Source organism: Marmota flaviventris, chromosome 1 (assembly GCF_047511675.1).
Source record: "Marmota flaviventris isolate mMarFla1 chromosome 1, mMarFla1.hap1, whole genome shotgun sequence".
Lineage (NCBI taxonomy): Eukaryota > Metazoa > Chordata > Mammalia > Rodentia > Sciuridae > Marmota > Marmota flaviventris.
This window is the reverse complement of record NC_092498.1, coordinates 136,374,374-136,601,084: the sequence shown is the minus strand read 5'-3', so window position 1 is coordinate 136,601,084 and position 226,711 is coordinate 136,374,374. Positions and strand designations below refer to the sequence as shown.

The 226,711-nt window shown below is 42.8% G+C and overlaps 8 protein-coding genes across 14 annotated transcripts; 3 read left to right on the top strand and 5 right to left on the bottom strand.

The window, feature by feature from the left end:
• Positions 1–16,275: 16,275 nt before the first annotated feature.
• Il31 (interleukin 31) lies at positions 16,276–18,265 on the bottom strand. The gene is made up of 3 exons (XM_027949167.1): positions 18,250–18,265; positions 17,930–18,090; positions 16,276–16,659 (listed from the first exon to the last, which is right to left on the bottom strand). Exons 1-3 carry the CDS (start codon positions 18,263–18,265, stop codon positions 16,276–16,278), a joined length of 561 nt encoding a protein of 186 aa, XP_027804968.1.
• Positions 18,266–27,784: 9,519 nt separating this feature from the next.
• Lrrc43 (leucine rich repeat containing 43) lies at positions 27,785–43,086 on the top strand. Its single transcript, XM_027921376.2, has 12 exons — positions 27,785–27,925; positions 29,269–29,529; positions 31,067–31,177; positions 32,286–32,425; positions 34,258–34,496; positions 35,273–35,460; positions 36,029–36,267; positions 37,553–37,694; positions 37,799–37,930; positions 38,021–38,209; positions 38,497–38,530; positions 42,968–43,086. Exons 1-12 carry the CDS (start codon positions 27,785–27,787, stop codon positions 43,084–43,086), a joined length of 1,935 nt encoding a protein of 644 aa, XP_027777177.1.
• A 205-nt stretch (positions 43,087–43,291) lies between these two features.
• Positions 43,292–46,775, top strand: B3gnt4 (UDP-GlcNAc:betaGal beta-1,3-N-acetylglucosaminyltransferase 4). 2 transcript variants are annotated; one of them, XM_071616473.1, is made up of 2 exons: positions 43,292–43,393; positions 43,788–46,775. In XM_071616473.1, the coding sequence occupies exon 2, from the start codon at positions 45,564–45,566 to the stop codon at positions 46,611–46,613; it is 1,050 nt and encodes a 349-aa protein (XP_071472574.1). In that variant the 5' UTR covers positions 43,292–43,393; positions 43,788–45,563; the 3' UTR covers positions 46,614–46,775. The 2 variants fall into 2 exon arrangements, with proteins under 2 accessions (XP_071472574.1, XP_071472576.1); XM_071616475.1 differs by lacking the exon at positions 43,292–43,393 and having other exon boundaries at positions 43,717–43,962; positions 45,556–46,775.
• Positions 46,776–47,133: 358 nt separating this feature from the next.
• Diablo (diablo IAP-binding mitochondrial protein) lies at positions 47,134–54,469 on the bottom strand. 2 transcript variants are annotated; one of them, XM_027921380.2, is made up of 6 exons: positions 54,362–54,469; positions 53,439–53,556; positions 49,573–49,704; positions 48,578–48,688; positions 48,316–48,412; positions 47,134–48,001 (listed from the first exon to the last, which is right to left on the bottom strand). In XM_027921380.2, the coding sequence occupies exons 1-6, from the start codon at positions 54,457–54,459 to the stop codon at positions 47,805–47,807; spliced, it is 753 nt and encodes a 250-aa protein (XP_027777181.1). In that variant the 5' UTR covers positions 54,460–54,469; the 3' UTR covers positions 47,134–47,804. The 2 variants fall into 2 exon arrangements, with proteins under 2 accessions (XP_027777181.1, XP_027777182.1); XM_027921381.3 differs by having other exon boundaries at positions 53,439–53,520; positions 54,362–54,449.
• Positions 54,470–54,524: 55 nt separating this feature from the next.
• On the bottom strand, positions 54,525–56,763 carry LOC139706890 (uncharacterized). Its single transcript, XM_071616488.1, has 2 exons — positions 55,682–56,763; positions 54,525–54,994 (listed from the first exon to the last, which is right to left on the bottom strand). The coding sequence occupies exon 2, from the start codon at positions 54,988–54,990 to the stop codon at positions 54,856–54,858; it is 135 nt and encodes a 44-aa protein (XP_071472589.1). The 5' UTR covers positions 54,991–54,994; positions 55,682–56,763; the 3' UTR covers positions 54,525–54,855.
• A 1,707-nt stretch (positions 56,764–58,470) lies between these two features.
• Positions 58,471–87,014, bottom strand: Vps33a (VPS33A core subunit of CORVET and HOPS complexes). The gene is made up of 13 exons (XM_027921362.2): positions 86,888–87,014; positions 85,025–85,090; positions 83,830–83,957; positions 82,472–82,658; positions 76,829–76,945; positions 75,369–75,543; positions 72,180–72,373; positions 70,076–70,202; positions 68,520–68,587; positions 67,294–67,431; positions 64,229–64,366; positions 60,994–61,162; positions 58,471–60,611 (listed from the first exon to the last, which is right to left on the bottom strand). The coding sequence occupies exons 1-13, from the start codon at positions 86,987–86,989 to the stop codon at positions 60,430–60,432; spliced, it is 1,791 nt and encodes a 596-aa protein (XP_027777163.1). The 5' UTR covers positions 86,990–87,014; the 3' UTR covers positions 58,471–60,429.
• Positions 87,015–89,396: 2,382 nt separating this feature from the next.
• Clip1 (CAP-Gly domain containing linker protein 1) lies at positions 89,397–206,538 on the bottom strand. 5 transcript variants are annotated; one of them, XM_071616461.1, is made up of 27 exons: positions 206,429–206,535; positions 205,632–205,661; positions 177,696–177,883; positions 173,902–174,470; positions 160,838–160,962; positions 158,633–158,855; positions 154,801–154,998; positions 154,157–154,260; positions 151,429–151,489; positions 149,743–149,775; positions 146,443–146,547; positions 141,774–142,718; positions 139,723–139,839; positions 137,400–137,457; positions 136,547–136,630; positions 135,554–135,710; positions 133,589–133,754; positions 133,277–133,492; positions 127,282–127,398; positions 124,879–124,985; positions 119,709–119,829; positions 101,935–101,987; positions 94,511–94,628; positions 94,282–94,432; positions 93,743–93,792; positions 91,351–91,475; positions 89,397–91,019 (listed from the first exon to the last, which is right to left on the bottom strand). In XM_071616461.1, the coding sequence occupies exons 3-27, from the start codon at positions 177,778–177,780 to the stop codon at positions 90,794–90,796; spliced, it is 4,314 nt and encodes a 1,437-aa protein (XP_071472562.1). In that variant the 5' UTR covers positions 177,781–177,883; positions 205,632–205,661; positions 206,429–206,535; the 3' UTR covers positions 89,397–90,793. The 5 variants fall into 5 exon arrangements, with proteins under 5 accessions (XP_071472562.1, XP_071472556.1, XP_071472568.1 ...); XM_071616455.1 differs by lacking the exons at positions 146,443–146,547; positions 149,743–149,775 and adding an exon at positions 128,929–131,196 and having other exon boundaries at positions 206,429–206,538; XM_071616467.1 differs by lacking the exon at positions 139,723–139,839.
• LOC114079877 (adenylate kinase isoenzyme 6-like) lies at positions 185,164–185,807 on the top strand. Its single transcript, XM_027921339.2, has one exon. The coding sequence runs from the start codon at positions 185,188–185,190 to the stop codon at positions 185,704–185,706; it is 519 nt and encodes a 172-aa protein (XP_027777140.1). The 5' UTR covers positions 185,164–185,187; the 3' UTR covers positions 185,707–185,807.
• Positions 206,539–226,711: the final 20,173 nt, after the last annotated feature.

Below are 226,711 nucleotides of genomic sequence, written 5' to 3'. Positions count from 1 at the left end.
TGTCACCTACCCTGTGAATGCAGGCTTCCTTGGGACCACTGTCTTTCTGGACACCCCTCCAGGATGCTCTGCCCACCCACCAGTTGCCAAGCTCAAACCCAGAGGCCTGAGACCCCTCTTCTCCCTCCCTCATCCCCCCTGATGCCAAGAGCTTCTCAATTTCCTCCAAATCCATCCTCTCTCCCCATCCCACTGCCAGCAGCACCCGAGTTCCAGCTGCCCTGGGAGCTCCAGCCCATCATCTCAGCCCCTCACGCTGAGGGCTCTGGGGCAGAGTCTAAGCTTGTTGCTCTTCTGCTGGGTCCTTCAGGGCTTCCCAGGGGCAGCCTCAGGCTCTAACATAAGCCCTGTCCCATCCCGCCAAGCCCGGCCCTGATGCTGTGCCTCCAGTGCACATGTGTGGGCCCGATGTCAGGCCCCAGCACCCTGAGTCCCCAGGACACTGTTTGTGATTATTCAGTTTATCTTCCCTTTATGACAAGGGCCCAGGGCCTGGTACCCAGCAGAGAACTAGCACATGGCGGGGGCCAGGTAACTATGGAATGAACTCAGTCCCAGAGCTGCCTCACGCCCTCAGAAAGGTGGAGGGGGGCAGGGAGGTGGAAGCCAGCAGGTACAGACGTCAAGCTAAAGAAGGCATTGAGTCCTAAGATGATATGTCAATTCCAAATTTCAATAATTTGGGTTGTAGATGTAACAATAATCTCCAAATGGCATTAAAAGCATTCCATGTTTTATTTATTTCTTTATTTGGTACTGGGGATTGAACCCAGGGCTATTTTACCACTGAGCTACAGTGAAGACTGAGCCCAGTCATTTTTATTCTTATTTTGAGACCTCAAACTTGTGATCCTCCTGCCTCAGCCTCCTGATCTGCTAGGATTCACAGCACGCACCATTGTGCCCTGAGAAAGCTTCATTCATCTTCATGTAGCCTTGGTTCTGTGGACCTCAGTTTTACTTCTTATTTTTGGTAGCTCTTTTTATATATTAGGATTTTACTTTAAGCCTATATAGTATGATTTTTTTATGTTTTTAGTTCTGAAAATCTCCAGTACACCCAGAAGTAGAGAACCCTATGGTGAATCATCATCACTTTAACAACAGTCCACTGTGGGACAGTTTTGTTCCATTTATACCTCAGCCCTACCTCCATTTTTTCAAAGCAAATCCTAGGCACAGTATGGATGTCACCCATCAATAGCAAATGTGCTTTTTTATACCACTTCCAGAATTGTACAGATTCCTGCAGGGTCTGTCATTAAAAAGTTCCCAAAGGCTTTGTGAGAAGCTATAGAAGTCACCCTCAGTGAGAAACCTGGGGAATGGGGTGTAGTAATTGATCAGATTTTCTGTTTTGCTGAATCATTAGCTAGAAAACCCTACTGTTTAGTGAGGGGAAAAGCTTTCTAAGATAAGAGTCTACTTTCCTGCCTAAGTGGGCATGGTACAGCCAACAGCCTAATCTCTTGATCTAGTCTGACTGAGCTGAGCTCCTGGGGGAAGGGACCCAAGGGCTGCCTGGTTCTGTGACTGTTGTGTGGTGGGAGTGGCCCGAGTGAACCCCACCCTCATCCCAGACTGGTACCAGCTCCTCCCGAGGCCGTCCCTCCCGAGGCCGGTCCTCCTTGTCCAGCTTTTCCTCTTTCCGCTCCTGTCCTTTGATCAAGACTGGCTAAGTTTGAGCGAGGTCAGGGAATCGATGGTATTGAATCTGAGCAGTCAGCCTTGTGAGACCCCAGAGGAGCCAGAAGGGGGCGCCTGGGGACAGCCCTGTGGTAGATGGCACCTGGGCCAGGAGCCTTCTGGCAAGCAAAGGAGCCCAGCAGAGGAGGCACTGGGGAGGCCCAGCCCCGCAGGGAAGGGCAGACTTCAAAGGAAGAGCCGGTTACCAGCCTCGCATGCTGCCTCTTACGTTTTCCTAGATCCTGTCCCTTTACCTCCCTGGGGGCCTTTCCTTGTTCCTTATCTGTCCTGTCACAATTTCCTTTTTTCCATTGACTCATTCATCTCAAATCTCCCTTAAGTCTCTCTCCCACCCAAACTTAATGTGAAGTGGGCTCCACCCTCTCTGCGACCTTTAGCCTCCCCTGCCAAAACCCTCTTCATCCCCAAATGCTCTGCATCCCATGGCAGCACCCGGCTGCTCAAGCCAAGCCCCCCACCAGGCCTGGAATGCTCCTCCCCTTCCCACGCTCACCCCATTGGTGGGTCTCCCCGTTGCTCCCTCAAAAGGGCACAGTCCACCTCTCCTGCCGTCCCAACGGCCTCTTACCTGGACACCTTCAGTGTCCTCCATGCCTCACTTCCTGGGCTCATCCATCAATTCACCACCCATGAGGCCGGAATGGTCATTCTTATGACCCTTGGGATGGTGGCCTTCTGCTCAAGCCTCCCAGGGCTCCCAGTGCCCTCAGCGCAAGATCCTCATTCACCAGGGGGCCTGGGTGCGGGATCCCGCTCCAGCCTATTGCAGATTAGAATGGTGCCCGCCTGCGACTTTGGGGACGGGATGCGCCAGGGCGATCTGCGCACTGTGGGTAGCAGGTCTTGTCACTTCTCATTTCTTGAAACTACGCCTGACGAATTTCATCTTCCATGTTTCTCCTTCTTGTTAAAGTCACCCTTCGGGCCACCATCCTTGGTGACACCTGGAGGCGTTCCTGAGTTCCCTCAGCAGCCTGCCCTCCGCTTCTCATCTGTCAAAGAGTGTCACCAACAGTGGTCCCATCTCATTCTGTGGATGTGACTGGCACTGGCCAGGGTCATCTCCTAACAGACTCCCCGGCTCTGATCCACCAGGGTCAGGGAGCTGCTTGCGGACACCCATCCCTTCCGACCCCACCCTCTCCCGCCCGCCCCAGCAGGAGCACTCCAATGCTGCTCTTCCAGGGGAAGGCCCAGGCCCTTGCCCAGCGCTTGGGACAATACCAGCTTCATCTCCTGTCACCTCTGGACTCCAGGTTCCAGCATGGCATGCTGGCCACATGCCACATGTCTTCCTTACCTCTGCCACCCGTCCCTTCCCCACCCTGAAGTCCTGGTGCTTTCTCCTGCTCCCCGTGGTCTGCCCTGGCCCGGCCCACCCAACCTTGGACTTTGAACTACTACCGGAAGTACACCATTTCTGTCACCCATGTCACATGCCATCTTCTGCCTGGTGATGTAATTCAGTGCCACCTTCACATCACCATCTTGCCTTATGGACAAGGACATCTCATTTTATCAGCCATCTCGCCTAGCACGCAGCTTTTGCACCCTGAGTACTTAGTAAGGTCATGATTTAAATCACATCTACCACTCCCTGCAGGGATGATGAAGCAGGTGCTATTATTACCCCACTTTAGAGATAAGGAAATTGAGGCTGAGAGAGTTACATAACTGCCCAGCGTCACTACCGCTGATCTGAGCTGTAGTCCCGGGGCGTCTGACCAGAGCCCAGCCCCACCCCACCCCCACCCCCCCACCCCCGGCAGCAGCAGACAGTGGGGCATCCCATTGCCATTGTCCCATACTTATATTTAAAAGACCCTAGGAGCAGGCGTGATTTCCTCACTTCACACACAAGAACCAAGCCTCACCACTCATCCTCAGAACACTCAGCCAACCAGGAGCAGAAGGGAACTTCCTCAGCCTGATAAAGGGCTTCCAGGAAAAACCCACAACGGACACGGTGCTGAACAGCAAAAGACAGAAACTTTCCCCCAAGATCAGGAGCAAGACGAAATAGCAGACGATTGGTTTAGGAAGCCAGAAATAAAGCCAGTACTCTCATCTAAGTCCTAACCAGGGCTGACCTTGCTTAGTTGCTTAGGTCAGATGAGAGCGGGTGCATTCAGGGTGGAATGGCCGCAGACAACTCTATGAATGTGTAGATGACCTGATTCTCTATATAGGAACCGTAAAAAGATGCATGCACACAAATGCCCCTATGAGAGCCAGTGAGTTCAGCAGAGTTGCAGGAAACAAGACCAATATACAAAAGGCAGCTATACTTCTGAACACTATCAATAAACAACCCAAAAATAAAATTAAGAAAAGAGTTCCATGTACAATACCATCAAAGAGAATAAGATCCTTAAGAATAAACTTAACCAAGGAAGTGCAAGACTGTTACCCTATACAACATCACTGAGGAATATTAGTTATCCATAAAAAGGAATAAACTAATGATACATTCTACAATGTGGATGGACTTCAAAAGCATGCTAAGTGCCAGGCGTGGTGGTGCACACCTGTAATCCCAGTGGCTCAGAGGCTAAGACAGGAGGATTGCAAGTTCAAAGCCAACCTCAGCAATGGTGAGGTGCTAAGCAACTCAGTGAGACCCTATCTCTAAATAAAATACAAAATAGGGCTGGGGATGTGGCTCAGTAGTCGAGTGCCCCTGAGTTCAATCCCTGGTATCCAAAAAAAAAGGCATGCTAAATGAAAAAAGCCAGATGCAAACAGTCATATATGACTCCATTCAAATGAGATTTCCAGAGTAGAGCTAGCCACAGTGAGAGCGCAGACTGGTAGTTGCCAGGAGGTGGGTGGGGGTAAGTGAGCTTTGCCATCTTAATTGTTACAAGGTCTTTTGGGGATGATGCAGTGTTTTAGAATTTACTATTAGTAGTGGTTACACAACATGATGAACCCACTAAATACCACTGAATCGTACAGTTTATGATGGATAATTTTGTGTCATATCAATTTTGCTTCAGTAAAAAATATTGAGAAAAACTAAAGAAAATCTAAATAAATGGAAGGACATCCCATGTTCATGGTTGGAAAGACTTAATCTTGTTGTAAGATTGATGTACTCCCCCAATTCAGAGATTCAATGCGGTCCCCATCAAAATTTTAAAAAAAAAAAATTTGGTACTAGGGATTGAACTCAGGGGCACTTGACCACTGAGCCACAACCCCAGCCCTGATTTGTATTTTACTTAGAGACAGGGTCTCACGGAGTTGCTTAGCACCTTTCTGTTTGCTGAGGCTGGATTTGAACTTGTGATCCTCCTGTCTCAGCCTCCTGAGTTGCTGGGATTACAGGTGTGCACCACCACACCTGGAAAAAATTCCAATTTTTTGTTGGCCTTTTTTTGCAGAAATGGACAAGATGGTCCTAAAATACATATGGTGATGAAAAGGACCCAGAACAATCAAAACAATCTCAAAATCACCCTTCCCAATTTTTTATTTCCACAATGGCGAGGAGCACTTTCCAATTTTAAAACTTACTACAAATCTACAGTCACCGCCCACCCCCCAAGTATTATTCTGGAAATAGGATAGATTTGTTGACCAAGAGGCCAGAACTGAGAGTCCAGAAGCAAATCTGTCCTCTGCCAACACAGCCCAGACCACGGGAAAATCATAGCCTTCATTACTTTGGAACTCAGAGAAAATGCACCGATCTTCCTGATTTGGGACTGGGCAATGGTTTTTTAGATAGGACATCAAAAACATAAGCAACCAAAGGAAAAATAGGCAAATTCATCTGTTTATTTGCTGCACACATTTTTATGGTGGCTATAATTAAAAAACAAAAACATCTAGGCATGGTGGTACACACCTGTAATATCCAGAAAGCTGAGGCAGGAGGATCGAAAGTTCAAGGCCAGCCTCAGCAACTTAGCAAGACCCTGTCTCAAAACAAAAAATAAAAAGGGTGGGGATGTAGCTCAATGGTAGAGTCCTCTGGGTTCAATCCCCAGTACTACAAATAAATAAATAAGCCAGGTGTGGTGGCACACACCTGTAATCCCAGCGGCTCGGGAGGTTGAGACTGGAGGATCATAAGTTCAAAGCCAGCCTCAGCAACAGAGGAGTGTTAAGCAACTCAGTGAGACCCTGTCTCTAAGTAAAATATAAAATAGGGCTGGGATGTGGCTCAGTGATCGAGTTTCTCTGAGTTCAACCCCCAATACCAAAAAGAAAGAAAGAAACTAGGTGAGGCTGGGGCTCAGTGGTAGCGCACTTGCCTGGCATGTGTGAGGCACTGGGTTCGGTTCTCAGCACCACATATAAATAAATAAAATAAAGATCTATCAACAACTAAAAAAGTATTTAAAAAAAAACAAAGAAAGAAAGGAACTAAGTGTTGTCAAGAATCTCAAGCTATTGAACACTTGTGGCCAGTGGGAACAAAAGGGTGCAGCCTCTCTGGAAAATAACTAAGTTGTTCATTTAAAAGTCAAAGACAGAATTGCCATATGACTGAGCAACTGCAGTCCGAGGTACATGCCCCAGAGAAGTGGAAGCAGAGAGCTTCCCACCTTTAATCCCAGTGACTCAGGAGGCTGAGAAAGGAGGATTCCAAGTTCAAGGCCAACCTGGGCAACTTAGTGAGACCCTGCCTCAAAATAAAATAAAAAGGGTTGGAGATGAAGCTCAGCACCCCTGGGTTCAATCCCCAGTGCCAAAACAAAATGAAACCAGGGACTCCACCAAGTCGTGTGTAAATATGTCACGGCAGCTTCATTCCTAACAGCCAGATGCAGGAATGATCCAAATGTCCTTGTACTGACAAATGGATAAATCACTGTGGAATGTTATTCAGCCATGAAAAGGAATCAAGTCATTTGCCCAGCATATGCAAGGTCCTCGGGTCCATCTCCAGCACTACAAAAAAAAAAAAAGGAAAAAGAAAAGAATCAAGTTCTGACCCATGCCACCACGTGGATAGACCTGGAAAACAGTGTGCTAAGGTGTGGGGGAGAGGAAGTCCAGAGGGTCACTTAGAGTACAGTATTTACCTTCAGTGTAAAACTGGAGTGTAGGAAAAGCGGCAGGAGGGATGTCAGAGAGGAAAGTTGGGAGCAGTTAACACCAGAGAGTCACAGCCCCTGACAGTCAGGAGGTGGGGGAGGGGCAGCCTGGCAACAGACAGACCTGAGATGCTGGCTGTCCAGGGAGATCAGAAGAACCCAGCCCTAGACAGTAAAACTCAGGCCCTGGGGACACTCCCGCCCCACAGTCCTCAGCCAGTGAGGAACCCAGAGGGGATAGAATGCTGATCGCAAAGGCTCTGGGTGTGTCACTTACCCAGACACCTGGGCCGGCAGGAAAAGCCTTGCTGGCTCTGTACCTTGGGTCTCAGTCCATTCTTTGGGTTTGGAGAGGTGAGTGTGTTTCTCACATCAGGAAAGAATCCAGGCACCAAGGCCAGACCTGGGGCGTTCTCTGCTGTGGATGTACAGAACAGGAGACTAGGCAGATGAAACAGGGAAATGGCTGCTCACAGGGCAAGAAAGTGTTCTGGAATTAGCTGGTGTTGACTCTGTTCATACACACACACACACACACACACACACACACACACACACACACATTGGTACCAGGGATTGAACACAGGGGTACTCGAGCCACTCCCCAGCCCTTGTTCATATTTTATTTAGAGACAGCATCCTGCTAAGTTTCTTAGGCCCTCACTAAATTGCTGAAGCTGGCTTTGAACTGGAGATCCTCCTGCCTCAGCCTCCCGAGCAGCTGGGACTACAGATGTGCTTCATCTTGCCTGGCCCCAGATTGTATTCTTCACAGAGATGAGGTAATTTGTCTAAAGTTACAGCACAGTTAGTAAGTAGAGAACCAGAAACTGAAACCCAAGAAGATCCGCTCTTAGCACTAAGAGAGAAAATATGTCTGGGGCCGCCAAGCAAGTAAATCAATTAAGTTGGGATATTTGTCTTTTCTTTTTCTTTCTTTTCTTTCCTATACTAGGGACTGAACCCAGGGCCTTTCACTCTGAGCTACATCCCAGCCTTTTTTTATTCTTTATTTTGAGATAGGGTCTTGCCAAGTTGCCCGGGCTGCTGTGGAACTTGCCATCCTCCTGCCTCAGCCTCCTGAGTCACCAGGGTTACAGGTGTGCGCAATGGCACCCTGTGTAAATTGGAGTTTTGGGGAGCCTCATGATTGTCATTTTTTTCCTTGTCATTACAAAGAATTGTCATTTGGATAGTCCCTTAAAGACTTAAAGATCTGGGAAAAGCGATAGTGCCTTTGTGTACTGAGAAACTGGTTGTGCAAGGAAGCGTGTCCCCTAAGGGGCTACTTTTTGTGCCATTCAAGCCTTGGATCTGGAGAGCAGGGCACAATGGACCCTCGGCTAATCTTAGATCAGTGAGAAGAAACGCAGGGTCCACCCCACTGCTCTGGTGGCAAGCCAAAGCGTTTGACCTCTGCTGATCCTTGCAGAACTCTCCAACTCACCATTTTTCATCTTCTTTTCTCCAACTGCTATTTCATTATTATCATTATTTAGTTGTCGATGGACACAATACCTTTATTTTATTTATTAATCTTTGTAAATGGTGCTGAGGATGGATCTGGGCCTCCCAAGTGCTAGGCAAGTGCTCTACCATGGAGCCCCAGCCCCAACCCCTACTTCTTAAAATTTGAAATCATGTTTATTTTACTAACTTCTAAAATGATATATACTAATTATAAGAAATTTCAGGAAATATAAAAATATAAAGAAAACTATTCCCCTCCCCAAAGGTCCTATTTTTCAATTTTGCTTTCTGTCCATCTGTGAGATAAATATGTTCACTCAGACAGACGGAAGAATACACGACACGTGCTTTTTAACTCCGTGGGGGGCGATCCTTAAGTAAACTTTTCTGGATGGCGTTAGACTCCATCCCTCTACTTGGGGCATTTTACTGTGCCATTTGATAATTCTTTGAGAAAATGGCCTTGGAGGGCCACCTCATGCCATTGTGGAGACAGGAGAGTATGTCTCCACGTGGCCTTGGTTTTAGTCACTTGGGTTGCATGGTGGTCGTGGAAGGAAGGGTGCCTCTCAGGCCCCATTTTGGGAAGTACAGCTGACAGAGGTCCCATCAGCTTCCCCCAGCCAGTGACCTGTGGCAGGCACCTCGGGGGGGCTCATTCCTGGGAGATAGGGCTCCTCGGATGGGTGACTTTGGCTTGGCTTGAGGATTCTCCGAGGGCCCTGCTCAACCCTCCTAGGATGGCCCAGGCTGAGGCGCAGTGGCTGATCCTCTCTCCATCAACAAGGACACAGCTCCCTGCCCTCCCTCTGGTCCTCACTGGTTTCACTGCTAGCAAATCTCTGGCATGATGACCTGGACAAGCAGGTCACATCACTTTTTTGGGTAGGCTCGGATGCGACTCTTAACGCTACGGTGGCGGACCTGTGGTGTCTGCCTGTCGTCCAGGCCCCGTGGCCTGCTTGGGAAGATGCTCCTGGGGGGCTGAACCCTCCGTGAGAGGATGCTGTCTCCGGAAGTGGCTGAGCGGGGCTTTCTCACCAGCCTCATCTCCAGCCTGATCACTTGCAAGGCCTCAGCTGTCGTCACCGTCACCGGCAGAAGGCTGCCCCTGCTGTCTTCCTGGGCACTTGTGGGGCTGAGCAGTTTCACATTTACTGGCTATTTGATTTCTGGGTTTTACATTTAAGCTTTTCTTTCTCTTCTCTCCTCTTCCCTCCCCTTCCCTTCTCCTGTCTCCTTATCTGATGGCCTCTTCTATTTCCTTTCTACTTTTACTCTCATCTCTTAATTCTCCAGAATAAGAAAATGACATTGTTTAAAAATCCCCTTCTTGCTGAGCCTAGTGGTGCCCACCTGTATTCCCAGGTGCCTGGGAGGCTGAGGCAAGAGGATGGCTTGAGCCCAGGTGTTCGAGGTCAGCCTGGGCAACCTAGCAGGACAAATGTCAAAACAAAACAAAAACACAACTTTTCCCTACCTTTACTTATTTATTTATTTTTGGTACTGGGGATAGAATCCAGGAGCGCTCAACCACTAAGCCACATCCCCAGCCCTTTTTTTAAAATATATTTTATTTAGAGACAGGGTCTCACTAAGTTGCTTAGGGCCTCGCTAAATTGCTGAGGCTGCCCTTGAACTTGTGATCCTCCTGCCTCAGCCTCCCAAACAGCTGGGATTACAGGCGTGCGCCCCTGTACCTGGCAGGATTCCCTATAGTTATATTACCTCTTCTTCTGTGTTTCCTTTATAATTTGACATGCATGAGCTTTTAGTCAACTTTAGAGAATTCCTCCTGAGATAAATAAATAAATCAGATGATTACATTACTTTTTCTTTTCTGTGATCCCTGGTAGGTTATTTTCCTTTTCTCTGTGGTTTATTGGCACTGAATTTTTTAACAATTTTTAATTTTTTGATGCTAGGGTTTGAACCCAGGGGTGCTAAATCACTGAGCTGCATCCCCTGCCCTTTTTATCCTTTGAGACAGGGTCTCACAAAATTGCTGAGGCTGGCCTCAAACTTACCATCCTCTTGCCTCACCTTTCTGAGTTGCTGGGATTACAGGTGTGCGCCACTACACCTGGTGGCCCCGGACTTTTAAAAGTCATTCTTTTGGGGCTGGGGATGTGGTTCAAGCGGTAGCGCGCTTGCCTGGCATGCGCGGGGCGTTGGGTTCGATCCTCAGCACCACATAAAAATAAAATAAAGATGTTGTGTCCACCAAAAACTAAAAAGTAAATATTAAAAAATTCTTTCTCTCTCTCTTTTAAAAAAAAAAGTTATTCTTTTGGAAGTTGTCCTGTGAGATATAATGTTAAATTTGTCAACAAATATTAAGATCTGCTTGTGTTTTTTTCTTCTTTCTAGATTTGAGCAGATAATTATTACCCCCCCAAAAAAATTCTAGTTATTTGAGTTTGCACTTGCTGGGTTTGTCACACGGACCAGCTGGGGTTGGCTCTGTCCCATGTTGCTGCTTTGCAAACAGGAATTGGATGTTTTCCCCCTTGCACGGAACCGTGGGAGATGGTCTTGATCTAGAGGCAAATTTCTACTGTAATCTCCTCCCCTGTAAATCTTTCTTGTTTCTGAGAATCTGTGGGCAGAGTGAGCATCACGGCAGATGTCACCACACTAGTTGACCACCTCAGGGGCCCAAGAAGCAGCATGCACATCCTGAGACCTGTTGCACGGTGGGCGAACCTGGCGAAGGTGATGCTAAGTGAAAAGAACCATGTGCAAAGATCACGTGGCCTGTGATTTCATTGATGCTAAAGTCCAGAACAGGTGGCACGGGGAGCCGGTGGTTGGTAGTGGCTGGGTGAAGGGGCCGGGTTCTTCCGGGCTGATGCAGATGTTCTGGAATGGTGATGGTTGACTGCAAGTATACAGTCATTTGTCACTTAAGGACACCGCCACCCACTGAGAAGCGTGTCGCCAGGTGACCACTAGTCCTTGTGTTGTACCGACATAAACCAAGAGGGTGCAGGTCGGGTGCTTGGCTAGGCTGGAGTGGGTGGGTGAGGGGGTGCTGCTGGACTGAAAGGAGTGCTGGGGTGCAGGCGCTTTTTTTCTTTAATAAGTGGAAGGAGTGCACCCTGAAATAATGAGGAAAGTGTAAGATAATGCTATAGTTTGGACTTGGACTGTCCCCCAGGCTCATGGGTTAGAGGTACTTGCTCCCACCTGTGATGCTATTGGGAAGGCATCCAGGTCATCTGGGGTGTGCCCATAAGGGGATTATTGGGACCTCAGCTTCTTCCTCTTCCTCTCTTTGCTTCTCAGCTGCCATGAGGGGGATGGGTCTCCTCCAACACAGGCCCCAGAGCAGTGGGGCCCAGTGACCCTGGACACTGAAACCTCCAGAACCATGAACCAAAATAAGCCTTTCCTCTTTTTAAGTTGATTATCTCAGGTGTTTTGTCACAGCAGCAAAAAGCTGATGAACACATACATTAAGTACATAAGCCAGTAACATAGCCATGTATTATCCATTTCAAGTATTATATACTAAACCTACTTGTATGTACTGTACCTTTTGGGGGGTGGGTGCTGGGGCCAGAACCCAAGGCCTCGTTCTTGGGTTTTAGGCAAATTCTCCACCACCAAGCTGCTCCCAGCTCTATGGAGCTGTGCTGCATGCTGTTGTATGACTGGCAGTGCAATTTGTTTGCCCCAGCGTCATCTCATACAGGTGAGTCAAGTGCTGCACCACGACATTAGGATGGCTACACTGACACTCATCAGGAATTTCTCAGCTCTAGCAGTATCTTTTTTTTTTTTTTTTTGGTACTAGGGATTAAACCCAGGGACACTTAACCACTGAGCTAAATCTCCAGGCCTTTTTATTTTTTATTTTGAGACGGAGTCTCACAAATTTGCTTAGAGCTTCACTAAGTGGCTGAAGCTAACTTTGAAATTCAGGTCATCCTGCCTCAGCCTCCCGAGTCGCTGGGATTACAGGCATGTGCCACTGCACCCAGCTGCTCCAGCATAATCTTATGAGATCACTGACATAGATACCCTGTCATTGGCTGAAGCACTGTTGTGCACAAAAACCAAACTGTACACTGAAAATGAGTGACTTTGCCAGGTGCAGTGACACAACACCTGTAATCCCAGCGGCTCAGGAGGCTGAGGCAGGAGTTCAAAGCCAGTCTCAGCAAAATGCAAGGCACTAAGCAACTCAGTGAGACCCTGTCTCTAAATAAAATACAAAATAGGTCTGGAGATGTGGCTCAGTGGTTGAGTGTCCCCAGTTCAATTCCTGGTACCAACAAACAAATAAAATGAGTGACCTTTCTAGTATGTAATTTGCATGTCAATAAAGCTGTGTGAAGGACAGATTCCAGGGACCAGCCCAGACCTACTAAATCAGAACCTCTGGTTGTAAAACCCAGGAATCTACATTTTACCTAAATACTCCAACAGGACCCAGCTGTCTACTTTGTTTGAAAAAATGGTAGGAATTTTGAGATGGTGGCAGAAACAGAAATTAAAATACTTTGGGGTCCTTCTGGACGTGGAGCCTGGTGACTGCCTCTGGGCTCCCCCCAGCTGGCCTTGCACCCCAGAGGAAGGTTTGAGATGCTCCATCCAGAGGACGGGGGAGTGTTCAGCGGCAGGCCTCTTCATCAGAGAAGCCAGTTGGGACCAAGCTGGGAGCTGGAGAGGAGAAATCAGAACATCACAGGGTTTCCTCTCCCAGCAAGAGCTGAGGTGGTTTTAATCAGAAGGCTGCAGCGAAGGACCCGAGTCCCGGGGCTGACTCATCTCCAGAGCTGTGGGTTTTCAGTAGCAGGAGAGAGACTGAGCCTGCTGCCAGGTTTGCCAGAAACCCGGGTCAGTCCACCAATCCACCTGTCCTGACTGATTCCAGCAGAGCTGGAGGAGATCAAGGGTACTAGGTGGCCGCAGAGCTGCTATGAGGCCATTGCTCCCTGGGGACCTGTCCCCAACAGAGGCATAAGCAGCCACTAAGCGCTGGCCTCTGCTGCTCCTGAGCCTGGACCTCTGTGCGTTTGACACCTCTCCTAGCAAGAATTAATTTCCACCATCCCTGCAGGTTTAGGTCACTGGCTCAGGACTTAAAGTCTGCCTGTATTGTCATGGTCACAAGCCCACACCCTAGCTAGCCTCAGGGAGGCTGGGAAGGCAAATCTCTCCTATTGTCAGCTTCTATAGCAAGAAGTAGGCTTTGCTACCACCAAAAAGCATCTCAGACTATCAAAACATAGCTCTCACATTGCGTGGGCAAGGTTTTATTTAACTTTTGGGAAGAAGACCACAGAGAGCAAGGCTGTCACCAGGCCATGTCAGAGAGGCCAGAACCAGTGGGACTGGTGACAGCCAGCTGGATGGCTTCCTGGAGGCAGTGTCAGGTCTCCCTGTCACCTTGCTGTTTCCTCTCCTGGGATCTGTTCTTGAGAAGCATCCCCCAAGCCAGACGCATTGATGCACAGCTGAATCCCAGTGACTCGAGAGGCTGAGGCAGGAGGATCTCAAGTTCAAGGCCAGACTCAGAAACTTAGTAAGACCCTATCTCAAAATTAAAAAAAAATAAAAAAGGGCTGGGGACATAGCTCAATGATAGAGTGTCCTGGGTTCAATTCCCAGTACCACACACACACACACACACACACACACACACACACACAGAGAGAGAGAGAGAGAGAGAGAGAGAGAGAGAGAGAGAGACATCATCTCCCAAACCTGCTGGGGTTAGGAGGGAGTGACAAGTTGACAGTTGAGCTCCTGGTCCTGGAGGAGGAGCCTAAAATATGTAGATATTCATTTGTTAAAACCACTACCATGATTTTACCGCTAGGGGATATACTTCCATGCCATGGAAATTTCCTGTTTGTCTTTAAAGTTTCACCCATTTCAGCATCGTTCCGAGGATCTTGCCGGGGACCATAATGCCAAGATACTGTGATGATTTCTGCTTTCCTCTTCCTTTCTCTGTTTATAATTTAGTCATTCTGTAAGGAAACTTTGACCCCTTCTCTCATTTACTTACCTAGTCAATTATTTATATCCTGATGGGCTCGTGGCTAGTTTGCTCTTTGAAAGATTTACAGTGGTCTTTTTTTTTAAATATATTTATTTTTTAGTTGTAGTTGGACACAATGCCTTTATTTCATTTATTTTTATGGGGTGCTGAGGATCGAAACCAGGGCCTCGCACATGCTAGACGAGTGCTCTACCACTGAGCCACAACCCCAGTCCCCTAGTGTTCTTTTTGCCTGTTTCCAAGTTTTGGATAACTTTTAAAAATAACAATGAAGGTATTCTGATACAGGAGAGTCAAAAAGGGTAACTGAAGGCCACCATAGGGGAGTTCTTGGAAGGACAACCTAAACATTGTCACTGGAGACTGGGTCATTGGGGGGCTCAAAAGCCAGGTGTGGGATTGGATCAGAGACACGCATGAGCAGGAATGGTCCAACACACAGCTGCCTGGGCCAGTCCTCCTGCCACCCCCTTCTGCCTGGTTTGTGCGGGCCTTCTCTCTGGGCCTCGGGTTCCCCATAGTTAAGATGAGGACTGTTGAAGGTGCAGGTGGCTCACATCTGTGCTTCTCAGCTGAGAGCACATTGGGATGCCCTGCAGGGCTCGTGAGAACCCAGACTGCTGAGCTGGGGATGTGGCTCAGCAGTAGAGTGCTCGCCCGGCATGTGCAAGGGCTTGTGCATTGGGCCCCCAGACCCACATGCACAAATGCACACACACTCACACACATGCGTGCACACTCACAACCAGAGTGCTGGCTCCAGTGTCCTACTATCTGAGCCAGTGGGCAAGGTCAAGGATTTGTATTTCTTTTCTTTTCTTTTTCTAGTTATAGATGAACATAATACCTTTATTTTATTTATTTTTTTTATGTGATGCTGAGGATCAAACCCAGTGCCTCACACATTCAAGGCAAGTGCTCTACTGGGGCCCAGTCCCAGCCCCAGCCCCAGCCCCCAGATTTGTGTTTCTAATGCAGTGCCAAAGGCCACTGCTGCTGCAGGTCCACAGACCACACATGAGAACCATTGGTCCACAGGATCCCCAAGACACTTAACAGCTCTGGTCACACATTTTATTCAAGGCCTGGTGTGAGGAAGTCCCAGGTCTTTGTAGATGCAGAGGCCCTGGGAATCCACGGGGGAAGGTGCGGCAGCCACTGAGAAACTGCTCTGTGCCAGGCACGGCGGTCAGCACCTCTGAGACCCAGTCACCGCTCAGAGAGGGACAGAGGTCGGGTAGAGCACCACAGCTCAAGCTGGAATCTTGTTTCTACCACTTAACAACTACATGGCCTTGCCCAAGTGACCGAATGACATCCTGCCTCAGTTTCCCCACCTATACAAAAAGGACAGTGATGACATTTGCATGACCTGACATAAAGAATGATCCATAAACATTCATCAAAATGTTTTAAGCATAAATAAAAATGGAGCTGGGTGCTGTGGCGCACGCCTATAATCCCAGCAACTTGGGAGTCTGAGGCAGGAGGATCACAAGTTCAAGACCAGCCTCAGCAACGTGCAAGGCCCTTTCTCAAAATTAAAAATTTTAAATTGCCGGGAATAAAAAAAAAATCTCCGTGTTCGAGCACCCTGGGTTCGATCTCCAGCACCGAAAAACAAATAAACAAAACCCCATAGTTATGGCTGCACTTATTATGGAGTCTGTCCTGTATGGGGAAACCGTGGTGCAAGAAGTGCTAGCTATTTACAGAAGGTCCCTGTCCTCCCTCAGCCATGCCACCACCAACCCAATTCCCACCCATTTCAACCCCCTCACCAAATCCAAAGCAGATGCCCATGAGAAAAATTCAATATAATTTATTAAATAGAGTCTGAGGGCTCCTCAGTACAATAAATATCAATAAATTAACAGAGCTGGCCTCTCCAGCTCTCACATATTAAAAAAATAATTCCATAAATACCAAGACGAATAACAAGGACATAACAGTAACAGAATCTCTTTCAAGTCAATCCAGACATTTAAGTCTCAGCGCCCCCAGGACTGGCCCAAGGCTCCTCGGCGTCCTCCTTTACTTCATGAGGGAGCACCTCTGACCCTCCTTTGGCAGGCTTTTTGTAAATGCTTCCCGAGTCTCGGCCATGCAGCCCGAGAACTGGTGGAGGACAGCCAGGATGAAGCTCTTCCCCTCATAGGCATCCCCGGAGGACGCGGGCGTGGTGGCCAGGGCCTCAGGGGTGCTGTCGTCTTTGAGCTTGTCGAGCTGTTCCAGAACGTCAGCGACCATCCCGTCCATTCTGTCCACCCTGTCCGTCCTGTCCGCAGTAGTCTTCCTCAGATACGCCTGGATGACCGAGATGTTGTGCGAGGCTTGGGGCCCGGGGGTGAAGCACGGCAGCGGGTATTTCTGGATTACCCAGGCTTGGCTGTCTGGCATGTCAGACTCATTCTTCCTCTGTAGGAAGGGGGGAGAAATGGCGGGCATGAGCACTGGCTGTGCAGTGTCACCCAGAGACGCTGACAGCTCATCAGCGGGAGCTTCCCCTGTGACGGACCTGGTGGGCACCCTATCCAACTGGTGCGACCACCCTCCGAGGCTGTGGCCAGCGCCAACCCCATTTCCAGAGGAAACTAGGCCTCTGTTGGTTTACCGAGCTGGCCCAGGATCAAGTGGCAGACCCAGCATTCCCAAGGCCATAGTTCCAAGCCTGTGTTTATAACCACTGCCCGATCCTGTCCCCTAGGCCCCATGTAGCTGAGGTCAGCTTGGGGGCTCCAGGGATGGAGACTAATAGCAAATCTGCATTTCCACACTAGCTCCCTGTTCTTGTCCCCCTGTATGAAAGCCACTTTGATGTCTTTGGCTGGTAGAGGATGATTGTATGCTTGCTTAAAAAGATCCCCAAGAAACTAGGGAGAATTTTCAGAAACAAACTGAGGACTCAGGGCCACCCCCCTGTCCCTTGCCCCTTCCTAAGGACTAAGGCTTTCAGGTTAAATGGAATGATTAAGAGACCTCATCATCCCCAGCACATCCACCTCTGTATCTTAAAAAGCCAAGCCTAGGGTTTAAATGCCAGGGAGGGTAAGAAGAAGAATACTGGTCTCATGATTGTATTAAGCTCTGGTATTTATTTGTTTAATCAAAGTTACCTAAGAGGCCCTGCCTTGAAGGCAACCCAAGAAAACCCAGTAGTATTCACATTTATTTAGTCTTCCACTCCACTGCCGGGGTCATGTTCTATAGTCACTAGGCAGAGAAAGCAGCAGGCATGCAGACCCTCATCTGCTCACGGCCACCCTTCTCTGATGGAAGAGACCCTCAGAAACCACTATCAACGCCATGCATTGGCTGGGACATCCTCTGCAGCCCTGATGGACTTTTGCTGCTCAGAAGGTTCCTGCATGCAAGATGGCCCATCTCTGAGGGTGTGCTCAGGCAGGAGAACTCAGATAATAGTACCGTGAACCCAGCAGGCTTGAGATAGAGGCGCGTGAACACACACCCGGCTGGAAACCACTGAGGTTGTGACTCTGGCCGACCTTGTCTCCCTCCCCACTGCAGTTCACTGTCTTAAACATTCCTCCTTAGCTCATCTCCTTCTTCCCTGTCCCTTCCTGGGATACCCACAGCTAGATCAGATCTGGAAAGAGCAGCTGCTTCTGGGGGCAACCGAAGGCTTTTTAAATAAGTGCTTTGGAAAAGATATCTCTAGGGCACTTACGTAGTCTTGCAAAAGCTGTGTCGACAGGTTATCCAAATTCTTGAGTATCAGCTGCACTTCACATACCGTTGGCCCATTGCTGGGCCTATCAGTGGGGAACGTGTGGATGGACGTCCAGGCTGACACACAGCACAGCAGCATCAGTGCAGGCTTCGTGGGTCCTGGAGAAAGAAGAAGCTGTGAGGCACACAGAGCAAACCCCCTGCCCACCTGTCCTCAGTCACAGAAACCAGGTGGAACAACCGCTGGTGGAGCCCTTCTTTCCAGAAGCTTCTTCCCTGGGGGAGACAAGACCATGCCCGAGAGTCAGCGTGAGGTACCTGTGACAGAGATCATGGTGAGAGAGGAGGCGCAGCTGGCCTTGGCAATGACCTCTGGAGCCAGATGTGCTTGGCATGGCCCCCAGGAGATATATAAAGGGTCAGCGTGAGGAAGAGGAGTAATCGATGTCCCGCCCATGGCAAAACCATTGCTCAGCTTTTCTCCAGAAAACACTTTCAAGATTCTGCCAGCCAGGGCTGGGTGAAAGTGGGGCTGGAAGGAAATGCTGAGGTTACCCTCACGACAGCCGGAGGCCTGACGCAGAGAGCCACCAGCACCCTGCACAGGAAGGCGCCCGCCACTCGGCCTTTTCTTCTTGGAAAGAGCTGTTTGATTTGACTAGAGGAAATTCTGAAGCCCAGAGTTGACAGGCACAACCACCAAGGAACAAGTGACTTACGGGGATTGAGGGTCAGTGCCCAGGGGGATTTTCTGGGGAGATCAGGTGGAGGGTGCGTAGGCTCGGAGCTGGTGGGGGAGATCTGTGGACTGCGTTATCTTTGGGAATTTCTGAAGCGTGCCCAGGCTGTGTGCGGGGATGGCCCTCATAACCACTGTGGGTACCGTGAGTCAAAGGCCTTGGATATCCCTGGACTCTCAGCTGTACCTTGCAATCCCAGGCCCTAGAACCAGAACCCAGGATCAAGAGCCACTGAAATCATTTATACCTACTTTGAGTCCTAACTTTTAAAAAAAATGTTTAATTTTTAGTGGTAGATATATATAATACCTTTATTTTATTTATTTTTATGTGGTGCTGAGGATCGAACCCAGGATCTTGCACGTGTGAGGCTCTACTACTGAGCCACAACCCCAGCCCCTTGAGTGCCAACTTTGAACAAGTCTTCTTCTAGGGTCGTAGGAATGGCAGCAAACAAGTTGGACAAGATCCTGTCCTCAAAGATCTGGCACTGGAGTGGGGTAGGGACAGCAATTAAAAAATTAACAAAAAGGGCTGGGGTTGTGGCTCCGTGGTAGAGCGCTTGCCTGACATGTGTGAGGCACTGGATTCAATCCTCAGCACCACACAAAAATAAACAAATAAAATAAAGGTATGCTGTTCATCTACAACTACAAAAAAATAGTTTTAAAAAAATTAACAGGGGGGGCTGGGGATGTGGCTCAAGCGGTAGCGCGCTCGCCTGGCATGCGTGCGGCCCGGGTTCGATCCTCAGCACCACATAAAAATAAAATAAAGATGTTGTGTCCACTGAAAACTAAAAAATAAATATTAAAAAATTCTCATTCTCTCTCTCTCTCTCTCTCTCTCTCTCACTCTATCTTTAAAAAAAAAAATTAACAGGGGCTGGGGATGTGGCTCAAGCGGTAGCGCGCTTGCCGGGCATGCGCGGGGTGCTGGGTTCGATCCTCAGCACCACATAAAAATAAAATAAAGATGTTGTGTCCACTGAAAACTAAAAAATAAATATTAAAAAATTCTCATTCTCTCTCTCTCTCTCTCTCTCTCTCTCAAAAAAAAAAAAAAAAAAAAAAAATTAACAAAGAAGCCAGGCGAGGTGGCACACACCTGTAATCCCAGAGGCTCGGGAGGCTGAGACAGGAGGATCACAAGTTCAAAGTCAGCCTCAGCAAAAGAGAGGTGCTAAGCAACTCAATGAGACCCTGTCTCTAAATAAAATACAAAATAGGGCTGGGGATGTGGCTCAGTGGTCCAGTGCCCCTGAGTTCAATACCGAATCAAAAAAAAAAAAAATTAACAAAGAAACAAGAAAGCACCCAGGTAATAAAAGCTATAAAAATAAAACTACATGATTGGTTAATGAATAATGGGTGAGATACTTTGAGAGCGGGGGTCAGAAGAAGTCTCCTTGAGAACATGACATTTAAACTGAGACCTGAAAGGTAAGAAGAACCTATCAGGGAAAGATCTGGGGAAGGCAGAGGGGCTGCGGAATGTGCTCCCAAAAGCAGGGAGAAGGTTGTGGTCGCCGGAGTGTGAGAGAGGTGGGCAGAGGCCAGGTCATGAGGGCCTCGCGACCATGATAAAGAACTTGGGTTTTCTTCCAAGTGGGATGATGTCACAGGAAAGCAGGGACCTGAAACTCCACACCTCAGTTCTTGTGTTCCAATGAAAGAAGATTTGAAGTCAGACACCAAAATTCATGCAAGAGAACTTTGTTAGAAGTGAAAATGAGGTGAAAAAAAAGTCAAAGAAAAGTGAGGCGTAAACAAAAAGCACTCTCAAGGGAGAGAGTGGTCGTCTCCAAGAAGAGAGCAGCACAGGAGACAACGCTGTCCCCAGTTTTATTACTATTTGATGTTTACCAGCAGAACTGGGGACAACCTTTGGGGGACCACTCTTTGCCAATCAGGTCTTCCACTCCTCCTTCACTCACCTCAGGCGGCGGAGTTTTTGACCTTGTTGGTCCTCTCCAGAACTGTCATGGTGGCCTTCCTATTTAGGGGGGCTTCACAGGTCAATCCCATGTTAACGAGGACGCTGGGATCCATAACTGATCAGAAGTTACCTTAGTGCACCTGTGCTACCAAAGGTACCTTCCTTCCCAGGCAAATGGAGACAGTGTTAGCCATAATCCCTAGCTCCAGCTCCATACCAACCTCAGTGGACCCTGCCAAGAGTTAGTCCCAGGAATCCTTTACTCTGGACGGGTCTTCCCACTAGCTCTTTGGCTTCTGTTTATTTTCTACAAATTAACTACCACCCTTTGCTCTCTCTTCTACTTTGGAAGTAGTTGAAAGAAGGGCCCTAAATAATTTAAAGAATACTCTTGACCTGGCCTGCATCTCACTGCTCATTGCTAGCTAATCCCTAACAATAAGATCCCAGTGGGTGGCTTTAGGTAGACAAATACAGGATCTGGTATATTTTAAAATTAGAGAGAGAACAAAACCAACCAGACAACCAACCCAGGCCACTGAGTAGAGAGTGGGGAGCGGGAATCACTATGGAAGCAGGTGGACCAATGAGGAGGTTGTACAGCTTTCCAGGTGCCAGGTCCAGCCTTTCCAGCTTGGCCCAGGGCAGAGAGGCTGGAGACGGAGGTTACAGGACTGGCTGATGGGAAGTTGTGGAAGTGAATTAAAGAGATGACTCAAACTGGATGAGGTGGTGCATGCTCCTAATCCCAGCAACTTGGGAGACGGAGGCAGGTGGATCGCAGGTTGGAGGCCAGCGTGGGCAGTGTAGTGATACCCGGTCTCAGTATAAAAAATAAAAAGGGCTGGGGGTGTCCTCAGTGATAAAGCAACCCTAGGTTCAATCCCTAGTACCAAAAAAATTAATTAAGATTAAAAAAGTGGGGGCTGGGATTGTGGTTCGATGGTGAAGCCCTTGCCTAGCACATGTGAGGCCCTGGGTTCGATCCTCAGCACCACGTAAAAATAAATAAATAAAATAAGGTCATTGTGTTCATCTACAACTAAAAAAAAAAAAAACAAATTTTAAATGGAAGAGGTGGGTAGAAGAGGAAGTCCAAGAGATTCCAAGCATGAGAAGGACTCAGCTGCCATTTTGCTGGCTCAAAAATGGAAGGGGCCATGTGGAAAAGTGTGAAAAGGAAGCAACAACTTGGCCAACAACTTTGATCTTGGGAGAGGAGCCTGAGCCTTAGATGAGAAAGTCAGCCCCAGCCAGTACCTTCATTTGAGTCCAGGAAGCCCCTGTCTGCAGGGTGCCAGACTTTGGACCTACAGAAACAGTTAATTTGCAGTTAGTGCAACAGGGAAGAACACAGTCCTCAGTGGTCTTGTGTCGCCAGCCCTACAGATTCTTTTCAGTTTTCCTTTCATGATCCCTCTATGGGATGTAGTAATGCCAACACTTTTCACCTTCTTTATTTTATTTATTTATGGTTTTGAGGATTGAACTCAGTGAGTGCCTTCCACATACTAGGTGATGGCTCTACCACTGAAATACATCCCCAGCCACTTATTTCTTCTTAAAAACCTACCTCTTCCTTTTTTTAAAATATATATATACTTTTTAAACACTTATTTTTTAGGTATAGATGGACACAACACAATGCCTTTATTTTTATGTGGTGCTGAGGATCTAACCCAGGTCCTGCCTGTGCTAGGGGAATGCTCTACTGCTGAGCCACAATCCCAGCCCCTTTAATAATTTTTTAAGTTGTAGGAGGACACAATATCTTTATTTATTTATTTTTATGTGGTGCTGAGATTCGAACCCAGTGCCTCACACATGGAAGGCAAGTGATCTACCACTGAGCTACCACCCCAGTCCCCTACCTCTTCCTTTCTGTAACAATGTTATCCTGACACTCTGATAATGCCTTCTCTGTATTTGAGACTCAGTACTGGCCTGCGGAGCCTTTTATGGACTATCTCCAAGGTGTCCACCTTGACATATATTTCCTATACTTTAATGATTCTCTCCTTCAAATTCTGGGTCTAACTGTCCACCTGAATGTCCCACTTGTACCTCCAACTCAACATACCCAAAGGTGAGGCTCTGAGCCAGGGGAGCAGTGATAGTGAAGACGAAGAGGTGTGGATCAAGTGGAAAAACGTACAAGAGGTAAAATTCATAAGAGGTGATGATTGACTGGATATGGAGATGGTGGGATGGGAGGAACTGAGGATGGCTTCCAGGTTTCTGGTTTGGGCAACTGGAGGGATATTGGTTCTACAAGAAGAGAGGATTGCTGGGAGAAGAAGCATCTGGGGCTTGAGGAAAGTGACCCCTGAGTCTTGTACCTGGTGAGGTAGAGGTGTTAGGGAACTCTCAGATGAGGACACACAGAGGGACATTGTACATTTGCATTTGGAGCCTAAAGGAAGGAATGGAGATTTAAACTTGGGTGCCATGAATACATACGTTGTGGTTGATAAAACTGTAATCCTCTAAGAGATACCATTCCAAGAAACAGAAGCCGAGTGTGGAGGCTCCGTCAGTGGAACAGGAATAGGAAAAGGATTTAGCAGTATTAGAAGGCATTCTCAGGAGCAAAAGTACAAGAAATCATGTTGTCATGGAAAGAGATAAGAAGTGGTTTTTCCAGAAAGAGGAAATGGTTGGCCTCATCACAGGCCATGAAGAGGTCAAAAAGATAAGCCTGAAGAGATTCACTAGGTCTGGCAACATGAGGTCATCACAGGAACTTTCTAGGGGGTGTTAAACAAATTGTTGGGGTGGAAGCCAAATTGTAGCCGTTCAGTGTGGTGAGGGAAAGGTGAGCACAGGCCATTCCGTCAAGGAGCATGCATGGGAGAGGAGAAAAGAGAGAGAGCAGCGGCTGGAGGGAGAGTGGGATCGAAGGTGGCAGTGGATTCCTGGCTGAGTCCCTTCTGCTGCGTGTCTTGAGGTGCAAGGACCACCCAGACGACTTCAGACCCCCAAATCTGCTTCACTTGCTTTTTGGGACTTGCTTTTAGTTAATTTTACAAATCGCAAATTTTGGAGGTCATGCAACTGAGCGATGTGTTATTAGTCACTTCGGGCTCTGTAATGTGACACCTCTGACGTGCAGGTCATGATGGTAATAGTTACTCAGGTCCTTTTAGGGATTTGAAGGCCATTTTTATCAAAATTGCCAACTCTTCCCTGGGGACTCCATAGGTGATCAATAAATGACCTTTGGAGGTCAGAAGGTGAAAACCCCATCCTCAGACCACGCTGATGCTTGCATTTTTTGAACCATCTTCTCTTGAAGAGGGAAGATAGATTCTACATGTGTGGCCCACGATGAGGTGACCTCTGATCACCTCTCTCCACACCTTAAATCACCCTGCTTCTTTATCCCATAAATGTCCCCATACCCTATCCTTGGGGAGATGGATTTGAGGCTGGAGTCTCCTGTCTTAGTTGCCTTGCAGATAAACTCTGTTGTACAACTCATCATTTCTGTGACTGCAAAATGGCCTGGCGTGGTCACCCTCTTTGAGCCCTTGACTCCTGTTCCATGACTGATGTGCCATTGGGTAGATGCCTGTTGGGATCTTGATCTGATGCCAGTGGGCAGCTCCACAGTGGGACTCCAGCAGAACTCTGACCCGCCCCGCAGCCTGCTCTTCCTTGACTGCACACCTCCCCAGTCGCTTCACTAAAATTCCATGAGCCATTTGTCCTTCATGTTGCTGTATTTATTTATTTAAATTTTTTTACACCTTTACTTTATTTATTTATTTTTATGTGGTGCTAAGGATTGAACTCAGGGCCTCGCACATGCTAAGTGAGCGCTCTACCACTGAGCCACAACCCCTCTCCAATTTTGATGTATTTATATCACTGTGGATACCTGGGTATTTATTTGATTCTTTCAAAGGACATATGGTCATCTTTTTGCCTTATTTCCCAGTTTGAGGATACTTTTCCTAATAATAGTAAAGACATTCCACCATAGGACAGTCAAAAAGATACACAGATGGCCGTCCCAAAGGGCCATTGGGGGAAAAATGGCAATCAGTCAAAATTCCTCAAAATTAAAATTTTTGGCTCCTCTAAAGACATTGTTAAGAGAGGGCTGGGGCTGGGGCTCAGTGGCATGTGCTTGCCTAGCATGTGTGAGGCACTGGGTTTGATCCTCAGCACCACATGAAAATAAAGCAAATAAAATAAAAGCATTATTGTTGTTCATCTACAACTACAAAAACATTTAAATAAAAAAAGATAAAAATAACAAAAAATATACTGATAAAACAAGCCTAGCCTGGGAGAAAAATATTTACAGGAGCTGGGGATGTGGCTCAAGCGGTATAAATATAAATAAATTAATAAGCAAAATAAAGTCCATCAAAAATTCTTTTTAAGGGCTGGGGATGTGGCTCAAGTGGTAGCGCGCTCGCCTGGCATGCATGTGGCCCGGGTTCGATCCTCAGCACCACATACAAACAAAGATGTTGTGTCCGCCGAAAACTAAAAAATAAATATTAAAAAATTAAAAAAAAATTTGCAAATTCCCGATCAAACAAAGGATTGGTGAACAGGATATATGAACAATGCTTACAGCTCAGCTTTGTGGAGCAGGGAATAGTTCTTTAGGAGTGAAAACATGTTGAGAGCCACAGCCGAGTTGAGATGGAGCCTAGCATTTTGCCAGTACTTTTGAGTTCTTGAGGAGTTCTGGTTGAGTTCGTGGTTGAGCTCTCTCGGGGATTCCTGGAGAGTTCCCATTGGTGGGTGAAGTTCTGGTGGAGGGAGTTCTGGTTGGTGTGTGGTGTTCCTGGGGGCTTCGTGGGTGGCGTTCAGGAGAGTTCCCGGGGGATCCTGTGGGGAGTGTGCTGGTGGATTTCGGAAATAAAGTTTGTTCCTGCTTGAGTGGCTCCTTATTTGTGCGTGCCCAGCCAGACTTCGGCAAAAACAAAACAAAAGCAGTCAAAGAAAAGATACATCATACTTCATCAAAATCAACAATTTATCTGGGTGTGGTGGCCATGTCTGCAATCCCAGCAGCTCTGGAGGCTGAGATAGGAAGATCCCAAATTCAAGGCCATCCTGGGCAACTTATCAAGACCCTGTTTCAAAACAAAGAATAGAAAGCACTGAGGATGTGGCTCAGTGGCAAAGTGTCCCTGAGTTAAATCCTCAGTACCCCCCTGAAAAAAAGATTAAAATTAAAAATCTAATCAAAAGCTTTTTTGTGGGGGCTGGCGGTACAGTTCATTGGTTGAGTACTTTGGGCTCCATTCTAGCATTGTGAAAAACAAACAATAACAACAAAATCTTTTGTGTTAAAGGACAATCATCAAGAAAGTTTGGGGAAAGCCAGTAGCTTGTAATTCCAGCAGCTCAGAAGGCTGAGGCTAAAGAATCACAATTTCAAGGCCAGCCCCAGCAATTTAGTGAGGCACTGTCTCAAAATAAAAAATAAAAAGGGGGTAGAGAAAAGAAAAGAAAGTGAAAATATTACTCATAGAATGAGAGAAAATTTGTAAAATCATCTATAAGGGCTTAGTACCTAGAATGTATGAAGAACCCTTACAAATCAACAATACAAAGAAAATAAACTAATTAAAAAATGGAAAAAGGATTTGAATAGATTCTTCTCCAAAAAGAGGTACATGAAAATATGCTCATTTTCATTTGCCATCAGAGAAGTGCAAATAAAATCACAATGAGCTACCATTTTATGTCTACTAAGGTGGCTACACTAATAAAAACTATGGGATATGGAAAAATTGGAACCCTCACATATTACTGATGTGAATATAAAATGGTGCAGCCCATGGGCTGGGGTTGTGGCTCAGTGGGTAGAGTGCTTGCCTCACACATGTGAGGCACTGGGTTTGATTCTCAGCACTACATATAAATAAATAAAATAAAGATCCATTAACAAATAAAAATTTTTTAAAAAATGGTGGAGCAGATATGCAACACAGTTTGGCAGTTCCTCAAAATATTAAAAATATAGTTACCAAATGACCCAGTGATTCTATTTCTTGGTATCTACTCAAAAGTGAAAACATGTTCACACTAAATCTTGTACACCAGTGTTCATAGCAGCATTATTCAAAATAGCACAAAGTGGAAACAATCTAAGTATCCATTCACTGATGAATGAACACATAAAATATGGTCTATTCACACAATGGAATATTACTTAGCTATAAAAAACTGAAGCATCAATACACACTCCATCGCAGATGAACCTTGAAAATATCACACTAAGTGAAAGAAACCAGATACTAAAGAACAATAGTGTATATGATTCCTCTATATAAAATATCTATGTTTTAATAGTCATTCCACCATTTTTAAAAAGGGGTGTGTGTGGCTGTGGGTGTAGCTTGCTGGTAGACCACTTGTGGATTGAAGCCCAATAACCCCCAAAATCACAAATTTGTACACTTTAAATGGATGAGTTTTATGGATATAAATTAAGTCTCAACACAGATGCTGCATTTACCAATTACAGGGAATAGTCAAATTCATGAAGATGGAGAGAGCATTTTTGCTGGAGACTGAGCAGATGCGGATATGGGGTTTGAGTGCTTAATGGGCACAGGGTTCCTTGTAGATTGAGGGGAAACGTTGAAAATCATAGCGAAGGTTACATTACAAAAACTGTAATATCGTGCATATACTAAAAGGTGCTCAGAGCCAGTCACGGTGGCACACACCTATTATCCCCGCAACTCGAGAGGCTGAGGCAGGAGGACCACAAGTTCAAGCCCAGCTTCAGTGCGACCAGAACAATCCAAAACAGTCTCGGGTTCCACAGTGACGACCCCCTGGCTCCGGGGTCAGAGCGACCTACACTGGAACCCCCCGACTGGAGATGAGTGACCCTGGGCTCTTTCCGCCTTCCCAGATCTTCCAAAGGCCCTTAATAACCCGCTTCTCCGCTCGGAGCCCCTGGGAGGGGGAGAGGACCGGCGGTCGGTCGCGCCCGCAGCCTCTTGGCCCAGCGTTATCCGTTATCACAGGGTGGGGACAAGAACCAGCCTTCACCGAGGAGGTCGGGGCAGTGCCAGGGGCTGGGGGCTGAGCCGGTGCGACGCGCGAGGCGAGTGGGGCGTTGCCTAGCAGCGCGGGCGTGCAGGCGTCGGGCGTTGCCTAGCAGCGCGGGAAGCTGGCGGCTCCCACCCGCAGGCATGGAGCAGCCCCCGGCCAGCGGCAGCGACAGCGACAGCGACAGCGGCAGTCGCAGCGCCCCGGAGACCCTGAGCGAGGTGGTGCGGGTGCACCTGCGGAAGCTGTGTCTGCACGAGTTTCCCTGCGGCATAGGCAGCTGGGTGCGAAGGGGGGCTGGGAGGGCCTGGGGGACGGCCCGGGGGACGGCCCTGGAGACTGGCAGCGCCCACACACAGCAGGTGGCTGACCGAGACGCCCCAGGAGGGGTAGTTCTTAGTGTTTGGGCGAGGAGGGTGGACTAAGGGGACCCTGAAGCTCAAGGTGTGGGCAGAGGAAGCTCCGCCTGGGCCTGGGGGCACTGACTTCAGGGTGCAGACCTGGCACCTTCCCATCCTGAGCACAGCAGGCCAGTCTGCACCATGCAGGTGCTTCTGACTGGGTGAAGTTTCTTGGCTTCGTGGAGCCCCAGAGCCACGTGCGGGAGATGGTTCCACCTGGGCCCTGAGGCTGCAGAGGCATGGGCCTCCCCTTCTGAGGCTTGGCTGGGAAGGCTCTGCCACTTTCTGTTTGTCTAGAAGCTTCCCTCCTGGAGGAGAACCTGAGGGCTCAAAAGGCTAAGCAGTGCACCCTCTGGCCCACCCTTCCCTGCCGGGGAGAGACAGAGAGCAATGCAGTGTTGAGGAGCCTCAAAACAGGGTGAAAGAGGAAAATTTGCTGCCCATGAAGGTCCTTTTCTCTCAAGCTTCAATCTGTACATTGACCCTGCAGACAGAATCTGTTCAGTGGGGCCACAGGAACTGTTGTCCTCACCTAGGTGGGGTGTCATCACAGGGTGGGGACAAGAGCCAGTGTGCTCAGGAATGTCTTGAGAGTTCTGAATGGGCCAGAGGCTGGGGCCACCCCATCACTCCATGGAAAGGAGCCTAGGAAAGCTGGTGTTCCCTTTTCATAGGAAAACTGAGAGCATTCATTGATTTGCTTAGTCAGATGTTGGTTGAGCACCTACTATTTGCTAAGCTTTAGGGTTTCAAAGATGCATCTTGGACTGGGGCTGTAGCTTGGTGGTAGAGTGCTTGCCTAGCATGTAAGACTCTGGGTTTTATGCTCAGACTGCACCTCTTCTGGAGGTAGGGGTGGGAGAGAGTAAATTCTGGGAAAAGCACTCTTTCATCTTCCACTTCCTGAATTTACCTTTTCCTGGGCTTACCTTTTCAGCCTTGCTACTTCCTCTTGAAAAATTTTTCCTTGATTATATCTTTATATCCCCCGCCATTGCCTGTTGAGCCTCATGAATTGCATAGATTGTGTCAGATATGTAATTAATCTCCCAGAGACAGGAATTGGACCTTTATCTGTACTCATATCATGGCTAATCATCAGCCAAAATTACTGGTGGCTCATCGAGATTTCTAAATTCTTTATCCTCAGTCATCTAGTCTTACAACTGAGTTTCTTTACAAGGACATGTCAGACCTAATGAAATTCTCCACCTCCAACACTGCAGAACAGGTCGCGTTTTCTTCCTCAAACATGGCGAACCTGGAGGGAGCTGACTCCCAGGGAGGAGGAGACGGTGAGCCCAGGGGAGGAGACTGTGGAGGCCCTGCTGGGACTGGTGCGTAGTCCCCACTCACCCTGGGCTCTGGTGGAGGACTCCAGTGCTGAGGACCATTTTCTGAGAGAACTGGCCATCCAGAATCCACTGATGCTCAAAGACACCTTCTTGTACTCCTATTTCCGGTCGCTGAGGATGGTGGACAAGCAGGTGGGTGCTGCAAATGAGCACCAGATTGTAGGGGGATCTCCTGTGAGAGCTGATCCCAAGGTCAGCCCTGACTTCTCATTGAGCTCACCAGCTTGTACAACAAACAGGCCAGTATTCAGCCATGCTTTGTTGAAAGTCTTCCTCCTTCACCCTTGGAGGGAGTCCATGTGCCTCTTCTACAGCCAATTCTTAGCATGCCCTGCACTCGGCCCTCCTGGGTCCTAGTAAAGACCTTTCAAAGGACCCATATTGCTTTGGTTTGGTTTGGTTTGGTTCTAGGAATTGAACCCAGAGGCGCTGAGCCACATCCCCAGCCCTTTTTACTTTTTACCTTTAGACAGGGTCTTGCTATCTTGCTTAGGGCCTTGCTAAATTGCTGAGGCTGGATTTGAACTCCTGATCCTCCTGCCTCAGCCTCCCAAGTTGCTGGGATTACAGGTGTTGTATGCCACTGTGCCTGGGCCATATATATATATTTTTTACTTTATTTAAACTGTGGGGGGCTGGGATGTAGCTCAGTGGCAAAGTGTCTGCCTTGTATTTGCAAAGCCCTGGGTTCAACCTCCAGTTCCAAAAAAGCCAAAAACAAACAAACAAACAAACAAAAAAAAACCCCACCATAAATAAATAAATAAAACCCTTTAAACTGTGGGAATCGGGTTGGGGGTGGGGCTGGAGAACATTGGCATAGTGTTGACTTATTTTATTTCTGTTACTAAAAAAATCTTTGCTTAGAGGGGCTGGGGATGTGGCTCAAGGGGTAGCACGCTCGCCTGGCATGCGTGCGGCCCGGGTTTGATCCTCAGCACCACATACAAACAAGGATGTTGTGTCCACCAAAAACTAAAAAATAAATGTTGACATTCTCTCTCTCTCTCTCTTTAAAAAAAAAAAAATCTTTGCTTAGAACAATAACAGTTCAAAAGTTGCATAGAAACTGAGTCTCAGCCTTCCTAAGCCTTTGCTTCCTTTTATGGAGAAACTGGGAAGTTACACGTAACCAGAAAATGAATAGGGTGACCAGTTTGCTTGTGACTTTCCTTGTGTTAGTGCTGCAAGTTTTATGTCCTGGAAAGTCCCTCCATCCTAGGCAAATGGGCATTTGGTTGCTCTAGGGAAAAGAAGCCCCGCCAGGAAGGACCCCTGATATCCTTGAGATCACTCAGTTCCTTGGGAACTGAAGATTTATGGGTAGGATGCTGAAGTTTCTCCTCTGACCTTGCTCCTTACAAGCCAGGGTGATTTCTAAATACTTTAACCAGCTTTGGTGCCAGACAGGCAGTAGGTTACCATGGCTCTGCCCTCCCAAGAATCTCACAGTCCAGCAAGGGACATAGGACATTGGCCTGGAAATCCCATAGCTACTGTCAGTGAAGGGGCAGGGGAGGAAGTGGCCCTGGAGCCCTGCGAGTGGATACAGTGAGATGGAAAAGGGATGGAGGGGTTGGCAAGACTGGAAGGACTGTGTGTTCCTGTTGGCTTGTGCTGCGATGTCACCTGGCCTTCTGGAGGCCTCACTTCCTTCCCTTCCTTTCAGGTGAGCCTGGTGGATAAGGACCTCCTAAAATTTGTAAACCTTGAGGAGCTGATCCTGAGTGCCAATAAAATCAAGGAAGTCAATGCTGCCAATCTGCCCTCAACACTCAAGGTACAGGAGCCCCAGAGACCCTGTCTCTGATCTTCCCTGCACAGGTTTGGCCAGGGAGGCTCTGCATTAAGGCCCAACCTCAGGCCTTTAACTGTAGGCCATGTTCCTCAAAAAGGGGATCCACAACACCTAAAAGGACAGAGGGCAGGATCCCTAACAGTTTCCTGTTCATCAGCATTTAGTAGCCAGAAGTGGAAAGAATCCAGGTGTCTACAACCACACACCCGAGGACAAAAGGTGACCTGTCCACATAGTGGGATATAATTCATCCATTCAAAGAAAGAAATTCTGATGTCACTGCAGTGTGAGGGACCCTAGAAAATGGCATGCTGGGTGAAAGGAGTCAGACCCACAGGGGCCAATCTCATTTGATTATACTTCTGTGAAATATCTAGAAGAGGCAAATTCACAGAGATAGACAGGGATTAGAGGTCACCGTGGGCTGGGAGAGGGAACAGGGAGTGAGTGACTGCTTAGAGGTCTGTTTGGGGTGATGACGCTTTGGGGAACAGTGGTGGTGGTGGCACAGCATTATGGATGTCACTGAACGGTACATTTATGTCACTGAAACGGCAAATTTATGTTAGGTACGTTTTCCACAAAGAAAAGAGGCAGGCAGGCTTCATCGTGCTCTGCTGAGCATGTCGCATGGCCCCAGCCCTAAGCTGAACACCGAGAGTAGTGACCACGGAGGAAGAGAGCAGGTCTGGCTCTGGCTGGAGACACCAGGCTCGGCCCTGGGTGACACGTGTGAGTGAGGAGGACAGTTTGCACATATCCACTTAGTGGGATCCATTCCCTCTTCCATCAGGGTCCCTCGGGGCTTTCCCAGGGACACTTTCCCACTGCGTGTCTGCAAGAACTTCCTGCACACCTCTATCACCTCCCCTTCCAAGCTTCGAAGTCACCTTCACAGAAGGGAAAGGAAACTTCCCTCTCTGCTGCAGGAAAAAGTTCCTCCTGCATTTTAAAAAATGCAGTCCTGTTGGGCACAGGAAGGCAGGCCCCAAGCAGTCCACGATTCCTTTCCTGAGTTTCCCGGGGCAGCGGGCAGAGGGCAGGCAGTCAGGCAGAGCCCTCCAGTCCGGGCCTCCTCGGCTGTCAATAGGTGCTGGAGCTGTATGGCAACGAGATCCGCAGCATGGAGTGTCTGTGTGCTCACCCACCCCCTGGGCTCCAGCATCTGGGGCTGGGCCACAACAAACTGCTGGGCCCCTTGGAGAGTCTCTATGTCACCAACAACTACTGGTAACTGGGGAGCTGGGAGGGCAGGTGCGGGAGGGAGGCTTGCTTCTATAACTTCTGGGTGGCTGCAAAGTCGGCTCAGGATTTCAGAATGACTCAATAAAAAATCCCACTGACATCCAGGGAAGGGTAGGGGGAGCCCTGCTTCAGAAGAGGATCTCTCAACGTGGGCTCCATTGACACTTGGGCCTGTCACTCTGTTGTGGGACTGTTCTGGGCATTGTAGCATGGGTAGCAGCATCCCTGGCCTGAACCCACTCAATTCCCTCCTGGGACAGTCAGACAGAACCTAGGAGGAGGGGCGGACTCAGCCCAGGCTGAGAACACTGTCCTAGAGACAGCCCTCGCTTGTCACTACAACTCCAGCATCCATCAGAGTTTGTGCAGAACAGTCCCCTCTTGGTTGTTGACATTGGATTTTGTCTCCTTGGTGGGGGCGGGGGGTGGGTGACAGTGGTAAACTTAAAATCCCAGACCTGAGAAGTGAGCGGGTCACCCACCATCCCTAAAAGACCGCCATGGAGAGCTGGGGCAAAGGGAGCACCCTGCAAGGAGAACCGGGGTCCAGCACCTTAGCTAGTGGTGCTGTGGGTGCAGCTCCCCTGCTTCCTCTGTCACAGCCTGGAAAGGACTGTGACAGAGTCCTTCCTTGGACAGGCCTTGTGCTCTAGCCACACCTGCTTGGAAGGCAGGGTGCAGTGGAGAGGAAAGTCCCTCTCTCATGATTTCCTCCTTCCTCCCCCTGCTCTGCGGCCCCTGACCAGGCTCGGCCCTGTCCAACTGGGATTCCTTTCTTCCATTGCCCATGGCCATCAGGGAGTATAGACAGAAAACCATATACTTTGGACTTCTTAGGACAGCAAATTTAGGCTCTTGCTGTTGACAGAGTACCAAGTGTCCTGATTTTGATTTGGAAAACATGCCCAACCTGGTGCTTCGTGCCGAATGGGGATCACGTAGAAACCTGTACGTGAGCCTCTGTCTTGGGCTGTTTGGGAATCAAAAGGACATCTGTGCTGATATTGCCTGGTTCTCTTGAAGGTCGGGTCAAGGCTGTGTGCTGATCCCCACGAACTGTTCCTCTTGCATACTTCCCTCTGACTGGCCTGTGACTATCACGGGCAGGACAGGCCATCAAAAGAGGCGAGGGAGGAGAGGGAGGGGGCTGAGTTCACTGTGTGGAAGGTGATGCTGATGGGTGTTCCCTGCTCTTTTCCTGGCCTCTGTCCTCAGAGCTGAAGTCACTTTGCTTTCTAGTTTGTGACAGTGGGAAAAGCTGCCCCACTCCCTCCTGTGCCTGGCTCATCACCCAGGGCCCTGGGATTCTCCTTTGCCCGCCCTTCCTGCCCTTCACAGGCTGGGATGGGAAACGTCTCCTTTCCGCTTGCTGGCACGGTCTTCACTCTTGTCCCCCAAGAGGCGAACCCAGTGGCCATGTGCCAGTCTGGCTTTGAAGAGTGACCTCCAGCTTGAGACCCCTGGACCCTACAGCTTCACCCACCCTCCTCCCAGGTCCCCATTCCAATCCCACTCCTCCCCTTCCTGCTCTTCCCCACAGTGACTTCCTGTTTGTCAATAGGGAGAACCTTCTAGATGCACATGAAGTTGGAATTTTGGCTAGAGAGCTCTGTGTGACTGGGACATAGGGGTAGGTTGTGAGGGCTGTCTCTGGGCTCTGAGGATGGCAGTGTTCCAGAGAGGGGAGAAGCAGGCTTGGGCATAACCCTGTGTCCAGGACAGAACAAAGTGTGTGGGCCGAGCTGTGTCCTGGGTGTAGGGCATGTCCCCTGCTCACCAGGGTCCCTAACTCCTGAGTGGCCTGCCCCACCTTCCAGGCCCAACCTTGTCTCCCTGGATCTGGGCTTCAATGACCTGACAGACCTGCAGGGCATGATGGTCAGCCTCAGCACGCTCAGGCACCTGCGGCTGCTGGTGCTGCAGGGGAACCCGCTGGCCCTGGTGCCCTACTACCGAGGCTTCACCATCGACAGCCTGACCCGGCTGTGCGTGCTGGATGACATCACTGTGTCTCCCAACGAGAAGCATCAGTTCCGGGGATTCAGCCTCAGTGGCGGTGGGTACAGCCATGGAGGGAGGGGGCAGGGACCCGGCTCCACACCTTGAACCTTTGTCTGTGGCTCCCCATTTGACCCGGGCCCTCATCAGATGTAATAAACCTTCTGGATCTGGGTTTTCTCAGATATTGACCCCTGTGACTGGGCCCTGGGGACAGAAGTGGTAGGAGGGCTTCCACAGCTTTTAGCCAGTTTCTTCACTTTTGAGGTGGCTTGAGTTCACCCCCTTGTGGCCCATCATGCAAGGTGCATCAGAGCCTTCCCAAGGTCAGACAGAAGCCTGACAGCTTCAGCATTCCAGGCACAAGATGAGATGGCAAATATTCCTAACCTCTCACCCTCTCAGAACTGGCTCTGTAAAGCTTCTATTAGAACCTCCATTTTAAAACTGGGAGCAGTGGCACAGGCACCGATGCTGAGGCAGGAGGATTGTTTGTTCAAGGCTAGCCTCAGTAACTCAGCAAAACCCTGTCTCAAAAATAAAAGATAAAAAGGACTGGGATGTAGCTCAGTGGTAGAGCGTCCCTGGGTTCAATCCCTGAATCCCTAGTACCAAACAAACCCCAAATAACTCCTATTTGACAGATCAGGAAACCAAGGCTTCAGAGAAGCCAAATGCCATATCCTAAATCACTCCCATTGAACTTGGTGGAGCCGGGACTTGAACGTCTGCATGGAGGGAAGGATCCAGGGACGAGTGCCTTCCCCGTCCTGTCTTGCTGTCTGCCAACTCCCAGCCCTCCATGTTCCTCAGTCTTGTCACTCCTTCTTGCAGACTTCCTGGCACAAGAAGCACAGTTTGTGGTGTCCATTGGAAACGTCAAGGGCGTTGTGGACACCTCTATCTGGGACCCAGAGCCAGGCCCCGAAGGCCCTTTCATCACCTACAACTATTACGTGACCTACGACTTTGTGGAAGAGGAGCAAGGCGAGGGGAGCCAGTATGGTGGCGTGCTGGCCAAGGTGCCCGGCTGAGTCAGGGAGTAGGGTGGCTCCTCGCCTAGGCCCACGGGGTTTCCGGTGCAGGCAGAACAGCCCCTGGAGGCCTGGGAAAATCCTTAACATGGATTCACAGCCCCTTTCTGCTTAGGGCCCTGGCTCCAGCCCAGCCCCAGCCAGGATGATTGTCAGCAGTGAGCACCTTGTGGCCCTGTGACATCTGAGCCTGACACGGGAGCAGCCTGGAATTTTATACCCAAGCCCAGAGCTTCTGGCCCCACTCTACAGTTTCCACGATGTCTTTCACCCCTCCACATCCTATGAAAAGCAGGGGCTCCGTGGGGCTAGGAGAAATGTGCTGCCTCCAACTTCTCATGAGGAGGTTGTGCTTAATCTTAGGTCTCCCAAATGTGCTGCTCACGCCTTGGGTTCCTGCAAGGCTGGGGTGTGGCTCAGTGGTGGCCTGCTTACCTAGCATTCGAGAAGTGCAGTGTTCCATTCCAGCACTAAAAAAGAAAATCCTACCGCCCTGATCTCTGTGTCCGTAGACACTCAAGGAACTTCAGAGGATGTGTCCTGTCTTCCCTGGCAGATTGTCAGGCCCTCCAGCGCAGAACTTGTAGGCGATGAGCTGCAGAGGGGGTCAGAGGTGCAGCTGTTGGAGGAGGCCAATGAGTCCCAGGAGTCGGGGGCGACGGAGATGGGAGAGTCAGAGTTGTCCTTCATCTCAGGCCGCTCAGCCCTGCCAGTGCCCCTCTCCTCCATCAACTCTGCAGAGGAGCTGGCAAAGCTGCGGCCACGGATGGATCCCCGGCTCTTCCCATCCCCTGGGTAAGGATAGGACCCAGCTAGGAGCAAGGACTGGGGTCTCCATCCAGGGTGACAGCAGACTTAGGCTGCACCCACTGCCTCCCCTGAGCATCCTGATGGCTGAGTGCTCCAGCCGAGGCCACAGTCTCTTTAGCTGGCCCCTGGGCCAGGAGCCATAGGGGGTAGGTGTTGGATTGGCAGTCAGCACTCCTTTCCCAGAACCCTAACCTTCCACTCAAGTGCATCTGAACCTCAGGTCCCTGAAGGGCTAAGCTTTCTAGAATGATTGACTTTCTCATTGCATTTTAGCCCTGGGATTGGAAGCTTCTCATGCAAGCTTTTGAGTCCATCTGGAATGTACTCTGGCATACGAAGTGTGGCAAGGACCTTCCAGTCTGTGCTCCAGGTTCTTCCTTGCCCTCAATAACTCCAGTCTCATCCCCTCCTCAGGTTTCGCATATGCCACCGGTTCTGCCTTCTTTGTTCCGGAAGCTTCTTTGATGATGGAGAATTTTACTGGAATCCAAGTCAGTTCCCACAGTGTAGGAGCTCCATGAATGGAGTTTGTAGAGTCTCAGAATGTTGAGCACTTATAGATTTACTTAGGAATTCCTGTCACAGCTCCCTAATGCTTGTCAGTTGTTTTAACTATGGCTCTCTTCTGTTGGTGTTGGGGTCCCCAAGACTAGGCCCAGGTTTGGATCCATTAGGACTCTCAGGGCTTGGCATCCAGCCTTTCTCATGGCTGAGATTTATTGCAAATTTATTAAAAGCCCAGAGGAACTCAGGCATGGCTGCCAAGAGTCCTGTCCCAGAGGACATGCTGTGTTTGGGGGAGTTCCTCTTTGATTCTCTTACCCATTTTTAAAAATCGCATTGCCTGTCTTTTTCTTACTGATTCATAAGATTTCCTTTTGCATACAAATGTCTTCTGGATATACACTCTTCTTGGTGACAAGCGCAGCAAGTCATTTTCCCCTTTGTCTGGTTTGCCTTTTCACTCCCTACATAGTGTCATTTGATGAACAGAAGTTTTCAATATGAGTGCTTTTGTTTAAGGAATCTTTCTATACTCTGCACTGATTTTTTGTTGTTGCGAATTTCCCATTTTTCCACTGTCTTCTCTGTGCCATGTTCCTTCCTGGTCTCCTGCTCCCCTGGTCCTCTCCGGTAATAGCCAGACCCCCAATCTCGTGCTATTTTGGGGTTCGTAGTCTTTTTTGGAAGTCCCCTTAGAGCCTTGTTCCAGGTTCCCAGCCACAGCCCTGGGTGATGGCGCCCATGTCTGCATCTCCCCCTAATCAAGAACCGTCCTCTTCAGCACCAACCACAAGCCCTGGGCTGATGTCATTTCCTACAACTATGAGATGCAGCACACCTTCAAGGACCTGGTGCCACTCAAGGCCTTCCTACTGTCGGGGACCACTGTGACTATTGTGGAGGAGAAGGTGGGCAGAGGCCTGACTCCCTGGTTAGATGCTTCTCAGCCCCTTTCTAGAAAGAGCGAGGGAGAAGTGACTCTGCTTACTTGAGGCCATGTCGTGTTCCCCAGATCGTCTCCTGGGCTGTGGTGCCACTTCCTGTTGAAATTCCCTTGCCTACCAAGAAAGGAAAAGGGGAGAAAGACAAGAAGGAAACTGTTGGGAAAAATAAGAAAGGGAAAGCAGAGAAGGAACCCCGCAAGGTACTGGCACACCCAGCCCACAGCAGGGGACAGATGCCTGGCATGGTCCTTTGCCTGGCCCTGTCCCACCCTCCTGGCCTCCCACCACAGGAACAGAAGGCACCCAAGAAAAAGAAAGAAATTCCCAAGGAGCTCCGCCAGGAACCGTCTGTGCTGCGGGTGCTGGGTAGCGACTTGGTGGCCCTGGAGCCATTGTTGGCAGGGGAGTCCCAGGTGTCCACTGTGTGCAATTATGGGGTCATCCGCACCCTGGAGTCTGACAAGATGACATTAACTAGGGTAAGTGGGCCGCAACCATGTCCTCTCCTTCCCCCTCTCCAAGAATGCTTGCCCTGCCAGGAGCCTGGGGAGGATGGAAGAGGGACCTTCCCCTGGGAGTGCGGCTGACGCTCCTCCGGTGTGGGCCAGCTCAGGCACCTCCTCACCTGGAGCCCCCCACCCTCCTGGACCAGTCAGAGGCCCTGGGATGGGTGGGAGCCCCCAGGCCTCCTTGGGGTCTATATCTGCCCCTTCCCCAGCAGCCCCTGACCCCAGTCAGTATCTTATTTGGTCATTCTTTCTTTCAGGATTTAAAGAAGACCAAGAAAGGGGCCAAAAAGGGTAAGAGCCAACGCGTGTGGTGGCAGATGGCAAGGGCTGGTTGCTGAGGCCCTGCTGAAGGGCCAGCCTTGACTGGAAGCCACAGGGTGGGTGACTGAGAACTGTATCTTCCAGCCAGTGGGGAGGCCACATCCACCCTGAGGACTGGACCCCCATCCTCCCTGCATGTCCCAGAGGCAGCAGCCTGCTGTGCAGGGTGATGGGTAGGGAAGGGCATTGTGGTGCCCTGGAGGAAGGACCGAGCTGAGGTGGCTCAGGGTTCTTTTGGCTGCAGCTCTAATTGGTCAGATAAGAAGCCTGGATTTATTCTGAGTGGCCAGTGAAGTTTCTGAACTAGGTAAGCTTCAGATTTGTGTTTTTAAAAGATCAGGAAGGGAAAGCAAGATTTGAAAGGATCAAACCTCACTGTATCTTAGGACAAATCTCATTAAGAATACAAAAAAAATATCCCTCAGGTAAAATTTATGATGTCTGTCATCCAATAAAAAATTACTAGGCATGAGTCTGGTGCAGAGGCGCATACCTGTAATCCTAGCGGCTCTGGAGGCTAAGGCTGGAGGATCACGAGTTCAAAGCCAGCCTCAGCAAAAGCGAGGCACTAAGCAACTCAGTGAGACCCTGTCTCTAAATAAAATATAAAATAGGGCTGGGGATGTGGCTCAGTGGTTGAATGCCCCCGAGTTCAATCCCTGGTACCCCCCACCCCCCAACCCCGGCAAATTACACAGCATGGAAAAAAACCAAGAAATACAATATATAATGAGAACCAAAATTGACTCAGAAATGACATGTAAGATAGAATCAGTAGACAAGAATATTAAAGCAGTTATTATAATTTATTCCATACACTCAAGAAGCTAGAGGAGCTGGGTGCAGTAACACATCTGCAGTTCCAGTGACTTGGGAGACTGAGGCAGGAGGATCACAAGTGTGAGGCCAGTCTCAGCAACTTAGAAAGGTCCTGTTTCAAAATAAAAAATAAAATTTTATCTCTCTCTCTCCATATATATAACTATAATATACCAATTAAACAAAGAAAAATAAATAAATAGAAAGAAAACCAATAGACTGGAGGAAGGAGCTCAGGGCTTAGAGAAGAGGTTGTGAGAAAAATAGGGAGTATTGGGGATTTAAATTCAGAAAAGTATGTTATGTGCATTTATGACTATGTCAAACCCCACTATAATGTATATCTACAATATACTAAGAGATTAAGAAAGATATAAAAATAAAAAAAGAACTGGGAATGTAGCTCAGTGGTAAAGCGTCCTTAGATTCAATCTCCAGTACCCCCCGCCCCAAAAAAAATCTTGAGGAAAAATTGAATCTGTTAAGTAGCAATAATGAATATAAACTTTTAGAGATGAAAATTATAGTGTCATATGAAAAATACATTCAACGGATTATTGGCATATTAGACAATATAAAAGGAAATATTAGTGAACTTGAGCAGTAGAAACTGTCCAAAATAAAACTCAAGGAGAAAAATCAGTAGGAAAAAATGAAAGAGTATCAATAAATTTTGAGACAAATTTCCAAGGGCCTAATATCCATGTGATTGGAGTTTCTCAAAAGACAGGAAAGGGGATGGGTTTGGGGCTCAGTGGCAGAGCGCTTGCCTAGCATACATGAGACACTGGGTTCAATCCCCAGCACCACATAAAAATAAGCAAATAAAATAAAGGTATTGTGCCCATTTACAACTTAAAAAATATTTTTAAAAAAATGGGAAAAAATGCCTGAAGAAATCATTGCTGATACCTTTAAAGAACTTGTTTTTTGTTTTGGTACTGAGGATTGAACTCGGGGGCACTCGACCACTGAGCCACATCTTCAACCCTTTTTTTATTTTTTTATTTTTATTTTATTTTTTTTAAAGAGAAAGAGATAGAGAATTTCAATATTTATTTTTCAGTTTTCGGTGGACACAACATCTTTGTTTGTATGTGGTGCTGAGGATCGAACCCGGGCCGCACCCATGCCAGGCGAGCGCGCTACCACTTGAGCTACATCCCCAGCCCATCAACCCTTTTTAAAAATTTTATTTAGAGACAGGATCTCACTGAGCTGCTAAGTGCCTTGACAAATTGCTGAGGTTGCCTTGAACTCAAGATCCTCCTGTCTCAGCCTCCTGAACTGCTTGGATTGTAGGCGTGCACCACTGTGTCCAGCACATTTCAAAATTTGAGCTGGGCATGGTGGTATGTGCCTGTAGTTCCAGCACTGGGGAGGCTGAGGTGAGAGGATCCTTTGAGTCCAGGATTTCAACACCAGCCTGGACAATACTGCAAAATCCTATAAAATGGGGGGTGGGGTGGGGGGAAGATGAAAACTGAAACTGTAAAATCCTGATCCAAGAAATCCCAAATTTTTTAGAAACTAAGCAACATACTTCTAAATAACCTGTGGGTCAAAGAAGAAATAGCATTGAAAAATATGATATAGGAATAAATGTGACAAAAGATGTGGAAGTCCTGTTCACTGAAAACTAGAAAACATTGTGAACAGAAATTAAAGATCTATATCAATGGAGAGGTATACTATGAGCAGGGATTAGGAGATTCAAATATTGTTAAGATGTAGGTTCTTCTCAAATGATCTATAGATTCCACATAATGGAATGATCCTGCCAAGTCTATGGTTTATAGAAATCAGCAAGCAGATTTTTTTTTTTAAACTTAAGTATTGCCCCTCACCACCAATATTAGAGATTGAATCAAGGGGCACTTTACCACTGAGCTACATCCCCAGCCCTTGTTGTATTTTGTTTTTGAGAAAGGATCTCAATGAACTTGTGGAGACTGACCTTAAACCTGTGATCCTCCTGCCTCAGCCTCCTGAGTTGCTGGAATTACAGATGTGTGCCAATACACCCAGCTCAGCAAGCAGATTCTAAAATTCATAGGAAAAGGACCCAAAACAGTTCTGAGAAAGAATGAATTGGGAGGTTCATACTATTGGGCTTTCAAGACCATGCATATATGGGCACATGATTTGTGGCACTTATCTGTGGAGATAAGATAGTTTAACTTTTTTCTGCAGTACTGGGGAGTGAACCTGGGGTGCTGTACCTCTGAGCTACATCCCTAGCCCTTTTTATTTTATTTTTACTTTTGAGAGAGGATCCTGCAAAGTATTGTCCTGGAATTTCTAATCCTCCTGCCTTAGTTTCCTGAGTAGCTGGGATTATGGGCAGGCTGCCTGGTGATAGTTAAATTTTTTTTTTCAAGTTTGTTTTGAAAGATCTTTTAAATGTCTGGATTAACAGGACAGTGGATTCTCATATCTGCTTCTACAGCAAAACTCTTGATATATTGCTGTTGAAGTGTATGAGGAAAATCCAACCTCATACCAACACATAATTAGAAAAGAGGGGAATATTTTAATAGGCTTTCAAAGAATTATGGATATTCTTCCTTGATGTTACAATGAATTTGACAAGCTAGCTTATTACATTTGTTACAAAGTGAAAACTGAATATATATTGATTTTTTTCAATCCAATTAGTCATTAAAGTACATTGACACACACACACACACACACACACCAGGAATTGAACTCAGGGGCACTCAACCACTGAGCTACATCCCCAGCCCTATTTTATATTTTATTTAGAGACAGGGTCTCACTGGGTTGCTTAGTGCCTCGCTTTTGCTGAGGCTGGCTTTGAACCTGATCCTCCGGTCTCAGCCTCCGGAGCATGCGCCTCCATAACCGTTTTATTTTGTATTTTGAATGGATATTTTAACCATGCACTACTGGTAACACGGTTACTTGTAAAATAACAAACATTGATTTACACATTCCATTAAAAATCCAAAAGTCACATTCGTTTTTTAAAAAAGCATTTTCAGTTGTAGATGGACACAATACCTTTATTTTATTTATTTTTATGTGGGGCTGAGGATTGAAACCAGTGCCTCACACGTTAGGCAAGCGCTCTACAGCCAAGCCACAACCCCAGCCCCAAAAGTCACGTTCTTAAATATCACCACCCACATCATTAGAAAAGACTTGGAGTATTGGGAACCTTGAGTTCATGGTGGCAGTGTTCCAAAATTCTAATTTCTACCTGAAAGTTCAAATGTTATAAATTTATCAAAATGCTTTCAGTCCCGTGTTTTCCCCAAAGTGCCATATTTACTTCATTTTAAAGAAAATAATTGTCAAATACCCAAGACTGTACATGCATAGTTCGTCAGAGTTCAACTTAAAATGGTCTAAGAAAGAAACAGCTAATTTTTCTTGTAACTCAAACAGCTGTGACTCATTAAATGCTCCAATTAAACGCAATTCTATTCCCTACTCTATTAACAGAGCTGGATCCAATTCTTAGTTGTGCCTCCCTGGACTTGGGTTTTGGGGATGTGTTCAGTGCTTGGAGACCGCAGTCCCCACATCGCTCCGGACTCATTGCTTATGTTTTAATTTTCTCAGAAAAGTCAAAACTGCAGATGCCGAGCTTCGACAGCGACTACCAGCCGGAGCCGCTGACGGTGGAGGTCCAGATCCAGCTGAATCAGTACCGCACCGCGGAGGAGGCGCTCCGCTTCTAGGCGCCCGAGTAAAGGCTGTTCTGCGCACTCGCGCCTCCGCTTCCGTCTCGCCGCGTGTCTGGGCCTCCGGGAGCGCCCCGGGCGGGAGGGCGGCCGCAGGGTGAGGGAGAGCGAGGCGGGGCTGGAGCCCCCGGGCTGCGGAGGCCACTTGGGCGGGCGCGCGGCGGCCCCGCCCCCGGAAGCCCCGCCTCCGCCCGCGGCCTCGCCGGCGGCCCGAGCCCCGCGAGCTCGGCTCCCTGAAGCGCTCCATTTTTTGGCTCCGCGGTGCGAGCTTCTCTCCTGTGCCCCGACCCGGAGTCACGCTTAGGTACGTCAGGGGGACAGGTCGTGCAGGGCCTGGGACGGCTGCCACTCTTGCGCGGGGAGGAGGCGTGGGCTGCCCGTGCCTCCGCGCCCGGCACTGCGCGGCTACCGGCGCCGACTCTGGCCACGCACTTCCCGGCTGGTGGGCGACCTCCGGCTGGCGTGGTGCGAGGCCCCAGGGCCGCTAGGCTCTCGCGCCTCTCAGGGCAGAATGGTGCCCGGGCCCACCTGGGCAACCTGCCCCGCCGCCGCGCGCTACCCGCCGTGCTCCGTCCGGGGAAGAGTGTGTACCCCTAGCGGTGCTGGTCCTTGCTCTGGCGAGGGCAGTCCTTTTCATTCACAGGAAACCCTTGTGTTGGAAGAAATGAACCTGACGTTGGCCCTTTCTCACCCGGTAGCGTGTTGTCAGTGAGGAACCCAGGCAGCTGTCACCCCAGGAACGCGCGCAGCCCCTCAGGACTCTGCATCCCTCTCGCGGGGTGTGAGCACCCTCTGAAGCCCACGCCGGGCTTTGGGGTCAGCAGAGCGATGGGGGAAGACGTCAGCTAGCAGGAGTTAAATTAGGATGCGCAGGTATGTGGGACCAAGGCAGGCCCCCTGGCGAGACCCTGGTTCAGGCCGTCGGCGGCGTTCGATCCGGTTTCTCCTGTGGGGAATTGCGTGCAGTTTGGACGGCGAAAGGCGGATTTACGCCAAGTTGGCGAGCCAGGGAGAGCTTTCTAAGATATCACGAACAGAACCAAAGCTCTGCGCCCTTTTCTGCTAGTGGAACCTCCCCGCGTCTGGGTTCCTTCCTCCCCTACAGCCGCAGATCCCGCATAACTGAGATCCAGGAGCTGCCACAATGCCACAGCCACACCTTGAACTCTAATTCATTCTCTAGAGGGTCTCCCTGTCTTATTACTTGGTTTTCTAATAGTCCATCAAAGCAGAATCAGCGACAGTGACCTTAAAACAATGAAAATTCTTTTGCTTCTCTGCCACAGCCTCCAGTGGTGCTCCTCAACCCTTCCCTGACCGCCTCGGGCTGCTGCTTTCACTTCACTTTGGCTTTGCTAGTTTTCCTCCTCCTCATTCATAGCAAATCACACTCCAGCGCACTTCCTCAACCCTGGCTACTTTAGCTCTACAAACAACTGTGGCCTCTGCCTGGAATGCACTTCCCCACATTTTTATGTGATCTGACCCCTTGCTTCAAAGGTCTTGCTTGAACATCCCCTTATCAAGTTCTTAGGTGAAGCAACCTTCCCCAAGCCACTTCATTAACTTCTTCTCAGTACATCTCTTGGTATGCATTTTGTGTTGTCTTGAATTAGCACTAGAAATGTTAGGGACAAGGATGATGTTAATACAGCTAGACATACTGAAGGAGAAAGATTGGGATGATGTGGCAATGAAGATGAAGGAAAGGGGACTGAGGGTGAAAGGGGAAAAGAGGCAGAGGCAAATGACAGGAGAAATTGAAATTTGGCTTTTCTCAACCTTCTCTTTGACAAACTTCACGACAGAACTCAAAACTCAGTAGTGGTAGGAAGGGGTAAGGTGGCAGGGTAGCCTTAGTGCATATTCCCTGATACAGGTTTTCTTCCTGTCATGCTGTGTGATTTTTGACTTAAACCTTATTTCAGCTCATTCCACCAAGAAATCCAGAACACTGAGAGAAGATAGGTGGGGAGTGTTCTCTTGCTACCCTGCTGCATAGCTTCCAGTCCCTAACCTCAGTACCTGGGGCTCTGTCATCAGAAACACCCAACATAGGGCCTGCCATTTAACTGGTGCAGTGGTTTGGAGAGCTCTGAATGTCATCTCTCATGCTTAGAATGAATTTGACGCAAAGCTAAACTAAGTTTGCCCCATTTCACTGAAACTTTGTCAGGTAGTTTCCTGGAAAGGCTGTGAATGTTTACGGTGTCAATATGAGTGCAAGTCATTTTGGGAAAACATTGACCCCAGAGCCCTCCCCTCAGCAGAAAGCAGGCCAAAGCAGGTGTACTTAGTTCATCCTTGGGGGTGGGAAGAAAATCAAAGAGCCAAAGGATATGTTGAGAATAAAAGGCAATCCTGAATGAAGGCCAGCAAAGACTAGCTGCAGGGTTGCAGGACTCTGCTCAGCTCTCAGGGTCAGGGGTAGAGCACAGGAATGGCTCAGGCACTCTCTTCCTGCAGGGCCCACCATGTTGCACAGGCTGGGCTGGCTGCTGTTCTACAGTCTCATGGTACTGCTGCTCAGCTGTCTGCTCTTTCTGAAGGAGGTCCCCCTGGCAGGGGACCTCAAGACCCACCAATCCTTCTGGGAACCCTCTGGGGCTCACCACAGCCAGTGCCTACCCAATCGCACAGTGGCTAACACTTCTCTATCCCTGCCTGGTCGTCACCGCCTCTTCTTGACTTATCGCCACTGCCGAAATTTCTCTATCCTGCTGGAGCCTTCAGGCTGTGCCAAGGACACCTTCCTGCTCTTGGCCATCAAATCTCAACCTGGTCACATGGAGCAACGTGCAGCTATCCGCAGCACTTGGGGCCGAGCAGGGAGCTGGGTTAGGGACAGGCAGCTGAAGCTGGTGTTCCTACTCGGAGTGGCAGGGCCCACACCCCCAGCTCAGCTGCTGGCCTATGAGAGTGGAGAGTTTGATGATATCCTACAGTGGGACTTTGTGGAGGATTTCTTCAACCTAACCCTTAAGGAGCTGCACTTACAGCGCTGGGTGGCAAGTGCTTGTCCTCATGCCCACTTCATGCTTAAGGGAGATGATGATGTCTTTGTCCATGTCCCCAATGTGCTAGAGTTCCTGGATGGCTGGGACCCAGCCCAGGACCTCCTGGTGGGAGATGTCATCCACCAGGCCCTGCCCAATAGGAACACCAGAGTCAAATACTTCATCCCACCCTCCATGTATAAGGCACACCACTACCCACCCTATGCTGGGGGTGGAGGCTATGTCATGTCCAGAGCCACAATAAGGCACCTCCAAGCAGCCATGGAGGGGACTGAGCTCTTTCCTATTGATGTCGTCTTTGTGGGCATGTGCCTGAAGAAGCTGGGGGTACACCCTACACACCATGCTGGCTTTAAAACATTTGGAATACAGCAACCTCTGGACCCTTGCCTATATAGAGGGCTCCTATTGGTACACCGCCTGAATCCTCTGGAAATGTGGACCATGTGGGCACTGGTGACAGACGAGGGGCTCAAGTGTGCAGCTACCCTCAAGCTTCAGCACTGAGGAGTGAGTGGAGCGACAGCCCTAGAGTTGACTCAGTTGATTCTCATGAAGACAAACTGAAAACCTCAAAAATGGATCCTTGAGGGTCTAAAAGAAATGCCGATTTCATTTTTGTAAACCATTCCTATCTTGTTAGCTCTCATTAAAAATGCTAAAATTGGGGCTGGGGATGTGACTCAAGTGGTAGCGCACTCGCCTGGCATGCGTGTGGTACGGGTTCGATCCTCAGCACCACATACAAACAAAGATGTTATGTCCACCGAAAACTAAAAAAAATAAATAAATAAAAATGCTAAAATTTGGGGCTGGGGCACCACATATAAACAAAGATCAACAATTAAAAATTTTTTTAAATTAAAAAAAAAATGCTAAAACTTGGTGTATCCAGCATTAGCTGGACGAGAGCCAAAACTTAGCAAACACTGCCAGAAATCCAAAGGGGATCCCTAGGGCCCTTTGGGGCTCTGCAATGGGCAATGAAGGAAGGTGACTGCATAGGGCCCCAGAAGACACACAAAAGTTAAGTGGAAAAAAATACATATATTCTCCTTTGGCTACAATAGAGAAACTCAAAGAAGGAAACACGAGAAGCATGTGTTAAGTCCTGTTGGGAGCACCAGGTGAACACTCTGCATTCATTCCCTTCACAGTTACACTCTTGGCTCCTTGGCCTTACCTGTACAAGGAGCTGGCGGTAAGGCCATATCAGAGAAGGCATTACATATGCTTAAAGAGAAATCTTAAAAACCTGACAGTCTCCCCTTCCCCACCAAACTCAAATTCCTATGGAGGGAATAAATACTAAATCATATTTGAAAATCTGAGTAAGCTTGAAACTGAGGTTAAACAGCTATTGAACTTAAGGAAGTGACTAAAAGACCCCTCTCTGGCCCTGGCCGGTGAAATGCTTTGGGTATAAGGTTAAAAATGAGAGAGCAGGTATGCTGAGGGGGGTGCAAGGTTAAACAGGGCACATACAGTGCCCATGGATTAACAACCAGGTCCAGTAAAAGCTGAGACCATAGGGGAAAGGGCCAGGCATTCAGAGCTCACAAAGGCTTCTGGCCTGATAGGCCAGGGTAGGGCCTGCCGCCTCTTCTCTGGGTAGAGAGAATTGTGCTGTGCTGGGTGGATGGCATCTACCTCTGCTTTCCCCACTGAGTGGGTAGAAAGGGCAGCCAGCTTGGGCCCTCAATCTTCACGCAGGTAGGCCTCCTGTTCCTGGTCGGCCCTCTCGTCCCTTCCCTCTTGTGATTTCTGGTGTAGCTCCTGTGTTTGCGCTTCAGCCAGCTTGGTTTCTGCTTTCTGGGAGAGCTGGCGCACCTCCTGCACCTGCGATTTCACCAGCTGAATGTGGTTTCTGGCAGTTATAGAGGCCTGATCTGCTCCTGCCAAAAGATGGGACAACTGCCTGAGCAGGGTAGAAGGCACACATGGACACAAGGAAAGCCTGGGGCCCTGAGGCTGTCATGTGAGTCCCTCTTGGGGTCATGTTCCCTAACTGGTCTAGCTACAAGGGTGGTCATTTGTCCTAATATGCAAATAAAATGTTGGTTATTTTGGAAATGGGGAAAATTTCTCAAAGCTAAATAATGGTCATCAATTACATCATCTAATCTAAATCTCTAATCTTACAGCTAAGATGAAAAATCAACTGGTACTTCCCTTATCAGAAACAAAACAAAAAAACCCTTCAACCTACCAGATTGGTATGCAGCTTCTGCTGCCATCTCTGAAAGACCAACTGCAGTCATCCAGGTGGTTTCAAGCTTCAAGTATTCTTGTTGTTTTGAAGTCATCTGTAAAGTTAGCAAAAAGCTTTAGGCAATACAAAGAGTTAAATGGATTTATTCAAACTAGCAGATTTAGAATGAATAGTTTATTAGACACTTTAATCCAAAAATTTGGACATCACAATGAGGTAGGAACACTAATACAGAAGTGCTTGACAATCTTTTGCTTACCTCAACTCTGGCTCCTATAATCACCTGCCATACTTCATCTTCCTCCTGTGAATTCATTTTCCCAAGTAAACTTGTATATTGTCGGTACAGAGAAATTAAGGTATAAACAGCCTACAAATACAGAATGAATAAATCTGTGTAAAATAAGTGAGGCACATTAGAAGGATTAGTGATATTTATACCTCAAAGAGGTGAAGTCCCATTTTAACAAACTGGCTCTCCAGTCCTTGTGCCTCACTGAAATTACACTACTCTTAAGAAATAAAGGCATCATTCCAGAACAGTTACATCTTTACCTAAAACATGTTTTTTTTTTTTTTAAAAATGTGCTAGCAATTCAGATGCAAAGTAGAGGAAAAATCAAAAGGTTGAGGGGAAAAAAGTACTTACAAAATAAACGTGTAAATAAGGCATTTACAAAAAAAAAATGTTTTTTTTTTTTTTTTTTTTTGAGAGCAGGTCCATGTTATTCATTATTCAGCCTGGCCTCCAATTCCTGGGGTCTACCCTCCTGCCTCAGTCCCTTGAGTAGTCGGGGACTTGGCTGCTTTTAAATACCCATATATGCTTTTCTTTTAGCTCTAATCACTGGTTTTAAAATAATCCTCACAGGGTAACCTCTGATGGTAGACTTTGGGCCCTTTTATCCCTTTTTGAACCAGATTATCTTGGAGTGTGTTTTATATATAGAGCTACTATATATATAATTCCGCCCCCCCACCCCCGGGGGAAAAAAAAGGAGGGAAATTCTACAAAAAGCATAAAAAAAAATTTAATGAAGACTCAAGCAGCTTTTTTTTTTTTTTTTTTTTTTGGTAAAAGCTAGACAGTAAATATTTTAGGCTTCAACAGAGGACTAAAACTACTCAAGGACAATGCATAAATAAATGAGCTGGGCTAAGTTCTGATAAAATAAACATCCCACCAGATTAGGTTGTGAGCCATAATTTGCAAACAACTGGTTGAGAATATCAAAGACTTAGCAAGAGACCTACCTTAGTATATTCAGTGATTGCTTCAATCAATGCATATGTGGTTTGAGAGAGAAAGGTGGAGGTGCTATCTGTTACCAAAGACACAGCCCTCCTCATTAATGCTTCATTACTAAGAGAATGAGGCTCTGATTTCTGAAAGACACAAACATTATCATTTGACTTCCAACCTATATAAAATAAAGCTCATGCTGAGAACTTCATCAAGGACAGCCAAGAAAGAAAAATTCTCATGGTTGCTTATACACTGCAACTGTGCTATACTTATTTGGGCTAATTTTTATTTTAGGCTTTATGATGACTATTTTAGGCAATACAGAGAAAAAAAAAGAGTGTGCCTTCTATTTTTCCCCCCATTTTCCATTCCAGAGAGCAAAGTACTTTGTGTGTGTGTGTGTGTGTGTGTGTGTCTGAGAGAGACAGAGAAGGGGGGGAGTATCTAACCCAGGGGTACTCTACCACTAAGCAACATCTCCAACCCATTTTTCATTTTTTTTACTTTGAGACAGGGTCTCGCTAAATTGCTGACGATGTTTTCAAACTTGAGATCCTCCTGCCTCAGCCTCCTGAGCCACTGGAATTACAGGCATGTGCCATCACGTGCAGCTGCAGCCCAAGAAATAATTTTTGATACATGAACAAATGAACAAACATTCTTATAGATAAAATAAGAATTTTATCTACATCTTTCAATCAAGTAATTACCATGTACATGTATTGAGAAGCTACAAAGGGAAGAATGACATATTGGCTCACAAGAAGCCAATTTCTTTTTAAAAAAATTTTTTTTGTAGTTGTAGATAGAATGCCTTTATTTTATTTGTTTATTTTTACATGTGCTAAGGATTGAATCCAGTGCCTCATACATGCTAGGAAAGTGCTCTGCCACTGAGCCCCAACTCCAAGAAGCTAATTTTGACATAATATACCGATTAACTTAAGCCTACAGAATATGCTGGGTTTTTTTCTTTTTTTTTTTTTGGTACTGGGGATTAAACCTCGGGGTGCTTTATCACTGAGCGACATCCTCAACCCTTTTTATTTTTTTAAATTTTCTTTTAGTTGTGGACAAAATACTTTTGTTTTATTTATTTATATGTAGTGCTGAGGATTGAACTCAGTGCTTCACATGTGCTAGGCAAGTGCTCTACCACTGAGCTATAACCCCAGTCCTTTTTATTTTGAGACAAGGTCATCATCTTTTTTTTTTTTAAAGAGAGAGTTAGAGAGAATTTTTTAATATTTATTTTCTAGTTTTCGGCAGACACAACATCTTTGTTTGTATGTGGTGCTGAGGATCGAACCCGGGCCGCACGCATGCCAGGCGAGCGTGCTACCGCTTGAGCCACATCCCCAGCCCGAGACAAGGTCTTGATAAGTTGTTTAGGGCCTCGTTAAATTTCCTAGGCTGGCCTTAAACTTGGGATCCTCTGGAATCACTGGTATTATAGACATGTGCCACTGCACACAGCCACAGTGTGCTAATTTTACAATGTGTTTTTGCTTGTTCCTCACAACACTGCAGGTATGACTTCTTTTTTAAAAATGATTAAATGGAAGCTCACAGAACTTACGTAACATTTTCAAAGTCACACATGTAGCCCTCAATCCCTTTCCCTTATGGTCTGCAGACAAAGTAGAATGTCATGGAGACATCATCAGATATCAAAATATACATGTTAAGTGGCCAGAAAGAGGGATGGTTTTGGGCCAGAAACGAGGACAGGTTTTATAGACAGGACTTGATATTGCAGACAGCTAGGATTAGAATGGTCAAGCATCATAGGAAGAAAAAATGAGGAAAAAAAATACATTTGTTACACATGGAAGGGATTGTCCAGTATCTAGTACTGGTTGGCATAAAAGAGACTGGTCCCTGGGCATAAAAGAGACTGGTCCCTGCGCAGTGGTGTATGCCTGAAATCCCAGTAGCTCAGGAGGCTGAGGCAGGAGGAGCAACAGTTCAAAGCCAGTCTCAGCAACTTAAGGAGGCCCTAAGAAACTCAATAAAATATAAAAAAGGGAGAGGGGATGTGCCTCAGTGGCCAAGTGCCCAGAGTTCAATCCTCCATACCAAAAAGAAAAAGACTAGCTAGGCCACTGGAGTACAGAATGAGTTATTGAACTTGGGGCCTCACATCTGGGTGAGCACTTTATCACTATAAGTTATATCCTCAGTCCTAATTTTATTTTTAGTTGTCAACGGACCTTTGTTTTATTTAGTTATATGTGGTGCTAAAGATGGAACCCAGTGCCTCACACATGCTAGGCAAGTGCTCCTCCACTGAGCTACAATCCCAGCCCCAAGGTGCCACTTTCATATCAACTGCCTATTTGACAGTTCTACCTAAATTTCTACTGAACGTCTCAGACTGGGATTTCTAAAACAGAACTCTTGTTCTCTTCCACATCCTTCCTCTTTATCTAGTACATGGTAACTCTATTCTTTCAGATGCTTAGGCATTTTCAAAATCTTAGCCAGGTGTGGTGGTACATGCCTCAAATCTCAGTGATTTAGGAGGCTGAAGCAAGAGGATCAAAAGTTCAAGGTCAACTGCTACAATTTAGAGAGACTCAGTCTCAAAAAAAAAAAATAAATAAAAAGGGCTGAGGATGTAGCTCAGGGTTTTTAAAGTGCTCCTGTGTTCAGTCCCCAATACTGCAAAATAAAAAATAAAAATACCCTGTGGCTTTTTCAGAAATAAAATTCAAAGCTTTACAATAGTCCACAAAGTATAAAGCATACGATATGATCCAAACTTAATCCTGTGACCTTACCTATTAACTCACGTCCTCATTCTATTCTAGATGACATTAGCATCTTTACTGTTCCTCAAAAATACCAGCATAAGCCCGGTGCAGTGGCCTACACCTGTAATCCCAGCGGCTTGGGAGGCTGAGACAGGAGGATCTTGAGTTCAAAGCCAGCCGCAGCAAAAGTGAGGCACTAAGCAACTCAGTGAGACCCTGTCTATAAATAAAATACAAAATAGGGCTGGGGATGTGGCTTAGTGGTGCCCTTGAGTTCAATCCCTGGTACCAAAACAAAAACAAAACAAACACCCAGTATATTACTACTTCTAGCCCCCTCCCCCTCCACTTTGGTATATTGGGAATTGAACCCTGAAGTGCTCTACCTCCAAGTTACAACGCCAGACCTTTTAGTTTTATTTTGAGACAGGGTCTTCCTAAGTTGTTGTGGCTGGCCTCAAAAACTTGCAACATTCCCACCTTTGTCTCCAGAGTAGTTAGGATTATACTTTTAGGTCTTTGCACCTAACAATTCCTTCTGCCTGGCAGTCTCTTCCCTCCACTGGATAGTATAATATTTCTAATCATAATTCAGATTTCTAATATTTAAATTTTACCTTATCAGAGTAGCTTTTCTTGACCCATTTGTAAATAATAATAAACAATTCCCTCCTAGTATACTCCCCATTTACTATTTGTTTTCTTCAGAGTGCTTATCACCAGCATACATTTTATATTTCTTTTCTTCTATCTTCCCAGAATGTAAATTTTATGACAACAGGAATTTCAAGGTTTGTTTTTGCTCACTTTTAGATTCCCAGTATATGACATACAAAAGTTTTTCATTAAATTTTTGCTGAATTATTATTTTGTTGACATGATATTCTTTTATTTCACTCTACTCATATGCAACTTGAGGTACTGTTCCTATAAAATGAGACAATAAAAAAATGGTAACATAAATGTACCTGCTCAACTCGGAAAAGAAAATGCTGGCACAATAAACAGCATCATGTGGGGGACTGGGAAGACTGGTTGTAACTACAGCAGTTTGTATGATGTTCACTTGAGACTTCAAAGGGATACCGCTAAGAAACAGTCACATAATAGTACTTCACCTGAGCAATAGGAACTGCACACAAGGTTACACCAAATGCAGCCGCCACCGTTTTGTGCCATGGTCTTATTAATAAGCGTTTCCTAGAATTAACCACAACAGGAACACACTGTCGGTACCTAGAAATAGAAGCCAAACTTTTAAAGTGCGACCATCAATCTGTAAAAAGCCTCTATGACTTATTTGTAAGGGTTGGAAACGCAAACCAGGCCAAGCAGGACGCGAAAGTAGCCTAAAAGTGACACTAAGTGTGTCAGAACAGTGGGAGGCTTGGGGCCTGGAAAGCCCCTGCCTTGGGCCAAGGGTCGGGAGCTTTCCATCAGGTGTGGAAGTCTGAAATGTAGCTTCAAGGCTGCTACAAACTTGATGCCAAATTAAACTCCTGCAAGCAGGATTTAGCTTTGCCCAAGAGCTCCGGCTAGAATCGCCTGGACAAACTGGCGAGACCTTGTCGCAAAACAGAAAATAACAAGGACTGTGGCTGAGCGGGACAGCCCCTGGTTTGGTCCCCAGTACGCAAAAGCAAAGCCCGGAGCGGACAGGTCGGGAGGGCAACGCCGACTTTGAGACGTCGTCTCCTGGCGCGCGCCCGCCGCGGAGACGACGTCCTCCACTTTTCTCTCTCTCCCTCCCCAGTCCCTCTCTCAACCCCCTCGGGACGCCGTCCGACTGATGGAACATCAGCCCGGGCTGGGGGAACTCGCTCTCGGGAGCCGGAGTAATGGAAAAGGGGAAGGCGAAGCTGGACCCAGGCGCGACCGAAGACGGAGGCGGAGCCCGAGTCCTACTGGGCTTCAAAGGGGGGCGGGACGCCGCGTCCAAAGGAAGAGCGCGCACCAAGGTCGGCGCTTCCGACCCGGCACAGTGCTCTCTGCGTTGCCTATCCTCCTCCATTTCTGCCCCAGTCCACGACCGCAGCCATACCTGAAGAAGGAGACTACGCTTCTGGAGAGCCAACTCCTTACAGCCGCCATCCCGCGGCGGGCGGACGCCGGACGCACACGCCGGAAGTGACGCAGCATCGCGAGCGGCGGGCGGGGCACCGCCTCCTTCACCTGAGAGGACCTGGCCCCCATGGCCACGCCCTCACCCGAGGAAGCAGTTAGGATTGGACAGATGGGGAGCGAGGGGGCGGGGCCCGGGGCAACAGCTGTAACGGCCGCGCCGGGCTCGCAACCGTTGTAGATTCCGCGCGGGGCGGGGAACGCCTTGGGCCAGAAGGCGCTGAGCTGAGTCGCGCGTGATGACACGAGCGATGGGTCGGGGTTTGGGTTGAGGCCGCCCCTCGAGGGGCAACCTGGGCGCGCGCGTCAGGCGCAGAGCTCTTTGGCTAGCCGGTCCGGCTGGGCTCAGCCGTCCGCCGAGGGGGGCGGAGCAGCGCCGGGTTCGTGCCCGGTGGGGGCGGGGCGCCGGCGCTGTCACTTCAGCACCAGGAAGTAGGTGGTCCAACCGGCCAGCAGCAGCGCCCCGATGAGTACCGTGTAGCTGAGGAGAACGAAGGCGAGCAGCTCCCGCAGCACCTGCAGCACGTGGATGGTGGACGACGCCGGCATTGCCCTGCGGGAGCCGTGGAAAGACCCTGAGCTCGCAGAGGACAGCTCCCGAGCCAGCCCCGTCCTGGGCAGGGGTTGTGGCGGAAAACAGGTCCTGGCCCTCAAACTGAGACCCCAACAGTGCCAATTCTTCCAAAACACCCTCCGCTTTGCATTTGCAGTGGAGAGCTGCTTCTAAAGCAAAAATCGCTCTCATTCTTCCGCTCAGATCTGGGCTCCGAGGAGGCAAAAGCCTGGTCCTTTCCAGCCCCAGCCCTCTCCTACTCCTTAATTTTTAATGCCGCGGGTGCCACTAATGGGCTTGTGGAGTAAAGCTTGCTTTTCCCATCACTCAAGCTCAGCCCTGGGAAGGAAGGGAAGGCACAGGCCTTCACTGTAGCCCCTCTGCCATTTCCCTGGCCCCAAGGCTTCTCAATAGCAGACTTTGAGGATTTTTGCTTTGTAAAGTCCAGCATGCTTGTCTTCTGGCCAGCCAGGATTGCTGGGGTGCCAAACTGATTGCTGGAGCATCAGTTTGACTGGGCTTGTCTCCCTTCCACCGTGTCTTGTGCATCTGTCCCAGCCCTCCTAACTTCACCTCAGACAGAATCCAGTGGTAAGAATCAAAGCAGCTTTTTACCTTCTTTGCTGCCTGCCCAGCAGCTCCCCTCAGTGCCAGCCATTAGCTTCCCTCTTTCCCTATTTCACTCACTTGGCAAAGTTTCCACGACTCTTCCACTGTCGCAGCTTGTGGCTCCTCTCTGTTCTGGTGCTAAAGGTTGGCTTCTGCACACTCCAGCGATCTGAGCAGAGCTGTGAGGTCTTCAGGCAGCAACCGCTCTCAACAACTAGGTGTGGTCTAGCGACCAATTACAACCTCGGTGTGGTCCCTGAGCTCTCAGGAAACTGCGCAGGCAATCCCCAGGCCAGGCGGGGCACTGGCAACTCTGTCTGCCCTCTCCTGTATCACCTCCATGGCCCACAGGGCTCCGCAGGAGTTTGCAAAATTCCTGGCTCAAATGGGCTCAATAAGCAATACACTAGGGGGTATTTCAAGCCTCTTCTTGTCTTGCTAGTCTAAACACTTTAGGTGGACTATGGTGCCAATAGTTCTAATAAACAAGTCCCATCTACTCAATCTGGAAAGCCATTGCCTTAAAATACGGGAGAGCATGCGGTGCGTGTGAAAACCAAGCTTAGATGACCAAGGGCTCCAGAGTACTAGATTCTAATTTACGAAGAGTTTAGCAGTTTACAGACTCCTTACACAGGCATCTTCCCAGGCATCTGTTTCCAATGTCAAGCCTCCAAATGTGAGGCTAAAGGAGCCAGGTGGGAAAGCAAAGAGCATTTTCCCAGAGGTAACAAGGAAAAGTATAAACTTTATGCTGCTTCTGATTATTTTGCTTATACTAGATTTTAGTTAAAGACTTTTTTGACCTTTGAAAAAGCAGGTACTGTGGATATCAACCATTTTATAAACATCATCATTCAGGAGCAAATGGTTCCTTAATTTAATCAGGATCTCTTATTATCAAATCATTGCCTTGGCCACAGCCTAACTAAAAACAGGAGCAGAACATTATCAAGCTGCTCAGGAAGTAGTAATTGCTCCCCTAGAGAATTGGTCATCTGAAGGGCTTCAATGTCTTACCTTGTCAGAGGAAAGAAAGGATGGCTGAGATTTATAACCTTGCCCCATAACAAATAAGATAAAAAAAGTCGGGCTGTTCAAAGTAGGACCTATTCTGTGCGCTTTTAAGCTCTTATATCCTTCAAATGGCTATGTCAAGACAGTTACATGATCTAAACTTTGCAGCTTCTACTCACCCCCCAATTTGGGGATTTATTTAATTTTTTAAAAAGAGAGAGAGAGAGAGAATTTTAATATTTATTTTTTAGTTTTTCGGCGGACACAACATCTTTTTTTTTTTTTTTTTTAATGTGATGCTGAGGATCGAACCAGGGCCGCAAAAGGCGAGCGTGCTACCGCTTGAGCCACATCCCCAGCCCCCAATTCGGGGTATTTACAGAAGTGGAGTAATTGAAGCTAAGAATGGCCACATGACATGAAAGCCTCATGAATTTGTTTAGAAGTTAGAATCTGAGAACTTTTATATCATTGCCCTTTCCTTCAATTTTCTGACAAAAAAGCATTCTCTATTTTCATAGTATGTGATTAAACCATAAGATTGCTGGGTTAGGCGTGGGGATATAGCTCAGTTGGTAGAGTGCTTGCCTCTTATGTGCAAGGCCAGCACCACATATGCACACACACAGGGAAAAAAACAAAACAAAACAAAAGCCCTGCTGGGTTTGGTGGTGTACGCTTAAAATCCCAGCCACTTGGGAGGCTGAGGCAGTAGGATCTCAAATTTGAGACCAGTCTTGGCAACTTAGCAAAACCCTATCTCAAAAGTAAAAAATCAAAAAGGGCTGGGTGTGTAACTTAGTGCTAGAGCATCCCTGGGTTCAATCCCCGCTAGTGCAAAACAAAACACAGGACTGAATACATCAGATACTATCTAGAGTACAGTTCATCATCTACAGATGGTCTGTGAGGCCTGCTTTCCTGTGCCTTGCTATCTTTATCACAGCCTCTCTTCCTGCCTACTTTAGTCACCTAGTATTTTAGTATTTTCTAAAAAAGTATTTTTGCTTGAATTCAGCTGATGAATACAAACACTTCTGTGCTTCTGTTGAGTGACAGGCCTTTTTTTTTGGTGCTGGGGCTTGAACCCAGGGCCTTTTGCATGCTAACACACACTCTACCAATGAGCTTCACTCATCCCCAATCCTTGAATGTCTGTTTTTTAATCTTTCCTTTCTTAACTGTTACACTCTTACTCCACAATTAAATCAGTTAAAATACTTATTTCCCTGTTGGATGAAATTCGCAACTGTATAAGACACAAAACAGTAAGCCCAATTAGTCTTTAACATACAATTGAGAATAAGACATAAACCAGCTTGAAAATTCATTTCCAGTGGGAGTAGAATGGAACAAAACTCAACAGACCTTTTCAATTCTCTCCAAGAATGAAAATTACATGTTTTTTGGGTTTTTTTTTTGGTTTGGTTTGGTGGTTCTGGGGATTGAACCTAGAGCCTTGAGCATGGTAGGCAAGTGCTCTACCAACTGAGCTACACTCTCAGCCCCGACATGTCCAGTTTTTAATCTTTCCTCTCTTAACCATTACTCTTTTGCTCCACAGTTAAAATACTTATTTCTCTGTTGGGTAAAATTCACAATTGTATAAGAATTATATGTAATTATACGTAATTATCTACGTAAGCCAGATGTGGTGGCCTATGCCTATAATCCTAGCAGCTTGGAAGGTGAAAGCCGGAAGATGCCATATTCAGGGCAACTTATAAGACCCTGTCTCAATATAAAAAATAAAAAGGGCTGAGGATGTAACTCAGTGGTAAAGTCCAGTGCCCCTGTACTCAATCCTCAGTACCAAAAACAAAACAAAAACAAAAAACCCCCACAAAAAGTGGTTATCCATGTAGACCTCTTTATTAAAGGGACACTGTCTACCCAATAGACAAAAATCCAGACCCAATGTAAATAATCTGCCTCTCTGAGAATAAATGTGCCATTCACATATCCTTTCTCAATTTCAAGTATTAAATAAATGTCCACAAACACATATAATATGTAATTATCCACCACTTTTTCTTTGCATACAAATGAAGTAACTGATGTCTCATCAATGTTGAATGCATTTTTAGACGCTGACCTAGCTATGCTCTGAGTAAGCAAATGCAGAGTCACAAGTGAATGCAGACACATGAGATTACAACTGAGTGTCTGTTCATAGAACAGAACCCCCAGCCAAGGAGACTTGACCAGACCTGAATTGAATCCCATGAACCAAAACCACGGAGGGACAAGATAGATTTCATTCTCTAAAGGAGCTGAGGCTGAGACAACTGTTAGGGCTCCAAAGTATAAACTAATCTCCCTGGAATAACAAGGATTTGAAAAAGGATTTTCTAAAACAAGAATGGTTTTCCATTTCCAAATAATGAACGTCAAGGCCAGATTAATTCCATGAGAAATCTTTTAAACATCACCTCTGCCACCCTTCATTATTTTACTAATTTTTTTTAAATACAGATTTTCTTTTACGCGTAACATGCACCATACTCATCAGAATCCTACTACTGAAAAAGGTAAGGGAAAAACCTATGTGATTAATAGTTAATGATAGAAACCACACCAGGGATGGAATCTGGCAAAGCTCCCCAGGTTGGTTTTCTCCTGGTTGACCAAGTAATTTTGCTGGAAACTTGGGCAATGGCAGAAAAGCTACCAACTTGGTCCCTTGCATGGTACCCTTAACTCCCCCAGATGCTGGGATGAGCAGAGGAGAGGCAGGGATCACATATGAACTTCGAACTTCTCCACTCACATCCCTACTGTCCAGCACAGCTAACAGTCCTCAGTAGGAATAGTGGCAGCTGAGGTCACCAGATCTCATCAATGAAATCAACCAGGGGCAGCTGAGGTCACCAGATCAAGGACTGCAACCAAACTGAATATTTTCAAGCAAAATGGATGAAAGTGGCCACTGGGAGCTACAGAAGTGCACAGAGTAGTTGGTAACAGGGGTGGAGTTTCAGTATGCTGATGAAGCAAGAGTCACCACTGCTCACGGTGGGACCAACTAGATGTTGGGCCCATGTGGACAGGGAAGAAAACCTAAACCTCAACAGAGGCATCTGTCCTGGAGTGGTTAAATTCTCTGGAAACTGTTCCCCAATTATTATATTCTTCAGTGTAGAAATAGAAAGCCCTTGATAAGTATGGAACCTACACAGATGTAGCTGATCAGAGAAAATATAAATTTTGTGTTTTGGGGCAAGAAGCTCCCTAAAATCTCTTGATGTTTAAGAAGGAAACAAAACTTGCCTTAGGAATAAGATAGAAATTGAAAACACAATTATAATGTGCCATTCCTCTACAGGAAAAATAAATCACTAAGGACAACATTAAGCTCTAGCCCTCAACACATGACCACTATCATAGGCCTGATGCATTTCCTAAAAATATAAAACTGTAGACTAGAAGTTGGACTTCCCCTTCTATTTTCATTTTTACCTCCACAGTGTCTGTGTTCTTATTTTAAGAGCTGTCCCCATTTGTATAGCTATATGGATTATCCAGTCCCACCATCTTTACTGCATTTCCAGAGTCCTATAATGAAGATCCTGAACTTAGAAAATTCAAAACCAAAGTCTCTTTTACCCAGGTTAATTTTCTTCTTCTTTCTTCAAGAAATTATGAACACAGAGGAGCAGAAAGGAGAAAAGGAACAGAAAATAGTATAAGAAGCAAAACACAAAGTAACTTCTGTATTCCTGTTTCTTCTGTGGGTTCACTTCCTTTCAGCAACTTGTTCAAAAGGCAGCTTATTCTGTAGTGCACTTGTGAAGTCTCCTTTGAACACCCTAGAAAGGTTTCTCCATTAGAGCCTCTATCCAGCTAGTTCCATTCATTAGTTTAGTGGTGGCAATTACATACTCTGTACCTCCATCTTCCAACTGGGAGAGAAACCTTAGGGCAGCAATTTCAGCAAAGGTTACACCCCCGAGGAAAAATATTAGAGTAACTCGGTTTTCTCCTGGTTGACCTAAAATGTAAACATTTCAGAATTCAGAAGTAATTATTATTGGTGCCTTTCTTCCTGCCTCTTAATAGATTTTTCAAAACTCATAAGAATAAAAAAGTCAAATATGTCTTAGTACAGACAGCTCATTTGAAACCAGGAACACTTGATTTTAATCTTAATGCTTTTTCAAACTCCTGAGAGCCTCACTGCGGAGACTGAGAGTTGTTCCTCCCAAGAGAATAACATGGCTCAACTAACAATATACATTAGCAAGTAACAGAAGAGGTACACTTGACTCTGATACCTAAGTACTTTACAAATGTCTTTTACAAAGCAGCTGCACAATACATGAAAACCACACTAATGGCACATAATTATCTGTAGACACTGGACTGAGACTTACGTTTTTTTTGAAGCCCTGTGGGCAGTGGCTGCCGTTCTTCAAAGTGGGGGCCTGGGAGGATGCGAAGAACCTCCTCGATACTCCGCCAGCCAGGCCTGGAAAGCAGCTGAGCCAGTCGCACACTGAGGGGGGCATAACCACTGTACACATAGGATATGTCTGTAGGATTCTGTCAAATAAATAAATAACACCTGGAGATAGAGATTCAGAGCCACCTGTACCTTTAGAGGAGCCCCAAATTACCTGATTTGAAAGCAGAAACACAACTCTCTCACCCATGCCCTGCTCCAATCCACCCCAAATGGACTTTAGTTTCGCCAGCTAGGACTTCATTTTGACTCAAATCTTGAAAATTCACTCAAAGAAACTCTGGGTATTGAAGATGAATAAGTATCATTTGATTTGCCAAAAAATTTCTTAGATGGTACCATGACACTTTAGCTGAATAATAATGCCTACAAACCTTTGAACCTAGCAATTATATTTTTAGGCATTTATCCTACAGAGGTGCTTTTAGACCATTAGAGATAAACCAAAGAAAAAAACATATTGATTGTAACACAGTAATTGCAAAAGGCTACAAACTGCCAAAATTTCTATCTTAGGAATCTGTTAAATCACAAAATAAGGAATATCCTTAAAACCACCCTGTGGGGACTAGGGATGTAGCTCAGTGGTAGAGTGTATTCTCAGCAATGTGCAAAGCTCTGGGTTCAATTCCCAGTACCAAACAACAAATCAAAAGCCCACTAAGTAGCAATTAAACAGAATGACTGGTGTGATTCTGTCTGCACATCTGTTCTCTGAGGAAACAGTCATATATTTTCCATTCTTCTCTCCCACCTAAATGCATGCATGGAAGATTCAATGGACACGAACATGAGCCCCTTGAGGACCCAGAACTATCTTTTCAGCTAAAGGCTGACAAAGATTATCACATTAAGGTGGATACTGATGAAAATGAGCAGTTTCTCTTGGGGGCTTTGATATTACACCACCTGTGGACTTAAATTGGAAGTGTGGTTTGGGTCCTGTGCATATTAGGGGACAGCACTTCCTAGTTCTGTAGAAGATATTAATGCAAAAATGCAAGCAAATATAGAAAAAGGTGGTTCTCTTCCCAAAGTGGAGAAGCCAAGTTCATCAATTACGTGAAGAATTGCTTCCAGATGATGGACTGATCAGGACGCTATTTAAGATCTCTGGCAGTAGAGGAATTTTCTTTAAGAAAATAGTTTGTTAAAATTTTCCATCTTATTTCATTTCTGCAACAGTTGATATCTGGCTGTCCTTTTATAATGCAAAGTGAGAACTTTCCCTACTGTTTGATAAATGTTATCCAGGTTCCACTGCCAAGAATGTGTTGTTCAAAATGCCTGTTTGGTTTTTTAAGATGGAACTCCACCCTCTGTTTGGTTTTTAACTAACTATATATGGAATGTTATGATAGGACATAGTAGTAGTTGTGTTCAGACATGGAAATAGTTGTGAAACAAAAATATAGACATGTGAAATAAACTCAGTATTTTATTTTTTAATATTTTTTTTAGTTGTAGATGGACATAATATCTTTATTTATTTATTTATGTAGTGCTGAGGATTGAACCCAGTGCCTTGCACATACTATGCAAGTGCTCTACCACCGAGCCACAACCCCAGCCCCTAAACTTAGTATTTTGATAAAGTAAAAATAAAAAAGAATGAGAAAGAGCAGGAAGGATCACCGAAGCATCTTCAATATCTCTAGTTAAGTGATAGGTGGGTTTGGAGGGAGGAAGATAAGAATGGTAAGGAGAGCTGAACTAATAGATTATGCACATGATGCAACACAAAAATTAAGGGTATCTATTTTCCCACTGGGGAAAAAATAACCCAATTTTGCTATTGATGGAGAAGACTAGTTATAAGCATTTCTTAACAAAGGCAGTCCAAAAAAGTCCCCCAGAAACAAACAAAAGCCTAGAAAACAAAAACCAACCAACCAAATAAAAAAGACAATAAGAAAAAAAATTTAGAACTATTACAAAATACAACAAATGGAAGCCAGGCATGGTAGCACATGCCTGCAATCCCAGCTACTTGGGAGGCTGAGGCAGGAGGATCACTAATTCAAGGCCAGCCTTGGCAACTTAGCAAGACCCTGTCTCAAAATAAAAAATAAAAAGGACTGGGGATACAGTTCAGTGGTAGAGCATCCCTGGGTTCAATCACTAGTACAAAAAAAATAATAATAATAAAAATAAAGCTAACAAATGTAAAGCAAAGTATACATGGGCTGGGGATGTAGCCCAGTTGGTAGAGTGCTTGCCTTGCATGCACAAGGCCCTGGGTTCGATCCCCAGTGCGCTCATGTGTGTGCGCACACACACACATACACTACACAAATGTATATGCTACTTCGGAGCATAAAAACGTTTGTATGTGCATAGAATCTTTCTAGAAGAGTAGATTACAACTGGTTCCAGTGGTTTTACTCTGCAGGAACTGGGTAAGCTGTGGAACTGACTGATTCTTGCTGGTCATTTCCCATCAGCACCTCCTGAGGTTCCCCAACCTTCTCCACAGAGCTCTGTGCCCTGGAGATGGCCTGGAGGTGCTATGTCAACACTCTCCCACACCCTGTTTGTGTTTGCACAATTGCATGGGGAGGGGTGGTGGAGGGCAGCTGGAGAGTGGGCAGCAGCATGAGGTCAAGGCTTGTACCTCCCTGCCTTCTATCTGTGACACTTCTGGGGGCTGGATGTATGTCTCTACAGTTTTCATCAAGCTTTCTAGAATAACTTCTCTGCCCTTCAGGCCTCAGTTGGTGAGGACTCACCACTGCACTGCCTACTAGTCTCTACTGGTTCACATCTTTATTTTTTTTAGGTACCAGGGATTGAACCATTGAGCCACATCTCTAGTCCTTTTTATTTTTCGAGACAGGGTCTTGCTAAGTTGCTTAGGGCCTCACTAAGTTGAAGCTGGCTTTGAACTTGTGATCCTCCTGACTCAGCCTCCTGAGCCTCTGGGATTATAGGTGTGTGCCACTGTGCCTGGTGCCCACATCTTTATTAATCCTCAGGCTCTCCAGTTTGATAGCATTATGTTTCCTCCTGAGATTCTGATGGACACAACACACAAATGCATTACTTTTTCAAAAAATATTAGATGTGCAGATTAAGTAGCATATGTTGTCACAATAAACTATGAAACCAGTAACTGACTGCAGTTAAAGTGGAGGAGTGCATCTTACTTGTTCGTTAACATCATCCATCCAGAGGCGTAATGTTTTCCGAATTGTTGGGTAGTTGTTTCTGCCCCCTGTCTGTGGCTTTAGCAGGCCGGCCTTCTCTAGGTTGTACAAGGTCAGTATGTGCTCATAGCCATAGGTCTGCAAGAGAAATAATGTGGCCTTGATGTCAGATCAGGAAAAGGGCTTCTTCAATTTTCAAAACAGAGCACTTTGAACAAATCGATTTGATCTGTACTTCAGACAAAATAACAAGGTCCAGCAATAACTCCTGATGAGCACAGGGGACAGGGCATGCTTGTCCATTAATATTAAGGCAGTTCATTGTTTCATAGTAGAATTTAAATATATTTTTTAAAAATTATATATATATATATATATATATTTTAGTTGTAGGTGGACACATACCTTTATTTTTTATTTATGTTTTTGTGGTGCTGAGGATGGAACCCAGGGTCTCACACATGCTAGGCAAGTGCTTTTCTACTGACCTACAACCCTAGCCCAGGATTTAAAATTTTTAAAGTCAGAATTTATGGGCTCAACCTAAGTAAGCATCAAATAAATTCTATTTATATGTGGTATATGATTAGCTCTAAAAAAGGATGAGGCAGATCTACACATTCCAATAAGAAGTTGGAGATGGACACATTTATTTACTTTTATGTGGTGCTGAGGATTGAATCCAGTGCCTCACATATGCTACTCAAGCGCTCTACTAATGAACCACAACCACAGCCCATGAATATATTTTTAAGGACAAAAAAGAGTTAATAATAAAATATTATGTATAATAGGATTTTATTTCTGCCTTTAAAAACGATATAAATAGTAGCCAAAACCTGCAAAATACTTTCTATCAGCTGAGCATGGTTCTGGCCTGAGCACTTCATATTCTTTTATGGCTCAGTCATCCTCATAAACCCATAAGGTAGCTGGGCATGATGGTACACACTTATAATTCTGGCGACTCTGAAGACTGTAGCAGGAGGATCACAAGTTCCAAGCCAGCCTCGGTTTAGTGAGGCCCTAAGTAACTCAGCAAGACCCGTCTCAAACAAAAAAAATCCCCCAAAACCAGGAGGTAGGTATTATCTCCATTTGAGTTACTTATTTGGTATCTGAGACTGAACCTAGAGGTGCTTAACCACTAAGCCACATACCTAGCCTTTTTTATTTATTAATTTATTTATTTAAGTTTTGAGTCAGGGTCTATAGTCCACGTCCTGAGTGAGCTATGGAAACCAGGGTCATTCGGGTGAATTTGGGCTGACGCATACAATTCACACAGACACGGAAAATACCTTTGTCTGGGCATTTAGGATGGCTTTTCCATTTCCAGCTGTAAGCTCCCACAAGGTGGGCAAGAGAAAAACACAGGAGGCTGGTGAGAGAGAAGGAGCACGTCCTGAAGCTCAGCTTTTATTGGGGGAAGCTAGTCAATGGAACATTCTATCCAAAAAAGGGCAAGTGGTAGGTTTATAACAGGTGGGTGTAACTCAACTCCATCGGGTAACACCCAATCCCAGAGCTGCACCTCTCCTGGACGAGCAGAGGTAAGTCCACATGCATTGCAGTGGGCACAGTGCCAATCCAGTACCTCTTTACTCAAGACTCAAAGATGCCAGGGCTGGGGATGTGGCTCAAGCAGTAGCGCGCTCGCCTGGGTTCGATCCTCAGCACCACATACAAAGATGTTGTGTCTGCCGAAAACTAAAAAATAAATATTGAAAAATTCTCTCTCTCTCTCTCTCTCTCTCTCTCTAAAAAAAAAGACTCAAAGATGTGTGCATAACTCTTGTTCAGGGAAGCCCCCCAACAAGGGTCTAAGTTGTTGAGGCTGGCCTTGAACTTGTGATCCTCCTGCCTTAGTCTCCCAAGTTTCTGGGATTACCAAGCCTGCACCACCAGGCCTGGCTTCATTTGAGACTTTTAAAGAACTTGCCCAAGGTCACACAGCCAATAAAAGCAGAGCTGAGCCAGGATCCAGCCAGTATCACTCTGACATCTATGTACATAAATGCACTTTGAATACATTTGAAAATAGGAGACTGGAAGGATCCACACCAAATGGCTGATATGGGACACATCTGAGGAGGGACATGGGACTGAGTATGGGTCTGAGGGATGTTCATCTTTTGCTCCATGTATTTCTGCATCCTTGGAATCTTAATGCATATGTATGCTTTATGTATAACTCAAAAAAAGACAAATGCAAAAAAAAATTAACGAGTCCTTAATTTTAATGATAATAAATTTAACAATACAGGTAACAGCAAATAAATACTGCCTGAGACATTTTTGAACAGGGGGATTTTTTAAAATAGCAGAGGAAGCAAAACAAAAACAAAAACAAACAAAAAAACAAGCAAAACCAAAAAATAAAAATACATACATAAATAAAACAACTGTGAACTTCTTCCTTATTATAAAGTATTAGGCTTGGGGTGGAGTTGTAGCTCAGTGGCAGAGCGCTTGCCTAGCATGTGTGAGACTCTGGGTTTGAGCCTCACAAAGATAAATAAATAAAATAAACGTGTGTCCATCTACAAATTTATATATATATATTTATTTATTTAAAAAAATAAAGAAACAGTTTATTTCTGATAGCAGTTCCTTAACAGGGAACTGTTATCAGAAATTTGCAAAGTTATCTTCCTCCATCATGCAACTGGCTCATTGAGGTGAACATTAGGCCTAAATTGCCTGGGTTTTGGCACTGGTTTTGACATTTACTAGCTGGTGACCTTGGGCCAGTTATGAAACTAGTATATCCCTTAGGGGTTTCATCCACAAACAGGGGATGATAAACTCATCGGGCTGTTGTGAGAGTTAAACAAAAGTATATTCATAAAGCTCTTCAGATAGGCCCTGGCATACAGTAAATGCTCAGTAAATGCTTGCTACTGTTCTTACTATCAGATACAATAAATAACTATAGTTAATCAGAACAATTCCTCTAGGTGTTAAAAAATTTAAGATTGTGGTAGCAATGTACCAAAATAGCCATTCTGTCACTTTCTTTTTGCTTTCCCCATTGACCAATAAAAGACTTTAATATATCTTACCTGGAGAATTTCTCTTTTGTAGTAATCCAAGACTTTTTGTTTGAGTCCACTATTGCACACTGACTGGAGGCACAGCAGCCTTAAGACCTTGGTCAGTGGATGCTTTTGGGCGATGCAATCCTCTATGTAATTGTTGACCTAGAAATAAAGTATATACATAGACTGTTGCTTTTAGAGACTTAAAGAACTTGATGTTTAGAATTATTTTTCTAAGTTAAAGAAAGGAGATGTGCAGGAGAAAGGCTCATTATTTTTTCTCACTTCTCAACCCTGACTGAGGTAGCTACCTCAGCCCCTGCCACACACACTCCCAGGCACCACACAGACACACCAGTTCTCAGGTCAAATTACAGGAGCACCAAGCAGTGAAGACAGCTGTGGCCAGTCCCAATGCCTGCCCTGACAGGTCTATTTCTGTGGACAAACTCCTGAGAGATTGCCAAGTGTTTGGGACTTGTGGGACCTAGCCTATCTCAAGAAAAGCAGCAATTTAGTGTAAAATAACAGGAATATTTTTAGAAGATGGGAATTTTCACAAATGGAATAATTTAGAAAATTAATAAGGCTGAATTTTTTTGGGGGGTGGTGGTGCTAGGGATTGAACCCGGGGCCTTGTGCAAGCTAGGCAAGTGCTCTACCATTGAGCTACACACTAAGCCCCTATGGCTGAATATAAAGTCATGATATAACAAATTCTCTCGAAAAGTAAATATCTTGTTTTTGCTTTTTGCAGACTGAACCCAGGGCTTCATGCATACCTGGCAAGCCCTCTACCACTGAGCTAAATCCACAGTCCCAAAAGCAAATATCATTTTTTTAAAGTTTTTTCTTTTTAGTTGTAGATGGACACAATACCTTTATTTTGTTTTTATTTTTATGTGGTGTCAGGGATCAAACCCAGTGCCTCACACATGGTAGGCAAATGCTCTGCCACTGAGTCACAGCCCTGGCCCCCCAAAAGCAAATTTCTTAATTTACTTATTATAGTCTTTAAAAATCTTGGATTTCAGGGACCATATCCCATTTCACCATGTATTGCGCAAAGTATCTTACATAGAGTAATGCTAAGTATTTTTACCCGACAAAATCCACATTTTCACATTTTGCATTTGCTCATAAAATTATTTAGGCATGGCACAGGTATCAAAGCAATTGTTTATTTGACTACAATCTTACGTTTGGTAAACTTTCAACTATTTGTTATAACAGTTTTATTGTCTACATACCTTGTCAGTGTCTATTCCAGACATAAACTCTTGTTCCACTGTTAATTTATCAAAGAAGTCTTCAGAAGCTAAAATATAATTAGCAAATTTTCAACTCAGAAATTCAATAAAAGTGAATTTGTTTAAGTGGTTTGCTTTTATACACAAGGTGTGATTAAGAAACAGGACATGCAAAAAAGAAAGCAAGCACAAGTTCAAATCATCAGCCAATGAGTGTATTTTACCACTGAGCTACATCCCCACTTTTTTTTTTTTTTTTAATTTTGAGACAGGATCTCACTAAGTTGCTTAGGGTCTTGGAAAGTTGTTGAGGCTGGCCTCAAACTTATGATCCTCCTGCCTCAGCCTCCTGAGTCACTGGGATTACAGGAATGCATCATTAATGCATTATGAATTAATGAAAACTCATTTCCCAAGAGCATTTCACTTTTGTCATCAGATTCAACCAATTTGATTTCCACTTCTGTTAACATAAAATCAAAGGACTGATTTTCTAATACAATGTTTAAGATACTTCATAATCCAAGGCACTAAATAGGTTGTAAAAGCTGAGTAGGAGTAGGCACGCCTACTCAGCTTTTACAACCTATTTAAAATTTTTTTTTTAGTTGTAGATGGACATAATACCTTTATTTATTTTTTTACGGTGTTGAGGTTCGAACCCAGGGCCTCGCATGTGCTAGGCTAATGCTCTACCACTGAACCACAACCCCAGCCCCAACAACCCTATTTTTTTTTAGAGAGAATTTTTTTTATATTTATTTTTTAGTTTTCGGCGGACACAACATGTGGTGCTGAGGATCGAACCCGGGCCGCACGCATGCCAGGCGAGCGTGCTACCGCTTGAGCCACATCCCCAGCCCAACAACCGTATTTTTAAATGAACAAACTCAGATCCAGTTTAGTATAAATCTGAGCTTTTTTCAAAATACTCAACACAGGCTTTCTGTACCAATTTTGCAGTAAACTCTCAAGAGAAAATAAAATTAAAAAAAAAAACAGAAACACCATATTGTTCTAATTAAGTAATCCTTCACAATAGGAAAAAAAAATAGACTAAAAAAATTAACTGCCTATTAATATGAGAGCAATATTATGCATAAATTTGGGACAGGGGGCAGGGTAGGGGGATTGAATCCAGGGCACTTTACCACTAAGCTACTTCCCCAGACCTTTTTTATTTTTTTACTTTGAGATAGGGTCTTGCTAAGTTGCTGGCCTCCTGTGTGATCCTCCTGCTTCAGTCTCCCAAGTTGCTGAGATCACAGGTGTGTGCCACTGCACCTGGATGCATAAATCTTTTCTCTTATCTATATTCTAAATATTTTGTCATCACTAACTGCTAATGTGCACATTTACTTACGAGAAACATAGGATGTTAAAACAGCTGACTGGGCTGGGTGTGTAGCTCAATGGTAGAGCACAAGCTTTGTATGAGCAAGGCCTTGGGTTGCATCCTCAGTGCAGAAGGAGTAAAAAATGCTGACTTTCCCAAGGAAGCCTCAGTGTGTATGGGAGTCAGCTCCAGGTGGAAGATCATGTCAAAGGATACTTACTAGTGACGTCTTTGATCAACTCTGCAATCGAGGTATGATTTGCAAGTGAGCCCCTTGCTGCCTGCATGTGGGGCAACTGGGAAACAAACTGCTTAATTTCCCCCACAGTCTTGGCGTTGTGCCTTTCCTGAAATAGACAAAAGGGCAGCGCCATCAGCAGCAAAGACATTTCAGATGACCGCTAATTACGTTACTGCGAAAGAGTGGACACATACTAGTCAGGCCAAACCCGTCCAACATCACACAGAACAGGAAAGGTAAATATATCACTGAAAGAGGCTGGGGATATAGCTCAGTTGGTAGAGTGCTTGCCTTGCATGCACAAGGCCCTGGGTTCGATCCTGGCACTAAAAAAAAAAAAAAAGCCATAAAAATCTAAAATAATTTGGGCTGGGGATGTGGCTCAAGCATGCATGAGGCCTGGGTTCAATCCTCAGCACCACATACAAACAAAGATGTTGTGTTTGCCGAAAACTAAAAAAATAAATATTAAAAAAAAAAAAAACCCTCTCTCTCAAAAAAAAAAAAAAATTTAAAAAAATTTTTAAAAAATCACTGAAAGAGTTCATGGAGTCTCTTAACGACATTAGCACTCATGTGCGAGGTGGGCGCTCTGCCACTGTGCCACAGCTTCAGCCCCAGCACTTCTTTTTTTTTTTTAATATTTATTTCTTAGTTATAGTTGGACGTAATTCCTTTATTTGATTGTATGTAGTGCTGAGGATCGAACCCAGGACCCCGTGCCTGCCAGACGAGCACGCTACCACTGAGCCACAACACTAGCCCCCAGCACTTCTTTTTTAACAACAACAACAAAAATATTTCTTTTTTAGTTGTAGTTGGACACAATACCTTTATTTCACTTACTTATTTTTATGTGGTGCTTAGGATCGAACCCAGGGCCTTGCACATGCGAGGTGAGTGCTCTACCGCTGAGCCACAACCCCAGCCTAGCACTTCTTTTTAAATAAATAATTAATTATTTTTTGATACTGTGATTAAACTAGAGGCGTTCTACCACTGGAGCTACCCCAGTCCTTTTTAAGTTTTTATTTTGAGTCAGCTAGACAAGCTAAGTTGCTTATGGTCTTGCTAAGATCCTGAGGCTGGTCTCCAACTTTCCAATCCTCCTGCCTCAGCCTCTGGAGTTGCTTGTGCCACTGAGCTTTGCACATTAGCACTTTTTTTTTTTAATAGAGAAAGTGCCTACAATTCTCTTTTCCTGTGTATCATTTCATAGGTTTTGTCAGTATTTTGTGGGCATTCAAGTATTAGTGGACAATATTTGGTAAACCACACAAATTTCTGAGTAAAAAACTAAGATGAAAAAAATTAGTCCTTCTCTGAATGTCAATCTTGAGTATAACAAAATGAACCTGGTTTAGTGATGAGACTGTTTTTCAAGCAAAATTTGGTAATTTCAACTAAAAGTATCCTCAGAAATATAAAAATTAATTAATGAATATAATTCCTAAGACTGAAAAAATTTAGAACTACTCAGTGAAAAAATTTTCTAAAACTTTTCTAATTTATATCTTCTAAGTCTAAATATTCAGAGTTTATCAGCTTACTGATTCCCATGTTTCAAAAAGGAGCTTTAATAAGAAGAAACCAGTGGATGGGCAAGAGGAGGCAGGAAGTGATAATGAGGCTCTGGGCTGCCAGGGACTTTAGTCTCATTATCATCCACCACACATACAGGGTTCCCCTGCCACTGTCACCAGTGGCTAGACCTGCAGTTTTCATCATGAACTGCAAGTTCTATCACAAAAGAGCTTTTATTTTTAGTACAGCTGGCTTCCTCTTAAGTAGGAAATAATTTAAAGGAAGTTACTGAAAATGTTTACACAGAAAACTTATAAACTACAAATGTGTGCCCTATGTCCTCTACAAAAGGAGAAAAACCTAACAGGACCTCTTTTGTCATGGGTCCGAGAAAAAGTCTGAAAAGAGAGAAATCCCTGGGTCCTTAGGAACCTGCAATTACTCAGGGTAGGAAAATGCGGCTAGCTATTTGCGGCTGTGTGGTTGGAGTTCTTATTCTCCTGCAGGTGGGCACCCTAGCAATGGAAGGTAGCAGGATGACAATCAAAGCTCATCTCACCTCGAAGGCAGCAGAGATGATCTTTGCCTTCTTGCTGAGCACGGAGCCCACCGCATTGAAATTCTTATCTCGGATCTCAGCATAGAGCTCCTCTGCAGAATTCAGCTGCAGCTTCTTTGCTTCTGTGGGGAGGTCCTTCCCACTGTCACCCTGCTTCTTAGGTGCAAATTTCTCTGGGGGTAATTTCACATAACCTGAATGACAATGGGAGGAAACGAGCACCTATGTGCAATTACTGGAAGAAGCAACAATCAAGTACCCAGGCATAAAAGGGAATTTCCAGTTCAACAGAGAATGGAAGACAGCTTAACAAGACAGTGACACATAGCTCTGGGTTTTTATATCCCATGATACAAGTACAGGAAAGAGTGACTCTTGATGGGCATGGTGGTGTACACTGGTAATCCCAGCAGCTTGGGAAGCTGAGGCAGGAGGATCACAAGTTCAAACCCAGCCTCAGCAACTTAGTAAGACCTTATCTCAAAATAAAAAATAAAAAGGGCTGGGTGTGGCTCAGTGGTTAAGCACTCCTGGATTCAATCCCTGGTACTACAAAAAAAAAAAAAAAAAGTAATAGTGACTCTTTAGCATTGATACCATGGTTCCATTTTTCTTTGGGGGCACCTATATATAAGCTACCATAGCAATGTCCAGTTCCTAAACTTCTTGAGGAATTAGGTCCCTTTTCCTCTTCTAAGTTAGGTGTGATTCAGTGGTACAGGAATTGCCTAACTTGAGTGAGGCCCTAGGTTTGATGCCTAGCACCATAAAAAAAACTTACAAGGATCTGCCCAATGTCTCCTATGGTTTTCAAACTGTAAGTAATGTCCCATTAGGTGCCATGAAATCAAGCCACTGGGTGGCGAGAAATATTAAAAAACAGAAGAAAACAAAACAGCAACAAACAAAAGAGGAAATACCAGAGTGTATCACATGAACTAAGGGCAGGTGGGTTTTTATTATTAATAAAACTTCTGTTTTTGTTTTATACATACATATATGCATGTGTGATATAAAATATATTTCTTACTGATCAACAATAGTTTGAAAGCTATTTTCAAACAAGGGTCAGAAACTATGGCATGAGGGCCAAATTCTGCCCAATTCCTTTTTTTTTTGGTACCAGTGATTGAATTCAGGGGTGCTTAATAATTGTGCTACATCCCTAAGCCTTTTTCAAATTTTGAGACAGGGTCTAAGTTTCTTAGAGCCTCACTAAGTTGCTGAGGCTGGCTTTGAACTCGCAATCTTCCTGCCTCAGCCTCCCCAATTGTTGGGATTACAGGCATGTGCCATTGCATAGTTTTACTTCCTGTTTTTGAAAATAAAGTTTTATTGGCACATTGCCACACCCATTCCATATGTAGTATGCATAACAACCCCTCCCCGATCTTCCTCCTCCTCTTCTTTTTGCAGTACTAGGTATCAAACCCGGGGCACGTTACCACTGAGCTACATGCATAGCCCCCTCCCTTTTTTTTTTTTTCCCTAAATTTTGAGACAGGGTCTCATTAAATTGCCCAGGCTATCCTTGAGCATGTGCCTCAGCCTCTCAAGTAGCTGGGTTTAATAGGTGTGTACCACCATACCTAGCTTTTCTACTATTTTTCCAGTTTCCCTAATCAATGTTCAACTTGTTAAAAAAAAAAATGCTACAAAGAGGCCGTGAATTAGCTGGATGTGGTGGCACACACCTATCATTCCAGAAATCTGACAGGCTGAAGCAGGAGGATCACAAGTTCAAAGCTAGCCTTAGCAAGTCCCTAAGCAACTTATAGAGACCCTGTTTCAAAATAAAAAAGATACAAAAGGGTTGCAGATGTACCTCAGGGGTTAACTACTCCTGGGTTCAATCCCAGGTACCATAAAAAACAAAAACAAAATTTAAAAAAAAAAAAGAGGTTGTGAGTTTACACGTATGCTTTATTTTCTTGGAAAATCCCTGCTGACCTTTCACCTTGTTTACACAGCCATCTCCTGCAGCCCTTACAGGTCACCCCTTCCCATCCCAAACTCTCTGGAGTGGGGAGTGGTGCACACCTGTAATCCCAGCTACTTGGGAGGCTGAGGCAGGAGGATTGTTAAATCTGAGGCCAGCTTCAGCAACTTAGCAAAACCCTGTCTGGCACTTTTTTTTTTTGGGCAGGTGTTGAGGATCAAACCTAAGGCCTCATGCATACTAGGCAAGCACTCTACTACTGAGCTACATCCCCAGCCCAAGATCCTAAAGCCTCAGAAATAAAAGGAGCTGGGGATATAGTTCAGTGGTAGAGCATCCTGGATTCAATCCCCAGTGCAAAGTAAGAATAATAATAATAAATAAATTAATTAAAATCTCTCAGATTTTAAATGCTGACAGAAACAAAGAAGTATCACATGGGCCACAATCAACCAAACAAAACATGTTTGTGACCTCTAACCTAATAACCTGCTATGCCCCAAACCTAGCAGGCCGTCCGATCTTCCACCTAGTGACCCTAACTTCTGTATCAGCCTTGTTCCTGAGGATTTCCCCATCTGTGCTCTCTCCTTTTGTGAGCTTGCTATCACACCACAGGCAGCATTCAGCATGCTGCTCACCCCTCCCCAGAGCCTCTGCCTGAACTCTACCCTTCTTTCCACCCAACACAGCCACCTCTTCACAAGCTCTCCAGAACTATCGCCAGCCATGAGGCATGGTCTGGTTATTCCTCCTCCAGTTATTTTCTTCTTTTTGGATGCTCTTATTTGGTCATTTTATGTATACTATGTATATAGATAAATAGATAGATAGATATACATATAAACTATATATTATACACACATATATAAAATTTATAATTGGCTATATAGTTACACATGTTCCACATTTATTATTTTATAAAGTTCTCAACCATTTGGATTATTCAGAAAATTCTAGAAAAGAAATGGAAATATAAATTTTTTTGTAAACCTCCTTGATCTCTTTTTTTGGAATGATTCCTGAAGGGACGTTAAAGCTTTGGATTTTCTTGAGCCAAGAGTGAAAGTCTTATGAGTTGCCAAACTGCCGCAAAAAAGGTTTATGCTAATCTACACTTTGAAATCACCATTAGAAACTGGATCTTTAAGTTTACATAATGCTTAAGTATGCCACATAAGAATGGCAGCCTCCACAAAAAAAGGGTATTTTTATCATATTACCTATTAATAAAAATAGATGTCACTTACTGTTCTGAATGCCATAGATTTCATCAATGAGTCCTTCATATGTAAGCTGAGTGGCAAGAGGTGTTAATAAATCCACATTTCGATCAAGCAATAAGAGGTTGTCAAAAACAGGAAATATTGAATTTTGGCTTCCTGTAAACTCTCTCTTCATCCTGATCATCATATTGGCAACTTGCTGGAAATAAAATACTGGATCAGGTGGCGCCTTCCAGAACTGGCAGATTTAAAACTTCAGCTAAAAACAGATCATCAAAATAGGAAAAAAACTGCAAGAGTGAGACTGATTAAGAAATAAGCGCTCTCTCTGCTTCCTGGTCACCATGATGTGAGCTGCTTCCCTCTGCCACACACGCCGCCATGATGTTCAGCCTATCAAGCCCCAAGAAATGGAGCCAGATGTCTATAGACTAAGACCTCTGGAAACACATGGCTGTGACCTTCAGTGCTCTAACTTCACGTGTAGAATTCGGGGCTATAGCATGAGAAGAAAAACAGCAAGTGTCCATGGTTCAGAAGAAAGAAAATGATTTCAGCCCCCCCCCCCCCCCCCCCAAAAAAAAAAGGGAATAAGCAGCTATTGGGCTGGGGCTGAAGCTCAGTGGCAGAGCACCTGCCTTGCACATGTGAGGCACTGAGTTTGATTCTCAGCACCACATAAAAATAAATAAATAAAGATATTTAAAAAAGAAATAAGCAGATATCAAAAAGCATTTGCTATTGGCCACCACTTAGAGCCAATAGCAGCCACCAATTCCCAGTAAGGCAGAAAATCAGTTACACTGTGCTTGCTATTTGAGGTTCTACAAAGTCACTGAAGCCACTGAATTTGGCTAGCTAACCCTGACCCACTGCTCCTACGGAAATACAATGGGGTACCTGTGAGCCACTGCACAACTTCTGTCAACTGATCAACACAACATGATTCCACGTGTGTTTCTGTTTAAAGACTCTGACTTTATATATATGTATCACTCACAGCCAACAGCTCTCTCACTGGCCTGAATGAAACTTCTCTAACACACTGATTTCTCCACAAGGCACATCGCAGGTTTTCTGTGCTCAGGAACACTTGGAAGCACTTCAGCACTATACTTGAGGGCCTACTTCAAACAGCAAAATCATCAACAAAAACTATAAAGAGCAGAAAAACAGGACACTAACAGACTGGAAGAGATAGTTGTAGCCCAAGAGTGGAAACAAGAAGGCAGAGCGTCATCTTGTTCAACCTCAGCCAGCAGTGTGTTCAGTGTATGACAAATTTCTCACTTCTCTGTGCACGTCCACAAAGTACCATGAGTGCTAACTTGAGGGTCACGCCCAAATTACAGAGAGGAGGAAAAGTCCAAACACAGAATTTGTGAGTTATGGAGCCTGGCTGTACTTGTGAGGAGTCTCCCCTTCCTCCCCAACTTTGGGTGCCAGGGGCCCCCCTTCACCACCAGAAAACAGCTGGTTCTCACCCGAGCACACTCTCCTTTCCCAAAGATCTGGGGGATTGTTCCATACAGAGCCTGCAGTGTCATCAGCCCCTTCGCAGCATGATACAGGCTTGTCTGGTCACCCTCTAGGTAGCACTCCTGTGGAGAAGAAAGGCCAGTTACTATGGATCAGTCTTTTCCCAGGGGCCAGCCAGGTGCCTGCCTCTGTTCCAGTGTTGGGGTTCAGCAAGGGACAATAAAACCAGTTCCAGGGCTGGGGCTGGGGCTCAGCAGTACAGCAGTTTGCCTCACACTTGGGTTCGATCCTCAGGACCGCATAAAAATAAATAAACAAAGTAAAGATATTTGTCTACCTACAACCAAAAAAACAAAACAAAACAAAAAACAAACCCATTTCCATATATTGCAAGCTCTATAAACAAAGTAGAAAGACAAATAGCAGCCAGGCGTGGTGGCTCATGCCTGTAATTCCAGCTATTTAGGAGGCTGAGTCAGGAGGACTGAAAGTTTGAAGCCAGACTGGGTGACTTATCAAGACCCTGTATCAAGGGCTGGGGTGTAGCTCAGTGGTAGAGTGCTTGCCTAGCCATGTGTGAGGCACTGGATTTGATCCTCAGCACTACATATAAATAAATAAAATAAAGGTATTAAAAAAATCAACAACAAAAAAATAAGAGACCCAGAATAGCTAAAGCAATCCTTAGCAAGAAGAGTGGAGCAGGTGGCATCACTATACCAGACCTTAAACTATACTACAGAGCAACAGTAACAAAAATAGCATGGTATTGGCACCAAAACAGACTTATAGTCCAATGGTACAGAATAGAGGACACAGAGACAAACCCACACAAATATAGTTATCTCATTTTAGACAAAGGCACCAAAAATATATATTGGAGAAAGGAAAGCCTCTTCAACAAATGGTGCTGGGAAAACTGGAAATCCATATGCAACAAAATGAAATTAAGCCCATATCTCTCACCATGCACAAAACTCAACTCAAAGTGGGTCGAATTAAACCAGAGACCCTGTGCCTAATAGAAGAAAAAGTAGGCCCAAATCTTCATCATGTAGGATTAGCTCCCAACTTTCTTAATGAGACTCCTAGAGCACAAGAAATAAAATCTAGAATCAATAAATGGAATGGATTCAAACTAAAGAGCTTCTTCTAAGCAAAAGAAACAATCAGTGAGGTGAATACAGAGCCTACCGAATGGGAGCAAATTTTTACCACATGCACATCAGATAGAGCACTCATCTCTAGAATATATAAAGAACTCAAAAATCGTAACACCAAAAAAACAAATAACCCAATCAATAAATGGGCCAATGAACTGAACAGACACTTCTCAGAAGATGATATACAATCAGTCAACAAATATATAAAAAAATGTTCAACATCTCTAGCAATTAGAGAAATGCAAATCAAAACTACTCTAAGATTTCATCTCACTCCAGTCAGAATAGCAGCTATTAAGAATACAAACAGGGGCTGGGGTTGTTGCTCAGTGGTAGAGCGCTCACCTAGCATGTGAGAGGCCCTGGGTTCGATCCTCAGCACCACATAAAAACAAATAAACAAAATAAAGGTATTGTGTCCAACTACAACTAAAAAATAAATATTAAAAAAAAAAGAATACAAACAACAATAAGTGTTGGCAAGGATGTGAGGAGAAAGGCACACTCATACACTGCTGGTGGGACTGCAAATTGGAAAGCAGTATGGAGATTCCTTGGAAAACTTGGAAAGAAACCACCATTTGACCCAGCTATCCCACTCCTCGGTTTATACTCAAAGGACTTAAAAACAGCATACTATAGTAATGCAACCACATCAATATTTACAGCAGCTCAATTCATAATAGCTAAATTGTGGAACCAATCTAGATGCCCTTCAGTAGATGAATGGATAAAGAAACTGTCGTATATATACACAATAAAATATTACTCAGCATTAAAAGACAATAAAATCATGGCATTTGCAGATAAATGGATGGAGTTGGAGAATATTATGCTAAGTGAAGTTAGCCAACCCCAAAAAAACAAATGCCGCATGTTTTCTCTGATTTGAGGATGCAGATCCATAATGGGGATGGTTGGGGAAGCATGGGAGAAATGGAGGAACTTTAGATAGGGCAAAGGGGAGGGAGGGAAAGAGAGGGGATAGGAGAGATGGTGGAATGAGATGGACATCATTACCCCAAGTACGTGTATGAAGACATGTATGTGACTCTATCCACTTTGTGTACAACCAGAGACATGAAAAATTGTGCTCTATATGTGTACTATGAATTGAAATGCATTCTGCTGTCATATAAAACAAATTTGAATAAATAAATAATTTTTTAAAAATGGTTAAAAAAAAAGACCCTGTATCAAAATACAATTTTTTTTAAAAAAATGGGTAGGGATGTAGCTCAGTGGTAAAGTGCTTGGCAACCAGGTACAAGGCCCTGGATGGGATCTCCAATACCACAAGGGGAAAAAAAAAAAAAAGAAAGACAAAATGGCAAGGGCAGAAGACATCCTGGATGGCCTACAGAGCAAGGGCTCCCCATGCACAAGGCCACCTAACAGTGTTAGATGCTTCAAAAGAGGACTGGCTCAATAAATCATGGTACATTCAAATAATGGAACACAATACAGCTTCAACTACAAACACAGCAGCACTTTCATAAATGGTAGAAAATGACTCCCAAATGTCTTATTAAAAGCAATATATCAAGGGCTGGGGCTGGTGCTCAGTGATAGTGCACTTGCCTGTCATGTGTGAGGCACTGGGTTTGATTCTCAGCATCACATCTAAATAAATAAGATAAAGGTCTATCAACAACAAAAAAATATTTAAAAAGTAAGATATCAAAATGTGTGTGTGTATGTGTGTATATACAACCATGTGTTTAAAAATGAGAATACTATACATGTTGTGAGCTGCAGCTGCATAAAGCACCTAGAGAAAAAAAGAGTTAAACACACACCAAAACACATCCCGGTGTGATGGCACACCCTTAATCTTAATGATTCAGGAGTCTGAGGCAAAGGATTACAACTTCAAGGCCAGCCTTACCAACTCAGCAAGGTGCTAAGCAACTTTGCAAAAACCTGTCCAAAAATAAAAAAGGGCTGGGGATGTGGCTCAGTGGTTAAGTAACCCTGGGTTCAATCCTTGGTACCCTCCCCCCCAAAAAAAGAAAAAGAAAATACACACATACATACACACACAAAGAAAGAGTTAGGAATAGGGATTGTTTCTGGAAAGAACTGGTCAGTCTGAGAACTGGGGTGGAGAGTGGCTTACTCTTCACCCTGTGACCTTTCTGACTCAAAAAAATTCTACCATGAGCATGGATTAAGTTCACAAAACATTTTCAAATTATTTTTTAAAAGATAAAGTAATATTCTTATGAGAGAATGTGTTTATTGGAAGAAAAGTAGCAAATAAATACATAAAACACACTGGCAAAAAGACTTGCAGAACCAGAGAGAAAAGATATGTATATTTACTGATAAACCTATGCTAGAAAATAATCAGTGGGCACCAGCAATGCTGGGCCAGTGGCTGTACACCTGAAAGAAAACACGCCAACACCATCCGCCACACAGCACACACACAAACCCAAGTCAGATTCAAGACCTGTGAAGAGGAGAACTCAAAACTTTTAAAAGAAAATGAAAGATTTTCTGTTTTCAGAGTAAAGGATTTATTCAGATACAAAAAGAACAAAGCAAAGAAAAAAAAAAAAAAAAAGTGAGAGATTTAAGTGCTTTGGTTGAAGAACTCATATACTTCCTCATTTCAAACTTACGGCAAAGCCATAGTAATCAAGACTGTGTTGCAGGCAGGAAGACAGACAGATCAACCAAAGGACCAGAATCGAGAGACCAGAAATAAGCACACCCTTATACTTACGGACAACTGAGTTTTTGCAAAGGTAACAAGACAATTCAAAGAGGAAAACAAAGTCTTTTCAACAAATAGTGTTGGAACAAATAGATATCCCCATGTTAAAAAAAAAAAAAAAGTTAGACCCCTCTCTCTTACATTATACACAAAATTAATTTAAAATGGGTCAAAGACCTACATGTAAAAAGTAAAGCTACAAAACACTTAGAAGGAAACACTGGTATGAATCTTTGTGGCCGGGTTAGGCAACAGTTTCATGAATTTGATACCAAAAGCACAAGTAAAAGAAGAAAAAAAGAAATTGGATTTTATCAAAATTAAAAATATTTGTGCATTAAAGGATCCCACTTTCACTAAGAAAGTGAAAAGAAGCCACAAAATGGAGGAAAATACTTGAAAATCCTGTATCTGATAAAGAGATTTGTATCTAGAATACAATAAGAATTCTTGCTAGGTGCAATGGCACATTACTTCCTGTGTCTCAGAAGGTTGAGGCAAGAGGATCATAAGTTCAAGGCCAGTCTCAGTAACTCAGCAAGACCCTGTCTCAAAAAAGTAAAAATGGCTGGGGATTAGGTTCAGTGGTAGAACACCCTTTGTAAGTGGTAGATCCCCCCCCCCGAAAAAAAAAAATTCTTATAACTTTGTGTTAAAAACAGATAAATAACACAAAGTGGGCAAGTGACATAAAAAGACATTTCTCCAATAGATGACATATAAATGTCCAATAAGCATATGAAAAGATAATCAACATCATTTGTCATCACAGAAATGCAAAGTAAAACCACAACGAAAAACCACTCATACCCAGTTGGAAAAGACGAACAATGACAGTATCAGTGAGAAGGTGCAGCAACTGCTAGTGGGAATATAAAATGGCAGCACTACTAGGCAAGAGTTTGGAATTTCTCAAAGTGTTAAATACAGTTGCCATATGACCAGAATAGATCATCTCCAGAATAGGCCAATCCATACAGATAAAATAGATTAGTGGTTTCCAGTGGCTGAAGGAAGGAATGATAGAGAATGGCTGCTAATGGGTGTGGGATGTCTTTTGCAGATGATTAAAATGTTCCAAAATTAGAGTGTAGTGATAGTTGCAAAACTCTAAATAAACTGAAAACCACTAAACTGCATCTTATAAAGGGATGAATTTTATGATATGTAAATTATAATAAGTAAATCTATTAAAATTTTAATTATTTATAATGAGAAATGTTAACTACATCATCATTATTATTACTTTGGTACTGGGGATTGAAGCCAGGGGCACTTACTTAACCACTAAGCCACATTCCGAGCCCTTTTTATTTTGAGACAGGGTCTCATTAAGTTGCTTGGGGCCTCACTGCATTACTGAGGCTGGACTTGAACTTGTGTTCCTCCTGTCTCAGCATCCCAAATAAAGTAGCTGGGATTTACAGGAATGACCCACCACACCCCGCAGAAAATGTTTACATTATAAAAAGCATTATAACAAGATTAAAAGACAACCCACAGACTAGGAGAATATACTTGCAGCTTTTATAAACCACAATAATGAGTATACAGAATATAAAAAGGACTCCTAAAAAATAAGCAATGAGCCAAGAAAATGAAAAAGCAATTTGCCAAAGAAAAGATCTTGAACATCAATAAACATGCACAAGCCTCAGCTTCACACTGATCATGGAGTGCAAATTAAAACTGTCTTGTGGCACTTGCATGCTCATAAATTTGGCAAAAATTCAAGTCTGATGTCAGGGAAAGCCCAAACTTACTTTGAATGCACCCTCTGATTCCATGGACAAGAGATCTCCATCAAATGGAATGAGATCTAAACTGTACTCCTCTCTGTGGATAAAGGATCCCAAAACACCAAGGTCCTTCAACCGCTGTTCACACAGCAAGCTACGGCGGGGCACAAACAAAATGTGGAAATCTCTCACTGGGCCACGTCTGTCTTCACTGCAAAGGAAGTAACATCTGTTAGCTTATGATCTCTTAGGGTCAGAGACTATATTGCTTATTTTGACCCCTTTGCCTGGCACAACATGGGCAGTAAATAAACACTGGTTAGATAAATGTAAGAATACTAACTCACAGATCCAAATTGTTCAGAGTTCTATGTTTTCTCTTTTTCAACTCCCAAACAGGAAAGCAGCATTGAACACAGCTATTACTTTGTGGTATATTTTCTAGAATTCTTTTAAATCATTTATGGGGCATCAAAGCTCTCAGGTTTATTAAAACAGGATATCTATACCTTACTAAAAACAAATGGTTCTTTAACAAAACCAGTGCAACAACAGTCTGATATTAAGATGAGACATCACTCTTGATTCCCACCTTCTATTCTCCTTGACAACGGACTTCCAAAAATAGCACATATGCTTTTAAGATTTTAGGGGCTGCAGCCATCAATTGTTCCACAGAGTGCAGACTATGCAAGATGACTTCCTCTATAGATTGGATCCATGTTAAATTTTAATCAGCTCTTATTTTGCTTATGAAATTCAACCACATTACATTCAGTATATTGGAAAATTTTAACCATTAGACTTCCTTGCCTGTTCTAGTTTTCCAAAAGACCACCTTCTAGTGCACTGGCAAGGGTGGGGGTTTGTAATGACAAGGAGCTCAGTACATTAAAACCATTGTAAAGGGCTAGGGTTGTGGCTTAGTGGCAGAGTGCTTGCCTTGCACATGTGAGGCACTGGGTTCAACCCTCAGTACCACATAAAAATAAACAAAATAAAGATACTGTGTCCATGTATAACTAACTAAAAAATATTAAAACAAACAAGGGCTGGGGATGTGGCTCAAGCAGTAGCGCGCTCGCCTGGCATGCGTGCGGCCCGGGTTCGATCCTCAGCACCACATACAAACAAAGATGTTGTGTCTGCCAAAAACTAAAAAATAAATATTAAAAAAAAAATATTAAAACAAACAAACAATCAAAAACATTGTAAAGGGCTGGGGTTGTGGTTCAGTGGTAGAGAGCTCACTGAGCATGTGAAGCATTGGATTTGATCCTCAGCACCACATTAAAAAAATAAATTAAATAAAGCTATTTTTTAAAAAAGAAAAGTATTTTAAGGACCAAACCTCTTTTGACCAAACAAAAGCTCTGAGATACCTGAGCACATTTTCAGCGATTATATCCATCAATTCTAGCCTGGGTCTGACAAAAAATATAATATTCTTGACATCTGCTGCTGGCAAACGACTTCCTTTAAGTGTAAACATTTTTTCCACTTCATGTTCCTAGGAAAACACATACACAAAAGGTTAACACAATCCCTGAAATTTATCTATCATTTCCAGACTCAGAAATCATATATACTCCTAATATAATGCATGGTAATGATTTACTATCAAAATTTAGGTCCCCCACAGCCAAATACATAAAGGACGAAGTTTCAGTATGAAGCCACACTCTATTTTTTTTTTAATTTATTTATTTTATTGGTTGTTCAAAACATTATAAAGCTCTTGACATATCATATTTCATACATTAGATTCAAGTTGGTTATGAACTCCCAATTTTACCCCAAATACAGATTGCAGAATCACATCGGTTACACATCCACATTTTTACATAATGCCCTATTAGTAACTGTTGTATTCTGCTACCTTTCCTATCCTCTACTATCCCCCCTCCTTCCCCTCCCATCTTCTCTCTCTACCCCATCCACTGTAATTCATTTCTCTCCTTGTTTATTTTCCCATCCCCTCACAACCTCTTATATGTAATTTTGTATAACAATGAGGGTCTACCTCTATTACCATGCAATTTCCCTTTTCTCTCCCTTTCCCTCCCACCTCATGTATCTGTTTAATGTTAATCTTTTCTTCCTACTCTTCCTCCCTGCTCTGTTCTTAGTTGCTCTCATTATATCAAAGAAGACATTTGGTATTTGTTTTTTAGGGATTGGCTAGCTTCACTAAGCATAATCTGCTCTAGTGCCATCCATTTCCCTGCAAATTCTATGATTTTGTCATTTTTTAGTGCTGCGTAATACTCCATGGTATATAAATGCCACATTTTTTTTATCCATTCATCTATTGAAGGGCTGAAGCCACACTCTATATCAGCATTTAAATGACTAACACAACAAACTATTGAAAACACCAAGTAATGATTACCTTATATCATGCACAGAGCATTGCACACAAAATGTTAACCATACTAACCAAAATGTTAGTATTAGTGTTTATAGATCCAATTGTTTGCAAGCCAGTCACTCATGAGGAAATATAAAATCATATGTGTTATTATTGCTAAAATTCAGAATTATTAATCCAATAACAAAACCCATTAGCTCATTTACCTTCAGTAGTGAATACTGTGCAATCAGGCCAAAGGGTCCTGTTAGGTACTCATCCCAAACTATTGCCTGAAACAGAGAGAAATTGTCTCTTATTACAGATAATCTCAATTTCAACAATATCAACAGAAAATAGCAGTCATATATAGTAGGAATATTTCTTCAAACTTGGGAGTTAAAATTTTTAATTGGATCACCAAATATGGTAGCACATGCCTGTAATCCCATCTACTCTGGAGGCTAAAGCAGGAGGATTGCAAGTTCAAAGCTAGCCTGGGCTATTTTGTGAGAAATTTTCTAAAAATTATTATTATTTTTTCTGGTACCGATGAGTGAACCCAGGAATGCTTAACCACTGAACCCTTTTTAAATTTTGAGATAGGGTCTCACTAAGTTGCTTAATTTTTGAGACTGGTTTTGAACTTGTGATCCTCCTGCCTCAGCCTCCCAAGTTGCTAGGATTACAGGCGTGTGCCACTACACCCAGCTAAAAAATTCAAAATTTAAAAAAGGCCAAGAACACAGCTCAATGGTAGAGCACTTGCACAGAATATGGGAGGCCCTGGGTTCAACCCCCAGTACATAAAATAAAAAATGTAATTGGCTCTGATCACATTCATAGCCTAACAATCTAAATGAAAATGGCATATGATGCTAGTGTGGGTCACAGAGAAATTAAAGAGCTAATTACTGTCCTCAACAGAAAGAAGGAGCTATAGAACCTTTATATCTAAATTGTGGTTTTATTAAATTGAACTATACAGAAATTCCAATTATACAGACCTAAAACCTATGATATAAGCATTACAAATCTTATTTGGGCAGAAGAGGAAAATTTTAAAAGTTTAGGAGTTTAAGTAAGTATCCAAGGCCATATAAGCAACTTGGACTTTACCTATAGCACAAAGAAGTCAAGACTGCAACCTAGGACTTTTTGACACCATAAGTCATTGTTCTGGGACCCATGTGAGTATATCTACCACTAAACTCCAGCTTCATTTCTTTCTTTTTAAATTTTTTATTTACATAATTGTACATTGTCTACTTGTAAAAAATATGACAATCACTGTGCACTTTGCCTGTTTTCCTCTGGTAGTAACAAGTAACTTTATGCAAAACTATAGTATAATATTACATTTCAGTATACTGTCATTGACACAATCTACGATCAGATTCAGATTCCAGCATCATCTGCTGAATTTAAACAAGGGCCCTGTGATTCAGCCTGCTTTCTTCTCTCAAGGGCTGCCAGCCAGCACTCTACCTCTTGGAGTTCTATTCTCTCCAACACTGGTTTCTGAGCTTCCTCAGTTCTAAAGAAAGAGTGGTTACTCAAGGAAACGGACAAATGCTAAGGGGAGAACAGGGCGGATCAGGACAATGTTTCTGGTATACAGTGTCTGACTCCCTTCTGAGGTGAGTGCTCAGAAGGAGAGAGAACCCTATTTTAAGAAAGCAAAGTTAAAATGACATCATCTCTCATGATGGGTGCGAGCAGGTTACAAGGCGTCGGTGCTTCAGAGACTTGCGAAGGTACTATCTGAACTGACACTTGCGGTCGCTGAAACGAGTGGACACTGAGCCATTGCACCCCCGCGCCCAACTTCAAGCTCTCTCCAGGCGCTGGGCTGCCTATCACGGTGGCTTATCCTGCCGTCACGGGACCACGCCATCTCCGGGTTGGGTGCCCAGGCCCTCCCTGCCTCGTCGTTGCCGCCTGCACCTGGACGCAAGGAGAGGGCCCAAAGTTCGCCCCCTTGGAAGACGCAGGGGACCTCCTACACTCGAGCTTAAAAGGTCGGGGACCGGACAAAGCCGGGCCGGCCACGGGAGGAGATGGAGGTGTCGCAGGCTCCGGCCCCTCACCTTGCTTCCCGCGCACTTGTCCAGGAACTCGCGCAGCTCGCGACGCACCGCCTCGCGCAGCACGTTCAGGTTCACTCGTCCGTAGGACAGGTGCGCCGCCATCTTGCCCCCTCCCCTTTCCCTCAGCCCCACCGCGTCCACAGTTCTCCACCCCCGGCCCGGTCACGTGGCTGTACGTGCACGTGATCAGAGCCGCTGACGCAGGCCAAACCCGGAAGCCGGAGTCGGCCGGATGCGCTCCTCTCCAATCGGGTCCTAGAGTCCAACTCTTTCCTTTACCTCTCCGCTTTTTCGGACCCTACCTCGGTCCTGGAGTCGTCTGGCCTTGAAAAGGGACATTGGAATTTTGGAAATTGATCTCATTTGACTCTTTTAAAAATCGCCACCAAGAATACTTGCTGTGTAATGGTAATTTGAAGCTAAATTTGTATGCAAATCTTTTTAAATTATAAAAATCCGAAGGTCTGCCGGGCAAAGTGGACCACGGTTATAATCCCAGCTTGGTCTCACTGGTAGACTAATAAGGCAACATGGTATTTCACAGGAATACTGTCAAAACCCGGCTGGCTTAACAGCAAAATCCCTGAGTTGTGAAGACGAAAGAGGATGTAAATTACATCTTGTAACCTGCGTAAAAGGATGAGCTCGGTGCCTGAAACTTAACTGCTCAATAAATTATTAGGATATGATCGTTTCCATACTTTGGGGCAGATACGGGTCATTTTGAGGTAGGATGGAAAATAAAAGGTAGTGAGCTGGGGACTTAGCTCAGTGGTAGAGTACTTGCCTAGCATGCATGAAGCCCTAGGTTCAATCCTCAGTACCACACACACACACACAAATAAAAATTTAAAAAGTAGAAAGGAAACAAAGAGAAACAACTAAGGTCCTAAAGTTCCTCATAAGTTCCTCATGCCATTTCTCCCCAGGCCAGTTTTCTCCTTAACTGAGAATGTCTCATCTTAACGCCTATGATAATGTTGAGCTCAGCAGGCCATGTCATGAGCTATTTAAAGATGAGGGTACAGTTTAAGCAGTAAAATGCCCAGGCATTCATGAGTGTAACTAACTGAGGAGAAGCAGTATGGTAAACTGTCCCTAAGCAGGATCAGGATGCCAGAAGATTAATAATGGGTACTTTATTTCCCCATACATACTACTTATTGTGTGTTAAAAGATTGTGTGTGTGTTTATAAATATATACATATATGAGAGTGAGAAGCACAGGGAGAGTGCGCCTTTTAATCACCTCAGGTCAATACCAAAGTTGAGAACTATTATTGTAGATTATTTAGGTAAGAGTAATGCTTTTCCTCAAGTAGTGTTTTGGAAATAGCTATTTGTTGATAACTGTTCATAAACTGGATGTTCAAAAAACTAGCAGTTGGTTCAGTAATCAGTTTTGTAAATACCCAAGCAACGTTTGAGTTTCTTTCTAAAACCCATCATGGATTAATAAAAATGGTACTCTATGGTGCTAATGATGCCACTTAAATTTTTGGCAGATGATACAATGTGATACAGCAGTGGGTAAAACCACAGATAATTACTTTTTGCCAAGTGAGTCACAAAACACTTGAAGAAAGGCATACCAGTTTATTTTTTTTATTTTTTCTTTTTTGGTACTGAGGATTAAACTCAGGGGTGCTGTACCAAGGAGTTACATCCCCAGCTCTTTTTTTGTATTTTTTGATAGTCTTTGAGTTGAGGAGGCTGGCCTTGAACTTTCAATCCTCCTACCTCAGTCCCCCTAGTAGATGGAATTATAGGCGCCAGCCACTGTGCCTGGCCCAATTTATTTTTTTAAGGAAAAAAAAAAGTTTGTTTCTCATGTTGTGAGATGAACAGCCTCAATTGGTGGAGTAGCCATTTCGTGAATTCACTCAAGGGTCCAGGATTCCGGCACATGATTCCACAATCCTTTAGGACATTATCCTTGGTAGAATTGGAGAGAAGTCATTTCAGTTTCCAATCTTTGTACTCTCTCAATTCTTGGAATCCACAATGTAATCTGAAGGCAAAACAATTTTCTGAGCAACACTGGAGAACAGCATTTTATAGATCAAGGCCTACAAATGCCTCATTCTTTCCACTTTTAAAAATCCTCAGATTCAGTTAACATTCACAAGCACTCAGGACTCAAGTCTCCAGATACAGTCAACCTCAGAAAGCTGCAGCTGGTATTTTCTTAGCAGCAGCCAACACTGCCCTTGGTGCTTCCAGGGCCACCTGTTCAGGACATACCAATTTCTTAACTGGTGTTTAGCAACAAGACTGTAGTAGAAATTGCTGTTTGGGGTGGACGTGTAGGCTGGTGGTAGAGTGCATGTGAAACATGCAATAAGGCCCTGGGTTCCATCCCCAGGACAGAGAGGATGGAAGGAAGGAAATTGCTATTAGGATCTATACGGCTTTTTCATTTGAAGAAAAACCATATGACAAATGTGAGAATAATGTGAAATTACTAACACTGGCAAAAAAAAAAATTATTAAAGAAGATACAGAACACTTGTATGCTCAAATTTTAATACTGCTTTACATGTTTTCTTTTTGTGAAACAATTCCTATTATATTAACCAAAAATTTCCACTGGTAACATTTAATATTCACTTGTCAAACACAATTGATAATCTTAGGGGAAAATACATCAAAGGTATATATACAATTATAGAATTTCTTATTATACATGTAGCATGGAAGATACATTTTATTACATTTTACATATTCTAGAAGACATTCAAATGAAGATAAATATATTCAGACTGGTTGATAAACTATTCTGGAGGTTGAGGTCCTTCACTTTATTATTTTGTGATAAGAAAATTCAAAATTATTAATGTTGAATTTCTCATCGTACATTCATCTAAGAATAGTTAAAAATCTTGTAAAGGAAGACTGTAGATTGGTTAATTTAGGCATTTTACAGTGGCTTGATAATTCACTGCTGGGGATGTTTGCTAGAGAAGAAAAAATAATTACAGGAAATTCTTTCATCTATTTAGATCTGGTAAAGAACCAAAATGGAAACAGAAGATAAAATAACTGTGAAGCTGCAAGATGCTATTTTTGGCCTAGTCTGTTACATCCTGATGATTTTACAAGTGTTTTATTTTTCATAAAGGTAAAAATCTGAACAGAAAAACATTTTGTTTTTCCCCAAAATATAGATTTTTTTTGAAAAATATATACATATGATATATATATATATATATATAAGCAAAAAATTATGTAAAACCAAGAAAGAAAACACCACAGTTGAGTAAGTGGATGCAGCATATAGATTATAAAATGTCCCCACAGCAGTTTGGGGGCTTTCCCCTCCCTTCTACCTGTTTCATGATTTATAATCACACCCAGTATTGTCCAGCCTACAAAAAAAGGCACTACTGACAACAGGTAGTGCAAAGAGCTCAGATATTATAAAATACTTTTAAATTTAGAGTAAATGAAAATGCAAAATGGTATCTTTTGCAACTCATTCCAGTGTCAATGCTTAACCAAAAAAACCCCCCAAAAACCAAAAACCTAAATATACAAATGCAGCCCAGAAATATTTAGTGCAAATATGAAGAGTAACAGCATAATTTAAAGTTTCTTAAATAAGGTAAGGGAAGGGCTTGTTCTAGAGGTCTCTGTAGAACAATAAATGTAATGGCATCTGGTGCAGTCTTAAAACTGAAAAATCAGGAAAACAAAATTAGAGGTGAACTCTCACCTACTAATATTTATTATTCTAACTTATAAGGGGAGACTAAAAGATGATTTGTTGAAGACCAAAATATTTTCTTAGATTTCTTGACAGGGGTCAAAAATAACATGAGTTCTCCTGAAGTCTGCGCACGCAGTGCTGGTGTTCAGTTGCTGAGATGCGAGTGCCTCTGAGGGCCCGTGCTGCACGCTACCACATCAGAAGGTCTCGTCATCATTGCAGTTGGTCGCCCAGTGCCCAAACATCTCACAGATCTCACAGTAAGGCCGCTCCTCACTCCGACTGCCATGATGTGTGGAATGGGGTGGGTCCTCGGACATCTGTGCCTGGGTGGGACAGTCCTCTGTGTCATGGAGATCGAAGCAGTCACAGATATCACAGAAGAGGCGGGGCTTTTTCTTGGTCTGTTTCTCCTGGTCATCGCTACAAATATCAACATATAAAATCAGAGATTTTATCATAAGAAATTCAAGAGAAAACATCTCATGTAAAGAATTTTAAAAATAAGTAAGAACTAATTATGGCCAACTCTGAGCCTTCAGGGAAAGTAATACATTTCATATTTTAAAAATGCCAGATCAGACCATTTGTAACCTCTCTCTTTGCCGGATTTATGGCAACCATTTATGGCAAAGTAACTGCAGAGCAACTGTACCTTTCTGGTTGTTTGATAACCCCCTGAAGAGCTGAACTTTAAAAACACATTTATCCTGATGCCCTGAGGTTCTAGTCAGTATGGCTCACTACGAAATACCTGTCATAGGTGTTCAGGTCATCCCCATTGCCATTAAGAGCTGCTTCTGACATCATCTCCACCTTCATTTTGAGGTCTTGATTCTTTCTTTGAAGGTCCACTATTACTGAATTTAGGAAGTCAATCTGATTTGTCAAAAAAGAAAAGAAACAGTGAGGTGGGTAACATGTCTAACGTGCACAAGCTGCAGTACCAAGAAGTATGCAGATGTCACATAAGGGGCCACAGTGCCTGTCACTGGACCCATGTTGTTCCAGCCCCCCAGGAACAGAAGTAATGAGATTCTTTGACAAATAGCTGAATTTAAATGAGGCCATATGGCTAGGTGGTAGGGCTAAGGAGGTTTCCCTTTTCCCCTTTCTATCTCTCAACACTCTTCAAATGTTACTGAGTATTTTATATATACTTTAAATCAAGTCTCATTGAATATTTCCCACTGTGAATGCATAAGCTTCACTTGTCATTGAGGCAAATAAATTATACTTAAATAGCTAAATCTGAGGGTTGTGGAATGCTACTGATTGATGGAAAGTTATTTCTTTCCATAGGGGAAAAAATACAAACTTTCCATCATTCAAAAGCATAATCTTAGATTTGTAGATACATGGGCATGAGTTTTAATTTTTCCTTCTACTACACAAATATATATATACAGATTTTACAAAACACATAAAGTTCTTTCACTCAATTCTAGAACCCATTTGGGATTGTTCTGGAAGACTTATATGGATTTTCTCTTAAGACAGCCATTAACCATTGATAATGACGGTAGGGAACATGGAGGGCTGTGAAGGGGACAGCAAGGCTCCCTTCCTACTGAGGAGAGATAGGCACATGCTAACACAGCAATGTTTGGGAACCACATACTAGAAGGGGACCTATGCTGAGGGTCCCTGAGCGGCAAAGACAAGATGACCACCAGAAGGAAACTCTCATCCTAACTCTTCCGTTCAAGCCAAGAGCAATTTAAAACCCAAAGGGTTCTTCAAATAGTGAAAGGTATCCTTTCTCTAAATTGAAAAGATCCCAGTTTATAATATTAAAAATATGTACACACACATACACACATGCACACATTTTGTGGGTTTTTTTTTGTTGTTGTTGTTGTTTTGTATCAGGGATGGGATCCAGGGACACTTAACCAATGAGCCACATCCCCAGCCCTTTTTATTTTTTGAGACAGAGCCTTGCTAAGTTGCTGAGGCTGACTTTGAATTTGCAATCCTCCTCCTCAGCCTCTGGATTACAGGTTTGTAACACTGCATCCAGCTACTTTGAAGAAATATTTGGTCTTATTCTCCTGCTGGGAGGGTTATGAGCAATCAGCCCGGTCTTTCCCAGCATTTTATTCCAGCTTCAGCAAGGCCACCTTAGAAAGTGGATGTGCTGAGTCTATTTTTCATTTCTCAAAGTGCATTTTCTAAGTCATTTCCATTAGGACCTCCATGTCAGGAAGAAGAAAAAGCCACAGACTGGACGTAAGTATAGTGGGAAACCATACACGCACAGGCACACACAAATTAGGAAACAGAAAACAAACCATTTGCTGATGGGAAGAAAAGTGTTGTCAGCAGCAGCAGAAACGAATGGAAGCAGAAAGAAAAGAGGGGGGAGAAAACAGTGTTAATTATGTGCCACTCCTATGACACACACTAAGCAGACAGTGCTAACCCAGGGTGAATTAGTCTAAGTCTGATAGCTGTCCAAGATAATTCCTTATAGCATCATTTATGATAACGGACCTAAAGGGTCAGAGACATCCAAAATGTCATGTCAACCAAAGGGAACCGACTTAATTATGGCACATCATATAGCGAGATACTACATAGCTACATAAAAGACAACTACAGAAGGGTTTATGTTGTATGCACTACTCTTATTTTTAAATTTTTAGTTGTTGGACCTTTATTTTATTTGTTTATATGTGGTGCTGAAAGTTGAACCCAGTGCCCTCAAACGTGCTAGGCAAGCGCTCTACCACTGAGCCACAACCCTAATCCTCATTTTTAAATACAAATTGGGGGTTTTGTTTTAGTATTCACTTGAATATGCATTTTGTTGTTGTTGGAGATGGAGTCCTGCTACTTTTCTCAAACTCCTGAGCTTATGCAGTCTCCCACATCAGCCTCTGATTAATTGGGACTACAAGTGCTTGACACTGTGTCCAGCTATACATTTTTATAAAGCTCTGCAAAGGTGAGATACTAGGAATAGTAATCACCTGTTTAGGGATTTGGGAATTGGAACAGAAGAGAGGGTTTGGAGGAAGACTTTTTACTATGCACATTTTAGAACTGCTTACTGTTTGGAACACAGGAACACAATACCTATTCAAAAGATTAAATGATTCTGAAAAGGACGAAGACGACAGAGCAGTGAGGAAGAATGTTACCTGACTCTCCTGGGCTCTCTCGTCCTCTTCTGCCTGAGTGTCAGTATTACCTTGTATTGTGAAAAACAAAAAACAAGCAGAGGCTGGTTAAGAAAAACCATTACAATCTTTTTCCTTGTTACTTATGTAGTGAAGAGCTAGGGTAGGAAACTCATTTCCACGTGGACTTCCCCATGCACCTCAGAGAACACAGAGCAAGTTCCCAGTCCCTCAGCACTGACTGGCCCTCCCTCCCACTTCCAGGGTTCTCTCCCAGACTGGCCACTACTGGGTGGGAATGTATGTCACCTCCACTGTCCATCGTCCTCCAAAGGGACCAGCCCTGCCCTTTACTGCCATGTACTTTCAGACCCCGCGGTTGCCCTGTCTTAAGTGTGTGACAGCACTCACAGATTACAGGAAGGCCCAGGAGCAGCAATGCCAGGCATCCTGGTGTGGGGGGGCCAGGTGTGACTGGCTTCCTTCCATTAGAGAAGGAGACTAGGGACAGGCAGCGGGGGCAGCAGGGGAGGAGGAGCACCAGGAAGGTGGTGTGTTACCTGAGGAGCTGCCGAGCTGCCTCTTGTTTTCTTTGAGTTGAAGCTCCAAGTTCTTTACCTTGAGCTCGAGCTTCACCTTATCAGACTCTAGAGTCTGAACAACTGAATGCAGGGACTTGGCAGAAGCGTTTTCTCCCCTGAGCACTGTGACCTGCAACACAGTGATTGAGCTGAGGCTGGGAGGTGGACAGGCGGTGGCAGATGTAGGAGGACCCCCGGGGTGCCCTACCTCATTCCTCAGCTTTTCCAGTTCTGCATCCTTCTCTGTGAGTAAAGCACTAGTAATACTGATGGATTTCTGTAAGGAAGCTTTCTCTTCATCTGTCTCTTTTATGTACTTGGATTCTCTAAAAGACCAAAGGGTTAAAGAAGTTCCAGAAATCAACCGAGAGTCATCAGCATACAGTTTTAGAGCAAGCACGCAAATAACTTTAGTTGATGCAAAAAAAAAAAAAAAAAAAAAATATATATATATATATATAAGGCTATTTATGCTTGCAAAATTTGAAATTTTACTTACTGTGAGGGGAGAAAAAGTTTACCTATGTATAGACATGCCAGAATCTGCATATCATTGTATCCATTTGAACTTAAAAAGACAAATTAATAAATTTGGAAGATGTAGAATTTTTTAAAAAATTGTCGCACTCCCCCACCCCCCAAAATTATACCAAAATAGAACCCCCAAGTTGATTTTTGTTACTTCTGGAATCAATTATTACCAAGCAATGACAATTAAAATACATACATGCAAAGCAGTTATACAGATGTCATGCAGAGCAGTTTTATGCTGGAAGTATCAGTTGGTTCTCACTAATTTCAGTAACTTATTAGCAAGTTCCAAGAGTGTATTTTTAAGGTCATGTGGGCCAAAACAGCAGTAAGATTATCACTATTCAAACTGAAAGATCATGACTTTTCAACCACAGAATCTGAAGAGAACACTGAGTTGCTCATAGAAATTAAATTGCACTTAAAGGCTAGAGCAGAAAACACCAGGAGAGTTCTCCAGGGACAGAATGGAGGCGTGGGGATTCTGAAGGGGAGAGTCAGAGCAAGGCAGAGGGCAGGGCAGGCCTTAGTGAGAGGGAAGCATCTACCTGAGGATCCAGGCAGTGGGCGGAGAAGGAGGAAGGGGAAGGTGAGGGCAAGACACAGAGTTGTGCTGAGGGGCTGGTGTGTGAGTGAATCTTTGTTGTAAAAATTGCATGTGTGCAAAAGTGCTGAGGTCATGAAAGACAGAAAGAGACTCAGTGAGGGACCATCACTGGATTGGAGAAGCCTGAGGAGACAGGACACCTAAATGCAGTGGGGTTTCCTAGCCTGGAGCCTGAAAAAAAGACAGACAGCCTGGGAGGGCGGGGACTTGGCTCAGTGGAAGTGCACTTGCCTAGCAAGGCCAGACCCTGGCTTCAACCCCCAGCGGTGCAGAGGAAAAAAAAAAAAAAAACGCTGAATGAAGTGGAGAGGCTGGCTAACAGTCCTATATCTTGTTAATTTCTTGGTTTTGATACATGTGTCACAGCTATGTAAAATGTTCACATGTGGCATCTGGGAGAGGGCATGGGGAATTGGCTACACTACCTTTTTGTAGCTCTTCCATAAACCTAAAATTAGTTTAAAATGAAAAGTTCTAAAAAAAAAAAAAAATCACATGCAATGTGAAACCTGAGAGAAAGACCTCGTTTTACAAAAGTATTTTAGGGAAAACAAAACTGAGAGATGTCCCAGGCAAGCCCTAGGGCTACAAAGCCTGTCATCTGAGAGAGAAAACTTAACTTTCACAACAAGACCACAGCTCCCCTCTGTCAGAAGCAGCTGGGTGAGTGCAGAGTATGTGATGGTTCAGTCTGATTCTGAACCAGCTGGAGGAGCAGGGAATAGAGGCCCAGGTTAGAAATGGCAGAATGTATGTCTGGTTAGTGAGACCCAAGATATCCGGCACACGAATCACAGAATTCTCATGGTTTACGTCAAATTGAATTCTACATAACAATGAAAATATAAGTGTTTTATTTATCTTCTTGTGTGGCTTACACTTACACTTCAGAATGATAAGTAGTAAGAAAAGAATCTGAGACTTACGGAAGTTTCTTGAATTAAAAACAATGGAAAGAGGTCAGTATTGACATATTGTTATGTTACTGAGTAATAACTTGCTAGCAAATGGGTCTTGTTTAGATTTAAACAAAACAACTTAAATGGAAAGAATGTGCAGGCACTTTTTGCTATGTAAAGTATGTGATGTCACCCAAACACTATTAAATCTTGATCTCCTTAACCCATTTTTGCCCCATGGTCCCAGATATAGAACCTACAAAAATTTAAATATAGTATATAATATACAACTACATAACAAATATATTACACATGTTAATTACATAATTATATTAATGCTAATATAATGTATATAAATTCTCGATTATTATTTTCCACCTATTTTAATATACCTCTGCCAACTTCACTGAGATATTTGCAGAATTGAAAACATGGGAGTTAATGAGCTGAGTTTCTATGAAACTTATTTGGAAGTTTATTCTATAAAAATGATTTCTAGAGCTCAATATCGGGATTGGGGATTGCCAAGGACAGACCCTCCTACACTCAGCTCTGATTGGTCAGGATCCCATGGACTCAGCCTTGGAGAGGGATAAACGCCACCAGCTGGCAGGAGGGAAAGGGACAGGTGTCCTTCTCTGTGCTCACCATCACGTATACACACAACCTCTCCACAGGCTGTTTTCCACAAGGGCCATAGGAGCATTTCCTGTATAAGCTACCAGAGGATGCACAGCCAAGAAAGCTCTGCCAAGTGACAGCATAAGCAGCCCGTGGCAGCTGGTCTTTGTGCAGCTCTCCATTGCTGGCCTGTGCCCACCAGGAGCAATTAAACCATTTATGCCAACATTACTTACATCTGAGTTGCAAATTGTATTGTGTTTAAGCCATGTTGGCTAGAATGGCTTGGTATTACTAACGCTATCAAGAAGGGAAGATAAACACAATATAAAATAAGGGCTATAGGGGCCAAAAATTTCTCTCCCCCATCCCCCAAGGGAACACATCACTCAGATTCTTTTCTTACTACTTACATAAGAAATAAATTCCAGTAATGAAGCAAATACCTTAAAGTGTTACTGGGCAAGCTTTAAAAATGCAAGATAACAAGAACCAAATATTAGAAACATGAAGAGAAATGCAATACAGTAAGGAGAACTAAATTTGCACTGAAGTCCTGTGCTGAATAGAGATATAAAAAAGAAATGTGTGTGTATATAATATGTATACACTGCTGAGTATATTTTACAAAACAAAAGCAAGACACAGAGGGACAAAGGCAGCCAAAGAATATATACAACAATTTGGTTTACTAAAAATATATGAAATTTATTTATTATAACGTGGATAGACTTTCTTTAGTCTTACCATGAAAGACACACAGATATAGCAAAGGAAGCAAGAGTAGGAAAGGGAAAAGAGAGGGGTGAAATGAGCATTGGTAAGTAGCGCAAGCTCGGAGACAGTCAGACAGTTCCAACCCACAGTGAGCTGAATGAGCGGAGGCAGCGCAGAGGGCTGCAGACCTGGGAGCCAGCATCGCCAAGCCAGTTTCCATTCCTGACACACACCTTGCATTCACACCACAGAATGAATTATGGCTTCAAGGGCTGTCAGTGTCTGAGACTCTGGCATCCCTTCTTTGACATTAAAAAGCCTAGCGAAGGGAGGGCAGTAGAGCCAAGTCCCCAGTCTGTGCTGGGCTGCAGCACCACAGAGGAACAGACCCGTCCAGTCCTGACAGAACAAGTCAAGTTCTACTCTGTGATTGCTTAGATACCTTGGAACATGTTCTGAAAAAGCTCTACCCAATTTGAAGACTGGCTTTTCAAATGATTATATCTTTAAGCTTAGAGAAAAACCTTGACCACATATTGCTTGCAACTCAATGTTACAGACACCAAAAAAACCATAGTAAATACAGAAGGATGCTACTAATTTCTTTGTTTGTTTTTGCAGTGCTGGGGATGGAACCCAGGGCCTCACATATGATAGGCAAGTGCTCTACCACTAAGCTACACCCCTAGCCCTTTTTATTTTGAGACAGGATCTTGATAAATTGCCCAGGCTGGCCTTGAACTTATGATCCTCCTGCCTTATCCCAGTTGGCTGGGATAATAAGCATGCCTAGTGATGCCTGGCCAGTGCTACTACTGACTTCTTTTCTTTTCATTTTTTTTTTTTTTTTTGGTGCTGGGGATTGAACCCAGGGCCTTGTGCATGCGAGGGAAGCACTCTACCAACAGAGCTATATCCTCAGCCCCGCTACTGATTTCTTAACAATAACTTCTCTCATCCTACAGTCAGAAGTAAGTTCTGCATGTCAATATCAAGACCATTTCAGTGAAGTAGTTACATATTATCTTGACTAGGTATGTTCAATGATCACTTCTAAATTAAATTGTTGACTAAGCACTTGGTTCTTAGATGAGTGAATACATTTCAAATACCTTTATGACTTACACTCTTGGACAAGACTTTTAAACATACAAAATATCAAGCTCTTTTAAATACTCTAGTCTTGATAAACTTACTTACCCATTACACACACAGATCCACATACAAAATCCTTTACCAAACTGGCATTTATAAGGCATTTGAGGATCTAACTTATTACCTAAAATACATTTACATTCAGATTTTGAAAACAGAAATAACTTTCCATTAAAGTTAATTAACAAACCAAAAAAAAAAAAATAAATTCTAAATAAGAGAAAAAAGGTTCTAAATTTTTTCACTTCCAGAAAAAGATTGTCATCTTTATCTACATTTGCTCACCAAAATGAGCAATAGTGCTGGGCATGTGCACGCCTGTAATCCCAGCAGCTCAGGAGGCTGAGGCAGGAGAATCATGAGTTCAAAGCCAGCCTCGGCAAAAGTGAGGCACTAAGCAATTCAGTGAGACCCTGTCTCTAAATAAAATACAAAATGGGGATGTGGCTCAGTGGTTGAGTGCCCTTGAGTTCAAACCCCAGTACCAAAAAACAAGCAAATATTTTCAAGAGACACTGTCCTAAATACCCAGGACATAAAATGGGAACAGAGATAGTGAAATGAAGAGAGAGAATTTCCTAGTCCCCAAATTTGTCCCTCCTTTTTAAGCCATGAAAAAAGTCACAGGTCTAATCATATTTTGAAAGGCATGTAAATTTAGTTATAGTCACAAAATTAGTAAGGACTAGTGAAGCACAGCATCTTTTTAAAATATTTTTTTTAGTTGACAATGGGCCTTTATTTCTTATTTATTTTTATGTGATGCTGAGGATCGAACCCAGGGCCACACATGCTAAGCAAGCGCTCGACCCCTGAGCCACAACCTAGCCCAAAGCACAGCATCTTTTAAAATAATAAATAATAAATTAAAAGGTTTAAACTACAGGGAGAAGAGAACCCAGGTCTGAGTCTTAAGCCTGCCTCTGCCACTCGCCAGCCTTGTGTCCCTCACAAGCTGCCTGTCTGTTGGGGCTTTAGTGTCATCATTTTAAAACGCGAGCCTCACATCTCTTTCCCTGGGTTGGTTGGAGATGAGATGAATTTGAGAATCATGAAGTGCTACATAAATGAAGGTGACTGTGTCAGTGCTACGCCTGCCCGGTTTTACATGTTCCTCTGTCAGGAGAGTCACAGGAGCAAGCCCTGGTTATTCTTCACATGTTCTTGGTAACTGCTTACTCAAGATCTTTTAAAGAAACAGAAGCTCATTTCTGCAAAATTAAACACCCTGTGGCCCATGGGGACAACGTAGGGTTGGCACACAGGAACAGCCATAGGCAGAGGCACAGCCAAGTGGCCACTATTTCTTGTTGTCCTGGGGAGCACTAGTCATGGCATACACATGTGCACTCTAGAGAGTAAACACCACCTTAGTGAAATTTGAAGGAATGAATCTAAGTAGTTTTTTTGCGGGGGTTACCAGGAATTGAACTCGGGGGTACTTGACCTCTGAGCCATATTCCCCAGCCCTATTTTGGATTTTATTTATTTAAGTAGTTTTTTGCGGGGGTTACCAGGAATTGAACTCGGGGGTACTTGACCACTGAGCCACATTCCCCAGCCCTATTTTGGATCTTATTTAGAGACAAGGTCTCAATGAGTTGCTTAGTGCCTCGCAGTTCCTGAGGTTGGCTTTGAACTCACGATCCTCTGCCTCAGCCTCCCAAGCTGCTGGGATTACAGGGGTGCGCTACCATGCCCAGCTCTTCTAAGTGTTTTTTTTTTTTTTTAAAGTTGTAGACAGATACAAAATACCTCTATTTTATTTATTTGTTTTTATGTGGTGCTGAGGATCGAACCCAGGGCCTCACACATGCAAAGCAAATGCGCTACCAACTAAACTGCAACCCCAGCCCCCTAAGTGGTTTTTGTATGTTTGTTCGTTGGTACTAGAGATTGAACCCAGGGGCACTTCACCACCAGAGTCATGTCCCAGTCCTTTTTTTTATATTTTATTTAGAGACAGGGTCTTGCTAAGTTGCTTAGGGGCTTTCTAAGTTGCTGAGGCTGGCTTTGAACTTGTGATCCTCCTGCCTCAGCTTCCCAAGCTGCTGGGATTACAGGTGTGCGCCGCCACCTGGCTCTAAGTGTTTCTTAACTGAAAACAGAAGGAAAGGCATCTCTGGACCAAGGCCTAATGTCCCATATAGTTTGTGCAATCCAAATATCTTTGTGGGCTAAGTATTAAGTCCTCAATTCCCAAGCATAAGACACACATGTCAATTGAGAGTGGGACGAGGAAACCCTCTGTCCTGACAAGAAGGAACAAGATACTTCCTAAGAACATGGAAGAATTCTTGGGCAGGCTACTCTTGAGAAGGTTTGCTTTTATTTTTAGTTTTTAGTTTAGTTTTTTTTTTTAATAAGCAAAAAATCATGCCACTATGTAGCCTGCATCTATTCAGTACTCTGCAGCACCCCCCTGGATGGGATGTGGCTCTTGGTGACTGCACACACTACACTCATTTGGTAGAAGGTGAGTCACAGAATCATCCTAGACAAAAATGGCATCTTTAAAAGAATAAAGACCATCAGGATGTATGAGCATCAGGCTTCTGACTGTGTTATTTCTGCAGGCCAAGTTCATCCTTACTCAAAAGTACCAGAAAAATTATACTAGGTTCCATTTGAATATCATTTAAATATAATGGAAGGAAATTAAATAATAGAGCTAATTTTTATTAAAAAGTATATAAAACATTTAAACTGGTATTACCCCCTGTAATTGAAAAATCAACATTTTAATATACTTTATATGCAGAGCAATTACTAAATGTAAAATTACAATGTTTTTAGTTACTGAAACTAGGAGGTAACTAGGAGGTAATATGAGACATTTGATTTTAGAACAATTTGAATAAATATAACTGAACATGGCTTAAAATTTTAATATCTAAAACTTCTGTAAATGAATTTTCACAAATTATCAATTATCAGTACCAAACTATCACAATGCCATTTTCTGAATATAGAAAGGTAAATTTTTTTTTCTATTGCAAGTCCACACACACCATGTTCTGAAATTTTCCTTATTAAACACACACACATACACACACATACACACACACGCACACATCCAATATACATATAAGTAAAGCCTACCTCTTTTTCATTTCTAATAACTGATTATTGAGCACAGATCGTTCTTCTTCCAGCTGGGGGGAAAAAAAAAGAGAGAGAGAGTTCAGTTCCCACAGGTCCAGAGAGAGGCCTCTTCTTCACTCTACATGCCACATCCCTGGGCTCCAAGGGAAGAGAAACACTTGGTTCTCCTCACAGGACCTGGGGCCCAGCAAGAAGTCACTGCACATGGGATGCAGTTATTAATCTACAAATCACTTATGACCTGGTGATTCCTTCCTCCTGGACTTCAGATTTAAAAATATTAAACAACAGCACCTTGAACATGGACATCTTAAGCTTTCAATAAGTGTGGCAACAGCTTTAATGAGTGACACAGCTCCACTACTAACACCATCATTCTTTTAGTTAAATCAGAGAGGTCCAGTGTCGCTAGCTAGCAGAGGAAAAGGAGCAGGTCCTCTGCTCTCAGTAGGCTTCACCTGACTTGCCTCTCACTTCAACAAACAGTTGGTAAGGGGCTACTTTGTTCTAAGCACTTGACTATACATTTATAAAACAAGGAGGTCCCAAAATCTCCAGCAGTTCTTTCCTTCTTAAATCCTATTATTATTATTATTATATGAACCATAAAAAACCAAGATTCATATAATCTGTGAAAGAAGAGAACTGCTCTCAGTATGCACCATGCATCACCATTTTGCCAAATATCAATTTCAACTCACACTGTTAATAAAACAAAAGGGTGAAAAAGCTCTTATGAGTTGTTTTTAACCCAACGATACCTAAAGGTCATGTGATAGTTTCCAATAGTCCACAATTTAAGTTTCTAATTCTTCATATGTTATAATCACAATTAATTATGTATCAGGTATGTATGTGCTTTGTTATGAGGTCATCATATTTAAAACATTCTCACACATACATACACATATGGATTGAATATAACTGTACATTCATCATGAAGTCTAGAGTCAACATCCAGGCTTTTCACTGTTGTCTCTACTTTCCCCGTCCATTAAGATATATGCTTTTGCTGCATGAGTAATTCACAGAAATGCTTAGAGGAAGCAAAAAGAGGGGGAGGCGAACTTTAAAAATGAAATGAGAAGCATAACATCTGGAGAGTGGGATGTGGATGAGAAGGGCTTTCACTTTTGCTTTTTATTCAATTTATAGTTCTATGTTAAACATGAAGCCTATTTGAAAAATTATAACAGGGGCTGGAGAGGCAGCACACATGAGAGGTGCTGGGGATGAGTCCCCAGCACCAAAAAAGTAGAAGAAATACAAACTGCTAAATACAGCTAGAAGATAAAACACTGTTTTCTATAAAGATCAGTACAATGCTGGGCATGGTGGTGCAGGCCTCCCACTGGGGAGGCTGAGGCTGGAGGATCTTAAGTTCAGGGCCAGCCAGGGCAATTTAGAGGGATCCTGTCTCAAAATAAAAAGAACTGGGAATATAGTTCAGTTGTACAGTGCCCTGGGTTTAATCTCCAGTACAAACAAACAAACATATCAGTAAAGGACTGGAGCTGTAGTTCAGCGGTACAGTGCTCGTCTCTCATCATAAAGCAGTGGGTTTGATCCCCAGGTCCACAGAAACAAACAAAAAACCAAAACAGATCAGTATAGTAAGTACTAAACTTCTATAGCTTGGAAATCTGGGCACACTAATCTCCAAGGAAGAGGGAGAATCTCTGCACACTGTTTTTTCTTTATTTCATTCATTCATTTTTACGATACTGGGGACTGAACCCAAGGCCTTGCACATGCTAGGCAAGGCCCTAGCACTGAGCTATATCCCCACCCCTTTTTAATTTTATTTTGAGACAGGGCCTCACTATGTTGATGAAGCTGTCCTTGAACTTGCAATCCTGCCTCAGCCTCCCCAGTGATTGGGACTGTAGGTATGCACCACCATGCCTGGCTTGCATGTTGCTTTTTGTGGTACTGGATGATTTTTTCAAATGTTCATTTATAATTCAAATTTTTGTTTTTGAGTTATGTCGTGTCCTTTATCCATTTATACATTCATTATAAGCATTTTCCAACCTTAAATGTGTTGATTGTAAAAATATTTTATAATCAAATATAAAAATAAAAATATAATAAAAATATTTTTAGGGGCTGGGGTCGTGGCTCAGAGGTCGAGCACCTGCCTATCATGTGAGGCACTGGGTTCGATTCTCAGCACCACATAGAGGCAAATAAATAAAGGTCCATTAATAACTAAGAAAAATATTTTTAAAAAATATTTTTACTGGGCTGGGGATGTGGCTCAAGAGGTAGCGCGCTCGCCTGGCATGCGTGTGGCCCGGGTTCAATCCTCAGCACCACATACAAACAAAGATGTTGTGTCCGCTGAAAACTAAAAATAAATAAATATATATATTTTTTTTTTTTTTTAAAAATATTTTTACTTCTTGGAACCAAAGATCAAACCCAGTGCCTTGTGTGTGCGCTCAACCACTCCTATTAATGATTTCTAACTTCACAATACTGTGGTTAGAGAACATACATTGCAATGTTTCAAATTCACTAAAAACTATTTTATGGCCTAATATGTATTCTATCTTGGAGAACGTTCCATGTGAGGTGTGAAGAATGTGTCCTCTGCTGTTGGGGGACAGAGCGCTCTACAGGCCACTGCTATGTCTAGCAGTGTTCCATTTCCTTGTTGGTCTTCCGTGTGGTTGCTTATCCATCACTGAAATAGGGAGTACTGAAATCTCCAACTGGCATTGGTGAACTGTTTCTCCTTTATGGTTCTATCAGGTTTGCTTCATGTATCTTGAGGCTTTGTTATGCAAAGCAGGTGTTACATCTTCTTGAGGACTGACCTTTTCGATCATTATCAAAAGTCATCTTGTTTCTAGTAACAACTTTGGCTTTCTAGTCTATTTTGACTATTAGTACAGACTCTCCAGGTTGCTTCTAGTTACCGTTTATGTGGTAGATCCTGTTCCGTCCTTTTAGTTTCAGCCTCTTTGGATTTCTAAATATAAACTATGTCTTACAAACAGCTAGTTAAACCATGGTTTTAAAAAATCCATTCTGCCTGCTGATATTGTGATGCACACTGTAATCTCAGCTTTCAGGAGGCTTAGACAAAAGGATCACAAGTTCAAGGCCAGCCTGGGCAACTTTGAGACTCTGTCTTAAAATTTAAAAGGGCTGCAAACATAACTCTGAGACAGAGAAACTGTTTTTTAAAAAAATCCATTCTGCCAGTCTGGGGCTGTGGCTCAGTGGCAGAGCACTTGCCTAGCACATGTGAGGCCCTGAGTTCAATCCTCATCACCATATAAAAAATAAATGAATCCATTCTGTCAATCCCTACTCTTTAAATCAAGTACTTAATCCCTTTACATTTACTGTGGTTATGAATAAGGTTACATACTGTTTGATTCCATTTATAACCTACTAGAAAAGTCAAAAACTATGAGGCCAGAAAAGAGATAAGGGATTTGCAAAGATTAGATGGTGACTACTTTATAGGCAGCATGAGAAAACCTCTTGGGGTGAAGGAAATCCTAATTGTAAGGTCAGTTATATGACTATATATATTCATCAAAACTCACCAAACCCCATACTTACGAAGGATGAATTTTATGTAAATTTGACCCCAATAAACAAAACTTGGAGGTAAAACAAGTTCAAATAATTTGTACAATATAACTTTTATTAAAAAATATAACTATGTGGGGCTGGGGATGTGGCTCAAGCGGTAGCGCGCTCGCCTGGCATGCGTGCGGCCCAGGTTCGATCCTCAGCACCACATACAAACAAAGATGTTGTGCGCCGAAAACTAAAAAATAAATATTTTAAAAAAATAACTATGTATATGTGTGCATTTGTAAATGCTGCTAAACACATAGCAAATAGTAAGAAGCAGGACATAAAATCAACATAAAAAAATCAATAGTTTTCCTATACACCAATAACAAATTTGCTGAAAAAGAAAACAAATACAATTCACAGTAACCTCAAAACAACAATAATAAAAACCCAGGAAACCCCAACCAGGGAGGTTAAAGACCTCTACAATGAAAACTACAGACACTGAAGAAAAGAAATTGAAGAAGACCTTAGAAGATGGAAAGACCTCCCAAGTTCTTGGATATGTAGAATTAATATTGTTAAAATGACTATATTATCAAAAGCAGTCTACAGATTCAAAGCAATCCCCACTAAAATACCAATGACATTCATCACAGATTTAGAAAAAACAGTCCTAAAATTTATTTGGAAAAATAAAAGGCCCAAAAGAGCCAAAACAATTCTAAGCCAAAAAAACATTGCTGGAGGCATCACAATACCTGACTTCATATTACATTACAAATTTATAGTAACGAGCCACATGGTACTGGCATAAAAACAGACACATGACCAATGGTACAGAACAAAAGACACGGAAACAAACGGCACAGATAAAGACATCTGATCCCTGACAAAAGCACCCCAAATATACACTGGAAAAAAGACAGCCTTTTCAAAAATGGTGCTGGGAAAACTGGTTACCCATATGTAGGAGAATGAAAGTAGACTTTTCTCTTTTTTAAAACCATGGTTTAACTGTAGCTGTAAGACATAGTTTATCTCTCTCATCCTGCACAAAAATTAACTTGAAATGGACTAAAGACCTAGGAATTGGAGCAGATGCAACTCTTAGAAGGAAATGTAGGGTCAACACTCCAACATATAGACACAGGCATATAGCCTTCCTCAATAGGATCCCTAAGCTCAGGAAGTAATACCAAATATAACAAATGGGATGGCATCAAACAAGAAGCTTCTGCACAGCAAAGAAAACAATTTACACATGAAGACAGAACCCACAGGATGGGAGAAAATCTTTGCTAGCTACTCTTCTGACAGTATTAATATAGAGAATATACAAAGAATTCAAACTTAACACCAAAAAAAAACCTAATTAATAAATAGGCAAATAAACCAGACACACACTTCTGAAAAGAAGTACAAAGGGCCAACAAATAATGAAGACTTGTTTAATAGCTTTAGTAATTAGGGAAACGCAGATCAAAACAACACTGAAATTTCAGTTGAGTAATAGAGTAAACAAGTAATAGTAAATGCTGAAGAGGATGTGGAGAAAAAGGAACATGATCACACTGTTGGTAGAACTGTAAATTAGTACAGCCATTATGGTAATCAGCATGGAGGCTCCTCAAAAGACTAGGCCTGAAACCACCCACGAGACCCTGCTACACCATTCCTCAGGATTTATCTTTGAAGAATTAAAGTCATACTACAGCAACACACGCACACCCACCTTTAGAGCAGCACGATTCACAATAGGCAAATTATGGAACCTGCCTAGGTGTCCACCAGTGGATTAAAAGAAAATGTGGTAGATATACACAATGGAGTTTTATTCACTCATGAAGAAAAATGAAATTATATCATTTCTTTTTCTTTTGAGAGAGAGAATTTCTTAATATTTATTTATTTTTTTTAGTTTTCAGCAGACACAACATCTTTGTTTGTATGTGGTGCTGAGGATCGAACCTGGGCAGCATGCATGCCAGGCGAGCGCGCTACCGCTTGAGCCACATCCCCAGCCCATCATTTCTAGAAAAGTGGAGAACATCATGCTAAGTGAAATAAGCCAAACTCAGAAAATCAAGGGTCATATGTTTTCTGTGGAAACTATAGAGAGTAAAAAAAAAAAAAAAAATGGGGGCCAGGATATCTCATGAAAATATGAGCTCAGTACAAGAAGGGAACCAGGGCAAGGAGAAAGGGGAGGGAAGGGGAGAATCCCACTATTACGTATAATTATAACGTACCAATCAAGGAGAAAATAAAACAATGGTAAAGAAAGATAAATAACCATTTTTAATATTGCCTCAGTGGAGTGGTAATGGGAGGAGTAATGATTTTTAAATTACCCGTATCTGTACTGGTGGTTCATGTTACAAATGTGTGATACCTCTAGTTTTAAAATAACAATACAATTTAAAAGGAATAAGTAATTCTTATTTTTTAGAGATAAAAATATTTGTAGATGAAATGACAGGAATGCATTTGCTTCCAAGCAATTGGGGCAGACAGGGTGGGGGCCAATCGGGAGTGCAACTGAAACCAGAGCGGCCAGGAGCTGGGCTGGGCTGGGCGGCAGAGGCTGCTCACAGGAGGCCCTGGGTTCCATGTTTGCACTGGGGTGGGGTGGGGGGGCCTCTTGGTGAGTGGAACTCACACAGGCATGCTGTACTGCTCACACTGCCTCTATGTTGTGCTTGAATTTTTTTATATTGAAAGAATAAAAAAAAAATAGCACAGTTTGGACCAAACTGGATCAGAAAGTCCCAATAGTTCTGAATAGTTCTGTGAACAGACATGGTAGGTGCTTTGCTTTAAATCTGTCATTCAAGCTAAGACAAGTCCTAGCTTGACTGAACTGAAGGCCATGTAGAAGTTCAATGTCATCATGTGCACAAATCTTACTTAATAGACTCAGTAAAACCACCGAATAAAAATCTTTGTGGGGAAGAGGAGCACTTTGTTTTGTTCACTGCTATTTCTAGTTCTGGAACATGGGCACTTAGTAAGTGATCACTAACTACACCAAGTGAAGGACTGTGATGGTGGGTCAGAGGCCATGCCCCCGGTTAGCGCGAGGCAGGAGTGGCCTGTGGCAGGGCTCCCACACAGCCGGGCACTCCGCTGAGCTGAACCAGGTAACCAAGCGTCTTAGGCTGGCTCCTCCCTCCTGCCTCTCCTCTAGGCAGGCAGGCAGGCAGGCGTCTGGAGCTCCACCTTGACAGCACAAAGCACACTTCCAAGGTCTGAGGCTCTGGTCTGCCTCCCACACAGATGTCTGCTCTTGGAAATGGAGATGGTAATGGGGAGAAAGGAAGAGGAGAATTCAGTGACTCTCAAAGATTTTCGTGGTAATGCTCTTTCATAGAGGAAAGGAAGGTATGCTGCTCAGACCCCACTTTCCAGGCAGGTCTCGTAGCCCAGCGTCAGGAGTGCTATAAGGAGACAGCTCAGCTGAAGGCCCGTTCAGGGGCTGCCAAAGTGGCAGAGCCCCCTCTGCTCAGGTCACATCCCCTTGCCAGGATAGACCATACCCAATGACCAATCAATGTGGGATTTTATAAGACTGGCTATCTCAGTTCAATTTAGAACAAATCTGAAAGGCCACTCCAGCCATAGTTCTCCATGGGGTCAGCCAAGGCTGACATGGGGCCTGCACAACACCTCAACATGTACACCTGCCCACTGCTGCTTCTCTCTCCACAGGTGCTTCCCCAAGGCTGTCCCTTGGAAACGCCAGCCCTTGGCGCTCTCAGCCTGCTTCCCAGGGAATTTAACCTGCAGTGGTACAGTGGTGTGCACCCAATAACCAACCTAACTTTTTTTGGTACTGGGGAGTGAACCCAGGGGTACTTAACCACTGAGCTATATCCTCAGCCCTTTTTTATTTTTTGAGACAAGTTCTCACTAAATTGTTTAGGGCTTTGCTATGTTGCTGAGGCTGGCCTCAAATTTGTGATCCTCCTGCCTCAGCCTCCCCAAGTTGCTGGGATTTCAGCCCAACCTAAGTTCTTGAAAGAGTCAGAAAAAGAGAGCATGCCTTAAAGACTGGCTTGAGTTTACATGAATACATAGATGGAGTATATAAATAAGTAAATACGAGTGTGTTTGCATCCTCAAATACATATACACACAGTTTTCATGGTTCTTTATCAAAGAAAGCTGCTGATGAGCCAGGCATGCCTATAATCCCAGCAGTTTGAAAAGCTGAGGCAGGAGCCTGGCATGGTGGCGCATGCCTGTAACCCCAGTGGCTTGGGAGGCTGAGACAGGAGAATCGCGAGTTCAAAGCCAGCCTCAACAATTGCGAGATGCTAAGCAACTCAGTGAGACCTTGTCTCTAAATAAAATTAAAATAGGGCTGGGGATGTAGCTCGGTAGTTAAGTGGCTCTGGGTTCAATCTTAGGACCAGAAACAAGGGGAGGGGGTATAAATTCACATTCACCAAATGATCAAAATTAACATCAGCAATAAGGGAACAAAGTTACATTATGTGAAACCTCCCTGCAAGGTAGAAGATCACTCACACAGGCTCCTGCTCACATAGGACCCCCCAATACCACCGAGGACACATCATACAAACAGAAAACAAGGGAGTTTATAAAACTTAACTGTTTTGTTTGTTGGCTTTTTATTTTGAGAAAAGTCTTGCCAAGCTGCCCAGGCTGGCCTTGAAGTTGCAATCCTCCTGTCTCAGCCTCCCAAACAGCTGGAACTATAGGGGTTCACTATTGCGCCCAGCAGGCCTGTTCTCTTAAATGTCAGTGTCAATAGACAGAGGAAGCACTCCAGAATGAAGGACACCAGAGAGACACTCAATGAACATAATAGAACCCTGAATCCAAAAACAAACTAAAAAGTGCCATAAAAGGCCAGGACTGGGACCCCAGGAACACGGCCGATTCACTAGGCCACCTATGGAAGTGGTACCAAGGTGAGACTTCCTTAACAGCTCCACCATGTTTACATAAAAACCATCCTTGGAGTATATGAGCATGCCTCGCTCCATTCTTACAACTTCTCACCGAGTTTGAAATAATTTCCAAACAAAATGCTAAACACTGTTCTGCATCTGCCACTCCCAGGGCCGTTCGCTTGCCTGTCCATTTACTAGACTTAACTTTTAGTTTTTGATGGACCTTTATTTTATTTATTTCTATGTGGCGCTGAGAATCAAACCCAGTGCCTCACACATACTAGGCAAGTGCTTTTCCACCGAGCCACAACCCCAGCCCCTAGACTCAACTCTTACGTCAGTATTTTTTCCAGTTTTTCTTTAACTAGGGCCATGTCTCATTTGGCCTGATTTATCATTAGGTGGCTACACAGTTTTCTGATGTCGAATGTGGGCTGCTGAACTTTTTCTTAATTAAAATATTTTATAAGAAATTTGTTTTTCCTGCCTGAGCACTGAGGAATTATTTTTTTGTTCTTGAGTTTCAATAATAACCAGGATTTGGGGGATTATTTTGTTTTTCTGGTGTCAACTGTTCTGGATTGACTTTTCCAGTGGGTCCCTATAGGGTCTCCATTCAAAGCATCCTGTCCTTTCTGTCTGCACATTCAGTTCTTCCTTCACTTGGGGAAAATTCCTTACTCATCTCCCAATACAACCATGACGCCCCTGATCATGTTTTGGTGAACAGTGCACCCCACACATGATGTTGGTCCATGAGATTGCCACAGATCTGGAAAGTCCCTGTCTCCTAGAGATGCCCGAGTTATCCAGCTACTCACATTTGTGGGCATGCTGGCGTAAACAAACCTGCTTAGATGTGCACACATAAAATTACCCGTGTGCTATGCACAGTACATACTGTCATTTGTGAACCGTAGCTGCACAAAAGGCAGATCCCCAGAATTTGGGAATAAGGTTTAATGTACTTTTTCTGTTTTTGTTTTTGAGGTGCTGGGGATTGAACCCTGTGCCTTGCACATGCTAGACAAACACTTTACCAATGAACCACGTCCCCAGCCCCAGCCCTACCACTGTGTTATAACGGTAGTCAGTACAGGAACCCTCTGTACAGGATTTATAGCTTTGGAGCAATAAGCTGTGCCCTATGACCTACGTGAGCAGGAAGCTATACCATCTAGGTTTTGTTGTTTTTTGTTTGTTTGTTTTTGTTTTAACACTAGGGATTGAACCTAGGCAAGCATCTCCTCCTGAACTACAGCCCTAGCTATTTTATTTGGGGGCTGGTCATAAACCTACAATCCTCCTGCCTCAACTTCCCAAGGTGCTGAGATTACAGGTGTGGGCCCTGTGCCTGGCCCCCACAGTCTGTGGAAGTACGCTTGATGTTGCTCAGGCAACAAAGGCAACCACCTAAAGACATTTCTCAGAAAGTGTTCCTGTTGTCAAACAAAGCAGAACGGTCCTTTTTCCTTACATTTATTGAGTTTGTTACTGCACGGATGCTCATCACACCCATTTGGATTATCTTCATACTTCATCATTATTATCTTTCATCTAATTGTTCCAATATCTTTGTTTTCTTCCCCATTTATGATGAATAGGCCAAGCCTTTCCTTGATATATTTGGAAACATTCATAAGGTTCCATTTCTGATTTTTTTCTTTTTTGTAATTTTTCTTTTTCCTGTTTCTGATTTACTTGGTAGTTCTAATATGGCATGGTTTTTGTCTAAAATTTCTTTTTTTCTTCCCTTCAAGACAGGATCTGGCTAAATTGCTGAGGTTGGCCTTGAACTTGAGATCCTCCTGCCTCAGCCTGCCAAGTCTCTGGGATTACAGGTGTGCACCATGCACCAGGCTTCAATTTGTTTCCTTAGCTTTTCATTCTTGGTTACAGTTATGTGGTTGGATCATCTCTGTGAGCACTTGGTTTACTCAAATAATTTAAGTTTTTATAAAACATGAAGCACTATTTGGGTAATGGGTAATGTCTGAGTAATGTTTCCTCATGGCCTGAATTTCTCTTTTCTCGTTGGACTCCTATGTTCCTTTCTTTTTTCCCTTTTACTATAATGGGTATTCAACTGTTCATCTCATCATAGGCAGGTTTACACCTTAATTTGCTAGGTGCATTTCCCCTGAGACCTTCCAACCAGAAGGCCTTTTCTCTCCACCCCCAAGCTAAACTGAGAAGCTGGGCACTGCAGTCTACAGTTTCGGCAGCCCGAGGGCCCTGGGGTAGAGGAAAGATGGCAGGAATAGGAGCAGTGGAATCTGTTAGAGGTCTCTTTTCTTTAGGGTCCTGTACCTCATTCTTCTGTCTGAACAGAGGTGATCCTGTCCCCACAGGATGCCCTCAGGCATCAGTCTTGGGGCAGACATTACAGGGAAGCACTTTCAGCATCTGCTCTCTCCTCCCTGGAGAAAGAAGCTGGCCTCCTGTGGCTGGAGGCCTTCGTGTGATTAATGTTCTCCTGGAGGTCTGAGCTTTTCTTCCTGAATAAGAAGGTGAAGCTGTGAGGAGAGTCCTTGCCTTCTCGGTGGCCTTCCCCTGCTTCCCTCTGGAAGGCACGATCTCTGGAATAGACAAGAGCTAACGCTGAGGATGGAAGCAAAGCAGAGCGGAAAGGAAGGGCTGCTCCGCGAGGCCATTCCTGAGGGGCTCTTCCTGCTGGATGCCTACCTGTGGACTGACTGTCAGGGCCCACCAGTGTTTGCTGGCTGGACAAACTGGAAAATGACAACTGGCAGTTTTTTCCACTTATGATAAAGTCCTGAGGTGGAAGGAGAGGACTTCTGCACTCACAAATCTCCCCTGGACTTTCCCCAAGCTGCCTCCTTGCCTTGGCAGTCTAAGGTTTTCCTACTGGATTGAGCTTGAAGATAGGCAGAATTAAAGCAAAAATTTCCAGAATTTTTCTATCCATCTTCCTTGCCACTCACCACTGGAAACACAAGATCAGTCAAACCACAATTGTGTTTCTCCTCTTGCTTACCAACATTAAAGTTTACAGAGTGAAGTTGATTAGCTTTGCTGGTTTTCTGCTTCCAAAAATATATACTTTCGGTACTGAGATGGAACTCGGGGATCCTTTAACCCTGCCTGGGTTAAAACTTTATAAACCTTTTTGTTCTTTATTTTGAGACAGGTCTTACTAAACTGCCAAGATTATCTCAAACTAGCAATCCTCCTGTCTCAGGATCCAGAGCAGATGGGATTACAGGCGTACGACACTGTGCCCTGCTGGAGATATATTTTTTTAAATATTTATTTCTTAGTTGTAGTTGGACATAATATCTTTATTTTATTCATTTATTTATTTTTATGTGGTGCTGAGGATTGAACCCAGGGCTGCACACATACTGCTGAGCCACAACCCCACCCTGAGATTTATTTTTATAGTTAAAAAAAAGTGTTCATATCATTAGGTGTTGAAGGGGGAGAGATTCTGAGATCCAGTTTGAATCAGTCCTATTTGTGCAGAAGTCCCCTGAGCCCAGACTAAAATTATAATAGCTTATGATCAACATTTTTTCAAAATAATATATGACAAGCTAAAAATAGCTTTCCTTTCTAACCATTCATGTCTGAGAATTCAATTTGGATGATGAGCCCAGTGGTCTGTGCACAGCCTCTGCTGCGGAAACCACTGGTGAGCTACAGCTGTCGACTTATCTACGTCCACTCCCGTCCCATTTCCAAAAGCAAACTGATCCTCATCCTGCAAATAACCAGGGGAAATCAGCACTGTTCCCATAGTGACTGCTCAGTGTATTTGCTTTCTTTACAGGCTGGAAATCTGTGAGGCTTGGAAATGATAAATCAGACATCTAAAGGTGACCACCCAAGGCAACTACTTCTATTGAAGCACTCACACTATTATTTTTAGCATTCCTTAAGAAAAGAAAGTAACACTCTGTGTGGTGTCCATTAATCTTGAAGCTACATGACATAACTGAATTCACACTGACTGTGTCCACCATCCCCACACAGTAGATGCTCCACTGATTTGGTGATCAGGCTTTTGGCAACCACAACTGTGTGACAAAGGTATGGAACCAGCAGTGGCTGAAACCAGGTGCAGAAGAGGAGGCAGAGAATCCACCTCTCATGACGCAAAAGAGGACCCAGGGCCCTGGGTAAAACCAGATACTCATCCAGCTCCACATACCCATGCCTGGGCCCCTCCCTTCACACTCTGTGACGCCCACCTACTCTGCACGGAGAGAGGCACTCACGGCAGTGTTCTAAGGAGCAGAGACAGCTACAGAGCAAAGAAGGCGCAGCTTGCCCTGCTGGAGCACAGGCAGTGACATCTAGGATGGGACAATACGGGACCAAAGAAGGGGAGGACAGACAGAAATGCCCACAGGTGAAGGCTGGCAGCCAGGAGTGCAGGGCGAGCAGAGAAGCAGGCACAGGGGTGGAGTCAGCAGGAAAGCTGGGGTACATCGGTGGCAAGGCCAAGGGCTCAGAGAGAGCAGAAAGGAAGCCACTCAATTTTGCCATTACTAAGTGATGACTTTAGTCAGAGCCATTTCTGGAGTGCACTGGTGGCTAAGAGCAGGCAGCAGGGGATGGGAAATGGGAGGTGAAAAATAAAGACAAAAACCAGATTCCTCTCTTAAAGAAAAGAGTATAAGATGGTAAGTGTGAACAGTGTGGCAAGATTTAGAACTGCTGTTAAGGAAAGGAGGATTTCCTGTCCTCTATAAGATTCTAGAGGCAGCTGCTGTAGGATGGGCTGCAGGCAACAGGGACTGGTGACAGGCTGAGTGGAGAAAGGAGGCGTACAACACTGACCAAGAGGATGAGAAAACTGTGGTACACCATCCAGCAGAACACGATCCCGCCCTGGGAAGGAAGGGAGCACCCACTCCTAACCAAAGTAGGGACTGACACATGCTTCAATCTGGATAAATGCAAAACATGCTCTGTGAAGGAATCCAGTCACGAAGGACCACACAGCATGTGCTCCTATTTCTGTGAAATGTCCAGAAGAGGCCAATCCTCAGAAACAAAAAACTGGCTGCCAGAGGCCAGGGAAGCAGAATGAGAAGGGCCTGCCTCATGGCACAGGGTCTTCTTGGGGTGATGAAAATGTGTTGGAACTAGATAGAAGTGGTGGCCACACAACACTATAAATGCTCAATTAAACGCCACTGAACTATACACCGTAAAACGATTAAAAGCAACTTTTACGTGTATTTTATCACACACACACACGCACACGCACATAAGCACACATGTACACATACACACAAACCAACCTGAGGTGACAAGAAACATGGGCAGCAAACAATCAGGGCAACCCTAATTCAGGCTTCATCACTTTGGAGTCATCAAGAGGGGCTAAGTTAGGCTACTGTTAGGCTGCTGAAGAAAATAATTTCATACAGTTCAATCTAATATATCCTCTCTTAAAAGACAACACACTCTGTGCAACACTAAAAGACTGCTGTCACTGTTGATACCAGATATATCAAACACTTCTGCTGCTCATAATCCTATCTGATCCAGGCTATTGCCCTTCTCTCCACCTAAAATGAAAAAGCCAACTTGGAAAGGAGACCTAATTTTAGTTGGAGCCAGGAACAGTGGTGCATGCCTGAAATCCTAGCAACTTGGGAGGCCAAGGCAAGAGGATCACAAGTTCCAGGCCAGCCTTGGCAATTTAATTAGACTGTGTCTCAAAATAAAATATAAAAAAGGCTTTGGAGGGGCTGGGGCTGTAGCTCAGTGGCAGAGCACTTGCCTAGCATGGGTGAGGCACTGGGTCCGATCCTTAACACCACATACAAAAAAATAAGCAAATAAAATAAAGGCATGCTGTCCATTTATAACTACAAAAAATTCCTTTTTAAAAAAAAGGGTTATGGATGTGGCTTAATGGTTAAGTGCCCCTGGGCTCAATCCCTGGTATAAAAAACAAACAAAACAAGAAACACCCCCCCACACACAAAAGAAGGTCTGGGGATACATCTCTGTGGGTAGAGAGCCCTGGGGTTCAATCCCCAGTACTTCCCCACCACCCCACCAAAAAAGTTTTAGCTGGAGAGAACTGTCTGATAGAGAAAGCAGGCCACACAGAATGCACACAGGTGGATTGTTTCTGGCTTAGCCAGCTCCTTTCCAGAGGACTATGGATAAGCAGTTGATTCCCCTCCAATTGCAAAAGTACCCCCTTTACGTAGCTCCTCGGCAGTCAGGTCACATGAGGTTTCTAATGCAGAACAACAATGGCTACTATCACTCTCCAACTTTTTGTTTCTTTACTTGTTTTTTGGCATGATACTAGGGATTGAACTCTGGGCTCTGCAGATGCTGGGCATGTAATCCTAGCTCCTCAGGCAGGAGGATTGCAAGTTCAAGGACAGCCTGGTCAACTCAGCAAGACCCTGTCTCAAAACAAAATAAAAACTGCTTTGGATGTAGCTCAGTGGTACAGTGCTTGCCTAGCACACATGAGGCTCTGGCTTCAATCCTCAGCAACACACACACACACACACACACACACACACACACACACACAAACGTTTTGAAAGTATAGAGCCTAATGAATTAATTTTCTATAAACTAAGGGTGCTTCTAAGTTATTTTAAGTGAATGAGTCTCACTTGGAAAGTCAAAGGTCATGTTTTCTCTTCTATGTGGAGGTTAGAGAGAAAATAGGGGGAAAAGGGCAAGGTAACTCTTGAAAATAGAAAGGATATCAAATGAATAGAGGAAGGGGACCAGGAGAAGGAAAGGGGAGGAACTGGGGAATGAACTTGACCAAATTACGTTATGTGCATATATGAGTATGTAACAATGGATCTCACTAATATGTATAATGCACCAATGAAAAAGATAAAAGATTAATAAATAAACAGGAGATTCTCTCTACTCTTTTGAAATATATTTGTATCAATAATAATCTATAATGGTTTCTGGTAATCAGTATAACTCTCCTCATTCTCTATCATCAAAGCTATTGTTTTATTTCACACCCACCTGTCTTTTTTGAGTTAAATATTACAGAAGGAAGTCACTTTCTTAGCTGGTCCTTATAGGTGTTATTTTCTAACACCCTGCAAAATAACTGATTTTCAAATTATTAATCACAAAACCTTTTCAGTATGAAGCTACCTGAAACCCCTCTTGTGAAGAGAATAGAGCTACCAGGATGCAAAGGAGCTCTGGAAACCTCTGTCCAAGGAGTCATGGGGTCTCCTGAGCTCCTTCTAGCACTAAGCAACAGAGACAAGCAATCTGTCAGTCCAGTTAAGCTCAAAACATAAGAGGATGATCTCTTGTTCTCAGATTTATGGAATCTATTCTTTCTAACAAGATATTAAATGAAATGAGAAAAAAAAAAAGGAGAAGGGAACAGACTCAACACTTGACTGAAATCCTTCTCTTCCAAGTCTTGGTGGACACACTGGTATTTAAATGTCAAATGTTTTAGATGTTCTAGCTAGTGCCAGGAAAAAAAGAACCTCTGCTGGTTAAAGGGCTACTATTTTTCATGAACTCCAATTTCTCACACGCTGATCAAAAGACATGCACTGACTCTACATAGTCAACGCACTTTGATTCTTTTCCAGATCCAAATCAGAAGATGACATGTATCTCTTGAAACTATTTGCTGAATAATATTGAGCAAATGCTTATGTTCCCTGTGGTTCCATTTCCTCTTTCATGAACAGGATAACATTAGTGCCCCAATGCAGAATTGTGGTAATGACTGAGATGATAGCTGTCATCTATTTGTGCCTGCCACACAGTAAGAGCCTGTAAAGCTACTATCACCAGCACCAGCACCAGCATCACCATCTTGGGCTCTGGAGAGACATGGCACTTCTTTCATGACACGAGAAAACTGTGGAATGCTATAATGAAGACTTTAAAGGACTTAGTGCTGGAAGGAGCTCAGGAGACCCCGTGACTCCTTTAAAGTCTGAAATCAACTCTCCTAAAAATGTTTTCACCACAAACTGCACTGTATCAATGAGCACTCAATACAATGACCCCAAACTCCTCCATCCCAAGTGAAAATTAACGTTTGCAAGACACAATGGGGAAAAAATTCTTTTTCCCTTTGTATTATCAAAGTAAGAATGAATGACTATACAAAAAAAGTCTCCTAAAAAATTTAAAGCTCCTGCTCTGACAGCAGAAGTGACTAACAATTCAACACTCTGATTTGACTGTTAGCAAGGAATACAAAGCAGAATACAGCATCCTTTTTTTTTTCTTAATACTTTTAATTGTAGATGAACACAATACCCTGGTGCTGAGGATCAAACCCAGTGTCTCCCACATACCATGAACCACAATCTCTGCCCAGACTACAGCATCCTTTATAATCAATTTTGTTCCCATGGCTAATCAACTTCTGTCAGGAACCTCTGTAATTTAAATATAGAAGCAAATGGCTATATATATCCATTTTTTATATATATATATATATCAAATGCACACTAGTGCACATATATTCAATTTCATTAGGAAATGCTTGAACAATTCTTGAAAAGCAGAGTTCTATTTAAAATCAACTGTCAACTCTCCCACAAAAATCCAAATTCTTTTTTTTTTAAGTTGTAGATGGACACAATATCTTTTTTTTTTTTTTTTAAGAGAGAGAGAGAGAGAAGGAGAGAGAGAATTTTTCAGTATTTATTTTTTAGTTCTCGGTGGACACAACATCTTTATTTATTTTATTTTATTTTTTTATGTGGTGCTGAGGATCGAACCCAGTGCCCTGTGCATGCCAGGCGAGCGCGCTACCGCTTGAGCCACATCCCCAGCCCCGGACACGATATCTTTATTCATTTATTTTTTAATGTGGTGCTAAGGATCGAACCAATGCCTCACACATGTGAGGCAGGCCCTCTACCACTGAACTATAGCCCCAGCCCCAAAATCCATATTCTTAAAGTCTGCTTCCTTAAAACCAATTCTGATGAAAAAAAATCTTGAGAAAAATAATTTTGAAATCCAAGCAATGGTAAGAAGATATTGTCCCCTTCCATTTAAATGCTTTGCTACAATCACCTAATAAGGACCTTTTTTCCTACTTGCTTGCGAGATCAAGTGTCTTGTGTTCTTTTATTTTATTTTTGTTAATGAATCTGTCAGTTCACTTCTGACCTGAATTCTACACAGCACACTTGAAAGCAAGGAGACACACAGCACAGGTAGCCGGAAATCCCACTTGAAATGGGCGCAACCACACTGAGGAGACTTGAGCAGCCTCCAGGAGCACTGCAACAGCAGCAGATGTCAGCACAGCAGAACCAGAAACCCCACCAAAGGTCCACTGACCTTTTGATGACTTGTGACTTCGTCCCTGCTTCTCCCCAGCTCCTCGGCAAGTTTGACGTTCTCTTCTTGCAGTGCTGAAAGCTGCTGGGACTTCTGAGCTGCCGCCTGCTTTAGGGTTTCTCTGCAAGGACAGTGAGTGCAGGGTTACCATAGAAACAAGACAGGCAAGGAAACTGTGGGAGACAACCAGCTTCATAAGCACTGAGGAAAATAGACCTGGGTCACGTGCCCCATAGGTTCTATAATAACAGGAGACAGTGTTATCTACACACAGGAGGGGCCTCATGGCTTTAACCTCTAAAAGGAGGGCAGCTGTCCACAATTACTGTTTTTTAAAACCTAATAAACACTATAGCCATTCTCCCACCAATCACACTTACTCCACATGAAAGGGAATTTTGCAATGAAATAAATGAGAAGGTCAGTATAGTCCTCCCATCTTTAGGAATATGTCCATTAATGTTAATAAAGTGGTTTAATTTGCTGCCAAGGCTTTCTGTTCTACCTGCACAGATCTATAATCTGTTTTTCTCTGTTAGTCATAAAAATCTAATGGTTCCATTTGCCAGTAACTGTCAGAGTCAAGCGCTGATGTGAATCTGAACAGACTTTTAGGACACCTAGAAATGAAATGCCTAAGGAAATGGCTTCCCAATTAAGCATTAGGTATTTTATTTCATGGTATTCTTTTCATTAATGCTAATAATTTTTTTAAGGCAAATTAAAATATAATATAGCCTGCTAACCCATACCACAAGTATTTTTACTTAGGCAGGTATTTACAAGGAAGGCACGTTTAGTAAATATCTTCCCATTATTAAAATTAAACCAAAATACACATTCTAAATTATTATCCTCAACACATGGATATTCAAAATATTTTACTTGATTGCTGGGTATTAATTTTGTGCCATGGAAGGTTTTGATGCAATTGTGAATTTTAAATAAGCCTGTGCTGGTGAATCTCCACTCAAAAGCTGTCATATGTGGCTGAATTCTGAATCCAGTCATCTGGGCATGAATCCATCTGCTGATGCATGAACACATCTATTTTTAACTTCAATTGTCTAATGGGTGGCAGTGCTTGGCATCTTCAATCTCTCGGTTTCTAATTCTCCACCTACCTATAATATGCATACTGTGAGGACTTCATGAAGATTTGGGGGAATCAATCTACACAAAAATTCTCTTAGAACACTAAATTAGACCTATAGAGATATTTAGAAAATGAGGAAAAAGTGAGAAGGAATTTTAGTTTCAGGTAATTAGTGATTCAAAAGCTAGAAGGCATGATTTTAATTATGGATCTATCTATTGCTGTATCATTCACTCACACACACATATATAAATATGCCCACACCACACACTGAAGTTCATCTGGCCAAAGTCCAAAAATCCTTGATAAATCGGAAGATTTTACTTCTGATTAAATCATAAGCCAAACATTGCATTTCTCAGGTGGTCACTACCTTCAAGAGGCCATCTGGTCTCAGCATTTGTGTGCCTGTCACATCACAGTAATATCTGTGCTGCTCCTCTCTTTCTTCCCTCTTAAAAATCCCCCCCCCACTTTTTTTTTTTTTTGGTACTGGAAATTGAACCCAAAGCCTTGCACATGTTAGATAAGTGCTCTACCACTGAGCCACAGCTCCAGCTTTTTTCATTTTATTTTGAGACAGAATCTCAGTAAGTTGCCCAGGTGGGCCTCTAACTTGTGATCCCCCTGCCCCAGTCTCCTGAGTAGCTGGGATTACAGGCATGCACCACTGTGCCTAGTGATTTTGTCTTTAAAAATATTAATATTAATATTAAGAGGCTGCAGTAAGGAAAATTAAAACAAGGAGTCAAAGAAGTAATCTAAAATACTTGAAGTCAAAATATCCTCAAGTACTGATCTATGAAAATGGAACTTACAGTTTTATAACTTAAAAAATGCTTTCATGTACATTTTCTCATTTAACCCTCAAAGCACAGGAAGGATAATATATATTTATATTTTAAGATTATAAAATAAAACTGAGAGAAGATTTGATCTAAATAATGTCATTAAGTCATAGAACCAAAAGAATTGGAAGCGATTCAAATAAAAGGACACCATTTAGTTCGTCTCTAGTAAAGACATAAATTTCATAGAAGGTACTCCCACATCCCTAACTGTGGAGATACTCAGGCATGATTCTGAAAACATTTCTAACAATTTTTAAAGAAGCTACTTTTCTGCGGGACAAGATGTCTTGAAACAGAAAGGATTCTACATCTTTACAACAGAGAGGCAGGCATCCAGGGGAGGCGGCGCTCGCCTGTAATCCCAGCAGGCCGAGGCAGGAGGATCTCAATTTCAAAGCCAGTTTCAGCAACTTAGTGAGATCCTGTCTCAAAATAAAAAGGTTGGGGATATGGCTCAGTGGTTAAGCGCCCCTGTGTTCAGTCCCCAGTAACACCAAAAAAACAAAAACACCCGAGAAACAAAATAAACATTGTTAATATTGACTTGTAAACTTTTTTCTCTTGAATCCATCATAAATCTATTCATGCTAAATATATCCTAATTTATTACTAAATAAAAATTATATTGCTTATAGCATTTTTTCTAAGATACAAAGCTACATATCAGTGAGAGACCATTTTATTAACACGTTCCCTAGCTAAAATTAAGGGTTTTCCTAAAATCAGTCTAGTAAATAGCACAGAGGAGAAAAACATTCAATTACCAGTGCTGGTTTCCCATAGGCCAATGTCCTATAGGAGAGTGTCCTGGGAGAACTCCCATCTACACTGGAATCCCCACCTTTTTTCCTTTTGAGACAGGGTCTGGCTGGGGGCCCAGGCTGGTCTCAAAGTTCCTATCCTTCTGCCTCAGTCTCTGAGTCACTGGGATTACAGGTGCACACCCCACAACCAGCTGGCAACCCTTTTTCTCTAGGGAGCTCAGTCCTATCGGGTGAAGAGAGATGTCAGGACAGCTTTGGAAGACATGTCCAACCTCAGGGAAACGGGCAGCTGCTCATTCTCCAACTTTGAGCACCAAGGAATGCACCTAAGGGGCACAAAACCACCACACTGCTTTGAGAAGTGCTGCTCCCATTACATGGTCTTTTGATAGCAGACGGTCTTGAAGTGTGGCCAAGTCTAGGGCAGGGAACAATGAGTATTGGGACAGGGTTTGAGCCGACTCCCTGGGCCTCCCTCCTGCAGCATCTATGGAAAATTGCAATCTGGCCCCAGAAGCACAATCAGATTGGGGTTCACAGGGTGCACAAAAGATGGAGTCTCCTCAAGCCTGGTGGGACAGCCTGGGCTCAGTCTGCACTGGAACCTTCTTCTTCCTCAGGGAGCAGCAATAGGGAGGACAGGCTCCAGTTACTGTGATAACAGCTGGAGCCAAAGTCTTTTACCCCCAATCCTTTGCTTCCACAGGCATGAAGCAAGATTGTCATTAGTAGAACAATACAAAAGGGGCAAAAAGACAAACACAATTTTGCTTTCTTCCTTTTTGAATATAGGGAGGGAACTCAGGGCCTCTTGCATGCTAGGGAAGTGCTCTACCACTGAGCCATACCCAGCCCCAAAATTTATATCTTAATGGGAGAAACCAACCCCACACTGATTGGGGTAGGTAGGTGATATGACAGGGCTTAGGACTCTGACCATTGAAGAGTAATCTCACTGAAAAACTAGACCAACGTAATAACCACTACAATATTTCTAAATACTATTGCAGGAATGTTATCTAAATTCCAAGAGCTCTCTTGGGTAGATCCACTCTGGCCCTGCCCCCTCCATTACCTAGTGTGGCCCAGAGAGCTCAGGAGTGGGACTATGGCAGTGGGAGGTTGGTGAGGGAATCTTCTGCAGCTCACATCCTCCCTCACTAGCTGCCTGTGTGACACAAATGAACTAAAGTCAACTCAGTGTTCCAAAACGCTGAAGGTTAACATAACTACTTGTGTCACAAGGGAAAATCCTAGACTAAATAATCCCACCTTCTTTGAATCCAATTAAATTGCCATACTGTAACGAGGGCTTTTTTCCTGTCACAGTGTCCAATAGTCTATTTGTGTTACTTGACTTTGGCAATTTAAGACTCCCCCAATGGCCATAATCACAATTATAAACATGTAATAAACTGTGTGGATGGAATTGGTGGGAACTGCTGAAACACAAGCTAGAGGAACACTGTCGACCCTGAGGCTGAAGAGGGGAATCAGTCACCAACAGCTTGAGGTGCATGATCCTGAGGTGAGGAGAGTAGATCAAACTATTCCTTGGAGAATCTGAAGAATTCCTAGAAGAACTAGACATGCACTAGTTTAATCCAAGCCTCATGAACAAAGAGTATTGAGGAATGGATCTGTTTGTTTTATTAGAACTGGAAATAAGTGATATAAACCTTTAAAGGGCAGGACTCACATCTAATTTATCTGTGTGTCCTTCCTAGCTTTTTGTACCTAGCATGAAGGACACACACACTCACATATCCACCAGATTAACTTTTAGATTTTTAGGTTCACACAGTTGATACAGTATAGTCATCAAATAGAAGACTAAATGAGATCTACACTGTAACCATCACTTAAAATGCCAGGTAAACACCAATCTCTGATAATTACAATAAATCAAACATGAAAAACCAGGACTAGGCTGGTGTCAAAGGAAACATGAATGGTCTGGCAGCCTAAGCCAAGGGGCAGGCTGAGGACACATCCTAATTTGAAGTCCTCCAAAATGCTGGCCATTTAGTGTCCATGCCAAATTTGATACTGAAAGTCTTGCAAGTGACGTGCTGCTGTTTATTTTCTATAGAAAAATCTTGCGGGATTTCTAAATAAAGGATCTGATGCTTCAAAACTTTAAGACTGGCTGTCACGTAAGCAGACTACTCTAAATGTCTGATTCTACTTGGGTTTTTTTGGCTTTACAAAGTCACATTTGAATCTAAAACATCTTAACTCATCAGGCAGCACATGGTCCCCTGTGATCCTTTAATGTAACTGTCATTCTGACTTACCCCTGGTTACTGAGGTGGCCTCTGGGGGTGAAATAGTATTTGGGATACAGAAGGGCGTATCTATCTTTGCTTTATGTGCTTTTCAAATATTTTCTAAATAACTGTTTTCACTTTTGCAATTTAAAATAAGTTATGTGATTTCTCTCAAGGAGATTAACTTACATTTCTTTCCTGAATTCTTCCATTTTTTGATTCTCTACAGTCAGAAGTTCTTTTGATTTGTTCAGCTCTTCCACATTTTTCAAGTTGTTTTCTTTAAGCGTGTCCAACTTAAAGACCAAAAGAAAAAGTCTTGTGAAATATTTTCATTTTCCAATGGTATGGTTGGATAGACAAATTATTCATGAAAATGCATATTTTTAAAAATGGATGAAAATAGTCACTTACAAAAAAAAAAAAAAGTGTCACGGGGTAAAGAAATCACAAATGGGACTGGGGTTGTAGCTCAATGGTTGAGCACTTGCCTCGCACGTGTGAGGCACTGGATTCGATCCTCAGCACCACATTAAAATAAATAAATAAAACAAAGATATTGTGTCCATCTACAATTTAAAAAAAAATCACAAATGATGAGTCTATTATAAACTGCAATCCTCCTTACATTGAGTCCGACCATTTTGTGTACACCTGGCCAAAATGTCAAACTGATTTGCCACATAAATTAAAACAAAAGTTTTCCTTCATCTTGTGCACAATTCTCAGTAATTATTACTGAGCATACTATTCAAGTATGATTCATTTTTAAAAAACAAGAAAGAAATTATAAAGCACATCAACATCAGCAAGGGTTATTCCTTGTACTGAAATGAAATCCCTTTTCTTCCCCCACAGAATAGTAACATATGATATGACATAGTCTAATTTCAGTACCAAATTTACACAGTCCTTGTTACAAAAGCATTTATTTGAACAAAATATATATAGATTGGAAAAAAATTAGTCATCAATCTGAACCTCAACCTGAAAGGGGACTAGGCATACAGGAAGACTGCAGGCACTCTCATCCCTCAGCCCCACCACTGCCCACAGCACTCACAGCCAGCTTAGAGCCTGAGCCCTGGTGGAGAGCCAGGTATGTCAGGGAACAGAGGGGATGTGACTGGTCCTGGATCTGGACCAATGGTGGGAGAACCAGCAAGGATGGGCCACACTGGCTCTCTCCTTGTGTTCTTGTTTCCCATAGTCAGGGAGAAATGTCAGACTCCTTTTGCCATGTCACCTGCCAAAAATCCCGGAAAGTGTCTTGCTAGCTTTTGTTTTTGCAATGCTGGGGATCAAATCCAGGGCCTTGTGCTGCCAGCCAAGTGCTCTACCGCTGGGTAACACTCCCGGCCCTATGTCTTGCCAGTTTCAAAAACCGTACCTTCCTTTAAATACCTTCTAACATTCTAGATTTCCAGAACAAGGAAAAAAGTCACAAGAAATGGTTCATCCAGTCTTGTAATCTGGCTACCACAGGTATATCCAGGGAGGAGAATCCATGGGAGGACACAATTTTCCCTGAGTCCATCTTCAATGACTAGAAACATTCCCCCAAATTTTCTCAAATACTCTAGCTTCTAATTCAGATTATCATCTGTGATTTATTTTATTTTGAGGTGCTGGGGATAGAACCCAGGGCCTGACACATGCTAGGCAAGTGCTATACCACTAAGCAACAGGGTCTAATTGCCAGGCTGACACAGACTTGTGATCCTCCTGCCTCAGTCTCCCAAGTAGCTTGGATTATATTCATATACCATAACACCTGGCTCATTCCCTTCTCTTGCTTTTTTGGTTTAGTATCTTACCTGCCTGTAACTTTAAGAAGCATCTGGAGTTGTACAGACTTTCACACACTCATTTTAGTGAATCAGTCCTCTAGATATTTAGACAACAGCTTTCCAAGGAAAGAATGGGTTGGTATAAGATAGAAGAGTGGGAATAGGGGAATCAAAGAAGGGCCAAGGAGAAATGCTACTTGTGGATAAAAATCAAAATATCTTGACACCACAAATTTGTCTCAGCTTCAGAAATGACTAATTCAAGCTGACACAAAAGCAAATCAGCACTAAACTTGGCCAACAAAAGGCCTACATTAAATTTGGGGCTGCAAAATGGAATTTAGTGGCTCCAGGTTGGGAGAGAATTGAGGAGAAAAAATGCATATGACATAATATAAAGAATCTAGTGGCTGGGGGTATAGCTCAGTTGGTAGAGGGCTTGCCTCACATGCACAAGGCCCTGGGTTCAATCCCCAGCACCACTAAAAAAAAAAAAAAAAAAAGAATCTGAAAGTAGGGAATGTCATCAGCCTTCTCTCTCTCCGGTGCTATCCCTAAGTAATTAACCAAAAACCACACTCTCAAGGTTTTCCCCTCAATTTTCAAAGGTTCATCCTACTAAATAAGTAATAAAGTGATACACTTTATCAAACATCCTCATGGCCCTGGTGTACACTCCATCAAACCTCGAGTGTACCTTCCAGGGATCAAACCTCTGGAAGGCCATGCTTCCAAAAAACACCCAATCCTGAGTTAGGATCAGGCGTCCCGTGAGGTCAGTAAGCCATTTAAGTCTGATTACTTCGCTTTGCAGTTTTGCGTTTGTTTGCCTGGTGTCCTCCAGGGAGGCCAGAGTCTCGGACTTCTCCTTGGTCATCTGCTCCATTATCTGCATGGCATCTTCCGCAGTCCGAGCAGCCTGAACACAAGAAGATAACGTGAGGAACGCTGCACTGGCAGCTGAGTGTTATGTGGCTGAGACACACCGCCTAGAGACAGCCCCCACCCAGCATGAAAGCAGAGGGCCTTCACTCCGAAGCAAAGTCAGACCCTTCCCTGCCACTCCTCAGTAAGTTGACATTCACACCATTTCCATGTTTCTGGACTCCTCTCAATCTCCACGTTCCAGGGACAGTTCCTAGTTACTCTATCACGCCTTCGTCATTCTGACCTACATTTGAGAGGCTATTTAGTGACTGTAAAGAATGACAACCCTAGAAAACTGAATTTTTCCTAATTACATTTACTGTTCTAAGTTAAAAACTTTTTTTTTTTTTTTTTTTTGTTACTGAGGATTGACCCAGGAGCACTTTACCAGAGAGTCACATTCCCAGTCCATTTCATTTTGAGACAGTCTCGCTGAGTTGCTTAGGGTCTTGTTAAATTGCTGAGGCTGAACTTGTCATCTTCCTGCCTTAGCCTCCCAAGTCACTGGGATTACAGATGTGTGTGCCATCAAACCCAGCAACCACAACAATAACAAAAAACAAAATCCAAAAAAAACAGAAAACACTATTCTTGCTATTTCAAATTTGGAGCTTTAGAAATCACTCAATTTAGGCTGGAAAGCTTCCATGCAAGATAAAAATTATTTGGGCATTTATAACATAAAACTGAAGTGTTTCATGAGAAGCGTTTAATGGAAAAGTCTATGAGAGAAACTATGGATAATGAATTTATATTATGACTGTGAATAAAAAAAGATGTATGCAAATGGAGGTAAATTCTTAGCTGCCTAATATAAAAATAATCATAAAAATAAATTAAAAGCTTTCTAGGCACTTACTTACATTCTCATTTAGTCTAATGAATTTCATGGGCATTCCACGTTATACCTGCCCCATCCTTGGTCATGGAGATTTCAGTGAAATCATTCAACTCCAATGGACAGACCCAATGAAACAGTTAAGAGCCAAACAGCAGATACTATAGTTTAATATATGCCCATTCTATCATTGCCTATTTTTTCTCCCCTGGTACTGGGGACTGAATCCACTGAGCTACATCCCTAGCCTTTTTAAATTTTTTGATTTGAAATAGAGCCTTGCTAAGTCGCTGAGGCTGGTCTCAAGCTTATGATCCTCCTGCCTCAGGCTCTGGAGTTGATAGGATTACATGTGTGTGCCACTGTGCCCAGTCTATTATTGTTCTTAAGACTCTAAAAACCACAGTTAGTTTTTTCACAAAGTTTATCCTTAAGTTAAAAAATAAATCCTTTTTATTCACAGTTTGCAACTTCTTCCCAAATGGGGTAAGACGTCTGCACTCAGGCATTTAATAAATAAATGCCCTTGCAGACCCTAACGAACAACTGAAAACATAAAAGCAACCCATTTAATGAGGTGGATTTGCCTAAATAACAATAAGGAAAAATCAACTAAGCCACTAATGTTAATGCACAGGGTTAGTAAGGAGTCTGAGATCTTGATACTTGAACCTCTCACTTTACCGTAAATGAATGAAGAGTCTCAAGCTCTCTAATTTTAAGGGTAAGCTTGCTCCTGTCTTTCCTCAAAGTACGGTTTTCACTCTGAGATTCTAGGAGGTTGGCTGAAATGTGGCTATTGGTTTGGGCCAGCTGGCTAATCTCCTTCTGGAGAATGAAGTAGCTTTCTTCCAGCTTTTCCTTCTCCTTCAGGATCTCATCCTTTCTAAGCATCAGCTCTCTTTTCTCAGCCAGAAGGTTCTTGTTGTCTTGTATCACTTGGGCTCTCTCAGCCACAGTCACTTCATGGTTCAGCCGGAGGTCACCCAGGATCTTGGAGAGGCAGCTGTGCAGCTCCTGCAGTTCTAACTTGGACTTGGACAAGTTAGCAAAATCGCTTTTCAGGGTCTCTATGTTGGCAGCGAGCTGAGCTGTTTCCACACTCAAGAGTTCCTTTTCTTTAATGATCTCTACCACCTTTTGCTCCAATTTAGTCTTTTCTTGGATTAGTGTGAATTTCTCAGACTGGAGCTGTTCAGTACACACTCTTAACTCCTCCACCTCCTGCTGCAGGAGCACCATTCTCCCGTGGAGTTGATTGTTTTCATACAAGGATGACTCGTTTTCCTTCACTCTGGCCTCTTTTTCCAGCATTAAGGACTGCTGCATTTCATGGATCGTCTTGTTTAACTTCTGACATTCTTCTTGCAGGTTCAAGCCATCCCTCAGCAAAATGTTCTTTTCACAGCAACAAGTCTTAAGCTCAGCGTTCAGATTCTCCTTTGCTTGCATCATACTGGTGTGTTCTTTTTCAAGATTCTCTTTGGCATTTTGAGCCTCTTCCAGCATCAAAGAAAGGTCACACTTACTGGTCACCAGTTCCTGGTTTTCCCTTTTTCTCTCTAGAAGTTCTTTTTTCAGAGCATCAACACTGCTGAGTAGTTTCATCTTCTCATGCACAATTATCCTTTTGTTTGCAGCCTCTTGATCATACTTCCTTTTAAGGTCTCCTATGGCTTTGATGGAACTTTCTCTCTCTGCAAGTAAATCTCCATTTCGCATTTCCAGGGCTGATTTTTCTTGCAAGAGACTCTCCTGTTGCTTTTTAAGCTTAGTTATTTTCTGACAAGCCATCTCTTTCTCAGAAGTTAGGTATGTGATCTTCTCATTCAGGCTCTTCTCAACATGGGTGGCTTCTTCCGAGCGCTTGCTGAATTTTTCAGCGATATTCCTATTTTCACTTAGAAGTTCCTCCTTCTCGGCCAAGAGTTTCCTTTCAGAGGCTGCCAAAGTCTCTTTCTCATGGAGAAGCTGGATGCACTCAGAGTCTGTGATCGCTCGACTGGTCTTAATCTCCTCCAGGAGCTTTGTGAGGCTTGTGTTGGTGGCCTGAAGTTGCCTTGTCTCCAGCTCAGCCTTTCTCAGTGCTTTGCTGGCACAGTCCAGCTGCGTGTGCAGCGTCCCAGCCTCTGTGCTGAGCAGCTGCTTGACCTGGAGGGCAGCCTCCAAGTTGGCATTCAGCTTTTCCTGACCCTGACGCAGCACGTCCTTCTCAAATTGTAGGTCTCTGTTTCTCTGGAGGAGGTCATCTCGTTCTGTTTTCAGGACCAGGCATGCATTATCAAGGCTTGACTTCTTCTCTACCACTGACTTCTTCTCTGACGTGAGCTCTTCAATCTCCTGGACCAAAGCTTTCTGATCCTTGACTAGCTCCTCATAAGCGCTCTGAAGCTTCTGAATCATGTCATCCTTATCTTTTACTAAGAGGAGATTTTCTGCAGTAAGCTTCTTGATCTGATCCTCCAGGTGGTTTTTTTCTGCCCTTGCCTTCTCCGACTCAGCTGTCATGGTATCTTTGAGGAACCGGAGCTCATCAATGAGCACCTGCACACCTGCCTTGGAAGCTTGCAAAGAGTCATTCTCCCTATGTATCTTTAAGAGTTCTTCCTGTGCAACATTGATTTCTTTAAGCAATTTCTCTCTCTCGACAGCCAAAGATTCTTTATGGAGATGTTCTTGCTGGTAAAGCTTTTCAACATCTTGTTTTTCTTCTAAGACTTTCTCCTTCTCTAAATTAAGAGTTTCATTTACTGACCACAGTTTCTGCTGGTCTTCCTGAAGCAAAGTCATTTTGGCCTCCACTTCTACAAGCTTTGATAAAAGCGAACCTTTTTCTAACTTTAAAGCATTCCCCTCCTGAGCAAGAAGCTGCTTCTCTGATTTCAGACCCCTCAGCTCTTCTGATATTAGTTCAATTTCTTTTTTGGCTGATGTTAACAAATAAGTTAGCGACTACAGAAACAGAAGATGGAAAGAATGGAAACAAAAATGAAATCAAGCAGACAAATGCAAGCCCAAATAACTTAATGTAGCCTACATGGTAAAAGTCTAAAATTTTCTACCATAAACTTAATAGAAACTATGTGAATAAGAGGAAGAAACCAGAGAAACAGCCCATAAAGGGATGATACAAAGCAAAGTTAGCTTTGCAACATGCTTATAAATCTACTCGCTGATTTTCTTTGAAACAACCTGATAACTCCCTAGAAAATAAAAGGAGTAGCTTGATTTTGGCATCAGGGCATAAGATTCTCTCTTACCATTCCAATTATCTAATTATTGCTATTATAGAAAGGATTTGTAGAAAAAATTTAAATATACAAAAAACTACAAAAAATGAGTATATATTAACCAAATACAAGGGAGAGGACGACAGCAAGGGAAAATAAACTGCTGCTTTTCAACCTAACTGCATGACTTTGCCAAAATGACAGTCACTTGGCTGAGTGTAGCTTAGCCCCAGTAATTTATTAAATACAGAACAACTTCTAGGCTACGGTGATTGAGTAGATTTTTTAAAATATATTGATTTATAAGATAATTTGACCACAATGAATACAACAAAAATTTTAAAAAATATTAAGACAAAAAAAAAAAGCTGTGGTTTGGTCAGACTACCACATGTTAAAGGAAACACTAAAAAACTCGAAGTCGAGTCCAGATCAAGGGAACTGCACAGGGCTGGGGCTATGGCTCAGTGGCAGAGCACTTGCCTAGCATATGTGAGGCCTGGGATCGATCCTCAGCACCACATAAAAATAAATAAAATAAAGGCATTGTGTCCATCTACAACTAAAAAGATATTTTAAAAAATATTTAAAATAAAGGAACCTTACAAACAAAAGATGGGGAGACATAACCAGTGCTAAATGGCTCATATAAAACTGGAGAGTTACGGGGAAGAGGGAGCCTTACCGCCAGCATAGGCAGAGGGAAGCTGCTGCCTCTTATGTTTGACATGCACTATGTCATACGACCTTAATCAGTAGGAAGTTTTCCATAGGATTTGTCTCAAGTTATTTTCTAATTTATTTCTACTAAACTCCTACATAAACATTTATCTAATACTTTAAAAACACACAAAGATAAGTATTTACTTATCTTTGAGCAATAAAAAAGTTCAATTGTAGTAGGAAGTTAAGTTACCAGCATCAAAGAAAATATTGGAGCAGAGAGGCAACCTGAACACCATAAACTGAAATTCAATATATCAAGTTCTACTCTATTCACTAAGAGGATGTTTCCTCACTGCCCTTGAACCCAGCTTCCTTGTTGATAAGCCCTCTTGGAATTCGTCCTTTTTTGGTTTTAAAAAAAAAAAAAAAATTTGGTTAATTGAACCTGAATTGAACCCAGGTCTCACACATTAGGCAAGTGCTCTATTACTTAGCTATATCTCCAGTCCCTTTTTTAAATTTTTATTTTGAGACCAAATCTAAGTTGCTAAAGCTGGCTTTGAAATTTTGATCCTCCTGCCTCAGCCTCCCAAGTAGCTGGGATTAGAGGTGTGTGTGCCCCTGTGCCAGGCATCCAGAGTTCTAATTCTTCCTGCGAGAGCTCTGTTTGTCCAAGAAGGCTCTCTCCATTTCTAACTACTGGCTCGTGTGTGGCCTTGCTCTGCCTCCTGCTTTTCGGCAGCTTGCCTCTCCTAACCCCAGTGCAGGGTGGCAGCAGGCTCAGCCAAGAGGAGAGGAAGACACTTTTCCCACACCAGGGAAACTACTACAAGCAGGCAGACAGCTCCGGCAGCATAGGATGCTTTGTGCCAGCTAGGAACAAGCAGCAAAGGGGGTGGTGATGGCTACATAATACATCCAGGGGAAAGACCTGCAGCCATCTCCATCCTGAGAAGGAAGAGTACCTGATACAAAAAGCTTGAAGTGACCTGAAATGCAATCCACCACCCTGAGAGGTTAACATTTGTGAAGTTCAGCTCAAGCTTCGCGTCTGCCACTGCTTTCAAAGCAACTGCAGCCTTGGTGCAGAACTCAAGCGAGCTGTAACACCACGACAGCACACCCCAAGGACCTACTTTGGCTTTGTCAGCCTGTACTTTCAGGTCCTCCATCTCCTGCATCAGGCCTCTGTTCTCCTCCTGGGCAGCCTTCAGCTTCTCCTCCGTGGCCAGCAGCACCTTCTGTAGGTTCTGCAGAATTTCTTCATGCTTTGTTTTCGTCTCAGAACTGGCCTTTTCATACCTGGATTTCAGATCCTGACACTGGTTGTGGCTCATTTCCACCTTCTTTTCCTGCAGAGACACCAAGGGAAGGAATGAGTCATCTGGCCCAATCAGGATCACCCTGCCCTCCGTGCCAGCCAACAGTCCCACTTGCTCTCTCCTTACCAGGTCCAACAATTTTTCCTCCAATTCTTTCCTTTCTTCCTTGTGCTTTCTGGCTGCTTCCTGCTGGCTCTGTTCAGCTTTAAGAGTTATTTCCCCAATACTTTTCTGAAGAAAACTCGCATTTTCATTGGCCTTTGAAAGTTTTAGCTGTAATTCTTCCACACATCTGGAAAAAAGTTTTAATACAAGGTGCCAGGTCATAAGAATGTTTTAAATTTAAGAATTACATTAGAAGTATACTATTAATAACCATTGTATAATGATTATAAAATTTATGAGTAATTAATACCTGAACTAGGCAAATTTAAAAAAAATCACCTGCTTAAATAATTTTAACAACTATGATAGTTCTAAATATTTTATTTAGAGTGACAACTAACACAATGTGAAGATTATTTTATGTTTAGATCATAGTGAAAAATAAACATGTTAAAGAAAATGAATTTTTTCAGCAGACTAGATTACTAAAAACTCATTAAAATACCTCTTGGGAAGAATGCAAAAACGGCAATAAAAAGCTTAGAATTTCTTGCTTAAAGAGAACTGTGTGGCTGGAAAAGGATGTATGGAAAGCATGAACACTTCCAGGAAGATGGGCTACTGAATGAATCATAGAACACAGGAAGCAACATGTAGGCACCTCTCGATTCTACTTGTATAACACCTGTGCAGCATACCTCCCTCACAGCAGGCCTGGTTACCAACCACCACTACCTCTGAAGTGTGTGGGGGTGAATGGATAGTGTACCTGTCATTTTCCAAGTCTTAACACTTTGAGAAGTAGAATTCTAATGGTTCTAAAATACTGTCGAGAAGTTTCTGCTGTATAAAAAACATTTTGAGAGCTGGGGATGTGGCTAAGCGGTAGCGCGCTCTCCTGGCATGCGTGCGGCCCGGGTTCGATCCTCAGCACCACATACAAACAAAGATGTTGTGTCCGTCGAAAAACTAAAACATAAATATTAAAATATTCTCTCTAAAAAAAAAAAAAATTTTTGAGAGCCTATGTAGGAGAAAAAAAAAAAACCCAAAGCAATAAGAACCTCATAACAAAGACAAGAACAGACATTAAGCCTCAAGACTGAGAAAGTACCATGTAGCAAGAGCAACAGGGGTCCAGGTAGCCAAATCTGAAACCACAGGCAAGTTACTCATCCCCAGGAAGTCTGGGTTTCTCAGTTTCTCTTTCTTTAAAATAGGAATAATAAGATAATTAATAACAAGTAGTGTAGGCCTGTAATTCCAGCTACTCGGGAGGCTGAAGCAGGAGGATCACAAGTTCAAGGCCAGTCTGGGCAACCTAGTGAGACCCTGTCTTAAAAAATAAAAAGGGAGATAGCTCAACTCAGAGGTAGATTTCTTATTAAGCAAGTGTGAGGCCCTGGGTTTCATCCTTAGCATTGAAAGGAAAAAAAAAAAAATACTATACCCACCTCATCAGGTTACTATGAGAATTAGAAAATGCACTCCATATGAGCTATCAATATAGTGCATGGCACAAAGTAAACTCTTCACTAAGTGTTACCTATCATTACTTTGAAGTTAAAACTACCTTTAACTGCCTGTAAAAAATGTTATTGCCATTTCTTTGCAAATCACCAAAAAGTCTATAAATAATATTGTATTCGTTAACTCCATCCTCTCTCGACAAGTGATATAGGTAAAACCCATAGTAAAAATTTTAAAAAAAACAGTTGATTCAGGACAAACTGAGGTTGTAACAGAAAGGAACAAAGGTCTATGGGTGTAGCTCAGTGGGAGAGCACTCACCTAGCATGCGCAAGGCTCTGGGTTCAACCCCCCACACCACATCCCCCCCACACACACACACAGGGAAGGAAAAAAAGAAAAGGACACACAAATCTTAAAACACAGCAATTCTAACCCTGTGGTCCCTCCATGTATAGACCCTACTGCAAAGTGTAACCTAAAGCGGGCACTCATTCTCTTCATGTTCATACAGACCTTTCTTTCAGACGTAATTCATCATTCATTTTCGTCAGCTGAGAAGAATTATCTCCTGACATCTTCATTATTTCGGCAATGTCATTTTCCAATTTTTCCTTTGCCTTTATCAACTGCTCTTCTTTTTCATCTCGTTCTCTAAATTTCGCCTCCATATCTAAACATATATAGGAAAAAAAAAAGCACTGCTTGTTAACAGCAAGAAAGATTTACTGAGTACATCCTTGTTCTGGGGGTGACTGTATACTGCAAGCCCCACCCTCAAGAAAGTCACATTCCAGCAAAGATGACAGTCATTAAACAAGATAAAGAAAATAATAATGTAATACAGATAAATGCTAAGGGGAAAACTAAAAGCAGAGAATGGAGCTGGGAAGATTAAAATTCTAGATGAAGCCTCTCTGAGATGGGAACATTTAAGTAAAGACCAAAATGAAAGAAGAAGGAAAGTCAAGTGCAAAAGACTCAGAGGCAGGAACATGTCTGCTGGGTCCAATATCAGCAAAGGCTCAGGTGGCCAGGGTGGAAGGAGCAAGGGGTAGAGGAGTCCAGGGCGAGACCGTGAGGAATGGGCCTGCCTGGGGTAAGGACCACAGCTCTTAGTGAGTGAGATGGGAGCTGCCTGAAGGTCTCGAAGACAGAGGTGATAGGACCTGACTTCGCACTCAAAGGCTCACTCTCTGGCTGCTGCATTGGGAACCACAAGTTGAGGCAAGGGCAGTAACAAGGAGCAAGTGGTCAGCAGTTAAAGATGGTTTGGGCTGGGGTCAAGGCTGGCCACGGAAGTGATGGGAGTGGTGGATCTGGGCTCTTTTGAGAACAGAGTAGAGGACTTGTTGGGGTCACAGAGGGCAAACAAGTATCCACCCATTATATCACCATGCGGGAAGAGGTCATGCCTCAACAGCAGATATGTCTCTGAGGCACACGACAGCCATCTTGAATCCTTGGAAACCTACTGTATTTACTGCTTAGTAACCAGAGATTTCTTACCTGATAAATTTTTTCTTAACTTCTCCAATTCAGAAGACAGCATGTTAAACTCTTCTTCCTTTTGGTGCAATTTATTTACAGTTTCTATTTAGAATAAAGTTAAAAGTTTACTATGTTTCATATTTAATAGGCTATCTAGAGCTTGGCTATCTTACAAGCCAATCAAATCATATGCCTGTGAGATCTGACAGCCCAGGAATGCTGAAATGTCCCCTTAGGTTTTTTGTTTGTTTGTTTGTTTGTTTGTTTGGAGGGGGTAGTGGGGGGGGGGGGAGGCAGATACTGGGGATTGAACTCAGTGGCACTCGACCACTGAAACCACATTCCCCAGCCCTATTTTGTATTTATTTAGAGAGAGGGTCTCACTGAGTTGCTTAGCATCTCGCTTTGCTGAGGCTGGCTTTGAATTCGCAACCCTCCTGCCTCAGCCTCCCGAACCGCTGGGATTACAGGCGTGCGCCACCTCCAGGCGTCCCCTCAGAACGCTGCGGAAGAAGCCTGGCTCTCTCCCTCCCGCATGTGCGTCTCAGACAGGCTCCCGAGCCTTTTCCCACATCTCTTTCTTCCTTCCAAATAAAACTCAATTAAGCTATCAATGACTAAACCTCAAACAAGGTAACACTTTTCCCAGGAATACTTACATTGTATTACGGACTAAGCCTTAAGCCAAAAGAAAAAAGAATTACTTGGGAATGTGAAACTTGGGGAAGCCAATAGAATCACGCATTCCTGCACGCTTGGCAATGCCGGGACAATGAGATTAGACTGTGGAAAAGGTGTACTGAGCGGCAAGCTCCAATGGGGCAGTGTGACGTGCCCTAAGGTGACCTGATCATACTGTCATGATACATACCTTGCATACTTCTCTGGACAGAGGCTGCCTCCTCTGAAGCATCAGCAAATTTTTCTTTCTTAATAAAAAAAAAAAAAAAAAAAGAACCAGATAATCAGAAGAGAGATTTCAAATGATAAAAGGTATCAGTTACAACCACAACACTGTCTACATTGTGTTGCTGGTTTTGTTTCATTAAAACATACAAGTACCAATTACTGCCAAAGGTGTACCGTGCACAAGTGCATGTATACATACAAGTAAGTGAGGCATGTGTGGCCCGTGCATGCGCAGTGTGTGTGCATCCCTGTACCAAGAGTAGGAACTTATCCACTTATGTAGATGTACACATAGGCATACACATGTGGTGCATACACATGTGGTGCCTGAGCATGCTTTGTCACATTGCTTACACTCAAATAACAACTTTCTGTTCAGAAGTCTGCTTGAGACAGTAAAAAGTTCTGGATTTCTTTATTTCTGAGAATAACCTGAGAAAATTTAACTAGATTCAGGTCTAACATCTTGATTCTAGATCAGTCTCAGAAATTTGTTCAAGGTTTCCTTTTCTACATATGACAACAAGCCAAGATAAAACCACTATCCTGGCTGTCCTGAGATTAATTTTGAGCTGATTACCCAGAGAATGTTTAAATGAATATTTCTAACTAAGATTACTAAAAGATGGACATACAAACCAAAGTCCATCAAAACCCTTAGAATGCTAGTTTGTGTTATTCCCAAAGCCAGACTTGAGGTGGCTTGTATTCTCCAAAGAGCAAATCGAGGGATACTCTGATTTAGGAAAAAACCAAGGCATCCTGAAAGTGTAGGAAGGGGACAGAGAAATGGGGAACTCAAAACATTTTCTTAAAGGATACCAAATCACAAAAGGGTGATTTCCAAGTCAACTTCTTCACATAACGTAGCTAAAAAATTATATGCCAGAACTGTCCAACAGAACTTTGTATGATGGTGAAAATGTTCTCAACTGCTCTTTGGCCTTTAGCCACATGTAGCTACTGAGCACTGAAAATGTAGCTGGTGTAAGAGCAGAATTAAATTTCAATTTTATTTTTAATTCATTTAATTTTATGTGCATAGGAGCCACCATTGAAAAGTATGGCTGTATAATTATCATAAAAAAGTAGAGCCGGGCATGCAGACACACACATGTGATCCCAGCAGCTCAAGAGGCTGAGGCAGAGGATTGAAGTTCAAAACCAGCCTCAGCAACCTCGAGGAACTAAGCAACTCAGAGAGAACCTGTCTTTAAATAAAATACAAAAAATGGCTGGGTGTGACTCAGTGGTTGAGTGCCCCCGAGTTCAATCCCTGGTACTCAAAAAAAAAAAAAAAGTAGAAATCTGTAGCATTTAGATAAGAAATCATAGCCAGGCACAGTGGTGCACACCTGTAATCCCAGCAACTCAGGAAGCTGAAGCAGGAGGATTCCAAGTTTGAGTTTAGTCTCAGCAATTTAGCAAGACACTTTCTCAAAATAAAAAGGGCTTGATGTGTCAATGTTAAAATACCCTGAGTTCAATCCATAGTAACCAAAAAGGAAAAAAAAAAAATCAAATCATATACTTTTTTGTTTACCACTGTGGTTAGCTGAGAAGTATAGCAAGTGGGGAACAGGAAGGTAGGTTGTGGAAGAGCTGGAACAACAGACTCTGAGTAGCTACCATTTCTCTTGTCTAGTTTCTTCATAGGTTTATGACTTTCCTCTTCCATGACACATGAGTACCACAGCCCCTGTTCACAATTACCAGCTTTGATTAAGATCAGGTTTTTGGTGTAGAAGGCAAAGTAGGAGGGGGAAAAAATTGAGAAAAGGTTAAAAAAAATCTGTTTCAAAATCTGGAATTAAGAGGAAATATGAAAAAGACAGTAATTACCTAAGGTTGAATACAGCAAGTTGTAACCAGTGGAGGGCACTGAAGACCAGGATAGCCGGGCTGCTGCTGCCCAGCAAGGTCACAAAGCAGGAGGTGAAGGCACAGCACAAGACATAGCCTCACCAACAAAGAAACCTAAAATGCTGGGTTTGCAACTAGGCAGGGCTCCAGGTTCAGCAAAGCTAAACAGTGAGTAACGTTCCAAAGCAGTGCTTTACCAAAGGCAAGAGAACAAGAAAAGTATACCTACCGTTACTGCCAGTTTGTTTAATCCAATTCCCCTCAAGATAATTTATCAGCCAATAGCCAATACACTCAATTTAAATAGGCATTTTGAAGGAGAAAAGAAATAGCTTAATCTTTCTCTTTATGGAGATTTAAAAAACAACAAGATTAGGAAATGGCCAGAAATCCTGAGAATCAGGTTCCCAATAGGTACTTACCAAAATATGAAGTTCTTTTTCCAAAGCCTCTTTCACTCGACTGACTTCACTCAAATTTTCCTCAAGGTTAGTAAGCTTTAGCTCTTTTCCCTGGAGCTCTCTGGCAATGCTACTAGCCTAACACACAGAGTTACATGGTATAGAAGCAAATGAACAAAAAGGAAACAAAAAGAATGATAAGGAAAAAACAAAACAAATATAAAAAAAATTAAAAGAAACAAACACAACAAAACAAAACTGAAAGGAATAAAAAGGGTTTTTTTTTAAATTCTAAGACGCCAATGACTTTTCAAATAATCAGTTCTAGATATGATCATCTGTCTCATGGTTTTTTGTTTTGTTTTGTTTTTTATCAAAATACACTATTTTCCCACACCTAAAATTGAGTACCAGCAAAATCCGAAGCACAAAGTGCCAATGCTTACTTCCTAAATGAGCTCCTTGACCAATTTACTTCCTGGATGTTAAAAAATCTAATGCTGAGAGTGCAGCTCTGCAATACAGCCTAACCTCAGCATGCGGGAGGCCCTGGGTCATCCCCATCATTAAAAAAAACAAGGAAAAAAACAAAAAACCTTAAAATAGGGATGGTGGGTGCATGTGGTCTGTATTTTTCCATACTTTTATAAATATACATTCAAAACAAATTTGGAAATCCACTAGACAATAGCCACCAGAACTTGGCTTTCATTAAATCTTGACGTGAAAAAGTGACCCAACCATTAGTTACTTATTCTCTTCTAATTAAAGTTTGTGTTTTGATTGGTGTTTTGGAACCACATGAGGAGATTAGAGAAAATTTCCACAGCTTTGTCATCTTCAACTACAGGTAACAGCAACATCTGCTGTTTGTCTGTCCTCACCTCTCCCCATTTAACCAAGACAACCCTTCCTTCTTTTGTGGGAGCAGCTTCTCCCACAAAAAGCTCAGAGCATTCAGCATCAGTACCACCACCTCAACCATGGTAGGACTGGGAAGATCTCTTCAAGCAGTCCTTAAAAATAAATAAGACATGTAACAAGGCTAGTTAGTAAGAAATGGAGCAGGCTGATGGTTCATAATAATTTCTATGTCTTGGCCATAAGCATACTTGTCTTCCCTCAAAAAAGCAGGGGACAGGCCAGGAGCAGTGGCACATTCCTGTAATGAGAGCCTGAGGCAGGAGGATCACAAGTTCAAGGTAGCCTCAGCAACTTAAGAGAGGCCCTAAGCAACTTAGTGAGACCCTATCTCAAAATAAAAAATAAGGGCTGGGTTGTGGCTCAGTGGTAGAGCGCTTGCCTAGCACGTGAGGGGCATTGGGTTCAGTCCTCAGCACCCACATAAAAATAAATAAAATAAAGTCATGCTGTCCATCTACAACTACAAAGGGGGAGGGATGGGGATGTAGCTCAGTGGTTAAGTGCACTTGGGTTTAATCCCCTTCCCTCACCCCCCAAAAAAGCAGGGGCCAGATCATTTGCTTGTGGCATGGAAGAAAACTTCAATGCAACGTTAAGTGGCAATGCAAAGGGCTCTGAGTTCTTGACCTTCTGTGAATGTTATTTATCACAAATGTTCATTCACAATAGTCTAGAAGCACTCAGTTCACACTGTTTTTATACATAATCCTACAGACAAGGCAGTGATGTGGGTGGGAAAGGAGGAGACAAACTTATGTTTTTATCTTATCCATCCACTCATCTACCTAACCCCACCATCACAGGGAGTTCTCTATTTAAACAGAGTATAGACTAGAATTAAGCTTACACAGGAGTTCACATCATAGTCTAGAGATGAAGTGGTAGATAAAGTACCCAGATTCAAGGAACCAAAATAAACTAACCCAGTTGGGCAGTTATTTTCTTCAATCTCCTCACATGAAACCATACTTGAGATCCTAAGAAGACACTATATATTATATTCAATTAGGAGTGCTACACAATTTGTTTTCATTAAATAAGGAATTTGGGGGATGAATGACCTCAACTCAAAAGTAACATACAATGCAAAATAAGAAAAACCAACAGAGAAGGAAAAAAAAAAAAAGATGGAGGACTTCGATACAAACCTTGTCACTTTCAGCATTCTTTTCAATCTCTAAATTTTGAATCTGTTTCCCAGCTGCCTCAAGCTGCTGTCTAAGTTTCTCCATATCCAATTTACCTTCGGAACTGGCTTTCCGAAGTGCATCAAGATCCAAGAGCTTTTCTTCAGCAGCCTTTAGCTGTGATGTAAAATTATCAATGACCTTGGTTTGTTCACTGTATTTGGTTTGCAGTACCTCTAGCTCCTTTACCTTTATTTCAGCTTCCTGCAATTTGTTTAAGGCTTCTTCCATTTCTACTAGGTGCTGGTCTTCTGCTCTGTCCAGTTTGGACTGGATGGTTTCCAGGCTGGTCTCCTTTTCCTTAATGATCTTCATCAGTTTAGACCTTAGGGCTTCCATCTCTTTAGCGTGCGCAGACCGCTCAGAGTCTTGTTTGTTCTGTAAATTTTCTATTTCGTGCTGGTAATCTACTCTCAGTTTCTCTATTTGCGTCTTTAATTCAGCAAACTCAGCGGACTCTGTCCCAACCCCTTTGCTAAAGGACACCTTCAGTTCCTCCATCGCCTGCTGATGGGACGCAATGGCCGTCTCCAGTTTGGACTTCCACAAAGCTATCACATCTGAATTCTCCTTGTTGGCATGGTCAAGCTTGCTCCTCAAGGACTCATTCTCTTTGGAAAGTTTCTCTGTGGCTGTGTGCAGAGCCTTTATCTCCTTCTGATATGTCTCTTCCCGGACCCCGAAGTGCTCCTTCAGAGAAGTTATTTCCCTCTGATGGTCAGCCTGTGTGACTTCTAACTTTTCTTGCCAAGAGCTTATCTCTTGCAAAAGGGAAAGTGACATATCCACGTCCCCAGCAGGCTTACTGGACTCCAGCCTTCTTCGGAGCTCAACCACTTCCTGTGCTCTCAGCGCTAGGTCTTTCTCTAATTCCATTATCCGAGACTTTTCTGACACTGTAGCCACCTATTAATAGCATTCCAAAGAAAAAGAGGTGATTTAAATAACAAATCACTGATGATTTTCTTCACTCCAGAAGATGGTAAGAACTACCTTATCTCAGGCAACAAACCATTACAAATGCCCACAGGTGAATTTATCTCCCACTGTGATAATGGCTTAAAAAGCCCAATTCTGGTAGAACCAATTCAAAATTATAATCTCTGGCAAACTTCCACCTTTTGATACGCTGAAGAAAAATCTAAAATGAATATCAGTTTAAGTCACTCCAAAAATACTTTCTTCCTTTAAAGCAGCATAAATCAGAGAAGTACCCACTAATTAATAATAAGTTAACAGGAACTTTGGAAGTTCTCAGGTATAGGACCCTGAGGAACAAATGCTCTTAATTTGCCCAGTTTTTTCCACCCCACTTCATCAAGGCTGTACAAATGCCCCTCTGTCCAATGCTGGTGGCTATGGAGTTGTGCCATCCAGGAGGAAGCCACTGGCCATACACAGCACTGAGCCCTGAATGCGGCTCCTTTGGGGTGAGGTGATAAGACACATCAGGATTTGAAGACTCAATGGAAAAAGAATATAAAATATCTTGTTAACAATATGCTAAACTGATTATATAATAAAATTTTGAATATATTGGTTTAAATGTGTTATTAAAATTAATTTCTCCTGTGGCTTACTAAAAAATGAATATGGGTACCAGAAAATTCACAAATTCTGTATGTGTGGCTTATATTCCAAGTCTATTAGCACTAGTATAAAAAGTCTGAAATCATCTACTAAATGTTTCAATGAATAACATATCACCTGAACAGTAAAAGCTTCAACTACATAATAAAGAATTTTCTAACTTTTTTAAAAGAACAAAGTAAGAATGATTGCTTACCTGTAAGTTAATTATACATTAGGCTCTTAACAGACGGTCCCCTTTCTGGATTTCATAATTCTATCAGCATTTTGATGTACAAATCGGGTTGCCCCAACCCAGTGGTTCCCAACCCATTAATCATCTGGAATGTATGTCAAAAATGCAAGTTCCCAGCTACTCCTACATGTTTGGGTTCTATTTAAGTTCTAAAGGTCTTAAAATAAACACCCCAGAGCTAGGAAAAACACTGTCTAAACCTGTGCCCTTTCAGTCATAGAAAATGATTCTCCCTGCTACCTATTAGACAGGCAGTTTAGGGCATGCACTATGTGGAAAATGGTAGCTTCATATGTAAAAATTATTTGACTAACCCGGGAAATAGAAGGGAACACAAGTGATTTAAAAATATCAGTGAGTCCCAACTTTCAAGGATCAAAACTCCTCTGAATTTAAGACTCCTCTCCCATACTGCCTTTGTTGGGACAGAAAAAAAAAAAGTTCCTTTCATTTCCTCTGGCTACCTGTGTGGGTTGTGATACTGATAGTGTGCACAAGAGAAAAGGAAAGGAAAGCATGCGAGTCTAAAAGTGCACAACCAGCCATTAGATATTTCAAAGCTGACTGGAACTGCCGAGCTTCATGGTTACAGATGCTTCAGGTTAAAGGTGTTAATTTATTTTCATACTATTTTCTGGGGAGGGGACAGACTAAGAATTTGGTACCTAAAAATAAGAAATAAAACATGTAATAAACTCCACTACAAGGTCTATAGTATAAAACCCTAAAATCCAACAGGGCAAATTGTCTTGGTCATAACAAAACAGTCAAATGGAGAGAATACTAAGTAAAGAACAGGTGGAAAAGGAATAAATAAGAGTGTGATTATTTCTTATATGGCATTTTCATTTATGGAACAGCACTACTTCTATTTTTAATTTTATTTCCCAAAGTCTGTTGGAAGTCAAAATTATGTATCTGCCTCTCCCACTAGCTTGAGGCCACAGAAGTCCATAATTTTTCCCCCCCTTGGGTGGGGATGGAACCCAGGACTCCACACATGGCAGGCAAGTGCTCTACCCTAGCCTTCATGTCCTATACTTCCCTCATATTTTCACAGTACCAGGCACACTGTTTGTGAACCAGACTAATTTGTTAAGAGGAATTCTAAAGTGCTCCTGAGAAGGAATGGAGGTGATAATAAACTTACATGGGTCACTGGTTATTTGCACACTTGGCAAGCCAAGAGCAAAGATCAATAACAGAAGATATACCTAGCATGCACAAAGTGCTAGGTTTGGTCCCCAGTATCACCAAAAAAAGAAAACGTAATTGTGGAATCATGTACACTTTAATTTGAAATAACTGGATAAACCATGCTGTAAATGGATGCTTTCTTATCCAAAGCAAAAAAAGAAAGCACTGAAGTTGTTTGCTGCCAATACTGATATATAGGAGAGGAGTTCAGAAATTAAAAATTCCACCCATCCTGACTTCAGCAAAATCATATTGAAGGGCCTGGACCTCACTTGGTCCCTGGTATTTCCCAGATCAAGTCTTGGGCTCTCAGTACAAAGAAACAGCACCAAATTACCACTGTTTTCTCTTTTCTGAAAACCAAATTCACATAAGAAACCTTTAGTTTTGAGGTTGAGAATATTTTCTTTCTTAAAAAATAAAACTTAAGATTAAGAGAAGGAAGATTACTTGGTTATCTGGATTTTTAGGTCAGTGATTTCTCACCAAAAGAAATTCCCATAAATACTAATAATTTGAAAGAAAAAAATGAAGATACCAAATTTGATCAGTGACAGAGTAATTTTTGAATTTTTAAAGTTAAGGCCAATCACAGTCAAATTCATGATTTAAAAGTTACATATAAACACATTTTTATATATAAGTGATTCTGATTAATTTGTAGATCTTTCAGCACAAAACTATTTTCATAATATCCTCTGATAGTTAAGAGTACAGACTCTGGAGCCAAATGTCTTAGATGAAAATTCTGGCTCCACTATTACCATTAGCTGTGTGACCCTGGGCAAGCTGCTTAATTCCTCTGTGCCTTAGTATCCTCCTCTGTAAAATGGGAACAATATTACTACCCACTTCCTAGGGGCATGGCAAGACTGAATAAAACCTACAAAGCACTTAGAGCAGCATGTGGCGTGATGTGAGCATCCTATAGGTGCTTTAATATGTAAATAAGCTTAAAACATGAGGAATGCCCTGGCTCCAAGGGTCAAACACAGTGGGCTGGGGACAGTGAGAAGCCATCCTGTTCCCCATTTGCATGTCCCTCCTGGCCGACTGTAAGACTTTAATCTCCCAGGTGATGGGAAGGAGGGAGGTGCAGAGAGAGATCAGCTATCAAGAAAAAAAAAAAAAGGAGAGAGAGATCACCAGGGTCAAAGACCCTAACTCTCATTAAAAAGAGCTAATGTTCCAATTTCCTTCCCCTCCTTGAGGCTAAGGGAAGAGGCAGGGAATAACCAATTATTTCGAAAATCCAGTAACTAAGAATATGAGAACAAGAAGACAACTGATGCTTGTGGCAAACCAGAGAGGTGAACTCCAAGGTACTGATACAAAAAACTCAGGGAGGGTGGTGGGTATCCACATACTTCATGAAGTTTCTGATCTTGATCTTGATTTTGATTTTGGCTGAGTTAACAAAAGGAAGGGGTCTTCATTCTTTTGAAAAAAGATCTGATATGAGCATCTATACCTAACCACAGCTGTAAGCTCATGAACTCCTGAGCAGGCTGAACCACTGAGTCAGGGCTCAGGCCAACCGCAAGGCCACTCGAGGCATCCACCACCCACACGCAATGGGCTGCTTCATTAGATAGTGAAAGCCATTACCCTAGTGTCTTCTAACTCCCTCTGCAGTTTGTCAGCTTTGGTCTTTTCAAAGAGCAGGCTCTGTTCAAGCTCCTTAATGCGGGCATGCTCCAGTTTGGTCTGCGTCTGTTAGTGAAAAGGAAGAGGAAGAGAACACAACAGTGCCACCTGACATGCCAGCACGAGAGCGCGAGCGGCATGCAGGCTGAGCCATCAGTACCTTCTGCCAAAGGATGGACAAAAAGGGCATGGAGGAAGGAAGAGAATGGAACTGCAATGAGGAGGAAGGTGAGGATGGGTTCTGTGCGCGGAAGGGTAACAGTGGGCAGAGGACATGAGTGAGTCTGTTGAGAAAGAAAAAAATGGAAAACACACGAGGCAAGATGAAGTGTCAGATGCATGCAGCCAAAAATAGGTTATATTGATAAGTTTATCAGCATAAATTAGAATAGTTAATAGTCCTCTAAACTATCATCTTCCCTCCACCCCATGTTGGCTACTTGACATTAACGTGTATGTAACTGACTTCCTGACTTCAAAAAGCAGACTGACTCTCAGCATGATCATCACTAGCACCTCCCTGTGGAGAAGACAAGGTCATGAATCATCAGGTGTTCAGCAAGTCTGCAGAGCAGACCCTTGCACCTGGCTAAGTGCCATGATCAAGGTCAAGAACCAATCTTCGTAAAGGGCATCCAAGTACTAGAGCTAAGGAAGTCACGGTGGCAGGCTCTGCTCAGATGGGTGAGAAGGTCGGAGGGAGGCTCCCAGCCATGCTCTCGTGTGAGGTCAGGGACAGAGCCACCAAAACTAACCTCCCTCCAGCAAGATTTTCCAAAGGCTGTTTGTTTCCAGGGACAGAAAAAAAAGGAATCAGGTTTACAAAGAAAACTCAGTAAAGATTGAGAAAACTCAATCTTTACAAAGATTACCCTTCAGTCTAAAAAGGCCAAAAAAGCAGCTCAGAGCAGGGGATAGTTCAGCTCAGACTATAAAGGGGCTTACTTTTATCCTAAAATGATGTTGTTTTTACCAGCTAAGCAGTCAGAGAGGTATGAAATGGTGACAGCACAAAGGCAGGAGACTGTACTCAGACCAAAGATTGGGGAAGAGCCCAGCATGAGTCAGGAGCTCCACAAACTCAACAGTGTTCAGATTACCTAGGGGGACAGAAGGTAACCACTGGCCAGTGGGCTCCAGTGCAGCAGAATCTTGCCCAATTTGAAGCAATCCATGTATCAGTCCAAATGTGTCTCTTCTCCCAACTACCTCCCCCACCAGGGACCATCAGATTGATCCTCTGGCCAAGCCCACTGACAAGCTGCTCTTGGCAACTGCTGGTTACTCGGATTAACTTAAATATCTTGTGGTTCTTACTGGCCTGAGCTATAAATCTTGACAATTAACAGGCAATGAAAAGTGACAAGTCTTAACCAAGTGACACCAGGTAGTCCAGAGTAGGCATAGGAGGTGAATGTGAGGCAAGGCTACAAACACCTTCACTCACTCCCTCGGCACTCTAGGGGCTCCAGGGCATTCCGAGGCCACTTTTGCTTATGAATCAGGCATAAACAAACTATCATGGATATGTAAAAGGTGAGTGAAAAATATTTTAAAATCTCCACCTGCTTCAGCTCTTCATCTTCAAAAAAAAAAAAAAATCAGAACCAAATATCCTGGATAGTCCCCACCTTGGTCCAACATGTGCCTCACACAGAGTCATTCAGCTTATCTACTTTGACAAGAATCTAGTTCTAGAACTGGAATCAGCTTCAGGAACTGAAATCCAAAGGAAAAAGAAAAGGCAACAGTCCCTTTCTCCCCTTGACACTTGCCCAAGTGTCCTCTGGGCAAATCATCACTGCATGCCATTTACTATGGTATTGCCCCCATGTGGAGATGTCCCGGCTGAGTGCCGCAGCCCCCTCCCACAGGGCGTGCACATAGATGACCGGGGGCCCATGGCCTTCCACCCTTAGCAGCAGGAAGCCAGTGATCCACATCCATGTCATGGCCGTGGAAAAAATGGGACACGGAGCAGGACAAGCCTCCTTTAAAATGATGGCTTTTCTCAGCACACAGGAGGGTTTCCTGCAGGGAGAGTCCTGGGACAGGGAACTGAAAAGGAGAGCAAGGCCCATGAGAAGCCATAGAGAGGCAGGAGGCAGTTCCCATGCACACCGATGCTGGGGGCAGAGCAGCTGAGCCTGTTCTGGAAGCAGAGAGGAGACTCGAGTACTGAAGCAGCTCCGCAGAAAGGACCGCCTCAGAACCAGGCTTTTAAAACACTCCGACTCGAGTATTCTATTTCAGGATGATAGGAAGAAAAATAATTCTTTAATTTCACTCTCTTGTGCCAGTAAATCAAAGCAAAATGTTTTGGGGTTCTTTTTAACTGGATTCACAGCTGGCAGGGTACACCAGAAGCAGCACTCTGAATGCCACTTTGGTGAGGTTCTATTGGGTGTTTATCTTTTTTTTTTTTTTTTTTTTTTTGTCTTTTTTTGGAACTGGGGGGTCAAACCTAGGGCTTTGAGAAGGCAAGGTAGACACTTTGCCACTCAGCCAACTCCCAGCCATATTGAGTGTTCAATCAGAGGAAGGAAGAAAAAAAAGCATGCCCAGTGGCATTGCTACTAGAAAAAGCTCCCTTATAGTAAATTTATTTTGTGTGTATGCAGGATGGGTGCTGGGGATCAAACCCCAGCGCCCATATATGCTATGCAAACGTTCTACCACTTAGCTGCATCCCCAGTCCAAGTGACAGTATATTTAGAACACAATGTGGTCACTGAAGAATGCTGGCCTCTGGTTTCAGAACTAGGGAATATACTGTAGCTACAAATGGGAGTTTATACTTCTTGTCAATAGCACTAAAGGTGCTGGCCAGCAGGGGGAGCGCATGTGAAGCATCAGTGCTGGAGCTCACCCACAAGATCAGACAACTTCCCAAGCAAGTCATCTAATGTGTCCTATGCCGTCAGCCCTCGCAGAATAATTCTACTAAAATTAGAAGACATTAGGGATTAGGTGAAGAAGGCCAGACCTCCAGACAAATTTTTTTCCTTTCATCAAATATTCTTTATAAAGCAAGCACTTGCCTATTAATTAAGCAAGTGAATTTGTGGAGCTTAGTCATTACATACAATTTCTTCAGGACACAAATATAATTGCTTTGAAAGCCACATGCACAGAAATATTAAGGTCAATGTCCCAAGGTCAGCTTATGCAGTTAGTATTTGAGTATATCAATAAGCATTTTAATCTGGAATCAATCTGTGTTAACAAGGGAAATATCCACACAGTGAAGTGCCCTCTTACATTCTCAGGATCTTCAGAAATCTGGCTCTTTTGCTATCAGTAAAAAAAATAAAAAAAAGTAAACAACAACAAAAAAAGAGATTGAACTAAGTTTTCAACATGTGTTAGAGTTTCAAGATGACTGATTAATTTCAAGTAAGTTTATCAGACAGACTATGCCAGCCTCGTGCAGATACATAATTTTAACTCAACCCTCCCCAAAATACCAGAGGCTACAATTCATGTGAATTAGATGATGACATGAAACTTCTAATGAGACTGTGGGGTGTTTTTAAATGGATGAGAACAACACAAAAGTCAACTGAAGGAATGTGACCGTATATGAAATGGATGAGAAAGACGACTGTACAATTATTAAAAACCATTCTGTTCTGGATCCTGTAAAACTAGAACTCAAAAAGTGTTCCCCTTGCTCTTTGCCGACTGTGAAAATATTTATTTCCAAAGAAACCAGAGCTGCTGTTGGAAAGGGCCCCTGAAACCCAGTGTGGACAGCCAATGGACCCAAGAATCGTGATGGTGGCAAAAATGTTACCTTCTGAGAACCACACTGACCTGTGCAGCTTTTACTAAAACATATTACAGATTAAAAGAATAAAGCATTTGCAAAATTTTTAAAAGTTGGTAATTTACATTTGTATTCATATACCTGGCAGTGGTTTGAAAAGCATCAAAAACCAATTAATTCTGGTGTCTAATTCAAAATTAATATGAATAATTGTGAAGAAGAGACAAGATATCTGACTGTAAAGGAAAATTTGTATGAATTTTAAATATGCCACGAAAGTAAAAGCTAAAATGCAAATTTGCTCTTCTTTTTCGCTCTGGTAACTACTTTCTTTTTTTGTATATGGTGCTGGGAATCGAACCAGGGCCTCCCATGTGCTAGGCAAGTGCTCTACCACCGAATCACATTCCCAGGACTGATTCCTTTAAAATAATAAATAAATAAACGATTGCAATATAATTTATTTCTTTTATAGAGTTACAAAGATTTGTCCTGCTCAACTGAAAAACAAAGCTGACAAAGGCTTTGTTATGGTCCTTGTTATGGTCTATTCTGATGAAATTTAAAACGCTCTTTTAAAATGCCATTTCTACCCTAGCACCACAAAAAAAGTATCATTATTTATTTATTTGGAACTTGAGATTAAACCCAGTGACACTCTACCATTGAGCTATATCCCCAGTCCTTTTGATTTTTTTGAAATAGACAGGGTCTTGCTAAGTTGCTGAGCCTGGCCTTGAACTTGCAATCCTCCTACCTCAGCCTTCTGAGTTGCTAGGATTACAGGGGTGTCACCTGGCAAAAATGCCTCGCAAAAAATGTCATTTCTCATAATTAGAGGAACGGGTATAGTCTCACTTAGGATAGTTTTAAATTGAGAACACACTGCCAGGTTATGACTTAATGAAATCCAATTCACAGCTTTGAATTCTGAAACACGAGCACAGAAGTGAACATGTCACTCTGCTACAAGAACTGGGACACAAGTGCTTCAGGCTCCAGGACAGGAACCATCACCTTGGCCACAAAGCCTTGCTCACAGCCCTACTTGGCAAGAGGCTAGGGTGCTGACCATTCTCTCCTGAACATCTAGCAACAAAGGTCAGCGGGCACAGTATGTCACCTACATTTGTCAATATAGGCACCCTTTTTAATTTTAGGGAGCTGGGAGGGTTTACCTCAAGATCGCCTTTGGTAATTGATTCTTCTTCAACCCGGAACTGAAGGTCCTCAACCTTCCTGTGGAATAAAATAAAAAGAAGCACTTAAGAAAGCAACTAAGGACCATGGCTACCTTGTACCCCCACCAAAATCTGTAATCAGTATTCTGGAGAACTCAGATGAAGTGAAAAGAAATACCTTGGAGTCCCAAAAATAAAGAAATGCATCTTTGGGGCTCCAGTTTATAATAGTTATATTCTAATTATTTAGAAAACACCAAAGTTTTATTCAGGTACAAACTCCAGAAGACATAAGGTTAAGATTTGAGAAAAATGCTGGGTGTGGTGGTGCATGCCTATAATCCCAGGGGCTCAGGAGGCTGAGGCAAGAGGACTGTGAGTTCAAGGTCAGCTTCAGCAATTTATCAAGGCCCTGCAACTTAGCAAGAGTCTGTCTCAAAAATAAAATATAAAAAGGGCTGGGGATGTGGCTCAGTAACGGTTAAGTACCCCCAGGTTCAATCCCAATACCAAAAAAAAAAAAAAAAAAAAGAATTGAGAAAAAGTAACTGGTTTCCTTGGTCACAAATACAGAATGAATCTATCAAGACAAGACTAGCCTAGCCAGGTATGGTGGTGAACACCTGTAACCCCAGTAACTGGGGAAGCTAAGGCAAGAGGATTAGAAGTTTGAGGACAGCCTGGACAACTTAGTGAGACTATCTCAAAATTTGAAAAAAAAAAAAAAAAGATCTTGGGATGCAACTTAGTGGTAGAGCACTTGCCTACATATGCAAGGCTCTGTGTCTAGTCCCCAGTACTGCACACAGGTACACAAGGTATGACCAGCCTAAGAGGAAAATGTCCGAGTCTCATGGAAACAGGCTCAAGGCTTCAAGCGTTATTCCTAATTTTCAAGAGAGAAGCCAAGGGAGAGTGACGCAGAACACAAATCTCTCTATGTCACCTCATATCAGATGTTTAGGTGAGGCTAGCAGGCTTCTCATGCAGAAGAGGCCCCAGTTTTAATGTCTCCAAGGCAATACCAGCACTGCTCCAAGGTTAGGAAAACGGAGTGAAGAATGATTTGGGGAGGAAGCCATCAAAAATCCTATTCTTTGACTCTAAAATGCACATTTTCTACTTTCTCACACTGTGAAATCTGACACTGGGCATGGTTTCAATCTATGTCATCACAAAGTCAATTAAATAAAGTGATATTCAGAAGATTTAGAAAATCTAAGTAATGTCCACACTATTAATCTCCCACCTTTTTTTTGGTGCTGGGGATTGAACCCAGGAGCATACACGCTAAGTATGCACTCTACCACTGAACTATGTCTCAGCCCCACATTATGCATCTTTCCAAAATTGGGTGCAAACAAAAGGGAAATAGGACTGGGATTGTGACTCAGTGATAGAGCGCTTGCCTAGCACATGTGAGGGTTCAATTCTCAGCACCACATATAAATAAATTAAAGGTCCATTAACAACTAAAAAAATATTAAAACAAACCAAAAAAAAAAAAGAAAAGGGAGACAAAGTTCATACTCTAAGTGCAAAAAAAACGAAATTCTTCAAACTCACTGTTACTTCTACCAAAATTAAGAATAAAAAATCCTATTCAATTAAATGGGAACTCTCATTATGCGTTAAAACACAAGACTGTTTGGGAGCTGGGGAACATTTCTGCAGTCAGAGTGATTTAGAGACAGAAGCAAATGGCACTCTCAATCTCTCCTTGCCAGCCAGTTTTTGAATGTTTCTGTCTCCAGTAAGGAAGACAGGCCTTGGCAAAGCCTGTATGGCCCTCACTGTGTACCTGGGACTCTCCTGGGCAGGCAGTAATATTGTTATTACTGAACTAAGTTGCTCTTATCAGAAATGACAGGATGGTAGAGGACAGAGGACAGCTTCCCAGAACCCAGGAATGGTCACACAGTTTCCATATAGACACTTCTCAGAGGTCTTGTTTGTTCATGGCCTCAAGGAGCCTCCTTGTTTAAGAACCAAATTTCTCTATCTCACACCACTTAGCATTTGATTTCATACTGACTTGAATAATTCTCTAGTTGCTCCTCATGTGAGAAATTCCTAAGGACTAGGACCTTGCATCAATCACCAGGCATAATATAATCCCATAAATAGTAGTGACTTGAACTAGAACAGCCACAGGTGAAAACTGGTTGGAATTACCTCCACATTTCTGACCAAGGACACCCTCAGGAGATATCTCAGCCTGCACAGGGAGCTCAATAAATCTGTTAATCAGGTCATGTCTAAATGAATCCAAACTTCTTAAAAAATGTCAAATCAAAGTGCATCTTCAGCTACTTGGAGAATAAGAAAAGAAGATCACAAGTATGAGGCCAGTCTAGGCAATTCAACAAGACTGTTTCAAATAAAAAATAAAAAGGGGGCTGGGACTGTAGCACAGTTGGCAGAGTGCTTGCCTCTGACATACAAGGCCCTGGGTTCAATCCCCAGCACCAAAAACAAGGGGAGGGGGTGCTGGGGATGCAATTCAGTGGTAGAGCAAGCACCCCTGGGTTCAATCCCCAGTATTGCCAAAAATAAAAAATACAAAGCACACCCTCTTCATCTGCAGGAAGTGTTGTTGGGTTTCTTCTGAACACACTCATCCCTTTGGTTCTGAAGGTGAACAAGAAGGTTGTTGCTGGGAAATTTCTGCCTAAGATCATTTAAAAGGAAAAGCACACTTGCACTCAAGGACAGTTAGGCCCACCTTTTCTCCTCCTCCAGTTGGTTGAGAAGCTCCACCTTCTCTCTGTCGGCTGCTTCCACCATGGTTCGCAGCTGGTCCATCTTGGCTTCCAGCTCCAGGACATGCTGGAGAAGCAAGGAGGAGCGTGAGTGGCCACATTCTGACCAAGACACAGGCCGGGGTCCTCCAAACAGCTACTGGTAAGGGTTACCATGTTGGGTGGGCATTACTCTAAAACCCTGTCATCTCCAAATGCTTTCTACCTTAATAGGCTATTCTCAGCAGCTTTCCGAGAAACTACATGATGAAAAAACTACCATAAAAATCAACAAAGGGCAACAGTTAGCCGACTCTCCTCTTTCCTGAAGCTGAAATGCATGTCAATAATAATCGACAAATGGGAGCTAGGATGGCTGCCAAGGCCCAAGTGAACAGTGGCTTAACACAACAGGCCCAGAAGCCTGGAAATAAAGACCAAAAGGCTGAGGACGGATCAGAAGAACAAAAAACTGCACCTAGTCACAGCTTTCAAACGAGCTCAACCCAAAAGCTGACACGCGGTGCTCTCAAGACCAGCTCTTAGCTCCAAGCACCAGGTGCACCACCTCCTCACTCAATTTAGGAACCATCACCATCTCCACAACAAGGTCAGCGCCAGTCTTCACCTGGTCATGCCCGTCCCGGGCCAGGGCTAGCTCCTGCTCTATCTCCCCCACGTGGCTGGTGGCCTTGGCCACCTCGGCCCGCTCCAGGTCCCGCTCAGCCAGCAGCTGCTCAATGTGCTGCTGCTTCTCCTTCAGCGCCTCCTGGAGGGCAGTGGTGCCCGAGATCTTGCGGGCGTAGCGGGAGGAGGTTTCAGTCAACTGCAAAGGAAAGTTAGAGAAGTGAAGGGCCATGGCGCTACCAGGGAGACAAGCAGGGAGCAAGGCATGCATGGCGGGCATCTCCTCAGCAAAGCAAGAGCACGAACGGTTGGCTCGAGGGTCTGCCAAGTGCTAGGCAAGGTTCTCAGCAAGAAAACAAGACAGCATAAACCTTTGCCTGTGATCCTCACATCAGCACAATGAGCCCAGGGAACAATCCAGAAGGCGTTTAGAAGACCACATGGCTCAAATCACAAGCGCTCTGGGCTTGGCTGACTGGGCCTTGTAGGAATCTAGAAAAATCCCACAGGACCCATTTAACAAGTTTCTCTAGATTCTATTTCAGCCTGTGCAACAGTTATCTTCTCATGATGACGTTTTGGCCAATCTTTTGATCCTTAGACTTGAGGTTGAGACCTTTTTAAGCTTCTTAATCTTCTAAATACCATTAAGATTTGAAGAAGTCACCCTTGGAGTCACAAACTTTTCTTCAACTGATTAAATAGTTGGTTTTTTGTCAGAAATCTTCATCCTTCTTTCGAAAGGAAAGACATGGGAGATCTCACCCAGGAATCCACTTCAGGCCCTATTCCCCAACCAGCATAGAGGGAGATAACGGTACCTGCTTTCATAAGCATATGGCCCTGTGTGATTGAGTGGGGTGTCTGGGTGTGACACACAGACAAGAATGGAGGGGAAAGCAGATGGGGAGAGAGGGAGAGAGAAGTTTAAGGACAAAGAAAAATAGGCTAAAGGGAAACACGTGAGAAACAGGAGACCAAAGAAAGAAAACAAGGGAAGAGAGACTGGCCGGGACCGTCAGCCTGCCATCTGCTAACTTTTGCTATTTTATATCCAATCCTCCACCTTGGGCTAAAGTCACGTAAAATCCCAAAGACGACGATGCACTGCTAACTGATGGCAGGTGACTAGAAGAACTGAGGGCTCCTCTGCGCTAGACCCTGGAGGAGTGAGCAAATGGCTCTGCCTGCGGCCCTGTCCAAGGCGTTCAGCAGAGCCCGGCTCCAGGGCTATTTGGCCTTTACTCCACCTTCTCCAGTCAAAGCTCCGCTGTCGCCTGAGTGCTCTTCAGTCAGTCTGTCGAGCCCTCACTGCAGGATGTGGACTGATGAGATCTTTCACAATTAATAATTCAGCGATTTGGTAACTATATAAAGAGTAAGGGATCTGGTCAAACCCAAATTGCCTTTTGCTGTTTCATTTAGTGAAACTTCTGGAATTAGTTTAAACATATTGTAGCGAGGGGGTTCCTATTCTTTTAACCATTTGACCCTGACTTTCTACTTTCACGATATGGCTAAATTATTCAGTTATAACATCTCTTATGTAGCTAACATCTCTTCTTGTATACATTAAATGTAAGGTCCCAAACGAGGTACAGAGATGCCCAGGGGGCTCCTGCAAACACACAGGGTCATGCAGGAAGCTTTCAGACGCCAAGGGAAACAGAACATCTGCTGGACACCCTGGAAACAAGTGGACAGAAGCGATTTGGTTTCAATACTGCATTCCAATTCTTTCCACGGCTCCCCATCTTTGCAAAACTGGGTTTTGGCCACTGCCAAGATAAAAAACAAGTCCTGTGCAAAAATCAGTGCAGTCTAGCAAATGAAGGTGGAGATGGTGAATCTATTTTTTTTTAAAGAAAGAGTGAGAGAGAGTGAGAAAGAGGGAGAGAGAGAGAGAGAATTTTAATATTTATTTTTTAGTATTTGGCGGACACAACATCTTTGTCTGTATGTGGTGCTGAGGATCGAACCCGGGCAGCACGCATGCCAGGCGAGCGCGCCACCGCTTGAGCCACATCCCCAGCCCGAGATGGTGAATCTAAAGTTTGACAAGAAGTGCCAGAACAACAGGGCACAGTATGTCACTGTGATTATTAAAAATGAATTTAAAACATTAATTTTTCTTTCAGCTTCTCTTTTCCTGGGACAGAAATGCATCTCTGAGCAATACAGTCAAAAAGACACTTTTAATTATTTTATATTCTTGTCATTTTCATTCATGGTTATTTCTGATTCAGAAACTATAGCCACCCTGGGCTGAGGTAGTCCACGGTAGAGCACTTGACTGGCATGTGTAAGACTCTGGGTTCAATCCTTAGCACCACTGGGGGGGGGGGAAATGAAAGGAAGGAACTGAAGCTACCTTACACAAACACACAGACAGGCTGTATCACAGGGCAAGGAGACTCATCTCCCATGAAATTTTCCTCACTAAATGAGATAAGCTAAAAGAAATCAGAACTTGCCTAAGTAAGAAGAAAGACTGGTAGGAGCAGGAGGGGCTGGTATTTCCCAAAGAAATGACGTCCATATTGGAGCTTGCAGACCCTCTCTGAACAAGGCTTTGTCCAAACAAAGGGGTTTTCGTCCACCTCCAATTCATTCTGGTCACACTTTCCTCCTAAGGATCCATTTGTAATTTTTCTGTTGAGAATGCAGTCCTTTTTTTCATATGCAAACTGAAATAGTCCCCGTCGTATTTATTTTACCTGAACATAAAAGGGGAAAACTCCAGCTGGCTGGCAGAAGAGTCCAACCCCACCTAAAGAGTCTAGTCCTCTCCTTTCTCGGTCCCGAGAAAATGAGGTCAAGGGCATTCACCCTCATGAAGCAGAGACACTGAATTCACTCTGGAACAGAACCTCATGCTGCCACTTTTGATGTCAACGGCATCTACCTCACCTCAAGTAAATACATTTAAGGGCAGGGGATGAGGCCAAGAGTCACTGCTCTTGGCCCCAACAGAATACCATGTTAACAAGAAGATCAAGGTGCCATTGTGACTCTGATGAACATATTTTCATTGCCCTGAATGAGAAAAAGGGGAAGGAGATAAGGGTCAAGAGAGGAGAGGAGAGGGCCAGGAGAGGGAGGAGGCACCATGAAGTGGCTTTTCCTTGCACTCTCTGGCCATGCCAGGAATATGTTACACACTGACTGCTTTCAGGGAGCCAGACTGTTTTAATATAATATTAAAATCCAAAAAACAAGCTTTTCTCAAAATACTTAGTTCCTAAAAATATTTGAAGAAAAGAGAAAGAGACCACACTTGAGAAAAAAGATCCTCCAAACCTTCCCATCACTTTGGCCCAAAGTAATTTCAGAGAAGAAATTAAGCAGTAGTTGCAACGGGTTCACCAAAAACAGGTAGATTTTTAAGTATAAGAATCCTAGCCAGATGTGGTGGTGCACACTTAGAGCTCTTTGGAATCTATGACTTAGAATCTATCCCAGTGGCTCAGGAGGCTGAGGCTGGAGGATTGCCAAGTTCAAGACCAGACTCAGCAACTTAGCAAGACCCTAAGCAATTCAGCAAGTCCCTGTCTCAAAAACTAAAAAGTGCTGCAGATGTGGTTCAGTGGATAAGTGACCCTGGGTTCAATCCCTGATACCAAAACAAAAAAGAATCTGAAAAGCGCTATTATAAACCCTTCTTCTGTCAAAAGCTGCATTCCTGCTGGAGTTGGCATGTTCAGAGCTTACTTGCACAGCCCTTGGCAGCAAGCCACGGCCAGCACTCAGCACAGGGACAAGCAGAGCAAGGGCGCCCGCAGGGGGCAGCACAGTGCCTGAGAGGCAGAGTTCTAAGAAGAAGGGAGGCTTACTAGTCCTGTCCGACTGGGCTTGCTGCTCACAGAGGAGGCCACGGAGCTCATGGAGCTGAGGGAGGAGGCGGACGGGCTGCGCTTCAGGCTGGCAGACGTGGTGGCCATTACGCGCCTCACTGCGGCAGCCTTGGCTTTGGCTGGTGTAGTGGAAGGGAAGCCAATCTTGGTCACTTTGTGGACCGGAGCAAACAAGCCATATTTGGGTTGACACTGAAAATACCTTCAGAAAAGAACAATAAGAACAGCAACAAAAACAATTTAATTACAAGAAGTAACACCTGTAACAGAAAGGCTCTCCAAAGTAAGTGTGCCTGGTGTGCTGGGACTTGCACCTGGAAGCTGGGCAGGTGGCTTTCCCACCTGTGTAGCTGAGTGTCAGGTGGTACGCTGGGAACAGCATGGCAGCACGCTGCTCATTTGCAGCTCAGGTTCAACACATAATATTTCTACCACCTGGTAAATGTATAGCAGAGAAGCTCAACAATACAGTGTCCCCACTTAATAAAGCCAGGCCACACAAAGGGGAAAAGCACACAAGTCCTGACTGGCAGATCCACCAAGTCAACATGGAGAAATTCTAGTAATGTCAGCTATTGGACAACCTTAGAGCTCTTCATCCTTGAGAATAATGATGGTCTAACATCAAGAACAGGTGGTTTCAGAACCACTGCTGCACCAAGAGGTTATTATCTCCACAAGTCATTATATTTGGCAGATTAAGCCCACATGCGTACAATCGACTGTGCGTGCCCTACAGGTAGAATGTTACCCACAACACTTCAAAGATCAAAGGAAGCATTAAACATACTGTATACTACTAACAATGATGCATCCCAGGGGCTGGGTGGTGGCTCAGTGGTAGAGCGCTTGCCTAGCATGTGTGAGGCACTGGGTTGGATTCTCAGCACCACATATAAACAGATAAAATAAAGGTCCATTGATAACTAAAAAATATTTTTTAAAAAAATGATGCATCCCCGTCACAGTGCCCAAGGCCTCCAAAACATTTAAAAGTAAGTGAGAGAAATCCCCCTTGCACTCCTTTGTGCTGCTCTTTGACTCCCATCAGGTACTGGAGGCCAGAGGCAGTGGTCCCTGGACCATGGCTCTCTGGCCAAAGGATGGAATTCTCATCAGACAGGAAGACACATATTACAGTTCTTTTCCTAACAAAGGCAGTCACCTTCTCTTCTCTCCATCCCACCCCCAGATGTCCTAGAACTTGTAGGAACTTCCTATAGTTTGCTATCAAAAGGGAAAGAAATAGCCAGGTGTGATGGCGTACACCTGTAATCCCAACAGCTCAGGAGGCTGAGGCAGAAGGATAGCGAGTTCAAAGCCAGCCTCAGCAACAGCGAGGCACTAAGCAACTCAGTGAGATTCTGTCTCTAAATAAAAGACAAAATAGGGCTGGGACTCAATAACTGAGTTCAATCCCTGGTACCCAAAAAAAAGGGGAAGGATAGCACGATGTTTCCTATTTTGAAAAATAAACTGGGTGAGATGGTACAGGAGTGCGATCCCAGCTACTAAGGAGGCCAAGGCAAGAGTTGAAGCTCAACCTGTGCAACTTAATGAGATCCTATCTCAAAATAAAAAATAAAACTCAGAAAAATGAGAAATTATACCCCATCTGATTCAAATGTATGATATGTCAAGATCATTGTACTGTCATGTTTAATTAATTAAAACAAATAAAAAAAGATAAAAAATAAAAATAAAAAGGGCCAAGAGTAGTGCACACACCTATAATCCCATCATCTTAAGAGACTGAGGCAGGAGGATTGCAAGCTCAATGACAGCCTCGGCAATTTAACAAGGCCCTGTTTCAAAATAAAATACAAGATGGGCTGGGGAGGTGGTTCAATGGTAAAGCACCCCTGGGCTCAATCCCCAATACCAATAAATAAATAAATACTAATAAAGGCTGGAGATATATAGCTCAAGTGGTAGAGCACCCTGGATTCAATCCTTAGTACTGGGAAAAAAGAGACAGAGAGGAAAAAACAACTGCTGCACTGGTTCAGAATCTATCAAGACATATCAAACTTTACTAAAGAGACAATCAAATTCCAGCAGGATCTCGGGAAACAAAAGCACAGCTCTTCAGAACACTCGTTCCTATTGCACCACGCACACGGACAGTAGCTTGAGCAGCCTCACACACAAGAGGAAGACACAACCTCAAGAATCCCAACCAACCTTGTTCCAGCGACGGCACCATCGTTCTTCCCAAGAGGTTCGTCCAGCTCCACACCACACCATTCCCCCTTGGCAAAGTCAGTCTCCCCAAGAAACCGGACAACACCAGCCTTGGTGCCACCAACCTGGAAGAAGAAAAGGTTAAAATGATGAGATGGACATGATTCTACAGCTTACTCCTTCATCATTTCAGCAGCAGCAGCTTCTCAGCTCTTTGGGAGCTGTCACAGACTGGCAAAGTTACTGGGTGACTGACATTGCCAATCTGATCCCATACCTGGCATATCCCAATAATGAAACAGCTCATGTAATGTACAGTCACTAACACTGCTCTCCAAAGCAATTGCTCCCTATCTTAGAAAAATACTTTTATTGCTCCAGAGCAATTTTCTTGGTTGAAAATAAATTTTTGCTACAAATAAAACCTCTACATTATTAAAAGGAAGCAGAATTCACCCATAATCCCTACATAACAAGTGCTGTTTATTTTCTCATAATTTTTCTTTCACATATTGGTCCATGAAGGCAGTGACATGTGCATATCCACACATCCACAAAACACGCTTAGTTTGGGCCTAACTATAAGGAATATGAAAATCCACTGTGAAGCTCTGTTTCCTCACAACTATTAAAATCACCACTCCTGTGTGTGTGTGTGTGGTGTGTGTGTGTGTGTTTTGTTTCTGGGAATCGAACCCAGGGCCTTATGCATTCAAGGTAAGCTTTCTACCAACTGAGCTATATCCCCAGTCCCTCATGTTTTATTTTATGTGAACTATTCCAAGCCATGATTCACGCTTAACTTTGGTCCAAGCCAACCTGGGCAACTTAATGAGATCCTACCTCAAAATAAAAAATAGAAAGAGCCAAGCATGGTGGCACATGCCTAGAATCCCATCAGCTTGGGAGGCTGAGGCTGGAGGATTATAAGCTCAATGCATCGGCAATTTAACAAGGCCTTGTCTCAAAATAAAATACAAAAAGTTCAATATGTGAATGCTATCTTTAAAATTACCTGACCAGCACTACTAATTACTCTTTCCCTCACATGGACATGAAAGCACATATGTGTTTGAGTCTCTGTGCATGTTCAGAAGTCCCATATTTGAGCCCCTGCACTGGTAGTACAGTTATTGCTACGGTACAGTTGGCATTGCATTTGCTAGCACTTGTCTCCCTTGCTCCTGTACTGCTTCAGAATGTTCCTTGATTTTTTACTTTTTTTTCTATTTCTTTTTTCTCAATTTCCATTTCAAAAACTTCCCCAATTTGGGGCTGCGATTGCGGCTCAGTGGTAGAGCAGGAGGCTCACATCAGCAGGAGGCACTGGGTTTGATCCTCAACACCACATAAAAATAAATAAAAGTATTGTGCCCACTTACAACTAAAAATATTAAAAAAAAAAAAAACTTTCCCAATTAGAAGAGAGGTCACCGCAGGAAATTAAGACTATCACCAGCAAAATTATAAATACAATGCATGTACAGTCAGAGACAGTCGCTGCTAACGTTTGGATTTATTCTCCCCCAGCTTTCTGTGGTTGAATATGGTTTGTTCCCACCAAAATGCATGCTGAGGCCTGGTTCCCCCAGCAGCAGTGTTGGGGGTGGGGCCTGGCAGGAGGTACTCAGTCACAGGGACAGGGCTCTTATGAATGGATTTATGCCTTCCTGTCTGAGTGAGTTCTAGCTCTAGTTGGGAGTGGATCAATCACGCCACAGTGGCTTGTTATAAAGCGAGTTTTGCTTTCCCTGGCTCTCACTTCTGCACATGCTGCCTGTCCTTCTGCCATGGAGCCCTCATCAGGAACTGAGCAGATGCCTCCACCATGCACTTGGACTTCCCAGACCCCAGAATCATGAGCCAAAATAAACTTTTCTTTCTAAATTACCCAGTCTTGAGAATTCTGTTACAACAAAAAAAATGAACTAAGAGGCTATTTAGTATTTCACAGAACAGATGAGCAGCAATGTGCAATTTACCTACTTTTCTTATGAAATGGTCCTCTTTTTTTTTTTTTTTTTTTGGTACTAGGGATTGAACTTGGGGGTACTCGACTACTGAGCCACATCCCCAATCCTATTTTGTATTTTAATTAGAGATAGGGTCTCACTGAGTTGCTTAGCGCCTCACTTTTTGCTGAAGCTGGCTTTGAACTCATGATCCTCCCCTCAGCCTCCTGAGCCTCTGGGATTACAGGCATGTGCCACCGTGCCTGGGGGGTCATCTTTTTCTTGTCGATTCCAAAAAACTCTTTCTATTTGATGAATTAAAATACTATATAAGTTAATTCTTGAATAGGCAATATATTCTTAAGACTTTAAAAAATATAAACCTGTAGAGCAGGTTTACTTACTATACTCTTATATGCCCTTCATGTACATTCAAACCACCACAGGTAACCAATATTCCTGATTTTGAGGGTGTCCTTGCTCCTGGTATTTCTTTGGCACATAAAAGCAAATGTTAGGGCAACCCCTATCAGGTCCCGTCTTGCCCTGCAGGAACTCACTCTTTTCTTCTCAGTTGAATAAGTCCTACTCAAAATAAAAGCAGATGTTAACTTATATTTTTCTTCTCTCCTTTTATTTTTACCCAAAAGGCAGTGTTTAATTAAAAAAAAAAAATTACATGTCATGTCACCATATAGATTGCATTCATACATTCTAACTTCATTTTTTTTTTCTGGGTACCAGGAATTGAACTCAGGGCACTCGACCATTGAGCCACATCCCCAGCCCTATTTTGTATTTTATTTAGAGACAGGGTCTCATTGAGTTGCTTAGTGCTCGCTTTTGCTGAGGGTGGCTTTGAACTCTCCATCCTCCTGTCTCAGCCTCTCAAGCTGCTGGGATTACGGGCATGTGCCACTGCAACCAGCAGAGGATCAGGTTTTTTTGAGTTAATAAAAAAGAAAAGTTAGAAACTCTAAGACTCTAAGAGTTGTTTAGCGCCTCACTGAGTTGCTAAGGCTAGCTATGAACTCTTGATCCTTCTGTCTCAGCCTCCCCAGCCTCTGGAATTATAGGGGTGTGCCACTATGCCCAGCTGCATTCTAACTTCTTAAATCAGCTTCTACAAATGGACATGTAGGTTCAACAAGTTATTTAAAAAAAATTATAAAAATCAGCTGGGTGCAATGGCACATACCTGTAATCCCAGTGACCCTGGAGGCTGAGGTAAGAGGATCAAAAGTTTGAAACTAGCCTAAGCAACTTAAGGAGACCCTGTCTCAAAAGAATAAAAAGTGGGGGTGACTGGGGGCATTGCTCAGTGGTAAAGCACCCCTGGGTTTAATTCCTGATACCAAAAAGAATAAAAAATTTAAAAAAAAAAAAAAAGGCTAGACATGTAACTTAGTGGTAGAGCATGCCTGGGTTCAATTACCAGTACACACACACATACATACATAAGTCATTTTGATTAGTTCTTAAGGAAAAAAAAAGAAGAAGAAGAAGAAGAAAGGGGCTGGGGATGTGGCTCAAGCAGTAGCGCGCTCGCCTGGCATGCGTGCGGCCTGGGTTCGATCCTCAGCACCACATACAAACAAAGATGTTGTGTCTGCCGAAAACTGAAAAAAATAAATATTAAAAATTTAAAAAAAAAGAATTCAAAAAAAGAAGAAAAAAAACAGAACTGTGTTAAAGTCAGGAAGCCCGGACTGAGAGCACAACTCTACAGACCAGTGGGAGTGCTTATCTAGCATGCTCAAGGCCCTGTTCCCATCCCTAGCACCACAAATTGAACAAATGAATAAAAAAATTAAGAGCACCTTTGGGAGATAATTTATTTTATTGGTCATCACAAGGAATCAGCTTTTCTAAGTTGTTCCTTTTTTTGAAGTTCTCAATTTGTTTACTTTGTCTTCATTATTTTCTTTTTCCTTTTAATGTACTGCTCTTCCTAATTTTGCAAAATCAATAGTTTACTTTTAGTATATCTTTTTAATACCTAAGTCATTTGTTTATAATTTTTTCTGAATACAACCCTCTGAGTTAGAAGTAAGGCATGCTTCTTTTCAGCTTTATTTAACCCTTTGCCAAAGAGGAAAAATATCAGAGGCTCTGGAAGAAAAACTTTTTGTGCAACTGTTAAGAGGTCCTCCAAAGGACCATAAGTTGAAGGCTTGGTTCTCTGGCTGGTGGCCCTACTGAGAGGTGGTGGAAACTTCAGGAGTTGGGGTCTAGTTAGAGGAAGGAGGTCATTGGGGCTGTGCCCCTGCAGGGAATACTGGGATTCTAGCTCCTCTTCCTCTCTCTCTCTTCCTGGCTACCTTGAGGTAAGAAGTTTCCTCCACCAACACTTCTGCCAGGATGTACCCTGCTGCCACAGACCCAAAGACAGGGCCAAGTGACCATAGACTGAAACCTCTGCAATCAATTTCCTACTTCTATGTGGTTTATCTCAGGTATTCTGTCACAGGGATGGAAAGATAACACAAACCAGTTTGAGGACCCAAAGGATGATGCTTTCAAGGCAGTATTGGGCAGGAAGGGCATGTGAAAGTGACAGCGGCAGACAGTTCTGGGATATTTCAGAAATGTTCTGATGTCATGCGGACGGCACTGTCCAAAGCTTGAGGGGGTCAGGGAGAAAACTCAGTGGACAGGAGTTGTCCCATGTTTGGCCATGTCACCTGCAATGCCAGCAGAGTAGGCACGAAGCACAGGTGCTAAATAAATGAAAGGTGACCTTCCCAGTTTGCACCCGCATGGTAAAGGCTACTTTCCCAAATAAATCAAGCAAAAGGAAAATGACAGGGGCTCGGGCTGAATTTGATGTCTCTAAAGCAGCAAAGAAAGGAAGGACTAGTGAAGAACATGGGCCCTGAAGTAGGCCAGGACGAACGCCAGCTCCGTCAGATGAAGCCACTTCTGAGATTCCTAACCTGCTTCCTCATTAGTAACATGGGGGTAATCACAGGGCTGTGAGGACCATGTGAGATGATCCACATACGATTGTGAGCACAGTGTGTGACCACGGAGGAGCAGGCGGTCATCTGCAGCGAGTGCACCCCGCTAAGAGCACAAGCTGCTCTGGGCTTCTTGGTGCTCCGGCTGGGATCCAAGGCCCAACGTCACCTGGGTAAAACCGACCTGCTTTCTCCTTCCTCTACACCAGCCATCACAGCAGCAGTCTAACCAGAACATTCTGAGGGGGACACGATGCAATCCCTTCAGACAAGCTTCCGCTCTGTGAGGGTGAGTCCAAGTTGCTGCCAACGACAGCTTCCTCCAGGAGGCGTCTAACGAACTGTGATCAGCAACTCCCCAGCAAACGCAGGCTCATTCCAAGGGTTTCACAGAAAACACTCAGGACAGATGAGCAACTGGTTTCTAAACAATGACCCTGAGAAAGAATGTATTTCACCAGGAAGTGGGAGAATGCACAGCCACCAGGTCCTAGAATGGGGGTTTCCTTACCCCTTTCCTCCCATCAAACTTAGAAATCCTACCTCATAAACGATGCACTTTCCCCTGTGAAAGATCAGCAGTGATCACTCAAAATAGCTTCAAGGGAGATAAACCATATAAAGTCCTAAAATCTCTTTTCTACTTTGTCATTAACGGTCAAAATTTTATGTATTTAAACATATCTTTATAAAGTTAATTTCTGCCAGGCACAGTGGCACACACCTGTAATCTCAGTGGCTCAGGAGGCTGAGGCAGGAGGATCACAAGTTCAAAGCCATCCTCAGCAAAAGTGAGGTGCTAAGCAACTCAGTGAGACCCTGCCTCTGAATAAAATACAAAATAGGGCTGGGGATGTGGCTCAGTGGTCCAGTGCCCCTGAGTTCAATCTGTAGTACCAAAAAAAAAAGGTTTGTGTTTTTTTTTGGTAGCTTGGATGAGTTCTGGAGATTATAGAACATTCCACCGTGTGCGTTTGCATTAAATTTAAGCTACTGACATGGCTACCTGGCCACCAAGCCATGCAGCCAGCCCACTGGTCCCTGCCCAGAAGCAGCAGGGAGGCAGTAAGCATGGGCATCAAGTATGCAGAGCCCAACATGCATGCTTAGGCCCGAGGCGAGCCAAGGCAAGCACACCTGTCACCCCACAGTAGCCGGCCCGCACAAGGTGCAGATGCCCGCTGAAGAAGCACACTCCCCAGCCAATGCAGGCTCACTCCAAGGGTTTCACAGAAATCACTCAGAACCCCTGACCAAGCATGTGCAATTCAGTGACTTCAATCTCCTACTGAAGTAAGGCAAACCTAAATGGGAATCAGGACTAACCAATAGCATTAGTACTTTTCCAAACCCTAATTAATATAAGTTTGGAACCAGAGCACTCAAGACATAGGAGTGTGAGGCGGAAGACTGCAAATCCCAAGCCAGCCTGGGCAACTTAGCAAGGAGTGGGAATGCAGCTCGGCGGTAGAGTACTTGTATAGCATCAGTAAGGCTCTCAGTTCAAGTCCCATACCATGAGGAGAAAAATAAAGACAGCCAGGCACAGTGGCATATGCCTATCATCCAAGCTACCCAGGAGGATGAAGCAGAAGTTCAAGTACAAGTTCCAGGCCAGCCTAAGTAACTTCGCGAGGCCCTTGTCTCAAAAGATTAAAAAGTAGCTCAGCGGTGGGACTGGGGTTGTGGCTCAGTGGTAGAGCGCTCGCCTAGCATGCATGAGGCACTGGGTTCAATTCTCAGCACCACATTAAAAAAATAAACAAAATAAAGTATGTGTCCATATACAACTTTAAAAAAAAAAAGGGGGGGTGCTCAGTGGTAAAGTGTCCCTTGGTTCAATCCCCAGTACAGGAGGGGGAAAAAAGAGAAAGGGAGTGAGCGAGCTATGAAAAGCCAGGGGAGAGTGACGGTGCTGTGCGGATATCTGTGGTTGCTGACCCTCTCCTGTGAGCCTCTGCCTGAGTAACTACCAGCCACCAGTCATGAGAAGACCTGGACAGAACAGTCAGGCAAAATAAACAAATCCTCAAGGAGGAATGAGTCTGGGGTGTTGAAGACACAGCAAGGAGCCCAGAACAGCTGGCATGGAGTGAAGAAGGGGCAGGTAGACAGGAATGAGGTCAGAGGTCACACTGGGCCCTGCGTTCCAAAGAAGGAACTTAGACTTTATTGCAACACAGTGGGAAGCCCCATTAAAATGCTGTGTTTTCTGCATTGGTCACCACCAACTCTCCAACACCTGGAGACATGTCTGACACACACCAGCCAAGCAGTATCCTTACCGAGTGTACTGTGAGGGGTCATGATGCAATCACTGTCCTAATTTCTCTGAGCTAAATAAGCAGTCCCACTTTTGTTTTGTTTTTGGTACTGGTGTTGAACCAAGTGGTACTGTACCACTACTCAGTCCTTTATTTTTTTGAGGCAGGGTTTGGCTAAGTTGTCCAAGTTGGCCTTGAACTTGCAATCTTCTTGCCTCAGCCTCCTGAGACTCTGGGATGACAGGGCTGTGCTACTCTGCCCAGCACAGACCCAGTTATTTTAACTATTTCCTTTTGATATCATTTTTCATCTCCCAATTTATAACACACAATATTAAGTAAATCTCCTTAATAATAAGTATGCTCAACGCAGATGACATTTAACAAATACTCTCTTGTAACTAACTCCCCAGAACAAATAAGCAACAAAAGATGGCCTCATCATGAATAGAAGATGCTTTGGTTTAAAGATGAAAAGTTATGCTTGACTTGCACTTTATCTCTTGCAACTCTTTCATCTTCCTTTCTGAAAAGCATTTGAACTTCCTCAGAATGTAGGATCCCCAAAATACTAAGAAATAGCAAAAGAGGGACAGTTAAGCTGGTTACTTCAGGGTGGTATAATACTGCTGCTTTAATAGCAGCTCATAAGCACCAAAAATTTTGTTTTAAACTATGAGAATGAATTCCTCCAGCAAAAATATAAATTAATTACAACTAAGTACATTAAATAGATAAAATATGGTATGTCCACAAAATGAAATATATTTAGCAATATAAAGGATCAAATACTGATATATACAACAGTAAAACAATCTCTCTCTCTCTCTCTCTCTCTCTCTCTCTCTCACACACACACACACACACACACTCCAATTCCACTTGTGAGACTGTCCAGAAAGGGCAGGGCCTCCAGAGATAGCGAGCAGATCAGTGACTGCTTGGGGCTGCAGATGGGATGAAGAATGCTTACAGGCTGGCATAAAGGCACTCCTGGGTGATGGGGACACTATAATACTGAGCCGTGTGATGGCTGCACAGTCCCCACTCACTCCAACCATATTCAAAACATGCTTTGCGGGCCGGGGATGTGGCACAACGGCAGAGCACTTGCCTAGCATGAATGAGGCACTGGGTTTGATCCCCAGCAAAAATAAACAAAGGCTGGGGTTGTAGTTCAGTGGTAGAGTGCTTGTCTTAAATGCGTGAGGCCCTAGGTTCGATCCTCAGCACCACATAAAAATAAATAAATAAAGATAAAGATATGGTGTCCATCAACAACTAAAAAAAAAAAAGGAAAAACACGCTTTGCCCCAAACTCCTAAAAACACCGATGAAACAAAAAGCCAACAAAACCCAATATATTCTATAGTTATGATTTTTGAAGTAGGCAATTTAGGCAAATATATTTCCAAGGACTCACAAATATTTCGACTTTTAAAATATTTTAACGGTTTAAAATATTAATAGAAAACCACAAAAAAAATTCTACTCCTTTTATCTCTGGGGTTGATAAAGTATAGAATATCTAATCGCCAGAGGCAGTCCTAATGGCACTAAAATAAAAAAGCATGATGCCTGACCAGAATGATATTAGCAGAGTTTGCTTTTCTATACAAGATCATAGGTCACAAGATATTTTTATAAATATGCTTAAAAAATCATGGGAGCAATAAAGCTGTTTTATATTGGGAGGCATGACTTAGTAATAGAACTTCCACACCAGCACTTGGGTTTAGGCCGAGGTTGAACTGTCCTCTGTCTGAATCCCAAAGCAGCACTCCACCATGTGGGCTGGCTCCTTGACCCACAAACAAACAATTGCAAGAGATATACCAACTTTGGCACCGTTAGGGCTGAGATATTGGCTTCAGTTTGCAAAAAGAAAGCACTGCCCCATTACTAAGCTCCACAGAAACACTAAACAGCATGAAAACTAAGCCGTTGTTGTGGACAGGCTGGGCTCTGCACTAAAGGATTTTACCCAGAGGAATCACATCACTGATCTGTGCTATGGACCTCTCTCTCTCTCTATGTAAAGAACAGAACGCAGGAGAGACACACCAGCCTGGAAGTCCAACTAAATCTAATACAGCCTGACTCAGAGCAGCGAGGGCAACAGGTCTGGAGTAAGAAGGGCCAGTGAATCCCATAGGCAGATGGATGAGCTAGCCTCAAAAGAAAAAATGGGGACCCAGACACTCAGGAGCCTGAAACAGAAAGACTGCAAGTTTGAGGCCAGCCTTAGCAACTTAGCAAGATCCTGTCTCAAAATAAAAAACAGCTTCTCATCAGCAGTGTGAGGTTCTAGTTCCCTACTAGGCAATCCCATAAGGCTATGTTGAATAAGATTTAGGACACGTGAAAACTGAAAATGAAAAAAAAAATCAAAACTAAAATCAGAAAAAAATGATTCAAATCTGCAGTAATCATCACTGCAGAGGACATGGGATACTATCTAACCTGCTAGAAAAGATCTCAATGTCAGGCAGGATTTTTTTTTTTTTTAAATATGAACATATGAGCCCTACAAAGTAATAGACAAGAATGTGGAGAAAAAGGAACACTTTAACACTGTTGGGGGGATTGTAAATTAGTACAGCCACTATGGAAATCAGAAGTTCCCCCCAAAATTAGGCATGGACCACCATATGACCCAACTAGCTATACCACTCCTTGGCATTTATCCTAAAGAATTAAAGTAAACATATTATAATGACATATGCATATCCATGTTTGAAGCAGGACAATTCACAATAGTCAAATTATGGAACCAGTCTAGGTGTCCACCAATGGACAAATGTATAAAGAAATGTGGTATATATACACAATGGAGTTGTATTCAGCCATAAAGAAAAATGAAATTATGTCATTTGCAGGAAAGTGGATGAAACTAGAGAACATTAAGTGAAATAAGCCAAACTCAGAAAGTTAAGGGTCACATGTCTTCTCTCATGTGAAAGCTAGCAAGGAAAAAGGAAAAAAAAATGTGACAGGGCAGGGGGATCTCATGAAAACCAAAGAGAGATCAAGACAGTAGAGAAAAGGAACCAGGGAGAGGGAAAGGGGAAATACTAGGGAATAATATTGGCCAAATGATACTGTTATATTGTGTGCATGTACAAATATGTAACAAAAAATCCCACTACTACTCACAACTCTAATGCACCAATTAAAAAAATAACTGATTGGGAAGGAACCTGAAAATCATGACAGGTGTATAGGCACTGCTATAGTTTGGATACCTGTATCCCAGAGATCCACCTACTAAAGGCTTGGTCCCCAGGGTGGCAATACAGAGAGGTGACAAGACCTGCAGGAGGTAGGGCCTTAGGAGAAGTGTTTAGATCACTGAAAGTATGCCCCTGAAGGGGATTTGGGGACCGGAGTCCCAGTCTTACTCAATCTCTCTTTCCTGGTTCTATAGTAGTAAATTTTTTCTGTAAATAAGAAACTTTAAAGCCTTCTTTCTTCAGTAAAAAAAATGTACCTTAAGAAAAAGTCTTAATATTGTAAAAATGTCAACTTACATAAATTAATCTATAAAAAAAAAAAAAACACAACAGAACTTTCTGCTAACAATTACTATATCAGCAATCAAGGCAATGGAATTTATGGTACAGAATAGCTTCCCCAGAGCATGAAGCCCCACACAACCTGAGCACATTAGCTGCCCAGATAGACGAACAAGTGCCCAGTGTAAGGGCAATGACCCAACCAGATTCACAGCTTGCGGGGCTCTAAGTCACTGGTAAAGAGGCTTGAGAAAAACAGAAGAAATCACATTTGTACATTAATTCTAAGAACATAAAATAGTAAGGGCTTTTGGGGCTGCAATTTAGTAATACCTATTACATAAATATTAAATATTTATACTCTTTGCCAGGTACAGTGGCACACACTTATAATCCCAGTTACTCAGGAGGCTGAGGCAGGAGGATTCCAAGTCCAAGACCAGCCTGAGAAATTTAATGAGACCCTGTCTCAAAATAAAATAAAAAGGGATGGGTTGTAGCTGGGTGGTAGAGCACCCACCCCTGGGTTCAATCCCCAGTACCAAAAAAAAAAAAAAAAAAAAAACTCTTAATTCAAATTTTATTTCCAGGGGGGAAGAATGAGAGCCTATAAATGCCTATGATTAAATTAGGTATAATACATACATCCAAACAATATAATATCAAATAGTAGCAGCTTATTTGATTTAAATGAAGAACTATATTCCTTGCACAGAAATGCCTAAAATCCATAAAGGTTTATTATGAAATGATGTATGTATAGTGTGACTCCATTTTCCACTTTTAAATTTACATATTATAGATAAATCTAATATAATGTCAAACAAATGAATAAAGACACATAAAAAGCTTATGTTGGATGAACTACAGTTATTTGAGGTTCAAATGCAAGCAAAGTAAATCTTGTGAAGAATTTTTTCCCTTTTACAATATCAAAAGACCTTCATAAAAGTGTTGAGAACAAGAAAAACTCGCTACCAGATTCCTCGTAGAAGAGCTGCTCATAGAAAAATAAAACGTGTCACTTTAAAAACAAAAAGTTGATGAAGCTCCTCATATGGACATAAAGCTCAGAATTCACAGAGGAAAATACAGTCCCCAATGCAGACACAAACTGCTACAAGTTGGTCAAGTTTCTCAAAACACCTGACATTATAACCTTGAAATATCAAAGACACTAAAAAATGAAGAAAGACCCTCTCAAAAACATTCCAAGTAACAAGTTACCCTAGGGACTTCCAGTCTGCAAAGAGGTCTCTGAGAGTCAAACACAGCAGAGCCTCCACCCCAAGAAGCTCCTCATGCAGAACAGACTAAAGCAACCTCCAGCAGCAAGATCCAGAGAATGTTCACATGGACAAAGGGAAAACCGTAGCCAGAGGCTCAGTACTAGGATGCAGACAGGTCCGTGCCAAGCCCCTGCCAGCCCACATCAGCTCAACTCACCTCACCTCAAGCCCATTCTTTTTTTTCTTTCTTTTTTTTTTTTAGTTGTTGATAGACCTTTATTTAGTTATACATGGTGCTGAGAACCGAACCCAGTGCCTCATACATGCCAGGCAAGTGCGCTACAGCCCCAGCCCCTCGAGCCCATTCTTAACCCACACCATTTTTCCAGAAAGACATTCTCTCATAATCCCTTTCACCCTCACTTCCCACTGGGCAGGAGGAGAAGGCAGAACTCCCAGCCGACTGCCTTCCTGGAGGGTGCAGCGGGACCTCCTGTTGGGATCCTGTGGAGGCCACAGCAAACCTGATACAGAAACGCCCTTTTCTGCCAGTTCTGGTTCTGGTTCCATAGCAAGAGAAGCAGAAGTTACGAGGGCTGAAGGGTGTGAAGAAGACAGCCCCTGGCAGGAGCCCCAAGGGCACGGCAGGTGGCACTGGGGAAATTCTGGAGCAATCTAGAACCTCCCACAGCAATGCTGACTGTAGTGCCATTAGTATTCTGGTGATGGATTTTTCTCTTGGGGGGTGGGGGGATGAAACCCAGGGCCTCACACATTCCCACTAAACTACACCCCCAGCCCCAATTTTTTTTTTTAAATCATGAGAATTTCAAATCAAACATTTCATATTCTAAGTCTACTTTTAATTTTCAAGTCAAAATGTTTTCTGTTTCTATGTCTATAATCCAGCTACTCGGCTGAAGCAGGAGGATCACAAGATTGAGACCGAGTATGAGCAACTTAAGGAGGCCTTGTCTCAAAAATAAAAAAAAAATTAAAAGGGTGGGGATGTAGCTCTGTGGTAGGTCTCCCCCTCCCCCCGGAGTTCAATCCCCACTACCATTAAAAATAAAAACTCATTAAAGTGAAAAAAATACAAGAACTAGGAACAAAAGGACACAGGGATGCTGCACACATGACTCACCAACACTCGGTCTCCAATTTTGAGCTCTCGCTCTCCTTTCTTGACTGAGCCAGCCTCAGAAAGGTTGGAGATTGACTCGCTGGCAGTTTTCGTAAGGTTGCTGATCTGAGGCGTGGCTGGCGGTTCCTTGGCTCTTGGCTGGGAAGACTTATGGGGAATGTTTGAGGGTGTGGCTGAGGAGGACACCATGTTGGCTACAGACGTGGACAGAGGTGAAGCGGCTCTGGATGCCTGAGCTGTCTGCAGGCCATTGGCTTCGTCCTCTGTCTGCACCTTCCTGGTTAACTTTGAAGGTCGGGTAAAGATGCCTTTTAAAGGTTCACACTGGAAATACCGAACTCCTGCCACAGAACCATCGTTCTTGCCAATGGGTTCATCTAAAACGATCCCAGCCCACTGGCCTGGGGCAAACTGAGTCTCTCCAAGAAACTGGATGAATCCAGGCTTATTCCCATTCACCCAAACACGCTCTCCAACTCGAAAGTCATCCACAAACTCCTCTGGGGTCTCAGTGGAGGGAGCGCTCGAGGCTCTTTCACTAGATATCATTTTTTCTACCGGGGCTGCAGCTGAAAACAAATAAAGATCAGAAAAGATTGTTTTGTTTAATATTTATTTATTTTTTTAGTTATTGGCGGACACAACATCTTTGTTTGTATGTGGTGCTGAGGATCGAACCCGGGCTGCATGCATGCCAGGCGAGCGCGCTACCGCTTGAGCCACATCCCCAGCCCCAGAAAAGATTGTTTCATATTCAAGCACCAACTATTACCGTAATGGAAAACAAACAGTAAGAGCGACAGCAGGGGATGGGGCTGGGGCTCAGTGGCAGAGCGCTTGCCTAGCATGCGTGAGGCACTGAGTTCGATTCTCAGCACCACATACAAATAAAAACAAAGTAAAGGTATGAAGAAAAAAAAATAAAAACAGCAACAGGAGTAGCCTGTGACAGAAGAGTCCTGGCTTGACTTTTCTACTGCAAAAAGGCAGAGGACTGGCCCCATCACTTCACTTTCCAATGCTGTTAACATTCAGTGATGGAGTTTTTCATTTGTGATTAAGACTATAAGTCAAAGTAAGAGGAAATTAGTCCCTTGCCAGACCTATACTTACAGGTCTGACCTCATTTTTCACTCCACTTGCCCACCATACACAAATGCCCATACAGATCCATTGAGACAGGCTCTGTTCATACATTTGAGTAGCAATCAAAGCAGACAAAACAGGGACTACTTCACCACATAGATTCACATTTAGGCTTAAAGAAGGACAGGGTTCAGGGCTGCAGCTTACATCATTACTATTGAAAGACTACTACACCCTCTTCCTTTGATGACAGAGGTGGAAATCACAGCAAAGACAGCACCAGGTCCAACGCAATTTGCCTTTGTGCAATCGCTGCCCTAAAGATAGCAGTTAAGAGTTCTACAGAAATGTGATATCTGCAATGGAAACTCAGCCATGCAGCCATCCAACAGGAATCTATTAAATATTTAGTGTGATCTGGCAAAGTGGACGTTCTTAATCATTCTATCAGTTACCGGGCATATCATCATCTCAGGCTGTGACATGACCTTAGTTTAATTTCCTCAACTGTAAGAGGACAGGAACATCTCTCAAGGGCTTTTAAAATGAGAATTAAATGAAATAATGTGGGCTGGGGCTGTAGCTCAGTGGCAGAGCACTTGCCTAGCATGTGTGAGGCACTGGGTTTGATTCTCAGCACCACATAAAAAAATAAATAAAGGCACACTGTACATCTTCAACTACAAAAAAGACTTTAAAAAAATGAAATGATGTATTTATTCATTCTGCACATGCTCATCAAATTCCTGCTTCTGTGTGACTAGTGCCAAGTACTGCTCTATGCAGGGGACAAAGCAAAAAGAACATCATTTGTGTCCTTGCAGAGACCAGAGTCTAGAGGTGGGAAGGTGGCAATTCAACATTCAAGGTACTTGCAAGTGATCTAAGTGCTGTGGAGAAGATAGTGCCTTGGAAAGGGAAGTCAGGGAAGGCCTTTTGTAGGAGGTGACATCTGACAGATGCATAAACTACACAAAGTTAGGGATGTAACAGAACTGTCAGCAATAAATTTCTGTTGTTTATAAACCACCCAGCTAATGTACTTTCTTATATAGAAGCCTGAATGGATTGGGTCAGTTCATGTATGAGCTGTCTGGGAAGGTTCCCCTCCAATTACAGGTCAATTAGTATGTCATAAAACTTTTGGGCTAGAATATTGTTTTTTTCTCTAATCCCCACAGAGAAAGGCCTAAAGAGTTCAGGAAGACTCATGTGGAAGAATCAAAAGAAATACTTTAACATTTTGCGGTGCTAGGGATTCAACTCGGGGCCTTGCACAGGCTAGCAAACACTACTAATGAGCTACACCCCGAGCCCAAATTCTGTCTTTTACAATAACTTTTAATGATATGAAAGAAAATTTAATCAGCATAACCACACTTGGAAGACAAGGGGACCCATATTCTTAGCCCTGTCTTCCAGAGGCTGGAATGACCCTGAGGTTTTATAGAAAGGGAAGGAGAGCAAGGGCTGGGGGCGTATAGGTGGAGAATTTTTACAACTGCCCAAGTAGATGATCTTGATCAGGTGTGGTCTGTCCATCATGATCTCAGGTGGGACCTTGTCCCCAGTAAGAAAGTTACTCTTGCCTGGGAGACCAGACCTTATTCCTGGAGACCAAGCAGAGCAAAGGAGACTCCTGCAAAATGGAAGCAAAGATGCCAAGACTGTAATCCTGCTTTTAGCCACCCACTGGACATCTGCAGGCAAAAGTGCAGAGCCTTGAGTCTGTAAGTCCTTGTTTCAATCCTGCCTTTTGTCCACTCCTCAGTGCCGAGAGAACCAGGCTGTCAGCCAATCTGGCTTTGCAGCTTTCCACCACAGTGATATCTAATCTTTGAATAATGGCTAAAGCACGTAAGTGAAAAGGGTCAGATGATTAACCCTAAAAGTATAAGTACTATTACAAAGTACACAAAAGATAGAGTATGAAGATATCCAACTAAACAAATCATGTATAAATAAAACACTCCCTATAAAAAGTTCTGTGCGTATGGACTACTAAAAAACATATTTGGGAAAAAATCATTTTCTTGTTTCTACTTAAATAGAGGAACCCTTGTCTGAGCCTAGTTCTGCATTTTTTTTTGTAGGCATTGGTGGGGTTGTGGGTCAGGCAATCCTGACTAAGAGCCCTCTCCACAACTTCCAGCTTGACTGACTTTGGTAGGGTTGACACAAATGCACACCTCAAGTCACATTTAAAAGGTCCACAGTCTTTAATAATGCAGGTATCACTACTCTTTATGACTCTTCTGCCCTTGTGTTTGTACACTTGTCTTTGGTTACATCTTCCTGCTGGGTATTCAAGGCCAAGTCAGTGATCCCTATGTTGGCCGAAAATAAATGTCTTTCCTTTCTACTAATCAAAACTTTTTCAAATGTTTTCAAGAATATGAAAACTGGTTATACATATATATCCTTATAAACATAGATATATTTTTTTTGGGGGGGGGGGGGTACTGAGTATTTAACCCAGGCATGCTTTACCAGAGAGCTACATCCCCAGTCCTTTTTATTTTTTTTAATATCTAAGTTGCTGAGGCTGGCCTCGAACTTGTGATTCTCCAGCCTCAGCCTCCTGAACTGCTGGAATTACAGGTGTGCACTGGGAAGCACAACTATAAGGTTATCTCTTTAACATAAAAACGAAAATTAAAGTCTCATACAGGATAATTTATTTGCTATTGAAGAAAACAAAGTGTTACCAGCAGCAGGTGTCTTCAGGGCTGTGCTTCCCGGCTTGAGGATCTTGGTAGGGGCCTTCAGCCCGCTTGGCTTCAGCAGACTCATTGTCTTTGTGATTCAGTCTCTCTTCGCCTGTTGCCACTGTCTTTCCCCGACCATTGATAAAAGTGTGGGTGTTTCTATCATACAGTCAGTCTCTAGATTAAACCTGCACAGAGAAACAAAATAAATTCTTAATCTATAGGGGAAAATAAATAGAAACAATGTCTGTTATGAAAGTCACTTCATAGGCTAAGTTTCCCTCACATTCAATAATAAACCATCTTCACAATGAGTCCAGAACTGGTCACTAAAAACATGAAAATGCTGCTGAAATGAATTTAAAGGTGATTTATAGCAATATATTCACTTTGCTTTATATTATCTAGTATCACCAGTTCAGTAAAAGGCCTAAAACCATACAATTTATAAAAGAGAATTCAGAAAAATCTGCACCAAACTTAATGAGAGCAGGGGAAGGGAGTTTTTAGTTTTTATTACCATAGGCCTATATTAACTATTTTTAAGTCCACAGAATTATGCAATTAACAATATAAAATTACTTATATGTTAAAACAGAGGAGGGCCCAAACTCTGAAAGAAACAGCCTCATCTGGGAAGCAATGAAGTAAAATTATCTTTACTCTGCTTAGAGAAAAACACAATATGCTTTTTTCTTGGTATCCTGCCTATCTGGTACATTAGAGAGGTGCTCTGCCACTAAGCGACATCCTTTTTAATTTCAAAAGCAATGGGACCAAACTTTCCTAGTCTTTTCTGAATTTCGGGCCAGCCAGTGCAGGGGGAAAAAGAGCCACTTTCACTTAAGAATGTCAAGAAGCACTTAAGAAAGGAAAAAAAAAAAAAAAAAAAAGATCTTATCAAGAGTCAACCCATGGGGTTTGCCCAGTGGTAGAGCTCTTGCCTCACAAGTATGAGGCACTGGGTTCAATCTTCAGCACCACATAAAAAATAAATGAATAAATAAAGATGTTATGTCCGGGGCTGGGGATGTGGCTCAAGCGGTAGCGCGCTCGCCTGGCATGCGTGCGGCCCGGGGTTCGATCCTCAGCACCACATACAAACAAAGATGTTGTGTCTGCCGAAAACTAAAAAATAAATATTAAAAAAAAAAAGATGTTATGTCCATCTACAACTTAAAAAAAAAAAAAGAGAGAGTCAACACGTGGATGCAGGCCTTTTTAGAATTGAGAGGTCCAGCAGGTGCCCTGGCTTCACACTGCTGTGCATTGACCGTCTCAGAACAGCACCTGAGCAAGCCTAGCATGAGCTCTCTCTTTATTTCTTGAAAGAAGGATTGAGAAACTGGGGTATTCTTGGTGCTGGTGGTGGGAAGATACCTTCTCCATAGTGAACTATGTGCATCTTGCACTTAAGGAAAACAAATGTGTTGACCATGATGACAAGTAAGCTTTACAGACAAACTTAGAATTTTGGAAGACATATTCTTACAGTGAGCTTGACAGTTTCCCAATACTGACAACCTCTGGGATGAGATCAATTCTACTAACAAATGTAAGCTTTTTCTGGCACTGAGGACTAAACCCAGGGGCACTTTACTGCTGAGCTACATCCCCAGGCTCTTTTATTTTTTGTGACAAGGTCTTGCTAAACTGAAGAAGCTGGCCTTGAACTTGTACTCTTATGGCCTCTTTGTTTGTACTCTTCCAGTACCTTTTTGGTACTGGAGATTGAATCCAGAGGCGCTGTACCACTGAGGCACATCCCCAGCCCTTTCTTAAGTTTTTATTCTATTTTGAGGCAAGGTATCACTAAGTTGCTGAGGGCCTCGCTAATTTGCCCAGGCTTGTCTCAAACTCTTCCTGCCTCAGCCTCCCAAGTCCCTGGGAGGCTGCACCACTGTGACCAGTGACCAATTCATGTGATTTCTTAATGCTACACAATGAAATGTGCCCATATGTGAAAGATCTCCTGACTCAGAGAATTTTCTCCACCAGCAGTGCATATCCGTAGAAGGCTTTGCTTAGAGAAAGTAGTCACTCAAAGCACAAAGGAGGCCAATAGATTTTTTTCTGTTAACAATAAGAAAAGTTCATCTCATATCCATTTCAGATTCCACCTTTAAAAAAACTACAGCCTGGGATGGGGTTGTGGCTCATTGGTAGAGCGCTCACCTAGCATGTGCGAGGCCCTGGGTTCGATACTCAGCACCACATAAAAATAAATAAAATAAAGGCATTGTGTCCAACTACACCTAAAAAATATTTTTAAAAAACTATTAATTTTGTAGTAGTATCAAGGAAAAATCTCCATAATTACCTGAAAATCCTCTTAAAAATACTCTTTTCCTTTCCTACACATCTGTGTGGGCCATTTTTCTTCATACACTTGAACCAAAACAAATTATTGCTATAAATAAAATGCAGAAAAGATAAAAGAATCAAGTTGTCTTCTCTTAAGCAGATCATTAAACAGATTTGCAAAAAAGCAATACCATCTCCCCATAAGATTGTTTTAGAAAATAGTTATTCTCCATTTTAAAAATTATGTAACCTACTAGTTTATTGTTTTAAAAAAAATTTTAATACCTTTATTTTATTTATTTTTATGAGGTGCTGAGGATCGAACCCAGGGCCTCACACATGCTAATTGAGCTCTCTACTGCTGAGTCACAACCCCAGCCCTAGTTTATTATTTTTAATGAATTAATGTTTTAAATATCATTTTTACTCTCTAATATGGTAAATATCAATAGATATGAACTACATAACCGTTCTTTGGATATCTCATTCACTTTCTAGAATGCAGAGGGCCGAGCGATAGTGGTGCATGCCTGTAATTCCAGCAGCTCAGGAGGCTGAGGCAGGAGGATCATGAGTTCAAAGCCAATCTCAGCAATGGTGAGGCCCTAAGCAACTCAGTGAGACCCTGTCTCTAAACAAAATAGGGCTGGGATGTGGTTCAATCCCTGAGACACACAAAAAAAAAATGTAAAAAGGTCCTGAAAAAAATGTTTGTTTGGGCTTTGCATTTGGAGTCATAGAAGTTTAAAATCCATGTTTCCTTAGGGCTTCCCAAAGTATATGCCCCTAGTTCAGATACTTAAAGAACTGGGTACCACATGTGCAAGTTCAGTATTACCACTTTCAATCATTGTGGTTATGGCACTGAACTAGGGGCTGAGTAACAGAGGCCTGAATTATACAACCTATGGGAAAACCCGACGACATGTCCAGAGCAACAGGAACACCGGGTGCATCAACCCTGGGAATGTACATACATACATACATGGGTGATACTCTTCACAGGCAGCATCAGTTACCCAGGAGGACTTATCAGGAATGAAAGCCCCACACCACTGAAACAAACCACGGGGTGGGCCCAGCTTCATGAATTTTAACAAGCCCTTCTGATGATTTCAGTGCTAGCCTGAGAATCGCTGCTAAATTACTGATGAAGAAGTCATCTGAGGGGCTGGGGCTGTAGCTCTTGGCTGAGCCCTTGAAGTAGCATGTACAAGACCCTGGGTTTGATTCCCAGCACCACAAATAAATAAAAGATGACACTGGATATCCTTCAAGAAATATTACCCAATTTATTAAAAAGAAAGGAAAAAAAGAAGAAATAATCTTTCCTCAGTTTCATGGTGTGAATCACCACATGCCTGACTCTGCAGACCCTCTATGGTAGCCTTTCAGCTCCCCATCCTTGGAGCTTTTGTCTCAGGGATCCCCTCCGCCTCCTTGTTCTTTCTAGATGTGAACCCTCCTCCAGGGCAGACTCGCCCGCTCTGCAAAATCCACACCAATCCTCTCCACTGCTTATCCTCCCGTTCCCAGTCCTGAGGGTCGATGTTGTTCATAGCACCTACCTCACTTAGATGTTGCTGTGGTCTACAGATTCCACCAGACTATCAATCCCTTGGAAGAAACTGTACTTTGACCACCTTTGTATTTCCCACAGTACTTTATAAACAATGCTTACTAAATAAAATGAATAAAAAGACAGTCTCAACTGTTTAAATGACCCTACAAACCAGCTGAGGTGCACTTCGTATTTCTTTTTAAATTTTACTTGTTGCTCACTACAGATAGCATTAAAATAAATAAATATATATATATATATATATATATATATATATATATATATATATATATGACAGACAAAAGCACAAGGAATTTATGATGTAAACAAATAACTAAGACAACACAACTTATGAGAAATATCAAACTACAAGGCCGGATCTACACCTGGACTGGGACTGAAAGTGCATAGCATTGTACAGGGGATGGCAATTAGGATTTTTAGAAAGGCAGAGGAGCTAGGCAAGGTGGTGCACACCTATATACCAAGCAGCTCAGGAGGCTGTGGCAGGAGGATCACAAGTTTGAGCCCAGCCCCAGCAATTTAGCAAGAAAAAAGTTTTAAAAAGGGATATAGCTCAGTAGAAGAATACCTTCTGGTTCAATCTCCAATTACACACACACAGAGGAAAGTTTCAGAAAAGAGACACCAGAAGAAAGAGGCAATTCATAAAGCATGTAAATTAATAAGCTCAGTTGCACTAACATCAAGAGATTCGTGTAAGAAACCAAGTTAAAAAGGTAAATTGAAAGGAGACTCTAAAGAGATCCATTGAAGAAACTATGATCAATTTTGCTTGCCGTACACTTCAAATGAAAAACCTTCTTTAAGAGCCTACTGTACCAAATGAGAGCCACCCAGGGTTGACTTAAGCTCTATCTTACTTCACTACACTTCAGTCATCTCAACCTTCCCTTGTCAACCTGCCCAGATTGAAACTAAAAGTCAGCAGCCATCTTCCAGTGGCATGCCAAGTGAGTCCCAGGTTCAATCCAACCACAGGCACAGGTAGCAGCTGGGGGCTGCCAGGGCAGGTCTTAAATTTCAGGGAAGAAAAGTCCTGAGCAACAACATGCCATAAAGATTAGAGACCACTGAGCACAGAAGACAAACCTCAGCCTTTTATACCTTCAGAGCACAGCGCAGGGACCAGATATGCTACAATTTACCTTTCCTTTATAACTTCTGTTATCTTTCCATACATAAACTGTTCACCCTAATCTATCAGCCAGACTAAGACCCCAATATCCTACATCTGCACTGCCCAACAGGGCAGCCACTAGTTACACATGCTGTTTAAACTTTAACATGCAAGCAGGTGACACCTCTAATGCCACACACAGGACAATCTCCATCGTGGCAGAAAGTTCTATTTGATAGTACTGTGCCAGAATCACCCGTAAAGTGACCCCAGATGGCAGTGACCAGCTCAATCTCTCACTGCTCTTGACTGGACCTGGCTGAAAAGCACTACAAGCTCTTTCCAAAATCTGAATCAAAATACCTCAAAATATAAGGTTGTGCAACTACCTTGCAAGAATATATTCCAGACTCACAGCCCAATTATGGGAGTTCTAAATTTTAATGACCGTTATTACTACGATAAATGAATAACACCTCTCCATATGAAAAAACTTCTATTTTTAAGTCATCACACTGCTTTATAATCTCAATCTCCAAACAATAATATTGCAACATACACCTATACATCACCCCAATTCACACCACTGATTGATGGCATGATTACAGCTATTTTTTCAAGCCAAGAACTATTTGTAAAATGTTTATCTTTAGAACTTGGATCACTTCTAAACAGTTAGAAATAGCTATTATTCTCCTGTACACTCTCAGAGGGGAGAGGCAGGGAGAAGACCTGCGGAGCACCCACTAGGACCAGGGAGCAGAGCTCAGTTCCTGCCCCTCCTCTCCCTTCCCCTCCCAGCTCACTAAAGGGTCACACTTCTACCCCAAAGAAGGAAGCAGAGCTGCCAAACATCAAAACTGGAGGAATGGTTTGTTTTGTTTTTTCCTTCATGACCACAGGTCTATTTTAAGACACAAAGCCAGGCCTGACGTAAGCAAAATTTTAGAACTAGATTAATATCCCAAGCTTGTGATTTAACTCAGATCTGACCTAAATAACAGTGGCAAAGAGACAAGACACTTATCTGAGAGAAGCAAATAACCTTAGAAGGCCTACCCTCTGGGGTAGTTCCAAAAAAGAAGCATACTTTATAAATGCGTCAGCTTTCCATGAAGCTGGGATTCCAGGAAGAGAAACTACCACTCCACCCAACAAAAAGACAAGTTCCACCCTCTAAGAAGTCAGGTCTGGAGACCCTCCTCCAAGGTCCAGGCAGACTCCACAGCCTGCATACCCACCACCACCAGCCTCCGAGATGCCTCAAACAGGGAGGAAAATGCCAGTACGGCGAGCAGCCTTAAGGCTAGCCATGACCATTTCTAAGAACCCAGGCTCCTACTCTCCTCTCACTGCACATATCTGAAGAGGAAATTACATAAAACTCTGTCTTCTGTTCTCAACAAATTTTCAGAGGCTGGATATACAGTTCAAGACCATGGCCTTCTCAAAACATAGTGGGTCTGCTTACTGTATTTGCACTTTTTAATAAGCAATCCCCTATGACCTGTCTCCTGAACTGAGAATAGGGCTGTGGTGTAGCTCACGGCAGAGGCTCGCCTGACATGTGCGAGGCCCTGGTTCCATTCCTAGTGTGCAGAAAAAAACATAAACGTAAGAATATTCAAAACATTTCAATAAAGAAAGTATTTCTTGTAGCAGAGAAGAATGGGTTAGTAACCTGGACCCTGAAGGAAAAAAGTCAGAAACACAACTCTACTAATGAGTCCCAAAGTTTGGAGGTAAAGCCAGTGTCCACCTGACACCTCCTGCAAAGCACAAAGGGTAATCAGGGTTACTGCTGCCCCAGGAAACAACCACTTCGGGACCCTCTGGGACTGCTCCCCTTGGATCATACTTGCTACCAGTTCTGATCCTCTCAATGCCATCCTTCCACCGGAGACCTCGAAAAGGCTGTGGGAACTCAAAAGTGGAGTCATTCTGTTCTCCCCCCTGAGGGCACATGCTGAGGGCTGGAGTGGGGCTGGGTGGCAAAGCGCCAGTCTGGCATGCACAAGGCCCTGGGTTCCATTCCAGTACCACAAAAGAGACCGAAAAACCCTTAAAAAAAAAAAAAAGTATGCCTTAATCCTCAGATACGAGCCTTCTGAGTAGCTTATGAACCAATACCTTTTCTTCCAAGTCCAACTGAAATAGGTACAAACAACAAAGCAAATCAAAATAAAATGCTGGCAACTTTTCAATGTGATGTATCAGAATTTAGGTCTTTGGGTCAAAAATAATTTATACTACTGATAACCAAATCTCTTAACTTCAAATGGTCATTGCCTGGCACTGTCAGATACATTTTCACAGAACTAAAAATGTCATTATTTCAGTGACAAGTGATTGAAAATTACTAAGCAAATACAGTACCAACTACCCACAGACTCATTCACATAGTAAAAACACTTTGCTATTCAACTAAAATTTTCTGCTTTTAAAAATCCTACCTGAAGGCGCTTGTGTGGTCGCTGTGGAGGACTATGTTGTTACCGAACACTCTGCTCACCGGTACTCCAGGGGTTGGAAAAACTACACTAGGCAAAGAACTTGCATCAAGATCAGGACTGAAATACATTAATGTGGGTGATTTAGCTCAAGAAGGGCAGTTATATAATGGCTATGATGAAGAGTATGATTGTCCCATTTTAGATGAAGATAGAGTAGTTGATGAGTTAGAAAACCAAATGAGAGAAGGTGGAACTATTGTTGATTACCATGGTTGTGATTTCTTCCCTGAACGCTGGTTTCACATAGTTTTTGTGTTGAGAACAGATAACAGTGTATTGTACAAAAGACTTGAAACAAGGGGTTATGGTGAGAAGAAATTAAAAGATAACATTCAGTGTGAGATTTTTCAAGTTCTTTATGAAGAAGCCATAGCATCCTACAAAGAAGAAATTGTGCATCAACTGTCCAGCAATAAACCAGAAGATCTTGAAGATAATATAAATCAGATCCTGAAATGGATTGAGCAGTGGGTCAAAGATCATAACACTTGACCGGCCACTTTACAGTCACTCTTATTGACACCTTTCTACCCACTTCATAGAAATTGTCCACATATTATTAAAATTATTATTAAATAATATTATTAAAATCATGTTGCAGGCCTAGCAGGTGCATAATGTAAAGGTTTGTGCCTGGGTCTCTCTTTCTCCACATGAAAGCTAAACAATGTCTAATATGAACATAATATTAAAAGTAAAAATTGTCATTTAATGCTTTAATTACTAAATAATAAATGACCAAAGGAGTTGAAAAAAAAAAAAAAAATCCTACCTGAGCACAATGATTTTCTTACAATTACACAATCTCTTTCAGTAAAAGACAGACGACCTGGCATCCACATCTACTTTTTACATACAGAAGCTGCAGAAAGACAACACAAGTCTAGCACTGAGTCAAAGTGGTACCTCATGGTGTCTGTGGAATTGGACCAGCCTCAGATCACACCCTGGCAGAAGCTGGGCAACGTTTTGAACCACCTGGCTGTGACCTCATGTTGATGACCTCACAAACAGGAATTCTGATGATAGTCCGCCTCCAAGCTACTCTTCACTTTAAAGAGGAACCCGAGGATCTGTACCCCTGAACCTGGAGCTGCCGACCCAAGCAATGAACCTTCTTCCAGGACTTTATCCTACCACCATCATCTCCACTGCTGAGCAGGTGAGCAGAGAAAAGCGCAGGCACCTAGGAGTCTGCTCAGCACCCAGAACCCCGGCAGGGAGGCTTCGAGTTTGCAAGTTGCTATTTTGGTTCAGCTTCAACACTTTTTCTTTCCCTCTTAGAAAACCAAGCTTATTGAACAATTCTGAAAACTGAGTAAACTAAACTATAAACTTAAAATGTTGTCCTGACCCTACCACTCTAACAGAGCACTAATTCACCACCACCAATAGTTTACTCTACTTACCATGAAAAATGAGGATTAAGATTTGTCAGTTGGGCTGGGGTTGTAGCTAGAGCGCTTGGCCTGGCATGTGTGAAGCACTGGGTTCAATTCTCAGAACTACATATAAATAAATAAAGATCCATCAACAGTCTGGGGCTCAGAGGTAGAGTGCTTGCCTAGCATGTGTAAGGCACTGGGTTCAATCTTCAGCACCATATAAAATACATTGTGTCCACCTATAACTTAAAAAAAAAATTTTAATGTATAAATTGGACACAATGGCACACACCTATAATCCCAGTGACTTTGGGGCTAAGGTAGGAGAATCCCAAGTTCAAGGCCAGCCTCAGCAACCTAGGAAGACCCTGCTTCAAAAAAGGAGGGGGAGGGTGTGCTGGTGATTAGCTCAGACTTTAAGCATCCCTGAGTTCATTCAACAGTACCAAAAAAATTAAAAAAGGACTGTGAATGGTAGTCTAAGTGATAGAGCACCCTAAGTGATAGAGCACCCGGGGTTCAATCTCCAGTACCACAAAAATATAAAAAATGAAAAGAGCTAGGGATATTGCTCAGTGGTAGAATGCCACTGGGTTGAAGCCCTAGTACAGAAAGAAAAAAATCTTCAGTTGTAAGGAACTAAGGGTTACTAATAATTATCTCCAGTTGATGGGACTATTTGTAGTGTTTGTACCTTGGTGTTTTCTTGGGTCTTGAATTTTATTTAATGAACAGATAAAATTAATTTCATAAGGAGGAAAAAAATATGATAATTTCTGGGCCACTATACAATGGCTTCCTCAGGGAGGTATGGTAAGGACCTCTCCACCCAGGATGCAAACATATCATGGCAAAGCAGGCACCCAGGCCTGTGGTTCCTTCTGTTCCTGTGGCAGTTCAGACCCGCCCCAACAGAATGAGAAACTCACAAGCAGCATGAGCACTATGCTACATCTAGGCCCAGCCCACGCCCACAGGCAAGCCCCCACACCTCTTCCTCCCAGTGGCTTAATGAGACTCTCCCAGCATCCAGCAAGCAAGTGCTGAGGATGGCAGGATCCTAGGATGGGAGGTCTACAGCTCTGAATCATCATCCCCATTTCTCTTGGTCTGTCCCAGAACTAAAAATAAGCTTATCAGTTCAAGTTACTAAAATTAGTGGGGCTATTTGTTATAGCACCTTGCTCATCTTACCTAATACAGTGGTAAAGAGCACTTCGGTTAGAGCTTTCAGATCATCCTAAGTATACGACTCAAAGACATTAATTTTTAGGATAAGCATCCTCAAAATCCTCAGAGATAGAATTGTTTCATACCACAAAAAGCATAATAGTATGAATAATAAATGAAAGTACTCAATTTTCCTAAAAGCAAAAAGACATTTTACTGGCAATAGCAAAATACATTTGAAAAACATGGGAGTTTGATTATCATGCACTAAAATATTAAGACAGACTGATGATGGACCAAATACAAGTTGCGGATGGTGTTATTTTCTCTACTTCTGCACGTCTGAAACTTTCCACAATTAAGAGGTTTTTTAATTATAGATGATACATACTTTAGTAAAATCCAAACTCTTACATTCTACTGAACCCATGACACCCTTAGAAAAGTTTTAAGAAATTTACATAAAGAGGAGGCTCCTCAGAACAAGCAGGTCACAAAAACAAGCAAGGAGGACTAAGTTCTGCTCAAAACAAACAGCATTCTTCTTAATTCTTCCCTAATTTTTTTCTTCATTTTTTTTCTTATCTGATTTCTTATCTACTTTTTTAATCATGGATTTAAAAAAAAAAAAAAAAAAAGACAGCTAGCCTGGAAAATGAGACATCTGCATTTTGTCCCAGCTGATGATCTTAAACTCATTTAACCTGTTTCCAGACCACAGGGTTCTCATTTACAGCCTGAGGATATCAATCCATCAAGATCAGCTTCTAACTTCATCTTGTGTGATTCTACTAACCAGAAAATGAAAGGGAAGGGATCCAAAAGTGAAAGTGACTGTGGCTCTAACTTTGCCAAAGTAAAAATAACCAGCCACCAATGGAGGAACCCAAATCTGATTAAGGCCATCCAGAGCACAGCTAGGACCCTTCCCTGCCCTGGGCAAATCACACTTCTGCACATCAGCTCAGACCTTTGTGGAGGGTTCTACTTCTCCTCAGCAAAATGAAAACACTAAATCTTGAAATCCTGTAGAAAGCAGAGGAGAGTTGAAGGATTTGCAATGAATTTAACCTGCCAGGAGAGGGAGTTTAACACCATGTTTCCAGAACGCTGCACCTGGAAGCCCCAGGTTTCAACTCGGCCCTACTGGACAACCTAAAGGAAATTGAGCACCAGACAGGTTCGGTGACTTACCTAGAAATTGCTGCACTGAGAGCGCCCTTCTTCTACAAGAGGATACGCCATGAACCAGGGAAAGTTCTGAGAGCAATGGGGGTCTAGTTTGAGAAAAAGACGATCCTGGTGCTGATTTTCTAGTCAAACTTGAGAGAAAAATTGAAATGCTGTGTTCTAATATCATCTCACTGGGCTTGGGAGGTTCATTCACAGCTTAATCCTGTCCCCTGAAGTCATGGTTATGTAAGTGTCTGTTGGATGCTGTGTCACTTGCTGTCCCCTGCCCCCAACACAGGAGCTGCAGTGTAATCTGAGCTGCTGTCTCAAGCCACTGAAAACACACCATACTGGGTAGGATTCCAAAGTGACTGGTTTCCACTAAAGGCAAGTTAGTTTTTTCTTCTGTCTGATTCACAGTCATAGTTCTGTGTATATACAGGAAAGTCAAAACTGACAGACACTGTCATATTTTCTTCAATTCCTGAACAAAGGAAGGTCAAGTATTTCAACTTAACAGCCAACTATCAAAATCTAATCTAATCTAAGGGCTGGGGTTGTGGCTCAGTGGTAGAGTGCTCCCCTAGTATGGGTGAGGCCCTGGGTTCTATCCTCAGCACTACATAGAGATAAAGAAAAATAAACAAATAAGCCTGTAGTCTGCTTGGGGCCAATTTTAAAACATCTCCTCTCCTAGCTGAGTGGACCTAGGGCCAGCAGATAGGAAACACAGTCAGGCCTATCTTCCACGTGGGTGACCAAGTCCCATCCTCTGCTGCCCCATGCAGAACATCCCCATGCAAGGTTTTCAAGGGGACACAGGAAATGACTAAAGAATACAAGGAGACACAGCCCACAGCCTCAGTCTCTTCTGACTACCCTTCCTGCCGCTCTCTTCCTTCTCTGGACTGCTGCTCTCTTCCTTCTCTGGACTGCTCGGCCACTGCGCAGTTTTCTGTTGTTGAGAGATGAATCACAGGCTCTCCTGTTTGCATATCATGCTATGACTAAGTGCCTGTGGCCAGCGATGAGATGTGACTTGTCTTGGCATATAAGACAAGAGCCAAAAAGAGAGTATTTAGACCACGGGAAGAGTTCGAAAAGGTTCTAAACTGATTCAGCATCTAAATAAGAACTCAAAATGATGCCAAATGTTGCAATTTTCAAGTAAAGGAACCTAACCCACTGAGCACCTGATAAAGACAGCAGCATTACAGGGTTTCCCAAACCTGAAGCCTCTTTTAAAAAGTAGGCCAATGAAACTATAAGCAAACTGTTCAATTACTACCTCCAAAAGAACTGTCAGTCTCAATCAGGCACAGAGGTGCATGCCTGTAATGCCAGACACTCAGGAGGCTAAGCCAGGAGGATTAGAAGCTCAAGACCAATCAAGGAAAAATAGTGAGAAATTATCTCACAATAAAATTTAAAAAGGGTTGGGGATATAGCTTAGTGGTAAAGCACTAGTCTAGCATGCATGAGGCCCTGGATTCAATACTCAGTGCCTAAAAAAAAAAAAGTTAAGTCTCAGATTCCATGATTACATTTGTTGACATTGCTATACTTTCTAGAGCACTGTCCAATAGAAATATAACATGAGTCTATAGCCATTCCACCTTGAATGTACTTGATCTCCCCAATCTCAGAAGCAAAGCAGGATTGAGTCTGGTTGATACTTGGATGGGAGAAGTATAATGTGAGACAGAAGATTCAAAATTACTCATTTAACAACAATATTTTTAAAAATTAAAAAGAAACAGGTGAGCCAGACATGGTGACACACGCTTATAATTCCAGAAGCTCAGGAGGCTAAGAGGAGGATCATGAGTTCAAAAGCCAGCCTCAGCAACGGTGGGGCTGAGCAACTCAGTGAGACTGTCTCTAAATAAAATACAAAAAAGGGCTGGGGAGAGCTGGGGTTGTGGCTCAGGGGTAGAGTGCTTGCCTGGCATGCGTGGGGCTCTGGGTTCGATCCTCAGCACCACATAAATATAAAAAATGGAGAGATATTGAGTCCACCTAAAACTAAAAAATAAATATTAAAAAAAAAAAAGGGCTGAGGATGTAGCTCAGTGGTTGAGTGCCCCTGAGTTCAATCCCCAGTACCCCCAAAAAAAAAGAAACAGGTGAAATTAATTTTAATAATGTTATTTAACCTAATCTATTATTTCAAATGTAATCAATATAAATTAACAATAATTTACATTCTTCTTTTTACTGTGTAGGGACTGGGTTGTGGCTCAGTGGTAGAGTACTTGCCTAGCATGTGTGAGGCACTGGGTTCAATTCTCAGCACCATATAAAAAAAAAAATAAAAATATTATGTCCACCTACAACTAAAGAATAAAAAAAATCTACTGTGTATTTCATACTTACAGCACATCTCAATTTGGACTCACCACATTTCAAATACTCAAAAGATTCATGAGGCTTGTGGTCCACTGAATTGTACAACAAAGACCTAGAAAATTGTGTGTGTCTCCCCAGTACTGGGGGATCCAACCCAGGCAGGCACTCTACCACTAAGCCATACCCAACCTCTAGAATATACATTTAAAGCAGAAAATAAAAGCAGTTCCCCTCTTGGCATCAATAACAGCAATGCCAACCAGTCCAAGTCCCCTTGGGGATGTGACATTTGTCTTTCACACACCATTATACATACACGTGAGGGAAAGGGCAGAGGAATGAAAACTCTCAAATATATAAAACATAAATAATTGTTCTTAGGATTAAAAATGGGAGGAAAGGTACTCATAATAGGAGGAACTCTGATGTCTCTGTTTGACAGGTGGCACACAATGAATAAGAAGCCCTGCAGACAGCACAAGGCACTGCCCAGTGAAACTGAGAGCTCAGCACTAACAGTCTGAAAACACACCCACACAAAACTCAAGGCAAAACAGAGACCGAGTTATAGATGAAAAATGTAATGCTGGGGCTCAGTGGTAGAGCGCTCGCCTAGCATGCGTGAAACGCCATTCTGTCTATCTACAACTTAAAAAAAAAAAAAAAAATTTTTAATTTAATGCACCAGGAGGCAGCACCTCAAGTACCAGGAGCAGAATGAGCACTACCACACTGAGGCCAAATCCTGCTTGGCTGTGTCTATCTTTCTGAGTGCAGGAAACCACGCGCGTGAGAATATGTGGAAAAGACAGGCTTGGGGTCTACAGGGGAAGGTGTGAAGGATGTGGCTGCAGGGCCAATTATTTACCTCTTACTAATGTGGTATCCACACCCCCCAAACTTCGGTAAGTTGCCTTTGATTTAGAAATAGTCTACCAGCTATCATTTAAAATGTAAGATCCAGCCAGGAAGGATGGCGCACGCCTGTAATCCCAGAGACTCCGGAGGTTGCAGCAGGAGGATCACAAGTTAGTTAGAGATCAGCCTCAGCAACTTCAGGAGGCCCTAAGCAACTTAGCAAGACCCATCTCAAAATAAATAAATAAAAAGAGCTGGGGATGGGGCTTAGTGGTTAACTATCCTTGGGTTCAATACCTGGTACCTAATAATAATAATAATAATAAATAAACAAGTAAAATGTAAGATCCAGGGGCCAGGGAGTGTAACTACTTGTTTTGAACTGGAACTGAACCCAGGGCCTCCCCTAAGCCAGGCAAACACTCTACCACTGAGCTACATCCGCAGCCCTTTGAGACAGGGTCTTGATTAACTGCCCAGGCTGGCCTCAAATTCACAATCCCCCATGTCAGCCTCCCAAATAGCTGAATTATAGGCTTGTGCCATCAGTATAACTGCTTCATTGTCCCAATTTCTATTTAACATCTGGAAACTTGTTAGTCTTCCAAATGGAGATACAGAACACTCCCCGTGCAGTGAACACGTAAGTAAGAGTAGCCAAATGACATGGTAACACTGTGTGACTGAGCAGAGTGTCTGCCACAACAGTAATCCTATGAGCCAGAAGGTAAAGGCAGAAATGTAGAGGCGGGAGCACCCACTCTGGAGGATCTGGAGAATGCTTCCAAGTGATCAGCCAGTGAGAACGGATGGCAGGTGACGACGTAAAGCCATCTTAGCACATCTTTGCTCTGACCTCTCAGAAGCCTGCCCCTAAAACAAGGGAGATCGTGTGTGATGTCACCAAAGGCAGGTTAGGGCCTGGGGCCACTATAGAGCCACTGCTTCTAGTCAGTGTCACAGTGAGTGAGCCCAGCTAGAGAAAAGTAGATGACACTGAGCACAGAGCGCTCTGGCTTCAGCAACATCCAGGAGGCTGCATGAAGGACTGAGGTTGCATCTACCACTGTGGGACAAAGGGACACTGCAAACTGCCCCATTTCTTTATCCCTGCATCTCTAGCAAGAATATCACAAAGGAAAGTTACAGCCCCGTCAGAAACAAGCACACCCAAGGAGGGAAAGAAAACCACGTCCCAAAGTAGAGAGAAGCCACCTCCCCGGAGTGGCTCTCCCACAGGAGCATGCCTGACAGGTGAAGCAGCCTCTCTAGGTGGTTCAGGGAACACAGAAAGCTGAACAATTTCAGAGAATCTGGGTACAATGATGTTGTTAATAAACATCATGAAATACTGACATAGCAAGGTCTAAAATTTCTAAGTATATAGTCACGGAGCTAAGACTTGAACAAATGAACCAGAACTCCTACACAAAGTGAAAAATGAAATTAAGAAAACCACTGTTGTGTCAACATACCTTATATATAATCAGAGATATGATAAATTATGGTATAATGGTATATTAAGAATTGTAATGCAAAAATTTTTAAAAAAAGGAAAGAAAACCACTGTTCACTATTTAACTTTTTATACGAAGTGAAAATAGCAAGTTCTTGGTCTAGTTTGAAGAGGACCACCAAAGACCACCTGGCAAGAGAATGCTACAAGGATGGGAAGTTGCAAGGTTGAACAAGTTATCCTTCAACCACTTTTTTGTTTTGCTTTTGTTTGGTTGTTTCTTGGGGGGAAGGGTTGAATTCAGGGGCACTCTACCACTGAGCCACATCCCCAGTCCTTTATTAATTTTTATTCTGAGACAGGGTCATACTAAGTTTTTGAAGCAGGCCTCAGTTCCTGGGATTACAGGCATGCATCACTGCATCGGCTCCTTTAGCCAATTTTTTTTTTTTTTAAGAGAGAGAGAGAGAGAATTTTAATATTTATTTTTTAGTTCTGGGCGGACACAACATCTTAGTTTGTATGTGGTGCTGAGGATCGAACCCGGGCCGTACACATGCCAGGCGAACGCGCTACCGCTTGAGCTACATCCCCAGCCCATCCTTTAGCCAATTTTGATAAATTTACAGTTAACCCACAAGCTGAAGCCAGAGCTGGTAACTATGTTGTATAGTGCTAAATTTATACATATCAGATATTATTCTAAATCATGGCACAAAATAACAGGAGGGAAAAGGAGACATGGAGATGCATAGAAAACTAAAATGGTAAGATTACCATTTTAACTAAGTCCCTTAAAAGGAACTGAAATTACTAGGCCTAGTTGTATCTCCAAGAGCACAAGTTGCTTTTCCATGCTGAATATTTAACTCCTCATAAAATTACAAGTTCTTCTGACAACTGTTCATTAAAAATGTGCCCTTCAATAATGGCAAAACACTCCTACTCATATTAACTTTTTTCCCAATGGAAAAAATCTCACCAACTTAACCATGTGTCCCATGCCCATACTTCCACCCAGTTCCACTAGCTCCCCCTGGATTAACCCTATCTTTACCACATTCACTTGGGCCAACTCTGAAGAGCCAGGTGTCAGAGCACTTACAGCTAGCCTCAGGAACACGGTACTCATTGTCTTGAGGGGGATATCCTTATTAACTTGTGATCAGCATGCCTTTCACAGGGTAGGTTACTGAAATGTTTACTCAACAGTCTGTCCTTCTGTATTCCACTGTCAAGACTATTCATAGACACTGATACTACATCAGTCATCTCCAGCCTTTGTGTAACCCCTCGGAGTGTCCTGTCACATGTCATGGATACCTTTGCTGTTATCACCATGGACTCATAAGCAAAGCAGTCACTGAAATAGCAGAGTCAAAAAAAGTTAGTATGAGCTGGCACACACCTATAATCTCAGTGACTCGGGAGGCTGAGGATTGCAGGTTCAAGACCAGCCTTAGCAACTTAGCGAGACTCACTCAAAATTTAAAATAACAAGGAACTAAGGATGTTCCTCAGTGGTTGCTCTGGGTTTAATCCCCAATAGCAAAAAAAAATTAGCATGATCCCAGCAGCCACGGCTCTAGGTGTGTCTGTCTGGTGCTGGGGATTGAAGAAGAGCCTCTACATGCAAGGCAAGCGCTTCACGACTGAGTTACATGCCCAGCCCACTCTGGGTCTTCAGCCTCTGTCACCTTAATGAAGTAGGACCACTAGATCTAGTTTCACAGAGTTGCTTACATAAGTATTTAAGTATATTTCATGCATAACATGAAATTTTGAAAAAGGCTATAGACTCACACAGCTTTAAAATTAACAGGTTAAAAAAGCAAGCGCTTATCTCTAGCAAGGATAAAAGTACAAAAAATGAAAGATAAGTAAACAATGTACTGTTTGAAAAAAAAATCAATGTGGAGTTTGTTTAGAATTAAGGGATCAACCAAGCCAGTAAGGGTCAGAACTTTAAGTGAATCCATTCAAAAAATTTGCAAGGGGGTTTTACTTCCAATTTCTAACTGATAGTCTCCTTACAGAGCAACTTAGAAAATCAACCTGTCAACATTAAGTGTTTGTTAATCTGACAATAGACACTGATGATAAACAGTTTTACAACATCCTTCTATCAAAACCAGAAGTAGGCATAATCCTTTGAAAAATTATGTTTTTAGAACTTAAAGTGTGCATGACATAGTATAGGGTACAAGTTGTACCCAGAGTGGTTTAAAAAAGGAGGGGGAGAGAGTTGAAAACCAACCCCAGCAGAGCGCTGAGACATTAGACAATGTTTTTTAAAGATAGAACTCTCTGCTATGATGCAACTGCCTGCAATTATGAATGTCTGTGTACAACTCTGTTCGAGTGAGGATGTATTTCATATTTCCTATGACTTACACAAAAATAAGCAGTATTCCAAAGTTCTTCCATCTGCAAAGGAATTTTTTTTAAAGAAACAGCTGAATAATTTGAGCTATTTTGCTCATTTACACAACATTCTACAAAAGTCCTGTGACTCTGAAACTCTGATATGCATATCACTAACTTAGAGATAGATCTTAAAAGGGACAGAAATTACCAGGCCTGGTTATTATCTCCCAGAAGAACTTACTTAATAGGTCAGCAGCAGTCAATTATACTAATGTGCTTAATATAGCATATAAAATGTTGGAATCAAAAGAGAACTTGGCAATCTAGTTCAACTTCCTCATTTTACCACTGAGGAAACTGATTCTGAAAGTGAGATCACTTGGCAAGGTCACAGTTATCTAACAGTCTAGGACTAAAATCCCCATCTCCAGAAGAAAGACTCCTTACCCAAAAGCATGCTGACGAACAGAAGTTTCTCATCTGTTACAAACAGCAGCCAAAGAGTCACTCTCAAAGCACGAAAACTGGCTTCCCTTTCCAATCCCGCAAAGGAATAAAAGAAGGCATATTGGTGCTGCCCCGCCACAGCCAGACATGGCCCATACTTAGAAGTGGAGGCTTTCCAACTATTTGTTCTGAACAAGGAAAGGACACAGAAAACTCACAGAAGAACCAGGGACTTTCTTATTGGGGTTTATTCTTTTATAAAAGCTTTCTTGTTCTTACTTTGCAAATGAACAAACTTAATAGCTGCTGTAGGTCTTGACATCCAATGGAAAAAACAACCACATTTCCACTTTCACAATACCATAGAGCACCTGGCTGTTTCAAGAGATCAATCTATTAAACACTCACTAATCCATGAGATAACATCTAGGATGGTGGTTCGGAAACTGTCAGTAGGAACCAAGAATTGATTTCATCTATTTTGAAACCCACCTTCAATGTTGGTTATTCTCACTTTTTTTTTTTTAACTTTTAGTTGTAAATGGATACAATACCTTCATTTTGTTTTTATTTAGTTTTATGTGGTGCAGGGGATCAAAGCCGGTGCCTCACTCATGCAAGGGACGTGCTCTACCATTGAGCCACAACCCCAGCCAGCCCTCACCATTCTTTTTTTTCCCCCCCTTTGGCAAGAAGACACAAGGGATGACAGGCAAGAGAGAAAAGTTCTAATATTCACTGAGTTGTATGTACATTAATTCAAACTTGAGATCCTCCTGCCTCAGCCTCCCCAGTCATTGCAACTACAGGCATTTGCCACCATGCCAGGCCTATGTAAACTTCCATACAGACACCTGACATGTTCCATCACACTTTAGAAAGAAAAAACTCACATAATTAAATTGTGGGAAATAAAACTGACAATGCAAAAGGACTTGAAAGTTGGCAAAGCACAAGTTCTGTCATGAGGAGCAGGAGCTGCTTTTCCATGCTGAATGTTTGACTCCTAATAAATTACAAGTTATTTGCTGGCAACTGCTCATTAAAAATATGTACTTGGGGGGCTGGGGATGTGGCTCAAGCGGTAGCGCACTCACCTGGCATGCGTGCAGCCCAGGTTCCATCCTCAGCACCACATACAAACAAAAATGTTGTGTCTGGGGCTGGGATTGTGGCTCAGTGGCAGAGCACTCGCCTAGCATGCGCGGGGACCTGGGTTCAATCCTCAGCACCACATAAAAATAAATGAATGGAATAAAGGTATTCTGTCCAACTACAACTAAAAAAATAAATAAATAAATATTTTTTAAAAATGTTGTGTCTGCCAAAAGCTAAAAAATAAATATTAAAAAATTCTCTTTCTCTCTCACTCTCTCTCACAATAAATAAATAAATAAAATATGTCCTTGGGGCTGGGGTTGTGGCTCAGTGGTAGAGTGCTCACTTAGCATGCATGAGGAACCAGGTTCGATCCTCAGCACCATATAAATATAAAAAAAATAAAGATATTAAAAATATATATGTCCTTCAGGGTCTGGGGCTGTGGATCAGTGGTACAGTGCTTGCCTAGCACATGCAAGGACCTGGGTTCGATTCTCAGCACCACATAAAAATAAATAAATAAAAGTATTGTGTCCATCTACAACTAAAAATAAATAATTTTTTTTAAAGTGTCCTTCAGTAATAGCAAGACAATTCACTCAAATTAACTTTCCAAAATATGGCGGGAAGAAAGGTTTTAATCTTCCAAATCTTCCCCATTCTGATTTAAATGAAAGAATAAAACTTAGTAGCTTAACTTCCTTTCCCAACAGGAGATCAAGAAGACACAAGGGGGGCTGGGGATGTGGCTCAAGCGGTAGCGCGCTCGCCTGGCATGCTTGCGGCCCGGGTTCGATCCTCAGCACCATGTACAAAAAAAGATGTTGTGTTCGCCGCAGATAACTAAAAAATAAATATTAAAAAAAAAAAAAATTCTCTAAAAAAAAAAAAAAAGAAGAAGACGACACAAGGATGACAGGCAAGAGAGAAAAGAAAAGTTTTAATATTCACTGAGTTGTATATACATTAATTCATTTAATCTCCACAACCCAAGGACGCACCCATCAGCTCTAATTTATGGATGAAGAACCTGAGCTCCGAAAGGTTAAGCAGTTATACAAAGTCTTCCATATACAGAGCCATATACAGGCTAAATTCTTCTTCTTAACCCCACCTCTGTTAACAGCTGGTTCCTCGAGAGCAGGGTGTGTGCCTGTTTTCAATTTGGTACACTCAAAGTATGAGTAAGTGCCTCCTTGTAGAAGTTGCTCAATAGATATCTGATGACTATATGAATTAAAAGACAACTGATATTCTTTAGTAATTTTTTTAATCCCAAATGGTAACATATTATTGTCCTACACTTTTATACTTAATACTTTGAAAGCAAAAAAAAAAAGAAACAGGGCCGGGAAGCTGGGGTTGTGGCTCAATGGTAGAGCACTTGCCTAGCACGTGTGAAGCACTGGATTCAATCCTCAGCACCACATAAAAATGAATAAAGGCATGGTGTCCATAAAAAAATAAATAATAATTGGTATACATTTCCAAAGAAGTTATCAAAATGGCCAGGCACAGTGGCGCACGGCTGTAATTCCAGTAGGTCAGGAGGCTGAGACAGAATCTTGAGTTCAAAGTCAGTCTTAGCAACTGCGAGATGCAAAGCAACACAGTGAGACCCTGTCTCTAAATAAAATATAAAATAGGGCTGGGGATGTGGCTCAGTGGCTGAGTGCCCCAGTACCAAAAAAAAAAAAAAGGGGAGGTGGGGGCGGGAATTATCAAAATGGCCAATAAGTCATCAGAGTCATCAGAGAAATGCAAATCAAAATCACAACTAGGTATCAAACTTCACACTTACTAGGATGACTATAAACAAAATAATAGGGCTGGGGATGTAGCTGAAGGTAGGGCATGTACTTAGCATGCACAAAGCCCTAGGTTCAATCCCCAGCACACACACACTTAAAATCACTGAATTTTATATAGTTTAAATAGATAAACTGAGGCTGGGGTTGTAGCTCAGTAGTTGAGTACTTGTGGAGCACAAGTGATCCTCAGCACCACATAAAAATAAATAAAGGTATTATGTCTAAATCTTTTTTAAAATTTTTTAAATAAATAAATGGATAAACTGTATGGTATGTGAATTATATCTCATTAAAGCTTTTTTTTTTTAATAAAGGTTCAATGGTAGAGTGCTTAACCAACATGCACAAGACCCTATGTTTTTTAAAAAAAAGCCAGGCACAGTAGTATGTACCTGTAGTCCCCAGTGTCTCAGGGGGCTGAGACAGGAAGAACTCTTGAGCCCAGGAATTCAAGGCCAGCCTGGACAACAGAGCAACACCCCATCTCAAAAGAAGGCCAGGTACAATGGCACACACCTGTAATCCCAGCTACTCAAGAGGCTGAGGCTCAAAGATCACAAGTTTGAGGCCAGCCTGAGCAACTTAGCAAAACTGTCACAAAATAAAAAGGGCTGGATGTAGCTCAGTGGTAGAACACCCTTGGGTTCAACCCCAGGACCCCCAAAAAAAGAAAACAGAAAAATACATACAGATCCAGAATGAACTTTATTTTTTTTAAGTTGTAGATGGACACAATACCTTTATTTTTATTTATTTTTATGTGGTGCTGAGGATCAAACCCAGTGCTCATACTTTTGAGGCAAGTGCTCTGCCACTGAGCCAAAATCCCAGCCTTGTTTATTTTTTTTTAAGTATTCGGCGGACACAACATCTTTGTTTGTATGTGGTGCTGAGGATCGAACCCGGGCCGCACGCATGCCAGGCGAGCGCGCTACCGCTTGAGCCACATTTCCAGCCCGCCTTGTTTATTTTTTAAAATATTTTTTTAATTGTAGATGAATACAATATCTTTATTTATTTATTTTTATGTGGTGCTGAGGAGCGAACCCAGTGCCTCACATGTGCAAAGCAAGCACTCTACCACTGAGCCAAAAAAGTCTGGAAGGGTATACTTTCAAATATTGAAATTATTTTCTCTAAGCATTAAAAAAAAGCAATGGATAATTGCTTTTTCAGTGTTTAGGTACATGTGTATGTTTTATAATTTATGCAAATAACCCATATGGTTTTTTGAGTTTTATTTTAAGTTGTCAGTAGACCTTTAGTTTATTTATTTACTCATTTATATGTGGTGCTAAGAATCGAACCTAGTACCTTTTGGCTAGGCAAGCACCAAGCCAAAACCCCAGCCCCAGAATCCATGTTTTAAGAAGAGAACATGTTGGGGCTGGGGTTGTGGTAATAGAGAGCTTGCCTAGTATGTATGAGGCACTGGGTTTGATTCTCAGCACCACACAAAAATAAGTGAATAAGGGAGGGAAGGGGAGAAGGGGGTTAAAAAAAAAAATGGTGGAATGAGATGGACATCACTACCCTAAGTACATGTATGAAGAAGACATGAATGGTGTGAATATACTTTGTATCCAAGCAGAGAAAAATTATGCTCTATATATGTAATATGAATTGTAATGCATTCTTCTGTCATATATAACAAATTAGAATAAAAACTTTTTAAAAATACATAAACAGATAAAATAAAAAGATCCATCAACATTAAAAAATATTTTTAAAAAAGAGAACATGTTATCAAAATATATAAAAACACTGTAAAACTGGTACATATTAACCTGAGAACCTAAAAAAAAGAAAAATTTCACTGGAAAACATTCTCTAAATTTAACTTGTGCTGGTACACCTGTAAAGCCAGCAACTTGAGAGGCTGAGACAGGAGGATCACAAGTTCAAGCCAGCCTCCGCAACTTAGATGAGGGGAAGAAAAAGAAAAAGAGATCCTGTCTCAAAAAAAATTTTTTTTTTAATCTAGGAATATAGTTCATTAATAAAGTGTCCCTGGGTTCAATTCCCCAAATAACATCCCCACAAAAAAAAGATCTAAACTTTAATACTAAATACTCAGTATAACAACCTAAGCAAGATATACACACCTTAAACAGAAATTAGTGATACGGTTTCATGTGATGAAGACACACTTTTTTCTTGTTACCCATTTATAAAGAAATTTAGTAATAAAAGTTTGCTTTCACTTAGGCTATAAAAAAAACTACCCTGATTATACAGTTTATTTATTCTCTAGTCCAGAAGGAAAAGTCTAAATAGGTTCCTTCCTGCCTTGAGGTATTGAGAACAGACTATCTTCAGTAAGAAGGCTTTACATAGGGTAAATCAGTATGAGAGAGAAGGCAGGCAGGCAAAAGACTTGATTAAGAGAGTTTTAGGGGACTGGGGCTGTAGCTCATTGGTAGAGCACCCACCTCTCGCATGTGAGGCACTGGGTTCAAACCTCGACATCACATAAAAATAAATATATTGTATCCAACTACAACTTAAAAAATACTAAAAAAATAAAAAAAGATTTTTAGGAAAACATCCCTAATATCGCTTATTTTCCCTGAGAGGGAAATATGTGCCAAATATATCAGTGCAATTCTTGAGTAAAAGAAAGAATTTGTAGAATGAATGGGGAGAGGGTTTGATTAAAACTGCCTTCCCTCAGGGGCGGGGACATAGTTCATCCCCAACACTTAAAAAAAAAAAAAAAAAAAACCCAGAAAGAAAGAGAGCAAAAAAGAAAGAACAAAAAGCATCAATGATTTGCACATCCTGCACATCTGGATCTCCAGGTCCTTTAATTTCAAAAAAGATATTGTAAATCCAGGACTTTGTAATTTTAAATGTCAAAACTGGGCAGAGTTAAAATGAAATCTATTCCAAGCTATACTCAGATATATAAGCAAAGAGCACAAATATCAAATTATTTAATTCAAGTCTTAAGCATAATAGACTTCATCCTATATAAAACATAAGAGCAGCAAATGTCTATCTTGGTTTCATGGGGATTCCTAAGAGGAGGCAGATGAGAATACATTATTTCCCCAGGGATGGAGACACAGGAAAGGCTTCCCAATAGGGATTCCATAATGGGAATGACTATTTCCTCTTTTCCAAGATTTCACAAAGAATACTTTTAAGATGTTGTAGCTGGACCACAACAAACAATTAAAAAACAGACCCACCCATTGAGTTAGTGCTAGTGGAATCTATCCTTCTCCAAGTGCCAGATGGAGATTTAAAAAAAAAAAAAAAAGCTCTCAACTAATTGTAGCCAAGATTCCTTGGTATTTGGTGCCAGGGCCAGGATATTAACCCAGATGTCCTCGCCAAATTCAAGGTTGGTTAAGTGCAGTCTGCCAACCTACCAAAAAAAAAAAAACAACTCCTTCTGTTCCCAATTGGAATCTGATCTGAGCTCATTCTTCCTTGAAATTCTTCTAGAGTACCATCAGTCAGTATGTTTTCCCTTAAAACTGCACTGTAACTCCAATGGTGATTTAAAGCACATGGATTCTTTTAAGTTTCCAACTATATGGGAAACATACACTATGTATATTAAAGATATAGAAGATACTGTAGGAGTTTAAAACTTCCCTAAAGAGCTATCTAAAAAATCAAATCCAGGGTAATACTGACATTGCTTCCCAATTAAGATGGAAAAGACTTACGTAAAGGTTTACCCTAAAACACAGTGTGTACCACGAAATGTTTAAAACTAAAGGAGGGCTGTGCTGCCAGGAGCACAATTCTGGGGAAAATCTATGTATGCAAGTATCATTACATGGCCATCCAGGGGTCACCAAAGACCCTGAACAGATGCACACAAATAAGAATATACTCAATACTAAGCCTGAACATCAAGTACCGAGCTGGCCTACTGGCCACCCACTTGGTTCTATTGCCAAGGCATTCTGTACTCTGCTTAAAGGCACATCAACTGGGCTGTGATTTCTAGCTCTATATTCACTAGCTGTGAACTTTCAGGAAAATTAGCAAAATTCTTGGAACCTCAGTGCCCCCACCTTTAATATTCCTCAAAATCATTAACACAGCATAAAATTATTTAGTACTTTTAAACATTTAAATAAATATGCATTTTGAGGACTATATACAGCCTGTATAAAGCCTTAAATTATCTTCCCCTCCCAAGCTGCCCTTTCAGGACCCCTGTACTTGCTATTCCTTCTTCCTAGAATGCACTTCCCTCTGGGATTGACATTCCCTCACTTCCTTTAGATCAAAAGTCACATTCTCGGATCTCTTGCCACTCTACCTAAAATTTCCAAAACTCAAACCCTTATCCCCCAAATTTCACATTCCCTCTTCCCCAGCTTATTTTTCCTTACCATTTATCACTTTCTAGCAAAACATACTCTTCATTGTCTGGACCTCCTCTAAGTGGAATTCCAACAGAACAGGCATTTCTGTTTTATTCAAGAGACTGTGTGACTAGCACACAGTCTGAGAATCACACCTGCCACACAGTAGGTAGCTCAATAAATATCTTGTGTGAATATCTAATGAGACCTCATTACAGTCCACAGTTACAGCCCAGCTCTATAACCTGCCTTTGGGGGGATATCACACTTCAAAAATACCACAAAGGAGAAGTATAGGCCTGTCAGCTGATACACACCCATGTCGACTATTCACATCAGAGAAAAACACACTGGAGCTCCCACCTCATTTGTACAAGGCAAGGAGGAAAGAAGTTGACAGTACTGAGTGGAAAAGTCTCACTTTAGTTAACAATATATAGACAAAGTTTTCTGATACAATTAACAAATATTAAACCATTTTCCTGTGCCTTTACTATGCTACCTTCTATTTCTCTCTTTCATTTTGACTCCTATAAAACCAATCTTGGGGGGTGTAGCTCAGTGGTAGAAGGTGTTTTTAGTATGCATCCTGGGCTCAATCTCCAGCAACATCAATTAAAAACAAACAAAAACAAAAATCTTGAAATTTATGGACCTCGTATTTTCAATTAACTAAATAATAAATATTTATTGAGTACATGGAACTCTACAGAATGCTGCAGAAGATCCCATGAGATGAAAGACAAGGTACAATCTTTTGCCCTTGATATACAGATTCTAGGAAGACCAGAAATCCATCTGTAAATAATAAGGAACAGGGCTGGCTCAAGCCGTAGCACGCTCGCCTGACATGTGCGGGGTGCTGGGTTCGATCCTCAGCACCACATAAAAGTAAAATAAAGATATTGTGTCCATTGAAAAAACTAAAAATTAAATAATAATAAAGAACAGCAGGCATGGCATATAAAGGAACCAATTCATCTTATATTCCATCCATTGGGCTTAAAATCCTAATAGATAGCACTTAAAAAAGTAAGAGCTAGCTTGGGGTGTAGCTTGGTGGTAGAGTGCTTACCTAGCATGCACTCTTGATCCCATGGGGGAGCCAAACATTACTGAGTCATTTCACCCAGGATGTGACAGATTTGATGTTAGACACTGTATAAGAATTTTCTTTTCATATAAATTAAAAAATCAAAGTCTAAATTCATTAAGGACAGAAGCCTGATTGGCTTAAGTTGTGCTCTAGCAAATGACAGGAAAGAACAGGGATGGGCAAAATCCTGATATTCAGGTAGATAACTGTAGGTCCCACCCAGTTTCTGTTTTCACCCCAGAGCTGGGAGTAATGGGAAGGCCACTTAACTGCTTTATCTCAACCTCAAAAATTGGGAACAAGGGCTGGAGTACAGCTCAGTAGTATAGGAAGGACTGGCCCAAGGTTCCATCCCCAGGACCACACACACCCACATCCACATCCACACAGGGCAGAAGCCTTTAACCAAGCAATCACCCATTTCCTTTGCTTTAATAAAGTCTGGCTTTGCTCTGGGCCCTAGATTCACCATATTAACTTAAAACTAAGCACCTGGAGTCAGAAGAACTGAGTTCAAATCCTTATCCCTCAGATGAGTGGCTCTCAAATTACTTGACCTTCCTATGCCCTCTTTGTAAAATGGGGATGACGACAATACCTCATTGCGTTGGACTGATTACATGAGATAAACACACAAGACTTGCTCAGAGGCTGACCACAGAAGCCTTCAATAAATATTCACTGTTATTATTTCCAGAGGGGGGAAAAAATGCCCCAGGGCTGAGGAGCTACATACCTGAGGATTTTTGCAGAAGGTATCATTAAACCTAAAAGCCAAACACAATGCTCTCCTGCCTCGTGGACACTATCACAGCAGCAATAAAACCCCAGAGTGATAACCATAAAAACAGGCTCCACAGCACGGGTACTTACAGAGCTCCGACCGCCAGGCACTGTCCTAACCTAAAAGAGGAAGAAGGCAAGGCTGCTGAATCACACAAGCAAAAACACATCACGGAATCTCTCCACCCTCCTCCTTAAAAGCAGTCACTGGCGCCCAAGTTTTGCTAAAAACAGGTTATCTACACCGATTACAGACTTAATGTGTAATTTCGCCATGCCCCAGAGGTGGGGCTGCGCAGGGCGGAGGGTGGTGCTCGGCTGCTGCCAGGTGGAAAGGCCACAGGAAGACGACCGGATCGGGGCTTCACCCCGGAATCAAAAATTCTGCAGCACCGGGACCTCCAAATTCTGGGGGCCGCCAGCCTCTGCTTCCCAAATCACCCCCGACCAGTGTCGCGGTCCCGCACCGGTGCCCGCGCGGCCGCAGGTCCAGGTGGCCGGCAGCGGGACCCCCAGGACGCGGCCCCCTCTCGCCCCGCGCCTCCCCGGGAAGCTCGGCCGCTCGGGAGCTAGACAAAGCCGGCGGGCGGGCGCCAGGCCCCACGGAAGGCTCAGGTGGCGGCGCCCAGGGCAACAGGTCGGGCCGGGCCGAGGCCTCCCGGGCCCGCCGCCCACCGCCCCGGGCGGAGCAGTGCCGGAGGTCGCGGGGCAGCGGCGCGGGCAGGCCAAACCGGGCGCGTCCCAGGCGGGCGGAGCGAGGCAAGGCCCAGCGCGGCGCCCTCGGGCGGCCACCGCGCGGCCTCCGGGGCGGCCCCAGAGGGCGCCGCGGCGCAGAGGGAACCCGGGAACGCGAAGGGACAGGGCCGCGCGCCGCGCGCCGCGCTCACCGCCTCGGACGCCGCTGGTCGCCTCCACCTGCACCTCTGCAGCAGCCGCTGCCGCCGTGGCCGCCGCCTCCCGCCTCCCGGCTCCTTGGTCGGGGCGGGGGAAAGCGTGACGCGCCGCCGCCGCCTGGAGACGCCGCACGGCCCCTCCCCGCCCCGCCGCCCACGTCCCCGCCCCTTTGTCTGCTGCCCCCGCCGGTGCTGCCGGGTCCCCTCCCGGCCCGCGTGCCCCGCCAGGTGCGAGCCAAAGACGAGAGGCCTGCGCCCAGGGCGCCGCCGGCTTTCGGCCGGTCCTCGGCTTTCTACGAGCGTCCCCAGAATTTGCAAGTCACCCCCGTTAGCTCCATTGCGACCTGACAGCAGCCTGCCGTCTGGGCTGATTCATTGGTTCGCCCTCCCCTTCCCGCCGGACCCGGGTGGGAAATCCTTTGAAACGAGTTGTAAGGAGCTAGCTGCCCGCAGCGATTAAGCTTAGGAAGAACCATCCCTGCTCTCCCGGGAAACACCCGGGGTTAAGAATCCTTTGAAACAATCCCGGAGCTGGCTCCGTTAGCTTGAGAAAAGCCTCTTTTATTCGCCCCAGTTGCTTGGACTGAAGCCCAGGTTAAGGTCCCGTCCCCACTCCTCCCTGCAGGGATCTCCTGTAAAAAGCTTTTGAAAGGGACTGGAGCGGACTCTGCAGCAGCCCGCTCAGGGCTGGATAGCAGAGGGCGGCCAGCATTTCACTCCCATGGACCATGGCAACCCAGAAGTTTTGCAGCTCCAGGCAGGACTCAGCAGCTGTCGGGGAAGCCCAGGAGTTTGCAGTGACTGGATGGATAAGGGGCCCGGGCTTCCTCCTCTTTCCCGGTAGAAGAGAATAATCTGGAGGAAGGGTGACCTGCCCTGCTGACCTTTATTCAAAAGCACCGAGCTGCCCAGACCAACAGACATGCACACAGCTGGCGGAGGAAACCACCCTGGAAGTGCAGGAAATTTTGAACGAAATGAATTTATCTGCGGGCCCCTCCCATCCATTCAAGTTCTTTAAAATCACAGGATATTCTTTCACCTTATTCGACATCGCCCTAATTTACAAATTGCAGGATCAGATGGTGGTGGTACTCCTGGAATCCAGTATCCATGTTCCTATTCTGAAAAGCACACCTCACCTCCTTCACCTGGAACTCTTTTCAGCTTTTAATATGCAACCGATGTGGTCATAGATGCCCTAGAATGAATAGAAGACCGCAGTGCTAATATGGGGTGAAACTGTTAACACTGGTTTTCTCTCTTCTACTCATTCTGCTGAGCCTATATTTATTTAAAATATGGCTGTTTTGTTACTCGTGGGTTAACTGGCATTGATTCTGATTTTTTTTAATTGTAATTGTAGATGGACAGAATGTTTTTATTTTATTTGTTTATTTTTTTATGTGGTGCTAAGGATCCAACCCAATGCTTCACACATGCTAGGCAAGTGCTCTGCCACTGAGTTACAACCCCAGGCCCTAATTCTGATTTAAAAAAAAAATATATATATATATATATATATATATATATATATATATATATATATATTGCCTTACAATATTATTAACCAGGACTATTGACTTTTTAGCGCCCCCTTCAATATTGTGACCAAAGCACTATAGAACTGAGAAAGTTTCCTCAGTCCTACCACAAATGTAGCACTCAAATTCTGTTTTTAGATGGATTCACTGGGCTTTTTTAAATGCATGTCTCAAAATATGAGAACAGCTCAACTTTTGAACCAGACTTTTGAAGGTGGAGTTCCAAAATCTTCCTTTCACAAAAGTGGAGAAGTTTGTTTTCTCTGAAACAGAAGAATAAAAGTTTAACTTTATACCCAGGGGTGCTCTTCCACCAGGCAACCCACACACACCCCCTCAGTTTTATGGTTCATTTTATATATGCATATATATAATGGAAACAACACCCTTATGCCCTTATGTAACTTAGTTTTTTATGTGGTGCTGAGGATCAAACTTAGTGCCTCACACATGCTTGGTGAGCGCTCTATCACTGAGCCACAACCCCAACCCCTCAGCTTGTTTTCAAAAGGTTGGAGGAAGATGGACTTTGTGTTCACCCAGATCCTCTGGAGGCTGAAGGATGGGCTATAGCTTGAGCCCAGGAGTTGGAGAACAGCCTGTGCAACATCGTGAGACCGATCTCAAAAAATAAAAAGACCTAGGCAAGGTCGCCTGTACTCTCAGCTACTTGGTAGGCTAAGTCAGAAGGATCCCAAGGTCAAGGTTAGCCTAGGCAATTTAGCAAAATCTTATCTCAAAAGACAAAAAACACTGAGGATGCAGTTAAGCGGTAGAACAATCCTGGGTTCAATCCCCAGTATCAAAAAAATAAATTAACAGAATGGAGTGTAAGATCGCCCCATAATGAATAACTGGGATTGTTTTTCCCCTGTATTTTCTCTCTCTCTCTCTCTCTCTCTCTCTCTCTCTTTTTTTTTTTTTTTTTTAAGAATAGATGGGGCTGGAGTTGTGGCTCAGTAGTAGAGCACATTCCTAGCATGTGTGAGGCACTGGGTTCAATTCTCAGCATCGCATATAAATAAATGAATAAAATAAAGGTACATCAACATCTAAAAGAAATATTAAAAAAGAACAATCGATGTTCATTACATAAAAGTAAGACAAGCAAAAAGGAAGAAAACAAAACAGTGATAACCCCACATATCTAGAGAAAATTACTATAATATTTTTAATTAATTGATTATACTATTTAGAAAGTTTTAAATGTCTCCCTAAGGTACTTACAGTTCTTATCGCCCTTCAAGGACAACACAATATAAAATAGTGGTTGGCAAGTACTTTGTAAACTGATAAAAATATTCAAGGCTGTATAGAATTTTTAAAATAGAAAATGAAAGAAAAACTGTCAACTGTCAAAACAAGAATGCCTCTCTTTCTCACTTTTTTTTTTTTTTTTTGGTATTAGAAATTTAACCCCGGAAACTTGACCACTGAGCCACATCCTCAGCCCTTTTTAGTTTTTATTTTGAGAAAGGATCTCCCTGAGTTGCTTAAGGCCTTAAGTTGTTTGCGATTCTCCTACCTCAGCCTCCAGAGCCACTGGGATTACAAGTGTGCGCCATCGCACCCAGCGAATACTTTTTAAATTAAAAGCCAATTTTCTTTTTCCTTCTCCCTCTTTTTGTTTTAAGTTCTGAATCATATCTATAGGTAACAATTCAAAATTTAGCTGGGCCAGGGAATGGAGGCACTCACATGTAATCTCAGCTACTCAGGAGACTGAGGCAGGAGGATCACAAAGTTTGAGGTTAGCCTACACAATTTAGTGAGACCCTGTCTCAAAATAAAAGTCAAAAAAGACTGGGGATATAGTTCAGTGGCAGAGCACCTGCCTGGCACATTGTGAAACCCTGGGTTCAATCCCCAGTACCATGTGTACACACGCACGCACGCACGCACGTACATACACACCCACACAAAATCATGCAGTATACCATAAATGTATACATTTTGTTTGCTTAGAAAATAAAAATTAAAATATTTTTAATTCCAAACTTGCTTCATAAAGAGAAATGGAAATTCATTTGCACTGTTATTTTTTACATTTCATCTGCTTCTATTAGCATTGTTTCAGAAGCCAGAGTCAAATTAATTGTATCTACTCATTCAACAAGTTATGTTCAGTTCCAGGTACTGTTCCAAGCTCTGAGGGTACAGAGTGAAGGTCAAGTCGCTGTCCTCAAATGCTGGGACTCATGTCTGGCTTACTGAATCAAGGTGGGGTAATCACTTTTGCATAAAGTTCCCTGGTATAAAGCCAAGATGAGCAGAATATACCAGACCACACCCCTTGTCAATTTCATTTTAGCCCCAGATAAAAAATACAAAGATCTTAGTAACACCCAGTACAAGCAAAATGTTTAAATTAACTCATGTATTGGGAAAGGTAAGAAGCTGGGGCTGGTGCATTTAATTAAAAAGGACTCAAGCAAAGCAAGACAGAATCTTAAACTACAACAAAAAGAAGCAAAAACAAAACAAAAAAAAATCACAATAACTATTTTGGACCAAAAATTAATCTTTTTACAGAAACCAATGAAGACTAATATGTCTATTCAAACAATGCTGATGATAGTGAGGGTTTGGGGTTTTGTTTTGTTTTGTTTTCCTTTTGGAACTGGGTGTGTAACCCAGGGCCTTGAAAATACAAGGCAGATAGATGCTTTGCTGCTGAGCTACATCCCAGCCCATGATGATAGTGTTTTTTGTTTGTTTGTTTGTTTTTGGTACTAGGGTATGAACTTAGGGCATTCAACCACTGAGCCACATCCCCAGCCCTATTTTGTATTTTATTTAGAGACAGGGTCTCATTGAGTTACTTAGCGCCTCGCTTTTTGCTGAGGCTGGCTTTGAACTTGCAATCCTCCTGCCTCAGCCTCCCAAGCCACTGAGATTACAGGCATGCACCACCATGCTTGACATAATAGTGGTTTTAATGAAAACAGAATTTTTATTGTACTGGAGTTTGAACTCAGGGTTGCTTTCCACTGAGCTACATCCCCAGCCTTTAAAAAATTTTTTGAGACAGGGTCTCACTAAATTGCTGGGTCTGGCCTTGAACTTGGGATCCTCCTGCCTCAGCTTCCTGAGTTGCTGGGATTATAATCCTGTGTCACCTAACCCAGGCTTTAAAGGAATTTTTTAAAAAGCAAAATGATGAAAGAAAGTCAAACTACTAAATTTAAATTTATACAATCACTTTTTAAAAAGAAAACAGGTCCCGAGTTAAATTCCCAGCATCAAAAAAAAAATAATAATAATAATCAAAATAATCAAAAAGAACAAAACAAAAGCCATATTGTACATATTCAATTAACAAAAAACAGTATCAGTAGGGTAACACATATTATGATGTAATCTATATTTAGGGCCTTTTAAATAGACTAGTGCTTTGAGTACATGCAATTTCACAGTGAGGGGGTTGAATAAGATCTCTTAGAAAGTTCCAAACATTTTAAACATTCTCTGTATCCAGTAAAACAAAATATTTGTGAAATCAGTTGTTGGTATAGCAGTTCTACTTCAACAAATCTTTCTTGAGTTCATGAAAAATTGAAGATAGCTTCAACAAAAATCATGCAGATTACCCAGTTGTGATGGTATCTGTCTGTGGTCCCAGTGACACAGGAGACTGAGGCAGGATCACAAATTAAAGGCCAGCCTGGGCAACTTAGGGAGACCCTCTCTCAAAGTTAAAAATAAAAAGGGTTGGGATGAAGCTCAGTGGTAAGTTCTACCCAGGGTTCAATTCCTAGAAATACACACACACACACACACACACACAAATGTATTATGAGTCAATATTTTTTTTGAGGGGGGTACTGGGGATTGAACTCAGGGGTGCATCCCCCGTCCTATTTTGTATTTTATTTAGGGTCCCACTGAGTTGCTTTAGCACCTTGCTTTTGTTGAGGCTGGCTTTGAACTTGTGTTCCTCCTGCCTCAGCCTCCAGAGTCCCTGGGACTGCAAGCGTTTGCCACCATGCCTGCCTGATTCAATGGTTTTTGTATATTATTTTATTAATTTTTAAAAATTGTGGTAACAGGGGGTTGGGTATATAGCTCACTTGGTAGAGTGCTTGCCTAGCATGCACAAGGCCCTGGGTTCAATCCCCAGCACCACACACATACACAAAAATTGTGGTAACATATATAACATAACATAATTTAACCTGTGTGCGTGTGTTATGTGAGTGTGTGTGTGTGTGTGTGAGTATGTATGTGTGTGAGTGTGTGTGGCCAGGGCAATCTTTTTGTTTGTATGTTTTTGTTGTCGTTGCTCTTTTGCAATGCTAGGATGGAACCCAGGGCCTCCTGCATTCTAGGCATGTGCTCTACCACTGAGCTACACCCCCAGCCCTGCAGTTTTCATTTTAAGTACACAGCCCAGTGGCATTAATTGAATTCACAATGTTTCTCTTTCTAAAATGAAACTTTGGAGAGAAAAAAAAAAAAGGTTTGATATCTTATTATTTGACAAAAATGGCACTGTCAAGTAAGAAATGATTTGTAAAAATGTCTTTAGCTCCCATTTCTCCCCTCGGGGACCTGTAAGACCATGGAGTGTCTGTTACGAGGTATGAAAGAAGGTCCTGTCTTGGCTCTAGGTCTGGGTATGAGAGGGAAAAGAGGACATAGACATGAGAGTGCCTGCCTTCCAGGCCCAGCAGTCGGTGGGGAGAAAGGAAGAAGAGGAAGGAGTGACAGGGAAGATGCCTGTGCTGACATCTGGGACAGAGAAGGGAGCCTTTGTCCTCCTCCATATTTGAGAGTCTAGGAGAAAACCCTTAGGCAAGTGTGGCCTCTTGCCAGCATTGTTAAAAAAAATGGGAAAGGTCAGGCAGCAGGAAGAGCTGGGTTGTGTTCCTGGGCTTGCACTTGCATACTTGGCATAAATAGCTGCTTGAGAGCTCGTGTGCCTGTGCTGGAACCCGCGGCAGCATCAGGAGAGAGTCCATAGGAGAGAGCCCATTGGTACCATGAACGGCAGGGAGGGTGGGATCAGCAGGAGGAGGCCCTGAGTCCTGAGTCCTGACTGGGCCTAGACGTGTATCAGGAGAAGACTTGACCAAAAGCTGACTCAAACATTCAGGACAACTGCCCCTCCAAAGACTCAACAGTGGCTGACCATGCTAATTGCCTTCCTTAGACCCATTCTCCTTATGTGTGTGCAGTGCTGGGGTCTGACCCCTGAGACTGGTGCTTTCTGGGCAAGTGCTCCACCACTGAGCGATATTCCTGGCTTCCATTTCCATTCCCCCCCCCCTTTTTTTTTTAAATATCAGAATCAAACCCATGGTTGCTTCACCACTGAGTGACATCCCAGCCCTATCTATCTATCTATCTATCTATCTATCTATCTATCTATCTATCTATCTATTTTTATTTCGAGATAGGGTCTTGCTAAGTTGCTGAGGGCCTCACTAAATTGCTGGGGCTGGTCTTGAACTTGTGATCCTCCTGCCTAAGCCTCCCAAGTTGCTAGAATTATAGACATGTGCCACCCTACCTGGCCCCCCACTTTTTGTTTTGTTTTACTGGGGATTGAACCAGGGAGAACTCTGCCACTGATCTACACCCATAGTCCTTTTTATTTTATTTTGAAATAGAGCCTCACCATGTTACCCGGGTTGGCCTCAGCCTCCAGAATAACTGGGATTCGAGTTGTGGGGTTCCCCACACCCCGCTCCCACTCCCCTTTTTCAACTACAAATGCTGACTCTATTTGGCACATTATTCATCCAACAATTTATGCTCCTTCCTGAAATTTCCCTAAGAAAATCAGCTAAAGTTGCCTCTGAGAAAACCTTTTCTTTCCTGATAAACGGTGGCAGACACAGACATGCTATCAAAAGGCCAAAGTCTCAGAGGCAGAAGATTGAAAGAACAGAATCACTGTCCTTGGTAGATCTCTGTTGATCTGGATCAAATACTTTGATAAGAACCAAAATACTTAAATACTTAGAACAACACAATAAATTTTGAATGGCTTAAAGGACTGTTTGAAAAAGAGCATTGAAAAGAAAATAGAAAATGATCATTTGCGAATTTGTATTGTTTTACTGGGTATTGTGTGTAGTAACTGTCTTTCTCCATTTTTTTTTTCTAGAAAATGTCCATCACTTTTTTTTTTGCTTTGTGGGGATGCCATGTAGTCCTGAGTCCTGCTTCAAGCAGACCTGGGATCAGAGGAGAACAAGTCTGCTTATAGGAGTTTCTTCTCAGTGGAGGATCCATAAGTAGAACTTGAATCTTCCATAATATATATTATTGACACAAGCATATGAGCACAACTAGTATTTTTACATAGAAGTCACCTCATTACTCTGGGCCTTATGCCAGATAAAGTGATTTATTATACTTTTATTTAACTTTCTGCATGCAGGGGTGGGTCTCAGGTTAGACACTGATGCCAGGCCAATGACTCATCCACCTTTTCTCCAGCGCCTCCCTATCTATCTTCTATTTCTCTATTTGGCTTTTCACCAGCATGTAGGTCTTTGTAAGCTCTTCTATCTTAAAAGCAAAAAAGAAACAAAACCCTCCCTCAGTGAACCTTCACTCTCCTGGGCAAAAAGCCTAAGCAACTTCTCAATGCCCTATGCCTGCATTTCCCCATTGCAGTCTAGCTTTTTCCCTTAGCTCAGTGGAAATTGCCACAGCCAACATCATGGATTGACAGTGCATCTTTTTTTTTAATATATTTTTTTTATTTTTTTAGGTGTAGATGGACACAACACAATGCCCTTATTTTTTTTATTTTTTTATTAGCTATTCATGATATTACAATGATCTTGGCAATTCATACATTTGAATCATTGGGGTATAATTTCTCATTTTTCTAATTGTACAGATTGCATAATCACACTGACAATGCCCTTATTTTTATGTGGTGTTGAGGATCGAACCCGGGTCCCGCCCATGCTAGGGGAGTGCTCTACCGCTGAGCCACAATCCCAGCCCCTGACAGTGCATCTTTTAGTGAACCAGCCAACATGACTATAGTTGATGACTATGGCAGTAGTAGTTTCACCTGAGTGGTGGAGGCAAGAATTGGACCTCCTTGGCCTCTCAGTGGCAGTTCCACTTTTGGCTATTCTCTCTGTGCTGTGTTGCAAAAATGGACTGCACAAACAGAGCTACCTAGATAACTTGCAAATGATTGCAAGGTGCATCAGGGAGCTGAGACCAGAAGAACTGTACAAGCCAGGCACCGTGGTGCAAACCTGTAATTCCAGTGACTCTGGAGGCTGAGGTGAGAGGATTGCAAGTTCAAGGCAAACCTTGGTAACTTAGCAACACCCTGTCTCAAAATAAAAAATTAAAACAGATATGGGGATATATTTAGTAGTATAGCACCCCTGGGTTCAAACCCCAGTATACACATACACATACACCAAAAAAAAAAAAAAAGGAGGAGGAGGAAGAGGACTACCACCCAACTGAGAATGGCCTAAATTTCCAACCCACAGAATTACTAGCAAAATGAACTATTGTAGTTTTAATCCACTAAATTTTGGGTGATTTGTTACTTAGCAGAAGCTAACTGAAATGTCCTCTTTCTACACCCTTTTCTCCTCATTTGTTTTCTATGATATCACACTCTCATTTTTTTCTCTCATCTCTGGCTGTTCCTTTTAATCTTTTATGGAACACAATTGAGCAATGAATATAATGATATAAAAGAATATGTACAAGTGGTGAGATCTGGGAATCTCTATGGATTGTATCAAATGTCTACTTCTTTTCATGATAATGTACTGGGATTGTGTAAAATGTTAATGTTAGGATGAATGGGACTTCCCTGTACATATCTTTACAACTTCCAGTTGAAACTAATTATTTCAAAACAGAAAGTTGAAAGAAACAAAAAGCATCCTCTGGGGCGTGGGGGAGGGTACATTATTCTAGATTAAAAGACAATAGAGACATAACTACCAACTGTGTCAACTTTCCCTGGATTCATAATTTTCTTAGATATCCTGATGATAATGTTACCATATAGGAGAAGGTACTTATTCCAAGGACATGCACCATGACATTTTACAATTGTCATGTCTGCAGTTGACTATTCAAATGGCTCAGCAATGCACACGGCGCAGAACAAAACAACATAGCACAATATTAACAACTGTTGAATTGAAGGGATAATTTGTGAGTATTTGTTATTTCCTTGGTTTCCACAAAGCTGGAAAATTCACCATGTGCTTATATCTACTCCCTTCCTAAATCTGCCCCAGATGGTAGTAAGGGGATGAAAACCCACAGATAGAGAATGAGAGGCACCAACGATAATATTTTTCTTTTCCAAAAATATATTTTTGGAGGATGAAAGGCAGATAAAATAATGAAAGCTAAGAGTACCTTCAGAGGGCTGCTGATGAGAAGCAAGTGGATTCGCCTTGCAAAAACCCTGGGAAGGTCAGGAACGAGGGACATGGGCATCACCAAATATAAGAATGAATTTGGGGGCTGATTTTATGTCCCTGGACACCTGCAGCCTCTCTTTTTGGTTGTCATCCCTGCTGAGGCTACAGGGGAATCAGTTTTAGCCATGATTGGGTCTTCATGTTACTTTCTCAAGGTCAAGTCTCCACAGGGTCATCCCAGTGGCCTAGCTGGATCCAGGGCCTGTGTGCCAAGGATGCAGCTAGGGGCTCAGACCCTGTCCCAAGTTCCCCAGATTAGAATGGCCTCTGGATTCAGGGCAGCAAGATGTGATTAATGCCGGGGGTGGTGGCGCACACCTGTAATCCCAGCAGCTTGGGAGGCTGAGGCACGAAGATCTTGAATTCAAAGCCAGCCTCAGCAATTTAGGGAGGCCCTGAGCAAGTTGGCAAGACCCTGTCTCTAAATAAAATATAAAAAAGGGCTGAGGATGTGATTCAGTGGTTAAGGGCCCCTGGGTTCCATTTCTAGTACCCCCCCCAAAAAAAAAGTGATTAATGTTCGCTCACCCTCTAAGAGTAAAGCTTTTCAGTTCTAAGCAACCAGAAGGGCAATTGATTGACCATCTCATTGGTCAAAGAGGTCAGAATACTGACAACCCTCCACAAATACTAAAGATGCCAATAGCATCCAAATGTTTCTCAAGTTATAACCCTTAATAAAGGATTGCATAATTCCATGAGTTTAATGAGATTAAAGTATTATTTTAAATACTTAAAGTATTATTCGACCAAAAATCATGAACAGGGTGGGCTGGGGTTGTGGCCCAGCAGTAGAGCACTGGCCTAGCACATGTGAGGCGCTGGGTTCCATTCGCAGCACCACATAAAAAAATAAATAAATAAAGGTATTGTGTCCAACTACAACTAAAAAAAAAAAATCATGAACAGGTATCACTACCTCCAATTTTCCACTTCACTGCTAGTCTCCCAGGCCCCGAGACCTGTGGCTTTTTTTAGCATCTCGAATGAGTTTTCTCCATGTTGCTCTAGGTGTTTTTTTCACTTTGTAGCTACAGGAAAAAGTGTAAAAGCAAAAACTGGCACCTTTGGTGAGAAAGTTAATTTTAGTTTAATAAGATTCTTTCTTCATCATAGAGCAAGGCTGCTAAAGTTAACGCTCTTTTCTGTTTATTTCAAGCTTAAGTGCAAAAGAAAATTAGTTTATATTTATTTTCCACCATATAATCTTTATATAGTGTTTCTGATTGGCATTAAAAATATAAACTAAGGAACAACAAGATATATATATATCTTTATATTTATATATATGCACCCACACATTCATATATACACATATGTATATATACATATATATGCACATATATGTAAGCATACATTTCAAAGCTAAGTGCACAAAGTCATTAAATACGTTTCATCTGGACTCGGGATGTGGCTCAAGCAGTAGCATGCTCGCGTGGCATGCGTTGAGGCACTGGGTTCGATCCTCAGCACCACATTAAAAAAATAAAGATATTGTGTCCACCTAAATCTAAAAAAATAAATATTTTTTAAAAAATTTTATCTGAGTGAATTTATTCACATATGATATCTCCATCAGAAAAGAGAAAATGAAGGTGATAAAAATAGTATTGCTTAGGGGAAAGAAAAAATGCAATCTCTTCCTTCCAGAAAAGTTAGCCTTCAAACTAGAGACCCTTAAACCTGTAAAAAGGCTGCATTAGAAAACTACTGCCAGACGAGGCATGTTGACACACGTATGTAATCACAGCTGCTTGGAGGCTGAGGCAGGAGGATCACAAGTTCAAAGCCAGCCTCAGCAATTTAGCAAGGCCCTAAGCAATTTAGTGAAAACCTGTCTCAAAGTAAAAAATAAAAAGGTTTGGGGATGTGGATCAGTGGTTAAGCACCCCTGGGTACAATTTTCAGTACCAAAAAAAAAAAAAAAAAAAGTACTTTTTAATAGACATCTGATGTCTATCACAGTCTACCTCATCTAGTACTGAACTATATTGTCTCTTTACTCCTAGGTGTAGAGATCTTATTTCTTTCTGCATAAAGGGATCTCTGGAAAGTGGGTCAAACAGATATCTATTAGTTATCAATCATGTGACACGAACACATACAACATGAACTTGAACATGGTATTTTGGGCCAGTCATAAGACAAACAAACCCTTGGAAGAGCAATCTGTTCTGCAAGTCAAATGGATAAGATTAGAGTGTTTTAAAAATTTAGTGCACTAAAATTAGGTAGGCTTGCTAATATTTCTATTTGACATTCTTATCTTGGCAGTTTCTGATCTCAAATAGTATCTTATTTCACTATTTTTTTCCTAGCCTGAGAGTTAATGTGTTTTTAATCTCATGTAGTTCCAAAACAGGTGAGTTTCAAACCCCAATTTTGGGGGGTTTTGCTTTGTTTTGTTTGTGGTACTGAGGATTAAACCCGGGGGTGCTCTACCACTGAGCTACATCCCCAATCCTTTTTATTTTTTTACTTAGAGACAGAGACTCACTAAATTACTCACTTTGCAATCTTCCTGCCTCAGTCTCCCAAGTAGCTGGAATTACAGGCATGCATCCCCACATACCTAGCTCAGAAGTTTTATTTATTTACTTATTTTTTGCAGTACTTTGGACCGAACCTGGGGCCTTGTGTGTGCTAGACAAATGCTCTATCACTGAACTACAACCCCTATCCTGCAAAGACAGTTTTAAAACTTGCTAGAATGAAAGGGCTCAACTGTGATTGTGAGAATCCTATGTTAAAGACTTTACTTGAGATATACAGCACATGCTGGTTGACTAAACAATGTAGCCACAGTATTTTGTGGCTCATCTCATCAAAAGGACAATCTGGCCAGGGATGCTGGTGCTCACCTTTATTTTTTTTTTTTAGTTTTCGGCGGACACAACATCTTTGTTTGTATGTGGTGCTGAGGATCGAACCCGGGTCACACACATGCCAGGCGAGCGCGCTACCGCTTGAGCCACATCCCCAGCCCCATGGTGCTCACCTTTAATCCCAGCAATTTAGGAAGCTGAGGCAGGAAGATTGTGAGTTCAAAGCAGGTCTCAGCAATTTAGCAAGGCCCTAAGCAACTTATCGAGACCTTGTCTCAAAATAAAATATAAAAAGGGCTGGGATGTGCTCAGTGGTTAAGCATCCCCAGGTTTTCTGCTTTTGCTTTCTTGGAATGCTTTTGCTATGGGTAAATATACTCAATATAGACTACTGAATGATATGAGAGAGGATCAGCTGACAACTAGCACCAAGGCCCCAGATATGGCAGTGAGGCATCTTGGACCTTCTAGCCCCAGTTGGAACACCAGCTGAATGCAGCCACTTGAGTGAATTTAGATGATGTGAGCAGAACTTCCCAGCCAACCTACAGAATCATGACAAATAGCACATTGTTGATGCTGTAAGTGTCTTAGTTTGGGGATGACTTGTTACACAGCAATAGGTAACTGACACATGTCTGCACTTTATCCTTGTGTTAGCTCTCCATCACTGGGACAAAATATTTCAGATAACCAACTTCTAAGGAGGAAAGATTTATTTTGGTTCATGGTTCTCCAATTTTTCATATGTTTTGTTTTTTTTGCAGTACTGGGGATTAAGCCCAAGGCCTCTCATATGCTAGGCAAGTGCTCTACTACCGAGCTGCATCCCCAGCCCCACAATTTTTTCTTAAGAACACAATAAGGCCTATGATTGCCTCTATATCCTAAATACACCCAGGAATCAATCATTCACACAAACCATGTTAAATGTGTTGGTAATTTTACTCTAAACATTAGAACAGATAATGAGTTTAAAAAATTAGCCAGGTGTTGTGGCACATGCCTGTAATCCCAGCAGCTATGGAGACTGAGGCAGGAAGATCTCAAGTTCGAGTCTAGCCTCAGCACCTAAGGGAGGCCCTAGGCAAATTAGTGAGAAAGTTTCTAAAATAATAATAATAATAAAAAAATTAAAAGGGCTGGGAATGGGAATATTGCTCAGTGGTTAAGCACCCCTGGGCTCAATCTCTAGTAACAAAAAAGAAGAAGAAAACTGTATCAGTTCATCAAAAATAAAATGTATTATAAAGTGAAGGAAGCTTAAGTTAGAACCAAATGTAGAATCTAGAGTTGGAAGCTATGGGGCAGGGGTGGTATGGGGACCTTATGAGAATAGAGGGGAGGCTAGTAGAATGGAAGAAGGGGATTAAGGGGGAGGGACAGGGCACAGGGAGTACCGAAAATGAAATTACGCTAACTCCATGTGTGATTAACCACAATTGAAGCCTGCCTTTTTATATAATTATAATATACAATTAAACTATTAATAATAATAATAAAAGGGAGATCAGTACAGGAAATCAAGCAGGTCAGAAGGAAGAAGAAAAAGAAAAGGTGTGGGAAATATGATTGATTAATTTATGTTTTGAGCATGTATAAATATGGCATAATGAATTCCCCTACTAAATATAATTATAATGCCCCAGAGAGGGAGCGTTCGAAGCCACCTAAGACCTCACAGAATTCAAACTCTTCCCTGTGCATGAATCCTCTTTTCTACCACGATGTTAATTTCTAAAAGGTAACAAGCCTGTGGACTACTTCATCTTTCAAATCTTCACTCATTGGGGGGTGGGGCATGGCCTAGTGATAGAGCCACTTGCCTAGCACGTGGGAGGCCCTGATTTCAATCCTTAGCACTGCAAAACAAAAATAAAAACAAACAAAAACACCACATTCCTTCAACAAAACTTTACTAATGTACCAGTCACTGGGATGTTCCCGAGGACAGACAGATCCCTGTTCTTGTGGAACTGAGGTTTGCAAGTGAGAATGCAAATAAACAAAAAGCACAGTAGAAATAATATGCTAGTGAAAAATGCTGGAAAAAGGACTAATTAAAAGCCCACTGGGTTTCAGTTGAAAAACCGCCCAAGCAGAAGAAACAGAAGCAATGGACTTCTCTTTTGATTGCTCTAATGCAAGTTTTTCAGTGGACCACAACATCTTTATTTTATTTTAGGTGGTGCTGAGGATCGGACCCAGCGCCCCACACATGCCAGGCGAGCACGTTACCACTTGAGCCACATCCCCAGCCCTAATGCAAGGTTCTTAAATGAGGGTCCATGGACCTTTCCGATAGAATTCAGGGAAACAGCATTTCCTTCAATTATGGCCATAGGTAGTACGTTCTATTCCCACCACACACTCCTCCTGTCCTTATCTTTAAGTTATGAGAAGATGTCAAGTTTCAGCTACACTGATATCATAATCCTCCAAATGTTCAAACATGAAAGATTTAAAGTTATCTGGACCTGTCCAATGAACAGAACTGTAATTGGTTCAGAGTCTAGCTCAGGACAGGCATTGCAGGCATGTGGAAGGAACAAAAGCAAACTTGTTACCAGCCTGTGAGAAATTCACCCTGAGTCTAGTCCCACAACCTGTCCTAATCCAGTTTCATTTGTCTTTCTCATTGATGACTAATGAACTAGACTCCATGGCTGAAATCGCGAACTCACTGTGGTATGGGGTCACCCTGCAAGAAGAGCTGGCTCAGCTGTGTGGAATGACAGAAAGCTGGGCAAGCGTTACAGCTCTTGTATTTTCAGTCCTTTCTTGTATGACAAAAATTCCAAATTAACCACATTGTTGATATTGAGTTTTGTTTAAAAAAATGCATGGTGGCACATGCCTATAATTCCAGTGGCTCAGGAGGCTGAGGCAGGAGGATTGCCAAGTTTGAGGCCAACCTCAGAAATTTTGGGGATCCTAAGCAAGTTAGCAAGACCCTGTCTCAAAATAAAAAGGGGTGGGGATAAGGTTCAGTGGTTAAGCGCCTCTGGGTTCAATCCTTAGTACAAAAAAAATCATTTTCAATATCTAGAATTTGTGATATACAGAATTTTCCATTACTACAGATATAATACAAGGATTAGGATCATAACTTTTTTAAAAAGTTCACACTCTCTGAATCTCCCTCTTTTTTTAATATTTATTTTTTAGTTGTAGTTGAACACAATACCTTCATTTTATTTATTTTTATATGGTGCTGAGGATCGAACCCAGGGCCTTGCACATGCTAGGCGAGCACTCTACCGGTGAGCCACAACCTCAGCCCCAGGATCATAATTTTTTAAATTTATTTTTTAGTTGTAGTTGGACACAATACCTTTATTTTATTTTATGTGGTGCTGACAATCGAACCCAGGGCCTCACACGTAGTAGGCAAGAGTTCTACCACTAAGCCACAATCCCAGCCCTATAATATTTTTTAAAACATGATCTGCTCCATCTTGGGTTAGTTATGACATTTTTTCTTTTTTTTGGCAGGGGGTACCAGGGATTGAACTCAGAGGCAGTCAACCACTGAGCCACATCCCCAGCCCCATTTTTTTGAATTTTATTTACAGACAGGGTCTCCCTGAGTTGCTTAGTGCCTTGCTATTGCTGAGTCTGGCTTTGATCGTGATCCTCCTGTCTCAGCCTCCTGTGCACCACTGTGCCCAGTTGTTATAATTCTTTACATTTTGTTACACTGTGCCATAGTAATTCTAGATTTTCCCCATTTAGTCCATATGTTTAAAAAAAATCCAATGAAAATGCTGGGTGGTTGCTAGCTATCTATGGGCTTCCTATGGGCTACAATGCATTGAAGCCTAATGAATAGGAGAATCTGGTGTCTGGGAATGACCAGTAGACATTTCCTCTAGTTGACTGCCCTGACTCATTGTGAGACCTATTCAAGTTCTGCCAAAGGTTCCACACAGCACTGGAGATGAGGTGACGTATTGTAGCCACATAGCCCCTCTGAAATGGGGGCAGACCTGCCAAGATGTCAATCAACCTGCTGACTGCAAGACTTCATAAAGCAAAACTACACCTTCAAATCTTATCCCTGCCTTTAATGTACCCCCTTTAATAAACCACTGGAGTATCTTCTTTTGTCTAAGTCCAGCAAAAAAAAAAAAAAAAAAAAGATGGGTGTGGTGGTGCAGGCCTATAATCATAATAACTTGGAAGGAGGGGGCAGGAGCAGGAGGATTGCAAGTTTGAGATCAGTTTGGGCAACATAGGGAGCTCCTGTTTCAAAAAATAGAAAGGATTGGGAATTATTGCTCTGTGGTAGAACACACTGAGTCCAGTCTGAAACAAACAAACAAACAAATGATGTGTTAGGTTCACAGTGAACTGATTATCTGCAGTAATTAGTAAAATCATCTACACAAAAATAAACTTAGAGAATTTCTAAGACTATTGGCTTGGTCAGCTATGGTGGTGCACACCTATAATATCAGCAGTTTGGGAGGCTGAGGCAGGAGGATCACGAGTTCAAAGCCAACCTCAGCAGAAGCAAGGCGCTAAGCAACTCAGTGAGACCCTGTCTCTACATAAAATACAAAATAGGGCTCAGTGGTCAAGTGTCTCTGAGTTCAATCCTCCCCCCAAAAAAAAGACTATTGGCTGGGGCTGGGGATGTGGCTCAAGTGGTAACGCGCTCACCTAGCATGCATGAGGATTGGGTTTGATTCTCAGCACCACATAAAAATAAAATAAAGATACTGTGTCCACCTAAAACTAAAAAATAAATATTAAAAAAAAGACTATTGGCTTAGTAAAATCACATCACTTAAATACCAGGGAGGAATTAATTTCACAATATCAGTTTCAGTTAATAAACCATGTTGTTGAACATTTGAGGGTGGATTTGTAAAACGAATTCTTTTGAAAAACAACTTCTTATCAAAATCATCAATTCATAATAGAAATGATTCAATAATTTGAAAAGTACTTAGGGCTGGGAGTGTGGCTCAGTTGTACAGAGGTTTCTCAACATGTGCAAGGCCCTGGGTTTGATTCCCAGCATCCCAAGGGGGGAGAAAAAAAAGTCCTCAAACTTGGTTACATATATTTTCACAGGAAAAAGACATACAATGAACAATGATTTTTCTCTGAAAGTTGTGATTATAGATGACATTTATTTTATAGTACCATTTTGATTTAATTTATACAACAAACACGTACTTATTATCAGCAACAGAATCAAGAATTTCTATTTTGGGTAAAAGAAAAAAGAAGACTAGATTTAGAAAATGGTCTGGTGGAAAAAATAAATTTCTATACTGTATGAAGGAAAATGGCAGTTTATTTTCCTTCAAATTTATGGCTTTATTATTCTTTCTGTATCCAGTTTTAGAAGTAATAATTTGATATTTATTTGGTACTAGGGATTGAACCAGGGATGCTTTACCACTGAGTTACATTCCCAGTCCATTGTGTTTTTTGAGACAGGCTCCCCCTACATTTCCCAGGCTGGTCTCGAACTTGTGATCCTCTTGCCTCAGCCTCCCTATAACTAGGAAGAGTGTACCATCATGCCCAGCAACATATAAACATTTTTTTAAAAATATTTTTTAGTTATACATGGACACAATATCTTTATTTTGTTTATTTTCATGTGGTGCTGAGAATCGAACCCAGTGCCTCACATGTGAGAGGCAAGATCTCTGCCACTGAGCCACACCCAAGCCCATGTAAGCATTTTATATAAAGAAAAATCAAGTGTTGGACTTGGGAGTTTAGCTTAGTGGTAGAGCACTTGCCTAACATGCACAAGGCCCTAGCTTCTATGCTCAACACAGCAAAAAACCAAAAACAACAACAACAAATAAATGAAGTATCACATTTTACTCTTTAAATGGCTAAGAAAGAGTATAATTTAATTACAAATGAAAATGTGCTAGAAGTTGAATCTAATGGATAAATGTATAGGCATTTCATATCAGCTTTAAGAAATTTGTAATTTAGGAAACTTTCTAGCATTATCTATTTATCAGATAATGGGGACCAGGTCATCTAAGGATCCTGAGAACCTGACCACGTTAAACCATCTGTGATCACCACACTGATGTCATCCCTACATACTTTCCCATACCCTGCCTGTACCAAGTTTTCTTAAAAAAAAAAAAAAAAAAAAAAAGAGCTGGGAATGGGGTTGCCCCAAAGTATCTCTCTCTCTCATCCTTGAGGTGGCCCACATTCTCCCTTGAACATGTATCTGCTTTCCTCAAGGAGACGATTTTCTAAATAATAAAATACACAAATTCAGAATCCAAATGTGGATGATAAAGACGTGCCCTGTGAACAATTATGAATGGGGAGGAAGGTCGTTGAGCATCATTTAATTTTATAGTCTTGTTCTGTCCCCTCTGCCCCTCCAGATGCAGCCATTTCTTTTGGAAAGAGAAAAAAAATTTCCCCTTTTTCAGTATGGTTGTTACTGTCCCCCTCCCCACTGTAATATAAATATTCACTCTAGCTACATTGCTGGTGATTTAGCCATGCTCCTAATTTACTAAGACTTTAGAAGTGGCTCTGTAACTACTCATGAACACTTTCCTTTAGCAGGGTAACTTAATCCTGAATATTTTGAAGTGAACTGATATATTAAATCAAACAAATCCTTTAAGTTGAAAGAAAAGTCATTTTCCTAAATCCTGAAACAAAACGCAGACTGTGTGAGGACATAGCAGTTTCTGGAAACCTGAGTCATGCCTTATGAGCAACTTTCCTACTAAAACTCTTCATGAGGCCCTTGTTGATTTTGAGTGCTCCTGATGATCTCTAAATTGCAAGACAGAAAAATCAACCGATTCCAGCAGAGGACTAGAGGAAATCACCTAGGCTCTGACTAGTAGAGGGGAGACTGTATTTTGGATCACCTGAGGATCAATGCAACTTTTTTGAAAAGTTGTTTTGTATTTTAGTAAGGCAGCACCTTCTTTCCACTTACCTGTTCCAGGAGATGACAAAGAGCTGGCCTTGTTTTAGCAACCTGTGCTACAATTCACATTCCTTTTAACCCAAGGCAAAGATTAGAAACCCATCCCACCCCTGCTCCAAGTCTGTCTTGAAGAACAAGTGTTTGGTTGTTACTTCACCTCTCCACACCTGGAGACCTGTCAGGAGGGACAAGCCCAAACAGGGACTCCTCCTCCACCCAACACTCTCCTCTTCACAATACTCAAACACAGCAAACAAATGCATTTACAAAATGGGGCACCTCTTCCAAGTAACTGTGTCCCATACTGTGCTTCCCGTCTAGATTTGTTCTGAATTCTGCCCTAGTATTCTTTTTTTTTTTTTTGGTACTGGGGATTGAACTATGGGGCATTCGACCATTGAGCCACACTCCCAGCCCTATTTTATATTTTATTTAGAGACAGGGTCTCACTGAGTTTCTTAGTGCCTTGCCATTGCTGAGGCTGACTTTGAACTTGTGATCCTCCTGCCTCAGCCTCCACAGCTGCTGGG

What these genes read in the sequence shown, in the direction of transcription:
- Il31 (XM_027949167.1), bottom strand. An exon ending in CACAGCTTTTGCAAGACTAC is followed by an intron (nt 16,660 to 17,929) that starts GTAAGTGCCCTA and finishes CCCTTCCTACAG; the next exon opens with AGGAAGAATGAGTCTGACAT.
- Lrrc43 (XM_027921376.2), top strand. Translation starts at nt 27,785, where the DNA reads ATGGAGCAGCCCCCGGCCAGCGGCAGCGACAGCGACAGCGACAGCGGC. An exon ending in TGAGGATGGTGGACAAGCAG is followed by an intron (nt 29,530 to 31,066) that starts GTGGGTGCTGCA and finishes CCTTCCTTTCAG; the next exon opens with GTGAGCCTGGTGGATAAGGA. An exon ending in ATCTGCCCTCAACACTCAAG is followed by an intron (nt 31,178 to 32,285) that starts GTACAGGAGCCC and finishes GGCTGTCAATAG; the next exon opens with GTGCTGGAGCTGTATGGCAA.
- B3gnt4 (XM_071616473.1), top strand. Translation starts at nt 45,564, where the DNA reads ATGTTGCACAGGCTGGGCTGGCTGCTGTTCTACAGTCTCATGGTACTG.
- Diablo (XM_027921380.2), bottom strand. Translation starts at nt 54,459, where the DNA reads ATGCTGCGTCACTTCCGGCGTGTGCGTCCGGCGTCCGCCCGCCGCGGG. An exon ending in AGCGTAGTCTCCTTCTTCAG is followed by an intron (nt 53,557 to 54,361) that starts GTATGGCTGCGG and finishes TTCTATTTCTAG; the next exon opens with GTACCGACAGTGTGTTCCTG. An exon ending in AGAAGCTGCATACCAATCTG is followed by an intron (nt 48,002 to 48,315) that starts GTAGGTTGAAGG and finishes ATCTTTTGGCAG; the next exon opens with GAGCAGATCAGGCCTCTATA.
- LOC139706890 (XM_071616488.1), bottom strand. Translation starts at nt 54,990, where the DNA reads ATGCCGGCGTCGTCCACCATCCACGTGCTGCAGGTGCTGCGGGAGCTG.
- Vps33a (XM_027921362.2), bottom strand. Translation starts at nt 86,989, where the DNA reads ATGGCGGCGCACCTGTCCTACGGACGAGTGAACCTGAACGTGCTGCGC. An exon ending in ACAAGTGCGCGGGAAGCAAG is followed by an intron (nt 85,091 to 86,887) that starts GTGAGGGGCCGG and finishes TCTCTGTTTCAG; the next exon opens with GCAATAGTTTGGGATGAGTA. An exon ending in ACAAAAGAGAAATTCTCCAG is followed by an intron (nt 64,367 to 67,293) that starts GTAAGATATATT and finishes TTTCTCTTGCAG; the next exon opens with ACCTATGGCTATGAGCACAT.
- Clip1 (XM_071616455.1), bottom strand. Translation starts at nt 177,780, where the DNA reads ATGAGTCTGCTGAAGCCAAGCGGGCTGAAGGCCCCTACCAAGATCCTC. An exon ending in TTACCAAAGGCGATCTTGAG is followed by an intron (nt 142,719 to 151,428) that starts GTAAACCCTCCC and finishes TGCTATTAATAG; the next exon opens with GTGGCTACAGTGTCAGAAAA. An exon ending in GAAGAATTCAGGAAAGAAAT is followed by an intron (nt 119,830 to 124,878) that starts GTAAGTTAATCT and finishes CTGTCCTTGCAG; the next exon opens with AGAAACCCTAAAGCAGGCGG.
- LOC114079877 (XM_027921339.2), top strand. Translation starts at nt 185,188, where the DNA reads ATGTTGTTACCGAACACTCTGCTCACCGGTACTCCAGGGGTTGGAAAA.